The sequence below is a fragment of the Cupressus sempervirens genome, chromosome 2 (genome assembly GCF_028749045.1).
Source record: "Cupressus sempervirens isolate cs-2001-9-10 chromosome 2, ASM2874904v1, whole genome shotgun sequence".
In the NCBI taxonomy this organism is placed as follows: Eukaryota; Viridiplantae; Streptophyta; class Pinopsida; order Cupressales; family Cupressaceae; genus Cupressus; species Cupressus sempervirens.
This window is the reverse complement of record NC_143119.1, coordinates 84900958-85189315: the sequence shown is the minus strand read 5'-3', so window position 1 is coordinate 85189315 and position 288358 is coordinate 84900958. Positions and strand designations below refer to the sequence as shown.

Below are 288358 nucleotides of genomic sequence, written 5' to 3'. Positions count from 1 at the left end.
GGACACTTGACTTAACCATTTTTGAGTCATCGATCAGTTATCCTTGGGATATTTTCCAGTTGCCGTGATGGGACTAAAATATTGATTTATGGTGTCATGTTGTGACATGTTTTGACTCAACCATTTTGGAGTCTTCGATCAGTATGATTTGAGATATATTTTGGTTATTGAGAACCATGAATGGATACTTTTGATTAACAGTGATGCTTCAGTTGCCAATAGAGAACTATTGAGGTCATGATTTTTTTATGGATGCTTTTCAGTTGCTCATGGAGATTTGATGCTTTTATTATGGATATTTAATGTTCTTATTTTTTGATATTTCTTTCCAGTCGCTTGTTTAGGACTAGAGTGATTTATGATTCCATGAGCTTAGGGTAGGTAATCTGCTTGTAGTGTCGGGAAGTGGCTTGCAATGGGGGTCGAGGCCCTAAGAGGCTACTAGGGTAACTCATTGTAAGTTGTTTTAATAAGTGAAAACATTCACACCTAATACTAACTAAATGAACCTAAAAAGATTAAAAAAAAATTCTTGTCCATGCCTCAAGTGCTTGTACAGACTAGGATGGGAGTAGAGAGAATGCATGGTTGCAACCTTGCATTCCATAGTATGCCTTGTCAGTATGAGAGGATACTAGTGGTCGCATGAGGATCAGTAGGGACCCGTGGAGTATAGCTAACTTCCAGGGTAACTTCTACATGATATATGCGATGACACTTTCCCACTTGCATAGTAGGTTTCCTACATGTCTTCGTATACTGCCTCTAGGAATTAGTTGTCAGTTTTGTGATTGGAACCTTGAGTTAGTATACTTATAGGTTTCCTAGACTTAGAGAATATTTATGTTATGTGACTTTGATAACCTATTTGGGAGTTGAGATTATCTCCTCAGCACGGTGGGAGTGGACCACTTAGGTTCCACACAGTCGAGTGGTAGTGTTTTTCCACTCTTATCATTTGAGATATGTTTGAGACATCGTGGTTGATGCGTCCTTTATGATGGTGGATATGTATCCTTTCACTAATGATTAGCATATGTTAGATGATGTTATCTTATGCTTATATTTACATGTTAGATTACTTACTGCATATGATGTAGTATGTATAGGTGTGACATTCCTATTATTTTAATACCGATGATCTTTTCGATAGTTTGGAATGTTATGCACGGAGGGATGGCTAGGATCCACGATGGTCTAATGATGCTATTTATGGTTGGGAGGAACCGTGCACTTAGTTTATTATGTTTGATCTTTTATGATGATGTATCATGTATGATGTATGGATTCTTTTATGTTATTGCATCATGGATGAGAATTAGAATGATGACAGACTTTATTTCACATATGTATATTATTTTAAGCCTTTCATACCCTGTGACATGTACAGTGGATGATTGTGCATTTAGAAATGTAATTTATGAACATTGGACTTTTCATTATTATTTCATGTGGTTTTTGTATTAGATGGATTTAATAATGTTGGTTGATTTAGATGTAATTCAACGTTAAGGGATCTTTAAAGAATGTAACCTGTTATGTTTACTTTTAGATGGTCATTGCTATTGTTTCCATTATTGTGTACAAGTTATAAGTGGTATTTACTTTCATGTTTTAAAAAAAAATGCTACCAAACTTAGTGAAATTCTAGGTTAATTCTTTGGATCCCTTGGCGAGGAATTACATTCGCTATCAGAGCCCGAGTTTCTACATTGGGAGCTCTAGGTATTTTGGAACAACTAGAACTTTGAACTATTAAGTGTATCTCTTCAACTTGAAAACTAGGTGAACTAAAACAAAACCTGAACTATTACTTGCATATTTTTCATACTTCAACACTTTGCTTTCAAAACTGAAATCTTACTTAAACCTAAACATAGGCAAAACTGAAATTGAATTTAGTCTATTGCAAACATGTGTCTTTTGATTGTAATAGTACTTTGTGCTATTGTAGGATGGTATCTGGGACTAGGTCTTCTGTTGGAGGTCGTGGTAGAGGCCATGGTCATGGTAGATCTATCAGTGTCAATGAGTTTTCCCATGGGGGATCTGCTCATGAAGAGAGCAGAGGAGAGCACGCTAGTAAGTAGCAAGAAGAGAGCCATAGAGAGGACCAAGATGAGTCTGAAGAGGTTAACTTGAGATAGATGATGCAGACCATTCTTGACTACCTACCTTCTATTCAAGATCAGCCCAAAGCACATTAGGCTGAATAAGAGCATAGACCTAGGTCTAGGAGCCCTTGGAAGGATCGATAGAGGTCCATTGTGTCCACTCAGATGAAGGATCTTTCAAGATCCAAGGTCAAGCCTTTCATTGGGCAAGGTTCTGGTTATGTGGCCGAATAGTGGCTTATTTCCCTCGACAGGATTTTTGCCATGCAAGATTTCGACAGAAATGTTAAGGCAAGATTTCCGATTACCAATTTGGAGAATTTTGGGGCCACTTGGTGGGCAATTGAGGAGAAGAAGCTGGGTATTGATATGAGTAGTTTCACTTGGGAACTATTCTTAGAAAGTTTTCTCGAACGATTCCTACCAGAGGAATGGAAGCAACAAAGGGCAGATGAGTTTCATAATCTCATGTAGTATACTATGTTAGTGACTGAGTATGAGTGTAAGTTTTATGAGCTCACATCTTTTTTAGGATTTCGTGAAAATTCAGCTCAGTTGACACAGCATTTTATTAGAGGTTTGAACAACTGTATAATTGGGGGTGTCAAGGTATTTGAGCCAAAAACCCTCAAGGATGTGGTACGTCGAGCTATCCTTGTTGAGAAAAGTGTCAACCTTGGTCAAGGAGGTTTTTTAGGAGCACTAGAAGCATCAGGATCTAAAGGCAACTACAATTCAGGTGGTAATAGGAAGCCTTCTTTTTTTAAGGGGAAACAGTCTCAGCAGATGCAGTAGTAGAAGGGATCAAATTCTCAGGCTCAAGGTGGTGGAAAAAGTTCTAACTCCAAGAACAACCACAATACTCAGTGCAATAAACAAAATCAGCCCAATCAGCCAGCTCAGAGTAGTCAGTCTTTTGTTAGCAGGAACAGCCGTCAACAATCAAATGCACAACCTATGGGTAAAGGATCTCACAGAAATATAGAATATTTTTCATGTGGTCAGATTGGACATTATGCATCTCAATGTCCATAGCAAGCACCTCAATTTTTAAGACCTAGGCCTATAGTTTTAAAGCCTAAGTTGGTGATGTGGGTAGAGCTCATAGAGTATTTGTAGCAGTAGATCACCGTCAGGCGGATCATCAGGGAACAATGGTTGAGACCACAGGTGCTATTTGAGGTATATCTCTTTTAGTATTATTTGATTCAAGAGCTACAGATTCATTTATTTCACCATCTATAGTTTCTAAGTGTAAGCTAGATGCGGTGAAGCAAGATTATGGTTGGCAAGTGGAACTAGCCTCAGGCATTAAGGTCTCCACATATTCTGTAGTTCATAAGTGTGGGCTTAGTTTAGGATGATTTGATACTGCAGTTGACCTTCAAGTCATACCCCTTGGTCCCTATGATGTGGTTTTGGGCATGGACTTTCTTGGATCTCATAGAGCCATTATAGATTGCAGGAAGAAGATTATTATGTGCCAAGATGACCAAGGGAATGATGTGAAGATAGTGGAGATACCAAGGCCTATATCTCTGTGGATGATTTCTGTTATGCAAATGAAGTAGAGTTTTCATAAGGGATGTTAGATATTTGTTGTTATGGTAAATGATCTTGATGAGGAAGATCCTATGAGGAAGACTTTAGGTCAACCGATTTTACAGGAGTACACAGATGTTTTTCCAAGTGAGATTCTAGGCATGCCTCCAAAGAGGGACATCGATTTTAGCATTGACCTAATTCCTAGAGTGGAGCCTATCTCTAAAGCTCCTTATCGTATGACTATACAAGAATTGGGTGAATTACGTCTTCAGCTAGAGGAACTTCTGTCCAAAGGGAGCATTTGACCTAGTGTATCACCATGGGGAGCTTCAGTGCTCCTTGTGAAGAAGAAAGATGGTTCTTTGCATCTTTGTATTGACTACAGATAGTTGAATAAGATGAATATTAAGAACAAGTATCCTCTACCTAGGATTGATGACTTATTTGATCAGATCAAGGGAGCTACAATATTCTCCAAGATTGACCTTAAGTCAGGATACCATCAGCTATGCATTAAGGAGGTTGACATTCACAAGACCGCTTTTTGAACTCACTATGGGCATTATGAGTTCACAGTGGTACCTTTTGGGTTGACCAATGCTCCATTAGTTTTCATGAGTTTGATGAATAGAGTGTTTTGATCTTATCGTAACAGGTTTTTACTTGTGTTTCTTGATGACATATTGATATATTCTAAGTCTCAGAAGGAGCATGAGGAACACTTGTGATTGGTTTTACAGTGTGTAAGAGACAATCAGCTTTATGCCAATGCAGCTAAGTGTGAATTCTTTAAATCAAAGATTCAGTATTTAGGGCATGTCATTTTAGGTGATGGTATTTTAGTAGACCCTACAAAGATTTAGGTGATAGTAGATTGGCCTACACCAACTAATGTGTTAGAGATTTATAGTTTCATGGGCCTAGTAGGTTATTATCGTAGATTTGTCCAAAACTTCTCTAGGATAGCACATCCTATCACTTCCCTTCAGAGGAAAGGAAAGAAGTTTATATGGATGGAGAAATGTGAGGAAGCATTTCAGAAGCTCAAGGAGCTTTTGACTAGTACACCAATTTTAGCCGTACCTAATCTAGAAGGTAATTTCATGGTGTGTACAGATGCTTCTCTTGAAGGGATTGGAGCAGTTTTGATGCAGAATGGATGAGTGATTGCATATGAATCATGCAAGCTCAAGGATCATGAGCTAAATTATCCTATGCATGATCTTGAGTTAGCAGTAGTAGTTCATTCTTTGACAAGGTGGAGACATTTCTTGTTGGGGCACAAATTTGAGCTATATAGCGATCATTGCAGTCTTCAGTACATTTTCACTCAGCCTAATTTGAATGCTCGCCAAAGGCAATGGATGGAATTTCTATGCGAGTATGATTTTGAGGTAAAGTACATTTAAGGAAAGAAGAATGTGGTGGCAGATGCTTTGAGTTGTAGGAGACATGTGATATCATCTATGACTCTTAGTGTGGATTTGAGGAGTCAAATTCTTTAGGCACTTCCTATAGATTTTTGGTATCAGGAAGTGTGCAGAGAGATAGATTCAGGAAGACCTTTGGAGGGTAAGTTTGCAAGCTACGTTCAAGAGTCAGATGGTCTTTTGAGAAATTTGGGGAGGATTTATGTGCCATTACTAGATGAGCTTCACACCTTGATTCTAGCATAAGCCCATCATACACCTTACTCAGCACATCCAGGTGTCAAGAAGATGCATGCTGATTTGAGGTGTTTGTTCTTTTGGTCTGGGATGAAGCAAGACATTGCTGATTTTGTGGCTAGGTGTCTTGAGTGTCAAAGAGTCAAGGCAGAACACCAGCACTCGGCTGGACTTTTGCAACCAAATCTCATTCCTTCTTGGAAGTGGGACATCATCTCCATGGACTTCATAGTAGAATTACCTATGACTATTCGTCGTCATGATGCTATCATGGTCACTATTGATCGGTTGACTAAGGTGGCACATTTTTCAAAAATTAGGTCTTCCTACACAGTAGCTTCTGTAGCTAATATCTTCATGCATGACATTGTGAGATTACATGGCATTCCTAGAAAGATCATTTTTTACAGGGATCCTGTATTCACATCTGCATTCTGGACATCGCTGCAGCATGAGCTTGGAGTGCAATTAAATTTTAGTTTGGCATATCATCCAGAGATAGATGGTTAGATAGAGAGGATGAATTAGGTTTTGGAAGATATGTTATGGATGTATGTGATGGATAGGTAGACTCATTGTGAGGACTATCTCTACCTAGTGGAGTTTGCTTACAACAACAGGTATCATAGTTCTATTGGCATGGCACCATTTTAGGCTTTATATAGACATCTTTGTCGTACACCCTTGAGTTGGGATAGTCTTGAGGATCACATCCTATTGGGTCCTGAGATGCTTCATGATATAGAGCAACAGGTAGTGGTATCTGTGAGCACTTGACTATGGCACAGGATAGGCAGAAAAAGTATGCTGATGCACATAGGACAGATAAGCAATTTGCTGCGTGAGATAAGGTTTTCTTGAGAGTGCATCTGTGAAAGAGTCTGATCTAATATGGAAAGGGTTCTAAGCTAGCACCTCGCTTTGTGGGACCATTCAAGATTCTAGAGAGGATTGGCCTAGTTGCTTACCGCCTTGCTCTACCACCCAGCCTAGCTCGCATTCATGATGTTTTCCATGTTTTAGTACTTAGGCAGTATATCCCTGATGTTGTACATTTCTTGATTGGAATGCATTGCAGGTACAGGACGGGCAGCTGGCTTTGGAGCCGGTTCATATTTTGGAGCAGCGAGAGTTGAACCTCAGGGGTTGAACCATCGAGCAATTAAGGGTCCAATGGGACCCTACTGATGATTCTTCAGCTACATGGGAGGATGCAGCTAGATTATGGGAGTTATATCCCTACTTGTTTGTAGGCTTCTAGGAGTAAGCCTAACCCAAGGGGAGGTGGATGTAGTGCCTGCCCTCATTCACATCTTTCTACACACATTGTTGCTATTATTATCAGACTATGTTAGACTAGCTTTATGTTGATGGATTAGTGGTATTGTTTTGAGACTATCAGATATTATGTTATGGATTCAGTTGATATATGATGAGATCATTTAGACTTTACATTTCATGTATGGATGATGACCATTACATTGCTTTCAGTTATTGATGATGATTAGTTAGATGGTTTATTATCTCATGTGTTTTATTATGGATACTTACCCCATACTTGTATGTGTATGGTGTGCATGCTTGTTCTTATTGTATGGCATTTTTGATGTGCTTAAGGAAGGGAACCAGAGTCACCTACTAGTCGAGATCTACACGATGCACCACTTCTTGCCATTGCCTATTTAGCTTAGTGTTAAATATATTGTATGTAAATACATGGTTTTTATGCAGGTTGCAGGTACCAGGTATCGACTTCCCTGAATTGCCAGGATGAGTGTACCCTATTATATTATCTCAATGATAAGAGAAGGGAGGTAAATTCTCAAGTCCAAATCCCAAACCCTTAAAACCATTATCCTAGAGAGATAGGACAAGTATCTAGATATTTTACCTTCTGAATGTGTCGGATGACATAATTCGTGATTTTTAACCCTTTAGACTGATTTTGTATGAACTGTTCTATGATGGGTTTTCATATTTTATCTTGGAGGTCTATGGTAAATTTTCTATTAATTAAGTCTTAATAAATAGATTTAATTAATAAATTAATTATTTGGAGAAAATTAATATAATATCATGGTCTTTGATATTTTGACTATAATTAATCAAATGAGAATTAATTGAAAAAAAAGAATTAAATAAAAGAAAATTAGAAATTAAAATTAATAATAATTATAAAATAATAATAAAGTAATAAATTAATAATAATAAAAGTTATAAAAATTAAAATGAAAGTTATAAAAATTTAAAATAAAAGTTATAAACTTGCCTAGGAGTTAATGCACCTTTTTATTTCTCATATGTCAACAACACGGGGGTTAGTGCACCAATTAAGTACATGGTGTCTACAACCTTATGACTCATATAGAAGGTTGGAAAAAGCTAGTGGTTAGTTGTCTACACCTTCTAGTTGTTTCTAGAGATATTCTAGGTGCTTCTTGAGAGTCCTTTATATTCGAGCACTCCTAGAGGCTTAGGGAGAGCATTTTTGGCGCATTGGAGGACTCAAGAATGTGGGAGAAGGAAGGAGCTTGCTCTACAGTTTCTGAGGAGAAGCGAATTAGCATCAGAATTCGGGTAGACTCTTGTAATTTTTCTCATGTTATTTTTGCATCTCGCACTTCCTGTCTTCTTCATGTCTTCTGAATACTTTCTGAGGATTCTATGTGTGAATATTCCAATTGTTTTATTCTTGTATATGAGAAAACCCCTCATGCGTAGATCCAATGAAATTATGGAACTAGGGTTAAAATTTATAATCAAATCTATTAGAGGATTAATGGGTAAATTTAGAGAATAAATGTGTTATAAGGAAAAATTCTTAAGATTGAAAGCCCTTCAAATTATGTATATGTCTCATTTTAAAATGTACATATTTGTACAAATCTGAATACATGTCTATATATATATATATACATATATATATATATATATATATATATATATATATATATATATATACATATATATATGTATATATATATATATATGTATATATATATATATTTATTTATTTATTTATTTATTTATTTATTTATTTATTTATTTATTTATTTATTTATTTATAATTATATATATATGTATATATATATGTATATATATATGTATATATATATATATGTATATATATATATATATGTATATATATATATATGTGTATATATGTGTATGTATGTATATACATAAATATATATATATATAATTATATAAATATATATATATATATCTATATGTATATATGTATATACATAAATACACACACACACATATATATATATAATTATTTATTTGGAAACGTTGTTTTCATATCATAGTGGAATAATGTTTAATAGAATTCCTTATTTAAAAATGAATGTCAAAATTATACTCTGGGCCGAACGTTTAATAAAAACATTATTTAAAAAAAATTATATTAAAACTTTTTGGCAGGGGGGGGGGACGGAACCCGCACCCCATACTCGTTGTCCTTACGGGTACCTATTGTCGTAGGTACTATGACGACAAAGGGTACAAAGTACCCGCTATCGCCGCAGGCCCTGCGACCGCAGGGTACTGCGCACTGATGGCGATACTCACACATATATATGTTTGTTATGCGATTTGAAATTGCATTCGCATTGGTGTGAAATCGAGTTCTTTTCACAGTTCGACTTTTTTATAACATTTTAAAATATTATTATCATTCAGTATTAATTATATATATATATATATATATATATATATATATATATATATATGTATATGTATATATATATATATATGTATATGTATATATATATATATGTATATATATATATATATATGTATATATATATATATATATATATATATGTATGTATATGTATATATGTAAATGTATGTATATGATATTAATAATTAATAATTATTATATTTGTAAAAGAATGGTATTAATAGTTATTTTCTTTAATAATTAATTATTTTGTAGGTGAAATTTAAATATTTATTTGAGAAAACTTTATATGCGTAGATTTGAAGAGATTACGGGGATAGGGTTTAAATTATAGCCAAATCCATTAAGAAATTTATTGAGTAAATTTGGAGAACAAACATATTATAGGTTTCTTAAAATTGAAAGTCTTTAAAAATTGTGTTGATATGGACATGCTAATTCAGATCTGCATACCATACATATATATATATATATATATATATATATATATATATATATATATATATATAATTGTAAGATCAAATGTCATATCGCATTGCAATTTACGTTTTATGAAAAATGTTTATATAAAAATTAATTAAACACAAATCATATTTGAAAAACTGAATCGCATATATAATACGTTTGGTTTGAGAAATGCATATTAAAGTGGCGGGGAGGGATGAGCCCGTAGCCACACCCCACTCTGTACTCACGGCAGAGGCCGATGGCACTGTTGCCGCAGGCTCTACTACACTGTCACAGGCCTGCGTCAGTAGGCTCGCACAGTACCCCTCCTCACGGTGACATTTTTTGTTATATATATGTATCTACTCTCATTATCAATAATGTGGGTAAAAGTTATGATGCGGTTTGTGATTCAATTTTTATATTTCATTTTATTGTCAATATATATATACATATATTTATATATTTATGTATGTATATATATAAGTATATATGTATATATATTATTAGTTATAAATAATTATTATATTTAAAAGATAAATGATCTAAAGTATCAATAATGGCTTGTCAAATATTATTAAAAGTGGAAAGATATTAATAATTAACTTAATTAAACTTAGTTTAATTAAGGTTAATCATTAGAATGTCTTATAAATCAAAGTTTTGAATTATGTAATTATTAGGTTCATTAGAATTGTTAATTGATTATTGGAACTCGATAGAGGTCTTTTTTAAACAACGTTTATATAAACAATAGAACAATTAGAAAATTGAGTCTAATGGTTTTGGGAGAGAAACTTTTGTCTATCAAACAAATACATGGGTTGGGAAAACATACAAAATGTTCCTCCATTCATTATCCAAAATTGGAAACGGAAACTGAAAACCTCCACATTTAATTCAAGTATGTAATTTTAGCAAAACCAAAACATGTGCTTGCATTGTGTATTCTTTATGTTTTTGTTTTGGGTTTTGGGTTGACTAATGTTGACCAATTATAGGACATCTACCAGAGGCTTGGGGGTTATGATTGTGATGTCGTGATGATGTCTTATTTCTGATCTTTATAAACCCAACCATAGTTATGTGATGGAATTCTCTATGTAATGTTTGTAATTACTGATTGTTATAGTTGAGATTCTTATGTATGAGACACTTGACTTAACCATTTTTGAGTCATCAATCAGTTATCCTTGGGATATTTTCCAATCACCATGATGGGACTGAAATATTGATTTATGGTGTCATGTTGTGACATGTTTTGACGCAACCATTTTGGAGTCTTCAATCAGTATGATTTGAGATATATTTTGGTTATTGAGAACCAATTGATACTTTTGATTATCAGTGATGCTTTAGTTGCCAATAAAGAACTGTTGAGGTCATGATTTTTTTATGGATTTTTTTCAGTTGCTCATGGATATTTGATGCTTTTATTATGGATATTTGATGTTCTTATCTTTTGATATTTCTTTCCATTCGCTTGTTTAGGACTGGGGTGATTTATGATTCCATGAGCTTAGAGTAGGTAATCTGCTTGTAGTTTCGGGAAGTGGATTGCAATGGGGGCTGGGGCCCTAAGAAGCCGCCAGGGTAACTCATTGTAAGTTGTTTTAATAAGTGAAAATATTCACACCTAATACTAACTAAATGAACCTAAAAAGATAATTGTTTTGTTCTCACCCATGCCTCGAGTGCTTGTACAGACTAGGATGGGAGTAGAGAGAACGCATGGTTGCAACCTTGCATTCTATAGTATGCCTTGTCAATATGAGAGGATACTAGTGGCCGCATGAGGATCAGTAGGGACCCATGGAGTATAGCTAACTTCTAGGATAACTTCTACATGATATATGCGATGACACTTTCCCGCTTGCATAATAGGTTTCCTACATGTCTTTGTGTGCCTCTGGGAATTAGTTGTCAATTTTGTGATTGGAATTAGTATACTTATAGAATTCCTGGACTTAGAGAGTATTTATGTTATGTAATTTTGATAACCTGTTTGGGACTTGAGATTATCTCCTCAGCACGGTGGGAGTGGACCACTTAGATTCTACACGGTTGGGTGGTAGTGTTTTTCCACTCTTATCATTTGAGATCCGTTTGAGACATCATGGTTGATGTGTCCTTTATGATGGTGGATATGTATCCTTTCACTAATGATTAGCATATGTTAGATGATGTTATCTTATGCTTATATTTACATGTTAGATTACTTACTGCATATGATGTAGTATGTATAGGTGTGACATTCCTATTATGTTAATACCAATGATCTCTTCGATAGTTTGGAATGTTATGCACGGAGGGATGGCTAGGATCCACGATGGTCTAATGATGCTATTTATAGGTGGGAGGAACCATGCACTTAGTTTATTATGTTTGATCTTTTATGATGATGTATCATGTATGATTTATGGATTCTTTTATGTTATTGCATCATGGATGAGAATTAGAATGATGACAGACTTTATTTCACATATGTATATTCTTTTAAGCCTTTTATACCCTGTGACATGTATAGTGGATGATTGTGCATTTAGAAATGTAATTTATGAACATTGGACTTTTCATTATTATTTCATGTGATTTTTGTATTAGATGGATTTAATAATGTTGGTTGATTTAGATGTAATTCAATGTTAAGGGATCCTTAAATAATGTAACTTGTTATGTTTACTTTTAGATAGACATTGCTATTGCTTTCGTTATTGTGTACAAGTTATAAGTGGTATTTACTTTCATGTTTTAAAAATAAAATTAAAAAATGCTACCAAACTTATTGAAATTCTAGGTTAATTCTTTGGATCCCTTGGCAGGGCATTACATCCTATATTGATAAAAAGGGGAAACAAATAGGTATTGGGATGAAGTGCCCAGAAAATTTGAAGTGCAAACATCTTCTTGGTTGGTACAAACACGCAAAAAAGAATGCAATGATTGTCCCAAATTAGCTACAGCATACACTAAATACCTCACATCTAAATTTAAAAAATTAAAATAATTTAAATGTTGACCATTGGAGCTTCGGTTAGTTAAAATAATAATAGTGTCTACATTTCCAAAAGGCAAAATAATTGATAAAGATACTTGGAACTACTGAACCTCAAGAATTGCACAAAAACCCCTGACTAGATAGCATAGATGTTGTTGATCCACTACTAGCTTGTAGAGAAGGTGTTGCTTGAGATGACTAGTCATGCACAAAATTTAAATGAGAATTATATTTCTAGCATTGAACACAAGCATGATTTTATTGCTTACAAAAGATCGCTCTGAAAAAAGGGTTAAAAAATGCCTAGAAATCAAGATTAATAAATGGATGATATATAATAATTTGCTAGAAAAAAATAAACTATTAAGTAAAAAGTAAGATCTTGTTTCTTTCTTATAAAAGGCTACAATATAGCACCTTCAATCCTGGACCAGATTCAATTTGGCCATTGGCTGACATCGTCTGTCCAGTTTTTAGAAGTGAAGGCTATCTAACATAGCTTGCTAGATTTTCCTGCTATCTTTGTACCAATGTATATTGTGATGATGTTGAACCCACAATTGATTGTCATGTAGAATTAGAATTCTAATAAACAAACACAAAGGATGACACTCAGCTCTCACTATGTCATCATTGGACTAACTACCTTCGGGATGTGCTCATTTTGGATAATAATAGGATGTTTTTTATAAAATTATTATATTGTTCCACATGGGATAGCAAGAAATGGTAATTGAGTTGAAACAAATCTATAAAAATGTGTAACATAGATTCAGATGGAAGAAGGTGTAACATAAAAAAAAATTGCTATCAAATATTTCATTCAAGAACAAGACTATTACAATGTGGCCAAATTAAAGCAGAGGTCCAAGTTGACCTATCCATTAACGTAGATGATCAAGTGAACTCACAAGATATGGAAGCCAAGGTTAGCAAAAATGACTTTAAAATAAAGATTAAGTTTCTGATTGGTAGATAAACATTCTATGGGAAAACTTGAAAAAATTAAGTGTTGTCAATGCATATCTAACTCAATGCACATGTCATCTTGCCACTTATCAAAGTAGGTTAGAGAATGTTTGTGATAGCTAAGCTTTATGGGGGTTAATGTCCAACAATGTTATCATTCCAATAATAAGTTGGGAACTACTATCAGAGTATTTTGAGTGTACAAGGCCATGATTGTTGCCCAAATGCCTCAGTCTCCATGCTGATGTCATGCCACCTTAGCAGAATGTTTAGTCTATTTAATCTGTAATTCAAAGACATTGATTTTTGATGAAGTGTTAAAGTTTCTTGAATTTTGAAGGATTCTTTAACCTTTTTGAGTGTTTAACTTTTCCTATTACTTCTACTTCAAAAAGCTACAATGATAGTCATTTACTACTTAACAAATAGTATTGTATGTCCTGTATGATAGAAGCACAACTTGTATCATTGATTATAGCCTATATAACCAAAATATGAGAGCAACTACTATGACAAGGTAATTGCTAAACAGAAATAGGACAAACATATACATTGGATATACAAAATATATTTCAAAATAACTTTGAAACTTCTAACTCTATCAATGTGCTTTCTATCCACTCATGTGGACCAGCCCATTGTGCCTTCCATCCCACTCAAAAACTTCTCACCTTGAATGAACTACCTATAGGGGTGATCCACAACCTTAGCCACTAGTAACCCAATAATGACAATAAGTGATAATACTTCTACAAGAGCTTCTCTTTCTTGTCTTTCCTTCATTCTTTGTTAATTTATCTCAGCCATGAAATTCTCTAGGACAGCCTCAAAGGGAGTATGTTGATATGAGTACAGCAAGGTTCCTCATGAATATCTCTACACTTATTCTTTCCATAACTCTCTTCCCATCTACACCCCTACTCGAATGGTCCTAGTTCTTGTTTGTGATCCTCTGATCTAGGAAAGGTAGCTCCCCCTTCCTTATTTCATTTCATCTTAATGTGCATCACATGGAACTTGAAGTTCATGTGACAATGCTACAGAGCCTTTAGAAGTTCTTCTTCTTGGAGAAAAATTTCCACATGACACCTATACTCAACACTATTATTACTTATCGGATATGCACTAGATTCCTAAAATTATAAGAATGGATGGTGTTCATAAGCAGGGGATCTATTCAAAGTTCATCATGACAGTGATCTAGCTAAAATCTATCTTTAAAATACTACTTCTACACACTTCATTGCATATCACCCCTCATTCTACAACTAATAGATTGATGTATCCAGAAGCAAAAATGAATTGTGGAAAATTTCATGCAATGGTGAAAAGTTACAGAATTATTTCCAGCGGACTAACCTTCACCATAACAAACTACTTACTACAAACTATGAATTTTGAAATCTACCAAGCAACTACACATCCTTATGAAAAAAAGAAATCTGTTTCAACAAAACACCCAATGGTATTGATTAGCATCTATAGTGGTTGGCCCCTACCCATCAATCAACCTAGTACTCTCACCCTCCTTTTATTTTCTTGGGTTAGGATGATCATCATTTATTGAGGTCATAAATTAACTTCCCAATATTCAACTTCTATAAACATAATATTGGGAATTAATATTTATGCAAGCCACAGAATAGCTTCCATATTTTCAAAAATGTTCATGATCAAATTGGAAGAGAGTTAAAGGAAAAGTAGTTCACATCATGATGAAAACATCATTTGCACCAACACTACAAAGTACTTGTTAGTTGAAATCAAAATTTGGGGTTAAATCTAAACAATGTGCCTCCAAAAATAAGCTACATCGCCACCAACAAATTCTTATATTCAAGATCAACCAAAAGTTGCTTGTAATGGATATATAATGAAATATAATAAATTTACAAAGATCACAGGCCAAACATACAAAAAGAACAAATAGTATAATTTTTAACTAAGAGCAAAAATAGAAAAAGACTCCTTGCCCTTAATAATGTAAGTAAATGCCAAAAGCAAATATGGTTAAAAATTTCATTTATTGATATCATAGAGCACATAATTTATAGAGATAGGATATAAATATGCCAATCAACACTTAAAAATAACTAAGATTTCAACAAAGAAAAAATATGATTTCCCATCATTACCTTTAATGCTTTGTCCTTCAAAAAGGATAGTGAATCTTTGGAAGCCTCTTCCAAAGTGATCACAAAGTGCTCAAACCTATAGCAATTAAAAAAGTGATTCGATAGAGATATCCAAAATCAAGGAATATATGACTACAGATATTGTATCTAAATGAACTGTAGTTCTTAAAATATGCATGTTTAATATACTAAAAAGAAATGTAGGAAAATTGCTAAAACATTAGAGAGAAACTTTGCATATAGCAGATGATAGATGTAATACCCAAAAATTGGCTCATTACCATTATACCAATTCTGGTCTATTTCTGATAATTTCAAAGTCCTATTCTAATAGGCAATTCTCATTTTGCTATTCGCTACTTGACTTAATTGTCAGATGCAGAAAACCCTAATCTGCATTCATCATATTTCTTACTTAATTCCTATAGTACGTACTCATATTAGTTGCATTAAACCTACTTGATTTAATTATAATTTAATTATTAAGTATTTATACTTTAATTAAATTAAATTATATCCTAAGGCTAATGTACTATGGAATTAAATTTATTTAATTTAATAAATACACCTATCTTAATTAATTAAATGTAATTATTTAATTAAATGGGAAAGGTATTTCTAATTAATTAAAATAAATTATTTAATTAAATGGAGTACTTACTTCTAATTAATTAAACAAAGTTATTTAATTAAATGGGAAGCCATTCCTAATTAATTAAATGAAGTTATTTAATTAAACAAAAGTGTCTCTAATTAATTAAAGATTATTTAATTAAATAGAAAAAATAATGATGAGAGCATATCTCATTTTATTAAATTAAATATCTCAACAAAATCTTTCTTCAATTCAAAAAGGGGAATTTCTAGTTCACTATTGATCAAAAAAGAGTTAAATCAGTTAACTCCTTTTTCTACTCAAATTAAAATAGTTAACTCCTTATTTTACTCAAATCAAATCTGTTAACTCCCTTTAATTTGGGAATCTCCCTTTATGACTGAACCTCATCTTCAATCCTAACCATTGATCCAAATCGATCTCAACCATTGATGGATTCCAGGAAAGTCTATTTAAGAGACCCTCATCTCTTCATTTTAGAGGATGAATTTGGAGAATTTGCATCGAATCGCTGCTGAAATTCATGCTCACATTTACTTACATTTCTTGCATACATTCTCATTCTTAGTTTAATCTCATTTTAGTTTAATCATGCATATGCTTAATCTAGTTTTCTTTATTTGTTTTTAGATTACATTGCATCTTTTATTTTAGATTAATCTGCATACCCATTCTTAGCTTAATTCCATTATCAAATCCTTCGTTCGTAGAGGGTCTGGTTGCCTGCACCTTGATTCTGAGGATATTAACAGGCAAAATCCCTTTAGATAGAAGGCAACAGGTCGCTTTGCAGGTCAATTTTTGGATGAACAATCCAATGTTCATTCTGAGATGAATCCACATGCAATGACTGTGTTGAAGTGTGTGTGTTAGCATAGGCTGCATTTTCACATATACATTTTTGGCGCCCACTGTGGGGCTCAAAAATAAATTTTTCTAGCCTCTTTCTGTATTTTTTTAATCATTTTTTTGTTCTCTATCCGTACTATTCCGTATAGATTCAAGAATCTTCATGCGAAACTGTTCATTTTCACGTGAGGATCTAGAATCTTCGCGCAAAGATTCTTTCTGCATCACGTGAGAAAGTTCTTTGGAGCGGGAAACTTTGGGCGAGACCTGTTTCTTCGCACGAGTTGAATTTAATTTCGCACGAGCTGAATTTGATTTCACCTGGGCCATAAAATTTCTTCACATAGACTATCAGGAATTTCGCACGAAACTCTACTGACAGAGGCTTTTTTTTGCATTGATTTGCGTGTTTTCTAATTTTTCTGCTAATTGTTCGTGATTTCTAGTGTTTCTGTATTTTCTAATTTTTTTTGAACAACATAGTAGAGGTTTGTGGGATAATGGGAAAAGTGTGCTAAAGTTGCTAGAAATAGGTAAAAATCTACTAAGCGCGTTGCGAGGATTACCAAGTAATTCTTTTTTACTGATAATACTTCATTTGGAGCTAAAATGAACATCTCTTGTGTCAAGCTTGTGTGTGTATTTTCTTTCATGTTCTTATTTTACAACACATGCATAATTTGATACTAGGTTGTGATCTCTATTAGTTTCATTTAGCAGGCTTAGTCTTTAGTGATAGATCTAATTAGCTATCTTGGGTTATTGGACTCGCTAATCCGTCGGCCCCTCGTTCCACCCTATGGTTGCAAGCTCAGCACCATGTTAAATAGGGGAGGGGTCTACAGGACATAAGCCTTAAAGGCTCCACAAGGAAACCCTTTTGTGCTTTCTAGAACTCACTAATTTCTGAGTTGTGGACTCATTTTGGCTTGTGTGAGGGGTTAAATGTTCCACATCTTTGGGCTCACCTCACATTAGTTAAAGCGTTAAGTGTACCACCTTGTGCTTTTTTATTACTTTTAGATAGATTTGTTTTCAGGAATTAACACACATAGTAATTAAGCCCCCATGAACACTATTCGTGGATCTTGAGGGAGTGGGTTCCTAGTGAAACTCCTCTCTAAGACAGATTCCTTATGGGTGGGGAGGATACTTTGAGCATCTCATAGATAGATGAATTTTTGACTTGTTGATTAAGGCATCCTTTCTCCGGAGAGGTTGATAGATCATGGGGAGATGATATCATAGATCTTTAAGAGATAATCTTAGTTTAGCGTGTCAGATTAATCTATCTGTTTTGATTGGGCTAAAGGTGAAAAGGTGTCAAAACCTTGAATCTGGAAGCTAAGTCCCTCGTGGTACACTATTGTGATTCAGTCACCTTTAGAGAGGGTTAATCATAGCAGACAATCCCTCTACAGGGAAAACTGCACGGAACCTCGAGCAGTAATAGCCATTTTTGCCATGGTAGTGCAAACCGCTATATAAATGTCCTTGTGGAAGAAATCTCCATGGGTGTGGTTCATTGTCGGTTGTCAGATCTCCCTAGCAGCTCTTAAAGATTAAGTTCTCAAACTATGTCAAAACCTTGGTGCGCCAGGATTGGAGGTCACCCCTGTGAGTCATAAAAGTTTCAGAGTCAAACCATTACTAAATACCTTAGAGAAGCCAACTTTTATTTTCTAGGAATGTGTGCAATGATTGCAAAACTCTTTGAAAACAGACACAAATAGCTCTCTTAGGGATTAGCACAAACTAAGTTACTTTATTGTTCATGTGCAAGGTTGCTTTTGCCCTTGCTCATTATTTTTAGACGTGCTTGAAATCACTTACTTGTTGTTCTACGTGCCTGTTTATCTACCTGGTTATTGGAACGATAAAAATTTTTGTCAAAATCAGTTGCTATTGTGAAATTGTTCTATCCTTTCGCACAAAATCATTTTGGTCTCACGCAAAATTATTTGGCTCTGGCGTGAAATCATTTCACTCTCACGCGAAGCCATTTTGTCCTCGCGTGAAATTAAATTTTTGTTGTTCATCTTTGCGTGAACCGGTAAACATTCTCGCATGAAATTAAAAACTGTTACCGACCTTCGTGTGAGACATAAACATCTTCACGCGGCTCATAAAACTTCTTCGCGTTGCCCGTAAAGGTTTTTCGCGTGAGACTTTGTATCAGCATTTACAATCTAGGTCTGTTCTAGCTATCTGCAGCCTGCACGCTATCCTTTTCTATGTCTATTTATTGCTCTCTATTTGCAAACAGTCCTGGAACAGTGACACTTTGCTTAACTAAAAACTTGTGTCTTATACCTTGACTAGTCTCATCTCATAAGTAATTTTGGTCCTCATCTTAATGCTTTTCATACTTTGTGCTATAGTGGTCATAATCTCTGGCTATTCTAGCCTTTAAGTCAAACCATTTGTGCCTTAGTGAAGCATTCTTGCTACTATATTGTCCTTTTTGAGACTCAGTCTTAGTATAGTCCTTGTCCAGGTTCTAGCTTCTTGTCCTTGCCTATGACTGTCACAACTAGAAGTGGAAATGTGTTTTATCCTAATAACATTAGACATGGTCATGCTAGGGGTCGTAATCGCAGCAGAGGTAGCTTACCTTTCGCTATGCAATCTATATCCAGTTTGGCTAGTGAGGCGTCTTCACGGTCTTCCTCACCTGCAAGGTCATCTCAAATTCAACAAACATTTTCCAATTTTCAACAAATTAGGAATCCTTTTTACCAAAAGGATACTGAGATAGGTAGGAGTCCTGCATTCTCAAACACAATGTATGATCCTTTCTCCATGAACCCTTTTGAAACACAACATATGGAAACTGAACAAGTTCCTATAATGACTAATCATGAACCTGAACAAGGTAGTCATAGGCGATATCAAGAACAACCTAGGGATGACAAGGAGAAAGAGAAAGAAGATGACACTGATGAAGAACAAGAAGAGGTGGAAATCCTTCCTGAACACGTAGAAAAATGTTGAAGAGACAAAAAAATTTAGAAGGTCATGGGAATCTTACTCCACGAAGAGAAAGAAAAGTACTTTCTCAAACTCGCCCAAGAGGAAGCTAAACTGCCCACACATTTCAATGTAGAGACCATTATCACACGTGAAGAAGAAACTGAGACCACTAAACTCCAAAAACAACTAAAAATTATGCAAGACCAATTGGCTCAGATGATGCATGAGAAAGAGAAATCCAAAAAGACATACACATTGGACACTCTTTGTTCATTTCTATTTGACAAAAGTATAAACATGGCGCCTTTCCCAAGAGGCGTAGAACTACCCAAATATGATAAGTACTTTGGTACTACTGATCCCCAAGATCACTTGCAGGAATTTGGTGCTTTGTTTATGGAGTTTATACACAATCAAATGTACCTCATGCGTTTATTCCCTAGAAGCCTAGGTGGTCAGGCTTTGGAGTGGTTCTCACATTTACCTCCTGGTATCAAGACATTTGACGAAATTGCTAATTCATTTGTTCAGAAATATTCTCATAACATTCAACATCCTATAAATATCCAAGATCTATGCAACCTTAAATAGAAGGTTGGTGAGCCTTTTCTCACTTTCCTCCAACAGTGGAGACAACTTTATACTAAGTACTCCCGTAAAATCCTAGAAACGGAGAAGCTCGACATTTTCACTGATAACCTCTTACCTGATTTTGGGTATAGAGTCCAACTACAAGGTCCACGTACCTTTGAAGACATGATTACACAGGCTATCTGTATCAAAGAATTTATGGTCAAGAAAGGTGAGCTCACTCTTCAGAGAGACAAAAAACAAGGTTCCACTTCCAACAGGGATAAAACCAAACATGTCAACAAGAACTGAGAAATTGTACATGATGGGGTTGTTGATAATGTCACACCAAAACCTGCTAAAGAAGCATTTAATCTCACAGACTGCTTTAAAGTGGCCAAAAGTGCTGAGAAGCCCCCTCCTGATAATAAGGTGTCTAGGAACAAATCGAGAAACTCATGGGCAGCACAACCCAAGCGAGATTATACGCCTTTAGGAGAACCTTTGGATGTGGTTTACAAAATAATTCTACAACACAAGCTTATCTCACCAATGGATAACCCTCATCCCTATGATCCACAACCACGTCCACCATGGTGGAATAAGACCTCATTTTGTGAGTATCACCAAAACAAGGGACACAAAACAAAAAACTGTATAAACTTACGTCATAAAGTCCAGGACATGATTGATGCTGGTGAACTTGTGGTAGATGGACATAACAAAAACTCGGACCACAAGGCATTCAAAGAGCCTTTCCTAGCTTATGAAAAAGGAGAGACTTCAAAACTAGAACCCTACAATAAGGTCAACTATACGTATTCCAATGATGACAATGTCATTCACATGGTTGAACCTGAAGATTTTGAATACTGTGACGTTATTACCATAAAGGGCAAGCAAGATAATCATAAACCCAAGACACCATTTTTCTTGAGAGGCCCTACTGCCAATAACATGGATAATGCATCTTCACAACACTGTGCTAATGCTATTTCTCGCTCTCATGCGAAATTGGTGCTCAAAGGCCCTACACCTCCTACTTCAAATCTTGAACAACACAAGAACAAAGCCCTTGCTAGTCCATCTAATAAAGGTGCAAAACACATGACAAACTTGACTGCAACCAGTTATAGTGTTCTAGATTAGTTGAAATGAACCAATGCTCACATTTCCATATTTGAGCTGCTTAAAATCTTGCCTGCTCACAGGCAAATTCTGGACAAAGCGCTCACTGAGGCAAACATTCCTCAAGATCTTGATCTTGAGTGATTTCAATCCATGGTAGGTCACCTGACCTCACCTCATCTTATTACCTTCTCTGAGGAGGATGACAACTCACTTAATCACCCACACAATCAGCCTCTACACATTGAGGTTATGATCCACCAGACATGTGTTCATCGGGTACTCATTGGCAATGGCGCTGGCCTAAATATTGTTTTTGTTGCTCTGCTTAGACAATTAGATTATTCTGAGGACTTTGTTGATCCTTGATGAAAGATCACTATTAAAGCATACAATGAAGTAGAACAAAAGTCACTAGGTCTGGTGACTTTACCAATTCGCGTCGATCCTGTTGAAAGGGATGTCACCTGTTAGGTGCTTGACATTCCCTTAGCCTACAAAATTCTATTGGGACAGCCATGGATACATGAGATGCACTCTGTGCCATCCACATACCACCAATGCATTAAATTTCCATTTCATGGCTCCAAAGTTACTATTCTTGCTACTACTAGCTACACTTGCAATATGCTCAAAGCTGCTGATTCTTTTTTCCCTACTAACCGTGAGTCTACTAATTTTCACAACAATAAACTGAAACAAATTGAGCAGTCATTTAAATTGAAAGAAATTGGTATGGGAGAGTACCACATTGAACTAGTGTTATCATTAACATCTATTCCAGAGTCCCCTCGACATTTTGGGAGACCCTCAGTAGCAAAGAAGCCATTTTTGTTGACACCTCAGACCAAGTTTAATGGCTCTTTTGTCAAAGCTACAGTTCCCTTAGAAGATGAAAACGAAAATAGAGCCATTGCTACATGGCTTTACAAAGAAGAGTCTCTAGTAGACCTAATAGAACAAGCTTGAGAAATCACTCCTAAGAAGTATGGACCTGGTCTTAAGCTTATGAAGCGTTTTGGCTACAAGGGGACCGGCCCTATTGGGTGCAATAACAATGGTTTAATAGATCCTATCAAAGCAACAGCTTGAAGCAACAGTGACACAATTGGCCTAGGGTTCAAGAAGGTCCCTTTCCATTTGGGATCCAATAAATTCATACCCGTACCTGAGAGTTCATCTGAAAATGAGTCACAATCTGAGTTAGGTACTCGAGAGGAGGAATTTGATGATGAGGATTCTTACCCTCATCCTATTCCTTATCATCTTGCTAAATTCTTTGCTGAGCTAGATGAATTTGTGCCACATGTTAGCACTGTGGATGATACTAGTGATTCTTCTGAGGACAATGCTGAGCAACTCAAACATCATTTAGAAAAGGGAGAATCTAGTCAGTCATGCCATATTGAGTATTTGTGTAAGAATCCAGAGGCTGAAGGAGAGTATGTCCCTATGACTGTTGGGGAGTTCTATAGTCTCTCACCATGTAGCACCGATTCTCGTGAATATGAATTTGACAATCTTTCAGAAGCAACTACTGATAAAGACATTGACCAAGTGCATGTCTATGAAAATCAAATCAAAGTGAGTGAAACATCTAGGGATAGGTCATAGGGGTCTGATCCAACTAGTGTCCTAGAGTCGTCAATTACTAACGCTCGTACTCCGAGGCATTTGAATACACCTATGGGTGAGGTCGTCATAGGTCTCAAATTGTTGGTCCACACATTTAATGACTATACTATGAACACAATTGAACCAGCCACTACTCTCTCACTCGCACATCCCGAGCTTATAGACTGGAACCCCAATGCATCTAACAAAGTCCCCACATTCTAGAATGACTATGCTCTTGCCTATTACTTAAACACTATTGAACCTGTAACATCTTCCACCAATGAGCAGAGCATCAACATGACTGAGGCCAACATCAAATATCTCAGTCACATAATTAAAAAGAAAAAATGCAAGAGGTCCAATGGTGAAAACCACATTGTGGCAGTGTCGGATCAAAAAAAAGTAAAAACAAAAGATGTATCCAAGGGTGAAAACCTCTTTGAGGCACCCGTAGATGAGATATTTGATGTCCTTCCCAGTCACTTTCAGGAGAGATCATCAGTGTTAATAGAGCCAACACTAGTTAAACAGAAGCTTCATAAAATGCATCCTCATGTTGCATTGCTAGTCAAAGCCGAATTGGAGAAACTTCTGAAGGCTGGTTTCATCCGTGCAATTGATTATGCTGAATGGATATCCAATATTGTCCCTGTGTCCAAGCATGATAAGTCTATCAGAGTTTGTACATACTTCCATGATCTTAACTTGGCATGTCCTAAAGATTATTTTTTGCTCCCTAATATTGATATGATCATGGATATGATGGCTGGTTATGAGATGTACTCACTTATGGATGGTTTTTCTGGATACAATCAGATAAAAATTGCACCAGAAGATCAAGAGAAAATAGCTTTCACATGTGCATGGGGAACCTTTTGGTCGAATGTGATGCTATTTGGTTTAAAGAATACTGGAGCTACATATCAGTGGGCTGTTACTACAATTTTCCATGACATGATGCATAGAACTATGGAGGACTATGTTGATGATACTTTGGTCAAAAGCGCTAAACGCAATACTCATTTGCACGATTTGGGACCAATCCTAGATCGTATGGAAAAGTTTAGTCTTTGGCTCAATCCTAAGAAATGCGCATTTGGTGTTACATCAGGAAAACTGTTAGGATATATTGTTTTTGCAAAGGGAATTGAAGTAGATCCAAAAAAAGTACAAGCAATAATGGACATGCCTCCACCTCAAAACATCAGTCAGATGAGAGGACTACAGGGAAGGCTTCAATCTATTCATAGATTTATTTCACAATTGGCGAATAAATCACAACCCTTCACAAAGACCTTACATAAGGGTGTGAAATTCAATTGGAGCCAGGATTGTGAGTAAAGCTTAACACAGATTAAACAATATCTTGTCAATCCACCAATCCTGATGCCTCCTATGCATGGAAAGCCTTTGCTTTTATACATTTCAGCCACTGAAACATCTTTGGGAATCCTATTGGCCCAGGAAGATAATGATAACAAAGAAAGAGCTATTTATTACTTGAGCCAAACTTTGGTCTCTTATGAGAAAAATTACAGCATTATTGAGAAAGCTTGCTTGACAGTTGTATTTTCTTCCCAAAAGTTGAGACACTACGTGCTTGCCCAAACTACATGGCTTGTGGCTAAAATAGATCCATTAAAGTATTTGCTCAGTAAGGCAGCTCTCATAGGAAGATTGGCTAAATGGGTCATGATACTAAGTAAGTTTGACATCCAATATGTTGAACGCAAAGCTATAAAGGGACAGGCAATTGTAGACCAGCTGGCCGAGACACCCATACAGAGTCTTCTACCAATAAACATTGATTTTCCAGATGAGTCAATTCTAACACTCACTCATCATACATGGGTTATGTTCTTTGATGGATCCTTCACACAAGAAGGATCAGGTGCTAGATTACTTTTCATCACACCATAGAGATACTCATTGCCCAAAGCGTACAAGATTCTATTTCTTTATACAAATAACATTGCTGAATATGAAGCTTTGATCAATGGTATGAAAATTGTAGCTGAATGGAGAGTAGATCAGTTGGATATCTTCGGTGACTCTCAGCTTGTCATCAACCAAGTAAATGATGTGTATCAAACAAAGGATGAAAAACTAATTCCTTACAAATGCATGGTTGATGACTTGACAAAATATTTTGCACACATCACCTTCCAACAAGTTCCATACACAGATAATAAAGCGGCTGACGCCATGGCCACTCTAGCCTCCCTTCTACAAATGCCAAAAAATGATCTACAACATGAGTTCTTGGTGGAAGCGTTACACTACCCAGCCTATGACACACCTGATTCCAAGATGATGTGTTCTATTATAGGACAAGAATCATCCCACTACCATCACATCTATTCCTACCTTCATAATCAAACCATTTTGAAAGGTCTAACCCAGAATGAGAAACGTTACCTAATTCGTAATGCTTCACATTATGTCATTATTGCTAACAATCTATATAAGAGAGGTCTCGATAGAACACTCCTTAGGTGTTTAGAACCTGACGAGTCCAAATGCGCACTAATTGACATTCACGAAGGCATTTGCGGATCTCATTCCAATGGCCTAACACTAGCTCACAAACTCCTTCATGCTGGTTACTACTGGCCTAAAATGGAGCAAGAAGCTATTAAATATGCTAGGTCCTGCAAGCAGTGTCAGCTTCATGGGAACCTTGTTCACGCTCCAGCCAAAGAGCTGATTCCCTCTACTACAACATGGCCATTTCAACAATGGGCATTTGACTTGGTGGGGCAAATTCACCCAACCTCTTCTAATGGACATAAGTTCATTATCACCACTACAAATTATTTCATGAAATGGGTAGAGGTAGTCCCTCTCACAATTATTGATGGCAAAACTGTAGCGCTTTTTATCACAAACTACATCATCTGTAGATATGGTATACCATCCTCAATCATTACTGACAATGGAGGACAGTTCAAAAATAAAGACCTTAAGGAACTGTGCAAGAAATTCAAGATCACACAACATTGGTCTTCCATTTATTACCCCTAGGGTAATGGCCGAGCTGAGGCATCCAATAAGGCAATCCTCAAAATTCTTCATCGCATAGTTAGTAAGTCAGGGAGAGACTGGCATCTCCAGATCAATCTAGCCATGTGGGCATATAGAACAAGCATTAGAACTCCAATGGGCACAACTCCTTTTGCGTTGGTATATGGGGCAGATAATGTGCTTCTGATAGAGGTCGAGATTCCTACCTTGAGAATCTCTATGAAAGGTCTTATCATTGATGATGACTATAGGATAGCCCAGCTTCAAGAGCTTGTGTTGCTGGATGAATGATGACAAGTGGCCTATGATCATCTACGATCATATCAACAAAGAATGGCACGAAGCTACAATAGGAGAATTAGGCCACGTGACTTCTAGCTAGGTGATCTCATCCTGAGAGAGAATCCTAAGAATCAACAACAACGAATGCAAAAGGGAAAGTTTGAACCAAACTGGCTAGGTCCTTACATCATTACTGCAGTATATGGATCTGGTGCCTATCAGCTTTCCACAACCAAAGGAGAAGTGCTTAAAGAGCTTATGAACACTCTCCACCTGAAGCAATTTTACAGTTGATTCAATCTTAGCAAGCTCCCTGTACATATCTAAATGTCCTGAAAAAAATCATAAAAATCAAAAAAAGTCCTTAAAAAATGGTTACCCAAGTGAAAACCTAGCAATAGGTGCCTTGGTAACACCAAAAAAAAAAAAAAAAAAATGAAAAGTGCCATTGGTGAAAACCTTGAAACAGGCATCATGGTAGCAAAAAATGAAAAACTTGCCAGGAAGGTGAAAACCTAGTAAACAGGTGCCTCTTGTTCTCAATGCTCCATCTGGCAGCACATCTTCTGGCTATTCTATACAGTCACTTTCATGCTTTTGCTTTCCTACTTCCTGCTCATGTATCCATGGATTGAGTCTTGTCATAGCTCGGGGGCATTCTCCCTTAGTGTCACTCTTTTCGAGATTCTCCTTATAGAATCTCCTTCGTGATAGTCACCAATCGTTCTGACTGCATCTACCTACTGTCACCAATGTCACTCTTTTCGAGATTCTCCTCATAGAATCTCCTTCGCGACAGTCACCAGTCGTTCTGACTACGTCTGCCTACTATCACCAGTGTCACTCTTTTCAAGATTCTTCTCATAGAATCTCCTTCGTGATAGTCACTAGTCATTTTGACTGCGTCTACCTACTGTCACAGTGTCACTCTTTTTGAGATTCTCCTCATAGAATCTCCTTCGTGATAGTCATAGTCGTTCTGACTGCGTCTGCCTACTGTCGCCAATATCACTATTTTTGAGATTCTCCTCATAGAATCTCCTATGTAACAGTCACCAGTCATTCTGACTACGTCTACCTACTGTCACCAGTGTCACTCTTTTTGAGATTCTCCTCATAGAATCTCTTTCGCAACAATCACCAGTTGTTTCAGCTGTGTCTGCCTACCGTTGCTCAGGTCATGTCTCAAGATTCCTTTACAGAAGATCTCTTTTGTGTCAGTCACCAGTCATCCTGGCTATGTCTATCTACTGTCGCTTAGTCCTTCTTAGGTTTTTCATCATGAAGATTCCTCTTTGATCTCAGTCACCAATAATTCTGACTGCGTCTACCTACTGTTGTCACCCTACTGAAGAGATTTCTTTCTTACATGTTTTGGACATTGACACTTGACATCACTCCCAAAAACATTGAACTCAAAAAAAAAATGATATACTTGTTTGGATATGCTGAGCATTTTCTTTGTTTGCTTTGTTTTTCTTTATCATATCTCCTCGAGCAACTCGATGATGTCATCTTTGACTAGAGAAGTAATGACTGGGGGCATGATATTTTTCTTTGCTTTCTGTTTGCGGTTTAGTTCTAATAAGTTGATCTATTCCTATAAGAGGGGTGTCCACTATAAGAGCCTCCATCTCGAATTGGATGGCCGTGTGTACCTCGACTCCTTTTATACAGATATTTTAATGACATTGGTTCTTCTCCTTGTTTGTTGGAGTGAACTCTTCATGCTATAGTACATATTGATACTCATCCTATTAAGTGAACGTACGAGTCACTGTGAGTATATCTAGCACATTTCTATCTTAGGTTACGAATGCAAGGGTCGTTGTGGACAGAATGAATACAGAATACTTAGCATAAGAAGAATCTCCCGTGTGTTTGGTGTGCCTGTCATGCAAGCAACATTCAGGTCATCGTAGCATTCATGCTTTGATGCTTATGTTAACTTGCTACATTAAAAGGGACAAATGTTCTGGTCATTCTGGCTTCTAGTGCCTCGAATGCTTACATTTAATCTCGACATCCCAATAACGTATGTTATATTCATATTTTCATGATTGCAATGTTAGTGGGAATTGTATAACATACGAGCCTTATTTTATATCCAATGATGACAAATTGTCGAAGCTTGGTAACCAGACCTAGGGTTGCATTTAACATAGTCTTGCATTACATGCTCCATTTGCATTAGCACACAATTTGATGGTAATTCTGTTCATACTCCACATGCATCAGATTCTTCCACGGCTGCACAAGCGTTTGATTCGTCAATTCACGCTCCTCAATAGAATACCTGTAACTGTCAAACAAAAACACAGAACACTATGTAAGATGTCAGTTCATGCATATGCATTCTATCTAAGTACAACATACATCTCATGTACATCAAAGCAAAACAAAAATAGACAATGACATGTACACAGGAATACTCAGCTCAAAATCTCGTATATATATATATATATATATATATCAAAGAATGGGTCAGTACAAAAATGGGTGCTACTCAAGTGCAATCGATCAGAAATGGTACATGTGGTGCTGGCACACCAATCGATACATAGCCAGGGATCAAAATCAAAAATTAGGCACAGAGCGTCTAACTCTGTCCCACACCCTCACCTCCAGGAGGAGCAGGGGCAACAAGTGGCAGAGGCGGTGGTGGCATATTTGGCCTGACAGGAGGTCGTGGACCTCCAGACTCTCATGCATACTAAGAGAATCATTGCACCTGTAATGTCTCATCAGGTATGGCACTAGTGTATGCAACATAATAATATGCAGCCTGAGTAGACTGGAAGCGGATCTCATCCTGTGCCAGCTCCAGCCTCTGCTCTGCAGTCTCTATATGCTCTCTCTAACGATCTATCTCTTGCTATCACTCTACCAGCTGCACATCCCTGACTGCCAATGCAATCTGCAACTCTCCCAACTATCAGGAGGCCGCACAAAGTCGCTCTCGATACTTCCATACCGCATCTTGTACCCCACTTTTTGGCTGATCTGGCATATCCTCATCAACCATCTCTAGTGGAGGTACTTGTGGTTGTGGAGGCACCTATTGTTGTGGGACCTCCTACTGAGGGGCTTGCTCCTCTGTCCTCTACCTCCTCCACCGACTATGTCCTACCCCACTACCCCTAGCACCTGGGTCTGATCCCATCTAACATGGAGGAATAGGTATCTGCTGTACCCAGTGCTGGACCTGTGGTGGCACTTATGGCTATGCCTGCTGCTACTGAGGCACCTGTCCCTGCCCCTATACCTACCTTGCCATCCCTAGTGGATCTATGAAGTGTGGGAATGGATGGCTCATCAAAAATGCCTGATATGCAGGCATCATCCCTGAATCTACTACCTCTGGCAGGTAGTCCCACTGAACAGCATCCAAACTATGGATATCTATCATGGATCATCCTGATCCATCCGTGGTGGCCATCCCCGCTCAATATCCCTCTGCACCCTGGCATAGGCACAGTACTTAGCTAAAATGTCCTATGGTCGACCGTACTGCCGCCACACTCATGAGATCACGAATCTCTTTATGATTGATTTTTTCCTTCCTGCCAGCGGTCAAGAACTAAACATCCAGGGTAGCTCTCTTGGGGCATCATCCCTGTCCTCTATCTCTCTCTAGGGTCGCCATATAATAGACACTAGGTCATCAAGATGTGTCCGCCAGTGCTTAGTCTTACCCAGGTGGGCCTGGGTAATATGCCCTCGATATCTGCAGATGTAGGGCTCCATGGGCTCCTAAGAATCCTCAAAAATGGCCTACATACAAGGAGATGCTCCCAGGCCCAGATCTGTAGAACATAAACACCCGCTGCCATGGTCTTCTTCTCGTGGAAGATGACCTCATGCATCTCATAAAAAAGATGGGCCAACATGCACTGACCCCACCCAAAGATCTTAGGTGCCTCAACCATCCTACGGAGCATGACACCCCATCCACACTCCAATCCATGTTGTCCCCTGTCAGGACATAGGAAGCAACTCGAGAATATACCCAGCATAGATGCCAACCTGTGTGTGGGTCCATAAGTATGCATCAGCTCATCCTAGCTGATGGCTCTGCCTCTTGGTAGCTCTCTCCTAAATACAATGGAAAGTGCCTCTATCCCTAATTGAGGCACTGTATCATAGATGACTCGGGCACCTTGAAATGGGATCCTCAGTATCCTCCATATATCCTCTGAGGTAATCATCATCTCATCCATTGACAAATGAAATGTGTTCATCTTCGAATGGAAACGCTCTACCAAAGCAGTCAGTAAACCATGATTCACCATCACGGCTAGAATCTGGCATAATGAAGACAAATCCAATCGGGCAATGTGTGCCCGATCTGTATCATCCAAACTCTGCAATGACTCTCCATAGGACAGATAATGAGATCTAAATGACACATCTCCAAAAACCTCTTGCACGCACAACAAAAAAATGATAAACAAATGATCAGTATCAAGTCGAAACGATGCATCAAAATGAAATAAAATGCAATTTCTAAATGTGAAAATCACAAAACTATCACAAAATTTTGTGCGAGATTCGTGAAGTCTCACGCGAAGACATACAGTTTCACGTGAAATAGTTCTTTCTTCACGTAAAGAATCTAGCCTTCGAACGAAAAAAGATCTCCTAGCGCGAAGATAGATCTTCTCGCGCGAGAAAAGAGGTTCTCGTGCAAAACACGAATTGCCTCACACAAAGAATATCCACTTTCGCACGAAACCAAAATTGCCCCGCGCGAAGATCCTTTGGCCTCACATGAAGAAACAACGCATCTTGTTTCTTCGCGCGAAGAAAGAAGATCTTCGCGCGAGAAGAGATCGGTCTCACGCAAAGAAAGATTTCACAAACCTAAAACATGCTAAAAATGTGCATAAATGAACTCGAAATGTATGAAAATGAAAGTACGAAGATGGGAAATTGATGACTCATCAATGGTCCGTAGTCTACTAGTTGGCTATGTCATCTAGAGTGCTCAAAACAATGATATCTCATGTTCACTTTCATGTCTCTATCAGAGATCAAAATCACTACAAGACAAAAGCACAAATGAATTGAAAATGACCCTTCGAGCCCTTATATAGGTGTTGACCAAATTTTTCAAAGTGCTCAGATTTGTGCAAAAATTGCACCCCTGGCTAATTGGACCATTCTGGATCCATTTTCGAGATCAAATTCAAAATATGACACACCTAAGAGCCTTAAAAATACATTTTAAAATTTTGGGGACTGACGTGATCTAACGCTTGTGTAGCTCAAATATTTTTGATACTTTATGATTCTTGGAATCTTTTCAATTTTACATTCTCCATATTTTTAAAATTCATTTTGAAAATAGTCAACTTAAGTCAATTGTGGCTGAATTTGGTCAACTTTTGGTCAAACTCATTTTTTTTTGTGACTTCGCAATCATTTCAAATCAACCCAATCTTTAGATCATTCTGATCTCTTCTAGATTTTGCTGACATAATATACTGCTTCAAATCATATTTTTGGTGTGTCATCTTTCAATTTCGCTCCCAAGAGGGTAGGATGATTACATCATTGAATACTTAATGCTTGAGGCATCTTGTTCCCTTTTATCTGGCATCTTTGCCATCTATCACTTGGGGCATCTAATCACTCGGGGCATCTTGTTCCTTTCTATTTGGCATCTTTGCTATCTATCCTATGTTTTCATCTACTAATCAATCTTATAACAACTCTTCTTAAATTTCAATGGACAGGTATTGGGACAATCTAAACCCCGACTCCTAAGGATCAAGCCTTGTTATGGGGATGATTCTATGGCTTATGATTGGACCTTTTTATCTTTTATCAATCTCAGGTATCTAGGTGTTCTATCTAGATCCTTGAAGGTTAAGCTTCATGCTAGAGATAATCTTCTAAATGCTTTCAATTCTAGGTATCTAGGTGTTCTATCTAGATCCTTCAAGATTAAGCTCTGTTCTGGAGATAGTCTTCTAAATGCTTTATCACTCTCGAGTATCCAGGTGTTCTATCTATATCCTTAAAGGTTAAACTTCATTCTAAAGAAACCTTTTAAATGCTTATCAATTTTAGGTATCTAGACGTTCTGTCTGGATCCTTAAATATTATGCTTCGTTCTGGAGGTAGTCTTTTAAATGCTATCGATCTTAGGTATCTAAGTGCTCTGCTTGGATTCCTTAGGATTAAGCTCTATTCTAGAGATGGTCCTTAAAAAGCTTATCAATTGGTCTCCGTATCATCACTTTTAGAAAAAATCTCATGTTCGCATCATGCTTTCTGATTATCTTTGAATTGAACGTCCTGCTCGCACATTGATTCAAAAAGGGGCAAAATGTAATACCCCAAAATTGGCTCATTACCATTATACCAATTCTGGTCTATTTCTGATACTTTCAAAGTCCTATTCTAATAGGCAATTCTCATTCTACTATTTGCTACTTGACTTAATTGTCAGATGCAAAAAACCCTAATCTGCATTCATCATATTTCTTACTTAATTCCTATAGTACGTACTCATATTAGTCGCATTAAACCTACTTGATTTAATTATAATTTAATTATTAAGTATTTATACTTTACTTAAACTAAATTATATCCTAAGGCTAATGTACTATAGAATTAAATTTATTTAATTTAATAAATACACCTATCTTAATTAATTAAATGTAATTATTTAATTAAATGGGAAAGGTATTTCTAATTAATTAAAAGAAATTATTTAATTAAATGGAGTACTTACTTCTAATTAATTAAACAAAGTTATTTAATTAAATGGGAAGCCATTCCTAATTAATTAAATGAAGTTATTTAATTAAACAAAAGTGTCTCTAATTAATTAAAGATTATTTAATTAAATAGAAAAAATAATGATGAGAGCATATCTCATTTTATTAAATTAAATATCTCAACAAAATCTCTCTTCAGTTCAAAAAGGGGAATTTCCAGTTCACTATTGATCAAAAAAGAGTTAAATCAGTTAACTCCTTTTTCTACTCAAATTAAAACAGTTAACTCCTTATTTTACTCAAATCAAATCTGTTAACTCCCTTTAATTTGGGAATCTCCCTTTATGACTGAACCTCATCTTCAATCCTGACCGTTGATCCGAATCGATCTCAACCGTTGATGGATTCTAGGAAAGTCTATTTAAGAGACCCTCATCTCTTCATTTTAGAGGATGAATTTGGAGAATTTGCATCGAATCGCTGCTGAAATTCATGCTCACATTTACTTACATTTCTTGCATACATTCTCATTCTTAGTTTAATCTCATTTTAGTTTAATCATGCATATGCTTAATCTAGTTTGCTTTATTTGTTTTTAGATTACATTGCATCTTTCATTTTAGATTAATCTGCATACTCATTCTTAGCTTAATTCCATTATCAAATCCTTCGTTCTTAGAGGGTCTAGTTGCCTGCACCTTGATTCTAAAGATATTAACAGGAAAAATCCCTTTAGATAGAAGGCAATAGGTCGCTTTGCAGGTTGATTTTTGGATGAACAATCCAATGTTCATTCCAAGATGAATTCGCATGCAATGACTGTGTTGAAGTGTGTGTGTTAGCATAGGCCACATTTTCACATATACATTTCTGGTGCCCACCATGGGGCTCAAAATCAATTTTTTTTGGCCTCTTTCTGTATTTTTTAATCATTTTTTTGTTCTTTGTGCATACTATTTTGTATAGATTTAGGAATCTTCGCACAAAACTGTTCATTTTCGCGCGAGGATCTAGAATCTTCACGCGAAGATTCTTTCTGCATCGCGCGAGAAAGCTCTTTGGAGAGCAAAACTTCGCGCGAGACCTGTTTCTTCGCGTGAGCTGAATTTAATTTTGTGCGAGCCAAAATTGATTTCGCATGGGCCATAAAACTTCTTCGCGCGAACTGACAGGAATTTCGCACGAAACTCTGCTGAAAGAGGCTTTTTTTTTGCATTGATTTGCATGTTTTCTGATTTTTTTACTGACTTTTTGCAGTTTCTAGCGTTTCTATGTTTTCGTATTTTTTTTGAACAGCATAGCAGTGGTTTGTGGGAAAATGGGAAAAGCGTGCTAAAGTTTCCAAAAATAGGTAAAAATCTACTAAGCGCATTGCGAGGATTACCAGGTAATTCTTTTTGACTGATAATACTTCATTTGGAGCTAAAATGAACATCTCTTGTGTCAAGCTTTTGTGTGTATTTTCTTTCATGTTCTCATTTTACAACACATTCATAATTTGATACTAGGTTGTGATCTCTATTAGTTTCATTTAGCAGGCTTAGTCTTTAGTGATAGATCTAATTAGCTATCTTGGGTTATTGGACTTGCTAATCCACCGGCCCCTCATTCCACCCTGTGGTTGCAAGCTCAGCACCACATTAAATAGGGGAGGGGTCTACAGGACATAAGCGTTAAAGGCTCCACAAGGCAACCCTTTTGTGCTTTCTAGAACTCACTAATTTCTGATTTGTGGACTCATTTTGGCTTGTGTGAGGGGTTAAATGTTCCACATCTTTTGACTCACCTCACATTAGTTAAAGCATTAAGTGTACCACCTTGTGCTTTTTTATTACTTTTAGATAGATTTGTTTTCAGGAATTAACATCTGTACACACATAGTAATTAAGCCTCCATGACCACTATTCGTGGATCTTGAGGGAGTGGGTTCCTAGTGAAACTCCTCTCTAAGACGGATTCCTTATGGGTGGGGAGGATACTTTGAGCATCTTGTAGATAGATGAATTTTTGACTTGTTGATTAAGGCATCCTTTCTTCGGAGAGGTTGATAGATCATGGGGAGATGATATCATAGATCTTTAAGAGATAATCTTAGTTTAGCGTGTCAGATTAATCTGTTCATTTTGATTGGGCTAAAGGTGAAAAGGTGTCAAAACCTTGAATCTGGAAGCTAAGTCCCTTGTGGTACACTATTGTGAGCCAGTCACCTTTAGAGAGGGTTAACCGTAGCAGACAATCCCTCTACATGGAAAATTGTGTTGATGGAACCTTGAGCAATAATAGCCATTTTTGCCATGGTAGTGACAACCGCTATATAAATGTCCTTGTGGAAGAAATCTCCATGGGTGTGGTTCATTGTGGGTTGTCAGATCTCCCTAGCAGCTCTTGAGGATTAAGTTCTCAGACTGTGTCAAAACCTCAGTGCGCCGAGATTGGAGGTCACCCCTATGAGTCATAAAAGTTGCAGAGTCAAACCATTACTAAATACCTTAGAGAAACCAACTTTTATTTTCTAGGAATGTGTGCAATGATTGTAAAACTCTTTGAAAACGTACATAAATAGCTCTCTTAGGGATTAGCACAAACTAAGTCACTTTATTGTTCATGCACAAGGTTGCTTTTTCCCTTGCTCATTATTTTCAAACATGCTTGAAATCACTTGCTTGCTGTTCTACATGCCTGTTTATCTGCCTGGTTATTGGAACGATCAAAAATTTTGTCAAAATCAGTCACTGTTGTGAAATTGTTCTGTCCTTTCGCGCAAAATCATTTTGGTCTCGCATATAATCATTTGGTTCTCGTGTGAAATAATTTGGCTCTCGCACGAAGCAATTTTTTCCTCGCGCGAAATTAAATTTCTTTTGTTCATCTTCACACGAACCGGTAAACATTCTCGCGCAAAATTAAAAACTATTACTAACATTCGTGCGAGACATAAAAATCTTCACACGGCCTGTAAAACTTCTTCGCATGGCCCGTAAAGGTTTTTTGCACGAGTCTTTCTATCAGCATTTACAATCTAGGTCTGTTCTAGCTATCTGCGGCTTGCACGCTGTCCTTTTCTACGTTCGTTTATCGCTCTTTATTTGCAAATAGTCCTGGAATAGCGACACTTTGCTTAACTGAAAACTTGTGTCTTATACCTTGACTAGTCTCGTCTCATAAGTAATTTTGGTCCTCATCTTAATGCTTGTTATACTTTGTACCGCAGTGGTCATAATCTCTGGTTGTTCTAGCCTTTAAATCAGACCATTTGTGCCTTAGTGAATAGCATTCTTGCTACTATCTTGTCCTTTTTGAGACTCAGTCTTAGTATAGTTCTTGCTACTATTCTTGCTACATTAGATTTTGTCATGCTAGGGGTCGTAATCGCGACAGAGGTAGCTTACCTTTCGCTACGCAATCTATATCCAGTTTGGCTAGTGAGGCGTCTTCATGGTCTTCCTCACCTACAAGGTCATCTCAAGTTCAAAAAATATTTTCCAATTTGCAAAAAATTAGGAATCTTTTTTACCAAAAGGATACTTAGACAGGTAGGAGTCCTGCATTCTCAAACACAATGTATTATCCTTTCTCCACAGACCCTTTTGAAACACAACATACAGAAACTGAACAAGTTCCTATAATGACTAATCATGAACCTGAACGGGGTAGTCATAGTCGATATCAAGAACAACCTAGGGATGACAAGGAGAAAGAGAAAGAAGATGACACTGATGAAGAACAAGAAGAGGTGGAAATCCTTCCTGAACACATAGCAAAATTTCAAAGAGACAAAAACTTTCAGAAGGTCATGGGAATCTTACTCCACGAAGAGAAAGAAAAGTACTTTCTCAAACTCGCCCAAGAGGGAGCTAAACTGCCCACACATTTCAATGTGGAGACCATTATCACACGTGAAGAAGAAATTGAGACCACTAAACTCCAAAAACAACTGAAAATTATGCAAGACCAATTGGCTCAGATGATGCATGAGAAAGAGAAATCCAAAAAGACATACACATTGGATGCTCTTTATTCATTTCCATTTGACAAAAGTATAAACATGCCGCCTTTTCCAAGAGGCATAGAACTACCCAAATATGATAAGTACTTTGGTACTACTGATCCCCAAGATCACTTGCAGGAATTTGGTGCTTTGTCTATGGAGTTTATGCACAATCAAATGTACCTCATGCATTTATTCCCTAGAAGCCTAGGTGGTCAAGCTTTGGAGTGGTTCTCACATTTACCTTCTAGTATCAAGACATTTGACAAAATTGCTAATTCATTTGTTCAGCAATATTCTCATAACATTCAACATCCTGTAAATATCCGAGATCTATGCAACCTTAAACAGAAGGTCGGTGAGCCTTTTCTCACTTTCCTCCAACGGTGGAGACAACTTTATACTAAGTACTCCCGTAAAATGCCAGAAACGGAGAAGCTCAACATTTTCACTGATCACCTCTTACCTAATTTTGGGTATAGAGTCCAACTACAAGGTCCATGTACCTTTGAAGACATGATTACATAGGCTATTCGTATCGAATAATTTATGGTCAAGAAAGGTGAGCTCACTCTTTAGAGAGACACAAAATAAGGTTCCACTTCCGACAGGGATAAAACCAAACATGTCAACAAGAACCAAGAAATTGTACATGATGGGGTTGTTGATAATGTCACACCAAAACCTACTAAAGCAGCATTTAATCTCGTAGACTACTTTAAAGCGGCCAATAGTGCTGAGAAGCCCCCTCCTGACAATAAGGCATATGGGAACAAACTGAGAAACTCATGGGCAGCATGACCCAAGCGAGAGTATACACCTTTAGGAGAACCTTTGGATGTGGTTTACAAAACATTGCTACAACACAAGCTTATCTCACCAATGGATAACCCTCGTCCCTATGATCCACAACCACGTCCACCATGGTGGAATAAGACCTCATTTTGTGAGTATCACCAAAACAAGGGACACAAAACCAGCAACTGTATAAACTTACATCATAAAGTCCAGGACATGATTGATGCTGGTGAACTTGTGGTAGATGGACATAACAAAAACTCGGACCACAAGGTGTTCAAAGAGCCTTTCCCAGCTTATGAAAAAGGAGAGACTTTGAAACTAGAACCCTATAATAAGGTCAACTATACGTATTCCAATGATGACAATGTCATTCACATGGTTGAACCTGAAGATTTTGAATACTGCAATGTTATTACCATATAGGGAAAGAATGATGACAATTTCAGTCACATGGTTGCAAGAATGACAATTGTTTTAGTGATCCAAATACTATAAGTTGGTTGATTGACAAGGAGGTGGCAATCAATAAGATATAACTAGAGTACCTAGAGAAAGGTTGAAGTTATGATTTTGTAATGAAGTATAAGGATCAGCTAAACCATTGATGAAATAGTGTATTGATGACATACTCTAAGACACAAAGGATGGACACACTAAGACATATCAAAGATGTAAGGATTAACTACATCCTAGTTAGTGCCGAGTGAAGATCAAGTGTCGAGTGAAGATCAAATGCCGAGCAGTCTTCAGGTGCCAACCAAGTATCAGGTGTCGAGTAAAGATATAGGTGTCAAGAAAGATACAAGTGTCGAGTAACACAGAAGAAGCCAAGCATCAGTAAATCAATAATGTTGAGTTGTTGCATTATTTTGAAAATCAAAGATTCGCAAGATCTAAGCTGACATGGTAGTTATCTAGAATTTTGTGAATCAAATAGAAGATAAGAATGATGAGTTGGTGGCACAAAAAACTATGTAAAACATTTTTGACAAATATAATTGGATTCTAGATGAAGTTTCTAGACAAGAGCAAGATATGGGATAGATACATTGTATCTTACCTAATCTATTGAAACCCTAAAATTGGAGAGGGAGAATCAAGTGAGAAAGGTATTCCATATTTCTATTTAAGGAGTCATAAGGTCATGAAGCAAATAGAGAGGGTCAAGCATGAAAGCATGAAGTGTTGAAGAAGGTGCTAAGGTGGAAGAGAGCATAGATACTCTGCTTCGATAGGTGACCATAGATATGATTGCATTGGTATGATGAATAAGAAGACTCAAGATGACAAAGCTTGAGATGACAAGCTTACAGAGCTGCAATGATTAAAGCCAAGCAAAGGATTGAACTGAAGTGTGATCTGTAATCTGCAAGATATGTTGTAAGTTGTATCAAATCAAAAGCCATTATTGTTACTCTCTAGCAATTGTAATAGTTAAAATAAATCCTATGGACTTATGTTGGTTTAATAGCCATGTTGTAAATCCTTTAATAGGGTGACATTCCAAGTGAATGTTCCAAAGTCCTTTAACTAGGCCCATTCCTAACAATATGGTGAAATCCTCTAACAAGGTCACATTTAACAATGTGGTGTAGCCTTTAACAGGGCAGACCATCAGAAGTGGTTGAAATCAATTGCGTAATTATTTTGTGGGTATCATCCCCACTCCAGTTTTACCTTCTTATTCCTGGAGGTTTTTTGGGTTATGAAATTCTTAGTGTTATGGTGTGATGCATGTTTACTCTTCATGATTTCTTAATGTTCAAGTGCATGCATGATAATTTTAGTTATGTGCCATTAAGGATTTGTAGAAAAAGTATTATTAGGGCATTTGGACCTTGGATAACTGATTCACCCCCCCCCCCCTCTCAATTATTCTAAAGAATTATAACACTAACAACCTCATTTTCCCAAAATTTAATAAGTAATGAATGAGAAAATAGATACACATGCCAAAAAGACAAAAAGCACAATCCCAAATTACCCACTGGAAACTGAACCCATGATGTTGTGTACCAATAATGCTTTCACAACTGATGAATCCCACCTGAATATTTCAATACAAAAGTAATATGCCCACCCAAAAGGCATTTTAGTCGAAGGGATATGTTCAAGGTAGGTCCCGTTAACAATGTTATGATAAATACCACCATACCTGGCATCTAAGCCCACTAATGAACATGCCATGCACTACAACCCCTCAATGTGATTCTTGAAGCATTAAATTGGCTAAAAAAAAGCCATACCACAATTACCCAACCTTTATCTAAAGTAGTCACAAACATTCAATAAACTATATGAAAACAAAGATAGGTATACTTGCCTTTGTAAATGTAGAAATAGGGTTTAGGATTCAGGTTCCCAAGGGAAATTTTTTATGAGGATTTGTAAAAATGGAGTAGAGTAATAGGGATACGGAAGGTGAATTGAATAAAATACATGTCACCTAAACTAATTAGTTTGCTAAACATTGTTGATTATGAATGAATTTGTGCTTTCCTATATTTGAAACTACTTGAAGGTATTTATATTAATGTTTTTTCTTCATGGTATTTGTGGAAGTGGATAATTTTGGATCTTTAAAGGTGTAATAGATTTCATGAGTTCCTAGGGAAGATGGGATTCCTACTAATGTATCATGTGTGCATTGTGGTTTAGTTCTATCAGAACCTATAATGGTGACATTAACATGACAAATGAAGCATCTGAATAGATAGATCTCATAATCACAAAAGCCCTATTTCTCCTATTATATAGGCATGAGAAGCAGTAAAATACATTGAATGTGAACAAATTTCTTGATTCAAAGATACCTTCTCTGATTCTATTTTTCTAATTAGGTTTCCATAGATCTTCAATAGGTTTGCATATTAAGTTTGAACCTCTAATATTCACAATACAAAACTTGTGGATGAAGACTTGCATCTGATTAAAAAAATCCTTTACTTGGTAGAAATTTTAATTAAAAACTTATGATCCCAACATCATGAAATTAATACAAAAACCCAACTCAAATGACTCTACAAAGCATCATCACAAAATGATACCTTAAGACGTTAGGAGTAGGCAGGAGAAGCAGAATAATGGATTGTATATAGTATTAACATGGTGATAGGTAATCACTAGAAGATCAACAGGATTATACAAAAAATAAGATTATCTATTATTTAATAAAATATTCACATAACACAAGTCTTTCATTTCTCATTAGAGTTGCACTGTTCCACACAATACCCCAAGTCAAATGGCTTTGGCAAAATAGTAGACATTAGACACAGGTGGGACAATAAGAATAACGAATTGTATATAGTATTTCCTAAACAAGCATGATGATAGGTAATCCCATAAAGATCAACATGATTATGCACAAAATAAGATTATCTATTATCTAATAAAACATTCACATAACATTTGTCTTTTATTTCTTGTTAACATACCTACCTTCTTTCAAATTATAAAGGATACATAATGGATTTTGTTATTGTTAATAGGATTTCTAAAATAACACATTCGCTACCCTACACTAAAAGTAATGGAAAATCTAACAGTATAACATGAGATAAAGACCCAAATTTCATGACACATTTTTAGTAGTGATTTCATGTCTAGCATATTTCTTAAAACCCTATAGATAAAATTGCAGATTGTATCTAAGTTTGTTTTTGTTTATAGTTTAAAAACAAGAACTATTCTAAAGTAATGGCATCATTGTAGACTCAAACTTTGAAACAACTAAACAATACTACAAACAATAAAAAAAGATCTATATGAAAAGTACATTACCATCTACGATAATGGGAAGACTAAGTTTCAAGATTACTAAGCTATTGTTTACTGAAAGTTTGTGATCACAAGAGAATTGTGTATCGAGGGTAATTAGTAGATAGCAAGCTATCAAATAATAAATAATTGAATAAAGCATTATAACTAACCTCTAGCACAGACAATGATTTTAATAGTAACAAAGTAGTGCTTTTAACCTCATCTTTAAGGTATAAGAATGACATTATTATATTCTAAAATCAATGCCAAACTTCACCACTGCACAAATCTGAGCCACACATTTTAACTAATAAGGCCAACATAGCTTGCAAAATTATTGCATACTAACATCGGTATTGAACTTCTCTTGCTTTCTATAACCAAGCCACACATAATAAACAACTATGTAGTGCCTCTCGTGTTTGTAGTTTGTACCTTGTCTATTTTGATTCGAGAGATACCTGATACTATTATTTTGTACCTTATGTTGACCTGAGGGTTGGATGTTATCTTGGATTCAGTACCATAGATGCTTTACTGCTATGTTGTTTAGTTTATCATTTTGCATGTTTATGCTATTTTGAGGTGACAGTAGATCTATGATGATATCTAGTTATGTGGCTTATTGGACATATTTGTTGATTATGTCATGAGATGAATTTTATGCTATGGTTATTTACTTCATTTTTCTATCTTTACACTTTTTGCAAATGTGAGTGATGTAAATGGATTGAATAGGTATTTTAATACATGTTGCTTCGACTATGATATTATATGCAATTGCACTTGATCATGTATTTTAGTGTGTAGAAATTATATCCCTAGTAGTGGCCTACGGAATTAGTGATTCAGCTATTCATATTTTGCCAATGTCGTCCTTGTATGGTCGACGTATCCTTATTTTAATTGTTTAAATTAAAACCTTTTGGTGATTAGTAAATTTGAACTCATCTGCGTTATGTGATTAGACCAGTGAGCATGTCTGTGCATTTAGAAGTTTGCATTTGTCGCGAAAGTGTTAAGTGATTTTCTATGATTTTGGGTTTTGGATTTTAAATCTTTTCAGATTTAATTTTTGGCGGCTTTGCCTTAGGTGAATTTCCATTATAGATAATAACCTATTTTCGTTTGGGTCAATTCAGAGTTTAACTACTCTAGCTAGCTATTTTCCATAATTGTCTATTCACTCAAAATGAATAAATATTGAAAAAGTGAATTCATTATTCACTTCTCACATTTTGGAAAATGGTATTTAGAGAGAAAATTTGGAAATCCTCTTCTAAAGGATTTTTTTTTTATTTTTTGTGGGAGTTGTGAGCGTGGGATCTTTGTGAGGTTGGTCTTGTTGGATTCAACTCAAGGAGTTCTTGCTTTGCCATCAGTTTCGGTGGATTATTTATTTTATTCTACAGGTTTTAGTTTCGGCCCTTTTTGCTATCAGGTAGGGCCTTCCTGTTTTAATGTTTTTGCTCCATTTCTATTTTCATTTCTTGTAGCAATATGTTAGGAGGTTGAGAACTAGTGTTCCCCTCTATTTCTATTTGCTAGTTCTACTTGGTTGGTCGAGTATGAACATTTTCCCTATTTTTGGGATTAGGGTTTGAGATTTTGAGCCATTATGTTGGCCATTTTTTCATACGGTATCTGATTTCATTTATTTTCTATTTTTTGGGGTTTTTGAACCCAAAGGCCAAATGGGTTTTAATTTTAAAAAATTTCAAAATTTTGGGATTTTTACCTCAGTTTGTGTGCTGCCTTGTTTTCTTAGGTTTTCTTGGCACTATGTGGTTCATGGATCTAGATGATCCATTTGGATATCAGTCAAACCACTTTTGCATCTTTTATTGCATTGGGATGCATGATGCATCCGTCCTCTCGATTTTGTTTTCAGTTGAGGGACTGTTGCTTTGTATTCTCTTCTGGTCCTTTTGTTATGATCTTCATGATGGTGGTGTGCCACACACGAGTATGTGCACGTACATTGTCAGATGACTTGCAAGTCCTAACCTTCTGTAGTACTTTCAAAAGCTATGATCATTAGGGTTGGGTTGGGAATTTGCATGCCTATGGGCACTCATCATTGGATGAGCATGGGTAGGGTAGGGTAGCATATGGAGGGGGCTTCTATCTTGTAGCCTGACGATCATGACATCATGGGTTGGCAGAGGAAGCTTTAAATAAGTGATAACTAAATGAAATATTGGGTGGTAATAAAACTTAAGAAAATAAAATGTGTGAGCACCCGATTAAGTTTGAGGACACAATGTGTGAGCACCCGTATCTATTTGAGGACACACGATCTGAGCTTGGGATTTTTGATGCCAAGTGACTCTCCATGATGTCAGCCCCTACATAGTAGCTGATTGAGATGTCTTACCAGGACCTGTAGTTGTGCATTGTCTATGCCTTGGATTCAGTCATCATACCACTTGGCATGTGTGTTAGCCATGGATGTTGTTTTGCATGTTTGTGGTTGGATCATTATCTCCATCAGCATAGCGAGTGTGGACCTACGGGTACCATGTGGTTGAAAGGTGTAGCTACCTTCACCACTGCTAGGGTTCGGTGTATAAAGACTATCTTATATCCTAGTGCGACCGTTGTTGGATGTGGTCACTTGGTACTTCGCTTCATGGAGTATGTTTTCTTGTGATTTATGCTTTCCTTGGGATGTTGTTTATCATGTTTAGATGATGTTAGTTTTTAATGCATTCCTTATTATGATGTTTAGCATGTGGTAGGTGATGTTATCTACTTATAGGATTATCTTATGCTTTACTACTAGCATGTTAGATTTCCTTCGCTTATATTGTAGCATATTTTGTAGTGACATCCCTATAATGATAGCATTGATGATCTGATCGGTGGCTTGGGATGTTACGCACGGGGGATGGCTAGGGCCCACGATGGTCTTATGATGCCATTGATGGTTGGGAGGAACCGCATACTTAGTGGTTATTTTTCTCATTGTGATGTTAATTAAGTTTAATTGAGATGCTTCTTTCAATCCTTTGTGATATTTTTCCCTTTCTATACTTTCTCTTCATTGTTTGTTAGATGGTTAGATTTCAGCTTTCTATCTTTTAATTATTTAGTTATAGTTCAAGTGTTCTTGCCTCGAGATGTAGATCTGGTACTCCCTGGTGTGGAGGTTTTATACTCTATTTTTCCCTTTTTGTGTTCTCTTTAGGTTTTTTGTGTTTCTTTGGGTGACACTTTATCAGCATGGTGCAACATAAAATGTATCACACACCCATACAAACTGAGTCGTGCGACACTAGAAAGTATCGCATGCCTATTGGAGAAATGTCATGTGATACTGGAAAGTATCACACCCCCTTTGGAGAAATGTCGTACGATGCCCTAAAAGCATCACACACCTTTGAAAAAAGTATCGCTCAAACTCTGAAAGTGTCGCACTCCTTTGTAAGAAATGTCGCACAACACTTTTTAGTGTTGTATTAAAGTATCACACAGATTTTGCAAAAACCTATGGTGGCCAGCAATAGACACTTTTTGAGTTGATCTAAAAAATTTAAGAGTTGTTTGGGATACCCTCTTCAATGTTCTTCAACCATATGGTGTCGCATTTTGGATCTAGGTTGTTTCTGTTCTTTTCTAGTTTTGTGTCTTCCATTGTTGTTCTTCAGGGTTTAAAATATATCATTTAAGTATAAGTTTCCTTATACTTAAGATATATTTTAATATATGCAATGAATCATTTTAGATGGGGTTCAGACATCTACGAGCTAAGGTAAAGATTCTAGGAAATTTTAGGGCTTCAGAATTCAGACTTAGCCAATTTTCAAGAGTTGCTTTTGTCTCTTAGCTTGGTCGATCTCTTATGATTTCTTATTCATGGTTTTGGTAGTAGTGGCATTTGGAGATCCATTGGTGTTGGATGGTGTTTCAGTCTTCCGTTGCTATCTTTGTGTTTTGTGTAGGTTGCCATCATGTGTGCTTACACTAGGTTTTTAAATATATATATATATATATTCTAGCTTTTTTTCATCCTTATTTCCAAGGATCTTCGGGTGGGGCATTACAAAATAGGCCAACATAGATTGCAAAATCTAACTCCTAACCAAGTGGGAAGGGGAGGACTCATGTTTGATCAGGAGCTTTTATCAATTACTTCTATACCTTTTGTCTTGTGGAATCATTTATGGTAAATTTTGTTGTCTAGTGATCTTAATAACATGTTACCATGTAGTTTATAACTCTTATTCCAAATGAATTAGCAATGAAACTATCTATCCTTTTTCAAGGCATTCCATACTAGAGACATTTTTGTGTCTAAAATGTTGCACTTCATGCATCAAATAATTTATCTTCTTTTCAACTATATTATTTTGTAATTTTGTTGTTGTAAGTGATGCTTGAGCATCTCGTAGTGTAAGGGCAATTTTACATTACCCCAAAAATTTGTATTTCCTTTTGTTTTGTAGCTTTGTTTAGGTGTTTTAGAGCCCATGATGACACTTACAAGGTGTAAGACAGTCAAAAGGTTGAAACAATGTAAAAATCACCACCATTTTTAGTAAGTCAACCCATATGGGTATGTACAGATAGGAAAATTGACCCCAAGAAGCAAAATTCAAAAATGAAGTGAATGGTGAACACCTTAGAAACCTCAAAAGTTTGGTGTCTATTTGCATGCAATTGTGATAGTACATCTGAGCCATTTGTAAATTCATTTCACAAAATAGTCAAAAGAGGGCTTCCTAACTGAATTTTAATGAGATCAAAATGATGGTGATAGATGGCATGCAATGCTAAGAGGGTTGGTTCAAGCATGTCCAGTCACCATCCCTCAAAGCTTGGGATTTTTTTACAAGGGATCTTCTACAAACACATGAAGCTTTCATAAGTGATTGACATCTGCCACTTAAAAAAGCAAGTTAAACTAGGAATGGCCTATTAAGCTTATAATATGTTTGGCATAGAAGCCACTTTCAATCTTACGTTTGTATGGGAAGTACCATTTATGGGGCTTGAGTATTGGTTATCATCCTAAAATTTGTTCCACCTTGCCACTAGATCAATGTCTCAGAGCATTTTGGTTGAGGCGTATTGCGAATTTATTTTTTTTAAATGCCCTCTTCCCTTACTCAAGGAAAGGGTTATCCCTCAACAAAATTTATACGATTGAGATAACCTGATCAGGATTTTGTTTTCTTGTCTTCTCAGGAGAGAATGCATATCTTGCCATCCATACTTGTGGGAAACCATTGGCCTGAGTACTGTTGGATATATCCTTATTTTGTTTCAATTTTAATAATCAAGGAATAAGTATTTATGAGAGCTTAAAATTTCAAAATGAAGGATATTATCTGCTCATTTAAAAAGTACTACAATAGTTGACAAGTATTATCTGCTCATTGCAAATGGGGTTGCAAGCTTTGGGTTTAACTGTGAAGGAAACTCCGCAGTTAAGCGCGCTCAGGCTGGAGTAGTACTGGGATGGGTGACCTCCCGGGAAGTCCCAGTGCTTCACCCCTGTGAGCATCACCTAGATCCAATGAGTGCTAAGTGTTCCATTTATTCTCATGAGAGATGGATTCATGTTGAATCACTACTCATGAAACATGGGTCATCGAGTTTGACTCAAAAATCACACAGTTAAATCCTGATATTCACATCACAATTTGACTAGCTGTGGAAATCATCTCCTACTTATCAAGTTGTATTGTGTTGTATTTTTATTTAGAAATAGTCCTCAAAGCATAAAGATGTAAGAATTATGGAGAAAGAATCACATGAAGACCATGCGCCCAGTGCTATTGCACCATTGGAACCATCATCTGGAATCAGAGACCATGAACAAAATGGACCTATTAGAGAAAAGAATAAGAAAGCAAGATTTTTTAGTGTTGGATACAATTAAGTAATTGTGTATTGTCTTTGATGTTACACAAATGCCATATCAGTTATCAGACAGAGTCTACCGAGTTCTGTCGGTCAGGAAAATAGTTTACAGAGTCTACCGAGCTCAGTCGGTCAGTAAAGCCTTTTGCAGTGTATACTGAGCATTCCTGTATGTCACACGGTGAGTTAGTGTTAATCGAGTTTGCACGGTAAGCTAAGGAAAGTTTAGTTCTTACCGAGATCACTCGAGTATCAAAGGATTTTGTAGCGGACGGTTAGTGTTAACCGAGTTCGCACGGTAAGCTAAGGAAAGCTTAGTTTTCACCGAGCTCACTCGGTAGTCAAAGACAGCTTTTACCGAGTCTAGTCAGTTTCCAAAGGAAGTGGCAAGTTTACTGAATTCCCTGGTAATTGTAGTTTTTACCGAGTTCTGCCGGTTAACACAGGAAGCAATTTTTTTTTTGGTTCTGTATTGACCGAGCAACGTCAGCCAGTGAAGAATTTTGTTTTGATTGTTAGTTCAAGATGACTTTGGAATATGTTTTGTCAAGTTGGTTGGGCCGACCTGGTATTATGTATAGTATAAAAGAGGTTCTCAAGATGCGAAAAAGTGTGGAATAGAGAGTGTAGATAGTGCAAGGAAGTGCAAGGAAGAGACTTGTGTGTGTCTAAGCAGAGTTGAGCAGAGGGAAATTTTGGAGCTGCAAAGATATATTTAATCAGTAAGGATCTTGTGGAGCTAAACTGAGATCTGTATTCAGCAAGATAAGTTGCATGTATTTTCAGATCATTCATTGTTTCTTTCTAACCATTGTAACAGTGGTTCCAAAATCTCCTAACTGAGTTGGTTTAATAGCCATTCCATAAATCCTTTAACAGGGTGGCAATTCAGTTGAATTGTTCTAAAGACCTCTTACAAGGCCACTCCTAACAGGGTGATTAAATCCTCTAACAGGGTCACACCTAACAGTGTGTTTTGTAACCTTTAACAGGGTTGGCTCCTAACAGGGCTCACTTCAGAAGAGTGAAAATTGGTGACTAGTTGCTGGTGGTTTTTCCCATATTGGGTTTCCACGTAAATCTGGTGTCTACTGTGTTCATGATTACTTTCTTTTGCATGGTTTCTTATTTCAGTAAATGCTTAATAAATTAACTAAACATCTATCAAGTTTTAAGCAGTAATTTATGTGCTTACCGAGTAGCAGCAGCAACTAAGTTTAAGGCATCTTTGAGACTATTGAATTTTTTTTTGTGGTAACTGATTCACCCCTCCCCTCTCACTTACCCCATTTTCATTTTCCAACAATTGGTATCAGAGCTTTTGGTGCTTGCAGGAGGAGATTTCAAAGATCTAAGCCAAAGATCAAGATGTCTTACAAGAGGGAAATCCCAAGGCTTAACCGAAATAACTTCTCAGCATGGCAGGGATTAATGAGACTTCATCTAGCTTCCATTGGTGACACTAGTCTGAAATATCTTGATGAGGAATATGTAGAACCATCAGGTACATTATCAGTCAATGACATTGCTATAAAGAAGACTCATAACATTATGATGATTGATATTGCATCTGCCTTGAGTTATGAAGAGTTTGATGATGTCAAGGACTGCACTACTGCCTATGAAATGTGGGAAAGACTGAAAGAGATCTATGGTGGAGATGACAATGTTAGAAGAGCCAAAGCTAAAAGTCTGAGAGGACAGTTCGATCAGATGAAAATGAAAGAAGATGAAAACATTGCCAAATATGTTGAAAGAATTAAAGCATGTGTCAGTGCTATCAAAGCTTCTGGAGGAAGTATCAGTGAAGAGACAGTCATAAGTAAATTTTTTAGAACTCTACTTCCAGTTTATGCCATCAGGGTATCAGCCATTCAAGAAAGAAGGTGTGAGGCCAATCACAAGATAAACCTAGAGGCCATAGTTGGAAGATTGACAGCATTTGAACTAGATAATTTTGATAATTATGTTCCAGCTGCAAAGAACATTGAGTCTGCATTTGAAGCCAAGCTTTCACTCAAGGACAAAGGCAAGAAGAAGAAGGAATCTCAGTCAGAGAGTGAAGATCAATCAGATCAGAGTTCTGACAGCGACCTTGAAGTAATTGAAGCTCTACTTGCAAGGAAATATTCAAGAGGAAGAGGTAAATACAAAGGTAAAGTACCCCTAATCTGCTTTTCATGTGAAGAAGTCGGTCATATTGCTACAAGGTGTCCAAACAAGAAAGATAAAGATGAAAAGAAAGATAATAAATGGAACAGTAAGAAAGATCTCAAATCATTTAAGGATAAAAGTAAGAAATCATGTTTTATGGCTAAAGATTCTAATGATTCTAATGATGAAGAAGAGGATGAGATTGTTTACATTGTTGTAAAAGATGAATCTGACAATGAAGAAATGGCACTCATCTCTCACATAAGTAAGAATGATACATGGATCATTGATAGTGGCTACTCACATCATATGACTGGAGATAAAACAAAGTTTGATCAATTTGAAGAGTATGATGGTGGCAGTGTAAGATTTGGAAACAATGAACCTTGTTGCATCAAAGGAAAAGGAAGAATCACTCTAACCCAAGAACTTGTATGTGATAATGCTTATTGGGTAGAAGGCCTAAAGCACAATTTGTTGAGTGTGGCACAGTTACTCAACAATGGACTCAAAGTAGAATTCATCCAAGGCAAAGCAAGACTGCTGAATGGTAAAGGAAAGCTGATTGGATCTGGTACTCAAACTAAAGGTAACTTGTTCTATCTTGAAATTGGTGAACATTCATGTTTTATTGCTCAAGTAGAAGAGAGTTGGTTATGGCATAAAAGGTTATGTCATGTGAATTTTGACAATTTGGTAAAGATAAGCAAATTCAAGAAAGTGAGAGGCATTCTTGATTTAAAGAAACCAGAGGTCGGTTTATGCAAGAATTGTCAAATTGGAAAGATGGGTAAGTCTAGTTTCAAAAGAAAAAATTATCAGTCTGAAGATTTATTAGAAATTGTGCATACTGACTTATGTGGACCTATTGGAACTGAAAGCTATACTGGTGAAAAATATTTTATTCTTTTTGTTGATGATTATTCAAGAATGATGACCGTCATGTACCTAAAGAACAAATCAGAAGCATTTGAAAAGTTCAAATGGTATTTGGCAAGAGTAGAAAAAGAAACAGGGAAAAGATTGAAATGCCTAAGGTCAGACAGAGGTGGTGAATTTATTTCACATGAATTCAATAACTTTTGTATTGAAAGAGGAATCAAAAGACAGGTTTCAGCACCAGGTACTCCTGAACAAAATAGCATAGCTGAAAGAAGGAACAGATCCATCATGGATTGTGCAAGAACCTTGATGATAGAAAAGAATGTTGCTATCAAATACTGGAAGAAGGCTATCAGTACAGCAGTTCATACCTTAAACCGAGTACAGTTGAAAAAAGACTCATTCAAAACTCCCTATGAATTATGGTATGGCTATAAACCCAATGTAAGTTATCTGAAAGTATTTGGAAGCAAATGTTATATCTTGAAAGAATCTAGAAAAGGTAAATTTGATGTAAAAGGTGATGAAGGTATATTTCTTGGATACTTATGCAAGAGTAAAGCATATAGATGCTTGAACTTATCTACTCACAAAGTCATAGAAAGTATACATGTGAAAGTTGATGAGTTTGCAGAAAAGACTGAAGAAGAAAGTAGAAGAGAACTAGAAGATTACAAAAGATTCGTCTTCAGTGAACTGGATATAATATCAACTGCATCTGAGAATCGGAAACCTTCTTCTACCGAGTCATCACTAACCGAGTTGCAGGAAACATCTACCGAGCCAACATCTACCGAGCCAACGTCTATCGAGTCAGAGAATATCGAGTTAGAGATTACCGAGCCAGAGGTAACCGAGCATGTGCATACCGAGCCAGTTGATACCGAGCCAGACCAAACCAAGCATGAAGGTGAAATGCAAGAAGATAACGACAGGATTCATCCAAAAGGAAAAGAACTTGTTCTAGCCAAGTATGTCAAGAGACATCATTCAGCAGATCAGATCATTGAAAATAAATCTGAAGAAACCATCACAAGAAGTAAGTTGAAAGGTACTTGTTTACTTGCTGATTTTGAACCTAGAACTGTCAAAGATGCATTAGAAAATGATAATTGGATTGAAGCAATGAATGAAGAAATAGAGCAAATAGAGAAAAATAAGACATGGACTCTTGTACCCAGGCCTAAAGACAAAAATGTAATCGGTACAAAGTGGGTTTTCAGAAATAAGTTGGATGAAAATGGTAAATTATCAAGAAACAAAGCTAGATTAGTGTGCAAAGGATATTCTCAAGAGGAAGGCATAGATTATGGAGAAACTTTTGCTCCCGTTGCTAGATTGGAAGGTGTTAGAACCTTATTAGCATATGTTGCTTACAAAGGATTTAAAGTTTATCAGATGGATGTCAAGTCAGCATTTCAAAATGGTATACTGGATGAAGAGGTCTACATTGAACAACCTGAAGGTTTTATAGATCTAGATAAAAAGAACATGGTTTGCAAATTGTACAAAGCACTGTATGGTCTGAAACAAGCCCCTAGAGCATGGTATGAAAGATTGCATAGCTATCTTATTCAAATTGGATTTCAAAGAAATAATGATAACAGTAGTTTGTATATCAAGGAAGGACCAGAAAATAAGATTGTCTTGGCAGAAATATTTGTAGATGATACTGTTTTCACAGGGAATGATGATCTTTGCAAAGAATTTTCAAAACAAATGAGCAAGGAATTTGAAATGTCAATGTTCAGTGAAATCAAATTCTTTGTTGGACTTCAAATTCAGTAGAACAAGAATGGCATCTACATCACTCAAGCAAAATACATCAAAGAGATATTGAAAAAGTTTGGTATGGAAGACTGTAAACCAATTGGAACTCCCATGTGTACTGGACTAAAACTTACCAAAGAAGATGATTCAAAGGAAATAGATCAGACATTGTACAGATCTATGATTGGAAAGTTGCAATATGTAGTTCATACTAGGCCAGATATTGCTCTTGCAGTTGGAATTGTGGCAAGATTTTCAGCCAAACCAAGAGAAAATCGCATGATGGCAATCAAGAGGATAATGAGATATCTGAAAGGAACTGAAGATTATGGATTATGGTATAAATTTGGAGGAAACCTAGACTTAAAAGTGTTTACTGATGTTGATTGGGTAGGAAACCTTGACAATAGAAAAAGCACAAGTGGAGGTGCATTATTTCTTGGAAAGAGGTTGGTTTCTTGGACAAGCAAAAAGCAAAATTGTACATCTCAATCAACAGCAGAGGCAGAGTATGTTGCTGCAGCAGTAAACTGTTCTAATATTGTTTGGTTCAAGCAATTGGTACAAGGCATGAAGATGGAAATCAAGGAACCAGTTGTCATGTTTTGTGATAATACAAGTGCAATCAACATATCTAAGAATCCAGTAATGCATTCTAAGACTAAGCACATTGCAATCAAGTATCACTTTGTCAGAGAATTGGTGCAGGACAAGGAAATCAGATTGGAATATGTCCATACAAAGGAACAGATTGCTGACATATTCACAAAGCCTTTACCTAAGGATGCATTTTTGTATCTCAGAGGTAAGTTAGGGGTCATTCCCCTATCTGAAGTTCACTAAAAATAAGTTTTAGTGATGCATCAGCTCTTACAAAATTGAACAATCATCAGTTGATGCAGCAAATAAAGGAAATATTGCATATGAATCAGTACTAAAGGTACAATGAAATTCATTGAAATTAGATTATCTTTGGCATGTGTTGTCAAAGAGAGAGAGTTTTACTGTCATATCTTTCCGAAATTTGATTATGTAATTCCTTCACAGAGGGAGATTACTGTAAGAGGGAGAGTTCTCTATCTTAGAGGGAGAATTGTTAATTGTGTTGTGTTGCTGTAGACTTGCTTTCAAATTTCATTTCTGCTATGACATGTTGTTTTGCCATCAATGCCAAATAGGGAGATTGTTGGATACAATTAAGTAATTGTGTATTGTCTTTGATGTTACACAAATGCCATATCAGTTATCAGATAGAGTCTACCGAGTTCTATCGGTCAGAAAAACAGTTTACAGAGTCTACCGAGCTCAGTCGGTCAGTAAAGCCTTTTGCAGTGTATATCGAGCGTTCCTGTATGTCACACGGTGAGTTAGTGTTAACCGAGTTCGCACGGTAAGCTAAAAAAAGTTTAGTTCTTACCGAGATCACTCGGGTATCAAAGGATTTTGTAGCGGACAGTTAGTGTTAACCGAGTTCACACGGTAAGCTAAGGAAAGCTTAGTTTTCACCGAGCTCACTCGGTAGTCGAAGACAGCTTTTACCGAGTCTAGTCGATTTCCAAAGGAAGTGGCAGGTTTACCGAATTCCCCGATAATTGTAGTTTTTACCGAGTTCTGCTGGTTAACACAGGAAGTAGTTTTTTTTTTGTTATGTATTGACCGAGCAGCGTCGGCCAGTGAAGAATTTTGTTTTGATTGTTAGTTCAAGCTGACTTTGGAATATGTTTTGTCAAGTTGGTTGGGCCGACCTGGTATTATGTATAGTATATAAAGAGGTGCTCAAGATGCGGAAAAGTGTGGAATAGAGGGTGTAGATAGTGCAAGGAAGTGCAAGGAAGAGACTTGTGTGTGTCTAAGCAGAGTTGAGCAGAGGGAAATTTTGGAGCTGCAAAGATATATTTAATCAGTAAGGATCTTGTGGAGCTAAACTGAGATCTGTATTCAGCAAGATAAGTTGCATGTATTTTCAGATCATTCATTGTTGCTTTCTAACCATTGTAACAGTGATTCCAAAATCTCCTAACATAGTTGGTTTAACAACCATTCCATAAATCCTTTAACAGGGTGGCAATTCAGTTGAATTGTTCTAAAGACCTCTTACAAGGCCACTCCTAACAGGGTGATTAAATCCTCTAACAGGGTCACACCTAATAGTGTGTTTTGTAACCTTTAACAGGGTTGGCTCCTAACAGGGCTCACTTCAGAAGAGTGAAAATTGGTGACTAGTTGCTGGTGGTTTTTCCCATATTGGGTTTTCACGTAAATCTGGTGTCTACTGTGTTCATGATTACTTTCTTTTGCATGGTCGCTTATTTCAGTAAATGCTTAATAAATTAACTAAACATCTATCAAGTTTTAAGCAGTAATTTATGTGTTTATCGAGTAGCAGAAGCAACTAAGTTTAAGACATCTTTGGGACTGTTGAATTTGTTTTTGTGGTAACTGATTCACCCCTCCCCTCTCAGTTACCCCATCTTCATTTTCCAACATTTAGTACATAAAATTTAGCTGCCTTACCATCAATTGATAAATTAGTTACTATGCTAGCAGATAAAGAATAATCAAAGTCTTATATATAGGAAATCATTACTACCAAGGGAGACAGTGAAAGACTAAGGGAAGAATCAACAGTCATCAAAGCACTGTCTATTTTTTGAGGCTATCTGGTACTAAGTTTTTATCAACAGTTGTTCTGGTGTTTTCTATTATCTATGTTTATTAGTCATTTATTTTTACTGGCCATTGCTTGATTTTAACATGCACTTTTATGTTGGTGGTTATGATCTAAAACCTTTTGAAATGATCAAGCTCAATTTTTGGTTGTGTAGGCCTGAAAAGCTTCTAGAGCTCTAAGAGGCCTTATCAGGCTACAAGCTCTTGTTCGGGGACATTTGGTTAGGTGACAGGCTGTGGGAACCTTAAGTTGTTTGCAAGCAATTATTATATTGCAAGCTCTTGTTCGTGGTTGCCAAGTTAGAATGTTAGAACAAGGATTGGTTATACAAGGGAAACTTGGACATAGACACAAGCATAATCGTCCAAGAGGAAATGAATTGGTAACGGATTGAATACAAATATTTTGTGGAAGCTCATGTTAGATTTTATTAACAATTATTTTGACCGCTGATACAATAAAAATAATTTTTTGGACTGTTTCAGGAAAGAAAGAGGTCCACAGGTTTTGTGGCCAATGGAGCTTCCCAACCTAAAAAATTGTTGGCAAATGCATTTGCTCATCAGGTAATCATAATCTACATAACTAGTTTGAGCAAAGGAATTTCTTCCAATCTATTGTTAAATTGTTGCATATATTGATATTAATTTTAGTAATTGTCTAAGAAAGCTTTTGGAGCATACACCCAAGATAAATTCTCTTTGAATTGATTGTGGTCCTGACGATTCCAATTTGGGATGGGTGTGGATGGCAGGTTGGATGTCTGCTTATCCTTTGAAATATTTTGAGGAGACAAATAATACATCAAAGAAAGAAAAGACAAGTGAGATTGCAATGTCAACTGAGGCTAAAGTGGAAAGGCCTAAGCGCAATGCAAGGAAGGCTTCAAATTTAACATTAGATCATTTTTCAAATCATATAGATGTTGAACCTAAGAACCCAAAGTGTGGTCTAAGAAAGGTCTCAAAATTAGCAACAGACCATTTCTGATCATCATGAAGCTAAGCTTGAGAGGCCTAAATGGATATATAAAAAAGCATTCAATTCAATAGTAGATTAAGTTTCAGAGAAAACTGAGGTTGAAACTAATAAGGTTAAGTGCAACATGAGAAGCGGATCACATTCAATTGTGGAATCTACAACAGATCATCTAGAGGTAGAAATGGAAAAGGTTAAATGTAACTTAATAAATATGTCAAATTCAATGGTTGATTCAACAATAGACACACCTAAGATTAAGGCTAAAAAGATTAAGTGTAGCTTGAGAAAGTTATCAAACCCAATAGCAGATGTTGTATCATTAGATGATTTAGAAGATGAGATAACCAAGCACATCTTTAAAAAGGTGTTAAAGGCAACATTGGATGCTACATCAAATCAAACTAGCATGCAGACTATAGCACTTATCTCCACAGATATAGGAATAGATGATGAACTAGTTAAGCTTGTATCTTCAGATCATTTCTCATTTGATCCATTACATAAAGAGTTTGAGATAATTTCCTCTGTTCAGGAAGTATCTCCAGCCCAACAACCAAGCCCACCTGAAAACATTACCAAAGAGGATGAATTATCACAAGAAAAGAAGGAATCTTCTATTTCAAATGGAGATCTTGTACCTTCCAAACATGATACTATTGATTCAATGATCAAGATAGAATCTAAACTTCCTGTGATAGAGAAAAAGATAGGTAGAAAGCATAGCTAATTTGGATCTATGAAAGGGGATCATTCAAATAACAATTTGCAAGTAAGTCCATCAGTTCCTAGCTATATGGTTGCCATTGAGTTAGTGAAGGAAAAGCTTCGTGCTCAAGCTTGTCCAAGGATGAGTCTAGATGTTCAAGAGAAGAGCATTGGTATGATAAGAAGACACTCTCTTCCATCAGCACCCAATTTAAAGTATTCTTCAGTATCTACAAGAACTCACAAGGTGTTGCCACAAGTTCAAGCAAGGAGTAGAAGTGACCAATCTCTTGGTGCTGGTAGGAAGTTAGCATTATAATTGAGATTATATCCATGGTTTCTTATTTTTAGCCCATTTGGGTTTAAGTTTTAACTTATAATTCACTTGTTTTTAATATGGAAAGTGCTTTGGAGACTAACAATGTTTCTTTATGATTGTAGAAAAGGCAATTCATGTTCAGGCTAACTAGCGAAGGTGATAAGTATTGAGCCTATTTTGATATTTAATGCATTTGCAGCATATGCGAGTGTCTTTTTGTGTGGTTTACAAGTTTAGAGTGTATTCTACTTTATATGCCTTGAAATGTCAATGAATCCTTGAGCTCGTAATCCAACTATAATGTATATAAAAAGCAAGCCCTATGACATATTTATGATGTTTGATTTCTAAAATACATTCTTTATGGGTCTACATTCTGAAATAAAAGAAAATTTGTTGCTACAGTTTGTTAAAATCCCAAAAGCCTTCAACAATAGTTAATAATATTCAGCATAAAGTTCTTAGATCTCAAAAATTTCTCTATCCCCATGCTAAATCTATTAGAATTATATGCAAGAAAATAAAACAAACAATACAACATTAAAAATGTGAAAAGAAGGAACATTTTGGTGTCAGGACTACCAGCAGTCACATGGAGATGACAAGGGGAAGTGTGATAGGTGTAAGACCAAAGACAATCTACTACCTTCGCCTTGATGTATTAAATATGATGGTTTTTTTGTTCTATAATATCATGAAATTCATAATTAAGAAGTGCAGATAAACGCAAACACTTGATTCAATCACATCTAGCCCAACTAATTCCTAAAACCCACCATGAAGACAAAGCACCAGGTGAATGGTGGACTCTTTTTTAATGTTATAATTTGCAAGGGTACGTCCATCTTTAATCTGCTCACTCACAAAAATAAACCTCTACTAGTCAGGAGGAATGTATTCCTTGTCCTATATCTTTGCCTTCACATTATCAATGGTATCAGAGCTCTCCCCCTCCAAAGTAATTGTCTTTCTAGTCAAGGTCTTGAAAAAAATTTGAACACCACCTCAAAGACGAAGCACAAGATGAAGAGTTGATTCCTTTTGGATGTTATAATCAGCCAATGTCTGACCATCCTCAAACTACTTCCCAGTGAAAATGAGCCTCTACTGGTTTGGCAGAATGCCTTCATTATCTTGGATCTTAGCCTTCACATTGTCAATAGTGTCAGAGCTCTCCAATAGAGGTCTTCAATGTGTTCGTGGGTATCATTAAAATGGACTAAGTCACAACAAGCATATCCTCATCTATAAATAGAACTTCTGGTTGGTTTTTTAAATTAGTTTTTTTAGTGTCATCTTCTTGGTATTTTTTAGACTCACAACTTAGGAAAGCCCCTTGGTCAATAGGCAATTCACCATCTTCTCCAACAATTTCAGATTCGTAAGGTAGGCTTTCTAACAACATGTTGATCTTATCCTTTTCAAAATTTACCAAATGTAGCATCCTCAAGTAAATTTACTCCCTCACCAAATTTGGGACCTTTCAAGTTGTTAGTTTTGTCATCCAATACACTATCATGCATAAGTGAACTAATAATATAAATAACACACAATTCATCATACCTTTCAAAGGTGTTGTCAATGTCAGTGGTCCTTAAACTTGGTGTTTGACTGATCTACATGCAATGTCAAAGCTATTGCTATGTCATTATTTTCAAGCAATTTCTCTTTATATGAAGATGTATTTTCTTCCTTAGAAACATCTTGAGACTCCAACATGCTCTCTCCTAGAGTAAGATTGTCATTAAAATATTTGTCAATAAGAATTTCCAAGTCACCAATATAGCGATTTGTATATCCCTTACCCCGACAATAGCTAAATCCATCTCCTCGCAATATATTGTGTTATTCCCTAGGAACAAAACTATGGATTCCTATCTTATTCATCACTCGTCCAAACTTCTTTGGCTGACTTATCTTCCTTACTAATCCTACAATTGTGATCAAGTGTCTAAGCGTCTTGACATGTAAAGCAAGTCATCTCTCTTCTCATTTGGCTCTTACTCTTTTGGGAGACACTGCAACTTGTAAACCCATTGAGATTAGTTCATATTCAATCCTTTATTTCTTGAACCTTTCAATCCTCTGCTCAATCAACCCTTTTGAGAACTCAAAAGCCATAGGTGAGATATTATGCTCTTTTTTCCAAATGGCCAACAAATCTAATTGCAATTTCTTGAAGTTATCATCATCTTCATCTAAGATTATGGACATAATAGTTTGCATAGAAGCCCTCACATTGTATGAATGTAGGTTCTTGATTTTGGTTTTAAAATATTAAAATATTTGTAGATTCAATTTATCACATTTCAGATCCAACTAATGATAAATGATCTAGCTCTTGCCATAATTTATAAAAAATTAGCCCTCTTACCAAAAGTAAGAGCTTTGACATATGTAACCCATGTGGGATCTCCACAATCAGTTGAATCTTCTTCGATATACTATACTTAGTTTTCTATTTTTAGCATATATTTTTTCACATGCATGTAACCATACTATACTTAGTTTTCTATTTTTAGCTTATTTATTTTCACATGCATGTAACCACATTATACTTAGTTTTCTAAATAAATATTGCAATTAAATTATTTTAGATGTAAGAAGAATATTCATCTATATTTAAAAAATTCATGATAATCACATAGTTCTAATGACAAATTTAAAGTTGAAATCCTAACTGTTCAATTTATTATTTTCTTCCAATTTTCATTAATCAAATTTTTATTATATTAGAAATGGGTTTATAAGAATACAGTCATAATAATTTTCTACAGTTTTCTATAATTTTCCTCATTCAAGTTTTCTTGATTAATAAGTTTTTCTTTTTCAAATTCTACAACATAATTCTTTATTCAACAATCAATACAATAAATTAATAAGCATAATACAAGAACCCATGCAAATACGAAGTAGATAGATCTTTCAATAAAATTCTATAATGAGTTTTCAAACCCTACCTCAAAGCCACAGCTAAAATCTAAGACAATCTGTGAATGTATGCAAATCCAAACTCTCCAAAACTATTTATTATGTTATTACCTTTTACCTTTTCATGCACAACTCTTTTAGATATTTAATTACAAAATATCTTAATTTAAATAATTTGCTTTCTCTTTTTAATTAATTTTTGAAGCATTTTTTATAATATATTTATTAATTTAATTAATAACATTATTTAGAGTTTATTATTAAAATAAAACTCCTAAATAATTATCATTAACTTAAATAAATATAACTATGCCACAATTAGAACTATAAACTTATCTTTAAATTTCATTTTTTATATTTTATTTTTCTCCAGTTTATTAATTAGTGCAAGCACTAATTAAAGCATAGTTTATTATTTAAATTGATAATAATAATCAAAACTCATTGTTTAAATGCAACTCTAATTTAATTATTATTAAATAAATAATTATTTTTAAAAAATTAATAATTAATTTTTTAATTCTCTTTTTGTCCAACTTCTTAAATTATACTTTTAAATTAAAACTCTTAAACCGAAGTACATATTTAATTAATTTATAATTAATTAAATATCACCATATTCTAATTTCTCTTTAACCAATTTTATAAATTTAGCCTTCTAAATTTAGACTTTTAAATAAAAGCACATATTTAATTAGTTTTTTAATTAATTAAATATTCTCACGCTTTAATATTTTCTTTTTAATCAAATAATATTTAATTAAATGATTAACCCAAATATTATAATTAAATTATTTACCAAATAAATCACATAGCTAGATCCACATAAAAGCAACATTACCAAAATAAATCAAAACTCAAAATCAAACAACATAGAGAAAGATAAAATCATGGGTTTAAAAAGGGTGGAAAGTCAAATACATGTCCTCCTCAAGACAAGTAATTAGGCTATGGTTGGGATTGGACCTGAACATTATCTCCGTATTCTTAACATTCAGTTATTGTGATAGGGCATGCTCATCATGAAAATTTAGGGAAGTCGATGCTTGGTACTTACATTCTACATAAAAGATGAGCATGTACATGTATATAAATATAAACTAAATAGGTAATGGTGGGAAGTGGTACATCATGTAGATCCCGACTAGTAGGTGACTACAACTCCCTCCCTTAACCATATCAAACACATTAGACAAAAAGATAAAACGGACACATGCACCATACACATGCAAGTATGGGGTAAGTACCATAATAATTATTAGTCAAACATCAAATGCTCAGATAAAATAATGCATCGTTATGAATATAAAGTAATCATCATTAAAGCATCATTAATGCACCAATAAACCATAATCATTAAACAACACATGGAATATAGTCAACTAAGTATTTTTTTATTGATTACATTTAATCAAAGTCATGAAATCATTTCATAATTATAAATTCAATACCCTTGAAACTAATAGATGCATGAAATGGACATAAAAAAAAGTTGGTAAAAATAATGGAAAAGAAAATTATAGGTGGGCACTACACCCACCCCCCAAGAATTAGGCTTATTCCTGGAAGCCTAGTGCAATGACTAGGGTAACTAAAAGTCAAAGAATATTGTCTACAATGTCAAATAAAATGATCATTTAAGAAGATAATATAAATAAGTTATCCATGCATACACTTTCAGCCATTTAAAGCAATTTGATTCTAGTTTAATAATAAACTGAAAACTATATTGATCCAACATTCATCTTTTTAACACATATCGAAATAGATCCCCTACAACACTCCAAACAAAATATCAACATCTCTAATTCCATTGGAAAAACATACAAGTTATAATGTATAGACATAAATTGAAAGTCAAGAATAACAAAAACACTCACAACATCAATCAAAGGCATAACCACCTTAAAGCACAAGCATAAGAAAGCATGTCTGAAATCCAACTCACAAGTTTTTCCTTTTTCCATGTCTCAAGTATCAAGTCTAAAGTTTCAAGTGTTCAAGTTTGAAGTTTTCAATTGTTAAAGTTGCAAAAGATACATAACATTGTTTACATTTCATTTTAGTTCAACTAGTTCAAGTGTTCAAGTTTGTAATAGATACATATAACAGTTCAAGTTTTGCTTCAGTTCAACTAGTTAACAACTAATGGCATTCCAATATACCCAGAGCTCCCAATGTAGAAACTTGGGCACTAATACCAGTTGTAATGCTCCACTTAGGAACCCAAAAGAAATAAACCTAATATGTTACAAAGTTTACTAAACTACTTTTTTTTAAAAGGTTAAAAAATATCAAAGTAACAATAATGTGAAAGCAATATATACATACGCATCAAGAACACGTGATCAATTACAAACACAGTTTCAATTCTTTAACGGTTCCTTCACATTGAGTCACATTTAATAAAGTTTTATTAATTATTTTAAGTCTCAATTATAATATCCATAATCATAAAATGAATAAACACATACATACTCATATAAGCCAATGCATAAGTGCAACTAATAATATGAAAGCATATTTAATGACTAACATCCACTACACATGTCATAGGGTATGTAAAAATAGATACAAGTACATCAATATACAATACAATATCTCGTAGGATCTCAAAACACATGATACACAGATACATCAAATGAATAAAAGTAGTCAAGATAAGAGGAAGAATGATAATGGTACCACAGTATCAAGGAGCATCCAACATCCATCAATCTGAGGGGGACCCAAATAGTAAGAATACACTACCTCCTAACCATGTGATCATCTAATCAGGCTCCCACTCCCATCATGCAAGAGAGATAATGTATAATTGACACACAGTTAATCAAATCATAAAATAATCTTACGCAAGGAATTCTAATAACTAAAACTACCTCAAGGGTAACACAAACTACTCAAGAAGATGAGATAATCAAAAGTGAAAGCACATTCATTCCAATACTAACATCTCATATTAAGTCAATATACAAATACCAAGACCAAAAATATACAACCACTTTGAAATCAATATCAAGTGTCACAAGCACAATGACTAACAGATAACAACTATCATCAATAAATGTAAACTACCAATCACTAATTCCAACAATAAAAACACCACCAATGAATAACTAATCATTCATTAATAAAATTCAATTGTCAATAATAAATGACATCTAATCAATGAGTAACAACTCACAATAAATACACCATTAAAAGTAATATCCAACAAGAACACCACTAGAGGAAAATATTAAAAACAAATCATGAAAGAGACTCAGGCTACATACTATGGAGTGTTATCACATGAGCCAACTCTAAGGTTACCCTGGTAGTCTCTCAAGCCCCTGGCCCCTTAGTGACTCTATGCGAAACTAGGATACCCTCTCGTGAAGGCGAGGAAACTAATCATACCTCTCAAGGTATCATCTCCATCTCATCCTTAGTCTATACAAGAACACAAGGCATGGACGAGGAGAAATCTCTAACTTATCTTTTTAATGTATCTCAAGGAAAAGGGCTAGGCAAAAAATTTGTATTACTATGTTGTCACTTGTTACACAACTTACAATAAGTTATCTTGGCAGCCACTTTGGGCCTTGACCCCATTGCAAGCCACTCTCATAGACATGCATCTAGAGTACCTTCCTAAAAACCAAAAATCATAATAGTGTACCATACCACAAGAGTAATATTGATTGAATTTGGTTCCTTAGCAAGTGACCAAAAAAATAGCATTGGTTCTCAAAACCCAAGTTCTCATAAATGCTCAATAATATAAAGCTCATAAAATGTAAATCTCAATTCAAATCATAAAGTTCATCATGACATCCAATAAAATAATCATTAAAAAAATCTTTAAAACACCTCTAGTATACATCCTAACTTGGCCAACTAAACAACCCACAAAGAAAAACCATCAAGAAAATAAACATCACAAGACTATAAATAGAATATTAGAAAAGACATAGTTTTCAACCACATGATTTAATTCCACCAATTTCTCTTGTTTAGTTTGGGTCACAAAGATGTGTTTAGAAATAAAGTAAGAATATATATGTTAATATAAATTGTTACGCTAATATAAGTATTTAAAATAATAAGTATTTAAGAAACCAATCTTTTTGTGCATATAAAATATCATGCAATATTATCATATTATTCATTTAAATAATCTTAAATCATAAATTATTTAATCAATAACATAAATGTATATTATTAGATTACATACTAATATCAATTTCATTTCTAAAATATTAATTTGACTTCTATTTAAGTCCAATATTAATATTTAATTTTCCTTTGATTCATAATGCAATTAGAGATAAAATTATAAATTTAATTTAATTATTTATGATGTCTCTCATAAAGTCAAATAGTTATTAACTAAATGATTACAAAGTGAACTCTACCATAGCTTCTCTTAAAATATAATAAAATTCTAAATATTTATTTATTAACTTCTCTCTTGCATTAATAATTATTAAATCATTTATGTGCAACTAAGAGTTTAATTAAACTTAAATCATCAATAATACTAACATTCACTTTATAACTAAATGGATAATATATATTTTATGTTAGAAATTAATAGATTATTATTATTATCATTTTAAATAAATAAATCTGAAAATTAAATTATATTTCTATAAAATTAAAATAAGCATGCATTAAGTATTTTTGCATGTCTTTGGTCTCTCAAATCATGCAATTATATGATACTTAGTTTTCTATTTTTAGCATATTTGTGTTCACATGCATGTAACCATTCTATACTTAGTTTTCTATTTTTAGCTTATTTATTTTCACATGTATGTAACCACACTATACTTAGTTTTTTAAATAAATATTGCAATTAAATTATTTTAGATGCAAGAAGAATATTCATTTATAGTTAGAAAATTCATAATAATCACATAGTTCTAATGACAAATTTAAAGTTGAAACCCTAACTATTCAATTTATTATTTTCTTCCAATTTTCAATAATTAAATTTTCGTTATATTAGAAATGAGTTTATAAGAATACAGTCACAATAATTTTCTATAGTCTTCTATATTTTTTCTTAGTCAAGTTTTCTTGATTAATAAGTTTTCCTTTTCCAAAATCTACAACATAATTCTTTATTCAACAATCAATACAGTAAATTAATAAGCATAATACAAGCACCCATGCAGACACAAAGTAGATAGATCTTTCAATAAAATTCTACAATGAGTTTTCAAACCCTACCTCAAAATCACAGCTAAAATCTGAGACAATTTGTGAATGTATGCAAATTCAAACTCTCCAAAACTTTCAACAATTCTTTTGATCCCCTTCCAAATTTTGCTCCCAAAAATTTTTGTAATTGCAAAACGAGCTCTAGATCTCTGATAAAGAGTTCTCCCCTAAATTGGGGCTCTGATTGTGCAATCATGAGAGAGAACTCATTGATCAATTATTGTTTATTACTTTATTACCTTTTACTTTTTCATACATAACTCTTTTGAATATTTAATTACAAAATATCTTAATTTAAATAATTAGATTTCTCTCTTTAATTAATTTTTGAAGTATTCTTAATAATATATTTATTAATTTAATTAATAACATTATTTAAAATTTATTATTAAAATAAAACTCCTAAATAATTATCATTGAATTAAATAAATATAACTATGCCACATTTAAAACTATAAATTTATCTTTAAATTTCGTTCTTTTATATTTTATTTTCCTCTAGTTTATTAATTAGTGCAAGCACTAATTAAAGCATAGTTTATTATTTAAATTAATAATAATAATCAAAGCTCATTGTTTAAATGCAACTCTAATTTAATTATTATTAAATAAATAATTATAAAAAAGTAATGTTAAATCTTTAATATTTTAATTATCTTTTTGTCCAACTTCTTAAATTAGACTTTCAAATTAAATCTTTTAAACTGAAATACATATTTCATTAGTTTATAGTTAATTAAATATCATCATATTGTAATTTCTCTTTAACCAATTTTATAAATTTAAACTTCTAAATTAAAGCACATATTTAATTAGTTTTTTAATTAATTAAATATTCTTATACTTTAATATTTTTTTTAATCAAATAATATTTAATTATATGATTAACATAAATATTATAATTAAATCATTTACCAAATAATCACACAGCAAGATCCACATAAAAGCAACATTATCAAAACAAACCAAAAATCAAAATCAAACAACACAGACAAAGATAAACTCATGGGTTTAAAAAGGGTGAAAAGTCAAATACATGTCCTCCTTCTCAGGATAGGTAATTAGGCTATGGTTGGGATTGGACTTGAACATTATCTCCCCAATATTCTTACCATTGAGTTATTGTGATAGGGCACACTCATCTTGGCAATTCAAGAAAGTCAATGCCCAGTACCTACATTCTGCATAAAAGACAAGCATGTACATGTATATAAATATAAACTAAATAGGCAATGGTAGGGAGTGGTACATCATGTAGATCCCAACTAGTAGGTGACTACAACTCCCTCTTTTAACCACATTAGACACATCAAATAGCAAGATAAAAAAAACACACGCACCATACACATGCAAGTATGGGGTAAGTACCATAATAATTATAAGTCAAACATCATGTGCTTAGATAAAATAATGCATTGTTATGAATATGAAGTAATCATCACTAAAGCATCATTAATGCACCAGTAACTATAATCATTAAAAAACACATGAAATATAGTGAACTAAGTAATTATTTATTGATATACATGTAATCCAAGTCATCAAATTATTTCATAATTATAAATCCAATACCCTTGAAACTAACACATGCATGAAATGGGCATAAAAAGAGTTTGGTAAATATAATGGAAAAGAAAACTATAGGTGGGCACTACATAAGATCTATAAGGAAAACACCCAAGATCGAGGTCAATACAATGACAAACCATGGTATTGGAATAAGAATAAAAACATAGTTATCGATGGAGCCACAGACACTTAACATGTTTACGTAGTTGGAGCAACATCTGACACGCCCAACATATTTTATCAAAAACAATCCTATCAACAACCACAATTGATCTATCAACAACCACTTGTACAAATAATAAACACAATAATCAAGTACCCAATCCTCAAAATTAAACCAATGCTATCACACTCTCAGCTAGACCAAGACCATGTGTTCAATGGCAACCTTGAGCATACACCCCTTTGGGTGAACTCCTTGATGTTATTTTTGAGAAATTGGCCAATGATACCCTTATTCAGAAATGTAACCATTAGAACACCATCAGTCTAGGGCATCTTGGTATAAAGAAAATGAGTTCTACAAATTCTATCATATTAAGGGGTAGACCACCCTCAAATACATGCAGCTCAAGGACTATATCCAAGATCTTATTGACCAAAGAGATCACATTAGGAGCACAAGCCTCACTAAGTGCAAGATTATTAATATATCAAAACGCTTTTCCTCCGCACAATAAAAATACATGAAAAGCCCCTAAAAACAATCTTGTCACCAATAAACCAAACAATGCTCAAAATAAATAGGGTGATAACCGAGACAAGTCTCAAAACTATATGTCTACCTACTTGGACTATGGAAATCTTATCAGTTGCATATCTCAAAAAGAGCCTTTGGTAAATGTCATCAACACCAAAGGCCTAGACAATCAATGTGCAATTACCATAAGGTGAACTTGGCTCAACTTAGTCGGACCATCTATACGTACCCCATTAATACCACCTCCATGAGGACCACCCCTATCAAGACCGCAATATAACATCTTGGAACACCTTGGAAATATGCCAGCCCAAATCTCCATTTTAGATCTCTTGCACGCAAGCCCACTTTATCAAGAGATCCTTGACAATTCTCTTCATGAGTCACACATCCCTACTGATATCAATGCCATGGAATTTCGTAGCCTAGTAAGCCATCTATTTGCCTCATGCACATTATCTTTCAAAACTTTTGACATCCTTTTTGTTGAGCCAAATCATATCCTTTGACTTCACATAGTTGTCATGGTTTCTGACTTTATTGTCAAAAGGGTCATGATAGATAATGGATCAGCCTTAAAACTTTGTAGTTTAAAATTCATCAAACAAGCAAGATACACTGAGGCAGCTATTATAAATGAAGTGATTACTATAAAATCCTATGACAACTTGGAGCAAACCACCGAAGGGACTATCTTGCTAATCATTAAAGTTGTTTCAACCATTGAAGAAATAGTTTGTCATGTGCTTGACCTTAACCTACCATTTAACATCCTCCTTGGTTGACCATGGATTCATGCTATGAAGGAAGTTCCCTCCACATATCACCAGTGCATCAAATTTCCACATAATGGCAATAAGGTAACCATCCACACTGATCTGGAGCCCTTTGCTTATTACAACACAATAGATGCCTCATATGATAACCATTGTCCCAAAATTGAGATTGGTAATACCATGGCTAGCTCCTCTGGTACTTGCCATGATCCAGATATCATACTAGCCTCCACTCTTTCCATAGTTAAGATAAACTGCCAAGGTTGTGGAGAATACATTCTTTCATATGCCTTTTCTATTGGTGTTCTACCATTTGACCCACATACTCAGGAAGCACCCAAATTATCAAGGGCCAAAGCCAAACATGACTCCTTAGACCAAATAGCTTGGACCCACAACATTTGTTGCAAATGGCATCCTCAATGGAGAGGAAACCACCTCGGATATCAATACATGGTAATATAGAGAACCACCTCCAAAAGGTACAAAACTCCTTGACTACTTCAAGCAAAAATACCCACACGCACATCACCTTGCTACCAAGTAGTGGGACTATCAAGGAGGTGGTCTGGGTCATGAAGTATCTAGTATCAGGCAACTTGTTGAAGCATACAAGAAAGAGAAAAAGAAAGGTCTTGGCTATGGATTCCCCGCAACTTGGGGCACCATGAAAGATGTTCATGCCTTTTTAAATATCTAGAAAAACCTCATTAAGCTTGAAGACATCCCTAAGTAAGTCAAAAATAAATCCTACGATGATATTTTTCTTGAAAAACTTATCTTGGGAACCTCTATGCTCTACCAACTATCCATTAACCTTATAGACCTCCCCCTCATTCATCTAGAACTCATCGACTAGAACCAACCAAGAGTTTTTCATGTTGACAAGTTCTTTGCAGAGCATGTGCTTCTCAAATTCATGGGAGTTGAAACACCACACAAGAATCCACCACCATAGTTAGCTTATGTCTACAAGTTGGATCCAAAAGGTTATCTTAGGGAGGAGGAAAACTCTAGTCACAAAAGTGGTCAAGAGAAAGACAATAAAAAGAGAAAAAAAGTAAAAGTATACCCTAGTAAAAACTCTTATGGAGCGCCATCGAATCACTTAAAAAATGAAATGAAAATAAATGATGCATCTAATAGTGAAAACATTTTTGAGGCACTTAAGGATGGAGATTTCATCCTTCCCACACAAGATCATAGGCCTATAGTGTCATCAATTCTAACAAAGGAAACTAGAGCAGTCAACATCAATCTAACAGAGACACCATGGATCACACACATTGTAGCATCTTTACCACCCAAGCAAGTAGACCTTTTCATTGAGGTACTTTGAGAAAATATTGGTCGCTTTGCATGGTCCTATCAAGACATGTCGAGGTTAGACCCTAAGTTAGTGGTACATAATTTGGTTGTAGATCTAAAGTTCAAACCAATCAAGAAAAAGGTCCATAAAATTTATCCCAAAGTGGCTCTTCTAGTCAAAGCGGAGTTGGAAAAATTGCTAGATGCAAATATCATTCACCCAATAGATTATTTAGATTAGATCTCTAATATCATACCTATCACCAAACCCTCTGGTGATATTAGGATTTTCACAAACTTCAGAGACCTCAACAAAGCTTGTCTCAAGGATTATTTCTCATTGCCAAATATAGACATGATTGTTGATCTCATTGTAGGCCATGATCTTTCATCTCTTATGAATGGTTTTTTCAAGTACAACCAAATTCAAATAGTAAAGGTAGGTCAGCACAAAATGGCATTTACCACCCCTCAGGAAACCTTTTGTTATAACATGATGCCATTTGGGCTAAACAATGTTGGGGCAACCTATCAATGAGTCATGACAATCATTTTCCATAATCTCATCCATAAAGCTCTTGAGGATTATGTGGATGACATTTTGGTCAAGTCTCTTTCTGTACTTGATCACTTATCTACCCTTGAGGAAGCATTTGATTGGCTAGCTAAGTATCATCTCATGCTCAATCCCAAGAAATGTGTCTTAGGCATCACATCTAGAAAGCTCCTAGGATTCATTATATCAAGGAATGGACTTGAGATGGACCCTAAAAAGGTCAAGGCCATCATGGATATGTCACCTCCCAAGACACTCAGACAGCTTCGCTCTCTCTGAGGGAAGTTGTAATCAAAACAAATTTTTATCTCACAACTAGCAAATAAGTATCAACCATTAACACACCTACTCAAAAAGGACCAAAATTTTAGGTGGGATCCTATTTTCTAGCATAGCTTTGAAGTGATCAAGAAATTCTTGGCTAATCCACCTATCCTAGTTCCACCAATTATAGGTAGACCACTCATATTGTACATCATAGCTACCTCAATAGCACTAGGTGTGCTACTAGCACAACTTGATGACACAGGAAAAGAATGAGCTATTTACTACATCATCCACACTCTAGTTGGGTATGAGCTTATTTATACACCCATGGAAAAATCCTACTTAGCTATGGTTTTTTCCACTTAGAAGCTCTATCATTACATGCTAAGTCACACTTTGCAACTAATCTCCAAGATTGACCCTTTGAAATATATGATATCCTGCACAGTCCTCATAGGATGCCTATCCAAATGGGTCATGCTTCTTAGTGACTTCAACATCCAATATGTTGATAGAAAATCCATCAAAGGTCAAGTGATAGTAGATCACTTGGTTGATGCACTCTTGGTTGTTGATCAACCTCTCATTATGGAGTTTCCATATGAACATCTATGCCTAATAAAGGAACAACCATCCTAAAAATTATACTTTGATGGATCTTACACTTCTCATGGTTCTAGAGCTAGTATACTATTGGTCACCCCTCAAGTTGACTATATTCCTAAGTCTTTCAAACTCTAGTTTCAATGCACCAACATCTCAAAGTATGAAGCTCTTAATGTAGGGCCCAAAATAGTAGTTGAGAGGAACATCACAAAACTATAGATATTCAAAGATTTACAATTAATAATCAAGAAAGTCTTGGATGAGTACCAAATGAAGGATAATAAACTTCAATCTTACAAAGAATTGGTAGATCAATTAAAGAAACAATTCACTCAGATCCAATTCACACAAGTGCCTAGGTTACAAAATAAGGCCATAGATGGCACAGATACTATTGGTCCACTCTTGGAGGTCCCTTGGGATGCTATACAATATGAATTCTTAGTCGAGCAGCTACACGAGTCTAAATACGAGAATGATGAATCAACAGGAGTATGCATCTTTGTTGGTCCCCAATCCCCATGGTACCACAAAATTAACACTTACCTACTAAATGGTATCACATCTCCCCATCTCACAAGAACCCAATGCTAGAACCTAATTTGTAGAGCATCTCACTAAACTATCATAGCTAACACCCTATATCATCATGGTTATCACAATACTCTTTGTCGATGTTTAGACCAAAATGAGGCTACAATGGCTCTAAAAGAGGTGCATGCTAGACTTTTTGGTGCTCACATGAGTGGTATAGTCCTAGCCCAACAAATACTTAGAGCTAGATACTATTGGCCCACTCTAGAACATGATTCTTGTGACTTTGTCAAAAGATGTCTACCTTGTTAGTAACATGCAAATTTGGTACAAGCTTCAGCTCAAATTTTTCAACCTATTGCATCACCATTGTAATTTGCATGTTGAGGTTTTGATCTTGTTGGTTTTATAGCACCTCTCTCTTTAGAAGGACACAAATGGATAATTACTGCAACTGATTATTTCACTAAGAGGGTAGAAGTAGTGCCACTTATCACTGCCATGGGAGTTGCAGTATCCAAATTCATCTTGTATCACATTATCTGTCACTTTAGCCTCTTGGCTATCATTTTCATAGACCATGGAGGTAACTTTCAAAATCTTAGTATGGAAGAGTTATGCACCTCCCTCCACATTCACCACCATTTTTCCAGCCCCTACTTCCCACAAGGTAATGGTTAGGCTAAGGCGACTAACAAAACCCTACTAAAATTCCTAAAGAAAGTTATCAATGATTCTGGTCGTGATTGGCATTTGTAAATCAATCTTGCACTATGGGCTTATCGCACTTCATTTTGTACATCCATAGGCACAATCCCATATTCCTTGGTCTATGGTGTCAAAGCAATACTATGTGTTGAGGTTGAACTCTCATCTTTACACATCTCATTGCAAGGAAAAATATCAAATGAGGATTACAGAGTAGCCAAACTCAACAAACTAGATCTACTTGATGAAAAATGACAACAAGCCTATAACCATCTCATGCTCTATCAAAATCAGCTCGAGCATAACTTCAATAGAAAGGTCCACCCATGACAATTTCAAGTAGGTGGCATGGTCCTCAAGGAAAATATGAAATTCCAAATAGATTGTGAAAAGAAGAGCAAGTTTGAGCCCACATGGCTTGGTCTGTATGTGGTTACTGCATCTTTTGGTTCAGGACCACCAACATCATTCACCTCAAGAAATCTTATGCCTAAGTCCCTCATTGTATCTTGTTAATTCTACAAAAAGAAAAATATATCCAAAAAAATATCAAAGTATCTATAAAAAAAACTAGCCAAAAATGAAAAATATATCATAAAAATGCTGATTAATTTTGCATAAATTATTTTTATAACTTTCAATCTAATGATCCATTGGTTTCATGTCAAGTTGGTGTTTGTCTATAATTTATGCTCCTTCGGGATAGGTTTGCATACCTTGACTAGTTTTATATGAAATTAATGGTGAGGCCCTATATTGAGACTATTTATATATTTTGTAAATATTGTGGTATTTTTCAAAAAATATATTAGTGTTGTCCTAAAAGGCTTTATGTTCCCTGTTGTCACATGTTATGAAGCCTTATCATAATATCTCTCAATAAAGATGTCAATAGAACCCTTCTGGGGCCCCAATGGCGTCCTTATATGCCTTGTGATTAAGAAGAAACATCATTATATCTTGAAACATAATTCCCTATTTGGGAAAATCTAGCACAATACAGATAGTGAAAAGGAGGGACTTACACTCCTTATCACACCTTTTGCCTCAAGTAATGTAAATCAAGTTGTATTTCTAGACTAATTTATGTTGCAAATACCGTGATTGATCAAACATTCTTTAAGAAATATATCAATGCTCTTCACTTAAAAAATTATTTATTAAACGTGTGCTACTTATAATCTAAATCACAACACACAAACATTTGTTTACAAACAACTTCACACAACATAGTAAAATGACAATAAAGCACCCTACAAACAAGCAAAACAAAATCTCATTGAGCTCCTCCTCATGGAGGTGGGATGTTTTGGTTTCCTGTAAGGGCAATTCCCTCTTGCACCACTCCAGGTGATGATGACCCTAGATTCATCCTCACCCCTGTCCAAATCATATCCATCAAAATTGGGACGCTTCCATACCTCGAGAGAGTGTTTATCTACTCCATGAACAATTTATCTAAATATATGACTCCTCTCCTTTGCTCCAATGGGACTACCTGATGGTATAACCCCATATAGTATGTCACCTCTCATGCAACTTTGATAAATTTCTCCATAACATCTTCCATCTCCACCTGCAATCTCTCTACCCTTGGAAAAATCATCCTCTGTACAATATCATGTTCTCTTTCATATATATTTGCTAGAATTTTCATAGACTCCCTCTTATGTTTCACTGTATTCATATTATTCTAGTACCAAGTAGTGCATGCATTACTTGCATTAAGTTGTTCTTGTGACCTACATGCTAAACTATTGGTCTACACCACTAACTCCCTAAATGCTTCTACTTGTGACCACAACAAAATCAATTAATTTTGGATTCTCTCCATAGCATCTCTCTCAATTGCCAAAGTTTCCTCTGTAGTCTCCACTCATGCTTGCCCCATAATTAGCATCATCACCAAGCACTCAGCTTTGATCCATGCACCATCTTCTCAAACTCTTTTAATCAATCCTTGAAAGAACTCCATGTCTTTCTCTACCAAGTTGGCCTGCTCTTTTTCACCCACAAGTTCTCTTTTCATCTCTTCTCCCATCACTATCATTGCTTCATGCACCCATTGTACCGCAACATTAGGCTACCCCACTTGGAATGTTTGAAATAAAGATAACACTTGGTCCTCTATTTGTTCTTTAGGAAGCTACTTCACCCCCAATATGTTCTTTCCTTTCATCCATAGTAATGCTACTAGCCTCATCATGGATCTATGTTCTTCTAGTAGATTCTCTTCTACAGGTGGTTGATCTTCTACATCCACTCCCTCTGACAACACTCTCACTCTTGGAGCTTTTATCTCTTTCATTTGTTCCCTTGGTTCTATTCTTAGATCACATCCTTTGCTAATAGGTTTCATAAGTTAGGATCTTCTTCTTCCTCCTCATCTTGATCCTAAGATGGATAGCCTTCAATAGCATATTCTTCCTCTCACTCACATTCTCGCACACTTTGGTATGGAGACATTTCCCTTGTTTGATCTTGGCTCCACTTTTCTCCCTGTTTTTATCTCCTTAGCCATTTTCCTTCTTCTTGGTTTTCACTATCTCTTTAGTCCATCCCCCCATTCCTCCTTCTACTGACTCTAGCATTTTTTGTGTCTTCTCTTGTAAATCCTCCATTGATATTCACACAACTCAAATATTATTTCTTTAAACTTCTCTTGCACTTGATAAACATTCCAATGCATTCTAGGAGATCACCAATTTCACTCATGTTCTTATAGAAACCAAAGAAATTTACATAACTTCCACTACATGCTAATAACATCTTTAGATAGAAGCTATGCTACCCTTTCCCTTCCCCCATCAATGTGTCATCATAGTAGTCTAGCCAAAAACCACCTCCATCTTGCCAACAAATTGTATACAATTCCTTTCAATAGTTGTTCCACAATATAGTTTCTTACAACAGACACTTCCTAAGTGCAATCATGCCTATAATCCCAACAATGCAAACTTTCTACATCTAAGCAAGCACATCACATCCCCTATATTATATCTTTGTGACTTCTCCCTTGTACCATGTCCACTTGTACTTATAGTAACAGTGCATCACACCTTATTTCCCGATATCTTTTCATCCTGAGCTTTTCATGTGCTATCTTCTCATCCTAAGATTTTTACATGCTATCACCTTATCTTGAGCTTTTCATCTACTATCTCCTCATCCTAAGCTTTTCTCCACTATATTATGTCATATCACTTCCGATATCTTATCATGGTACATTTTTTACAGTAAGACCTTTTGTAAATATCATGTTCAATTAGTTGTATATCCTTAAAAGTCACTCCTTATCCTAGATCCATTGTACATACCTCAATTTTTTCATGTCAGTTCATGTTTGATTGCAAATTGTAGTTCTCTCGATTATGTGCTTTAGCAAATCTTCATATGAGATCCCTTTTCATTAAAGTGTTGTCCTAAAGGTTATAATTTCCTATCTCATCCTAGTCCTCAATACTACCACTAGATCCTTGTAGGATGCATCCTTCCTCTCATCTAGTCTTGGTCCATTTGTATCCAATCCTATTGATCTCTTTAGAAAAAGGTTAACCTTTTTATGGATTTACATTTTCTTTTGATTTATTTTCTTTTCGAGATTTCAGGTTTAGTTCTTAAAATATCTCTTACATGTGATTTGGATTACTCCCTCCTCAAGTTTTCCATGATCTTTTATATCATGGTGTGCTATGAATGGGGCAATTCAAGAGAAAGGTATTGATCTGGTCTTTTTTTGTCTTCTTTTCTTATTGTGATTCAGTCGGATATGGCCCTTGCATGTTCCAAACATGTGATCACTTATGGCTACATGGTGCACTTGGGAAATATTGTTTGTTTGTGGGTTACCCAGTATCATTTCTACTCTAATTCCTCTATGATTTATGTGTGATATTGGGGCAATCCTTGCATGTTTATTTTGTGTTAGTCCTATGTAATATTGGTGCAAAGGCCTTGATGTTCTTTGTAACCTTGGCATGTCTCCAATATTCCTATATCAAACTCAGTGCTCAACTACGTAACAGTGTTCTCTTTTGGCACACCTCCACACTCAAGCTCTCATCACCCTATGAAAATAAAAGCCCCACTTTAATGTCTCACAACATGCAACCCAAAATCTTATCCTATCATCTAATCCAATTAGCTTTACAATCATGATCCAATAGCTCTATCCATCTTGAAAGTATCCAAGGTTTCAATGTCCCTGTCATCCCACCATCATCACCCCACCTAGGTTTAGTTTAAACAACCAATATCCACCCCCCATCCCAAAATTTATTTATTAACCCATGGTTATTCTTATGCACATGGTTTTCCTTTGTCTCATTCTCTCATAGTGAGAGTCTGAGCCCCTGTTCATCCTATATGAATCCATCTGTGTGCTCCTGCTCACCTCATATTCTCATACTTTTCAAGAATTTGATAAGCCTCATCTTCTCTCCCTACCACCTTCTTGAGGGGCATCACACATTCTAGTCTCTTCTCTTTCTCTTCAAGACTGGGGCAACTTTACTACTTTCAAAATCTTCTTCATATCGTCTATCTTCAAACTTCTTCGAAAGAGTGTTGTCCCAACACTATGTCAAAGAGGGGGAAAATATAGACACCTAAATCTGATTATATCACTTAAGTAATCCTATTTAGTCATCTCCTAAGGTATTTTTGATTAAATATTTAATATTTAATTAATTAATCGTCATCCCCTAGTTAAGTAATTCATTTAATTAACTATAGTCCAATTGACAAAATTAAATGACAACCAATAGTCTAATTTATTATATCCCCCTTCTTCTATTAAATTAAATAATTGTACTATACATATTTAATTTAATTCTTAAAAAAATTCTAATATCAATTTTGATTTTTTAGCTCTGCTCTACTTATAATGTGAATATGTCAAACTTTTACGAACCCGTGAAAAACCCAGGCCAAAAACATCTGCAAAGAAGAAATAATAGGTTTCCCAGGAATCCATGCAATGATGGAAGCTAGAGATACTCTATTACAGATCAAAGGTAGCTCCATAGGGATTTTCTAGGAAAACACGATGCTAGATTTGCAGTTATGATGGCCAATAGTTTTGCAGTATTTGAAGAATCCGCAAGAGAGTCTTTTAGTCAGCAATGGATTAGAGGGCATTAACTCCTTCAGAATGGAAATATTGGAAGGGAAACCATTTTGAAAGCCCCTCTCGCATTCACAGGTGTAACTAAAATCTCCTCCCTTCACCCTTTTTTCACAATCGAGCACCTAGATAATTAATTACAAATTTTTAATTTTACTAAATATGCGAATCCAAATTTCTCTAAGCCTTCGTCCTTCCTAGTATGCAGTCCCCCCCTAGAAATGCCCCATTTAGGTAGGCCTTCATCTAAACTAGATCCTCCATCTTCCTATATTCCCCCACATCGTTGAAAATCTAACAATTCTCCATCATCGAACCCTAAAATTTCCTCCGGCTTGTCTTCACATAAAATTTTGAATAAGCCTATTAAGATTTCAGTCGCAATAGTTGAGGACTCCTAGTGTGAATGTCTTAAGGGAGGAATTTTTACAATCTGGAATGGTCCCATGAAAGATCTCCCTCTTTTATCTATCTTGCTGGAGGAAAATTGCGAGGACCAAGTATTTTCCATTATTCAGATAGTATTTTGTTTTTAAAATGTGAAGAAGAGTCTATCAAAAAAGCATTTATTTCATTCTTTGAATGCTTTTTTAAGGGTCACTATGTCAAATTCATAGAATGGTCACATGAATTTCATATAAAAAAGGTAGATTGCATGATTCCCTCTTGGTTCATTATGCCTTCTCTCCCTCTAGAGTTGTGTCAAGTAGATATTATTAATACCATAGGATCTGTTATTGGTGAAGTTAGAGGCATTGATGCTTTTTTTTATAGTTGGAATAATGTTAAAGTGCTCATTAATACTAATTTTAATCATCCTATGGAATTCAAAAAGAAAATTATCACTAACAAGGCATCATATGATATTACCTTCCATATCTATAAAGGGAAAATTGTTGACATCTTAAAATTTGATGACCTTCATAAAATTAGACCCAATATCCTTCCTCTCACTTTTCATTTCAGAAGTATTTTTCATTGGATGAGAATAATAAAAACAAAAGGATTCGGGATCACAAAGGACAAAGATCCCCAACTATGAACCAAGGAAATCAAGAGCTACTATGTATCAAAGATACAATTAATAAAAGGTTGGAAGAATGTTTAATTGATGAAGAAAGGCTTAAACTAGTATTTGTAATGGATTCCAAAGGTAAAACAAAGTTAGTTGAGAGTTTCATGATCCATAAGAAACATAAGGGAAAGAAGAGAAAGGAAGCAGATAAGGCTAGCAAGGATACAAGCAAAAATGGATTTGGTGGTACTATACAGCAACATCAAACAGATTGAGATAGAGTAATCAAAGGCTAAGAGACACCTTCCTCTCTGTCAATAGATCAGGCAAAGAAAGGTGCAGTGCAGGTGATTATATCAAATACTATTCAAGTTGAACTCGATATGGAGAGTAAAGAAAAGGTTAATGAGGATATGGAGAACCATTTAGTAATTGATCTTGAAACAAATACCACTAAGGGTCTCTTATCATAGATGAAGTAGAATGAGATAGAAAATTATACAAAGGGAGGTATAATAGCTGCCCCCTCTAACATAACTCAATTAGGAGATATGGCCTGAAATATGGAGACAATTAGTAAGGGAATAGTAGATACTTTGTATGAGAAGGGCCCAAAAATCTCTGAACATCCAACAAGTGAAGATATTCACCTAGAAGAATTTTCTACCCCTCAACAAGAATGACAATTAGAGGATAATCAAGTTAGACATTTAGAGGAGCTTGAAACCCTCATGTTGTTCACTTCATGCAGGGAAAGCAGAGAAAAAGAACATCAAAAGGACCCAAGCTCTTCACCTTCGATTCTGCCTCTGGTAAAAGACAATATGGTGAAGTCCCCTATCAAACTCTATAAATTTTGGCAAACTCTAGCTGCCACCAGTAGTTCACCTTTTACTCTTGGTAGTAGGAGTCAACAAGCAGACAAAGACAATACACAAACAGCTAATCTACCAGTTAAAGAGCTTCAAGAATTTTTGAATAAGGAATGTCACACGGATCCTTCAATTGCTGAAATAAATATGATAGAGATGGAAAGAGTAAAGATTGAACAGCTTACTGAAGAGTTGGTCCAAGTATTTAGTCCAGACAATATTGACAAGACCTCGGTAATCCAGAAGGAGGAACTTGTTCAGAAGATCCTCCAATTAGGAGGGGAGAATTATTCATGTAAAGATCTTAGAAGAGATATACTTAACATACAAATGGAAGACTTGGCATCAACTTTCACCAAACAATTTGATCTTGCTAGTCAGATTATTTTAGAAATTGAATCAGAGAATCGGGAACAGTCTCCAACAAGAAAAATTGACATAGTTCAGATAGCAGAAGTCAATATGGAGTAGCTAGGTATCTACATGTCTCAAGAAGGGCCTAAGTCCCCATGTTGTAGCAAGACAAAAGGCAAAAGAGGTAGGAAATCTCTAAAGGAACTTAGAGAATCAGAGGGTCTTAGCAAGGATCAACAAAAGATAGATCAAAGTTTTTACATTGGGAAGAGGAAGTGCCTTCCCGATCAGGTAAGAAGCTCACAACTTAGAATGCTAGGGGCCTTAATGCCCGTAGCAAAAAGAGGTTATTAAAACATAACCTCAAATCTTTTAATTCTGATGTTATTTTAATTCAAGAATCTAAATTAAATTCATAAGAAATAAATAAATTTAATAGGATGCTTGGAATATGGTGTTCTGCATTTCAGGAATCCTAAGAGGCATCTGGGGGTTTGGGTATCCTTTGTGACCCAAGGAAGGTCTATATTAGAATTCTCAATAATTCAAACAACTGGATTATTTGTAAGGTTCAAAGTTTAAAATTAGATCTAAACTTTACAGTTATAAAAAAGAAAATGAATTTTGTATATTAGGAGGTGACTTTAACACTATCTTAGACATTAGTGAGAAGGTAGGAGGCACTTAGGTGTTATCACAAGCATCTAGAGACTTTAAAGAATGGTGTGCTTTGCATAATTTAATTGATATTCCTACTAATAATGGTACTTATACATGGACCAATAGGAGAGAGGACTTTTCTCACATCACAAAAAAACTTGACAGATTTTTGATAAAAGGTGAATTAGACATCAACAATCTAAATATTTAGTCTTCTATTTTACCCATAGTTGGGTCTGATCACTTCCCTGTTAGATTTGAATTCATTGAGCCCTTCAAACCAGCTAGAAACCCTTTCAAGTGTGAGAAGATGTGGTTCCTTGATCCAAACTTTCTTAAGAACATCAAATTTTGGTGGGCTCAAGATAGTTGTGAAGGGTCCAAAAAGTTTGTCTTCATTAATAAATTAAAAATGCTTAAGGAACCTATCCTTAGGTGGAATAGAGAGAAATTTAACATCTTCAAAGAAAAGTTGGACATAGAAAACCAACTTAAAGAATTAAATGTAGAATTTATCCACAAGGGCATGGATAATAGAAGCTATAATCTCGAAAAGGAACTACTAGCTAAGTAGGAAACTATACTCTCCAAAGAAGAAGTTTTCTAGAGACAAAAATCAAGAGAAAGATGGTTGGCAGAAGGTGATCGTAACATGAATTTTTTTCACAATTCCACCCTGTATAATAGAGCTAAGAACAAAATCACATGCATAAAAAACTAGCAAGGTAATTTTACTAAAAAACTGGGAGAAATAGAAGATACCTTTCTTAAATATTTTCAAGATATTTTGAATAACCAGAAAGGTTCAAATTATATTGCACAATCTAGTCTTCTGGAAGTTATCCCTAAAGTTGTTACTCAAGAAGATAACAGACTCCTAACCAGACCCATCACTTTAGAAGAAGTTAAGAAAGTGGTCTTCAACATGAACTCAGATAAATCTCTAGAACCTAATGGATTCCAAGCTTTCTTCTTCCAAAAGTTTTGGGACATTATAGGTATTAACCTTTGGAAAGCTATCGAAGCCTCCAGAAATGGAGGCTCTCTTCTAGTTGAGATAAACCACTCCTTTATCACATTGATCCCAAAGAAATTTGATCCTAAATTGTCAGGAGATTATAGAGTAATAGCCTTGTGCTATATAGTTTATAAAATATTCTCCAAAGTTCTAGCTAACAGGTTGAAAGAGATCATCTCTGAGGAACAAACTGGCTTCATGTCGGGTAGATCCATTCTTGATGGCATCATTACCATTCAAGAGACTATTTACTCTGCTAGTCTTAATAAGGATGCATGTATGCTCATGAAACTGGATATCCAAAAAGCATATGATATGGTTGATTGGAGGTTCCTATGCAAGATGTTAGAAGATTTTGGATTCTCTCATCAATGGATTAATCTAATTTTCAAATTTATCCCTACTCCTAAAATATTCATTCTCATCAATGGTACACCAGAAGGCTTTTTTGATATATCGAGGGGCATCAGGTAGGAGGACCCTTTATCCCCTTGTCTTTATATCATTGTGGTAGAAGCCTTTGGGAGAATAGTGACGGATGCATATAACAACCAGAGAATTTTAGGCATTACTATCACTATAAATCTACCTAATATAACCCACCAACAGTTTGCTGATGACACTATTCTTCCCAAGAAGAGTACGGCCTCAGAAGCTCACTCTCTCAAAAACATTATTAATACATAGATGGAAGCCTCAAGTCAGAAGGTTAATGATCTTAAGTCTAAAAAAAAATTCTTAAACACTAAGCCAAAAATGGAATAGAAAATTTGTAGAATTATGGGTTTTAAGAAAGTATCCTTCCCTTGCAAATATCTAGGTATAGCTCTAGAGAAAGGATTAAAATCAGGAAAGGTTTGGGACAACACCCTAGAAAAATTGGACTATAAGTTATGTTCTTGGAAGGATAGATAGCTCACAAGGGTTGGGAAATGCACCAAGATACATGTTGTCATTTCAGGCATTTCAACTTACCCTCTCTTGTGTCTTCCTCTTTCTAAGTAGAATCTTAAAAAATGTGAATCCAAAATGAGGAATTTCCTTTGGAACAACTAGGACAATGGAAATACCTTGGCTCTCATCAAGTGGGAGAGCATGTGTAAACCTAAGGCTTTAGGAGGTCTAGGGATTAAAAACTTATTATGGAAAAATGAAGCCCTAGGGGCAAAGCTCATTTGGTGACTATACCATGAAAGTAATCATAAATGGGCTAAGATTCTCTATAATAAATACCTAATTGCGGATGACCCTCTTTCAATATTTAGAATTATCTCTCCTCCTAAAGGTTTAGAATGTTGGAACTTTATGATTAAATGTCACGATTTAGTTAGTAAATTCCTAACTTGGGATATCAGGTCTAGTGATGAGGCCCTATTTTGGGAAGATTCCTGTGAAGGTAAACCTCCTCTCTCTTCCTACAAGATTCCTCTGACTCTCAAAAATAGATTAACTAATCTATGGGGCAACAAAGTTAGGGATTATAAAACTCTAATGGACTCAGAAGGATCTCCAGTATGGAAATGGAAATCTCTCCGAGGTTTAGGTTTTGATGATGAGTTAATTAATTATTTCAAGAAGATTTTGGAAGATAGGGTTCTCAAGAAGTCTAACAAAAGAGACACTTTAATTTGGGCCACATCTAATGATGGAAAATATAATGTCAAAAGTGGTTATAAGGCCATTCTAGAAGCTAATAGATTGGAATTAGTGGATATCCCTTTAAAGCTCTATTGGGATTCCTCCTGCCTTCTAAAAGTTGGATTCTTTCTATGGCTGGCTATACAAAATAGAATTCTACCAATAGATAGACTAAACATTCTTGGTATCCAGGGCCCCTCTAGATGTGTTCTCTATCATCAAAACTCTAAAAACATGGATCACCTTTTGTTTCTCTACCCTTACTCCCAAATTTGTTGGGAGTGGCTTAGGTAGATGTTGGGATGGTCTTCCCCTTCCCAAAATCTTTGACTGATTTGCTTATGGGATGTCCCTTGAACATTGTAAAAGGTGTTTATGGTAAACTTTGGAATATTTCCCCTTCTATCTTGATCTAGGAAATTTGGAAGGAAAGGAACTACTGTATCTTTTATAATCTGGAACTCAAACCTAAAGATCTTATCTCCAAAATAGAAGCTAGTATTGTCGAAAAACTAACTCATATTTAAGGAATTCGTGACTATAGAAAGGCTCATTCTCTAATTGGGATGGTCTCATGAAGAAACTCTAGCCTAACTTGATCAATCCACCTTTATACTATTCAAAGGTCAATAGAGAAGCTAGCTAGGAAAAATTGCAAATGGGAGCCTCCTCCTAGTGGTTGGGTTAAACTAAATTTTGATGGAGCAGCCTAGGGTAATCTGGGTATAGCCAGTATTGGATGCATTATTCACAATGAGGATGGGCTTTGGATTTCCAAAAAAGTGATGCCGATACCCCATACCTCCAACAATATAACAAAACTTGAGGCCCTCTGTCAAGGGATCAAGTTATGTCTTAAGCTTAGTCTTCCTAAAGTTTGTATCGAAGGCAATTCTCAAATTATTGTAAATGCTATTAGAAAAAGGTCAACTCCTAATTGGGCCCTTAACTCCCAATTAGAAGTGGTCCTCTCCCTAATAGATAAGCTAGATGATTATAGGATTAGTCATATTTATAGAGAAGGCAACCAACTCACAGATCAATTAGTGAATTCGGGAGCAGATGGAGCTAATTCCTTATTATTAAATAATGATTACTCTCTCTCTCTCTCTCCTTGAATTTCCAATTTTCCTTTATTTTAATCCTTATTAATTAAATTAATAGCCTCTTTTTTTAATTATTTTTAGTGTCATGTCAGGCGCGTCTTGTTTGGTCTTCCATACATCATCCCTAAATATCATGTTCTCTTATAAGGCTCTATTTTGGCTTATCATATAAGTATCATTTATACAAGTTGAATGACTACGGTACTTTTCTCATCATTTCTACATCAACCTCATATGCTCAATCACCTCGAGTTTTGTGTAATTATGCCTTCCATCATGGCATATCATGAGCCCTAGTACTTCGCATTTAATCATTATCTGATGCCCTGCTTTTGTGATTTGGAGTCTGTAGTTTATATGTCCAATTCCAGAAGTTTCCTTGTGTTATCTCTGGGTGTTATCAATTGGGTCTTATGTTTCATTGACATCACTGAGTATGGAATCCAATGTTTCCCTTTTCCATGCCTCTGAGAATCAAACGATGGCCTTTTGTGGGGCAGTGAAACCAAAAAGGTGGAATTGGATTTTATATCTAATGGATGATATGTCTCATTTTGTGATTAACAAAGCTCTAGGTGAGGGAGTATTTGACTACCAATATACATGGAGAATAAACAGTGATATTATCGAGTTATTTATTGGCTGCCTAGTAAGAGCCAAAGTGCAAGTGAATGACATTGGAAAACTTTGTCGTGACTTGTTTGTCCCAACCTGGAGGAAGGGATTAGAAAAAGTGGTATATAGTATAGACAGAAAATTCAAGATCCCCTTTCCTGAAAAATACATGAATCTTCCTTTGGGCCACTCGGATTTAGTCACCGCTCCTCCTCGTTAATCTCTGGTCATCCAAGAGAACATAGCATTCTATCATGAATGGCTTATAATGAAGGCCAGCCTACATTTTCTTCTTTGGTGGAGGGGAATAATTGCTGAAGATAATGTGGTATGGCTCACCAATTATCTTGGCCTCTTCAATGCCTACATTCAGTTAGAGGTAACATTCGATAATCTGGATGCTCTGGACTTCTGCACCCCAAATGTAGAAAAGACAAGCAAAGGGAAATTCAACTTTGAATTCCCTCTCAACTATTAGGTGGAGCCATTCAATGCTATCACATATGTAATCATGGTCTACTGGAAGGAAGATAGAGGCCCATCTTGAATTTGATAGTCTCTTTGGGTTAGTTTTAACATCTTAGGGTTTCTTGGTTAATACTTATTTAGCGGTTTTATTAGTACACTTAATAATCCTTTGGTTTAGACTCTCAGTTTGATATATATGTATAATTCCTGTAAAGCTCTATTTTAAATCTCCAAGACTTATCCTTTTGATAATGTGAACAATTCAAAATATACTTATCATATATGGCAACCGACTATGATCTATTCTATTTATGGTTTTCGTTGGATAAAGTTGTATTTTGAGGGTTTGTTATCCTATGTTTCTTATTTAGGGTTGCTTGTTGTAGATAGTTCCTCTTGGGATATGACTAGATTTAGCATTCATGTATATTTTGGTTTTGTTTTACCTCTTAATATGGGATGTTATTTGATCTGATCTGTCGAACTCATTCTAATATGGTTGTTACATATGATCAATATATGTGATTTCCTTCAATAAGTTGAAACCCTAAGACTCTAAGAAATATAGAAACTAATTTTATGAATACTCTATTTTTTATCAATAAGTTAACTTATCCCTGTTTGAGGATTTGGATGTTAGCACGGGGAGTTTAGTTTTTTTGGGTTCAAGTATTATCTCAGCTTAATCAAATTTATTTATGAATTTCCCTCTATGATAGTAAGAGATTATTTACTTTGGATCTCCATTAAGTTCATTACAACCTCTCTATTAGTGTTTCACCCTATTTAGTTGAATTTAATTTAAGAATTAATTTAAGTTTCCATTATCTTATATTCATGGTTAGCCTTCAGGATTCATGCAATTTTCTATAGGAATATGCTCAGCCTTATGTATTTTTGGAGTAAGCAATATAGATTTTTAGCATGTTTCCCTTTTTTTTTATGTACCTTGTCATTTTAATGTATCTAGTAGGTTTACAATAGAATTATTTAGTGTTCTATCAATCCATTTGATGAGGATAAACTATACTTTGTATAGCTTCTTTGTCTTTCTATTTATTGATAATTGATCCATAATTTCGAGGGTTTTTTTGGGCATAGTGGCATGGGCTCTTCATCTCTATGCTCAAGAGCTTCAGTAGGTTGTATCTTATGACTATCATCTGTAGTTCTAGGACTAGGATGGTTTCATTTTCACAATTAGCCCTCTGCTAGGACTTAATCTGAAGGTTACCCTGTTGCTAACTTGGGAGGATTTCATTGTGTGTCTTAGCTAGAGATGCATTATAGATGTTAATGGCATGCTCTTGCCTTTGATTTAGTTAGTTTGTGTGTCTATGTTATTTGGATATTATGTCACTTTTCTCTGTATGCTATTGTAAGATAAATGGTTTAAGCCATTATTTAATTTTTCAGCATTTCATCCCGCTAGTGCTTGATTTAAATTACTTAGGATTATTGATCTTTTAACTTCTTCTCATGTTCACCAAGAATTAATTTTTTAACTTATTAAATTATTTTATCTCGTACTCAATGGTGGCTTGTCTATTATTTTATTTTTAATTACTAACCTCTTTAAGTGGCAAGATTGAAAGTTGGAATTTCTCAACTAAGAAGATTGGTCAGATAGAAGGAGGTTTGACGAATTAATATGTTTCATTTATCTGAGGCTAATGGTATATCATTTAATTGTATTGCTCTAGGGGTATGCCCCTATTATGATTGTAATCTATTTGATCTTAAAATGAGTTCACTAGGGTATGCCCCTTTTAATTCTATAATAATATAGGACATTTGTATCGGGCCAGACTGAAGGTTTTCTTCTCCATTCTTTCCTACCAGTGCCCGTTTGAACAAAGTTTAAGCTATTTTAATTTTCTTTTATTAATAAGATTTATCAAGGTCTCTGGCCATTTACTGATCAAAATAATAATAATAATAATTCTAAATCCCCCTTCTTCTATTAAATTAAATAATTGCACTATACCTATTTTATTTAATTCCAAATCTCCCTTTTTATTAAAAACCCCTTTAATAAATTCCACATCTCCATTTTATCAAATAAATCCCCAACCTCTAATCCAATCCTAATCCTTACTCTAATCATGTGGACAACCTTAATCCTAGATTAAGAATTCCTAAGCCAAGCCAAAGTCACAATTCTCACCCACTTCCATTAAAATATTCAAACAAAGACTTAACCTCCTCCAAAATTCTCACCCACCTCCATTAAAATATTCAAACAAAGACTTACCTACCTCATTAAGTTTCAACCCACTTACCTCCTAATCCCATCCTAAGCTAGACCTAATTCCCCTCCTAAACATGTGCACAACTTTAAGCAAGGGTTAAGACTTTCTAACCCAAGCCAAAGTTAAAAGTCTTCCCCATGTTCTTACATTCCTATCCAAGGACTTTAAAGCCCTTACATGCCTTAATGACCCTTAAATGCCTCTAACCCCCCTCTTCCACACTTTTCCTCCCTCATAACTCTCTTTGACCCTCCACTTTGACCATCCAATCCCCTTGTTACACTTGTCACAAGGCTAGAGCTTTGAAGAAGCACAATCCATGTGCTCTCCTCTCCTTGCATCCTAGCCCTCCCTAAAAAATTCCCCTTCCTTGCATCCTAACCCTCCATCTTTTTACCCCTTGGCCTATACATAAAACCATTTTCCTTCACAATTCATAACTAACTTCTATGCAAACTCATGATGCCCCTTGGAAGAATAGATAATTGAACCACACCCTTACCATGCAGGAATCCCCACTCATTTCCTACACCATTTTTTACCCCTTTGAAGGCTCTCATCCATTGAAGGATTGAAGCATGTTCAAGCATACATCCCTATCCTTGGGTACATCTATACAATCAAGGATGCTTTTTGAGTGTTCTCCCTTCGATTTGCATTCCCTTTTTTACATGTCCTTTCATCTAATCTATATGTGAATTTAGTTTTTTGGTTTGTGAATGTTATAATTTTTATTTAATGTTTCTCGCATGCTAACTTCCATAAATCTATAGGTGTTACCTTTTTTCTTGGTTTCCAGAGTCTTTGTGTTAGTTGTATCAATTGGATTATAAATAACAACATAATTCAAAGAATCATTAGTAATAACATTTTTTGTCTCAATTTATGCTTCAGTTCATTTATAAGCCTTTATTTTCTCAATAATAGGTGTATAGTCAGGTATATTCATGGTGGTTGACTTAGTGAATGGAAGGTCTTCAAGATTCTACTTGGTGGTAGTCATCACATCTCGATCCTTATTTACTTCATATTCCTGATCATCTCTTGAAATATCTTAAATTTTTACATCACCATTTGTATCCTTCACCATATTATGGACATCATCAATAACATCTTGAACAGAAGCATTTTTTTTATGCATCATCTTTATTGTCAAGTTCAAGTTGTTTAACAAGATCAGTCCATGACACCTGAATAGCCTCATCAGTATCTTTTCTATTAAGTATTTGTTTCCATGCATTTTTCCTTCTATGTCAACATCTCTTTGTCTTCCTGTCAAGATTTTCAATGTTCTTTGCTTTTGCAGAAATCTCTTTTGATACTTTTGTTTTGCTTCAATCATCTCAAGTGCTAGTAAATTTGGCACAACAATAGCTAGATTACTTTCTCTCATCTAGTTCTCTCTATTCAATACATAGCACCATATTGTAATAATATTTCAATACAAGTCCTTGGGAATCATATTTCCAAACTCAATAGGTGCATATTTAAATTTATACATCATATCAAAAAGTGCATCTTCAAATTTCAATTTATCTTCATCACTCAAAGTGTGATACTTAAAAATGACTAAGTGTTGCTAGTCCTCTGGTTTCTATTAATTATTCCTTAATCTCATCTAAATTTCTAGGCTTCTTGGTCTTAGTCACTCTAAATTGACTGATATCATCTAATTTTGCCGTATCACTATCTTCTTCAACAATTAATTTTTTCTCCTCATCTTAGTTTGTTGTCTTGAGGATATCTATCCATCCTTCCTTTTCTTATATGTTTTAGTTTGAGATTGTATTGGATTGATTATCCTTGCAACACCTTTCTTGGTAGGTAGGGTGGAAAGTGTAACATCTCTAGTTCTAGAATGAGTGGCCTTAGGACTCTATGAAGTAGTAGTTAATTTTCTCTTGCCAATCTTTGACTCAGGTACTTCCACCTCAATTTTTTCACCTTTAGCTTCTTCTTCATCTATATCTTCTCATTTTCCCTCAATTATCATTAGAATTGATTTTTCTTGTCCTTCGCCAAGTGCTCCTTCCAAGTTATCAATCTAATGAAGGGTGATCCCCTTAATACTACAATAATAGAAATAGAGAACAAGAAAAATTGAGAGAACAATAACATGGACTTCTTATTATTTCCAAATATGTATAATTACAATATGCAAACCCACATAGTCACCTTCCTTGCAATAGTCTCCAAGACAAAGCTGCAACTATCACTTAGAACTACCCTAGAAAATCTATAGGCCTTCCTTATATAGGCATTTTCAACTACCCGAGAAGGTTCTAAACACTAAGCCCTAACCCTTGAGGCTAACCAACCTCATATTATATCAGTTCATTATACTTTATTACATAAGATTGACTCAAGATAATTTAAAAATTATATTTTAGGATGAGTCCACTTCTAGAGACCATAACTAGCAAACTGTTGACCCGATGGGCTTTTATTGTTAGAAAGTAAAGTTTAACAAGATAACTAAGATGGGGGGGTAAATCAATTATTAGATCAATAAAAATTTAATTAACCTTATAAAACCTCAAATATGTGAACAATATAAAGAGAAACCATAAGAAGATACACATACACAATAACACCAAATATGTTAACTAAGGAAACCCTTGTTGATCAGAGGGAAAACCCCAATGAGGATGGTACCCATAAAAGGATGTACTAATATATAAGCTCCTTGTAAGAGGATGGAATCTATTAGGAGACAATGAAATATATTTAGTACATATCAATCCTGGTTAGGAGACTTTAAATCCCTATGAGGAGATTTCAACCCTATTAGGAGTTGTAGAAGGTAGAAGGATCCACTATCCAAACAATTTTAGGAGCAAGACCACCAAAATTATTGTCCAACTAGCCTCTATATTATTCCTTTTAGGATAATAGAAATACAACTAATATTGGCAACTCAAACTCTTGCTATGTCCTCTTACCATGTCTTTTCCACACTAAACACTTCTTAGATCTCAATACCAAATCTCCAACTTAGTATCACAATAATCCCTTTGATCTCTAACTCACATTTATTGATCTTCTTTACTTATCAAATACATTTACACACTTTCATACATTTCACACTCCATCACAAGAAAAATAGCTTTCCTTTATACCAAGTCCTCAAAATAATTCATTGAGTTGGCCTTGAGGCTTTCCTAATTAATTACAATAGGACCTCATTAAGATACTATGCTACATTACATCTTCTTATGATTACATCATATTTTTAGCTCATAATATTTACAACTTCTCATAAATGTGACCTTAGACTTCATGTATTCACTAACATCATCAATAGGATTTCTTCTATCTCTATCTAAGTATGCTCAACCAAATTCTATGACTATTAGGAGATATAATCCAAACATCAAAAACCACTTCTCAGTAACTTTCTCTGTAAATTTCATCTATAAACCTAGAATAATGGCTACAAATCATTTACTTTTTGCACATGGTCTTAGCCACATCATCAAGATACTCTACAAAACATGTCCCCAATTGAGCTTGACTTCATCTTTAATCCTTGATCTATACTGTCTCAAACACAATTTTCTACTCTGTCAATCTTCTTAGTATGTTGACATCCATGACAAACATAGTCATAAATGTAACACATGATCATGTTTTCAATCTCTCCAATACTCTAGCAATGATAGGATACTCCCCCATAGGAATATCATCATCATTCATGATAACAATCTTCCCCTTTGGCATTGATGGAAACATAGATGAAAAACATCTAAGTTCCAACAATACCAAATGTATTGCTTTGTTGTTGTTGTTACTCTCATCTTTTCAAATACTCTTCATAAATCAAATTTGAATCTCTTGGGAACAACTCTTCATTAGTATTGTTTCTCCCTTATTGACATATATCTCTCAAATTTACATCAATATGTTGTTCATGTACAACTCTCCCCCATTCTAAAGAGATACTTCTCTCCTCATTCTCAAGAGATGCTTCTCTCCTCATTCTCAGAAGATGTTTTTCATACATTCTTTCTCCCTCATTGAGATCAATGACAAAGTTGTTATTATGTCAATCTAGTGCTTAATGTCTTTAGCCAACTCAAGTGTCCAAAGACAATGTTTAATGCCAACTACCAAGAGTCCTTCATGACTCAACTCAATCATAGATACCCCCCATAAAGGAAGTATCTACATTCAATCCAAATAAAGAATAGTGCTCTATACCACTAGACTAATGCAATCTTTGCATTGTCTACTCTGAAGTAGGTAGGGGCATAACCCCAAGTATACCTTGTAAGTATTCAAATGTATCCTTAGGAAAAGGCTTTGTAAATATATCTTTATAGGATTCTTAGACATACACATTGTACTTGTATTATCACAATGTATGATAATAGGTTCTGAAAACTCTATCCCAATATCCTTTAGCATTTGTTTCATCCACATGATCTGATTGCAATTTTTTGTTGCTACTACATATTATGCTTCTATTGTGCTCTATGAAATAAAATATGTTTTCTTTCTTAGACAAGAAATCAATTTTCCTCCAAGGAAAAATATTCCACCACTTGTTCTCTTTCTATCATCCATATTGTCTATCCAATCCATGTCAATATATGCAAATAAAGTAAAGTCATTTGATCGGTCATACCATAATCCAAAATTAGGTGTACCCTACAAATATCTAAAAATCCTCTTTATAACTACATAATTTTCTTCCTTAGGATAAGCTTGAAATATTTCTATTATACCAACTGTATTTACTATTTTTTTTTTTGTGTGAGTCAGATATAGCAAACCTCCAATCATGGATCTATACTCCTCAACAATAGGTGTCTCATCTTTGCTAGATATTGTTTGACCAATTATCACAGGTGTACCAATAGGATTACAAATATCTAAGCCAAATCTCTTCAATAAGTCTTTAAAATACTTACTCCAAGAAATAAAAATATATTCATTGTTTTGCACAATCTGGAAACCCAAGAAATGTTTCTTCTCACTAATCACGCTCACTTCAAATTCCTTCTTTATTTCATTAGAAAATTTGTCACTTGCATCATCATGACCTCTAAAGATTATGGCATCCACAAATATCACAATAATCAATAGACCATTCTCAATTTATTTTAGATACATATTAGTATCTACAGTACCTTTACCAAATCCCAATTTTACCAAATACTTGTTCGACCTCGCATACCAAGTTCTAGATGCTTTCTGTAATCCATACAATGTTTTCTTCAATTTGCATAATATATTACCTTCTTTTGTAAGACAAAATCCTTTAGGTTGCTCAATTTATAATTCTTCTTCAAGTTCTTGATTCAAAAATGTTGCCTTCATGTGCATCTAATACACTTTGAACTTCTTGTTTGTTGCGTTAGCCAAGAACATTCTCACTGCTTCAATTCTAGCAACACATGGAAATATCTCTTCATAATCTATACCTTCTTTCTATGAATATCCTTTGCATACCAATCTAGATTTGTTTCTCACAACCTCATCTTTTTCATTCATTTTGTTTCTAAAAACTCATTTATATCCTATTACAGTTTTGTCCTTAGGTCTAGGAATTAATCCCATGTCTCATTCTTCACAATATGATCAATTTCTTCCTTCATTATTGAATCCAATAATAATCCTTGCAAGATTCATCATTTCTTTTAGGTTCTACTTAATAAATCAAGCATAACTCTTCATCTTTGCTACCAATAATCTGATCAGCAGGGTGATTCTTTGCCAAATTCTTGTTTAGTGTCACTATCTCAACTCTAGGTTCAAATAATGGTTCCTCTCTTTATTCCATAACTTGGATGTCATTTTGAAAATCATTATTAGTCTCATTAAACAACTAAAAATCCTCTCATTTAGCCTTAGGATTCTCATCTTCATTAGAATTGTAATCAGAATTCTTTCTTGAACTCCAAACTTATCATCCACTTGCACATTTGTGATCTCAACAATAGTCATAGTCCTTTGATTAATACATTTATAAGCTTTTATTTTCAATGTATAACCAAGGAACATACCTTCATCACTTCTTGAATCAAACTTACCAATGTCATCATATCTCTTGATATAACACTTACTTTCAAAAATTCTAAAATACCTTACTCATGGTGCATGTCGAAACCATAATTCATAAGGGGTCTTGTTTATACCTTTTTTTATTTGTACTTTTTTCATTGTATACATTTTTTTATTAATAGCTTCTCGCCAATATTTCTTTGCTACATAATTTTAGAACATCATATCTCTTGTTTTGTTTTCTATAGACTTATTTCTTCTCTTAGTGATACCATTATGTTCAAGTGTTTTAGGTTCTAAAAGTTGTCTTTTAATACCATTCACTTCACAAAAACTATTAAACTCATTTCATGTAAACTCTCCACTATATTAGATCTTAAACACTTAATCTTTAATATAAACTCATTTTCAACTATGTTCTTAAACACTTTAAACTTTTCAAATGTTTCAAACTTTTCCTTAAGGAATGCTACCCACGTCATCCTAGTAAAGTCATCAACAAAAATCATAAAGTGCCTTTCACCATAGAATCCTCTTGTCTTTTTAGGAACACACAAATTTGTGTGATCAATCGCCAACTTTTCTTTTGTAGTAATCCTCTTGCTAGGAAAAGAGCTTGTCTTCTACTTAGCCATAACACATTCCTTGCGTACAACATTAGTAGGCTTCACAATTTTAGGAAAATAACTAACAAAAATGTAGTACTTGCTTTCACAATATTTTCAATATTTATATGAGAGAAAAATTATTCCACAACCAGCTATTATCAACTTTAGCAACTAAACATATCATCTCTGTAGGATTCAGTTGAAAAATATTACCTCTGGATCTTGTGCCAATGCCAATCATCTTACCATTCATATCCTTGATGATACATTTCATTTCTATAAACTATAATTGATATCCCTTGTCAACCAAATATCCAACACTTAGAAGGTTATGTTTTAGTCCATCAACAAAATAAACATCATATTCCATTAGTATGACAAGTTGTACTATTACCAACTCTAACAATTCATACATCACAACTATTGAACTAGAAAAATTTATTTATATTACCAACCATATGATGTGAACAATCCTTTTCTATGATCCAATCATCTTTCTTCTCAACTTGTGACACAAGGGTGGCTTCTTCTCTAACTTCCTTGTCAAGATTTTCTTCTTTTATAGAAACAAATCCCAAGTCATCATCACTTTCTCTCTGAACTCTTTCATCTAATTCATCAACATTATTTGTATACAAAAATTCTCTAGGCTTTCTAGACTTGAAATTATTTTTGTACTTCTTTAATCTCTTGGGACATTTAGAACCATCATAACCAAATTCATTACAAGTATTACATTTAAATATTTTTTGACCATCTGGTTCTCTTCCCACAAGTAGGGCAATTCCTTCTTCAATATTTATGTCTTCTTTAGATCTTGACCTATTGTTTCTAGCATAATCTCCATTGGTTCTTGCACTCCTTGATAGGTATAGATGAACCCTTAGTGCACTAAAAATAGTCTCCATTCTAGGAAAATCTCTAGCTTGTTTGAAACTTATTTATGTTTCTTACAATCTTCCAAGAAGAGCCTCTCTAGAGAACTTCTTTGTAAAGGGTGTTACTTTCTCAATCATTTGTTTTATCCTCTTGAATGGTGATGTCAAAGTTTTTGAGATTTTTCATATGATCTCATCGTCTTCTTTATTTCCTTCACAAGCTTTGATTTCTGCAATAATTTATGATATTCTTCCAATATATCTTCTTACAGATCCAACTTCCATAATTTTAGATTCTTGAAATAGACATATTCAATTTTTTAATCTTTCCCTCTTAGCATGTTTATCACCTTCAAAAGTAGATTATAAAGCTTTCCAAATCTCACTAGATAACCCAAAAGATTTTACCTAACTATACTCATTTTTCGAAAGAGCTAACAAAAGTGCTTCTCTACCAAACATGTTACACATGAATAAATATCTTTTAGCTTCAGTATATTCTTCAAGTTTTCTTTCTTCAACTATAGTCTTTCCATTCATTTTTATCAGCCAATATCATGCATCCATGGATAGAAGATGTGTCTTCATCTTCTCTTTCCATTTTTCATGGTTCATTTCATCAAACGTAGGATTTTATTTTATGAAATTACCCACCATTTATCTCCCAAAGTTTCTAAAGATTCTCCTTCAAAGACTGATTCTGAAACCAATTGTTAGAAAGTAATGTCCATCAAGATAACTGAGAGGTGGGGTGGTGAATCTATTATCAGATCAGTACAACTTTTATTAACCATATTAAACCTCAAACATGTGTACAATATAAACATCAAGATACACATACACAATAACACCAGATATGTTAACTAGTCAAATCCTTGATAAGTGGGAAAACCTTAGTGGGGATGGTACCCACAAAATATAGTACTAATATATAAGTTCCTTGTAAGAGGATGGAATTTTTAAGGAGCCAATGAAATATATCCAGTACATATCAGTCCTTGTTAGGAGACTTTGAATCCCTGTGAGGAGTTTCCAACCCTATTATGAGTTCTAGAAGGCTGAAGGACCCACTATCCAAATAGCTTCAGGGGAAAGACTACTAAACTCACTTTCCAACTAGTCTCTGTATTAGTCCTTTTAGAATAAAAGAAATACAATTTATCTCAACATCTCAAACTCTTTCTTTTTCCTCTTACTGTGCCTTTTCCACACCAACATTCTCAAATCTTAATACCAAATCTCCAACTCCATCACAATAATCCCTTTAATCGCTTACTTGTATTCACTAATATTTTTTTACTTATCACATACACTTGTACACTTTCATACATTTCACACTACATTACAAGGAAAGTACCTTTCCTCTATACCAAGTCCTTAAAATAATTCATTAAGTCGGCCTTGAGGATTTCCCAGATAATTACAATAGGACCTTAGTAAGATACCACAGTACATTACATCTTTTCATAAATACATAATACTATCAATTCACAGTATTTATAACTTCTCACATGTGTGACCTCAAACTTTGTGCACTCACTAAATTCATCATCAAGATGTCTTCTATCTTTTTCTAATTGTTTTGAACTAGATTCTATCCCTATTAGGAGATATAATACTAAATAAAACAAAAATGGAAACCACTTGTCGACCCTAATTTCCAAAAGGAATGATCCATATTGATTAAGCACAAGAGAATGTTCAATGCAAAAATGAATCAAGTGATGGAAACTAGGGAGAAAGGAGGTTATATGATCTTTCTACTATGGGGGAGTATGTGCCAAAATCCTAAAATAGATAAAAGACAAATACTCACCTTGAAGTAGGAAAATGTTATTTTCTTATGTCTAGATGTAATTTCTAGAAAATCTGCAACCTATTTCGGACTAGAAATGTCAAGAGGGAGAAAACTCATAAATCTTATGTCTTTTTGAAGGGAGGCCACCTTGACATTGTTGGCAGGGTACAATCTTACCCTAGGGCACAATTATACTCCAAAAAGTTGACCTTGACCTACACTGCTCTGACAAAATTTATGCTTGTGATTCTCGCAAGTTTGATGAAAAGGGTATCCAAAAATGCTCTCCAATTCATTGTTCCACACCTATATTTGCAAGAAAAATGGTATTTTTTGTTGGATGGGGGGTTTTCCTCACTCAAACCCCAATTTGGAATTAACTTTGAATTATAATTGAAATAGTATATGCATAAACAAAGTAAATGGAACTATTCATCTTGCTTATGCAGAAATTCTTGTAGAGGATTTGAATCCTTGAATACACAAGTACAGATGCTCCACATGAATGTAGAAATGTATGTAGGATCTCTCAAATCAATGTTATTAGATCTTCAATGCCAATCTTGAATGTATCTCTGTATGGATGAAATCTTCAACAAGAGGGCTTCATAGAGATTGAATCCTTGAATGGCTAATAATGGATCTCCTTGATGAATTGGATGCTTGAATTATTGATAGAGCTTCACTTTACTTTATTGATCATAGGTAGATTGTAGATAGTGGATGCACTCATGAAGGATAGCTCCTAGTTCATAGAAAGTAGATGTCAAAATGAGGGAAGAAGAATTCCTTATATAGAGATCTAGGGCACAAACTCCTAGAGAAAGCTAAAATAAGAACATTAAATCTCATTTAACCTTAACCCCTAGGAATAGACCTATATTAAATGTAATTTAAGACTCTACCATTCTAAAGCTCGAAACAGCTGACCTAGAAGAAAGAAAAGAAACTTTCCAAAGCTCAAGATCCCAAAACTCCCAAAAATTAAAAATGGGACCTAAGGTTAGGGATGAGGTCGACCCTACCCTAGGTCAAGGTTGAGGTCATCCTTGACCCAAAAGGTCTTCCTTGACCTAGAGGCCAAAGAACTTAATTTCAAAGAGAAATTTATCATAAATAGGCTGGAAATAGAGAGAGAGAGAGAGAGAGAGAGAGAGAGAGAGAGAGAGAGAGAGAGAGAGAGAGAGAGAGAGAGAGAGAGAAGCAGAACATGAGGAAAATAGCCAAATCCATGCAAAGACACATTCAAGGTACTTGACATGACCCTAGAACACATACTTAGAGGGAAAAATGCTCTTAACATGGAAGTGCTTCCATTTTAAGATGATACATTAAGCCCTCACTTTAGCAAGAGTGTGGACTCGATGCAAACTCTTGATAAAGTAGATCATAACAAAAAGATAATCTTATTAAAATTAAAGAGACAAAGAAATCCTCAAGCCCCCAAAGACTCAAGTCTTCGTCAACTCCAAGATCACAATAAGAGAGACATCTAAAGAAAAAAGAGTGTGATTATCTCACCTAATAAGAACTTATGTTCCATTGTGAACCACACAAGGAAACTGTACAACTAGAAAGATTGAATTGAACTACCTAGTGAATGTGGCTACTCACTAGTCAACCCATCTAGGATTCACCCTCAAGAATATTCTATTCTATAAGAGTAAAACCAAAAGAGATCCAATCTTAAGGACAACTTCGACCTTAAGGGATAAATAATATATTTGAAATTGGTGTTGGAATACTTTAGAATAACTAGGAGGGGGTTTGAATCAATTATCCAAGGTCTAGACGTATAAATAAAACTTTTCACAACTTAGTGAACCCATAAAACATTTATCTTCATGCATGCATCCATAAGATTATGCAATCACTTAAAACTTGTAGGTTACTATCAAATCAATTTGCAAAAATGTAAAAATGAAACATAAAAAATTTAACAACACACTTGACACAATGATTTACATCAAAATTTAATTTAGAAAAAATTACTAGTAACATGCTACCCTTTTTCACTCTTCTGAAGTGATGCCTTGTGAAAGGCCAACCCTGTTAAAGGTTACAATACACACTATTAAATGTGACCCTATTAAAGGAATGTGACCTTGTTAAATGATTTCAATCACCTTGTTAGGAGTGAGCCTTGTTAGAGGACTTTAGACCATTCACTTGAATGTATCTCGGTTAAAGGATTTACAAATGACTGTTAGGTCAACCTTAATCCAAAGGATTTACCCTAGACTGATACAATTATTAGAGAGTAATAGTAAGGCTTTATATGATAACTACTTACAACTCCATTTGCAGATTATAGATCTCTAATTCAGTCCTCCATTCTACTTGGCCTTCATACATTTCAGCTCTAAAAGCTTGTTCACCCTTCAAGTATTCATACCCTTAAGCAGTCTTGCTTAACATGCCAATGCAGACTCTTCTCTTAGGTCACTTGATGAAGTAAAACCCTTAACTCCATGTCTTCCCTAGGTTCTCACACATGACAACCCTTGCTCCTGACTAGCCATTCCTATAAATAGGAAATTAAGATCTTTTTTTGCTCATTCTCCATCATTCAATTTAGGGTTAGGATAGATTAGGTAGGATATAATGAATCTACCTTTTATTTCATATCTCTTCTAAAAACTCCTTCAATTCTCTTTTAATTCACCTAAAAATGATTTACCTTGAATTCTATGCCACCAGCCCATCAATCTTATCTTCCATCTAGTTCATACAATCCAAGAAAAAAAACTTGTCGACTCAGATCTGTTGAATTCATGATCTTTCAAATAATACAACCACTCAACATTAACTTTCTTCTAATGCTCAGCACATACTAATTTTCTTAGTATCCTCTATAAAATCACTCGGCATGAACTAAAGTTTACTGGTGTTTGGCATCAACTAAACTTTACTCAGCATCCACTATTTTGCTTGGCATACACTAGAATAGACTTTACTCGAAACCTACTATCCACTCGATCAAGCTTGGCAAACAAACTTTGTTTAACTTGTTCTTCTATACTCACTTAGTATAACCAACCTTTGTAACCTTAAGTAGATTATCAATACATTATGTTATCATTGTCTTAACAAATTCTTGTACTCCTTTACATAATCATAACTCAACCTTTCCTCTAGGTGTTATTGTTACATATTTTGATCAAATCCTCTTCATCAATCAAATAAGTGATAGTACTTAAATCATATAAGTAGTTGTATTACCAGCAACTAGCAGGTTTGACATCAATGACAAAACAATGATTGGAACATATTCTTCAACTATCTTCTTCAATATGTTATCAACAATCTCCCTCTTTAGCATTGATGGAAAACCAAATTGACTAGGTTAAAATAGTAAGACCAATAAAATATCAAGAAGAAAAGAATTCCTTGTATTCAAATCTCTCCATCTATCAGCAATTTCCATCTTCTGAATAGGTTACAAAATGATTTTGTGTCATCCTTATAACTCCCTTTGAATTACTTGTATCTCCCTCTTACTAGGTAGATGTTAGGATTTCTCTTTCTTTGTTCTCCTAATCAGTAACTATCTCCTTCTTTCTTGTATTTCCCTTGATCAACAATAATCTCCCTCTTTGACAACAATTCCAAGGACTTGTCATCTTAATATGTAGATATGAACTTCTTCAATTTCTCCCTCTATCACCTTACTTCTGACTGATTTGAAGTTTTAGTTTGTTGACTACTTTAGGTAGCTCCTAAAGTAAGATCCATTGCATCAATCTGTAACATATGAAAATTAGCGTTTTTGATGTAGGGAACTCCTTTTGTTACTTTGATAGCCTTGGATAGGAGTATCACCCCTAATTTACCTCTTAGATACTCATGAGAATCCTTACATAATTCTTTTTTATCAACAATTTTCTCTTTTGTATTAACATATTCCATCTTCACCTCTTTATCTTGAACTAATTTTCTCAAGTAATTATACTTGATTGCAATGTGCTTAGTCTTTGTGTGCATCATAGGATTCTTTGATATATTGATAGCACTTGTATTATCACAATAAAGTGTTACTAGTTATGTGATCTCTTCCTTCATACCTTTGAATAACTATTTGATCCATAGAGTGCTTGTACAATTTACAGTAGTAGCAATATAGTCAGCTTCAGCAGTAGATTGTGAAGTGCAGCTTTGTTTTTTTCTATTCCATGTAACCAACCTCCCACTTAAGAAAAATGCTTCTCCACTGGTGCTCTTTCTATCATCAATGTTTCTAGCCCAATTAGCATCAGTATAGGCTCTTAGTTCAAATTTCTCATTTTTCTTATAGTATAGACCAAATTCCTATGTTCCTTTTAGATATCTCATTATTATTTTTACAACCATTAAATGATTCTCCCTAGGATTAGCAGAGAATCTGGCAACTATCTCTATCGATAATGCAATGTCAGGTCTGATATGTGCTACATATTGTAATTTGTCAATCATAGACCTATACAAGTTTTGATTCACCTCAGTTGAATCATCATTCTTTAACAACTTGTGTCTTGTCACCATAGGTATACTTACTAGTTTGGAATCCTCCAATCTAAAAAAATTTAATATTTCCTTGACATATTTTGACTGAGTGATGTATATACCATATTTCATCTGATATATTTGTAACCCACAAAGAACTTGATCTCTCCAAACATAGACATCTCAAATTCTTGCTTCATTTCATTTGCAAACGTCTTACATAAAGCATCTTGACCTCCAAATATGATATCATCAACAAAAATTTTAGATAACAAAATACCTTTCCTTTTTCTGTCTTCATGTACAAATTGTTGTTATCATCAGTCCTTTCAAATCCAATTTTCACAAGATAATTATGAAGTCTCTCATACCATGCTCTCGGTGCTTGTTTCAAATCATATAGAGCTTTGTGTAATCTACATACCATGTTCTTATTATTAACATTAGAAAAAACTTTTGGCTATTCTAGGTAAACTTCTTCCTCTAATATGCAATTCAAAAATGCAGATTTAACATCCATTTGATAAACTTTGAAACCTTTGTATGTAGAATAAGCAAGTAAAGTTCTTACTCATTTCAATCTAGCAACATGAGCAAATGTCTCTCCATAGTCAATTCCCTCTTCTTGTGCATATCCTTTGCAAACTAATCTTGCCTTATTCTTTGTGACTTCACCATTTTCATCTAGCTTGTTTCTGAATACCCAATTGGTGCCAATCACATTTTTGTCTTCTGGTCTAGGAACTAGAGTCCATGTTTTTTTTTTCTCAATTTGTTCAATCTCTTCTTCCATGGCTTTACTCCAATCCACATATTTTAATTCATCTCTCGCTAATTTAGGTTCTTTCATGCTTAGTAAACATGTATCACTTCTCAATATTTTTCTTGCCATTGGTCTAGCATCTTTATCTCCAATAATTTGTGTAGCAAGATGATGTCTCTTGACATATTTGCACAATATTGGTTTAGCTCTAGTTTCCTCATTTTGTCTTTCAACTTCAAAGTCACTGTGTACATCTCTGTCAAGTAGCTCAGCATCTCTTTTAGGTATACTAATCTTAGAATCAGAATGTTCTTCATCTTCATTCTATAGCTTGGCATCTGAATGCACCTCGGTTCCTAAATGTAACTTGACATTCATAGTATGTGACTCGACAATTACTGAAACTTGTTGTTAGTTTGTACCTTGATTTGTAGCATCTTCTTCAATAGGAATACCTTCATAAAAGTGTACAAATGATTTGTATTCTTCTAGTTCTTTCATAGGTTCAGCCTCATATACTTATGTATATTCATCAAAATTTACATTTGTGCTTTCCACAACTTTATTAGTGTTAGTATTTAAACACTTATAAACTTTACTTCTTGTGGAATATCCTAGGAATATACCTTATTCACTTTTTACATCTATTTTACCATTCTTGAAGTCTTTGAGAATATAAAATTTGCTTCCAAATACCTTAAAATATTACATTAGGTGAGTATCCATACCATAGTTGAAAAGGTGTTGTATGAGTACCTTTCTTGACTTGTACACAGTTCAAAGTATAGATAGATGTACTTATAGCTTCTCTCTAGTATTTCAAAGAAACATTTTTCTCCATCATGAGTGTTCTAGCACAGTCCATTATAGATTTGTTCCTTTTTTTAGTAATTCCATTTTGTGGAGGGGTTCTAGTGCAAATTTATGTCTTTTGATTCCTCTGTCATTATAGAACATCTCAAACTCATTTGATGTAAATTCTCCTCCTCTGTCAGATCTCAAACACTTCAAACTTTTACCTATTTCCTTATCAACTCTTTCTAAGTACTACTTAAACATTTGAAAAGCATTAGATTTCTATTTTAAAAACTTAATTGTCATCATTTTAGAATAGTCATCAACAAGCAGCATAATGTGCTTATCTCCTTTGTAGCTTTGCATGCCAATTGGTCCACACAAGTTAGTATGAAAAATCTCTTGTATACCTTTAGAGCTATGAGTTTTACTCTTAAAACTTGACTTTGTCATTTTGCCTAACTAACACAGTTTGCACATTATATTATTAGGCTTCTTCAACTTAGAAAAACCTCTAAATTTTCTCATGTTACTAATACTAACCAGGTTATCAAAATTGACATGACATAACCTTTTGTGCAATAGCCACACATCATCAAATTTTACAATTAGACAAGTAACATCCTCTATGTTAAGATAGAATAGACTACTCCTAGTTTGATCACACTTTCCAATCAGTTTATTATCAGTATCATATATCTTAGCAATTTTGTTTTCAAGCTCAACCTTACATCCTGAATTATTTAGTTGTGACACATTGAAAAGATTATAATTAAGTCCTTCAACATAGTAAGTATTGTCCCATAGAATCTTATTTGCAAGTTTCATAGAACCTTTTCCTTTTATCAAACATGGTGCATCATTACCAAATCTTACACTATTTCCATCATAACAATTTAGGGTAATGGACTTACTTTTGTCTCCAAGTCATGTGATGTGAACACCCACTGTCAATGATCCATTTTTCATTCTTGTTCACACAAGTCACAAGTGTGGTTGCCTCATCTTCATCAAATTCATCCTTCATTGCAACATACACCACTTCATCATCATGTTCATCAAATTCATCTTTTGTTTCCTCTTCAGCAATATAACAAGACTTCTTGCCTTTGTCTTTGTAGTCCTTGTTGTCTTCATCTATCCTACTTTTGTACTTGTCACCACCTCTGTAGTTTTTCTTCTCTAGACATCTAGTAGCAATATGACCAACCTCATTGCAATTTAAAAAAATGATAGGTAATTTTCCTTTATCTATGGAATCCTCTTGCCAGTAGTGCTTCAAGTTGTTCTACATTCTCCTCATTTGTACTACTATTACTAGACACATACTTTATCTTTTTCTTCTTCTTCTCATCAGGTTCCTTTAATGACACCTTAGCTTTGAAAGCATCTTCAATATTTTTAGGTTTATAACTATCAAAGTTAGATAGCTCAAAAGTAGTGAGCCTACCTACCAAAATTTCAAGTGATAGATTATTCCTTGGTACACATCTCAATTCTTGAATTATAGAAACTCTAATAGCATATATAGGTAACAGTGTCCTTAAAACTTTGCTTAGTACAATATCATCATCTATTTTACCAGTAGCTCCTCTTAGTGGATTAACAACTTCTTTTATCCTTGTAACATATTGAGAAATATTTTCACCTTCTTCCATCCTCATACCATCAAACTTACCTCTAGGACTTTCAGCTTTGGCTCTTAGAACATTTGTGTCTCCTCCATAGATGGTAATTAGGGCATCCCACATTTTCTTTGCACTGTCAAGACCTTTGATATCATCAAATTTGGCATATCTTAGAGTAGAGGCAATCTCAAGCATTGCTTGGTTATGTTCTTTCTTATTTTTCATATCCTCAATAGTTGGGGCTCCAACAAGATCAACATGCTCGGTAGTAATGGTAGATTGTGCATGATCTCCAAGTCCTCCAAGGTGTATCTTCACCAAACATTTTCATGCAGGAAAGCTATCTCTATTAAGCTTAGGTACTTCTATTTTTGACATCTTGATCTTTATGCTTCTAGTGCCTTCAAACTAGTCCTCTTAAGAAAATGGCTCTGATACCAATTTTTTGAATACTTTAGAATAACTGAGAGGGGGGATGAATCAATTATCCAAGGTCCATATGTATAAATAAAACTTTTCATAGCTTAGTGAACCCATAAAATATTTATCTTCATGCATGCATCCATAAGATTATGCACTCACTTAAAACTTGTAGGTTACTATCAAATCAATATGTAGAAATGTAAATATGAAACATAACAAATTCAGCAACACACTTGACACAATTATTTACATCGAAACCCAATTTTAAAAAAACCACCAGTAACATGCTACCCTTTTTTCACTCTTCTAAAGTGATGCCATGTGAAAGGCCAACCTTGTTAAAGGATACAATACACACTGTTAAATGTGACCCTGTTAAAGGATTTCAATCACCCTATTAGGAGTGAGCCTTGTTAGAGGACTTTAGACCATTCACTTGGAATGTCACCTGGTTAAAGGATTTACAAATGATTTTTAGGTCAACCTTAATCCAAAGGATTTACCCTAGACTAATACAATTATTAGAAAGTAATAGTAAGGTTTGATCTAATAACTATTAACAACTCCATTTGTAGATTACAAATCTTTGTTTCAGTCCTCCATTATGCTTGCCTTCATACATTTCAGCTCTAATAACTTTTTCACCCTTGAAGCATTCATACCCTTAAGCTTTCTTTCTTAACATGCCAATGTAGACTCTTCTCTTAGGTCACTTGATGAGGCAAAACCCTTGTCTCCTTTTCTTCCTTAGGTTCTCGCACATGACAACCCTTGCTTCTGACTAGCCATTCCGATAAATAGGAAATTATGATCTTTTTTTGCTCATTCTCCATCATCCAATTTAGGGTTAGGACATATTAGGTGGGATATAATTAATCTACCCCACATTTCATATCTCTCCTAGAAAATTCTCCTTCAATTCTCTTTGAATTGGCCTAAAAATGGTTTACCTTGAATTATGTGCCACCAGCTCATCAATCTTATCTTCTACTTGGTTCACACAATCCAAGAAAACAAACTTGATAGCTCATATCCATTGAATTCACGATCTTTCAAATAATGGAGTCACTCAGCATTAACTTGTTTCTGATGCTCGACACATATAGATTTTCTCAGCATCCTCTATAAAATCACTCAGCATGAACTAAAGTTTATTAGTGCTCAACATCAGCTAAACTTTATTTGGCATCCACTATTTTACTTGGCATACACTAGAATAGACTTTTGCTCAACTCAAACTAATTTTCTGCTCAACTTTTACTAACTTTTCTTTGCATCTACTATCCACTCGGTCAAGCTTGGTAGGAAAGATTTGTTTAACTTATTCTTCTATACTCACTTAGTGTAACTAGTCTTTGTAACCTTAAGTAGATATCAATATATTATGTTATCAGTTTCTTAATTAATTTGTGTACTCCTTTACATAATCATAACTGAACCTTTCCTTTAGGTGCTATTGTTACATCTTTGGATCAAATCCTCTTCATTAATCAAATGAGTGATAGTATTGAAATCATATAAGTAGTTGTCTTAGCAGCAACTAGCAGGTTTGACATCAGTGACAAAACAATGATTGAAACATATTCTTCAACAATCTTCTTCAATCTATTTTCAACAATTGGAGGGATCAAGAGATCCTAAAATATAAATCCATGCTTTAAGGATTAGTCACTAATCCAAAAAGGGAGAAAAGTTATCTTGAAAAATAATATATATGTATTGAAATGTGTGTGTGTGTGTGTGTGTGTACGCAATAAGTGAGTAGAGCATATACCCCCATGTTAAAGTCATTGCTAATCCTTTAACAAGAGCATTGGCTTTGATGGAAACATAAACAACTCCATTGATTACATTTCCACTACGAGACAACTCAAGGGAAATAATTTATAAATATACAAAGAACATAGAGGGGATCTACCTACTATGGGGTCAATATGATCATAAGATTTTATATATATATATATAATTTCAAATGAATTAACATTATTCCCCAAAGAAAGTAGAACTACAATCACAAAGAAGGAAAGATCACGTAAGAAATACAAAGAAGAAACTTTTCAAATCATGACCTAGAGACCAAAAACAAACAATGCTACCAAATCACAAATCCAAGCAGATTTACACAAGGAAATGTGTATGATCAATAGCATAAGTACAAGATAAAATGAAACAACATATGTAATAATAGAGATACATATAGAGATATAATAGAAAAAGTTTGATTTGTTTATGACATTTTACCAACAAATCAACAAATGTTGTATAAAAAATCTAACAACATTTAGTAGGCATATTATGGGAGAAGCATAGGACAATAGACAAACACACAAAACAGCTACCATGAAGGACTAGCCAATCAAGCACACCACCTACTCTCCCCATTTCATTTTTATCATTTAAGGAAGGTGGGTAACTCACAAGAGGGACTATATCCAATACAATAGGAATGATAGCCAGTTCCAAACAAGGATCCTCTTGAGAATCACAATGTTCAATACTAGGTGTAAGTATTAATTGTGAGGAAAGAATATTAGGTAAATCAACATCAATGTCAGTAGTTTCATATTCATAATTAACATCATCAATATCATTGAGAGTATCTTCATCGTCTAGATTAATCAAAATAGGATCTAAGATACGAATAGAATCATCAAAATCAGACAACTTAACATCATTATTAGAAATAACTTCTTCTAACACATCATGCATAGTTGTATCAAAATAAGGTAAAAATTTATGATCTTTAGCTTGAGCATGATGCTTCTTATGGCATTCATTAGTAGATCAATTACATTTTGTCTTACTTGAAATTTGTTGAGAACGAGGAACAACTACAGGATCCTTTACAGGTTCTATAGGAGAATTAATAGGAAACTAATAAGAAATAGGAGGGGCTTGATTAACAGATCCATAATTCCTATTTATCATAAAAATCATGTTGCAAACTTTTCATAAAAAGGTTTTCTTCTACAATAACATTAACTAAAGAGGTAGGATCAACAAGAAAACCATGAGTAGGTTCCTCAGTAATCTTAGCATAAATATAAAGGGGACCATCAAGAGTTTTAATAGTCTCATAATCATCAAAGGTAATCAAAATTTCCCAAGGTCATTTTTTCTTAGGTTGATGTCGAGATTTAGGTTGAGGCTTCAATTTAGGATTAGGTTTCAGTTGAGATGGAGCTAAAACTTGAGATTGAAGCATGAGTTAAGATTGAGGTGGAGATACAAATGGAACCACATGTTCCACTTGATTAACCACATGATTAAGATCATCCATATCTAAATCATACACAATATCCATAGAAGATGGTTGAGCAATAGTATTAGTATCATGTGTAGGTAAAGGATTTGTATAGATCTGCAAATTTAATTAGGAGAAAAAATAGATTTATTCATACTACCATCAAACTTATTAATAGATAAAGCATTAGAATCAATTAAGTCTTGAAGCTTATGTTTTAAAGAATAACATTTCTCAGTATCATAACCATTCTAGCAATGATATTGACAAAAAGCTTTCGGATCAAAAGATTTAGTTTCCATTGTAGCAGGTTAAAAAGGATGAATAGGAGGTAAAGTAAGCATATTAGTTGTTAACAACCAATTCATTGTAGAATGTAAAGATTCAGAGAGAGGAGTAAACATACAATTCAATCGAAAAGTAGTGGATGCAAAAGTAGCATTGTGAGATGTAACAACAACTTCATCAACAACTACATTTTCTTTTTTATTTATCTTGACATAGTTGTTGAATTTTTTAACTTTATTTGGATTACAAGCAGCATCAATTTTATCAACAGGAACAAGAGGCATTAGAGTGGTGCTCTCAAATTGACTCACTTGTAATTAATAATGATGAAGCATTGCACAAATTTTTTGAAAAGAAATAAATTCAGTAAGAAAGATCTTATCTCTAATATCCTTTTGTAAATTTGAAATAAACATACGTTGAATATCAATATTAGGAATAGGATAGAAAATCTGAGCAGCTTAAATCTACCAATAAATTTACTCAATTTTTCCTTAGAAATTTGTTTACAATGCATCAAATTAGTCAAAGACACTTGCAAGCCAATGTTGTTTTGAAAATTTTGAATAAAAGAATTAGCAAGTTGAGGAAATCAATGACCAAAATAAAGAGTCAAAGAACAAAACCATTGTAAGGCCTTGTCATGAAAAGTTTGAGAAAATAACTTTTCTAGAATCCTATGATCATGAGCATAATCACTACAAATTATTTGAAATATTTTAACATTATGAACAAGGTCTCTCTTATCATTATAATTCTCAAGACAAGGCATATCAGCTTTCTGAGGAACGAGAGTATGAATAATTTCCTCAAACAAAGGACTTCCCATGTCACAAGTAAGGATACTAAACTTATTTTGAGTCAAGGATGCAAGTTTTTTTTGTAAAGATGACACAATTTGAGCCAAACTGATAATTGAGGAATCATGAGAAGAAATAGGAGAACTAGCAACACTAGAAACACTAGGTAAAGTGTATGAAGCTACAAGAATAGAAGACACAATTGGAGAAACACAAGGAACTACAGTTGGAAAAGTAGAATAAGTAAAAGGAAAAATATAATAAGAAGGTTGTGAAATTGGAAGGGACACAGGAGGAACACTGATAGGATTAGAGGGAACTGTCATAGTCATGAAAGAAGGAGTATAGGTAGGAAAACTAGGGAAAGGAATAGAAGAAGGTTCTATACTAGTCATAGGAGGAGACAACCCTAAATCTTGAGCTTCTTGAGTTAAAGGTTTAACGTTGCAATGCACAAGGTAAGTAATACCACACAAGAGATTAACACCTTGCTCACTATCATGAAGAAACTTCTTAAGAGCCTCCATAGCTTGAATAGAATCTTGATTATGGTTTTCTTGAAGAATCCAATTACCCATTTTATCAAGTTATTGAAATTTTTTGGACTTGTTCAGGAGAAACTCTTAAAGCATCATCCTCATCATGAGATGAGTGAGAAGAGTTTTTCTCCATAAGAGGATTAGAATCAGGAAGAATCAAAGTTTCATTTGGAATCCTCATGAAAGGAGAAGAAGACTCAAGCTCAAAGGTACCCATAAGTCTACGACTGTGTCTAACCCTAAGATTAGTAGTAGGACTAGAAGTAATAAAGCACATAAACCAATGCAAGGCAAATAAACTAAACTATAAAACAAAAATATTTTTGTATTTTGAGAGAAATTTTACAACAACAAAAAAAATTGTATTTTTGAATTTAAAATGCAAGAGCATAAATTAAATATAATCTTAATGCAAGAAAAGACCTAATTAAATGAAAGGAAACATAATACCACATAAGAAAAGAGGGTAAGTGTGTTGGGTTCACCAAAATTAATAGGAAGAAAATGGAAACCACTTGTCAACCCTAATTTCCAAAAGGAATGATCCAAATTGATTAAGCACAAGAGAGTGTTCAATGTAGAAATGGATCAAGTGATGGAAACTAGGGAGAAAGAAGGTTATATGTTCTTTATATTGTGGGGGAGTACGTGCCAAAATCATAAAATAGATAAAAGACAAATACTCACCTTGAAGTAGGAAAATGTTGTTTTCTAATGTTTGTACGTAATTTCTAGAAAATCCACAACCTATTATGGGCTGGAAATATCAAGACGAAGAAAACCCACAAATATTTTTTCTTTTTGAAGGGAGATCGACCTTGACCCTATTAGTAGGGCACAATCTTACCCCAAAAATTTGACCTTGACTTCACTGCTCTGACAAAATTTATGTTCACAGATCTCATAAGTTTGACGAAAAGGGTATCCAAATCTACTCTCCAATTCATTGTTCCACAGTTCTATCTGCAAGAAAAATGGTTTTTTTTGTTGGATAGGGGATTTTCCTTAGTCAAACCCTAGTTTGAAATTAATCTTGAAATATAATTGAAACAATATATGCATAAACAAAGTAAATGGAACTATTCACCTTGCTTATGTGGAAATCCTTATGGAGGATTTGAATCCTTCAATCCACAAGTACAGATGCTCCAAATGAATGTAGGATGTCTCAAATCAATGTCATTAGATCTTCAACACCAATCTTGAATGTATCTTTGCATAGAAGAAGGCTTGGATGAATATGGATGAAATCTTCAACAAGAGGGCTCCATAGAGATTGAATCCTTCAATGGCTAACAATGGATCTCCTTGATGAATTAGATGCTTGAACACTTGAATGCTTGAATATTTGATAGAACTTCACTTCACTTTATTGATCATAGGTATATTTTATATAGTGGATGCACTCATTGTTGGAAAAACTTTCAACCTCTAAAACTATTCAGCACACATCAATCTCACAGTCTATGCATATAAACTAAAATACCAAATTAAGCATAGACATTCATAGCATGAAAGAAAACATTCAACACATGTATGGCACAAGATATTTAGTTATCTAGAAACCCTCCAAGGAGAAGTTAAAACTAGGGTTGGGATGACACCCACAAACCTCCACTATTGTAGTAATAAAGTGGATCCAATCAAGGTTACAATGTTTGATCATGAAACATAATCTACCCCGTGAAAGGTGTGCCATGTTAAAGGCTTACAAGATTCTTAGATGTTACCCTATTAAACGATTTAAACACCCTACTAAAAGTGTACCAAGTAAGAGGACTTTAAGTTACAATGAAGTAAGAACCCTATTAAAGGATTTGCAATAGCCTGTTAAAACTACTCTATTAAGAGATTTGACTGATTCACCTATTAAAATGTCTCAACAATGATCTTGCGGTTAGCACTCTATTTCTTGATGTTAGATCACCTCTATACTAATGTGTACATGATCCTTTTTTATCAAATTTACCTCTGATGTCCTCTACTTCCTTTCCTTTATTCTCCTTCTAACTGATTCTACAATGTAACTCAATTCATAACACCTTAATCACAATGAATGCTATGTTTGCACATGCAAACTCTCTTCAAGTCTACTTAGCATTCCTTTCTCCCATCCTTTAAAGTTTAGGATTCATCTTCCTTAAGAATACCTAGGTGATTTAGGGTTAGTTATAAATCAACGATAGTGATTCACCCATATTGTGGCTTAAACCTTCCCTTTTTCAAATTGGATGCATGTCATGCATAGGAATTCACAATTAAGATTTTTCCTTATCAAAAAAAATTGTAAAACACTACTTAAGTCAGCTTAGAAATGGTTTACATAGTAGTTTGTGCCAATACAAACAACTATGTCAAAATTGTATTACTCAACATTTGAAATCCCTGGTACTCGGCACTAACTATAACTTCAATGTTGTCACTCGGCATCTGCTGTTAGATTGTGGTGACTGATCAGGAAAGTACTATACATACTTAATAATTAGTTTGAGGCATTGCCCCAAAAAAAAAAAATTGGTACTATTCGCCAATTGTTTTGGTACTATTCGCCATTCGTAGATTTGCCACTAAAGTTATGGCTAATTATGGCCGACATGTTATAACCCTAAAGTGGTTTAATACTTGTATAAAAGGGTTTAGGGTTGGGTATTTTTCATTATGTTGTGATGCAAAATTGGTTCTTGCGGCAGTATTGAACTGTAAGGGATTATGGATTGTAATCAGGTTGTAATCACTGGATTGTAATAAGATCGGACTTGTTGTTTGGTGGACGTAGCCCAGGGATTGGGTGAGCCACGTTAAATCTTGGTGCCTTGTGTTCATTTCTATGTGATCTATTATTTTCTGTTATTGGTTATATTTGCATGTAGTTTTTTATTTCTGTCCATGGTTTATCCTAACACTATCTGCTTGGCACTTGAGTGACTCAGCACTCACTATTTACTCAACATGCACTATCTTATGTGTTATGCTCAACATATGTTACTTATTTGATATGAATTAAGTAGATTACTTAAGTGTATAGACACTCATTATTCAAAACCAATTTGAGATCAACACTCATGAAGGATAGCTTCTAGTTCATAGAAAGTAGATGTCAAAATGAGGGAAGAAGGTGTCCTTATATAGAGATCCAGGGCACAAATTCCTAGTGAATATCAGCATAGGAACATTAAAGCTCATTTAACCTTAACCCCTAGGAATAAACCTAGATTAAATGTAATTTAAGAGTACCATTTCAAAACCCAAAATAGTCGACCTGGAAGTGGGAAAAGATACTTTTGAAAGTCTAAGATCCTGACACCCCCAAAAGGTTGACCCTATCCTAGGTCAAGGTCAAGGTCATCCTTGACCTAGGTCAAGGTCAAGGTCAAACTTGACCCAGAAGGTCATCCTTGACCCAGAGGCCAAAGTCCTTAGTTTCAAAAAGCAGTCTATCAAAAATAGGCTAGAAATAGAGAGAGAAGCAAAATTAGGGGGAAAATAGCCAAATCCATGCAAAGACACATTCAAGGCACTTGACATGACCCCAGACCACTTAATCAAAGGGATAAATGTTCTTAACATGGAAGTGCTTCCATTTTAACATGATACAAATCCAAACATCAAAAACCACTTCTCAAGAACTCTTTCTATAAGCTATCTTCAGTAAATCTTGAATAATTGCTACCAATCTTTCACTTTCTACACACACTCTTAGCCACATCATCAGAACATTATGTAGGAGATGTCCCCAAGTATGCTTAACCTTATCTTCAATCCTTGATAGGTACTGTCTCAAACAATCTCTTCTACTCTACCAATATTCTTAGCATGTTGACATCAATGACAAACAAAGTCATGAATGTGACACATAGACATTTTGTCAATCTTTCCATTTCTCTATAAATGGTAAGATACTCCAACAAAGGAATATCATCAAAAATCATGCTAACAATTATAATCATATTCTCTAATTCTCTGCTAGCGATCTACATTGATTGATTGTGCAAGTATCCATCAACTAATGTTTCATCTCATTTTGGAGTCATATAGGCCTTCATCATTGGACCTAAAGTTGGGATAGCCAAAATTCATACTGAAAATCAGCAATAATTGCACCAATGCATCTGTTGTGACAATAAAACACATCTAGAAGGTTGATATGTCAAAGATGAACCTCCATATATGAGACTAGAACAATCTAAGCACATAATACAAACTTATTAAAATTAGCAGGCTTCCACAAATAGAAATTTTTTATAGGAATAACCCTTTTAGAAAAACAAAAATTCAAAAATTGAAAATAGAAATATTTGTGTGATGCTAGATTGCCCTTACACCTAGGATGCTCCTGCATCACAATCATCTGTCTTGTTTTTCTTTCAATCCTAGGAGAAAAAATATCAATCTTTATTATTTCTCTCACTTTCTCATAAGTCTTAAAATGCTTAGCCTTTCTATTCACATTCTCATTCAACAAAGCTTCAATAGCCTTAGTGGCTTGGTCATATTAATTTCATATTCCATGGGTTCTAAGAAAGAAACCCTCAGGTCAACAATTTAGATTAAGGTTGTATCTATGTCCACTAGAAAATATATATCATCTCTATACTTCTTAACCATTTGTGTAGGTATCCTAAACCTCTAGTGCATTCCATCTTTAGACTCATTGAAATATCCTAACATAACACTCTCAAAATTCTCTCTTAAGCTCTCAATGTATTCTTTTATCTAATAAACTATAGCTCTTTACACATCCTAATAAGCATTACCAATAGTAGGTAAATAGTTTTTCAAGTAAAAGAGCATGCATACCAATAGAGATTTTTACTTGTAGGTGTTAGTATTTTCTACCTGAATAGTCTTCATGCTTTGTTCAAATTTCTTCAATAGCATCTCAGTGAGGTCTAGCATCAAACCTTTCTTGAAAATCTTGTATACAAGATCTACTATTCCACATACAATGTTATTTGGTCAGTTGGATTGGTAGATTTTGTAGGCTACAACATAGGAACCAAACCTAGTCTTTGAATCTATAATGGTGATAACTTCTAGTTCTCTTCCATCTTAGACAACACTAGTGTTATCTTCTATCTCCTTCTTCAGTGTTTACCTAATGATAATTTCCTTCTTATTAATGGGATAGCTAGTTTCCATATGTATAACATCCTTGGTGATCTTAACTAACTCATCTGGCCACATAGTCAAGTTATGGACTTTGGTCAACTTAATTTGTGTTCAATCCATCTTGAAAACCTTCAGAAAGTGAAGAACATGGGTCAAACCCTTTGTCTCCAAATTTTTATGTTCATCTTTAAGCTGACCACATACACATAGTGCATTATAAAAAAATGTGTAGCTCGTAATCTTGTGCTTCTCCAATTTTGTAGTGCATGAATGGACGAATATCCCTGACCAATAAAACCCTCAAGGGGATTGATGAAAATTCTCTAGTCTCATCCATTTGTGTTTCTACTTCAAGATACAACTTTTACTTGTGTTCTTTATACTCCTCATTCCTAACTAACTTATTCTTTGTAACTTTTGAAAACTTTGCAACTACAGAGTTGGATGTCATTGCAAAAATATGAGAAACTAGGGTTTTGGTGAATGCAAATAAAATTATTTTTCTCACTTCTTCCACCAAATATGCTTTCACAATGTAATGTAATTCTTTGTCAAGTTCACACTCCTTAGCTCTAAAATTAATAGCTCATAATGATGGCTCAATTTCACTCAATTTCACTCTACAGACTTGTAAATACAAGGTGGAAAATGAATGTTTTGAGCCCTAATTTATAGGTAAAATTTCTTTATGTGTTAGGTAGGGAATAATAAATTCTTTTTAGTACCAACTCAATCTTCACACTAAATGACAACATTTCACTCGGTCTCACTCAACACTTGGTCAAGAAATACTACACAAATCAACTCAGTTTCCTCACTATTAGTGCCAACTACATCACGTGCTTGGTTAACTCTTATCTTTCACTAACTACCATGCTTGGTAGAACTCACTAACTTCACTAATTTCCAAATTTACTTTGGTTTTCCTTTTTCATCTTGCAATATGCTGATATGGAGTCATTTTAAGATTATGAGGAATTGATGTAAGATATAACAATGTTAATGTAGTTTCATATCTTCTTGTATGGTTTAGTTAGAGAAGATGAATTCACCTAATCCATTGGATGAGGTTTCACCAACTATAACATTTGATGTTCCACTTTTTTTTGTCTTCTTTCTCCATCTCACACCCATTTGATTAATGAATCTCATCAATGTCAACTTTGTTTGTTCCTTTGGTATCTTCTTCATTAGGTGTTTATGCTTGATATCTATAGTCCTTTCTTAAATGATCAACCTTATGAAAGTGAAAACATGTCATACTAGCATTCCTCCAATTTCCAAATCTCCTTCCACGATGTAACATTATACAATTGGCTGCAATAAGACCATATCTTATGCATGTTGTGCAGGTAATCCTTGCATTGTAATCCCAAATAATAGTGTTATCTTTTTTTCTTAGTATCCAATTGGACACTTTTTATGATCTATAATTTTGTGACTTGTATCTATACTTATTTCATGTATGACAATAGCCATTAAACTCATATTTCTTAGGAAACTAATTAAACTTGGATCTGCATTCATATTCTTGATGACCATAATTGTTATAATTGTAACAATAACCTTCAAGTTTAGGAGTAACCTTAGTCTTACCGACCTTTCTCTTGAAAACATTTGTTGTGTGTCCAGGTATTCCACAATGAGCATGTAGGATTATTTGGCTTAGTATTTGCATGGCATTCCTTTATTTATCTTGATTTGATGACTCTTCTTACTCATTTGCATATTTCTTATTAAAGTCTAGTCTAGTAGTGTATCTCAATCTTCTCTAACATCTTAATTTTTCATCCAAATTCCTCATGTTTCTTTTTTATCTCCTCAATCTTTCAATGATATCCTCTTCATTATTAAATAAATTCCATATCTTTTCATTCTTAGGCATCAAGTCAAAAATTTATTCCATATTCATACATATCTCTTGGTTAACACTAAGTAGTTGATTTACCATTTCATAGTGGTTTGTGTTAACCTTGTGATTTCACCATCCTTTGGATCTAGTCATGTAGTGGTGTGCCTTTTTTCATCTTCAACCAATCTCTTTTCATCCTTTGGTTATCTCTTTTGTTACAAGATCTCATGCATCCTTGTAGATTTTGCTTCTTGTTCTCTTTTCAATGATCTCAGTTGCTCAGTTAGGGTGTGATTCCTCTCCATCATATCTAATATAGAAGCTTTAGATTCATTGGACATATTACCATCAAATAATTCTTGAACCACTTCTTCCTGATGTATAATGGCATTCATTTCATGTGCTAGGTCCTTCCTTTTATTCAATGACTACAACTTTTCTCTCATTTCATTGATCTAACCTACGGCAATCTTTATTGCCAGCTATTGATTCTCAATTGTCTTATCAAGTCTTTACATTTCCATCTCTTAGATATTTACTCTTGAGTGGTAAAATGACTTGACAAAAGAATTATCTCTAATACCAATTGTTGGAATATTTAAGAAAGATAGGATGTTGAGAGGGGTGAATTTGTATCCTTAAAAAAATAGATCTCAAACCATGTGTTGCCCTTCTTGTAATTGATCAACATATTTGTGCATGAATATAACTTCATAGACTGAAATGAAAGTAAACTTATCTAATTTAGTCCATCATAAGCACATAAACATAAACCATAAACACATGCAACATATTGACACAATGAATGGTCACATAGAAACCCTTGGTTAGAGGCAAAACTTGTTGGAAATACAAGAGGGGTAACTAAGTGGGAGGGGTGAATCAATTAACACAAAAATAAATCCCAGATCCCTTAGATGTCAGTAGAAATTAAACTATGAAAATTGAATAATGTTAATGCTTGGAAAACACACATAAAATGTTGTAACGCAGTAAATACTAAATATGCTCGGTAAGTACTTAACACGCAAATCTTTAGATGTAATATATGATTATCATTACTTTAACTTAGTTTCAAACACATAAAAGAAAATAGCATAAATACATTTGACACTTGGATTTAACGTGGAAACCCAATTTGGAAAAAACCACCAATTGCAACTAGTTACTATTTTTCACTATTCTGAAGTGAGCCCTGTTAGGAGCCAACCCTATTAAAGGTTAAAAAACACACTGTTAGGTGTGACCCTGTTAAAAGATTTAATCACCCTATTAGGAGTGGCTTTGTTAGATGTATTTAGATAATTCAATAGAACTACCACCTTGTTAGAGGATTTACAAATAGCTGTTAAGCCAACTTTGTTAAGAGATTTAGATCACTGCTACAATGATAAGAGAGTAACAATGAGATGACCTAATTTTTGATGCAACTGAATTGTTGATTACAGATCTCAATTCTAGCTTGTACTTGATCCTTCCTAATCAAATATATATTTTCAGCTCCACAAGGGTATTATGCTTATCCTTCTAATTTGCTTCCTTACTACATCATTAGATCTTCAAAATCTTCCATTCATTGACACTCTTACACACTTTCAAATTCTAAACTTGACCTTATACTTATATCTTTCATTTTATCAAGTCAGCTCACATACAACTTAGAATAATTAATATTCATCTTCTTAGTCGGCTAGAAGCAATAGATAAATCAATTAAACTCAATACAAAAAAATCTTTCGTTAGCTGACCCTACTCGGTAGACACTAACATAGAAAAGATTTTCCTGTATTAACCAAGTGAACTTGGTTAACACTGCATATTCACAAAGTTCTTTTGGTAACTGAGTGATCTTGATTAACATAGGTTCCATCCAATATTTCCTTCCATCTTCTATAAACTTTCCTTTGGCGCCCAAGTGAACTTGGTAGACACTACCTTCTAAACTAGGAAAACACAAGAACGCTCTGTAGACATAGAAAAATGTCTTCACTACCCAAGTGAGCTCAACATGTACTAACTGATAATGATATGAGATTTTTGTAGCATTAAAGACAATACACAATTAATCAATTGTATCCAACAATCTCTCTCTTTGGCATTGATTGCAACACAACATGTCATAACACATTGAAATTTTTGGAACAAGAATAAAGTAAGGAACAAATCCTTAGTTTCATTTTGATTCACATCTATGAGAACTTTATTTGTTAGTATGAATTCTTTCTACCTTCAATTTCTCCCTCTGTTAGAAGAATTCTATCTGCAACAACTTCTACCAAGTTCATTCTCCCTCTTTGATATCTCTATGATAGCACACTTCTCCCTCTTATAGCAAACTTCTCCTTCTTTATAATTAAAATTTCTTATGAGATATGATAGTAAACTTCTCCCTCTTTGAAAAAACATGCCAAAGACAACAACTCTGTTAATATCAATGTACATTTAGTACTGATTCATTTGCAATATGCCCTTGTCAATACTACACCAACTTATTGATCTTCAACATTTTCTAGTTGATGCATCACTAAACTTCATTTAGTGAGCTTTGGATAGGGGAATGACCCCTAGCTTACCTCTTAGATACAGAAATGCATACTTAGGTAATGGCTTGGAGAATATGTTTACAATCTATTCTTTTGTGGTCACATATTCCAATCTGACTTCTTTATCTTCCACTAATTCTCTTAAGAAGTGATATTTTATAGCAATGTGCTTTGTTTTGGTATGCATCACTGGATTCTTTGATATATTGATTGCACTGGTGTTATCACAATATATGACTATTGGATCCTTGATCTCTATCTTCATTCCTTCCAATAGTTGTTTGAGCCAAACAATGTTAGGACAATTAACTACTGCTGCCACATATTTTGCCTATGTTGTGGACTAAGAGATACAATTTTGTTTCTTGCTTGTCCAAGACACTAGTCTTTTACCAAGAAAGAATGCTCCACCACTAGTGTTTTTTCTATCATCAAGACTTATTTCCCAATCAGTATCAGTGAATACATTTAAGTTAAAATTGCCTCCAATTTTGTACCATAAGCCATAGTCTTTAGTATCTTTCAAATATCTCATGATTCTCTTAATTTTTGTCATGTGATTTTCTCTAGGATTTTTCAAGAATCTTGCCACCATACCAACTGCTAATGCAATATCAGGCCTTGTATGCACTACATACTATAATTTTCCAATCATTGATCTATATGTAGTTTGATCTACCTCTTTTGAATCATCATTTTTGGAAATCTTATGTCCAGTAGACATAGGGGTTCCAACTGGTCTTGAATCTTCCATTCCAAATTTCTTTAGTATCTCCTTGATGTACTTAGATTGATTAATGTATATACCATTTTTGTTCTATTGGATCTATAATCCAACGAAGAATTTTATCTCACCAAATATAGACATCTCAAATTCTTTACTCATTTCTTCTAAAAATGCTTTGCACAAGTCATCATTTTCCATGAATAATGTATCCTCAACAAATATTTCTGCCAACACAATCTTCTTGTCTGGTCCTTCATTGATATATAGACTATTATTATCATTTGTTCTTTGAAAGCCAATCTGTATCAAGTAATTATGAAGTCTTTCATACCAAGCTCCGGGAGCTTGCTTGAGACTATATAATGCTTTGTGTAATTTTTAGACCATGTCCCTTTAGCTAGGATCTACAAAACCTTTTGGTTGTTCAATGTAGACTTCTCATCAAGAATTCCATTCAAGAATGCGGATTTAACATCCATTTGATACATTTTAAATTCTATGTGTGCTGCATATGCTAGTAGAGTTCTAACACCTTCTAATCTTGCAACAGGAGCAAAAGTTTCACCATAGTCAATACCTTCTTATTGAGAATAGCCTTTGCACATCAATCTTGCTTTATTTTTGGAAACTTTTCCTCTTCATTTAGCTTGTTTCTAAAGACCCACTTTGTACCAATTACATTTTTATCCTTGGGTCTAGGAACAAGAGTCTAGGTTTTGTTTTTCTCTATTTCTTCTATTTTTTCTTTCATTGCTTCAACCCAAATTTTGTTTTCCAATGCATCTTTAATATTTCTAGGTTCAAATTTAGCAAGTAAATATGTACCTTTTAATTTTCTTCATGTCATTGTTCCATCGATTTGTCTCCAATGATCTGATTAGGTGCATGATGCCTTCTGACATATCTTGCTAACATAGGTTATTTGGATTTGGAATGAGTTCCACTATTTTCATCATGAACTTTAGTATCTAGCTTGGGTCCCACTGTCTATGACTCAAGTCCATGAGACTCGGTTTGAACTAGCTCAATAGCCTTTGACTGTGACTCAGGTCCTTTAGACTATGACACGGGTTGACTCGGGAGGTGAAGCCTCATTTCTTTTAGATAGATTTGCTAGAGTATCAAGCTCATAGTAAAAAAATCTTTTGTAATCCTCTGGCTCTTTATTTCTTTCTTCTTCACTCTTTTCTACAAACTCATCGATTCTCACAGGTGCAATTTCTATGATTTTGTGAGTAGACAAATTCAAACACTTGTATGCTTTACTTCTGCAGGAGTATCCTAGAAATATACCTTCATCACCTTTGACATCAATTTTTCCTTTTCTAGATTCTTTTAAGATATAACATTTACTACCAAATACTTTCAAGTAACTTACATTAGGTTTGTAGCCATACCATAGTTCATAAAGAGTGTGATTTGATTCTTTCCTCAGTTGTACTCTGTTCAAGATATGAACTGTAGTGTTGATAGCTTCCTTCTAGTATTTGATTACAACATTATTTTCAATCATCAATGTCCTTGCACAATCCATGATGGATGTGTTTCTTCTTTTAGCTATACCATTCTGCTAAGGTATACCAAGGGCTGATACTTGTCTTTTAATCCCTCTTTCAATGCAAAAATCTTTGAATTCATTGGAGATGAATTCACCACCTCTGTCTAATCTTAAACATTTAAATTTATTTCTAGTTTCATTTTCTACTCTTGCTAGATACTATTTGAACTTTTGAAAAGCTTCTAATTTTTTTTTTATATACATTACAATCCTCATTCTAAAATAATCGTCAACAAAAAGAATGAAAAACTTTTCTCCATTGTAGCTTTCTATTCCAATAGGTCCACATAAGTCAATATGCACAAGTTCTAAGACTTCTTCTGACTGATAGTTCTTGCTTTAGAAACTAGTCTTTCCCATCTTACCAATTTGGAAATTTTTGCATAGACCCATATTAGGTTTCTTCAAACTAGGAATACCTCTTACTCTTCTATGTTTGCTTATCTTAATGAAATTATCAAAGTTTACATGACATAGTATTTTGTGCCATAACCAGCTTTCTTCTACTTGAGCAATAAAACATGAACTTTTACTGAGATCAAGATAAAATAGATTACCTTTTGTTTGTTTGCCATATCCAACCAGATTTCATTTTCCATCCAGTAGTTTGGCCTTTCCATCCATGAATTCTACCTTGAATCCAATTTTATTCAATTCTACCACACTCAATAGATTATTCTTTAGTCCTTCAACCCAATAAGCATTGTCACATACAAGTTCCTTTGGCAAAGAAATATATCATTTTCCTTTTATGTTACAAGGTCCATTATTCTCGAATCTCACACTACCATCATCATAATATTCCATATGCTCAAATTTTGTTTTATTTCCAGTCATATGATGTGAATAGTCACTGTCAATAATCCATGTATCATTTTTGCTAACATGAGAGATAAGTGCCATTTTATCTCCTTCATCATCAGATTCATCTTTTACTGCAATATATACCATTTCATCTTCACTGTTATCAGAATCTTTAGTCATAAAACAAGATTTCTTACCTTTGTCCTTGTAGTTCTTATAGTTCTTGAAATCCTTCTTTTCTTTGCGCTTATTGCTTTTCTTTTCATCTTTGTTTTCTCTATTTGGACACCTTCTAGCAATGTGACCAACTTCTTCACAAGAAAAAAAGATCAAAGGAACTTTACCTTTGTACTTTTTTCTACCTTTGGAATATTTTCTTGCAAGTAGGGCTTCAACAACTTCGAGATCACTATCTAAGCTTTCTTTTGTTTCTTCTTCTTCACTTCTTGACTGACTAGCCTTTGATTTCTTACTCTTTCTTGAGGGAGAGTTTAGTTTCAAATGCAAACTCAATACCTTTTGAACTAGGAACATGGTTATCAAAGTTATCTAACTCAAAAGTTGTCAGTCTTCCAACTAGAGCATCCCAAGATATTTTATTATTTGGATCACATCTCATCTCTGGAATGGTAGACACTCTAATTGCATAAATAGGAAGAAGAGTTCTAAGTACCTTGCTTACAACTATTTTTTCTTCAATGTCTCCTCCAAATGCTTTGATTGTGCTCACACTTGCTTTGATTCTTTCCACATATTTTGCAATGTTCTCATCTTCTCTCATTTTCATCAGATCAAAATTTTCTCTAAGACTTTCAGCTTTAGCTCTTCTTACATTGTCATCTCCTCGATAAATTTCTTTTAGTTTGGTCCACATTTCATGACCAATTTTGCAATATTTTACTTCATCAAATTCAGCATAACTAAGAGCAAATGCAATATCAATCATCATGATGTTATGATTCTTCTTTTTAGCAATGTCTTCAACTAATAATGTTCTAGTGGGAGTCTTGTATTTAGCATCAAGATATTTATAACCTGAATCACTGATGGTAGCCAAATGTAACCTCATAAGTCCTTGTCATGCTACAAAGTTTTCTCTATTCGGCTTGAGAATCTCTCTTCTGTAAGACATCTTGATCTTTAGCTTAGGTCCTTGAAACCTTCTCTACAAGCACCAAAATCTCTTATACCAATTGTTGGAAATACAAGAAAAGTAAGTGAGAGGAGAGGGGTGAATCAATTACCACAAAAATAAATCCCAAATCACTTAGATGTTAGTACAAAATAAACTCTAAAAATTGAATATTGTTGATGCTCGGCAAATACAAATAAAATGTTGTAACTCCATAAATATTGAATATGCTTGGTAAGTACTTAACATGCTAATATTTAGATGTAATCTTTGATTACCATTACTTTAACTTAGTTGCAAACGCATAAAAGAAAATTGCATGAACACATTTGACACCAAGATTTAACATGGAAACCCAATTTAAGAAAAACCACAAATTGTAACTAGTTGTTTTTCACTCTTCTAAAGTGAGCCTTGTTAGGAGCCAACCCTGTTAAAGTTTAAAAACACACTGTTAGGTGTGACCTTATTATAGGATTTAATCACCCTGTTAAGAGTGGCCTTGTTAGAGGTCTTTAGACAATTCAACAGAACTGCCACCTTGTTAGAGGATTTACAAATAGTTGTTAAGCCAACTCTATTAAGAGAATTAGATCACTGCTACAATGGTTAAAGAGTAACAATCAGATGACCTAATTTTTGATGCAACTAAATTGTTGATTATGGATCACAATTCTGGTTCATACTTGATCCTTCTTGATTGAATATATCTTTTCAATTCCACAAGGATATTCTACTTATCCTTCTGATTTACTTCCTTATTGCATCATTAGATCTTCAAAATCTTCCATGCATTCACACTCTTACACACTTTCAAATTCTCAACTTGACCTTATACTTATATCTCTCAATTTGTCAAGTCAACTCATATACAAATTAGAATAATTAATATTCATCTTCTCATTCTACTAAAACCAATAGATAAATCAATTGAACTCAATATGCCAAAACAATAAAACCCTTCGTTAGCTGGCCCTTATTAGTAGACACTAAAATAGAAACAATTTTCCAATATTAACCAAGTGAACTTGGTTAACACTGCATATTTGCAAAGTTCCTTTGGTAAATGAGTGAGCTCAGTTAATACTAGTTCCATCAAACATTTCCTTCATTAACCAAGTGAATTTGGTTAACACTCATCTTCTATAAATTTTCCTTTGGCAATCGAGAGAACTCGATAGACACTGCTTTTTGAACTAGGCAAACACAAGAATGCTCGGTAGACACAGAAAACTATCTTTACTACTCGAGTGATCTCAGCATGTACTAACTTATAATGATATTACATTTGTGTAACATCAAAGATAATACACAATTAATCAATTGTATCCAACATATTTGTGCATGAATATATCTTCATAAACTAAAATGAAAGTAAACTTATCTAATTTAATCCATCATAAACACATAAACATAAACCATAAACACATGCAACATATTGACACAGTTAATGGTCACGTAGAAACCCTTGGTTAGAGGCAAAACTATTGTGGGGATGATACCCAAAAATCCTTCACTACGATAGCAAGAGGTTGTATGTTAGAGCTTACTATGGTATCACTTTTGGTGACTTACTCTATTAGGAGTAATACAATAGGATCTGTCAAAATCACCTTTCTCAAGGATTTCACAATATTTACCTAATGTGCACTTGGTTAAGAGATTTACAATAAAGATAGTAAGGTCTACCTTGTTAAAGGATTTAATTGCTACAATGGTAAGAAAGTAATAGTAGATTAATCTAATTGGTATACAACTTACTTTTTTTAATTAGATCTCTATTCTACTCATTAACCTTGTATCACCTCCAATGATAGATATATCTGCTACTTCCTTCTCTTTGTTGCTTAGTATCTCAATTATACAATAGATTATCCACTTGTTCATTACATCAACATAACCCTTCTCACAATACGACAACAACATTAAACTATTATACATCAATCTTTATATAGAAATATTTTTCCACTTGATAAACAACTTGATTAGGGTTTGGGAAACTTCTAGAGTTTGCAAGTGATCAACAATCCATGTTCATCCTTATCATCTCACTTGTCCTCCTTTTATTTCATTGGTTAAAACCTCTGTCTTGGGATCCATAAATTCAAGCATCAATTTCAATAAATATTTTGAAATCTTCTCCCTGATCTATGTAAACCATTTTCTCCCTCGGTAGATTAGAAATACCTTGATTTCTGTGAAATCTCTAACTTTTAGGTTCATCTTGTGTAGCTTGCTAAACGGTGTCTTCAAGATTGCTAGGGTTGTTGACATTTGGCTACAGCATTGACTTGATAATGCTCAATTGAATCAGTTAAACCTATGCTCAGTGTACATATATTTTCTCAGTGTTTATAGTAATTGATTACAACTACATGTTTCATACTTATACTTATGTTCTCCCTTTACTCAGTCATTAGACACTACCTCAATAACAATGTTCACCCACTAATATCTTTAATTTCACTGACTATCCTTTTATACTAATGACAAATTTTGATATATATAGGAGTAAAACCTTTCTAGTCTTACTGTGGATTAGTATGTCATCAAGATATATAGTTACAATTTTACCTAAGAATTTCTTCAAAACCTCATTCATCAACATTATAAAATTACAATGTGCATTAGCTAAACCAAAATCTACAATTAACCACTCATACAAACCTTCATTGGTCTTAAAATAAATCTTCCACTCATCCCCTTCTCTAATCCTAATTTAATTTAAATCAATCTTTATAAAATACTTTTCCCTACTCAACCTATCCATAACGTCATTCATCCTAGGCAAATGAAACCTATACTTTAATGGTTATTCTATTTATAGCTCTAGAATTAGTGCACATTCTTCATTCCCCATTCTTCTTAGGTGCTAATATAGCAGGTACTACACAAGGGCTCTAACTCTCTCTGATCAAACCTTTCTCAAGTAATTCTTGCACTTATCTAGTCAATTCTTTACACTACGTAGGTGTCAATCTATGTGGTGCTTTTTAAGGAAAACTAGCTCCAAGTATCAAATCATCCATTAGATACATTATCTTAAATAATATCTTGAAATTCATTCAACAAAGATCTAACCTTGGGTACATGCTCAATTTCATCTTGTTTCTCAATTTTTCTAGGAATCAAAGCAAAAAAAAAAAAAAAAAATTCTTCATATCTTTCACAATCAATTTCCTTCAACCAAGCAAATTCTAACTATGGTACAATGATTTCCCTTGGGTTTCTCTACCAAAGGTAACAATAGTTGTCTCTTTTCGTTAGCTAAAATAATATACTGATTCAATCGACCATCATGTAAATCTTTTATATCATATTGCAAAGTTCTTCCCAAAAGAATATGGCAATAATCCATATGAAAAATATTACACAAAACTTCATCAAAGTAATTTCCAACCTTGAATTTCATAAAGTAGTGTTTTCTTACAAGTAATTTATGCTCATTCTTGATTCAAGAAATGTGATAAGGGTTAGGGTGTATCAATCTTTGCAACTTTATCTTAGATACCAACTCTTTAGATGCCAAACTATCAGAAATGCCACCATCAATAATTACTTTGTAACATTTTTCTTCAATATTACATCTGGTATTGAAAAGACATTTTCACAAAATAGTTCTCCATCCAATTTCTCATCGTACAATGTTCTTCTAACCATCAAATTTTCTCCTTTCTTAGGTTCATTAGGTGCATCAATAGTTTTTTCTTGAATCCAAACATTTTTTATATTACTTCATTTGTCTTACCGAAAAAGCTACGTTCAAAAGATCTATGTTCTTCTTCACCACGTTTAAAACAAGTACATTTAAACCAAGACTTGTCTTCTCTTTTACCAATATTGTTATTCCTAGAGTAACTAGAATAATTACCTCTAGTGATGTAGCTACCTCTTCCTCTGTTTCCATTGTCTTATTTGCACTCTTATTTTCCTTTATCATTAGATGTCTTATCAGATCTACTACTTTCTCCATAGGATCTACCTCTACTTCAATGAAATCTACCACCTATTGTCCTTTTTTGATGTTTTTATTTCTTGCCCAACTTTTCTTCATGTTTCAAGGCATACATATAGGCTTCTTCAATACTCTCCATTTTCAAAAAACTAATTTCATCTTGTATAGAAGTTCTTAAGCCATTTAAGTATCTAGAAACCTTTTCAACCTTATCATAATATTTCATAGTCATTTCTTTTTGTCTCAAATTTTTCATTCTTCTTAACAAACTAATTTAATAATTAGTACGAAGGAATTTATTTCTCAATTTACCAATCATTTTCATCCAAGTCTCGATATTTTATTTTCCTCTTCTTTATCTATCAATTTGCAAGTGTTCCCACCAAAGAGATGCATTTCCTTTCAAATTTTTAGTTGTTATCCTCACCTTCTTATCTTCGGGGATACTTTCATAATCAAAGTACTTCTCAATCGCAGAGATCCAATCCAACAAGGTATCATTGTCAAGCTTTCCAATACAAGTAGAAAGTTCAAAAATAGGTCTTGAATTCTCTCTAAATAAATCCTTAGAAAATCTTTCATCATCTTTTTTTTAGGTTTAGGGTTACACATTTTTTCTTCTTCTATATCACTAACATCTTCAAGATGTACTCATTTTTAATGGGTTGTTTCAATAGCTTCAATTCTAGCTACAGTGTATCTCAACATATCCATAATAGCATTGTTTGCATTTTCTCTACCTCAAATCATTTTGACAATAGTGTTTGCAAGAATCATAACCATTACAAGTTATAGGTCAGATATCTAATCTGTGACCCTACAACCAATCGAACCAGGGTTCTCCAATTTCCCAAAACTTTGCAAAGAAAGAAATCTTCACTCTAATACCACCTAACGCAAAGGCCAAAGGGGATAAATACCACTCCTAAGATACCCTTTCTATAGTTACACATGGAATCCAACTAATGTAGGAGAAACCATGAGAAATTATATGGATTTGATATAGTTATGATGAGATAATCATCATTTAACATGCCAAGCATAAGGCCTACCTAGTTGTAGCCATATATAATCAAATTACAATTTGTGATCCTAGAAGCTTGGGCTTACAAAGAAAAAACCTTGTTATCTTCCTTCTATCTAAATTCATTCTACTTTTCCCAATCCTACTTCTTTAATTATATAGCCAACAAGACCACAAGTCGACTTGTCAGGCAATTCATAAAAAATATAGGTCTTGCCCCAAAGGAGAGATCGGTGACCTTGCAACTTAGCAAGTTAACATTTGTGAGGACAAATATACGTCCACATGTGATCCAAGAAGCCAACCCCAAGGCCGTAGAAATCTTGGATGCCACATGAAACCTTTTCAAATCCAAACTTGCACGTTACTCAAGCTACTACAAAACAAGCATTCCTCGAACAAAGAGAAGGATAACTCTTGTTTATAATGGAGTTAGTTTTCATGATCTTTGAAACAAGATCCAAGATGGGTCCACTTTATGTAGCTAAGCATGTGGAAAGAGAAAACGCAAAAAAAATAAAGGTCTTTCTATGAATAGTGGACATGAACAATAAACACGAAATCTTTTTGGTTGATGCAAGATTGCAAAAGTATAACCCAAGATGCTTCTACATCATTTAAACTACCATGGATCTATTGACTCTACAAGTAGTCCCCCACCAACTCATAGTTACTAATTCTATCTATCAAAGATTGTAAATACCCAACCCATAGAGGATGGTATAATCTTGAAGCCAATCCACATTGAAACATCAAGTCCATGTGTAGATTAAAATGAAAATGATGAGCACTTATCACTACCTAATTATGATAGAAAGCTCCAACCTCAATCAATGGCTCATCATTAAAAGATCTAAAGTTATAAGATGGCTCTAATATTTTACCTTGAATTAATACTTGGATAGGAGTTATAATAACCCTCTCTACAAACTCAACCACAGAACATCTATGACGAAGCACTACAGTTAGAGTATCGATAATTAATCTAGTTAAATGTTGAATGTTGGTTGAATTTGAAATGAGATTATCCTCAGTGAATTCAACCAATCCCTCTTGAAACTCTAAACTCTCAAGAAGGTACTCAATAAATATAAATGTGCAATAAAAACAATACGACAAAAATCCAACCTTTTCCTCTACAACCCTAAGTTGATTGCACTAACTCTATTAGATAATAAGTTAGCATACACAACCTACACGATAAGATGATGTAATATATTTACTTCCAAGAGAGGTCAAAAAATATACATGAGAATGATACTACAAAGTAAAAGACACTATGTGAGTACCTTGGGAAGATGACAGAGTATCATCATGTACTAACACATGACACTCTAGAGAATACACCATTGCTAAACAAGAGCTTTTAACAATCTAACCTATATCATTTCTCTTAGTACTAACCACTAGAGAACCAAATTTAACAAGTGGTTCTCAACTACTCTCAACCAAAATACTCATCCCATTTGAGATTATTGCACTCGTATGTTTGGTAGATGTAACCACATTCTCAACCTGCTTACAACTATAACCCATGGATATAAGATCATTACAAATTTATACTATAAAAGATTGTAGTGTATTTGAATCTAGTCATAAAGAATGTGGAAAACTCAATTCCACTATGAGATCCTCAATCCATGAGTGAAACTCGTGAAGGGCCAACTACATGCTCTCCAAGGAGTCCATAGTCACATCAAGCTCATTTCCCTTCCAAGGATCATAGTAATAGAAGCAGATATAGGCCAATGATTAGAGCCCCTCTAATCAATAATTTTAGAAGTGGCATGCAGGCTCATCCAACCCATAAATAGGATTCCATAAATCTATCCAACCATTCATAGATAACTTCTTCTCGACCCCCTATTTTATTCCATGAAAAGAACCCAGTATTCATCTTCATATCATATAATAAGAGGTCTACATTCTCAAGAAAGAGAATAGATGAAGGACCCAAATGAGTAAACCTCCCTTTTTTGCCTCCAAACTTGACACTAAATTAAAATCACCCACTAACACCCAAGGAAGAAAAGGAGAACACACTCCATATTACCTTATATGAGACAAAAGAAAGATTTTTCCATGAAAAATAACTAAAGAATACACATTAGTAACCAAAATCACCTTTCCAAACTCCAAACTAAAGGCAACCATGGAGAGAGAAAAGTGGCTAGAGATCTACCAAAAAGGAAAAACCTTACCCATATCCCAAAAAAGAGCTATGCCTCTAAATAAATCTAGAGAATTGATACATTGATATTTTTTGTAATACCAAATATTAGAATCACAATAAAATGTAGAATTAAGAGATTAGTCTCTTGAATATAAAAAATGGTTTGAGAGTGAAGTGTTAGCAATTCATGAATAACCTTTTGTTAGAATTCTATTCAACCTTCTAAGCTTCCACAAGAGAATAATCTTTGAGAGGAGTGAGAGAAGTGAGCCTCAATGAGTTTTATATTTGTAATATATCTTGATCATTTTTGTGGTCACCTTTCGAGGAATTTTTAGAAGATATTTTCTTGAGGGGTCTTTGGTCCAAACCTGAAGTCTAAGAATACCCTTTTTCCTTTACCAAATGATTGCACCTATATATCCAAGTCCTACAAAATAATATCATCTTAAAAATCTACAAGTGCTCTTGAAGCTCCTAACACAAGACCAAAAGGGGACATTCACCATCAGTGCATAGAACCTTAACACATTATAGTAGTCTCCTATTGTAGATCCCTAAAATCCATACTAATCACACCAAAAATGACATCTTTGTTTCCCTTTCTTTAAGGCTAAAGTATTCAATACTTCACACAGGTTAAAGCTCTCCTCATTTTCTCTATCCCTATAGGACCATTTTTGTCCCCTTCCCTTGGTCTGAGATCTAATAGGCATAAATCATACTTAGAAGGGTCATCTTCTTTCATGGGGTCTTTTCTTTCCCCTTTTCATCCATCTTATGAACATAGAAAGAAGGAGAACTACCAACTAAAGTACTAATCCCCTTGCTAGTATTAGGACACTAACATTGAACATGAACATATGCATGACATATCTGAGAATAGAAAGGAATATATTCATAATCTAGTTGTTGTAGAAATGTAGAGAGCCTAAAAAAATGCAAAGAGTGGCAATAGATCATTCAATTCAATTTCAAGACAAATATAAGAAAAATAAATTTTTTTATCAAGGTTTTGTTGAGATATTGCAATAGGCTTCCGAAGAAATCTGGAAATTTGTCACAAAATACCTTCCCTCCAAAATTCAAGAGGGAGACACAAAAAATTAACCAAAACTAGACCCTCGGGGGAAACTCCTTTGTTAAATTGAACCTTACATGCCAAGCTTGAACAAAAATTCCCATGCGATTGTAAAAATATGGTCGTCCCTCAAAAAAAAGATTATGATTAGACATGTAGGTAAAAACAACCATGAAATAGCTATTCATAACGAACATTATCTGCATATCCTCAACTTTCTATGAATGATGATCCAAACTTTCTATCAATTGATCACCACTTCCAATTAGTTCACCCTCAACGTCAAATATCTTTGCCTTTCTATGATGGAATTCAACTCTGTAACCTAATTTGTTCAAATGTGAAACACTCAACAAATTATAGTTAAGACATTCAACCCAATAAACATTGTCACATTTGATCTTGTCAGTCAATTATATTAATCTTTTACCTTTCGCAAGACATGGTACATCATTTACAAATTTAACAAAGCTACCCTTGTATGGTCCAATGTTCTCAAAATTAATTCTATTGCCAATCATGTGATTTGAACAACCACTATCAATTATCCATCTATCACTTTTGTTCACAAAAGAGATCAATGCAGTTTTCTCATCTTCATTAGAATCTTCTTTCATAGCAACATAGAAAACTTCTTCATCATTACTATCATATTCATTATTAGTTTCTTCTTCATCAATGTAACAATATTTCTTACTTTTGTCTCTGTAGTCCTTGTTTCTCCTATTGTCTCAGTCGTCTCTTCTTCCTTTGTACTTTCTTTCCTTTCTTTCATCTTTGTCTTCTTTGTCAAAACATCTTGCAACAATTTGACCAACTTTGTTGCAAGAAAAATAGATTATAGGAAGTTTACCTTTGTATTTCCTTTTGCCTCTTGGAAGTCTTCTAGCCATCAATGCTTCAAGCTCATTTAGTTCATCATCAGAAGTATCATTGTCACTTTTCATATATCTTCCTTTTCCTTTCTTCCTTAGAATTAGTTGTGATATAAAATCAGTTTCAACAATGGTAGGAGTGAAGTTATCAAAATTTGACATCTCAAAATAGTAAGTCTACCAATCACACCTTCCTAGAGTTAGGTCATTACCTAGAGTGCATCTCAATTCTTGTATTGCTAAAACAATGGTTAGAAAGTAACAAGTTTTGATTTGACAAATATAATTCACTTTGCAATTACAAATCTCAGTTCGACTCAAATATTGATTCACTGACTAGCCTTTATTGTCATCTCAGACTCTAATTCACTTAGCAATCCTTCAAGAAATCACTCTTCACCTCTTCCCAACTCTTCTCAACCTTCTGCTTAAATTCACCAATTAATAGCTTTAGCAAGTGGTCCAACCTTTAACAACATTGAAAGTTAGCCCTTGTGCCTCCTTAAATAGGCAATTATGATCACTTGTCGCTTAATAATCACTGTAGATCTTAGGTTTAGGTAAGATTCATCGAATCCTTCCAACATTTCATCTCCTTCTTTCTACTCTACAAACTTCTGTAGACTGCTCCTTGAATTCTTGCATAGAAATGTGCAAACATGGTTTCCCTTGATTTAAATGTTCCAATTCATCCATCTTTATCTTCAACATGATTTATATATCATAAGAAATCAACTTTGTCAGCTGGAAACTACAATTTCTCATAAATTGCTAAAATGTTGTCCCTTGGCCATCACTATGTTCTGACACTCGGTCATCACTAGATTACTCGGTCGCTACTAGATTTCTTGTTCAACACATATATTGTCACTCTCTCAATACTTATGCTCGATCAACACTATTTTTTCTTGGCACTTATTGTGGCTCGGTCGACACTAGTATCACTCAACATGTATTGCAAGTTCCTTAATCTTTTGCTCTGTTGCTCGGTCAAGCCTTTGCATTTGATCTATCTTTCATCACTTCTTCAGGACTTCAGTATAATTTTCTTCTTCTCTTCTAGTATGATTAAACAATCACTTTATCTTGTCAAATTCTAACTAATCAAGTGTCCATTTGTAGGTTCCTCTTAATAACTCAACCTTTCCTCTAGGTGTTTTTGTTATGACCAACTTCTCAAATCTTCTTCATCAATCAAATAGATATGACACTCAAATCAAATAGCAAATTGTCTCACCATTAAGGTTTGACATCAATGACAACATAACAATTGTTCCAATTGTAATTTTCTAACAATGTTTCATCTCGTTAATAAGTAAACATACCTAGGACTTCTACGAACATCCTTTCCAATCATAGAGCTATAGTTATCAATATTTTTAGCCACCACATGACTTATGTTGTAATCATGCTAGTGTTTTTAGTCATAAAATGGAGTAACTTTTCAATTTGTTGTTGGTGATGAATTTATATTGCTCACATAGAATCTTCCTACCTCAATGTTACTAATATTGTTTATTTTTATAAAGAGTTGTCATTTTTCATGTTCTAAGATTTCTATATTATTAACTTTGATAATTTCAAACATGGTGTTATTCTTATCAATCACGAGCAATTGTATGTTTGTATAATTTGAAAGCATTTCTATTTCGGGTGGTGTTTGTTGAGGCATTTTGTCTTTAGGACCACTAAGAATGATCATTTCAAGCACATGCAGTTTGTAGTTTTTTCAAATTGTTATTTTTATAAATTTGAACACATAACATCATTATTAGAACATGCATAAAGTTAATATCTTTGGATTATTCATCTCATGGAAAGACAAAGCTAGTGCAATAAAAATGTGGTGGTAAGTTATTAATGTCACCCTTTACCATGTGAAATTTAATGGCTAACTTCAAGTATTGCAATGAATGTATTCATGAACTATCTAATTTATATGAGATTAGAAAGAAACGTATAATAATCTTGTCATAATCGCAGACATTTCTTGGTTTATAATTTCAAGTGGCAAAATCGTTTACTTAAAGATGAGTACATTATGAGGATTTGAACATAGACGTAGGGGTATTGGAAATAGAAGACATTGTATTTATCTGTCAAAGTTTTTTCACTTGACAAGCATAGAATCTAGGTTGTATGTATATTACATCATAAAACTTAGCATGCACAAGGTGTTGCTTCAATATCCTAATCCATAATTTCCGGAAGGACATCAATTTTGAAAAGGTTGACTATCATGTCTCTTTCTCAAAATACTTACAAGGAGAAGCTATATTTTATCCTCATCATTTATAGTCTAAAAGGTAGAGCAATGAAAATAATTTGAACTATTTTTTTAAGTTGGGATTCAATGTTTCTAAGTTAAAAGGGAAATTTTATTAATATAAATACTAACATTAAGTGTTTTAAACACTTATATACTAAACAAAAATTTAAATACTTAAAATAAAATAAAAATTATATGCCTACATAAACTAGAACTATAGGCACCATTTATAGTGTACAAATTAATAGTTCTTGTACTTCTTTAGTGTGATGTAAAACAAAAACAAAAAAAATTGAAGAAATTTGTCAATACTCATTTGAGGACCCTCTATTGAAAATCTTAGAGGATAAAAAGCCTTCACTTTTTACTACTAGATATGGGAGAAAACCCATCATAGCCTTTGAGAGGGACTCCATCTAGCAGTTCATCTAAATTGATTTTTATCATTTTCATACTTGAAGTGATTGAGATTCGCAAGAAAATCTTGTTCATAATTTGGCATGGTTTTAATATTGTTATTGATTTATAGAGTATTTGCTAATATTCAATCATTAGTCAACTCTAAATCTTGAGTACCACATCTTGGAAAAGCCACTATCAACAGTTATCATCAATTGTAGATTTCGTACATCACTTGCTACTACTTTGTAGCTAAGCACCTGAAATTTATTCACCAAATCTTATCTTTTATTTTTATTAAGAGGAAAGGAAGTCTCAAAAGACCTCGAATCCTTTACAGATATTTGACAAAGGATACTCATGACCAAACACTAGTAAGCCTATAAACTAGCTTTTGGAGAAGGGATCACAACCAACCAAAAACAAAGGACATTTATCTATTAATTAGAGCACAACAAGAATGGATCCTAAAATGGTACACAACTATGCCACCCCCAAAATCTTTTGACCACCATGAAAATTAATGATCGTAAACATCAATGGTCATAAGTTGGCAAAACTTCTTGTTGTTCATTACATTTATTTTATATAATATGATCTCGAGGAGTTAAAATTTAAAATTCCACGGAGGTCCATGCCATTTGTCGAAATTCCACATCATAATAAGCTACAATTTGTCCATTCTAGATATTTTCCTAACCTTTAGATAATTGTATATGTATTTCCAACCATCCAATAATTGGACAATGAGTTGTCAAGAAAACCTAACTCATATTATCCACGTATACATTAAGCGCTTCAATTGACATTATTATTATTTTTATAAAGTTTCTTTCCGAACATGAAATTAGTGCCAAGAATAAATGGAGTAGAGGGCATAGGCTTTATACAAATGAGAGACACAAATAAATTAAAGAAAGTAATCTATAATGTGGATTCATAAAGTGCATTACAAATCTATTGCCTTTTTAAGGATTGGTGATGAATGTTTAGTGGATTTGTCTAGGTGATTCCTTTATTTTGAAATTTAATCTTATGGGAGCTAGGTTAAGATTAGTATGAAATTTTTAATGCTCAAAACAAGTAGATGATTCTAATGAATTGATATCAACATAAGGTGGGTGATTAAAAATCATGTTAATTCCATAACAAAATAGGCTGTTGGAGGTAGTAGTTGATATTCTCGCCCAAATTTGTAAATAACATATTGACAAAATTTTCACATCAAGTATAACTCAATGATGGAATTCACGTGTTTAATCTGCTCTCATGTTAAGAAAGATGTCTTCTAAGAACTATCAATTTATCCTTCAAAATTTTACCCCTTTATTTCTTTTAAAATATATGTTTTATAAGTGTTCATTCAAGCGATCCTCTATTTATCCACTATGATGGACATTCATTTATCAAGAAGGGAAGTATGCATTCATCAAATAGGATAAGAAATGCCTTGGAGTTAGGTTTAGTCCATCCCATGAGTCTACTAAATAAATACACTTACTCAACAAAAATGCATTGTAAGTCATTGTCATTCAAGAACATATGGATAAAGGCTTTGAGGGATTCAAGCAAATCTACCCACTAGATTCATCTTAATATATGATAATAATAATATTCAAGCTCAATTTTAAAATTTACTCAATCCTTTCAATATGTGTCTTTCCTATAGTAAATTATTTAATCTATTTGATAAATTTGTTTATTTTGATTACTTGATCAAAGTTAAGCTAGGCTAGTAAATCCAAATTTGGAATGACCCTCTAAACCTCGTCCCAAAAACTAGAATATTGGTAGCATTCTTCAAATTGTCTACATACTTTCAAATCTGATCAATATTGTGCCAATATGGGCTTCATTGAGTGCGTGTGTTCGTGCACACGTGTGTCTACATACATACATGCATGCATGCATGCATAAACAAAGAGGTCAAAGGGTTGTAGCTCAATCAATTGAGCATTATTGGTGAGGATGATGGTAAGAGGAGATAATGCCATCCACCAAGGTTCAAAGCCCCCGAAGGTGCGGGGCCAAGTTTGACCCCTGTGTGAATTTGATGGACGAGATCCCCATTCACGTGGCTGCTTAGTTGAAAGAAAATTCTAGTTTTGATGTATGATTACTCGTAACATTGTAATATGCTATATAAAGACAAATATGTTGATATCTATGTATGTTGAGATGTTTCCTAAAAGAAAAATTAAAACAAAGAGACTTAGTGCATTAAAATTCATCTCAATAATTAAATTGGAAGGAAAGTATAGATATATAGATGGAAAATGGAAATAAAGAATGAGAAGAGATATGAAGAGAGAGTTAAAAGGGATAGAAATATTAATACGTAAAAATATATAGAGAGGAAGAAGATTGAATGGGAGTGGGAGAAATAAATATAAAGATAGAGAAAGATGGTGATTTATAAAGGCAAGTAAAGATATAATTATAGAGAGAGTAGAAGAAAGAATAACAAAATTAAAACTACCAAACTTTAGAAAAGTATAAACATTTATGTTATTATGTAAACATGTATGTGTGTGTGTCTATATATATACACAAATTTCTAATGTTTTCAAAGGGTTGGCCTTTATGTCTGACCACGCAATTTACATTAGTAAAAATCTACAAGGCCTCTAGTAAAAAATGAGGATAGTCTGCAAACTCTGTGAGGACTAGGGGAACATTTTCTTATAAATGACAAATCTGAGTATGAAAATGATGAATTGAGGAAAAAACAACCTACATGATGCAATAAAGAGATTTTTTTCCTTTCACATTTCAGCATTCACTTTGTATCAAAACAGAGGACCCCTTGGGCAATTTCAGTACTTAGAATTCAAGATATCGACAGATTTGACCAAATGAGGCAAAACAACTAGGGAGAAAGTGCATTGAAGTGTTATATTAATAGGGAAAAAAATAAGACACAAATTACAAAACCAAGCGTTAACAATTATTACAATAGTTTGGAATTCCAAATGATAGTCTTAAATCTACAATGTGACTTGACTTTTTGAAATGATGATTATTATTGGAGTTTTGGGAATGATATTTGATATGACGAAGACTAATGATTGAAATCTAAATAAGAGAAACCCTACCAAATGGTGAAACTAATTGTATATTTATCCAAGTATGTTAGAACAAACTAATAAAAATACAAGAGATACACCAACTACCACTGGAATCCGTAGTCTATTTTTACACTCTCTACTTGAATCCCCCTTATTCAGTTACCATGTTTAGTCTTTCTTCCCACTTGTATTGCCCCTCTTATAGATGTGGAAAGACCACAACCATGTCTTAGAAAGCCATCTTACCTAAAATTTCAAGAGACGTGGTCATTTGATAGTTTCAGATTTTTTGTATCATCATCAAGATAAAACCACTCCCGTTTGAGCAACAGCTATCAAACCATCCCTTCCTGAGGTGGCCGTGAAATCGCACTTTCCATGATATAGTTCAGTTGCAGATCCGCCACCTGCAAGAACCAGCAGTTTCACAATACTGGCTCTTTTCGGATGATTTTGTGCCCATAATTTCTGAGGTGGCTACTGCAACAGATTTTTATCCTTTCCCTAATCCTTACAAATCAGATCCTCTTCTAAAGAAACTTGGTCCCACAAATGCTTACAACTAAAATATAGAGCAATTGCTTCCATCTCTTAAAAATCTGTCCAGCTATATCTTGAAACAATACTCCCTTGCTCTCCCCTTTCTTTCCTTCAGGCAATGTTCAATACTTTGGTGCTTCAAATAAAAAGTTGGTCGTGTTCTCTATTTGAATGGAACAATCTCCCCATCATCCTCCAAGGTCAAGCTCCACAGGAGTGCCTTGAAGTTAAAAGGTGAGGATGCTGTCCCGCTTTAACCTGCAACACGTAACAAAGTTGATTAATGGTAGTCAATTTCTTTTACTACTCAATACTTTCTGTTGAGACTATGCATGTAACATACCCCAATGGCTGTCAAGGATTAGACAACATATCATGACACTTCCTACGATGAGCCTAAACTACAACTTGCTTCCATTAATGATTTTTCTTTCTACTATAAGATATGCACAAATGGTCATGCACTATTACAATGTTCGCAATCTAGTTGCCGTGCTACTAAACACACTATAACACAACTCATATGACATTGATGCTCGTCTACTGTTCCGAAACTACAGCTACAATGCGAGCTTATATTTATAGTGTTTTACTTAGTGTTGGCATTTGTCCCCCCCTGCTTCCCGTACAAGTGGTGTTGGTTCCCCTTCAGTACAACATGCAACAAGCTAAACAAATACATGCTACAGTAACAACAATGTCACGGGTTCAAAGCTGCCATCAAGAGTGTAAACCAATAATAAAAAGATAAAAATCGTAAGCAATAATTTAAAGAGCCTTTGTAAATGATATAAGTGCGTGATAAATGCCATTCATGATCAAGAATAATAAGATCATGATGTCCAAATCCAATGCAACGGCACTCTTATGGTATCTACATTGATTGGTTTCTACAATAAAAATTATAATACCAATTAGGCAGAAAGATTAATAAAGCTGAAAGCATGTAAGCTTGCATGCATAACATATGTTAACCATAAATTATCGACACTCGATGGTTGACAAGTGATAAGTAACAGAAACATACATCCACAAAGAAATAGAAAATGGCCATTTATTGGAATGTTTAACAGTTGCTCCAAAATAACACTTATGCCTCCCCAAAATACTGTGGCATTACAGAGACACCATAAGCTGATAACAAGTGGTGCACATCCTCTTATAAGAGATTCTTAGAAATCTAATTTGTACAAATGAAACCACCATAATCTCAAATATCAATTTGGGGTTGCATAGGTACACAGTTACACTGATTCAAAATAAACTGTTCATCCTGCAGGTAACTGAGATATGTTTCCATGAGATGGGTATGTGGAGAAGAAAACCTTCTCTGCTATGTATGTGACAGAAATAAGCATGGGGGTATATTTGCTCTCCTCCATCATGTTGAAAGAAAACTAATTCTACACCGAATTAATAAGGTAGATAATCAATAACCACAGAACCCGAATGCAGCTGAAATGTCACAAAAAGACTTTCACTTGATTCCATTCATACACTGCTCCAAATCCCTAACAGCAAACACTTGAAACTGTCTTTGCAGTTTTCATAAATTAAGTTTTAAGCTTGGCTCTGTCACTTTATTTCTCCACCGAGTAAATAAGGTAGATAATCAAAAACCACAAGAAGAATGCAGCTGAAACTTCATGAAAAGACATTCACTTAATTTCATTCATATTTTCCTCCAATCGCTAACAGCAAACGTTTGGCACTGCCTTTGCAGTCTGCATAATATCAAATTTTGAGCCTGGATCTGTCACATATGACTGCAAATACTGCATTCAATTTTATGATTGCAGTAAATGGCATCAAGAATACTGAAATGTGACAGAATAATATTACACAATAGTACAAAATGGTTTCTGCCACCTTCACACATAACCATTCACTCTAACAAATTCCTTTGCTGACTGCTTACAGAAGAAAGAATCCAGCAAAGAAACCTTAGTTTTCATCCCATCTAGGAGCTAAAATAATTCATTCGAACTTCCAATGATAGGATTTTTCCCACTTCACAGAATCTGGAAGACCTATACTGGTGAGGTAGTGAGCAGAAATTCAGGCAGGAATCTTTGCATCAGTATACCACAGAAAGGGCAGGCAGGTTTTGGAGATCCGCATAGAAGAAGATACTCGGATAAATATTCAGCATCTTGCAATGATGACATATTGAAGAATGCATCAGGGGCTTGTTTCATTACCCATCTCTCACAGCAAATGCAAAACCATAGAGGAGTGGCAGGACAAATGTGCATAGAAACAGCACAACGTTGGAGTTTGTGACTTTGGCTGTCAGAATCACACTGCCCAGCTTGACAAAATGCTGTTTCCGCAGACCTAAATTGAACAGAAGCGCCACAGAAGGTACAACGTTCTGAGACAGAATATTCACTGATAGATGAAATTCTGTCAAATGAAACACAAGATCATAAATCCTTCAGAATGCCAAAATATATGTTCAGATTCACAATAATACAAACAAACACTAATAGACAAGGCAGTTGTCAGTTATCATCGAGAAAAAGGATCAGTTGGGGGAACTCATAAGGAGATGTTCAATTTTTTATGCTGCTAACTTGGTAAATTCCACCATTTAGTTTTCCAATAAACACCTGGAAAATTTCTGGACAAACTTCAAATTCTATAAAGCCTTGTCATTAGAGTCTTAGACTCACAAGTCATTATTAAGAAATTTGAGATCAGAACAACTTCAGACAATTTATTATTATTATTTAAGTTCGTCCATATACTTAAGATTATACCTCTTACGCCCAAGTTCACGTACTTTTGCTGCAAGGTGCTTAAGAGGATCTGAAATTTTGGCAGTATTTAAAGATATCCATTTATCCAATTGTGCAGCTCCAGATGGCACCCAAGCTGTTTTGTCTGGATGACAGACTTGCTGAGGATAAGAAGCACGATATAATATTGCTGAAAGGGAAAGGTATACAAGCCTCTCTCTAAGCTCATGCTCACTGCTGTGTAGTAACTTGATCCAAGTTTTTGATTTCTCGCATGCATCAAAATTTTCTTTCTTTTCAACCTGACATACTCCAGAATTAAGAGATTCTAAATTGATGCCTGCAAGAAACAAGCGTCTGCAGATCACATCTAATAAATGTATGCGTCGACAACTGATCTTTGATAATAGCTTTGGTAAATGAATTAAGCATCTGTCCAAAGTACATGTCTGCCGACTTCCTGAAAACCAGCTGGAAAACCATTTAGCAAGTATTGTTTCAAAAAAATCCACTGCCAGAACCTTCAAGGCCAATAATGCCATCAGAATGTCCCAAAGAATTAGTGGTCTTGTCACATCTTCAAATTGCTTTAAGGACCATAGCATGTTGGATTCCCAGCAAACCACGTCCTTCTCTGAAAAGCCACTGTATGTTTCAGACCTACATTCTGATAATTTTCCCAGTGACAATTTCATCTGCTGCCCACCCACCCAGAAGAATTCCACAGCTGCCTTCTGGGACCTGAGACAAACCAATAACTCATAAGCATTATAGCCTCCTTTTGGTAAATAGTCTCGTGTTATTGGCATAACTAAAATTAACACCTCTGCTACCTAATATATCACCGCTGATCAGAGAACGTAAAAAGTTAACGTAAACATTTCTCTTCCTACATGAGATTTATTTCCTTACCTTGATTGATACATGGGGTCCACTAAATCAGTATCAATACTCCTCACCTGAAAAGCACATCCAAAAACATGAGCTTATCCAGATTTAATGCACAGCAATGTTATCATTCTTTAAGAAGCTCTATCCAAATTAGAAAACTGCCCCAAATATATATAATCTAACTTGGAAGAACCACACTAAGGTGTGTGTTTAATATTTAACACACTTGCAACAGATCTGAGATAAGATAAATTTATTAATGTCCAAGAAAAAACCACAAAGAGGGTCTAAGGGACTGCCAAAACAAAACAAGAGGTTAGCCAACAGCAAGAACACCAAATGGTGCCTGAGAAGAGACAACATTAAAACCAAATGCAAGAAACAAAAAACAATTAAATACTGGCTTGGAATGGCCATGAAAATATCCAGAATTGAAGGATAAACTACGGGCGAGAAGGGACACCAAGCCACCACCCCTGTAACAAGAACAAGACCACCGTTGTATGGAATCTGCATGAAGCCTCACTTATCATATGCCTAGGAGGGCCAAGCTGCCACTTGGTACCGGGCACTGGAGAAAGCCCTACGAAGAAAGATGTGATAAGCTGAGAGGGGTGCTCACTCATGGGGAGCTGATGTTGGAGTGAGTGGTCCCAAAGTCTCAAGGCCTCCTGAAGATAAAGAGCCAAACACCTCTGGTCAATGTACACGAAGGTGGAGAGAGACCAAGTCTCCCTAGATAGGCACTAGAATCTCCCTCTGATCTTGTAGCAGATAGGGCAGCAGAATATGAAATGTGTTTCTGACTCACCCTCCTTCATGCTGCAAAGCTGGCAAATTCTGTCCTCCCCATCCAGCTAATGGTTGGTCTGGATGCAAAACTAATGTGATCCCACTCTTAAAAACCCAAGGAAGATGCCCGCCATTGTTGGTCGTGGAGTAAATGTGACCAGCGGTGAGAATAATACAGATGAAAGATGATCCAATCCCTTATCTCAAGAAACTGCTCAACACATCAAGCCATTTTTGGGCAAAGCCCTCTATGGGGGTTAATTTGTTAACCCAAGTAGTGTAGATATACTATCTAAAAATGTTTGTTTTGATGTACAATTAAGCTCCTGTCTAGACAGAATATGATGATGATGGGTATCTAGTGAGTACCAGATGGGAGGAAGACAATCAATCTCAATCCCAATCAAACCCAAAAGAGTCTAAGCTTGGGCATACCAACCACGCACATGACCCTAAGCATCAGAAGCCTCAGTAGCCTCTAAGGAGCAATAAGCAAGGTAGAAGTATATGTGACTCCCCTCAAAAATGGCAAGTATGGAATTCAAAAAAATTCCAAGCATTTAATTTGTCCAAGCTAGGTCATTTTTCCCCATGGCTGAGTGTTCATGGAACATGAAAAATTTTCTAAGTCTAGAAGTTGTCCAAACTAAGGTCATTTTTCCCTTGAGAGGAGTATGGAATGATGGAATTTTTTCGAAGTGTCAAAAATGTCCGAACATGGTTGTTTTTTCCCTCAAGGGGAGTATGGAATGTGGAAGTTTTTCTAAGTATTATCCTAACTATGGTTAAACCTCCCTTTTGGAGCTAAATAATAAAAACAAATTGAAGTACCAAGGATGTCCATACTAGGGTCAATTTTGCCCCTTTGATGGCAAAGCAAGATCAAATTTTTTTGACAAGTGTAAGGTGGATTCTATCCAAGCCTAGATCAATTTCCCCACCTTGCATGGATGGGATCAGAGTTTGGACATGAATTTAAGTCCATTCAAGTTATGGACATTACCAAATTTTAAATTTCCCAGCATGGGTTGATTTCCCCATTATGACAATATTTTATTAATTAATTAAATTATTGTGGGAAATTCATGAAGTCAAATTAGAACCTTCTAGAATGGGGTAAATCTTTTATCATGCATTGCTCTTGGAAAGCAAATAAGAGGCAAAAACAAGTATAAAAGGAACACTGCTGCTGTTATAATCATGAATATCTGTGGGAGGCAAAGATCAAGCAAGGTGAAATCTAAAGCAAGACTCCATGAGAAGCATCTTCATCCTTCAATTATTCCACTTCCTCCAACTTCTCCTTCTATCCATGGCTGATTCTAGACATTAACGAATTTTTGTTAAGGCATTGGAAGACATCAGAAGGCCAAAGGAAAGGAATTATCAGTCCAAAATCCACAGACTTTTATGATTGCCGAATTTTTTAGAAATTCATGGAGATTTTTTCAAGTGCCCAGATTGCCAAACACTCACCTTAACCAATCCCCCATCCTTGAACATCAATTTGGAGGCCATTGGAGGGCTAAATCTGAGGAATGCAAGCCCAGATCTGAAAACTTCAAGAATAGGAGCAATTTTTCTGAAAAATCATAGAAAATGATCTAAGGGTTTGAAGCATCCAAACTTGTTTGCAGATTGTTCGGTGACCAGTAGCATTTTCCAACCATTTGCAGTCACTGAAACAATAAGGTCAGAATGCTATGAGGGAATATCTAAAAACTACATCTGAAGTTTGCATTTTTTGCATATAAATCTGGGTTGGTTTTGCCCAGTCTGATCCAAAATTTATTGTAGACCCTTTTGCCATCATTCCCGACACCATTTAAAGTAAACTGCAGGTCTGAAACGCATGTCCTCAGCCTCAAATCGAAGCATCTTATACAGGTTCAATATTTTGTAAAAATCTTCATGAATTATCCCTTGACCAAATCATTAAAAAGGTTGTTTCTGAGTGCTGTGTGGGTTTTCATGCACAACAAACATCAAAGTTTGAGAGTAAACATCCAGAAAAGACAAGTTTCAAATGTTCTCAGGGGTTCAAATTCCATCACAATGGTCAGGTGAATTTGTTGCAATGTGACTCCCCATTCACACAGGGAACTTGGATCATGATTCAGGGAATAAATGTGATTAGGACTGATTTTGATATGTCATCAGACTTACCATGCCCTGGCCCCAGAAAAAATTCAGAATGGTGATGAATAGTTGGGTGCCATGTCTGACTTGCAACTTGATTCCTCAGCTCTGAATAATGATTGAAATGTGTATAATGAGATGCTATGAATGATTTGATTCGTTTTCAGACTTAGTCATACATTTGTCTTCATAAATCGGAAATTTGCTAAGGTCTGATTCTATTGTTCTAAGTGAAGGATTGTTGTTCCAACACAAGGATTAGTGCAAACTTAGGTTCCAAACCTTCATTACAAGTATTGTGCATGGATTTTGAGCATGGTTTGGATCAATTACAACTCATTTTCAGACTTGTCCTCAGAAAATCTTTTATTAGTTTTGATCATGATCTTGATTTTAATGGTTGGTTGTTTGTTCATTGCTCACCAATGAGTCCATAGACATTCTTAAAGATCCTTGGTGTCTTAATATGCTTTGCATTTTGATTGTTTCTTTCCTTGGATTAGTTCGTCAAAACAAAGTATGGAATTCTCACCTAATCCACGGTTAAGTTCAAGCACTTACATGATCTAAATGTAATGTTTTCTTAATTCTTTAATCCTTACTAACTTCAGGTTTCAAACAAAATGGAAAAGCCTAAGGAATTTGCAGAGAGAATAGTGCTAATCAAGAAGCTATCCAAAGGATTCTATCCAGAGTCTTCATGGCATCCATGTGGGGAGAGGTCACGGACATTAAAATGGAACGCCTTGATTTGAAGAAACTGATGAGGAGGACGAACGGACATAGGGACCATTTGCCTTCACAGCTGGCAGTAAACATAATGAATAATGGACTCTACCGTGCAGCTGATTTTCCTCCAGCAATCCAATGCCGCAAGCTCATGGTTGAATGTTCAAAGAACAATGATCCAAACGCAAGGGCGATCCAAGCTCAAGGAAGAGTCCTTGCATTCTTGAAGTAAGTGGCAATAAGAAAGACTTTTGGAATTCTAATCACTCTAGAATGCAAATCACAACCACAACCAAGGAAGAGACTAAGAAATTATTTGAAGCAAGGCTTGATGCTTGCAAGGATATTATAAATGAAAAGTGGGTCGATGAACCAAAGAAGCATCTTCTAATCTACCAAAGAAGTTGGTGAGTGTCAAAGATGAATAAAATGACATGGTGTTCATGCTTAACAAAATAATGGGATCACCTCAGGGGGCTTTCATTGATACCTAGATGTTCTACTTTATCAAGGTCATAGTCATTGGGGTGGTGATGACAAATCGGGCAAGGTTAATAAGTGACAACATAGATACACAATTGAAAGACTTAAAGAAGACAAAGCAGTTCTATATGATCAATTTAAGGTATATGACTGCTATACTAAGTTGCAGCTACATCGGAAGGCAAGTTACAGAAGGATTAATGACATTTTCACCATGAACATCGCTCACACACTCCAAAGAGAAGCGCATATGAGGTTGTACAAGGAGGCCATTGCACTAATCAAGCAGTATAGAAATTGGTGTATCCGATTCCCCCACTTTCACCTATATCAAGGCCTGGGATTTTCCTCAGAACCATACAGACTCCATAGATATCCTACAAACAAGATGGTTCTATTGGAATCGGTTAGACAACTTTCAGAATTTTATCTTATGCAGGAGGAGAGGCACAAACAAGGGGTGCTTCCCTCCCCTCCATCACTTTGGGGAATATGCTTGAGTCTTGCCCTTCATTACAGGCAGCAGGAAAGATTTTGATCCATTCCAAAAGAATCAAGCCCACAAAGGTCTGAAATACAACCACAAGATAGACATAGAGGATTATTGGATGAAGAGGCTGTGAGGAGGAAGATGTGGTTTAGAATGAAAGACGATTTCATGAGAAAGTAGGGAATCTTCCTCATTCCTGACCAAGTTAAAGATGATGAGAACCCACTCCATACTAATTACGAATGTAAGAAGAGTAAGTCTATTGAGTCTGCTAATTGGTCACAAAAGGATGAGCTTTTAGATTTGGGAGTCTTGATGAGAGAAGTAGTGAATAAATCAAGGGCATGGGTAGATTGACGAAACAAGATATTACCTTCAACTATGAAAATATGCAGGATGAAGACTACTTCCAAAGGCAATGAGGGAACTATCAGCAGTTCAAGATAGCACATTCTAGATGCAAGACGGACTTCAAAGGGAAGGGTAATGTGACAAGAACATGACATGCATCAAGTGACAATACTATCAGAAGCAAATCTGGAAGCCAAAGGCACAACCCCACCACGCATACTCCTATTCCTGTTCTTTGTCAACTAGGGAGGTAGAGACATATTTTGGATGATGTTTCAGCGTAGGGTGGAGATACAATGATCTTACCTCAGGACAATCAGGGGCAGCTTCATCCATGCATTCAATTCAGCAGGATACAGAGATATTGTCATCCTCCCCTATGGTACAACTGGTAGTAGAGCTGGGTGAAGACATGGTACAACCTAATCCTAGCACTCAAGAGGTGGAATATGAAGTCATCTCAGCATTGACAGGATTTGATGAAACTGAGCAGATGAATGATGGTATGGATTTATCTAAGGTTCCTGAATGGCTAAGAGAGATCACAAAGAAAAGGAAAGGGTAGAAGTTCTCCCTATAGAGGATACTGATACATTTTTTAGCAAAATTGGAAATGAAAAGGAACCTGAACCAGCAAGGAAGATTCGTAGGATTACCAGGGATAGGGCAGGATCTCGCACAGTGCATTCGGTTGTTTCTATAGGATATAAGAATGAGGAAAAAATTACACCTAATAATTACCATACCTCCTTATTCAATATTGGGCCAACGACTACTGAGCAAGACTTTCAAGAATTGAGAGGCAATGCATATGCCATAGAAGAAAGAATGTTTGAGTTGACAAAGGAAAATCATAAGGTGGAGACAAAAAACTTGATGTTGAAGGAGATTATAGACAAGTATGTGAATCCATCAAGGAATGAGAACATAACACTTATCCCATACGTTCCCAATCCTCAAGGCTCGCATTGTGCCTGCAACACAGTGAAGAGGAGGATATCAGAAGGCAAGCAGAGACTTGTCTTAAAAAAATGGTTCGAACATATGAAAAGACCACTGTAATTGTAGATAAAGTGCAGGATATGAGGAAATGTGGAAGGAATTTTAGCCCATCAAACCATTTATCATTCCTCATCTCAAGGTGTTGAGAGCCATCCCCACATTGGTTTTGATACAAGGAGTTAGTGATAGAGGAAGTGCTAATAAATTTGGTCATTGTTATCTCTCATTCATTACTAGGAAGACTACATATGATGTGCACACAGTGTAACGATATTGAGGATCCTATCTTGAAGATACTTTCAATGGTCCTTATTGCAAGAAAGAAACTACTTGATCTTGATTTTGATGCTTCTTGCAAGTTGAATTTAGGAAAGTTGATGGAGAGATTGTGGTGCAAGAGCACTTAGGATCTAGGCTAGGGTACTAACTATTTTGGCTTGTAGATGGTTCTAGCCAACCATCAGGGAATAAGGGCTATGTATAAAGCCCCAGAATTTGTGTTTTGTGAGTAATGGGTAGATTAGTAGGTGTGAAGTAGCTAAGGGTCTACTTAGACTCCTACTTGCTTGGGTGACCTAAATAGGCTTGCATAGTGCATAGGTTGACCAAGGGTTGACCAAAATTCACAAATTGGAAAAATCATGTTAGTAGTCCATTTTAAGCCATATGGGACTCTTATGCAAAGTTTTGGGTTCATAAATGATCAAAATCACAAAGTTGCAAAAGCTGCATGTTAACGAACTTTGTCTTATGGGGTCCGTACAGGAGATGGACACATCTGCAAAATGCCTATATAGTGCCATCACACTCCCAGGAGGGGGGCTGGTGTGTTTATTGTATGAATTTCAAGTTTTGAAGGAGCAAGCTTTTAACATTCTTCCGCACAGTTTTAGCACTTGGTCATTGAATCCAATGTGAATGGATTAAACCATAGTTGGAACACTGCGAGTTTCCAACACACTCCGAGTTTTTGAGCTTGGCGAGTTTTCCACGGAAAAACTCGCCATAATCAAGTACTCAGTTGGGAGAAAAAAACTCACCGATTAATCGCCAATTACTCGGCAAGTTTTTTTTAAAACTCGCGAAGATAGCAACCTGCACCCTGGCCCAATAATGTGGGACTCTTATGCAGAGTTTTGGGTTCATAAATGATCAAAATCACAAAGTTACGAAAATTGCAGGAGATGGACACACGTGCAAAATGCCTATATAGTGCCATCACACGCCCAGGAGAAGGGTTGGTGTGCTTATTGTATGAATTTCAAGTTTTGAAGGAGCAAGCTTTTAACATTCTTCCACACAGTTTTAGCACTTGGTCATTGAATCCAATGTGAAGTGATTGAACCATAGTTGGAACACTCTGTGAGTGTTGCCGAGTTTTTGAGCTCGACGAGTTTTTCACGAAAAAACTCGCGAAAATCAAGGACTCAGCTGGGAGAAAAAACTCACCGATTAATCGTTGATTACTCGACGAGCTTTTTTTAAAACTTGCGAAGACAACAGCCCATGCACTAGCCCAGTAATATGGGACTCTTATGCAAAGTTTTGGGTTCATAAATGATCAAAATCACAAAGTTAAAAAAATTGCATGTTAACGAACTTTGCAACTTTGTCTTATGGGGTCCATACAAGAGATGGACACACATGCAAAATGCCTATATAGTGCCATAACACTCCCAGGAGAGGGGTTAGTGTGCTCATTTTATGAATTTCAAGTTTTGAAGGAACAAGCTTTTAGCATTCTTCCACATAGTTTTAGCACTTGATCATTGAATCCAATGTGAATGGATTGAACCATAGTTGGAACACTACACAAGTTTCCAACACTCGCCGAGTTTTTTAGCTTGGCAAGTTTTTCACCAAAAAACTCGCGAAAATCAAGTACTCGGCTAGGATAAAAAACTTGCCGATTAATCGTCAATTACTCGGCGAGTTTTTTTAAAACTCGCAAAGACAGCAACCAGTGCACTAGCCCAACAATATAGGGGAAAAATAAGGATGTTTTGCAACGCTAGTTGCATTTGTGCGTTCTAGAGGCTTGAGGTGTGGAGAGAAGAAAGCTTGAAGGCATTCTTAGGTGATTGCAAGTGATTCAAAGCGGATTTGAGTGGATTTGTAGAGGATTCTAACCGGTTTTAGAAGACAAGTCTCTTTCCAAGTAGGTTTGCTGAAATTGTTTTAAGTATTAACTTTTTATAGTTTTAAAAAATGTTTTATTGTTTTGTTGTTGCTTGTAAGTGAATTCAAATCATTCAAAAGCATTTTAACTCTATGTTTGAATCATTTGAAAGCCATTCAGCTCTATGTTTGACAAATTTTTTTGAAGAATATGTAAGATTTTCTAAAAAAAAACCCTAGTTGTTCATTTAGTTTGTTTAGTTCATACTCATAGATCTAACTTGTAAGTTCTAACTTTGTTTATTCATTTTTCTATAAATTTATGTTTAGGGCAGCGGTTAAGCATTAAAAAAGCATGACAAATCCACAAGAAGAGTAGCCACAAACACCATGCCCATCTGGATATACAGGCACTCGGCCTAGAAATGCAAGAGATAAGGCATGATGGTTTACCTATGAAGCTCCAAACGATGTTGGGAAGGTTCTATGCATTCCATGTGAAAACCTTATTTCTGGAGGCATAAACCGCTTCAAATATCACCTTGCAAGCATAAAGAAACATGATTCAAATCCTTGTCTAAAGGTAACTGAAGAAAAAAAAAAGATTCATCAATGCCCTACTTCTAGCTGCTGAAGAGAAAAAACTGAATAGGAGAGGGTGAAATAAGCTATGAGGGCAGCCATAGCTGAATCTCAAGGAGCTCCTTTTGATATGCAAGAAGAAGCACTTGAGAACATACTGGGATCTCTTCGTGACCCGCGGATTTGCAAAGAAAGTGTCTCTTTTGCCAATTCCACTTCTTCTACATTTCCTAGTTCTTCATCACCATCCACATCAGGGATAGGGAGTTATTTTGTGTCTAGGAACACAGCTAGATCATAACCATCATTAGAGGGCACTGGATGGAACAAGGAGGCGAATGAGCACACTGATATTGCAGCAGCTGATTTTTGGTTTTTCAACAATATCTCAATGTATGTAGCTAATAGTCCCTATAGGTTGAATTTGGTAAATGCAATTCCAATATCAGGCAAAGGGTACAAGCCGCCTTCTCGCAAGGATTTGAGTGGAAGGTTAGTATTTTACTATTTATTAATTGTAAATAATTGTGATTCACTTCAGTTCATTGCTTAGTTACCGGATTCGTGCCCTAGAGGCCGGATCCGGATTCGGATCCGATCCGGATCCAGATTCGTGCCTGGATTCGTGCAGATCCGGGCAGGATCCTTGTTTTACACAGTGGATTCGTCCGGATTCATGGCCCACGAATCCTGACGAATCCACTGTGTAAAACAAGGATCCTGCCCGGATCTGCATGAATCCAGGCACGAATCCTCAAGGATCCAGCATGAATCCTCAAGGATCGACAGGTTTAAGTGAGTCTAAGTTATTTAATATGACTTTTTAAAATATATTTTTTTGCTTTCTAGTGCTAAAATGACCTTTTTATGCATTATATATACTAATAAATGAGAGAAACAAATATATATATATATATATATGTATATATATATATATATATGTATATATATATGTATATATATATATATATATGTATATATGTATATGTATATGTATATATATATATATATATATATCTGTTACTAGTTGGGGCTTGGGCAAGATCAGTAATATATATATATATATATTCACGAATCCTAATCGGGAAAAAAAAAAAATCACAAATCCACAGATCCGATTCACGTGCCCGAATCGGATTCGTATCCTGAATCGGTAACTAAGGTTCATTGTTATATTTTAAATCTTAATTGTTATTTCCTATTTTTTACTAATAATTTATTACGCCTAAATTTTGTAGGTTAATGCGGTTGATAGGGCAAGAGTATAGATAGAAGGCCAAAAGAAAGAATGAAAGAAATATGGCTACACCATTTTATCTGATGGGTGGACAAATGGAAGAAGTAGAACCATTATTAATTTATTGGTTGCTTGCAAAGATGATGTGGTGTTATGGAAATTTGTTGATGCCTCCAACAAAGTAAAAATGCACACACATTGGCTTTAACGTTGGAGAATGTTGTCATGGAGGTGGGAGTAGATAATGTGGTGCAAATCATCACAAATAATGTACCAGCATATGTGGCAGCAGGTAAATTTAATTATTTATGTCTAATATGAATCATGAATGTAATGCTATGGTATTATTCAATTTAGATTTGACATAAATATGGAAAGTTTGTAACTGATTATTGATTTTTTACTAATCTTTTAGGTAGAATCCTACAAGAGAGGTATCCCACACTTTTTTGGTCACCTTGTGCAACACATGTCCTTGACCTTCTTTTGGAGGACATAGGAAAACTTGATTGGGTGAGTCCAATTGTGGAAGATGCTAGGCGAGTCACCAAATATATCTATAATCACCCATGGGTTCTCAGTTTGATGAGAAAGACCTGCTATGACAAGGTTTGCAACGGTGTTCTTGACGTTGCAAAGTATTCTCGACCACAAATTGGCTCTAAAACAAATGTTTGTGTGTTGATTGGGTTGCTTCACCTTACTCAAAGAAGCTTGAAGGAGAGACTATGGCACTGATAATCTTTGATGATAGTTTTTTTGCAAAGGCTAAGGAGATTGTGGAGGTAACTTCAAGAATCAAAACATTTTATTTTTAGCTGATTCAAGTTTCATTATTAATTCGTAACTTACTATGTTATCAACTCATTTGTATTCTTCAAATTTCAAATGTAGATGTCTATGCCCCTAGTTAGAGTCTTGTGCATATGTGATGGGGCAACAATCCCCAATGGGAGGTCTTTATGAGGCCATAGATAAGGCCAAAGAGGCTGTTAGAAATTACTATCATGCGGACAGACTCAAATTTGACCCCCATTTGGGAAATAATTGATAGGAGGTGGAACAATATCCTCCACCAACCCATTCATGCAGCAGGCTACTTCCTCAACCCCAAATTCAGGTACTATGATTGTCTTTGAGATTTTACTAAGACTTCATTTACTTTGCTTTTTAAGGTTGTGTAGTAAGACTTGATATCATTTTCTATTTGTTTTAGGGTTGATAATTTCTGCTTAGATCCTAATGGAGAGGTCATGGAAGGTCTCTCTAAATGCATTGAGAGAATGATATCCAATGAAGTGGAGAGAGACCTTGTTGTGACCGAACAACAAGTCTATGTAGAATCGAGGGGTAATTTGTTCTCTTCTATGCTAGCAAAGAGAGCAAGAGCTACTCAAGCACCAGGTAAAGTGTCAAACTTTAAAACTTTTGCAAATTGATAACTTGTGTTTTCTGATTATCTTTTTTCATTTCTTTTTAAGGTTGTGTAGTAAGACTTGATATCATTTTCTATTTGTTTTAGGGCTAATGAATCCTACTCAGATCCTAACGGAGAGGTCATGGAAGGCCTCTCTAAATGCATTGAGAGTGATATCTAATAAAGCGAAGAGAGACCTTGTTGTGACCAAACAAGTCTATGTGGAATCGAGGGGTAATTTGTTCTCTTCTATGCTAGCAAAGAGAGCAAGAGCTAGTCAAGCACCCGATAAAGTGTCAAACTTTAAAACTTTTGCAATTTGATAAGTTTTGTTTTTTGATTATCTTTTTTCATTACTTTATAACTTATTATATTTTGTTTTGCAGATGGTTGGTGGGCAAGTTGGGGTGGCAATACCCCCAATTCAAAGAATCTTGCTCTCAGATTCCTATGCCAACCTTGTAGCACATCCCATTGTGAGCACAATTGAAGCTTACTTGAGTCCATCCGCAAAAAGAAAAGAAACAGAATGACTCAACGACGGCTTAATGACCTTGTTTATGTGCACTATAATCTTAAGTTGCGTATAAAAAGGGCACAGAGTTCAACACTACCTGGTCCACTTGATCTGGAAGAGATAGATCCTTATTCTAATTGGACGGCACAAGAGCCAAGTCCATTGTTTTTAGCGGATGAGATCGCTGATTTGGAGAGGCAAGCCATGGAGAAGGGTGCTGGAATAGATTTTCATTTCACATGAATGACATTGAGGACGAGGACGATGATGATTCAAGCCTAGAGGAGGCATTACCAATGCCAAATATAGGAGGAGATACATCCTCTTCCAAGACATCGAGCCAGTCAGTAGGGATGTCGAGCGAGGAGGCATAGCAACAGACTTCACTGTCACGCAACTCACGCCCAATCCCAGTGTAGAGCACTTCTTCGAGGACTAGACCCCCTCACTTTCCTACTAGTGCAGCTGGAAGGAGAAACATGTGATTGTATTGATGTATTTAGTATTTACTTCCAATTTGACAAATTGAAACTATTTACTATTTTGCTTCCCGCCATCAGCATTCCACATGAGAATGCAATTTTGTACCCACTATGCATTTATATATATCTAAACTTTGTTTATTTCTTTTGTGTTCTCTTTAATTAACTTATTAGATGCATCTTCTCATTAAATTTTACAAAAAAAATGTATTTTTAATTAAATTTCAGCAATTTTTTTAGGTTCCCAAGTTTACCTGAGTTTTTTTTTTTTTAAATGGCCAAGTTTTTCCCAATTAAACTTTTGGGGGGCTTGGCGAGTTGTTACCGAGTCCGAGTTTTCCAACTATAGATTGAACTAATTGAGTTTGCTTCATGGTTGGTTAGTGCTTGTAGTCCAATATTGATTTGAAGGTTCGGAGTGCTTTGTGGATAGGGTTTTGAAAATCATCTTGTTTTTGTCAATTCTTTGTCCACTTTTGGGTTAATGTAGAAAGAATGGCCCTTTATTGAAAACAAGCGATCAGATCATCATGGCCTTCTGGAATCAAGAAGAGCACCTTGTAAATATTGTAAATATGCAATTGGGAGTGCCAAAAGTGAGTTTTGCTAATTTTACAAGCATGCCCTAGGCGAGTTTTTCCATACCCGACTAGGTGCTTCATGCTATTGCAGTGATTGGAAGTTGACGAATTGGATTGGTTTGTGTCAATCCAAGAGTTGGGGTTGAAGAACAGGGTAAGACAAAGCCTTGTGCCAGATTGAAGGATAAGGTGAGTTGATTTAGTATGTTTGTGGAGACCAAATGCCTAATGCTGCAACCAAACCCTTAAAAGTAAGGTATTTTATCAAAAAGGTGTACAGATGGTTTGGGGTCCTAAAATCTACAAAATCAAAAGGGGTTCTAAAAAGGGTATTCAAATCACAAATTACATTTGGGGGTTATTTGCAAGTTTTCTTAGTTATTGCAGTAAAACCTAGACAGGAAGCCTAATTGGGGGCTCTACACCTACTAGGCCTAGGAGGAGAATTGGTCTACTTGGTGAAGTGGGTTTGGGGGACAAAGCCCAAAACCACTCAAGAAGCTTAAACTAATGTGTAGAAGACATGTTGAAGGTGTGGGAATGCCTACTTGGTCAATAACTCTATTCTTCCAAACATGGCAAGAAGTGCCTAGTAGGAAGACTAGGTAAGAGTGGGAAAGTAGAGGTGACACAACAAATTGATCAATTAGGTCTTGTAGAAGGGGATAGGAGAGAGGATCCTCTTGGGAATAGGGACATGAGATAGCCCTATAGGCTTAGGACAAGCCTTCGAAGGTTGAGTAGGAAGACTTAACCTAGTTTGTGGACCTAGTTACATCAAATTGGTATCGGAGCAAGGAAGATTTGGGATAGGCATTGTATATGTCTGAGTTAGTGGGTGAGAACACCATGGTGACAAATGCAGAGTTGGCTAAGGAAGTCATTAAGCAGAAGGAAAGAAACAAACTCCTAGAGGAAGCTTTAGAGGAGATGAAGAGGAAGTTGGATGAAGTTGTGGAAACAATTGATAAGGTGAAAGAAAAGTTGGATGGAGGGGAGGAAAAGGGAAAGGACAAGAAAATAATTCTAGATGAGGATAGGTTCAGTAAGATGAGCCACTTCATCCCTTGTCAAACCACACATGATGCCAGTCACATTGCCCATCTCTGTTTCAAAGAAGTTGTGAGGATACATGGTTTGCCTACCACTATTGTATCAGATAGGGATGTCAAATTCATGGGACACTTTTGGAAGACCTTATGGAGGAGATTGGGCACAAACTTGGCTCACAGTTTTGCTTACCATCCACAAACAGATGGTAAGACTTAAGTGATCAATAGGATGCTTGGGAACCTACTAAGGTGTCTCAGAAAAGAGTATGGACAGACTGGGAACAAGTCCTATCACAGGCAGAGTTTGCCTACAATGACAATGTAAACAGAACCACAAGGAAGAGTCATTTTCAAATAGTATATAGGTATCATCCAAGAGGGATTTGTGAACTCAGAGAGCTGAAACAACAGGAAGAGGTAAGTGGAAATGCTAGTGACTTTGCTTAGTCAATGAGAGAAGTGCATGAACAAGTCAAAAAGACTCTAAGTGAAGCTAACCAAAAGCTAAAGGCTAAGATGGATGAAAGGAGGAGATATTTACAGTTTGATGTAGGAGATTGGGTACTAGTTCACCTTAACAAAGCGAGAATCCCAAAAGGTGTGGCTACAAAGCTCCAAATGTGCGGGATAGGACCTTGTAAGATACTTGCCAAGTATGGTCCTAATGCATACAAAATAGAACTTCCTCAAGAATTGGCCATCTCTCCTATTTTTAGCGTGAAAGATCTGATTTAGTACAAGGGATCTATTGTGGAGGAAAGGAAACAAGAACTAGAGTTTGGAGAGGTTATTAGAGAAGTCAGAATTCCACTTCAACCTAAGCCACAAGCCGAGAAGATCTTGGATTCAAAGGTTAAAAAGAAGACTAGACATGGCATTTATATGTAGCATCTTATCAAGTCGAAGGACAAGCCAAAATCTGAGGCAACATGGGTGGCTGAGAGTGAGTTCAAGAAGAGACGAATCCCTAGTAAACTCTTACAAGTTGATCCACCATGAGTTTCTTGTTACAGGGGAGAATGGTGTAGGAGCAACTAAGATCTAGGCTAGGGTCCTAATTAAGTTGGCTTGTAGATGGTTCTAGCCAACCATCAGGGAATAAGGGCTATGTATAAAGCCCCAATATTTGTATTTTGTGAGTAATGGGTAGATTAGTAGGTGTGAAGTAGCTAAGGGTCTACTTAGACTCCTAGTTTCTTGGGTGACTTAAATAGGCTTGCATAGTGCATAGGCTGACCAAGAGTTGACCACAATTCAAAAATTGGAAAAATCATATTAGTAGTCCATTTTGAGTCATATGGGACCCTTATGCAGAGTTTTGGGTTCATAAGTGACCAAAATCACAAAGTTGCAACTTTGCATTTTGCAAAAGTTGCATGTTGACAACTTTGCAACTATATTAAAACTGAACAAACTGGTTTTTTTCAGTTATGGGGTTCGTGCAGGAGATGGACCCACGTGCAAAATGCCTATATAATGTCATCACACGCCCAGGAGAGGGGTTGGTGTGCTTATTTTATGAATTTCAAGTTTTGAAGGAGCAAGCTTTTAACATTCTTCCACATAGTCAGTTGGTCATTGAATCCACAATGTGAATGGATTGAACTGACTAAGTTTGCTTCATGGTTGGTTAGTAGATTGAATGCTTGTATTCTAGTATTGATTTGAAGGTTTGGAGTGCTTTGTAGAAAGGGTTTTGAAAATCATCTTGTTTTTGTCAATTCTTTGTCTAGTTTTGGGGTGATGTGGAAAGAATGGCTGTTTCTTGAGTTCCAGCGGTCAAATCATCATGGCCTTTTGGAATCAAGAAGAGCACCCTGTAAATATTGTAAATATGTAATTAGGAGTGCAAGAAGTGAATTTTGCTAATTTTACACACATGCCCTAGGCAAGTTTTTCCATACCCGACTAGGTGCTTCATGTTGTTGTAGTGATTGGAAGTTGATGAATTGGATTGGTCTGTGCCAATCTGGGAGTTGGAGTTGAAGAACAAGGTAAGACAATGCCTTGTGCTAGATTGGAGGAGTAGGTGAGTTGATTTAGTATGTTTATGGAGACCAAATGCCTAATGTTGCAACCAAACCCCTAGAAATCCTTAAAAGTAGGGTATTTTACCATAAAGGTGTACGGATGGTTTGGGGCCCTAAAATCTACAAAATCTAAAGGGGCTCTGAAAAGGGTATTCGGATCACAAATTACATTTGGGGGTTATTTGCATTTTTTCTTAGTTATTGCAGTAAAACCTAGACAGGAGGCCTAATTGGGGGCTCTAGGGCTACTAGGCCTAGGAGGAGAATTGGTCTACTTAGTGAAGTGGGTTTGTGGGACAAAGCTCAAAACCACTCAAGAAGCTTAAAACTAATGTGTAGAAGACAAATTGAAGGTGTGGGTATGCCTACTTGGTGAATAACTCTATTCTTGCAAACATGGCAAGAAGTGCCTAGTAGGAAGACTAGGTAAGAGTGGGAAAGTAGAGCTGACACAACAAATTGATGAATTAGGTCTTGTCGACGAGGATAGGAGAAAGGATCCTCTTGGGAATACTTACATGAGATAGCCCTATAGGCTCAGGACAAGCCTTGGAAGGTTGAGTAGGAAAACTTAACCTAGTTTGTGGACCTAGTTACATTAGATTGGAATCAATTTATTTCACAAACACGGATTCTCTTGAGGAGAGTTACTTGAATGGTTTCCTCTCACTTATGTTCCCTATTAGGATCTAGAATGCCACTTTTCGAATTGGGACAGCACATTGGACATGTGCATGAAACAGTTGGAGGCTATCGAGATGCAATCTAGCGACCTTCGTATTAATGTCGTGGAGGAATTTAGTGCAATTTTAGTTAAGTTCATTGATTTTGCTAGAAGGGAGAAGAAAAAGGAAGAATATATCTTGGATGATGATTTGTTTGATGACTAGGTGGCTTCCTTGCTTCTTATTGGTCCTCAAGCCCTTGAATTTTCTAATTGGCTCATTTTGTGGTGCTTCATTCCTATTGGCTACTTTTGGTTGCCCTAATCAGGGCTTCTAATGGATTACTTAGGGACCTTGACTCTAAATCAGTCTTGGTCGTTCATTGTAATTGGGGCTCTTATACAAACCCCTAGCCCTCTCATTTGTAAGAGAAGTTGTTTTGAGAACTATCGCCAACATAATGCCAAATCTGCTCTACTTTTCTTTTTTTTGTCTTGCATGGTGAATTGTTGTGATCAAGTTTATATTATTACATGGCTATCTACATCCCTCACTTAGATTAGATTTCACTTCAAGTTGTTAAAATAGAATTTGCTTCTACAACTTAGTTTTTGTGAATGAAAGGAATTGTGGATGTCTCCTTAATTAACTTGAACAAATCAAGGCCACTAGCTTTTTGTTAATTGTAAGAAATACCTTGCATAGTGCACCAATGATCAAAGACACTTAAATTAAATTAATATTGGATCTTTAGTTCGCTCCATTTGAGGATTAAAGGTCAAATATTGATTTGTAAACCCTTAAGTATTTACTATAGAAGCTTGCACTAAATGGGTGGAGTCACCGGCAAGATTACATCTAGCAGAGTCCAAGTCCATCAATACTTCCTTGCATTCATATGTAGAAGTAGAAGTAAGAAATAGTAAGAATCACAAGTTAAAGTTAAATTGGACAAGTCAAAAACAAAACAAAAAATCATTTTTATTGCACATTGTAAAGCAAAATCTTTAGAAGTGCATTGTTGACAAGTCTTGAATTAACTAGCTAGACTATCAGATCATGGACCACATTTTGACTCCCTGGGCTACAGAGGATGCGTAGATGGTGAGGCTAAGAAAAGCATGGTTAGCTAGGGGAAGGGGATTGAAAGAGAAATAGTTGATGGAGGAGATAAAGCAAGGACTAGAAAGGGCCTAGTCCACAACGCTCACACCCCTACAAAGAGAAACAAGTGAAATATCTAAAGATAGGAAATGGGAAAGACTATTCAGAATCACCAAGGTCAGAGACTTGGACAATTGGAATAGATGACGACCATACTTTGTGAGGGCCACAAGAAGTCATCAAAGGATCTCTGAAGACCCAAGCCGGTAGGATCCATCTTGTCAGTGCACATTGTGTCCACAACCTAGTTGTGGAGGGGGATTGACATGTCCTTGGTTCATGCATTAAAATCCCTAACAATGATAATATCCCTAACTGCAAAGAACCAAGCAATGTCAAATAAGGTCACATACGAATCCCCCTCGTTCCATTATGTATAGCATAGAAAGAAGATGGTAGAGAAAAGTAGAGCACAACAATGAAAGTATTCCTGAGGTGTGGGGTCGTAGGGCCAACATGGACCCACAAGAATTTAGTGGAAGTGTTGGAATAAAAATCATAGTTCAGATCTCGAAGTTGGTCTTGACCAGGAAAGTGACCCCACCAAAACCCCTAACACCCCCTGAACTCTAAACCTTGTCCCTGAAAGCTGATAAGTAGAGAGAGAAATGTATAAAAGAAAGCATACAAAGTTGAAACAATAGAGATTTTGACTTGAATAAAAACATTGATCAAGGAAAGAATTTAGGATTATACCTTTGCCAATTGATTGCTTTATCACATCCAATGCTTAAATAGCAAAAATTATTACTTGGCACCTTGATTTACAAGTGTCTACCCATCAAGTGAGAGACTTACTGTGTACAAGAAATTTGGAGCATAAAAAAAATAAGTTTAAACATTTAAGCAATATAACTATATCTACTCTTGATCTATGGAACACATGGATAAAGCAAAAGAACTAGTAGACATTGACAAAAACAATATGATAGCACACTAACATAACATGTTGTTGCACCAAGTGTACGGTAGTTGTATGTAAGGATTGTGAATGTGAGTTCCTTCACTAGTAGCATAATGTTGCATAAGACCAAGAGATAGTTGAATGGCTTAGGATGGCATCCTATTTATAGATTTTTTTATGAGATTGGATGGATAAGATTATGAGGAAAGAACAGAAACTCATATTGGTGTGTCCTCGCATGATTGGTGGATGGGAAGAGGTCCAAGATCACAAGGGTATCCATGGTTGAGGATTTCCTTCGAGAAAATCGAGGGATGAGATGTAAAAGAGGTTCATTGATTTTGGATAACCCTAGGGAATGAACAAGGCCTTCAAACCATGTGACACAATACCAAGGCCCACCTCACATGCCCAAAGGAGCCATGCCAAGTCTACAAGGGTCATACCTTTGTACACATGGCCATTTGCCTGATTTGAGGGGCTTTGACATAGATTCATGCAAATGAGGTGTCAGTGAGTTCGTTAAATTTAACTTACTCATGCAAACTTAATGAAAACAACAATTAAATAAATAGATTTATTTTTATTTTTTTTGAAAAGGGGATATGCGACTTGGGTAAGTATTTAGATTCAGTTATCTGAGGTGGATAGTAGGAGGATTAAGTGATTTTAGGCTAGAAGCGGGATTGGAGTGTTGGAATTTTTACATCTTATAGTTTAGTATATAGAGATCAAATAATAAATAATAAATTGATATGTAATTGTTAACGTACAATAATGTAGGTAAGGTAATATTTTAAAATTAAAATGAAATACTAATTTGGAAATTGTTCCCCTTAGTAGTTTGGAGGATTTTGAAGTCATTTGGAAATTTCATGGGAATGCAATGCTTTATAAGCAATTGTATCGTTCTATGTAAATATATCTAAATTCAATCAAATAATTAATCCATGTTTTTACTTGTTATAATGGTTTAGTTTTTCCAGCATTTTATACACTACCATTTCAATATGGTATCAAAGCAGAAAAGAAGTTGGGGTAGATAAGAAGATGCTGACAGTTATTAATATGTATGAAGTAGTTCATAATTGTTTCAGATACGTTTGCTGGCTGCTCTAAATCTGTTGACAGGCATTTTAATTATGTTCTGGGCATTTCACATTTTTGTTGAACATTTAAATCACTTATTGGCCGTCAAATATGTTTTGCAAAATTTTAAAACATGTGTTGGGCATCTAAGATCTTCGGTTGGGTGTTTAAACTCATGTTGGGCAGTCAAAATTTAATGTAAGTTTATCTAACTTCTTGCCATCTGCTTAAACCATTGGTCATTTTTTTTCCCAAAGAAAATTAATAAGCTAAGTTGCCAGTTCAGGTTCGGTTCCAAGTTCCAAGTTTGAGAAACAATTCCCAAGTTCATCAAAATTTTGGAAAGGGGTTTGGGTTCGTTTGGGTTCGTTAATACAAAAACACACACACACATATATATACACACATTTTTATGAAGCACGGGTTAAAATTAGAATGTAGCATAGTACCATAAACACATTTAAAAAACAAAAACTTTAAAATGCCATAAACAGTTAAACTTGTAATCATAGTGATCATACCATCATATAGTAACATAGTTTAAAATATCAAGTTCAAGTATCATTGTTTCACACAGTTTTAAAAACCCGTGTTATATCACAAAACTCGCGGTATATCGCGAGTGAGAGTGACTACCGAAATAAATGCGGCAAATATCGAGGTCGAGAAAAAGTAAAAAAATTGCTGTGTTTTTTTCAGTTTTAAGTGCCAGTAACTCGCTAATGTCGTTGCTGCATCAATTGGAAAAGACAAAAAATTAATCCCCGTCTGCATGCAAGACAAAAGGACATTAGGTTATCCTTTCTCATTTTTGTTTTTCTCTCATATGCGATTGAGGTAGACCAAAAATGGTAAGGAGAAGCCAAGCAAAGGAAAAATGTTTTCGTTTGTGAGGGAAAACACGAGGGAAAAAGCCAAGCATTCTCTACAATACTGGGGTCTCAACAACACTCAGCTCTACACTGGGATCTCAACAACACTCAGCTCTGCAACACTATGCTCTAAGCAACAATCGACACATTCATTTGTCTACGACAAATATAGAGTTTTACAAAGTTCTACAAGTATGTTTATTTTATAATATATTTTGTAATTTCTTTTGGTATATGTGAAATTTGAACATATTTGATTGATATAATTTGTCTCAATCTTATTTTATTATTGTTTTAGTAAAAAAGTAAAAATAATAAAATATAGTAGTAGTAACTATATATGCCATATAGCATATACTATATACTATATACCATATAGTATATATAATATATATTCTAGATATTAGATATAATAAAATATTGTTCTAACTTCTATTATTTTATTATTGTTTTAGACCTTTCGAAGATAAATTTTTAAAAATGGAAATACGACGGGTCATTCGAAATTCAAACTGGTTAATTTAGGTTGATTTAAGTTCACTGCATTAGTAAATAGTAACTTATTTTTTGATCATTAACTATACTACTAAAATTTTCAATTAATAAACAATAAATACTAAATACACTAATACTTGCACTAATTATTTTCTAATTCTTATACTTGTAGAGTGCAAACTTTGTCTGTCAGTGACACTGTGACAATTCTTATAGAAACAAGATGACTAGTGGTGGTAGAGGTAAGGACCCTTTATGGAAACATGGGATCCCAAGGGTAGTCAATGGACATGTCGAATGTATCCATTGCCATAAGCATATGACTTCAAGCATAAGACGATTGAAATACCATCTAGCGAAGATTCCATACAATGATATTACACCGTGCGAAATATGTTCATAAGAGATTACAAGAGAGGCTTTGACAAGCCTACAAAAATATGCACAAAGTAAGGCAGAAAAAAAGAGGACATTTGAGGCCATGGCAGCCCCAATGGGGACTTTTACTTCTACAGGATCGGAAACAGGTGGAGAGGGTTCTTCTTCTATTGGGCCTCAGATACAAGGATCGGGAAGTACGAGTAGGTCTCTAGCAGACTTTTGGGTTCCACGTAACACTCCTGGTGCTCAACCCAACTTGCTAGGCACTGCATGGAACAAAGAGATGCATGAGAAGACAAAGGTGGCAATTACAAGATTTTAGATCCGCAATGATATTCCCTTCAATGATTTATGTAGTCCATATTGGGACCAAGTGGTAACTTCCATTTCTTTGTTTGGTGAGGGATTCAAACCCTCAACTCCCTATGAGGTGAGTGGGTCATTGTTACATGACGAGGTAAGAAATATTCATTGGCTTGTGGAAGAGCAAAGAAAAGTTTGGGAACAGAAAAAGGTTGCACTATAATATCTGATGGGTGGACAGATGGTAGGAATAGGACGCTCAACAACTTCATAGTTGCTTCAAGGGGGCAATTGGTATTTGTAAAATCAGTTGATGCCCCAACCAAGTAAAAAATGCAGAAAATTTGTCTAACATGTTGGATGAGGTGGTAATAGAACTGGGAGTGGCTATTGTCATCCAAATTGTGACTGATAATGCAGCTACATATGTAGTAGTCGGTAGACTTCTGATGGAGAGACATCCCACATTGTTTTGGAGCCCTTGTGCTACTCATTGTCTTGACTTGCTTCTTGACAATCTAGGGAAACCGAATTAGGTGGAGAAGGTGGTTGAAGATGGAAGGAATATTGTGAAGTGCATCTACAATCATACATGGGTCTTGAGTCTTATGAGAGAGAGCACACTAGTGGTAAGGATCTTGTATGAGCAGAGGTCACATGCTTTGCTACTAATTTTCTAAACTTGCAAAGCATATCTGAGACATTGCTAGACCTCAGGCACATGTTTCTTGATAAGAAACGGTTAGAGAGTCCTTATGCCAGGAAGTCTGAAGCAGAGAAGATTGTGAGGATTGTGTTTGATGCTAGCTTTGAAAAGCTAATGGAGGAGATCCTCAAAGTAAGTTTTCAAGTCTTCATTGATGATTTAGTATTTAATTTTGAAATATTTTCATTGGCTAATATTTGTATGTTTTATTATGTCCAGGTGTTAGAACCGTTGGTGAAAGTACGAATTGTGGATGGGGATAACATGGGGTTTTTATGTGAGGCCATGGATAGGGCAAAAGAGGTCATTCAGCACTTGTATAGGTCAAATGAGACCAAATATAGACCCATATGGAACATCATTGATCATAGGTGGAACCAACAACTCCACCAACACATTCATATAGCTGCCTACTTCTTTAACCCCAAGTACTATTTCTCCAACACTTTTAAAGCAGATGCAGAGGTTCAAATTGGCTTGGACACATGTATTCGAAGATTGGTTGCTGATACGAACCTCTGAGACCTCATACTTGATGAGTTGCAGAGCTACAAGAGGGAAGCGGGGCCATTGTTTTCTTCTCCTAATTGCAAATGTAAGAGATACACCTTGCAGCCAGGTAAAAAAAGAACGTGTTTAGTTTTATCATACCACTTATTTCACTCATGAAGTTTATTGGAAATTTTACCACATCATTAATGGTTTTTTCAATCCTTGCAGATCTAGGGTGGGAAGATTATGGTGCCATAATGCCTAATCTTCAACAACTTGCCATCCAAATTTTATCGCAACCTTGTAATGCTTCTGGTTCCAAGAGAAATTGGAGTACTTTTCAAAACATACACACATAAAAACGTAATAGGTTGACTCAGAAGCGCCTGAATGACTTAGTTTATGTGAAGTACAACCTTCTCTTGCACAAGAAGAAGGTGAAAGGGTAAGCTTCATATGAAGTACTAGACTTGGATGACATTCATCCATATTCAACTGACTGGATTACTCCTCCTGATGGTGAGGATGCAAATGCAGATGTGGGTGAACCTTTATTGACAGATGAGCAGCTAATTGAGTTTGAGAAAGAAGCAAATGAGTGGGATGCAGATGTGGCAGCACGTGAGGAGGAACATGAGCTTGGTCATCCATAAGAGGCTTTTGTCAAGTGTAAGGCACCTATTAGGGCACCTGTTGCGAATGTTGCCACAACAATTACTTCAACAACACCCACCCAACAGCAACGATCTCTTTCGAGTTTTACTCATAGACGCAATTTATGATTGCTACTTTTAGTTTTCATTGATACTAAAACTTGAAATTAATATGCATTCAAAAGTAGTAGTTTCATGGAGTTTGACTTCTATGTATTGAACTTCTATATTTAGATGTACTTATTGTTTGGTACATGATTCTAGCACTATGTTAATCTACTAAGTTCTACTTGCTATGAATTACTGTTTAACTAAAAAGTTAGATTGATATATGGTGGATATCTCAAATTATTATATATTCTACAAATTTGGTGTGTATGTAAGCATTTTTAAGAATATTTTAAGAAATTGTATATTTTCAAATGTTCGATAAAAGTGTCAATCTATTGCCGAATTTTTAGCCCAGTTTTTGCCGATACTGAATTTTTCAAAAATTTTGGGTCGGCTAAGATAATGCCAATATCGAATTTTTAAACTATGGTTTCATGTTCATTGTTTAACTAATGGAATGAAAATCCATTAATATTCTTACTTCTAAGTTCTTCAATCTTCATCTTCTTCTTCATATTCATCTTCTTCTTCTTCATCATCATCTTCTTCTTCTCTGATATTACTTACACTAAGGCAAATGGGATCAGCAGCAAAAGCAACAATGGTATTGACATTAAAGTCATCAAAATCATCAATTTTAAGCCAAGCAGTGGAAGCATCCAAGTCCATAATATCTGCACCGACATCCCAATTCTTTATCTCCCCTTCTTTGTATTCTTGACTCTTGAGCTAAAGAAGACGCAAATTGTTATGCACAAATACCAAGTTCTCTTTTTTTGATTGCAACCTATTGCACTTCACCGAGTGGATGAAAGAATAGGTGCTCCAATTTCTTTCTGATGCAAAAGAACTAGTAACCTATGAAGACAAATAGAGTAAGCAATTAAAAAAGAATTAATTCAATCTTGTAAAAAAATCAGTATCACTTTTGAGTCATGATTCTTATGAAGATAAAGTGAGCTAATTTTTTTTAAATAAAACTTACTTGTGATATAACTTTGATTGCAAGGGGCTGCAATGTTTGGAATTTTGGTCATGGAAGTACCACCAACCATGGGCATCCTTTTTGAACCGATGACGAAGAGCATTGTTACTTAGACCTCTAGCATTGACAAACTCTATGAACTCATCCATGATTACATCTCTCATTTTATCATCAGGAAATATTCTTCTAAATGTTGCCTGGTAACCGTCAAACACTTCCATATCTCTATATGGTGGCAACCTTCTAGGTAAACTACAATATTGTGAGCTATAGTATTTAGGGGTCAAGGCATAGGCAAGCAAATGTAATGTAGTGGTCATCTTGTTCCATTTGTCAAACATTATTTTTTGCACTTGTTTGAAAAAGATTTCTTGCCAATCTTGCTGCTCATTTATAACTTGCTTGATCTTCTCAAGCATTGAGTCTATGCCATCATAGATCTCTCCAAGGCAAAGCCTATCCATGTCAATATACCTAAGCATGCTCATAATGGGCTTCGTGATCTTAAGGAGATATTCCACACATTCCCACCATGACTCAGGCAGTAGCCTTTCCTTTATTTTGTTTGCCCTTTCAGTGTTCTTTTGCTTCCATACACCCCAACTGTGTTTGATTACCATACCTTGAAGTGCATCTTTCACTTGCACAAGTCGTCTTAAGATGATTATGTGTGATGCAAAATGGATCTCAACAACCTGTGACATAAATTAGAGCAAAAAAAAACTATTAGATACATATTTTAGAAAAGTATATACATTGCACAAGTAATATATGAAAAATCAGAAATTGTCAAATATTGAAAATTAAATTACTAACTTGAGTTCAAGTTCATTTACCTCCAATAGCTCCAATTTTGAGTGGTTTCTGAAAAGAGATTGAGTCATGTAGTGGTTTGTGACAAACATTTGGATGTCCTCATCCTCTTCATACACTATTTTGATCCACTCAATTTGGTTCCCAATCTTTTGTAGCATAAGATTGAGTGAATGGACTACACAAGGTGTCCAAAAGATATGTTGATATCGCGATTCAACCAACAAACTAGCTGCTCTACAATTCTTTATGTTGTCTTTTATGACTTGGACAACCTTTCTTGCACCCATTTGTTGAATGGCCTCAATTAGGATATCAACAATAAATGGCCCATCTTTTACTTTGCCCTCACAATCCACCATAACATTGCCCCTTTAAGGAACACCGCAAGGACATTGATCAAGAGATGGTTCTTGGAATCCTTCAACCCATCTGAAACAATTGTCACCCCTTTCTCAACCCATGAGTCCCTAATGAGCTTCAATCGATCTTCAATCCGTTGGATCTCTTGATCCAACAAGGTGGCACACACTTTGTCATGCCCGAGGCCACAATACCCTCTTGGAGCTTCATTGGCACCCCTCAACATGTCCTTCCAAAATGGAGAGCAGACAACATTAAAGAACAACTCATTTGCATACAAGCATCTTCCCACCTTAATGTGAGCGATTCCCCGGCTCTTATTTTGAAAAGCAGTTTCTAGTGGCCCCTTTCCTTTGTGTACAAGGGGGACAGATTCAATGTTAGTTTCCACTACAGTACTAAAGAAGGGATGGTCTTGTACTATAACATCTGGGGGGCTGCATTCCCTTTGATTTTTTACTTTTACTTTTATTGCTACTGAGTTCTATTGCCCTACGTCCTTCACTCTCTTATGTTGCCTCATGCTCTTCAATATATTTTAACACAATTTCATTTGGTATAGGGGCACCTTTTTTGCCAAGGCATTTCTTGACTCCTCTTCCAGTGTAACCACAAAAATGACCTACCACACAATAATAAGAAATATTTCTTTCTACACCACAACCCCGACATCTCCAATGGAATGCACCACCTCCTGGAAGAGGTTTTATAATGTCTACATACTTCCATAGAGGAGAATCAGAGTTGGGCTCCATTCTTTGTTCGGCATTGCCTATTGATGAAGAGGTAGATGTCATTTCTTTCCCTATGGCAAGAAATTAGATACATGTTTATAATTTATATTCAAGAAAATTACAAAATTTGGAAAAATGGAAAAGAACATATTAAGATTGAAAGAGAAATGGAAAAATGAAAAATCTAGAACAAAAACGATAGCAAATGAAAATAGATCTTACCTTTTCCAGCCATGGAAAGCTTGCAAATGTGTATGAATGACAAACAAACACTTGAAGAACACCAACAAATCAATTTTCAAACTCCTTGCACAACCGGATGCTTGCTCAAAAACTTAAATGCTCTTCCTTAAGACAAAATAACCTGTTTGGAAACGTAAGATGACAATGGAAGGCCACAAAAAGCAATTCATAACAACTTTTAGGGTTGTGGATGCCAAAAACCAATTAATGTTTGCCCAGAAAACACTTTTCCAGCAGTCTGCGGGGCCTTGTTCACTGCGGGTTCAAACCGGGTTCAAAATTTTGGAGTTGGTTCGCCCAAGTTTGATCCCAGTTCGAACTCGATCCAACCCGCAGTGCCAAATCAGCACCCTAGTCGAACCAAGTCTGAACCGGACCCAAACTGCACGCTCGTTCAAATTTTTTGGGTGCGGAGGGGGGCACCCGTGCAACTTAGATAACAAGGAATGAAATGTGCAAATTTGTTCCAAATAAATGGCATTCAGTGATCCAATCTATGATCTTGGCAAGAAAAAAGGACCATGGAGTTTTGGAGGTGAAATAAAGTGTGAAGAGAAGCTGTTGTGTAGCAGAAGGGAAGCTTGTTCTAGAATAAAATAATCATGGCAAGTGAGTAATGCGAAAGTCCACAAAAAATTTAATTTTTTATCTTGTGCTCTGCAATAAAAATAATTGCAGAATGTTAAAGATTTTCATGCACCAGTGGCCTGGTTTGACATAAGGTGAGCTAAGGACCCCCGGTAACAAGTTTTTAAAATATGTGTTGCTTGGCATACATGCAACTTGACAATAATTAGCTATTCAATATTCACCAATAAGTTATTTTCTTCTTACGAAACTTCTAAACAGGCAACTCAAACTAATATTCTTTCAGATATTGCTTAAATGTACAGACTTTGTCCCCTTGATAATGCATGCTACTTGGTCTAGGAAAAACTATCATTTTTGCATGAAAAGCAACCATTGTCAGTTTTGAGCTTTGGTCCCAAACAGCATTGTTATTAAAATTAGAGCATGTCAGGAGTCACTTGAAGTGATGCCCTTATGAATTGACCAAACAAAGATACTATAATGACTTCTGGTGGCAGAATTTGTCTACGCTTGTAAGATTGTTATGATGATACATTTGGAGCTTGTACTCATCTTGGTACGAGGACAGTAAAATATTAAAGTAATAGGGTTATATTTAGCTTGTAATGATCATTTAGGTTCTTAAATTAGTTTTTAGTATATTTCTATTCCGTCTTTAGTTATCGGTTGTTTCCCTTGTGGAAAGATCTTTTGTAATCACTATTCAATGAGTATTCCTCTCCTTTACAATTAAATTATCAATCAATTATCTCAATCATTTAATGGTATCAAAAGCTCAGGTTTGCAGAATTGGAGTAGATGATTGCTGTATGCATCTGTATGAAACTTTTTGGTCGTTTTTTTTTATAGTAAAAATTACATTCTTTTTAACTGAAAATTTCATAGAATTTTCTTTAAGTTTTTTAATCAGCTTTTTAAAAACAAAAATCGTGGGGTGTCTTTTGGCGGATTCCTTTTATAATAAAATTTTCGGTTTTTATGAGCATTTTCAGAGAAAATTTCAGAAAAAAAAATATATCATTTTTCCTTAAAATCACAGGGCTTATCATAGTTGGAAAACTCGCCAAAACCAAAAACTCACAAATCCTAAAAAATACAATTCAGGAAAAAAAAGGCCAGTTTTCAGCAAAAACTCGGGATCTTAAAAAAGTGCTTAAATTTTATTAGAAATGCAAATTTTTTTCTTCACAAAATTCAATGAGAAGATGCATCCAAAGAGTCAATAAATGAGAACACAAAAGAAACAAGCTTAGTCTAGATATATGTGGACATAAAGTGGGTAAAAAATTGCATTCTCGTGAGGAATGTTGATGGCAGGAAGCAAAACAGTAAATAATTTATGTAAAACTAAAACTAAATACATCATTACAATTAAATCCTCCTCTTCCCATGTCTAGTAAAAAATAAGGGAGAGGTATGTCTGACTTGGTCTGTGGCTCGTCCTCCATGCTAAATTTAGCTCTGCCTCTAGCTTCTCCTAGCACTAGCATTGACTACTCACTCAACTCAATGTCATCGAGTGTGAAAACAAATCCATTGCCCTCCTCCATAGCCTGCTTCTCCAAATCATAGATGTCATCCTTCTGAAAAAGCACCTCAAATCTGGTTCAAATCGATTGAAATCAGTTTGCAAGTGTTGGGAAGACTATTTCCCCCCTCTTAGCAAAATACAAGTTAAGAAATGAAAAGGAAATTAATTTGGGCCATTTTTTGCCTTGGAAGTGTTATTATAAAACTATGACCTAGTTTTTAACTAAAACTTGCCGAGCTTTTGGCAAACACTCGACAAGTTTTTGCTAAAAAAGGGCGAGTTTTTTGCGCCAGTAAAAGTCGTAAAAACTCGCCAAGCCTGAGAACTCAACCAGTTTTTGCAACTCGGAGAGTATTCTGCAAGTAGTAGTACATCTATAGCTTATCTCTGCAAGTTTTTCTTCTGGAGATCAATGGTTTTTACCAGAAAAGTTTTCGAACAATTCTTTTGATAAAAATACTGGAAGTTATTTCTGCAAGTCGCAGATTTTTTTCAAAGCCAAAAATCGTGTTTTCCCCCTGATAGCAATGCGACCACAACTTCTGCGTTTGTAAACCTGCAAAGTATTTCAAGGGCCAAACGACCTGTTTTTTCATTCCATACTATTGTTTTATGCGCTTGTTTTTGCACACATAAAAGGTTCTCAAGCCACATGAAGGTTTTCTGGCCCGCACACAACTTCTGAGAGGTTTTCTCACGCAACAAAGGTTCTTCTCACTCTTGTGAGCCGCAGGGTCTCTCTGTGCTGTGCTACTACTAGTGTTTTTCAAGCGCAAGCTAGTCCTTTCTGATTTTTTCACTCACGAAGTCTTTGTGAAAGGTTTTTTCTGCGTGAATGGTTTTTCCCATGCAGCAGTGGTGTGTGACAAAGTTTTTAAATTTTTGGTATGATTTTTTTTAAATCATCAGTTTCCACATCAAGGGATTTTTCTGCATTTTGTGCTATTTTGGACGATTTTTTAAAAATCATGATTTCTTCATGCACCTAGGGTTCTCAGTTTAGATTTTCCAGCCCGCACACGACTTCTGGGATTTTCTTCTCACACAATGAAGGTTCTTTTCAGTGCTGTGAGCTGCAGGGCTTCTCGGTGCTGCGCCAGGCCTAGGGTTTTCCAAGCGCAGGCAAGCCCTTTCTATAAAAATTTTGCTCATAATCTTTGAGAAAGGATTTTTTCAGCAATAAAGAACTTTTGTTGTGCAGCAGTGGCGTGCAACAAGGTTTTTTTTATTTTTTGTACAATTTTTTTTAATTATGGGTTTCAGAAAAAAGGATTTATCTGTATTTAGTGCTATTTCTGGTAAATATTTTAAAAATCATGGTTTCTTCAAGCTTGCAACTACAGTTTTTGGGCTGCATTTCTCAGAGCAACACTAAGGGCCTTTTTTGGGGTCACAACTAGGGTTTCTAGGGCAAGCAGAGGGTTTGCAAATTTACTAATTTTTTATCAGACCTCTGTTTACTTCAGCAAATGTTTTTTTGTATGATTTGTTTTAAAGAAACAAAATGTGGGCTTCAAAAAAACACAGAATTTTTATTAACAAACATCTATGGTATTTGAGAAGCTGCCTTTTTCCCATTTTCTGTCTCTGGATAGCAGGAGTGATGGCTTCAGTACCCAACATCATGCTGGAAGGCACTCAAACATTCCTATCAAATCCCTGAGCCCAGACAAATTTGTAAAATTTCCACACAAACTTGGTGTAGTTACTAGAATGACCATTAAGGTAGGGTCTTACTATTAAAGAAATATTTTTATATTTAGCATATAATGGTCATTTAAGTCATCCTTTTTTGGGAACTTTTTATTTTCTAGATATTTAGATAAGTTTTAGTATCTTTCTATTTTGTCTTTAGTTTTCAATTATTTCCATTACAGAAAGATCCTTAGTAATCTATATTTAATAAGGAGGTATTCCTCTCCTTTGTAGTCAATCAGTTAAAAGGTTTGGTCTTAGAACAATATTTCATTCCAAAAGGCAATTACTATGTAGATACAAGAGCCACATTTATAAATAGAACTACATAATAGTAATATAGAAGAAAAGTAAGAATGTGACTTACAACAGCAATCACCAAATTTCCTGGTGAAAGGGCCAAACCATAGCAACAATCAAACACATGTGATGGAAGCTGTGAAGCACACACAAAAACTCTTTTGAGTTTCCTATTTTATTGGAGATATAATGAAAAATGCAGTATAAAGAATTAGTTGCAATGATAATATTCTTACATGTACAGAGTTTTTTGAATTTTCCAAAGCCAGCCCAGGAGAACTCTCAGGAAAAGGTACTGGAAAAAGAGAACTCCCATTAATGATCCAACTGCGGACAGAATTATCCTGCTTGAAACATTTGCCCAAGTTAGATTATACCAGACTGTCCATACTGATGAGTATATAAACCATTAAAAAAAATGCAAAACATCTCACATCCTATCATTGCCTCAAAATAACAACTGATAATATCATTTTCCTACCTTGGTTGTAGTTTGGTAATATCATTCAGACCGGCGGACTACACACAGGTATTTGGGATACCTGGCCATGCACAAGGAGGATGGAAAACAGATAGCAAACCAAAAAAGTTGAGCCGGGAGGTAAAGACACAATTGATAAAGCTCGTATGTGGGGATCTGACGCAGGCGGAGAAAGAAGCTCTCACAGACACATCTAGAGGTAGAGGATTGAAGAAATCCAACATGCAAGAAGGTCACTGGCTTTGTCTTATGGACGTCGTGAAGAGTCGCCTCACAGGCTCTAGTTGCGCCTCAGATATTTCATTTCCATCGGTGGCGATGATGAACGGTATTCTACATGGAAGAGTGTATGATTGGGCTGCATTGTTGGCCGAACAGATGTATGAATTTATGACATTACAACACAAGACATTCTACATGACACATTATGCCATCGGCCTATTCTTGGAGGCAACAACGTGAATGATCCCCAACAATGCACTGGAGGCCAAACCAGGACCACTCGCGCCAGGCAAACCCCCAATTATGCAATGGAGACATATTGATACAATTGGCACCAAGACCAAAGTCGGATAGAAACCACTGAGACCAAACTGTGGAAATACTGATAGTGGTCGGGAGGAGACTTCTTCTGAGGAAAGTGGGAACGACGAGGAGGAAGAGGACAAGGAAGTAGAAGTATTTACAACTACACCATTGAGATTTCCACAACCCGCACTTTCAGCGACAACACACTTGACTCCTATAGGTATACATGGCATCCCGGGGTTTGGTCAGTTCAAGCAACCAGTAGTGATGACACCGGCTTCAATTGCGATTCAGCCGGTCGCAGAGACACGAGCATTAGCAAAGGCACATCTGCCACCAATGGAGACAACCGTTCTGAAGGTAACAATGGAGCCTACTCGTAAGGCTTTACCAGAGGCTGGGGCTGAGGTACTTGAACCCAATGTAGAGATGGACACTGAGGTAGGAGCAATGGAGATACCGACAAGCGAGGGGTTGCGGGCGTCGAGTGTCCAATTGGACGTAGTGGGTTCAAATGCAGTGGTTATGGTGGATACGACATTATTAGCATCGTCTAAGCCAAACAGAGAGAACAGAACCTAGAAGTTGAGCACGTACCTAAGTACACGGTTCCACCGTACCCCAGCGCCTCGAACAAAATACCTGCATACACCTACGCGAGAAGTAGTTCCAGAAAAAGACCCTTTGCAAGCACAGGTGGAGGGGCCGACACAGAATGAGGGACTACCGCATAGCACTGTTGAGCAGATGGCGGAAGCAATAGAGAGAGCTATGGGTGTGTAGCAACAGCTTTCAGTAGGGCCAGAAACAATGATGAGAGAGGCATTCTTCGCTAATATAGCAGCTCTAGCGACTCGGGCTAGCCAAGTAGTGGCCTCTATAGAGATACAGGCTTTGGATTCAATAGTAAAGGAGCTGGAGAGAGTAGTATCCTTCATGAAATTAGGATGCCCGACTGCCTTTACAGTTTCTTTTGAGGAACAGGGATGGCCGAGTGTGGAGACTGTAGAGATGCCCCAAGATTGGGCCACCACGAGAGATCCAGGTATGGCAAGCCGAGTCGAGGTTTTGACTAAGGAAATAGTCGAAATACACAGAGATGCATATTACACCTTTAGAGGAACCAGGCGGATCAAGTAGCAGCAGAGAGGGCTCGGGAGGAGTCAGCTACCAAGCTACCCACGGAGAAGGCAGCCTAGGAATCTGAAAGGGCAACCTTGTTGGCTAGACAGAGTCAGCTACAGAAAGTGGTAGTGGAAAAGGAACAGTTAGCAACGGAGAAAGAGCGGGTGGCAAATGAGGAGAGAGAGTTGGGAGAGATTGCTGAGATGATGCAGTCAGCTTTGGAGCTTCAGATGGAGGCTAAGGCGGAATTGAAAGTTCAAAAGTACAAGCTACGAGCAGAACTGAACGAACTGAGGGCACAGATGGCCACTACACCAGGGACACATCCCTCTGCTTAGTATCTAAACATGGATGTAATTAATTGTCTTGGTGAAATTTGAGTTTTGTTGTCTTTATTTTGTCGTGAGGCGATGACTTTACTTTTTGGGGGGAATGATGTTGTCGATAAATTCTATATTGTAGCTAACAGGTAAAATAGTATCCAAACAAGCGCGTGATGGTTGAGTCACCCCTTCAGGAAAGTATATGTACACTATCTGGAAGGGACTTTGGGTAATCATTGCAATAATCGTAATCATATTGTAAGCATTGAGTGCATATTGCGTATATGAATAAAGTATCTGTTCTGTGTTATATCTTACTATACTACATGCGATAAGTATCCATTTACCCTGTACGGTAAACAGGTATCTTTCTAAATCAGGGAAAATACACTGTTGATATACTTAAGAGATTTGGAATGTTAAACTGTAGACTTATGTCCAATCTCATGGAGACAAACTTGCACAAATTAAAAGAATCTACATCAAAATCCAAATTTGCAAATCCTACACTTTATAGACAGATTATTGGGTCACTCATGTATTTGGTTAACACTAGACTTGAAGTTGATATATGCTACACTATGAATGGCTTAAGTCAATTCATGTGTGAGCCTCGTGAAATTCATCTTGTTGCTGCTAAACATATTTTGAGATACCTACATGGTACTATTGGATATGGCCTTAAATACAAGAAGATTGATCTTGATTTACATGGATTCACAGATTCAGATTGGGCTGGTAGTGTGGCAGATCGGAAGAGCACATCTGGGTATTGTTTCAGTTTAGGATCTGCTATGATCTCTTGGACAAAGCTCTACTGAAGCAAAATATATTACAGCAGCTATGGGAAGCAGAGAAGCTATATGGCTTAGGAAGTTGATTGTGGGACTATTTGGAAAACCTGTAAAGCCTACTACTATTCTATGTGATAATCAAAGTTGTATAAAGCTGTCAAAAAATCCAATGTTCCATGATCGATCCAAGCATATTGAAATTCCTTTTCACTATGTTAGAGATATGGTAGAGAGGCAAGCAATTCAGTTAGAGTATATTAATACTAGTGATCAAACTGCAGACATTCTCACCAAGCCTCTTTCCAGAGTTAAAGTGGAAGACTTCAGGAAGAAACTTGGTATGATTGAAATGTAATTGAGATTCAGTTTCTAAATTTATTTCATTTGTAAAAATTATATACTAAAGATGTGTAATGTGTAAACTCCTTTTGTCATATGGGTGACTCTATGACTTATGGGCCCTCTTCCTGTATACATTACATTAAGGTGACAATCTTTTTGATAATGTACACTTGTATTAAGCATTGTGAGGTGGCGATTTTACAATGTTTCCTATCATAATGGATATTACATGACATGATATCTTTATGTAGATCATGATAGTAGTATCTCTAGAACATTTTGATGGATATCATGAAATGTGATACCTTTACACATCATCGTGTTCTTTATGAGATAATCATGGTGAGACGCCATGATGAGTTATGATAGACAACATGTGACATGATACAATGCACATATCATTAGGGTATATGCATGTCATGAGATGAAATATGCTAAATATACTCCTTGATGTCATGAGTAAGGTGATATCTAAAAATTCATCTTAGTTATCTTCCCTAGCTAAGAGGGAGTGTTAATGTTTAGCATCAGGCAGATCTCCTGAGACAAGAGATTATAATATATATAATCACATACCAACCAAACACATCTAAGATGAAATTCGTTACACTTTATGTATTGCAAATCGATCATTTTGAATATATATATAAAGTAGTCACAATTGCTTAGTATTAACCAACTAATCAGATCTTGTATGAGATTGAATTAGTTAGTCAAAACTAGCTAACTCTCTAAACAAATCGTGACTCTTGAATGAAAAGATCATGACCAATCTTGCGAGGCATCTATTGAGGACAATATTTATGTGCATCATATGTTGTGGTATAGACATTGAAATCAATATATGTTCATTACCTACAGCAGATCGATATCCAACATTGTCACTTATTCTCACAAGTTGTTATTCAAGTTATTTTTGCAATAGCAAGTCGAAGTCCTATGTGTTCATACAGGTCGAGATTCATCATGAAAGATTGACATTATCTCTGATCAGATTCATCATTGCAAATCGAGATTAAAGATTTGATGTTTATATTCTCAGCAAATCGTGCTTCTACATACAGTCTGACATAAGTTTAATTCAATTACAAACACCCTCAATTTAAAGAAATTTGCGCTCAGAGTCTTGTGCCAACCTTGTAGCGCATCCCATTGTGAGCGCAATCGGAGCTTATTTATATCCATCCACACAAAGAAAAGAAACAGATTTGCTCAAAAACTGCTGAATAACCTTGTTTATGTGCAATATAATCTTAATTTGCACATAAAAAGGGCACAGCGTTCAATAGTACCTGGTCTACTTCATCTAGATGAGATATATCCTTATTTTGATTGGACTGCACAAGAGCTAGGTCCATTGTTTTCAGAAGATGAGATTGTTGATTTGGAGAGGTAGGATTGGATATTCATTTCACAATGGATGACATTGAGGACGAGAACAATGAGGATTCAGAGGAGGCATTACCAGTGCCATGTATAAGAGTACATAAATCCACTTCCAGGACACAGAGCGAGTCAGTAGGGATGCCAAGTGAGGAGGTACAACCATGAACTTCACAATCACACCCACTCCCAGTACAGGGCACCTCTCCAAGGCCTAGACCCCCTCTCTTTTCTACTAGTAGAGCTGAGAAGAGGAAGATGTGATTGTATTGATGTATTTAGTATTTAGTATTGATATTCTATTTTCGGACACCTTTGTGTGCTCCTTGCTGTCAGCCTCATTGTTGTAATCTTCCAGTCCCATAGAACTTTTGTTGGTCTTTTGTTGGACATTAATATCATTATCTTATCTTATCTAGTTTGACAGAAACTATTTACTATCTGCTTCCCGCCATTAGTATTCCGCATGAGAATGTGATTTTGTACCCACTATGCATTTGTATATATCTACACTCCGCTTTTTCTTGTGTTCTCTTTAATTAACTCATTAGATGCATATTGAATTTTGCAAAAAAATGTACTTTTAATTAAATTTGAGCTGTTTTTAAGGTTCACAAGTTTTTCAGAGCTTGGCAAGTTGTTGCTGAGTGAGAGTTTTCCAACTATGGCAAGAACACATGCATCACTGACAAAAATTGATCACCTCATCTTACCATCTCTAACTAATACCAACGCAGCAAATACAATTTCTTCTTATTCTATAACTGTTTACCATTTTATTAGTTCCTCAATGAAATTTGATTTCCATAATACCTGGCTGCAGCTGTATAAGCAACGTCCATCAAATGCCCATGAAAGACCTGTAACCTAGACAGCAGACCACAATAATATCAAAACAAAGCAACTATATGTGCTTTGAACAAGAATCATATCACTAATGATTGCTTCTTAGCAAACAGTTCTGTTTAAGAAAGATACTTACAACTTGATCATGTGCCTCAAATTGACCTGCCTTGTGGCATTTGCGGCCAGAGGTATAACATATCCAAACAGATAACTGGCCAGAACCTTTTCCAATTGCTATAAAAACCTTGTCAAGTGATTGTGAAGGTACAAACAAGGACAGCACTGAGATAGGAACTGAATCAACTGCTACTACCTGTAGATATCATATTTCAGAACAAAAATCTAGGCCAACAACGACTGATAAGACACAAAATATGTAATTTAAGATAAAATGGACCTCTCTCAATAGAGAAAAGGGTACAGGGCTGTCATCATGAGACTGGTCGAGATTAATAGCATCTCCATACCATAACTTGACACTGCAAACAGAAACCCATGTTATATTTTCAATCAGATATAAAAATGAAATATGCTACTATATCTTCCATAAGCCACAACATGTTCAGGTTGTTATCACTTTGTGCTGTTGCTACAATACCTTGCTTTTGATTTATTTATTTTAAATGTATGTATCACATTTCAAAAGTTGCATGTCCAGCATTACAAATTAGCAGCTGATGAAACTTTAGTGACATAAGAAAAATAAAATGGTCAGGTTTGCAATAGGAAAGCAAGCTTCAATTTCTCAGTACATGATACAAAGGTAGATTCAAACCACATAAAGAGCTAGTCATTTCCCACATGTTAAAAAGCTGCCGGTCAATTTTGACTATGCTCTCAAGGCAAACCAAGCAACATGGAAATAAGAGTGAAAATACCAAAACAAAAAAGTGTGTTATTATCACCTCCCATCAGAACTTCCAGTTGCTAAAAGAAGCTTGTTGCTTGAACTGTTCACATCCATCTTGTCAGAAACACTTGCAGTGCATACAGCCCAACTAACTGCAGTTGCCCAAGATTTATGTGCCTGAAATAAGCCAATAAGCCTAGCTTCTGGAGGTTTCAGGCAATGTTCAATAGTGTAATACCGTGGATCAAAAACTCTCCACAAAGAAACTTTACCAGACTTTCCTCCCACAGCCAATATAGCAGAGCTGCTGTATGAAAGTCCAAATGAACTAACATCTCCATCTAAGGAGTGTTTCATTGTTGGAGACCAGGCAACAACTAATGACGACAGAAGCCCGCTGCGAATTGCATATTGTTCTGCACTAATTAAAGATGGCAGGACATCTCTGGCACGTTTTTTTGTTGCCTTATCAGTGGACTTGAGCAATATTTCTTGGCACTGGTTTTTCTCTCTTCCAATGGTAGACTTCGAACCAACAAATCCCTGTATTTTATAACTTATTAAAATGATTTAAGAAACAAGAAGAAGATATTACACTAGATGTTATATTTAGATGGGATAAAAGAAAACAACTAATGTCATACAGTCAGATTTTATAGCTCAACAGGAAGTCCTATTTTGCTTCCCTCAGCTTAACACATAACAAGAACAAAGATGAAATCAAGGAATGAGCAGCTGCATACATTCTGAGAGGCCCTTTGCTCTTCCATTTCAAGCTCTGCCACAGTGACACACCATGACTTAGTTTCACCATTCCATATAGGTGCCATCCTCACATTATCAGGATCTAGGGAAATGCGTCCATACTCTCCTAGAAAATACCAGTGAAAATTTTAGATGCCATAACATATAACATCATATAATATAGAAAACAAATGTCATGCAACGTAGCCAAACCAATGTGAATCACATGCCTATTACAATATCATTACTGACTGCCCATAATTTATTAATTAAATTATTAATTTCATAATAATGAGTATGCATATCGCACCAGGGAAATTCACCAGAAGTCCTGTACTGTTAAATCCCACAAAAGAACCTTCGACCCACCTGCAAACACATTGGATAAGTTTGCACTCCTTAGAACTACGTGTAATGCAAATGCTAGCATGGCTCAAAATATTCATGAAAAGGCAAAATATATAGATTATATTTTAACATTTTATCAATGATAATGGGCTACTACCATAACTTGAGACATAATTTTCTATGCATGAAAGTTATTATAAGCTGTTAGCCATAGCAGCTTAAAACTATGCCTAGAAAATGGATGTGCGGTAATCTTTGTTGCTGAAGTCAGGCCTTTAAACAAAAACAGGGAATGGTGACAATGACACTAAAACTGCTTTAAAAAGACATAGACAACAGTAGTTTCATCAATGGAAATGCACAACCGAGGCCAAAAATCAGAGTCATAAATATGGTAATTTGCATTATTTTATTATGATTTTTCAAGCCTTCAGATGCATCCCTGCATTCATCAAGTATTGTTCATGGAAGAGGTGTGTTGCAGAATCTATATAAAGTTTCTACGAGGAGCAGACATAACTCTTAAGGGGATGTTCATAATTCAGGAGATTTGATGGTTTTTTCTTATCATTTACAGCCTGCCCCAATCATGAGGAGGAAGTCTCATTAGTTCAAACCTCCAACAGCTTGTGACTGAAATTCACATTTCTCAAGAGATTTTGGTATACAGAACCCATTTCAGAAGCAATATGTGACAAGAAAGTATACCTATTTTTTATACCTATTACACCATCAGAAATAACAGGCTCTGGAAAGAATTTATCACTAACAGATAAACAAGCAGAATAAAGAACGCGGGCAGCCCAACCTTTCATAAACCAGAAAGCCACAAGGGTCAAATTCAAATTTGAGTTTGGCAACCATACAATTCAGACGAAGTTCAGCAAGAGTAAAAATTCGCAAAAAAGTTAGACATTAAATTTGCCAAATATATATACGTATATACACAAAATAGTAAATTAACAAAACATTTAAACTTTGTTAAATAGATATAAAATCATTATAAAAAGATTGACACATTTATAAGATATAAATTATATCATTTTGATCTCCTTCAATACAAATCAAATGGTTTCTTCCTCCAAGGGTTGTCGAAGTACAGCATGGGCAGGTGACAGAGAGGTCGACAGGCAAGATAATCATGATTTGGACAATCATCTATCCTCACTTCCGGATTCTATTGAATTGGAAAATAGAACCCTTAGGAAATTGGAGGGTTGCAAGGCCGGTCATCCTCTCATTCGTCACCAGTTCCAGTTGAAGAGGAAGCGTGGCTTGGTGGAAGGTAACAGCAAGGAGAAGTCAGTTGAGGATTGTTCTGGTGTAGATGTGTCACTCCTGCCGGAAAGACAACTGATTCAGAATGAAGCAATGGATAATAAGGGCAAGAAAGCAAAGAACGTGGCAATGGCTGCAATTCCCAATCCTTCATGAAAGAAGGCTGCTGGACGGTTTAACAAATAAGTGCACTGTTGTAATGTCTGTCCTGTCATCCACATTTTGAGCCTACATGGCTTGTGGATCTTACTTCTATGTTAGTGCTGCCAGTAGCTAGGTTGGGTTAATCTGATAATATGTGTGTATTACGTTTCAGATTGGCTGTTAGTTGATGGGGTATTTTGGTCTGTGGTGGAATGGACAGAAATGCCCATGGGCAGTATCAATATTAATATAATAGATAGTATTACCGATCAAAAAAATGAGCAAAGTATTTTATCATTCTTAAATAGTTTTAAAATCATTCAGATCTAGTCTCTAGAAAGGGATATATGCAATACTATGGGATTCAAAAAAAGAACATTCCCTTGTAAGTATCTGGCGATTCAATTGGAAAAAGTACCTAGAGAGAGTAAAACCTGGACATTGATATCAGAAAAAATAGACAAAAAAATGGAAAGCTGGAAAGGGAAATGGCTAACTAAGGCCAGTAGATCTACAATGATAAAAGTTGTTTTATCAGCCATACCCGCTTACCAGATGTCATGTTTGCCGTTACCAAAAGGTGTTAAAAGACAGCTTGATAATGAATTGAGAAAATTCTTTGGCAAGGTGCAGATGACAAAAAGAAACAATGTTTGATTAAATGGGATCAAATATGTAGACTCAACGAATATGGCGGTTATAGGTATTAAAAATTTAAGTTGGCAAAACGAAGTGCTAGGGGCCAAATTTGTGTGGAGAATGTATCATGAGAGTAAATGGGCGAAAATCCTTTACCATAAATACCTAAACCTATCTCTTTATTTCGAACAAGAAATCTACCTAAAGGCTCAAAGGTTTGGAATGTTATGATGCAATGTCAGCATCTAATAACCAACAATCTCACATGGGATATAGGCAATGGACAGGAAGCATTATTTTGGGAAGACTCGTGGTATGGCCTTCCATCTCTAGATAGCTCTAATTTACCTATCAACATAAAAAACACTCTTATACAACTCTAGGCTCCAAAAGTTAAGGAATATAAAGAGGAAATAAGAGAAGATAGGTATGGAAGATGGTGCTGGAAATTTGTATCATAAACAAGCCTGTCAGATGGAGATAAAATTATCTTTGAGCAATTTCTAAACAATAGACAAGTAAATTAAAAAGAGAGAAGAGATAGATTAATTTGGGGAGGAGCTAAGAATGGGAAGTACAGTGTTAAAATTGGTTACAAAACAATTGTTAATTCTCAAGGATGGGAAAAAATGGAAATTCCCGGTAACTTATGTTGCGACACAACATGTCCATAGGGGTTGCGCTTCAAAGTAGAATTCTAACAGCTGACAGATTCATGAAAATAGGGTTTGAAGGGCCTTCAAGATTTGTATTATGTGAAAATGAATATGAAACTGTGGAACATATTTTGTTTCAATGCACTTTCTCAAATCTATGCTAGAAATGGCTTTGTAATAAGTTAAATTGGCAAAAAGCTCTATTTGACAATCTTTGAAATTTCTTAAAAGAGTTGACCTCAAAAAGGATCTCCTAAGATCTATTGTGATCTATAGAAGATCTCCCCGTCCATTCTTTTCTAGGAAATATGGAACTAAAGGAACAAAAGAATCTTCTCAGACAAAAAAATGGACACTCGGGCCTTTCTTAATAAAGTGGAGGTAAGCATAGTAGAGGTCACGAGCAATTGCCTAAGAAACATATACAAAGAAGAAGGCTCATTCTCTGATTGAGACGCGGATATGCAAAAGAATTGGTATAAATTAATCAATCCCCAACGACTTTTACAAAAGCCAATAAACTAGCCAGGGTTAATTGCAAATGGGAACCTCCCCCAATTGGATGAGAAAAATTAAATTTTGATGGTGCTTCGAGGAGAGATCCCGGGGATGCAAGATTAGGATATATCATATGAAATGAGTTTGGCTCTTGGGTGGCTAAACGAGCTAAACACCTAGGGTTTACAAAGTTAATTATTGAAGGAAATTATCCTTAACGCTTAAAGGGAAAAAATCACCGCTAATTGGATTCTTAACTCTAAACTGGAAGAAGCTATTCAATTATTGGATAACTTTCAGGAGATTAGAATTAACCATATGTATAGAGGAGGTAATAAAGAAGCAAATGCAAAAGATGGAAGCCAACATTATCTTCTTGCTCTGCTAGAGAGGAATTTTGGAAGAACAAGGCAAGAATTGGCTCCTTCATTACCTTCAGACCTTTGATGCATACATCGAACCAGGAGTTATTAACGAATTAGACTTCTATTTGTCGAATCTATACAAATCCAACAAAGAGAAAATAGCTTTCATCTTTCCTCCAGGCTCTAGGGCAAAAGATCTGGTTGAAGCAGCAGACATCATCATGGTGACATGGAAATCTGGTGGGGATAACTAATTATGGTTCTTCTCTGGTTGGGGGTTTCCTTGGGTCCTTAGCCCTATTTTGTTGGTGTTTTCTTCTCTTTCGCTAGTTTTGGGTTTTTGGCCTTATACCATGTTTGGCTTCTCCCTCGATTGCCCTATTTAGGTAGGTGGGCTCTGCTTAGTTCGGTCCTTTTTCCTGCATTCCTACTGGTTGTTTTTCTCGCTCCCTGTCTGGTTGTGTCCCTGTTCAATATTGTATAAAGATATATATTTCATTTATCAATATAAGTTTTTCCTTTAGTTTAAGTTCTTGAGGATTACTATCTAGCTTTTTATTTCTTGATCTCTGCTTCTTAAATTATCTGGAATGGATTCCATGAAAGTTTTAGAACTTAGATTAAAGTATTTTTGTTAATTTTACTTTGGATGAGCACCTGGTACAGGTTGAAATGTTTCTTCATTTTTTATTCAATACATGTTTTAGCAAATTGTAGCTTTATCCTGATTTAGTAAGGTTTGATGGACTCTGGCAAACCACTCAACTTCATTCTAATGCTTTATCATTATCGGACTAATCTCAACCCAAAGATTCCTAACTCTCTTGGGTTATGTCGCTTCAGTTTTTCCTTTTTGGTTGGCCCTCCCTCCCTTTTTGCTGTTGTAGCCGATTTTTCTGGATGTAGCCATATTTTAGCTTCTATCCTTGCCTTATTCGTTTAATTTCAAGATTAAGGCGTTGTCTCTACTTCTGTTATCCCCTTCTATTCAATTTCATTATCAAGCTGGAATTTTTCCCCTTGTAATTTTGAACTTATGCTGGTAAATATTAATTACTGCACATCTTAGGTATCCGCAAATGACATTAAAATATAATAATTATCCTATTAATATAGTAAGTGGTATAACTATAGTACACCCTCCAAGACCCTAGAGAGGAGCAATGGGAATCTCTAGGGTCTCTTGGAGGTACTTGGAAAAATTAAGGGACACAGTTCTATAATCTACTATAGCTCTTCTCTCTGACCTTAAATATGGAAATTTATTAATCATTCCGTCATCCCTTTTTTTCTTTCTCAATGGAAAAGGAGAGTGTATCATTTTTTTAATAATCCCGAATAAACTCTAACATTAAATCTTGCTGGTATGGTAACTTTATTCTATGAAAGTTGCATTTTATTTATGCCGAAGAGAAATTCATTCAATCGAAACATAGGAAGGAATATATAGACCATAAAACAAAAAGAAATGGATCTCATTCTTTTTTCTTACTCTAAATTAAATTAATCAAATAATATTGAACTTCGGAATATTTTTTTATGATAAAAAATTTGTTTGTTCGCTCCTCTTTGATTCCTAGAGAACAAAGAGGATCTGTTGAATCTCAAGTATATTATTTAACCAGTCGAATTCAAAAACTTACTGAACATTTGGACCTGCACGGAAGAGACTACTTGTCCCAAAGAGGTTTGTGGAAAATTGTGGGTAAACGTAAACGACTTCTGATTTATCTGTTCAAAAAAGATAGACTTCGTTACAAACGTTTAATCGATCAATTAGATATTCGTGGACTGCGTTAATTTTGATTTGAATGAAATTTTCATTTTCAAAAATTATGTTTTATTAAATTTTGAATCCTAATGAGTCATTCTTTTTTTTGTTCTCATTGATTTTTTTAACCGGAAAAGAGTTATGATTATGGTCGCTAGGGAGAAAGACCTCATGATGGTAAGTATGGGTCCTTTCCAACTTTACTATTTACGAAATGAGATATATCGTGTGTCACTCTACTAATTGTTATCTAGAAGGCAAATTCTTACAAGTTATTACTCGATCAGAATTTATTTAAGATTAAAGAAATTCCATGTAAACTAGGGTATGCCCTTTTTAAATATGTAAAGTGTATAGGACGAAAGTCCCAGGAAAGACTGGAGGTTTTCTTCTCCGTTCTTTCCTACTAGTGTCCATTTGAACGAAGATAACATTATGTAATTTTTTCCTCTTTTTAAAAAATATATAAATCAAATGGCTTGGCCTTTTATCGATCAAAAAATAAATAAAGAAGCAGATGCCTTGGCTAAGTTAGGGGTAGACGGTGAAGATTTAATGGTTAGTAATACACCTACCCATTAAATAGTAACTTAATTTAGAGCTACACAGCATTCTCATTATTATCCACTACAAAGAGTTTAATTAGAGCAAGACAATTTATATTGAATGATTCAATACCTTTTTCAAACAACATTGCAGTAAGGTTTTTGACTTCAAATAGAATGTTAATACCCAAATTTAAAGACTTATCTAAGATATCCCAATTATTTTCTTTATAAAAAATATGCAAATAGTATGTTAATAGAGGAAAGGATGCAATAAGAATCTTAAACCCTAGAATAAATGCATTTCATAAAATCATCAAATGGTAAGAATACCTAATAATTCTAAAAACTAAAGAGGTAAAAATTAAAATTATAAAATGAAAGTGAATCTAATAAAAATAAGATTCAATATAAAGAGATTACAAAACATATAAGAAGCACAAACCATAAATCTGAAAAAGAACTCCTAATTACCAAATTAAAATAAGACCTAAAGCATAAAAGCTAAAATTGAGTATTAAAAAGATTTAAATTATATATCATCAACAAATTCAATACATTATGAAAGATTCTTATTAGATATAAACTAAAGCCTAAAATTATTACTAATAGAGACTTTGAATCTAAATTATCTAACCTCCTTTATTATTTTGCCTTAAAAAAATATGATTTTCTCTTATATAAATAATATGGATTTTAACAAACAACGATCTTGGTCAAGAAAAGTTGAGTTTTGCAGCTATCTTCAAATAAGGTGGGGGAAGGAATTGTATTTCAACAGGGTGATTAATCTTTGTTTGATGAATGATATGGACATGAACGAGTTTATGCATTAACTGGGAAAGGAAGCTAACACTAAGAAGACAAATCAACAAGATAAAGCACTTGATCAGTGAGAACCTTTGATGAAGTATCAATGAAGGTTTGTGTATGTAATCAATTGTATAAACTCAAAAATAGAGGTCTTTTAATTTATAATCATATACTTTGTAAGGGGAGGTATGTCTTCCAAAACCTTTCCAAATGCAAGGGAAGAGATGATGTGAAGTAGGGTATGCCCTCTCAAGACCTTTGATGAGTAACAAAGGCAAATGTAATATTACATATATAGGACATTAAAAGTCCCAGGCTATATTGGGGGTTTTCTTCCCCGTTCTTTTCCCCCCAATGTCTGCACTCTGAACAGGGGGAAAAAATTGTAAATGATTTTAAAACACAATACAATATATAGGGCTTTATAGTGATCAAAAAGGCAAAAAAATCATTATATAAACATTAACACATTGTCAATGGGCCCTTGATCTACTTAAGCCCAAACGGGATCAAGTCTAGTTGAATGTAAGGCTCTGACATCAAAAAGGGATGAGGCTCAGGATCGTGTCGCAGGCGAATTTGGTGGAACGGATACCCCTTAGTCCTTGGCTCTTAGCCGAAGAGGTTCAGGCATAAGGCTCGTGCTCCCGTATTGGGTAGCTAAACCAATTTCATGGAAGACCTCCATCAAAAATTAAAAACATTAACACATTTATAAAATATAAATTATATGCTTTTTTTTTTTAATATAGTTTAATATACAAGATGAAATTTATAACAATTATGTTGATGTTAGTGTAGTTTTAGTCGGATAAAACGCATTGAAGATATATATATATATATATATAAAAGTTATTATCATACTCTTAATCATGACAATTGGCAAATGTTATTGATAACTAATGTGAGTTAAAGAGACATGTCTCTATGGATACATGCCTCTGAAAACCATATAAATATGTTTTGAGAAGGTAACTTTAAACACATAAAAATCTACAAGTACTATTACAAGTTACAGCATATCCAAAATCATGAAATATTTAACATGGTATCAGAACAAAGGATTCCCAAGCCTGTTAATAATAAGGGCAAACGAAGACAAAGTTAAAGACTTGAATATGCAATGGCTTCATGAGTTGTTGAGAATATCAGATTGCCCAACTGTATGTGGACACGCTCAATGGCAGATCACAGGGAATGTTGTTGGGGAGGCATTGAAGCTTGATTTCCACATTGAAGCAATGCTACTATTGGGCTCATTGATTTCACTTGAGTAAGCAATTTCACTGTCTGTATAACCCCACATTCGATGTTAATGTTGATGTGTTGATTCGCACTTCGTTGTCAGTGTCTTATCGTTGAATGTAAAATTTGCTTAGTAGTTTGAACACACTCTATAACGCATGTCTTCCAATTGACTCAAGAGCACTCATGTTGTGATTGGAAGCTATCGGACAAAGACCGAAGGTTATGCCCTTGGAAGCTATCAGATTTATTCATGTGACATTCCATGTGTTCACCGGAAAAATGAAATTGGTATCTAGTGTTGAAATTGGAGTTATGATTGCACATGAAGTAGTCGCTCAGAGTTCTTGAGTAATGTTATTTGCTTACACTGAACAATTTATACATATTATTGCTAATATATTACCAATACATTGTAACAACTCATAGCTTTTATTGGGTGATTGACCATTGGAAGAAGTGTTAAAACATGAAGTTTAAGGTACATTGTTAGAGAGATCAGAAATTACTCGATCCAAATTTGTGGAGCATGCACTTCCCTCTTTCAGTCTTGCAGCCATTTTTTATTTGGTTTGGTTCCTCCATCATCTTCGTGGTTTTGCGGATCATGCTAGTGATTGTGTTCGATACTCCTATTTAGCTTTTTGTTCGTTTGTGCCTACTGCAAGTGTTGAGTCCAATTCTCACGCACGTTGTTGGTAAGCACAGGCCTCTTCTTTGCTCGGTTCGATTGGGATTGATATTGACTACCTCCCCCCTTTTCAATTCTCGCTAAATGCCCCGATTCATCTTCTCCCCTCTCGGGAGGAATTGAATGAGCATGTCAGACTTGACATCTATAGACAATACATTACCACTACCTAGGTTAACCCTCCCAGTGGGTTACGCCCATGAATGTCCTTTTACGCGAAGCACTTTTTGGAGATCTCTGATGGTATTATTGTTCTTCCTAGCTACCTTTCCCGAAGGTGGTCTCATGCCCTGCGTATCTCTTTGGGGTCTTTTAGAGTTGGTTCTCACCATCTTCAAGTCCAGACTAACCATCATATTGACAGTGGTGAGCAGATCTGGAGGCTTTGTACTTTGGGTGAGGTGGAGACTGAGACACTTCATTTTTCGTTGCCCCATTTATTATGAGATCAGAGGGAGATTTTTCTGTCTATTTCAGCAATGCTTCTCCCTCTATGATTTTTTCAGCTACTATGATCAGCACTGTCTTGCACTTTATCTTCAAGAGACCACTATGCTCCGTGATAGCACGATCCAGTCACTGCTTCTACATTGGCACTCGTCTACTCAGCTTATTACTGTCTTTTTCACACCATTATCTCCTCTAAATGGTGTGAAAAGGCCTTCTAGATCTACCAGGCATTCCAGATGCGTCAAGTCCCGGACCGGCTATTTGCACCAGCAACACTCCTCTGTGTGTAGCCACAGATAGAGCAGGGCCTTTACTCATCGGCATGCATATCATTCAATGATTGACTTCTTTTCACCTAGAAAGGACTCCTAGTCTCTCTCTTGGCCTCCTTTCTGGTTCCTTGTTTGCTTTCTCTTGTTGTTGTTTGTATTTATTTTCAAACACCTTTGTGTGCTCCTGTTGCTGTCAGCCTCATTGATGTAATCCTCAAGTACTATAGACCTTTTTTTGGTATTTTGTTGGTCATTAATATCATTATCTTATCTTATCTTATCTATAAAAGTTGAGGCATTGTTACAGAAAGGCCACCAATACTAACAGAAGACGAAGATTGAAAATCTAGTACTTTGCAAGAGCGAATATAATACTCGTTGTCAAGTCTAAAAGAGCCCTTCGAATAGTCAAGGAGTCTATTTTTCATATGGAGACCTGTCAATATATTAACACTATCTTTGTCATCGTTGTCATGGGAGGTCACTGCCAAAAAGTTACACCTATAGCCAAGACAAGAATTCATGAGTTTGCAATTCATTGGATTTTTATTTAGCATCCTAAGCATCGAGCAAAAGTAAATATTAAAACTAGTCATAGTTGTTGGGATCCCCTAGTCCGACAGAGGAAGACAACTCAAATTGCAAAGGTTACATCCTGCATTAACTAGATTGAGAACCAGCTTCTTGTTGTTAAAACAATTAAGTTAATACGTGATATATGATAATATCATCAATCGAGATTGGGGTTGGTCTTATACACAACATTACATTGAGTGGTGGAGACATGACTCACCATCAATAATTTAACATCTCGAACATAGAGTATTTTGTGTCTTGGTGGAGACCAATAAACTTCTACGAGTAGGCTATCAAATCTATGTCTATTCCAATACTAGGATCTATTAACTTCCTTGATATTTCACGAGAAATTTGTTCTGCATTGAATAGTGTTAAATGGTGAGTCGGCAACTACCCCACCAAATATTTGCACAAATTTTCCATGGCCGAGCAGATAAAAGAATGATTTTTTTTGCCATGTCATCTTCACATGATGATGCCCAAAAAACATTTCGTGGACGAAATCCATGGATAATGTGTAAATGTTCAATGCAGATGACTTCTTTATTATGTGGAAATGCATGCGTGTGAATTTGTCAAGAGAAATATATAACTTTCCTGTTAGGGAATAATATAGTTAAACCATAAATAATACATCACTTTCAAATCGTCAATCACCCTCAGAGTATGGAATATAGTTCAATTAAAGATAAGATGATAAATTGAAGACTTGTAGAAGTATTATAGTGTGGCGCCCGATGGTTTATTATGTTAAGTAATCCATACAATAATATTATGATGAAGAATATCGTTAACCTATTGTAAAATGGAATAATTGAAATCTTTTATTCACAAATGTTCTATCGTGAACTATTCATGAGAAGTCAACTTTTCCATAAAAGAAACATTATAGGAGATGACTGTGTTGGTGGCATGTAAAACTGCAGCAATGGAAATATCATTAAGTTGTGCAGTTATTTAATGTGCTAGAGTAAGCTTAACGCGTGAAATATTTATTGGAAATGCATGAAAGAATTGCATCAACTAAACTATTTGGAAGAAGTATAGTACTCTATAGGTAGAAGAGAAAACTTACATCAAGAAAGATGTTGATAAGCATTTTCTCCATAATAGTGAAATAAGTATTCTCTCTTAAGTGCAATTTTTTAGTGTTTTAGTTAGTCTCTTATTTGTAATATGAGTTATTTTCCTTGCTATGCTCTTGTTCTTTTCTTTAATCCCTAGGAATGATTCTTTTCAAAGAAGAAAAAGAAGAACAGAATGAAGTTTGCCATAGTTGATGCAAAATTGTTTGACAATATAAGAGTGGAAATTTTACATTGTCAGGGGAAATAATAATCAATGTTTCATTCCCATTGTTTGATAAATGCCTAGATCGAGGCATTTTAAAACCTGATGGACCTTCATTGGAGCAAATTGTATCAAAAATATTGATATGCAGATAATTATGTTATATTCTTGAGTATTACATTTATCTACTCAAAGTGGTCTCTCTCTAATTTGTATATGTACTATAAGATCTATTTACCTTGATCTTGTCCTTTATCTTCAAGGATGTTCTTGTAGGAAAAGAAGAATAGCACATTAGACATGCTACAAATATTGTGCAGGACTCAATCTTATGATAGTAGCTCCAAAGAAGTTTTGATTTAGGATTCATTAGTCATTTGATGATCATGCTAGATAAAGTGAGAATTTGAAGCAAATGTCTCTGATGATTGAGATTATGAGTATTCTTCTATACCAAGAGACTTGTCAATGCAGTAGAGGCAACCTTGGACAAAGAGAGGCAGCACATAGAATATATGTTCCACTCAAACTTTTGATGATCTTGGTTGTATTGATTCAGAGGCAGTAGACCATGTCAAGATGGATTCTCCAATGATCAGAAACTATAGAAGTTAAAGGACTATGATTCATGGGATAAAGTTTCATGTTTGTAGGTTGGAAGGCCTTATGCTATCAGGATATCTATTGAACTGGGGAAGCATGACGCAAATTGTTGCTAGGAGGTTAGAAGGATGATAACAAATTCAGAGAGAGTCTGACACTTCATCAAAGACAAACCTATGCTAAGAGGTCAAAAAAGTTTCTATTTGACTCAAAGGGAGTTTTGACAGTTTATTAGTAACCTTGACAAGGAGGTTAAAAGATTGGTGTTTCTTCATGAAGAATTATTTCCAAGTGCAATCTCTTGTAATACATTCTTGTCTATGAGAGATAAGTTTGAGGTGAAAACCTTATTCTCTAACATGTTTCATCACGGATGCCATGACAACACCACATGACAGTATTTGTGGCAACTTCATGTGAACTTTTGATGTCATGTGTATATGGGCTTGCCCCCTGTGTACATCATGAGGAAGTGAGGACTTCCAAATGATTGTCACTTGTATTTGCAAAAATTATTGGAAGGTGATAATCTTACAATAACTTAAATCATGATATACATTTTATGTAAATGTTGAAATAATCATGATAGATTATATCTTGTAAATCAACAACTAAGTACTAGATGTCATTCACTTGACGGTCTATGAGTTGTTTGTATAAATATATGATAGGTATTTGGTGAATATCATATGTTGATCATCTGGTAGGCCATTACCTTATTGAGTACTTGATGAATATCATATGTTGATATTTTGATAGGCCATTACTCAGAGTATTTGGTGAATACCATGTGTTGATATTCTGTTAGGTCATTACCTTATTGAGTACTTGGTGAATCTCATATGTTGATATTCTGAGAAGCCATTGCTCAGAGTATTTAGTGAATATCATGTGCTAATATTTTGATAAGCCAATACTCATGATATCAAAATGGTAGAAATCTTCTGATCAAAGATTTCCTTATGTGTCATTTCTACTATTACCAATGGTGTAATATTTACCCATATGTTTATCATCCCTAACAAAGAGGGAGTGTTAATGTTAGTGTAGTTTCACTCAGAGAAAACGCACTGAAGATATTTGTATATGTATTAAATACTTTGTATGTGTGTGTGTGTGTGTATATATATATATGAGATATATACTTGATTCACTTAATGTACACATAAATTAGATGTTATTATCTATGGAGACATGCCTCTGAAAACCATATACATATGCTTTGAGAAGGTAACTTGAAACACGGATAAAAATCTACAAGTGCTATTGCAAGTTATAGCATAACAAAAATCATGAAATATTTAACAAATTTAATATTATAAAAAAATTAAAAACCAAAAACATTATAATACATGTACGAATATGATATCATTTTTAAAAAACCTAAATAGCAAAAATGAAAAACTATATAATAATATTAAACATAAAATACATCGTAAACTCTAAAAAACCTAAAACTATAATAACACCTAACTATTGTTGGCCCGCATAAAGTTCGGGCATCGCATTTGGAAAAGCTAATGTGCAAAAAAAAAAATCATGCAACATGACGGAAAGGAATAGAGCATTCATTCTTAGCTCTTGTCTTGCCTCTCTCAAACGATCAACTCCCATGAGTTTTTACACTGAAGTCGAGAGGTTCCAGGCGCAGCTCCATGAGAAGCAAATGGACTTCACAGAACCATAAAGATAGTAGTCGGTCAGCTCGGGTTAAATAACTCACTCACTGCTGCCTCTCGACTGTGGTACATGACAGCTTCAACTCGGGTAGCCTGTGGCAAAAAGGAGAGGCTCCAAGCATCATTGTATAGAAAAACAGCAGTCAAAAACCCATAACAACGGCATTTGAAACCCCTAACTACTGTTTTAAAATTTTTGCCTTGATGAAAAAGCCCGTCCTCACTTCGATACGAACACAAGTCAAATTTTAACAAATTTTATGGAAATATTTGAAGTCCGCCCAAATTTGAATTTCATGCATTGAATGCGGCAAACTCTCTTGCACAGAACTAGAGTATGCAAAGCCCATAGAATATACCATTGATGTTATAATTACTGGTCAGATTTCACACAAGAATTGATCTAACTGTACAGGACTACTTTCAATGTTATAAGGTTGAGCACACTCCAAACAATCACAACCTACATCCGCATGTGTATTAGTGAAAGACCTTACATTCATCATACAGATTATGCAACAGAAAGCTCCACCAGCCCTATTAGACAACTTTATTTTGGCTGGATATATTCCTGAAAATGCACTTTTGAAATTATATCACAGGTTCAAGCCACATTATGAGTTCATTGGGTTTCTTCAGTAATAAACAATTGTTTCTTCTATAGACTCAAATAACATCCCTGAGCAACCTTATGATGATTTCCTGACATATAATGATGGCATTTTTATGTATTTAGATTAGACAACAATTATTTAGAGTCAGATGATAATATCCATTGTATTCAGATTTCAATTTTTCTATCATTCATGATATCATTTGCTTTTCCAAGAAACAGTGTACTTAATACAGCGCATGACTGGCGCCCACATGTTTTCTGAGAAGATTTATATAAGGCATATGACTGCCTCCACTTTTCATCCATGTGGGCCAGACATGCATGCAATGGTTCATCAGGGATTGGAATTTTCCTGATCTCATCTAACACAGAAGATTAGCAATCGGACATTGACTTTTGTCATACTATTGGATTTCTTACAGGATATCAGAGTTCACGGTTGTTGAATTATATTGCATACTAGCAACACATCGACATGTTGATAGAAAACAATATAGATAGGAATCGCTCAAAAAACTCATCCTCCAAAGACAGTCATCCAAATGCGTAGGGCTTATCTAGTTATGATTTAGTAGTTTTGGGTTCAAGCACTTGTTTAAAAATTTGACATAAGAATTTCCTAGGAGCCTTGTTCAGAGGATAAGAAATGCCCCACAAAATCATGTACATTTAATATCCCTAACTTCAATGTCCCTTTTACTGGTCCCTTCAGAAGATTAAAAGTTCTTGCACAAGCTTGAAACTTTCCTCAGAAGTGCAAAGATCTACCCAGGTTAGACATATCAAGTCAATGTAGTCATGGTCAATAAAGAGAACAGGATCTTCCAACAAACCAAAGATGGAAGTTATTCCTAGTTCAACCCTTGACTAGTGGAATCAAAAAGAAAAGTCTTCACTTCATTTAACCTGCTGTCTTTATATGAACATGAAAAATAGAAAAGAAACAGAAGTTAACAAAAGGGAACACCTACTACCTGTTACTAATCCACGCTTCCACCAGTTGTCCTTCTGCCGGAACTTTTTCTGAACCTTCAATGTGCGTTGCCATTGTTATTTCCTTTGGCAAATTGCCAGCATATATACAAGGTCGTATCTTTTGCAAAAAATTGTTGTGTCTAACAGTAATCTCCTCTGAGGTTTGCAATCCATTGTTCCCATCGAAGTCCAGTGCAACCCATTCTTCTTGCATTTCTGGAAAAAGTAATTAAGAAGACTTTGATATGAACAATAGTTAAATGAGAGAAACAATGCAGAAACAAACAATAATACCCAACATACCAAACTGACATACCATCTGCTGATGTCCCTGTGAATTGTACTAGGGCTTTCCTTTCCTCTAGTTGTTCAATTCTTCCTCGAACCCAGAAACGCAGCAACCCATTCACCTTTAGAACCTACAGGACAGAACAGCACTTGAAACCTAAAACTTTAATTTTTCAAAAATGGATAAAGGCAAAATATTTTCAAAATGCTGTGATAGTACAGTCTATATTATCTAATTTCACACCTCCACTGAGGCTCCCTCTTCAACTCCAGCCCATGGCATCAATGTGCATTTTGGATGAACAGTAACTCTCCTAGTAACGTATTCTGAAGATTCTTCACGTATATCTTCATTATAGGAATCCTGACTGCCTTCATAAGATGACTCCTGCTCTATTGTATCTGAGCCTGCCATACTGTTTCAAGTTGGTTAGATCAAAAAAATAAACAATGGAGATGCACACAAGATCTTGTCCTCAGACTCACCATATTATTTTGATGCATTACTATATCTGACAAAGAAAATAGCTGAGTCTATGGATACTTATCAATAAATGTCAGTTGCCTTGCTGTATTATGATAAAATTATGAAGAATAATAAATATTAAATACTAGACCCAGAAGAATTATACAGTACATTGCTCATAAGATTGCCAACCACAGTATTTAAACTCCAACTCAGCAAGACATTTATACTCGAAGTTATTTTGGTATGTCTTTGCAATTTGAAAACACATCCCCCCACAAAAATTCCCGCATTTCTGGGATGGAGACATTTTGGTGATGGGGGGTGATGGGGGGGGTGGGCCGCTGGCGGGGGGACCATCCCCCTGTCACACTGTCACTCCCACCAGGTTGCTGAGAATGCCAGGACATACCAGGAACATCTAGGAGTCTTCCATAGACTCCAATTCAAAACTTCAATGGAATAAAAAAAAGGTGATAACTTTGTGAGAAGGATATTCATAATGAAGGCTTTTGAAGTTTCGGAGGCATTCTTTGTGTTTTTCATCCTTTATCTTCAGGGATGTTCTTGCAGGAAAAGAAGAATAACACATTAGACATGATACCAAATGGACTCAAGCTTATGATAGTAGCTCCAAAGAAGTTCTGATTTAGGATTCATTGGTCATTTGATGATCATGCTTGATAAAGTGAGGCTCTTGAAGCAAATATCTTTAATGATTGAGATTATGAGTATTCTTCTATACCAAGAGGGAGCTTGTCAGTTCAGTAGAGGCAACCTTGGACAAAGAGAGGGAGCAAATAAAAGATATGCTTCAATTAAACTTTTGATGATCTTGGAGATATTAGTTATGAACAAAGCAGGTGGAACTCGGAAGATTCGGTCAAGAGTTTCCGGATCCAGACTAATGATGATCTTCCCATCTCTATCTCTAATAGTTCTTTATGGAATTTCAAAATTCGTGGCACGGGCACATTAGAACTCAAACTCATGGACAGCCAAAGGAAAAGTGGAAACTAGATCAATGCCACTTTGTTTGATATACAACATATCACTTGTAGATGTTTTCTGCAGGAAATCCCTGATATACAAGTGCCAAATATCGGTATCCTTGATGTTTTCACAATATGAAGTGACTTGTGAAGGAGGCATGGAATTGTGATGCTGATCATACTGGTACTTCATTTTTTGAATCTCTTTATCTTTATCTGGAGTGATGTCCTTTGTCATGACAAGTGTGTATGCGCAAGCAACTGTGACATAATCATGTCTTCAAGAGGGGGATCCTTTGTGTATATTTTAGCATTCAAGCGTGAAGTATGGGACTTTTGCATGGAAGGTATGGCTAGAAGTTATTGGGACAGCGAATGTATGCAAATAGTTGAGCTCAAAACTATTCATTTTTATGTTGAAACACACAAAAACCAGTTTTTGGTGTATGAAAGCATATGCGGACAGCAATGATGTTTTATGGGAAATGCATGGAATGGTTGGGATAATGTCTACTTATAACGAGGTTTTGTGTTTTCATCATAAGTAAACGTGCAAGCAACTACCATCACGAGTTTTTAAGTCATGTGGCAGAGGTATATAATGTAAGAATGGAGTGTGTGTATACATGGAAGTGGGATTTTTGGGTGCAAAGACTTGTGGAAAATGAGCTCACTTCATGAGAGTGTTTTCTTTTTAAAGAATGGAGTTTTTAATTCCGACTGTACATACAACTAAGGTGAAATACTTGCAAATACAATTTGGAGAATTTAGACGGAAAATAGGAGCACATCATATACATAATGCAAATCTGAAAATTGAAATAGAAAGACTTGCATAAAAGGAAAAGAACAACATAGCCCTGTGAAATTGGCATTGAATCTTACCATTTTATGAATCCAAAGAGATTTTTAATCTCTTATGCAAAATCTGAAAATGAATCCAAAGAGATCTTTGGATTTACAATGATTCCATGAATAAGAGTTGAATAGACTTCAAATCTTGACTCAATATTTACAAAATGAACGCATTTTTTGAGTCAAAATTCACAGCTTGTCGAGCGTAGGAAGTTGGAAATTAAAAATGCATGATTTTAGCAACCATTTTGACCAAGCAATATGCAATATGCAATGCTTATAAAAAATGGTGTCCAAACCAATATATGCAACCTAAAAAGGATTGTATACAAGCTGGAAATGATAAACAATGCTTTAAATCTTTCCTTCAGGCAATGAGTTAAAAATTTGACGAAGAAAAATGCTCAAGGACAAGGCATTTTTGGGCAAAAATGTGCCCTAAATGAGCTGTAATATGAACAAGATCCTTCTAAATCTGCACATTTGAGGAGCCAAAATGATCCTTAAGAGATTTCATGAAAAAACAACCCTATGGGAAGCAAAAACCATCGAGTTTTGATCATGAATCTTGTGATTCTTTGCTCCAAAATCTCGTTTTTGTCAAGAACACCCAAAATTAGTGGACTTTTGCAAGTCTAACAAACATGCTCTCCTCTAAAAAATTGCCTCTTGCTTGGTTGATCAAAAAACACATGAAAAATAGAGTAATGACACACTTTTCAACCTCCAAAACACAGGTTTTGCAGCCCAAAATCCCCACTCATACAAAAACGCATGTAAAGGAAGTAAAGATGTGGTTTTAGTAATAAAAAGCATGTGTTTTTTCAAGCCAAAGTTATAACGGTTATTAACTTCAATAAAACAGTTATAACTTCAATAAGGACACACTTTTTGGTGTTAAAAACACATGCTTTCCAAGACAAAATTGCCACCCATAGTCAAACACTTGCAAAAAATAATAAAGACGTGGTTTTGGTATGGAAAAGCACATGCTTTGTGCCTTAAAATTGCCACCTTCATGCTTTTGAGCATTAACATTAGCCTAGAAAGGCAAAAACGGGCTTTTACAAAGCTGTAACACGTGCTTTTTAAGTTGAAAAGCCCACTCTTTATATTTATGCCAGTAATGCCTCAATATAGAAAAGCGCGTGCTTTTCAAAACGCATATGCTTTTGGGTTCAAATTCCCCACCTATATGCATTTTAATCATAACTCAAGTCAATAAATACTTTAATAGACTTCTAAAATGCAATAGCATGTGCTTTTGTGTTCAAATTCCCCACTTAAAAGCATTTAAGTAATATAAAATGTTGGCAAGTGAACATATATAGGGGCATGAATTTTGTCATTGATAGCAGCATATTCATCTAGTAAGGTCGCTTGGAGTAATGATCAGTTTTGATTTTGGTTAATGATCAGGAAGTCTGTCAGCAATGAGATTGTTTTGATCAGTGAGCTTAGCAAAGTAAGCTTTATTGGCCACAATTTTGGATATAGCTAGAATGAAGTTTGAATATGATATCAGTATGTTCACTAGTGTTAATATGGCAGTTGGCACATGTTTTGGTTAAAGAATGTGAAGACAGTTTTATATCGCAGTGTATAGGGCAAGTGACAGAGATCGCACATTTTTGGCCTAAAGAATTGAATTGCCTTGTCAATTCAATTACTTGGCAATGTAGGGACAGCATCCTATATGTTGGCCCTCAACTAGCAAGTTTTAATAATTAGATTTGGAAATGTGCTACATGTTTTATCATTAAGGCTGATTAGATAAAGTATTTGGAAAGGTATATTGAGGGACCAGTTTTCACATGTGAAGTATGGGATGATATGCTTATGATGTGTGAGCTTTGTGAATGATCTTATGAATTTGTTTTGGTGATTAGATGCAAGTTTTTGTTGTATGGTCAAAATCAGATTTGAGATATACAGAGGGACTAATCAGATATTGAGATATCAGCACAATCACTTTTGGTATTGTACCTATTACTCAATGCGTAGATTATATATCATCGTATAGCACTGAACTCCCATTGTAATACAATTCCTAACAGGGTTGAGACCTCTAACAAAGTATAGTCCTCTAGCAAGGACTAAATGTAATAATAACCTACAAGGTCAAAATTCCTAACAGAGAATTTTCAGATAAGTACATAGTTGTGGATACCATCCCCACCGGAGTTTTCCCCTTGCTAGGGTTCCTCAAAACAAATCATGGTGTTATGAGTTTCTTTTTGTTGTATGCTTTACTTTTCAGTATTGTTATTTGTGGATGCATATGGTTATGATTTGAAATGTATAGTTGGAGTAAAAATGCATCTACAAATTCATGAAAAAATTGCATAGGGTTGCCTCAATTTTACGAAGTCAAAATTGAGAACAACACATCCTTAGAAGACTTCACCCTCATTTGTGTAATTGATTTGGCAAAGCAAGGATTGGTTTAGTTTCACCCATAGTAACGAGACTCGTCGCAAGTCGGGCGAGTCATCTGAGTCAACAAGTCAAGTTACCTCAGCGGGGTCAAAATGACCCGTGACCCTAGCTCGGCGAGTCAACTGAGCTAACCCACCTGACTCAGCTGTGTGACTTGCCTAACTTGGCTGACTCATATGACTCGGCTGATTTTAAATTTTTTGTCTTTGTAGTTATGTAACCAATGTATGTAATGTATGTGATCAAATTACCTTCTATTTTATGATGTTATTGTGTATTTAATCTTTAATCAATAATGGGTGCATGGAATTAATTTAAATCCAAAAAAATCTCTAAATTTTAAGGGTTTTCTCACTTTTTCGAGTCACAAGCAAGTCTGAGTCGGGTCATGAGTTGAGTTACCCTTGCCAAGTCCAAGCCAGGTCTGAGTCTCGTTACTTTGGTTTCACCTAATCCTCAATGATCTCTTGCATTATTAAAGTTAGCTTAGAGTTGCATCAAGTGTGTGGATTGTGAGAACAAGAGCAAAGTATTTGGTAAATGCAAGTAAGCAATCCAAGGGATTATTGGATGCGAAGTTGGTGATCTGGTTTCGAGATCAGAAGAAGCAGTCCAGTTGACAAGATAGAGGAAGAGAAAGTACAATGATCTTGCTCCTGAAGCTATTTGGAATCTACAACTCCTAACAGGGTTGGAATCTCCTAACAGAGATTCAAAGTCTCCTAACAGGGACTTATATGTACTGAATGTATCTCATTGACTCTTAACACAATTCATCCTCTAACAAGGAACTTTTATATTTGTGCATCATTTTGTAGGTACCATCCCCACCGAGATTTTCCTTTTGATCAAGGATTTTCCTAATTAACATTGGTGTTATTGTGTATGAGTATCTTGTTATGGTTGCTGATTATATTGCTCATATAGTTAAGGATTAATAAGGTTGATATTTGTCATAATAGTTGGATAACTGATTCACCCCCCCGCCCCCCCACTCTCAGTTATATTGGTGGACTTTACTTTCTAAAAAAAAATTTGTCCAACACCAATAGGAACCTTCAAGTCGCCTCTGCAATCTTTTTTTGCAATCTATAACATACATATTGTCTTTGTTCAAGAGAGGATTAGATATTTGTTGTTTCATCTTGAAGTACTATGTTTCTCATTCTACATGGAGCAGTCACAAACCTCACATCAACATTGCCAATTATAAGTAAAGCTTATAAAAGCTTCTTTTGTTTGAAAAGCCAAATGTAAGCAAGGTAAACTTTGTTGTATCACTAACTAGAGGAATCAACATTCACCATTAATCCCCTTGATTGATATTTCTACTGCCAGCATTGATATTTCTAGAACACTACTCACAAAAAGTAATAGACAACTCATGCCAAATAAATTGAATGGACAAAAAAAAGCTCAGAAGCTAATTTCAGTCAATGCAGATTGGCTACATCAATGTAAATAAGCTATTTTAGGCTGGATTGTCCCTTCACAACTTGGCAATACCAAATACAGACTCCACAAATGGAGCCAATTCTATTTTCAGACTCACTGATTAAGAGTCTGTCACATCTTCTAGAAATGTGCTTTTGGTCATACTTGCAAACAGAATTTTACTGCATACTCACTCCCCCTGTTGTGGGGGTCCTTTACATGGGGATGCTCAAGTGATCAGGGATAGCTGCCAGATTCTTAAGCAAGCAATTCTGTTTGGTTCAGTTTTCTGTTCAGATTGGTGGAACTGAAGTTGGTTAACCACGATGTATCTTTCCTTGTCAAAGTGATTTTTTTGTGCAAAGATGTTGTCCCTGCCACCTTGAACACAAGACGAGTGCTAGGATTTTTCCAACATATTCAAGGCAAGAATTCCCAAGCAATGCTATTGCTAAGCTGGTGTAGTTGATATATATATATTTTTTAAATTTTAAAGTAATATATGCTGCAATCCATCAAAACAAAACAAAAGCAAAACCTTTGTTATATTGAGGAGTATATTTGTTAGGTCTCGAAAATATTTTCAATTTCTAGCAAGCACCAAATGATCTGCTTACACTGTAGATCCATAATTGTGTTTACAATCAATTAAAACTAAGGAAACCAACCTTTCAGGCACTTTTCCCCGAAGTTTAAACACCATATACTTCTCCGCATAATTGGTAATTTGAAATTTGTATATCAAGAACTATTGCTAAAGATTGCATATGATAACACATGAAAAGACCTCTATTGACTGGAAATGCTTAACCTGGGTCATCATTTACCAGAAACCATCTCAAGGACATGAACATAATAAAGTATATCAAACCCATGTACACTTCAAGTTTAAGGAAGCGTACAAATCTGAATGCAATCATTTACCATTTTCTAGCCTGCTTTACTTTTCTATGTTGAGGCTCCTGCACCGAGTTAGAACTTGTATCCCTCAAAGGATCATCAATTGAAACTGTCCTCTCCTGGAAAAAGCATACACAGCATTGCAATAGTACAAAGTACAAAAGTGCAATTAAATAGTGCATGTTAACATAATTAAAAAAAACAGAACATACTAACTTTGCCTTGCAACAAATTTCTATATTAAGATTAAGCATACACAAAAAATATCTGCAGTGCACCTCAAGTTGTATTTAAACATCAATGGAATTCTACTTACTGGAGAAATTCCAGCAACCCCTAATTCAAGGTTATCAAATTCGTTGCTCACAACGTAGTGGTACAGCATTTCTGATATGTCTAGCAACTGCAAATTAACAACCATAAGTCATAATTAACTGGAAAGCATTACCGGACAATATGAGACTCAAGATTTATATCCCAAATATCTTGTGAACTAATAATATTTAATGAGAGATCAAAATAAAATCTCTGTAATCAATACACACCTCTACCCATTCTGAACGGAAATCACAGTATGGTGCACGATAGAGCTTAACATGACCATCAGTTGTGCAAACAGCAAGCAAACAGCTGCAACAGGACTGCACATATTAGTTCAAAACCAAACAGATCTCCAGAGTCCATACTATTCACTTACGTAGCAGAATCATTACCACATTCCTTAGCATTGATTAATTGATAGAAATTGCAATTAATTAAACAATTGTTTGATCTTTAGAAAATTCAAAATTGCTTGTCAGACAATGTATATAGTAGCCCTCTATCTTTTATGCAAACAAAGGAAACAAGCCAGAGAAGAAATGAACTCAAGTGAAGAAAAACCAACAAAACAACGATATCCATACCCTCCATTTCCAGCCATTCCCTGTTGGGACCAGGCAATTGATCGAACAAAAGAGCGCACATCCCGTGATAAACTGGTGGGTAGAATACATCCAGCCAAAAGCTCTGCATCCAATATCACCATAGAAAATTACTCATCTAGAATCTTCCACAATTAATTAGGCCCACCATTTGACGACCTAAATAATGAACTCCCTTACTTTCTGAAGTTTGACAGTGACTGTTGGGATGATTGACAAGTTAAAAGCAGATGTTTCTGGATATCATATCTTCTGTTAAAATAGATTTTACTCAGATAAGTGGTATGGTATTGCCTCTTTTGGATATTTTTCAAACCTACAGACTTTTGTCCCGGAAGCTAAGATAGATTTTTAAAATCTGCAAAATTCTCGCTTCAAATGATTTGACATTAAGATATTAGAATGGCACGAAAAGAACAATGGCACAAGAGGCAAATATGGGAGTATAAGTAACTAGCACAAGAACATATACCTTAAATGGAGTCAAATGCATTGACTTCAAATGTAATTGTGGATTCCAACACATACCATGTTGTATCAGTCATGAACTTTATTAGAACCTTTGTAAATTCACAAATCAATATAACAAGTGAATAATCAAAAAAACACATGTTACAGAAATTGGAAAAATACTAAAATAATTGTTAAATCAAGTGATCAGATTTGTTTTGGTGAATCTCATCCATCTGATTTCAGTTATATTTAAGACTGACTTCGTATTGAAGACAGGAGCATTAAAACACTTTGAAGACTGGTAATACTTATGTCTTCATTGGTGTCTTGCTTTTGTCATGGGTATTATATTAAATAGGGAGTTTTCACATGAGTCGCATCTATGAAGAAACCTGCATCCTACGGGGGAGACACTTCTATTCATAAGCGTGCCTCCTAATTTACATGCCTTCCCTGCACACGATTATTCAATCCTATACACTCACAATAGCTAACCATCGGTTAACTATGTCAAAGGTCAGTCCATTAAACATGAGATTGGTGATTTTTTTTTAACTTAATAACAATAGCATATAAATAAAAATATTACATATATATCCAATAGTTTTTATCTCATAGAATTTCTCCAACTTAAGCTATAAAACATCAACACTCCCTCTTAGCTAGGCAGGATAAACACAAGATATAATATTGCCTCAATGTAGAATCAGGAATGGCAAGTTTTAAGGATATCTTTGATCGGAACATATCCACCATTTTAGATATCATCTTGTGATATCAAGAGTAACGGCCTCTTGAATGTCCAGTCACATGACATTCACCAAGTACTTTGAGTAATGCCCTCATGAACATCAAGTTGCATAACATTCACCAAGTACTAAAAAATGTCTAGAAGGTATGTGAACATGTATCCTCAATGATACTTAACATAGGAGCATTCATGGTTTGTTTAAGAAACTTAATCCACAATGAAAGCTATCATCTCTTATGATCTGTTTTAGATATCATAAAATGTCTATCACAATAGAAGGCCATGGTCTGTTTAAGGAACTTAATCCACCATGCAAGTTATAAATTATTATGATTTGTTTCAGACATCATAAAATGTCTATCACAATAGAAGATTAAGTTATTGGAAGATTGTCACCTTTCAATAACTTCTACAGATACAAGTGATAATCATTTGGAGTTGTCACTTCCTCATGATATACACAGGGGGTAGGCCCATTAAAATCAAGTAGCCACACACATGGATTTTCAGACTCCCTCTGAATATCGAATCTTTTGAGTTCCTCATCTTGTGTTGCCTTTGATGAAGTGTCAGACTCCCTCTGAATCACATATCTATCTTTCGTTTCCTACAAGAATGTCCCTAGAGAAAAAGGAAAAGACCAAGGCAAATATCTTTTTATAGCACATATAGAAATACAAATAAGAGAGAGACTGCAATGAATAGATAAATATACTCGAGGAAAATACTTATCTACACATCAACATCCCTAATTGTCCTTGTCATCATTGATGTGTTCATCTTATGACTTTATCTAAATTACTGATGCCACTGTTAGATAAATTCTTCATTAGTTAAAAAAACTCCTTATTAATGTACCCATTCACTATATTAATCTTCTTCTCCAAAGTCTTTTGTTTCTTTATTTATTGATTTCACTCTAAAACTCCTTAATCACTTTCCACATTATAAGGAAGTTTATGCATTTGTCTTCATTTGATTTCTCCCTTCCTCCACATGAATGGGAGATGTTAACTTTCTCAACTTATTTGTCCATTATATGCTATTTATTAATTAATGGAATCCATTATTTATTCGTGCATGACTTTTCTATAGTAGAATCGTCAGCCCCCTCATTTTTTTGTTCTTGCCTTGCGAACATTTCCATAAATAGATTTCTTTATTTATTTATATTCCTTTGGTTTGAATTTGATATGAACATAAAATTAATCAAATTTTCTTCTTTATCGTGGTTTATAAACATCAACTTATACACTCATCATTGGGCATTAAAACATGGGAGGAGTAAACTCAATTGACTTTCATTGGTTAGTCCTTGCAAGAATTCTCAAGTATTTCTAAATATGCAACACCTTAAAAATTACAATCCATCAGTCATTTGCTGAGCATGATAAAATATGTAACCAAACATTAAAATTTATCATGTCTAATAAATTACTTCATATTAGCTTGATTGTTGCTTAAGAAATGATCATTATCACTCGTTCACTTTCCTTACGCTTTGAAATTCATGTTTATTGCTTTCAAAGTTTTATGCAGTTGTGTTCAGTTTCTCAAGTTGAGTCACGCAGGTGAGCACGGTAATATTCCAGCTTTGTATTCAAGTGCATGTGCATAGACTTTTTGATGCAAACATAACACCTCACAAACGCGTTAGTCTTTCTTATCTTCTAATCACAGACTGTTGAATCTGATCCTTCCTTTCCTCCCCCTTCACCAAGCTCATATTAAGGCTCTGATACCATGTTAAATCAAGTGATCAGATTTGTTTTGGTGAATCTTATCTGTCTGATTTCAGTTATATATAATATTGACTTTGTATTGAAGATGGTAGCATTAAAACACTTTGAAGACTAGTATTAAGTATGTGTTCATCGATGTCTTGCTTCTGTCGTGGGTTTTATATTAAATAGAGAGCCTTTACATGAGGAGTCATGTCTATGAAGAGACGCACCTCCTACGTGGGAGACATGTATGTTCATAAGCATGCTTCTTAATTTCCATGCCTTCCATGAATGTGATTAATCAAATGCAATACACTTGCAATAGATAACTAACGGTTAACTGTTGTTTTTTTTCAAGATCGCTGCAAATGTACTAAGCACAACCATGTATTTTGGTATGTGTTTTCCAATTGCAACCACCTCTTATATTTATAAGAGAATGGGAGACATAATCTCTTAGTTATATATTATATATTATAAATATTTAATATCTCTTAATATTAAAATTTTATATATATATATACATATCATGATGTAATTTATCCAAGTAAAACTACAAAACATCAACACTCTCTCTTAGCTAGTGAGGATAAACACGACCATATGTTAACTCAATGTAATATACAAATATTTTTTATCAGAAGATATTCAACATTTTGATATCACATTTGATATCAAGATTATTGGTCTTCCAAAATATCAACACATGATATTCACAAAATACTCAAATAAAGTTTGATATCACATGTGATATCATGAGTCTTGGTCTCCTAGAATATTGACATTCGATATCCACCAAGTACTCAAAAAATTTTGATATCACATTTGATATCATGAGTATTAGTCTCTCATAATACATGATATTTACCAATTACTCAAAAATGTTTGATATCACATATTGTTACATCCCAATTTTTGACCTAATTTGAAATATAGCCATTGAGGTTCACATGAACTCAGTTGGCAATTTAATTTGTCATAATCTAGCGAAATGGTAAGTAGTTAGTCGTTATGATTTCAAGTGAAGATAACATGCTAGTTGATCATTAATCACGAATTCATGGAATTGAGAAGACGGTTAACTGTTATGAGTAATTATGATTAAATAATTCATTATGATAATATAATTTAACTGTGGGAAATTTCCTTGCAGAAAACATGTCGAAGGGGGTGGAAGCATTGTCAGAAAAGAATTAAGCAGGAGCATCACCATCACTGGGCAGATGGGTAGAGGATCTCGAGACTTGAAACAGGATGCATCTGTGGGACCTGCATGAGCTATTTAAATAAATAAATTGAGAAAATAATTGGGTTAAAAATATAAAGTATCTCAAAGGATTTTAATTTATCTTTCATCATATTATTTTAATAAATATTTAATTACGTGCAATAAAATATAAAAATGATTTGGCACCATTATAATTTGATAATTAATAAAGTGATGTTACATGTACATATAAGATTATAATAATGTTCAAATTATAATAACATTTGAATTATTATAATTTTCGAATTACAACCTTCCAACTCTATTCTTTCCAATTTATTATTCTTTGCTTTTAAACGATAACACTGGTCAAGACTCAAGACAAATCAATTTAATATTTGGCAATTCGAATGGTCTTAAAACTTTCCAACTTCTCTTCCAACATTTTTTTTCTTTTCCAATCAATTTAATACTTAGAATTTGAATGGGCATATAATCTTTTTAATCGATGGGAACCAAGAAGTCTCGACTCATTCCTTTATATGGAAGCTGAGAGAGGAGTCAGACGTATTACCTCCTTCATATTCTCCATGTATTCCAAATTCTTAATGCAATTGATGAAAAAAGATTTGAAAAGTTTTCTCTGCGAGTGTTTTGTACGTTGGCAAGTGCGTGGAAACCATTTCCAGTCAACGTAGCATCCCATATTAATGGCAAGGGCAAGGAAATGGAAAAAAGCATTCTAGACGATATTTGTGAGCAAGTGTGGTAGAGGGGAACTCGGATACGACTTCTTGAATTGATTAGTGTCGTGCATGCTTTATGTTTGCCATGGGAGCAATACCCAATTGTTGCTGCTGAATATCATAGGGAACGACTATCGGGTTTGTTCTCACTTGAGTCTATTGCATCTTTATGAACTTGGCTACAGGTATGGTGAGTGTTATGCATTCATACCACAATGATTTATCTGTTAACAAATTCATTCAGTTTTGATGCTAGATTGTTTGTAGTTGGAGATTAGGAAAGGTCTCCATAATGAACTAGTACTGATGTTCAATAATTTTCAGTACTATTTCTGTTGGCTATCATATTTAATGATTTGGTTCCACTATTGAGATCTAAGTTGAAGCAATACCAGTTTTCCCTTTCCATGATTGGTGTGTTTATTTTGTGCTCTGTTCTGTACATCTTCCCTTACTAATAATAATACTGCTGTTGGATTTAATTACTGGTCTGAATGGAATATGCATTATTTAAAAACATAGCTTCCTTAGTTGGAACTTCATAGGGTTCTGATATCATGACCTGCTGTACTAATAACCCTGAGATGTCTCAGTTATGAATTTGGAAGATGGAAACTATAAGAAATATGTCATATGCGTTTGTGATTCATAATTCCACTTTATTTGATTACTGTCAAGTACATATTGATAGAGCTGAAAACAATGTAAAGGGGTTTGCATAATCATAACCTTTTCTTGTCTGGTCTGAATGTTAGAACCATAGCCGGCTATACATTATTAGATTGAGACTAGATTAAAGCACCTTGCTGTTGGTTTCCGGCTTAATATAAAATTCATTGAATAACTTTATGATAACTGTAAAACTTGAATGTATGAATGAATCAATATCAATGATCATGTTTTATAATCAGAATACTTATATAATCCACTAACACCGAAGAATTCACCGGCAAGAAGCCATGAAAGGTGAAGAGGTGGAGTTAAACCGCAAGAACCAAGTATGAGATCAGATATGAATAACTATGTAATGAAAAACCTTAATAGTTGATGCATAATCGAATTATTGTAATCTCCTGCTGTCAAGTTGTATGGTGTGTTAAATACCAGGATGCCCAGTGTATGGCAAGATGACCCCTGTTTATTCCGGGTAGGGAGGGCCTTTCTCAATAGAGATTGTGTGGGGATAAGATTTGGTCCAAGGTTGGGTGGTTAAGCCCCTGGCAACGTTTCACCTCTCCCTAAGATGTCAAATGTGCGTTACACAGAGATAAGTTTTGCATTCAATTGGTTGTCAGAAACAGGAATTATCACTTTTATGACTAATATGCAAAAAGGTGAGATTAATTGAGTTATTTCATCATTACATCTAGATGCAAAAGATAGATTCATGGATTGTTTTTCATTTATATGAATATCAAATATAAGTATATTTTATAATCTTGAGTTACTGTCACGGTTAAGTAATCGGAAGGAAAGGAATCTAAAATTAATTGAGTGATGACTGGAACCCTAAATGATACAGTGGTATCGGGATCTCTAATTGAATCCATGGTATCGGAAGCCCTATTGAATCAGTAGTATCAGAATCCCTAAATGAACCGATGGTAAATGATGCCCTAATTGATACAATGGTATGTGATGCCTTAATTTTAAATATAGTGGTATTTAATTGTAATCATCATTTGATTTTGAGATAGCGGTTTTTAGATGTTAGTCATCATGTGATATTGTTATAGTGGTATTTGGGGACTAACCCGGGTGGTTGCAGAAGCATCCCTAGGTTTGATTTCGATCTCAATTCCCAAGGTATGTGGTTTTCAATTTCTGTAGTAATTTCATTTGATGGTGTTTCAAGTTTTTAGTTAAGAAATTTTGTCTAACTGATTTTAACGGTAAACCTTTTTCACATGAACATGAATGATATAACTATCTTCCTATGAAACGAAGTGATAACTGTATTTCTTTGAGTATGACATTTGTTAATTAAGACCCGGGAAAACGGGATGTTACATATGGTATCAGAGCGCTAGGTTCAATTGAAACCTTGGGTCCAACATTGTTTTCTGAGAAACTAATAATGCAATGTTGAAAAAGATTTAATTTGCATAATTGGATATTGCAATCAAAATTGGGAAATCATTCAGAATAGCCAGGAAGGTTGAAATGATATAAAATGGACAAATGTATAAACTATAATATCATAAAGATGAAACCTAATTAAGAAGATAAAAATGATTGGCAAGTCGAGTGGTGGAGATCAGGTTTACAAACCCAACTTTGAAACCCTTGGCCAGGGTAGATATGGGCAGATGTGTCGAACATGAGATCTGTTTTTGTTTGTCCAAATGCTTCAGTTATTTTGGAGAATAACTGTTGGGACACTCAAACCACCTGATTACTCAAATGGCCGGATTGATAAACATCCCATGGGAGCCATTCTAAAAGGTTAGGATGTGTGGGGGATGAGTATGGTTCAAGGCTGAGGCTTGCGTAATCCAGAACAGTTTATATAATCTTGATAAAATGTTATCAAAATCCATGATGATGGCTAAATAATTCTTTATGCAATTAATGGCAGAAAAAAAAAATTTGTTACCTATTTGAACTTGAACTGAATGAAAACAAAACTGTGAACCTTGATCCTTTCTGATGTTGATTAAACGACAAGATCATTATGTGCTCCAGAATGGAGTAAAGACACTTGCATAATTGGAACTATCAATGCTTGTTTACAGATGTAAACTTTGACGAGATGGGCATGGAAGCCTAAATCACAGAAATGGAAAAGATAACCTCCAAATATTCGCAAATGAATGATGCGCCACTCGATAAGAATCTTATGAATTGTTTCAGATGCTTATGAACTTGATTTGATGTATGATGATCTTGCATAGTATATCATGTTTTTACCCTTTAACACATTGCTATACATGTATAATACACATGCGATGTTGACTTTACATATTGAGTTGTATATTGTTTTGGAGATATCCTATCATGAGATGATTATTCTAATGAAATGTTGGGCATGAAGGCCAAGGTTACAATGGAAAAACATGGATTCACTAACCTATTTCAGGTGATCTGTAAGTTTGCAAGGATGATCTATCCATTAATGAGGGCCATATGCTAGATGGTACATATGAGTGATTTAAATTATGATCAAGTTATGATTTAGAACTTGTTGGTTGAAGAATTTCAATTTTAAATACTTATCTTACTTTCAGTCATTGAACCCTGAAAATCCTCTTAAATGAAGATATCAATATGGAATCAAACTAATGATATGGTGAGTGTCTACATGAGTATGACAGGAATATGAAATAGAATCAACTCAACTAATGCTGAGATGACCACCATTACGGTAAAGTGAACTCAGGTGAGTACGTGTTTAATTTTATGTTACCATGCAAGTATCTTTCTAGAAACTTTGAAGTAAAAATAGATCTTGAGTTTTGATTATATCATGATACTATATATATACATCTTGTATTTGGAATATTCTTTTAGTTATTAATTTGCAGTGATCATCGAGGACGATGAAATGAAAGGGGAATGGTATGTTACATTCCAATTTTAGAAATGCTCCTTTATAATGTTCGTTACAATCTCAAGTTCATCGAGGACGTTGAACCACAAGAGGAATGGTATGTTGCATCCCAATTTTTGACCTAATTTGAAATATAGACGTTGAGGTTCACATGAAGTCAGTTGGCAGTTTAATTTGTCATAATCTGGCGAAATGGTAAGAGAGTTAGTCGTTATGATTTCAATTGAGCATAACATGCTAGTTGATCGTCAATCACGAATTCATGGAATTGAGAAGATGGTTAACCGTTATGAGTAACTATGATTAAATAATTCATTATGATAATATAATTTAATTGCAAGGAATTTCCTTGCGGGAAACATATCGAAGGGGTGGAAGCAATGGCAGAAAATAATTAGGCAGGAACATCACCATCACTGGGCAAATGGGTAGAGGATCTAGCGACTTGAAACAGGATGCATCTGTGGGACCCGCATAAGCTATTTAAATAAATAAATTGAGAAAATAATTGGGTTAAAAATATAAAGTATCTCAAAAGATTTTAGTTTATCTTTCATCATATTATTTTAATAAATATTTGATTACGTGCAATTAAATATAAAAATGACTTGGCACCATTATAATTTAATAATTAATAAAGTGATGTAACATGTACATATAAGATTATAATAATGTTTGAATTATAATAACATTTGAATTATTATAATTTTCGAATTACAACCTTCCAACTCTATTCTTTCCAATTTATTATTCTTTGCGTTTAAACGATAACACTTGGCAAAATAAATCAATTTAATATTTGGCAATTTGAATGGTCTTAAAACTTTCCAACTTCTCTTCCAACCTTTTATTTTCTTTTCCAATCAATTTAATACTTAGAATTTGAATGAGCATATAATCTTTTTTACCGATGGGAACCAAGAAGTCTCGACTCGTTCCTTTATATGGAAGCTGAGAGAGGAGTTAGACGTATTACCTCCTTCATATTCTCCATGTATTCTGAATTCTTAAAGCGGGTGATGAAAAAAGATTTGAAAAGTTTTCTCTGCGTGTGTTCTATACATTGGCAAGTGTGTGGAAACCATTTACAGTCAGCGTAGCATCCCATATTAATGGCAGCGAGCAAGGAAATGGAAAAAAGCATTCTGGACGATATTTGTGAGCAAGTGTGGTAGAGGGAAACTCGGATACGACTTCTTGAATTGATTAGTGTCATGCATGCTTTATGTTTGCAGTGGGAGCAATACCCAATTGTTGTTGTTGAATATCATAGGGAACGACTATCGGGTTTGTTCTCACTTGAGTCTATTGCATCTTTATGAACTTGTCTATGGGTATGGTAAGTGCTATGCCTTCATACCACAGTGATTTATCTGTTAACAAATTCATTCAGTTTTGATGCTAGATTGTTTGTAGTTGGAGATTAGGAAAGGTCTCCATAATGCACTAGTACTGATGTTCAATAATTATCAGTACTATCTCTATTGGCTATTATATTTAATGATTTGGTTCCACTATTGAGATCTAAGTCGAAGCAATACCATTTTTTCCTTTTCATGATTGGTGTGTTCATTCTGTGCTCTGTTTTGTACATCTTCCCTTACTGATGATAATATTGCTATTGGATTTAATTACTGTCTGAATGGAATATGCATTATTTAAATACATAGCTTTTTTAGTCAGAACTTCATAGGGTTCTAATATCATGTCACCTGCTGTACTAATAACCCTGAGATTGTCTCAGTTATGAATTTGGAAAATGGAAACTATATGAAATATGTCATATGTGTTTGTGATTCATAATTCCACTTTATTTGATTACTGTCAGGTACATATTGATAGAGCTGAAAACAATGTAAAGGGGTTTGCATAATCATAACCTTTTCTTTTCCGGTCTGAATGTTAGAACCATAGTCGGCTATACATTATTAGATTGAGACTAGATTAAAGCACCTTGTTGTTGGTTTCCGGCTTAATATAGAATTCATTGAATAACTTTATGATAACTGTAAAACTTGAATGTATGAATGAATCAATATCAATGATCATGTTTTATAATCAGAATACTTATATAATCCACTAACACCAAAGAATTCACCGGCAAGAAGCCATGAAAGGTGAAGAGGTGGAGTTAAACCGCAAGAACCAAGTATGAGATCAAATATGAATAACTATGTAATGAAAAACCTTAATAGCTCATGCATAATCCGGTTATTGTAATTTCCTACTGTCAAATTGTATGGTGTGTTAAATACCAGGATGCCCAGTGGATGGCAAGATGACCCCTATTTATTCCGGGTAGGGAGGGTCTTTCTCAATAGAGATTGTGTGGGGATAAGATTTGGTCTGAGGTTGGGTGGTTAAGCCCCTGGCAACGTTTCACCTCTCCCCAAGATGTCAGATGTGCGTTAGACAAAGATAAGCTTTGCATTCAATTGGTTGTCGGAAACAGGTATTATCACTTTTATGATTAATATGCAAGAAGGTGAGATTAATTGAGTTATTTCATCATTACATCTAGATGCAAGAGATCGATTCATGGATTGTTTTTCATTTATATGAGTATCAAATATAAGTATATTTCTAATCTTGAGTCACTGTCACTGTTGAGTAATCAGAAGGAAAGGAATCTGAAATTGAGTGATGACTGGAACCCTAAATGATATAGTGGTATCAGGATCCCTAACTGAATTTGTGGTATTGGAAACCCTATTGAATCAGTAGTATTAGAAGCCCTAAATGAACCGATGATAAACGATGCCCTAATTGATATAGTGGTATGTGATGAGTTGATTTTAAATATAGTGGTATTTAATTGTAATCATCATTTGATTTTGAGATAGCGGTTTTAGATGATAGTCGTCATGTGATATTGTTATAGTGGGTATTTGGGGACTAACCCGGGTGGTTGCAGAAGCATCCCTAGGTTTGATTTCGATCTCAGTTTCCGAGGTATGTGGTTTTCAATTTCTGTAGTAATTTCATTTGATGGTGTTTCAAGTTTTTAGTTAAGAAATTTTGTCTAACTAATTTTAACGGTAAATCTTATTCACATGAACATGAATGATATAACCGTCTTCCTATGAAACGAAGTGATAACTATATTTCTTTGAATATGTTATTTGTTAATTAAGACCTGAGAAAACAGGATGTTACACATATGATATCATGGGTATTGGCCTCCAGAATATCAATGATATTCACCAAATACTCTTTGAGTAATGGCCTTCCAGAATGTTGAGATGCAAGATATTCACCAAACACTGTATGTAATGGCCATCCTAAACATCAACTTGTGTGATATTCACCAAGAACTCTGTGAGTAATGGCCTTCCAAAATATCAAGAAATGTGATATTCACCAAGTACTCTATGTAATGGCCTTCCAAAATATCAATATGCATAACATTCACCATGTACTCAAAAAAATGTTTATAAGGTATCTGCACACGCATTCTCATAATGCTTATCATATAAACATCCACTATGCAAAGTATAACCTATCATGATCTGCATAGACATCGTAAGATATCCATCATAATAGAAAATTAAGTTATTGTAAGATTGTCACCTTTCAATAATTTCTGCAAATACAGGCGACATCAATTGGAATTCGTCACTTCCTCGTGATATACACCGGGGGTGGGGCCATTAAAAACGCATAGTCACAAGATGTATTTGTGAATTACAGTCCTCTTGACAACTACAATTCATTGATCATCGGAGGATCCATCTCAACATGGTTTACTCCCACTGAATCAATGTGATCGAGATCACCGAAGGTTGATTGAATCGTATTCTCTATCCACTCCTTCAGACGGATGTGGCAGACTCCCTCTGAACAACAATCCTCTGAGTTCCTTTAACTTTGAAGAGGTGTCAAACTCCCTCTGAATCTGATATCAATCTCCCTCTTCCTGCAAGAACGCTATCAGAGGAAAAGATCAATGCGCATTGATCTTATAATACATATAGAAATATAAATGAGAGATTAACAAAAAATAAATATAGTTTTAAAGATTACATTTAATTTTGTGATTATCTTCATAAGTTTGTTCTCCCGGAATAAATTATATCAACATACTAATGCTTAGTAATGAATTGCTAAGACTTTATTTGTCACTTACCTCCTTCCCTTGGTGTTGATAAATTTTATTTCATTATAAAATTTTATTTATTCTTGATGGTATTTGACTTGTGTTTTTTAGAATTCTTGCTTGGAGAAGGAACTAGCTGGGGTTTCAGCCATATTTGAGCATTGGGAATGAAAACTCTCATTGATTCCAGCTATCAAAGGTTTTGAAAAATCAGTTGAAGATTGCTTAATGAGTTGGCTACATACAGTGGTCATATTTGACCTTAATAGGTGAAATTTTGAAGATTTTGGACGAGGGTTTGAGCATGTGTTTGAAGGTTTATCAGCTGCAGATCTTAAATATATTATTGCAGCAATTATAAATCAGATTACAAGCGTTCATACATTGAAGAAATAATCTGTTGTTGATATTCAATCTTTCAGGGGGTTCCAAGGCATGCAGTACTTCTGAGTTGTGCTTAATGAGTTGGCTACATACAGTGGTCATATTTGACCTTAATAGGTGAAATTTTGAAGATTTTGGACGAGGGTTTGAGCATGTGTTTGAAGGTTTATCAGCTGCAGATCTTAAATATATTATTGCAGCAATTATAAATCAGATTACAAGCGTTCATACATTGAAGAAATAATCTGTTGTTGATATTCAATCTTTCAGGGGGTTCCAAGGCATGCAGTACTTCCGCGTTGATTTATTGTAACTCCTAGATTTTAGGGGTATTGTTGGTTTAGCTGATGGGTCATTTAATTAATTGGGTTGTCACTATATTGTGAGAATTTTGAGTAATCAAGCTGCTGTAAAAATCTGGAATTTTCAGCTATGTATACAGTATTTTCAATGCAATTTCAGTTTTTGAGTTGGAAAAATCATTAGTGCAATATCTTTTATTTGCTGCATTATATTGGCATATCAAAGATTGCAAATATACCATATTCACTCATCAAAACAAACACAAACAAGGTAGAAAATTTGTATTTACAAGAATCTGCTAGGAGAGGGTTCTTACATGTGATTATTTCCCATATTAAGAGGAGGATTAGATGCATGGCATGCATCCTTAAATGTGACGTTCTTCTTTAATGTGTTTCTGTAGTGGACAAACTTTCCATGTGCACAATTTTTCTGTCATACCCCTGTCAAGGACCTATTGATGTGAGAATTGCTTCGCTACAAAATGCAGAACCAAATACTTAATATTCCAAGATTAAATACCAAATTTCCAACTCTTTTGAATAAGGATGCTCATATGCTAAACAATGTGTCTAGATTGTGTGATCGAATGAGACAACCTAAAGGTTCTTTTTTACCGTGGACTTTCACACAGTTTTATGAGGTGATATGCTGTTTAACAGAAAGACACTTGTGATGTTCATTCAATGGATACAAACGTGATTTTAACTTCTTGAATCACTCCCAACCAAATAAACTACAAAGAGATCAAAGCTATTTGACTCTAAGAATGTAAGACAATGTTGATGATGGGTTGGGCCTCTAACCAATCCTTGTTTTGTTGTGTCAACTAGGTATAAGAGGTTGCTATCTTCTACGAATGTGGGAATGATTTTCACATTGTCAATATCCATCCAAATACCCTATGAAGGCGCAATCTAAATGAACATCTCCGATTGAAGTTGAACATTTGCAATTTAGGCCCAGATTAACTTGCATCATTACTTACAATTACCACATACCAAAATCTAATTCTACTTCTACTTGACATGAAATAAAATCTTAAATAAGGATTTGAAGAAACCATGCAATACTCAAAAGCAACATAGGTAATCCACCATGAAAACCAACAATAAATCTACAATTACTTTGATATCATTATGGCACCAATTTCAACAAGGCTCCTATTCTACTGTCTAGCTAATCTCCTCTCCAATGAATCTAAAATCTAACCTTTTACCAATCAGGGAACTTTGGCCTTTTATAGTTTCTCCATTACAATGAAAGGCCAAGATCAATTTAAGATCAAGGACCAAGATTTACCCATTACAAACCCTAATTAGGGTTGTCGCCCTATCATCCAACTAAATAGAGGCACCACCTTGTGGGCCATTAAGAAAAGTGCAATGCTTTTGAGAGCCACTGAGAAAATTGTACCCTCGGCATAATATGATTTAAGTGTTTAAAAATGTGTCTAGAGACTTATTATTGGTAGAAGACAAGAGGATGCCAACTCAACATCCTCACCTTGTAGACTTGATCAATTCTCTAGTGATGAGAAAATATCTATTGATACTCAACATTATCAAGCCTTTGATTGCAATGGTATATTCCCAAATTGCTTCATCTACTCAAATTTTCTCCATCTCCATTCTTCAAATTTTTCTCAATGTTGTGCCTTTATACTTGTTTATACTTGCAAACTTGAATCTTGAACTTCTTGAAGTGATGAAATCTCCATACACTGAGCTTTCGAAATGAACTTGGATTTCCAGAGGTAATTCAAGTTGTGATCATTTTTTCCACTTGTAAGTTCTGATTTTTTTTCTTCTTGTTCTTTGCTTTCTTTAACTCCATCTTGATCTTGTCTTGAATTTGACATTTGATAATTTGATTTTGAACCTCCTCGTTTGAAGACCTCAAGCTCTTGTTCTCTCCTTACGTGAAGTCTTGTATTTGAACTTGTCATCATCTCCATCTTCTATCTTCCAAGCCTCTCCTTGCTTCACATTTACCTTGCAAAACAAAGGAGAAAAATGCAATCAAGTTTTTGAAATAATAAAATGAAGGAAATCTGAAAACTTTCATGAAATAATATTGCATTTGATTATATATAGATTCTCTCTAGTTTAAAACCAAACCTCTTTTTCTTCTTGCAAATTCCAAGTTTGATTTTATTGGTAAAATGATCTTAATCTTGCAACTTGAAATGGATTCACTTAAAATCAGGACTTTACATGATTTCTAAATGCAAGATCACGCCTAGATTTCGTTTTCTTTACTTCACTTTAACCCTGATTTTGAATGAATTTATGCCTTCAAACTCCAGATTGCTGCCACCTCTTTTAATTCTCTAGATATCTCTTTGATATCGTTGTTAATGAAGGAAGGATTATCTGCCAAGGATGGATTTACTCTTGCTGAGTAACATGGATTGGTTTCTACAAATGTAATCATATTGCCATTGTAATAGATATGTTCCAAATGCAGATCCAAATCTCTTGTAAATATAAGAGTAGGAGACATGTCTCTATTATTATTCATTATTAGTTAATATATATTAACAATTTAAATCACAATATAACATATGCATTACATATAATATATATGTATAATATATTATATAATATAATAAATATATATATATATATATCAACACTGTATCTTAAGATTAAATCAATCTGACTGTAGCTATTATCTTAACAACTCTCCTTGATGTCCCTGCTATTTGGAAAAGGGATTCATTGTTAATTACTGAGATAAATAAGCTTGCATTCATGAGACATGTTTCTATGATTATTCATTATTAGTTAATATATATTAACAATATAAATCACAATATAACGTATGTATTATATATAATATATTATATAACATAATAAATATATATAATATGATATATATTTATAATATTATATATATTTATAATATTATATTTATAATATAATATTTTATATATATATATATATATATATATCAACATTGTATCTTAAGATAAAATTAATCCGATATATATTTATAATATTATATATATATATATATATATATATATATATATATATATATATATATATATCAACATTGTATCTTAAGATAAAATCAATCCGACTGTAGCTATAATCTTAACAACTCTCCTTGATGTCCCTACTATTTGGAAAAGGGATTCATTGTTAATTACTGAGATAAATGAGCTTGCATTTGATGTGAAAATAAATCACCATATCCTTTCTTGTATAGACTAACAAGGGCTTGAAGAGGCATGTCTAATTTTGGGCTGACTTGTACCTCTTCTAGCCAATAACAATATTTAAGTCAGTCATTGTTTGCTTCCATACCTAACTGACCTAATTAAGGAGGGTGAGAGGCATGTTTATGTTTATCAAACACGTAGTATTCCACATCCTTTCATTCCTCTATAGCTCCATTCATTTCTGAGTAGAATCCTCACCATTGTTAGGATTGTGAATCCTATGAGGTAGGTGGATTCCGCCACCTCCCTAGGATTTTCTCTTTTTTCATCTCTTCAAAATCAATCTCATTTCTTGCATTTGGTCTTGGCAAAATTGATCTGATTTTCCCCTACTTTAGTCAACATACTATCACTTCCATTACCCTTTTATCTTTGTTTTTCTCTCTCTTTGCGCGAGCTTGAAGGCTTACTTCATGTTTCACTCCTTAACAATGCAAGACAGAATTCAAGGGAGTTAGTGGATTTCAAGCAAAGGACATTGAACAATTGAACATTTTATGATAAATAAAAGAATATTTTGTTGTGTGGCTGGGTTTTTCCCTTCATTCTAGAAGAGTTTTTCTAGGGTATTTCTGGTGTTTATTGTTTCAGTTTTGGCTCTTTCATTTGTTGTTTATCATTAATTTCTGGGTTAAATTCCTAACACGGAATTAGAACCAAGTTAGATAACAGCAATAATTGAATTCCATTTTTTATTTCTTTTTTGGGTCCATGCATATGTTTCAAATTGCTTATTTGGAGGCAATCTATAAGCATTGGAGTATTGATGTTATGTAGCTTAAATCTCTCTTCTTCATTGGTGTTCTCTCAGTTAAATGAATTTTGCTCATTTTATGCATGTGTTGCTATTATTGTGCGGATAATATTTTTTGCATCTTAATTATCATCATGGACTCTCGATTGTCTCTGTCTTGGGATTTTGATCTCATTATAAGAACAGGTCTTATTATTTATTGCTCTTTCCATCATTATTATTTTATCTTGTAATGGCACTTATTGGTACGATTTGGTGTCTTTCTAATTTTGATCCACCAAGGCTTGCAGTTTTCCTTATTCGTTTGACTATCGTCTTGCTTCATTATATGCTCAATGGAAAGGATTATAACTCAAATTTTGTTTGTTTCTTATTGTAGCTCATGTTGTATGTAGCATCTTCATTCACGTCAGTCAACAGATTGCATTGGAATCTACAATGTTTTCTTGTCGTATTCGTTGCTTCCTTTCTAGCAGTGATTTTTTTATTAATTAATGTTACCACTCTCTATTTTCTTATGACACTTGGTCTGGATGTGTCACTTCATCACTCATAGTGGCGAGGCTAGTTGGGATATGTAATAATTTTATCACAAGAACGAGAGCTCAAACACCGGCTCAAATCAGGAGAGGTCATATCTTCCCAAAGCAAGCTTTACCCAAAGTTTTCATTGAGAAGGCAAGTGCCCAGAAAAATGATTGCTTTGTATGCAGAGTGAGGCAAATACTCACATACACCATCTTTTTCTCTTTCCCACCACCATATTCGTCTAAGTAACAAACCGAATCAAGATTGAGACAGTATGAAAGTCTAACAAAAACATGGTCGGACCAGAATAGTTTTCAACGATGGTTCTCTCCTTATTCTGGTGAAAAATGCTATTTTGGAAAATTCAAAGATACAGCGCATCAGTGGCAACTACCATGAATCCATTGTATTTAGCCAAAGAGGTTTGAAAACAAGTGCAGGACTCAGACCTATTACAAAGTAATTAGAAATATTTGCTTGTTATTAACAGTGATCAAGAGATAAATTTATAGAAGAGACCGAACAACGTTTCCTTAAGAAACAATCACAAAGAATAGAAACATTATATTCTAGCTAAGAGAAAACTAAAAGTTATCTGCAACTAACTTAAGAATAGAAACATTCTATTCTAGAAACAAAAAACTAAATATTAGAAACATTCTAATATTTACAGAAGATTACAATAGATAACCAATAGATACTAAACAAAGATAATAGAAATTATCTGTTATCGTAATGCCCTCCTGTAATGGTTAATCTATCTAGAGCACAAAGCTGTTAGAAAGCCTAAAAGGCAGATTTTGTCTACTCAAGGGGCTCCGCACTGTTCGTTGTGGGTTGCAAACCAGATTGCTTCAATAGGGCAGCTAAGCGCTTCCGACATTCAACCTTCATGTGACCAAACTTGTGGCAATAGTTGCATTGAATGTTTTTCTTTCAGAAGCCTTCTAAATCTAGAGCAAAGGATGTCTGCTAAGAAGACTGTTGATGATACTTAGGATGAGCATAATTCTCCAAACAAACCACAAAAAGCCATATTTTTGAGGTGAAAAATTAATCAAAACCTGACAATAGAAAGCTTCATTTTTTAGGAAAATGGTAAAACCCAACAGATAATGTTTAAAGAAAAATATTACAAACCCGCCAGAATTTTTAAGTGATGCAAAATATGAGACATTGCATGGTAAAGCAACACATGCAAACAACATGCAAGTACATGCAACCCTCAAAAAGTAGAGACCCATAAAATGTGGAGGGAGACGAAAAGAGAGCTCGAAAAACCCAAAAAGAATGCCGTTGGCTTGAAAATCGAGGCACCCAGAAAATAGATGGCAACCCAGTTGAGATCTCAAAAAACATACCAAGAATTTATAAATTGTTTATTGATCCAATACAGAAAATTAGGGTTTTAAACAAAAATGGCCCTGATGCAAAAAAACCACAAAAATGGCGGAAATGTGGAGAAAAAATAGACGGATCTGTGGACAAAAATAGATTGCATAATCGAACTAGAAAGCGGTAAAATCAGATCTCTCAAAACAGAAAGCCTAGTCAAATTCTAGAGAGAGCTGGAAGCAAATATGCATGTACATAATTTCGAAAATAAAAGGAAGATAATTTCAACCAAGAAGTTATAATTATTTCCAAAAAAAAATTAGAGTATTGGCTCTAATACCATATTACGAAGTAATTGGAAAAAATATGCTAGTTATTAATAATAGTGATCAAGAGATAAATTTATTCAAAAGGCCGAACGACGTTTCGTTAAGAAACATTCGTAAAGAATAGAAACATTCTCTTCTAGCTAAGAGAAAACTAACATTTATCTGCAGCTAACTAAAGAATAGAAACATTCTATTCTAGAAAACTAAAACTAAATATTAGAAACATTCTAATATTTATAGAAGATTACTATAGATAACCATTAGATAATAAAAAAAGATAGTAGAAACTATCTATTATCGTACTCATAATTACAATCTCGGTGCTTTGGTACAAAGTAAAGGATTTGGGTTCGCTCGTGGTAATTATAGGATCCTATGATCTAAGTATGCCTAAAGCAAGCATCTCTATCATTTTTATTTTTTTCCTAGTGTGTTAATCGTAGGACTTCAAAAGGATTTACCTATGGTTAGATTCAAGCAATCAAACATAGTTGCACTATTGTATTCTTCTGGGACCATTGGCAAGAAACCCTTGCAAAAGAAGGATGAGGCTTCCTTAATTGCTAAGTCTTCCAAAAAAGTCTTTCATTTTCTTTAATAATAGATCATGAATTTTATGCTTCTAGAATTGATATTTTTTTAGATTAATATCTCTTGATTGCAGCAAGCAACAAGGATTAATGAACATGCGAATGTTCCTTAAAATCATGGGGAGATGTTTTTTGCATTCAAAGGGAGCTTGTGATTCAGAAGAAGATGTTCAACCTCACAGGGAGGTTATATCAACTATCTTATTGTGCATCCTATTATGTCAGCCAAAGCCATCCCAACTGAGAGGGAGTTTTTATTTTGAAAGTATTTCAATCATTCTTATGCATGTTGTTAATGAGTTCCTTTCTCTGTGATAATACTGTTGTTGGAAACGAGTCTCGGTTGTGATTTCTTTTCTTGCTAATTATGAGTTCTTATTTATGTAAAATTATTCAAATTGTAAGGACAACTTGATAACTCATTTAGTCATGAGAGATTCATAGTAAACATCATGTAGAGAGAGCCCATGACGTCATCACATTGAGAGATTTTGTAATGGGAGTTGGAAATCATATTGAGAGAATCCATGATTGTATCAAGTTGAGAGAGTCCATGATAAAATGTTGGTTGTAAATCTTACTAACTTGTCATGTTGATAGATTACATGACAACATCACGTTGAGTGGGTCTGTGATGAAAGTTGATTGTGATTTTTGCAAGTTTGTCATGTTAAGAGATTCCATGATAGTATCATGTTGAGTGAGTCCATGATGAAATTTGAATGTGATTTTTATTGGTTTTCATGTTGAGTGATCCATGATCATTAGTTATGAATGAATATTTCCATGTATCATGTTGAGCGATTCTATGATTATAAGTAATTGTTATTGGCCTATGATGTTGAGTGATTCCATGATTATTAACAATGAGTAAATTATTCTCTCACCAAGAGGGAGTGTTGGAGATTGTATTTGTGATAGAGATCTTTATCTCTAGGCGTTAATATCATAATAGTCACCATTAGCTGAAATGGACATTTATGATAATATGCAATATTAAATATTAAGACGTGTCATACAACATGCATTGAAGCATGGAAATACGAAGTCATATTTTTGAAACTCAAGAGACCTTTGGTTGTAATGTGGAGAGTCTCTCCTATCGTATTATATATCAAATCAAGCAAAGGACATTGAACACTTGAACATTTTATGATCAATAAAAGGATATTTTGTTGTGTGGCTAGGTTTTTCCCTTCATTCTAGAAGGGTTTTCCCAAAGTATTTCTAGTGTTTATTATTTCAGTTTTGGCTCTTTCTTTTGCTATTTATCATTAATTTCTAAGTTAAATTCCTAACATTGAAAGTATGCATTTCAACCATATTATTTAGTTCTTTTCATAGATTGTTTCAAGTTTTTAAAAAGTTTCAAAAAAGAAGGTTTTTGTAGGAGTTTCAAAGTATGTTTTTTTCTCATTTTTGTTATAGATTGCAAGAATGAGTGGTCAAAGCTCAGTGGGTGGGGAGGGATCTCAAAAATTTAAAATTGATAATGGATCTCCTTTTTGGAGATACACTACAAGAATTTCTCAATGCGTTAGAGGTGGGGGGTTTATTTGTTAATGTAATTTTTGCAATGTACAATATTGAAGCTCCTGCTCCCAAGTCAAACATCATTTTTTGGGCCGTGAGTGTAGACCTATTAATGTGTCAAGGGTCAAATAAGAAAGAGTTGCCGCCTAGGCAAATAGTGGCATTTGTAAAAGAAAAAGAAAATCCTGAAAAATCAATTACAAAAGGGAAACAAGATGCTTATGCTGAAAAACAAAGAACATTGACACCACCCACTCACCAAGCCTCTAGACATCCCAACTTGCCTATGCCTTCTAGGGACAATGATGAAGTAGAACCACAAATCACCACACACAAGAGAGACCCATTAGATAAGGCATTCTAAATGAGTTGAAAGATATTGTTGATGAAAAAATTAGATGTCGCCTCTATACGATTGGAACATCATTCAACTTAGTGAGATCACCTTATTGGAGTTAAGTGGTGTAAGCAATAAATAATGCACATTTTGGTTACCAAGGCCCTAGATATGAGAAGTTGTGCAGCACCTTATTGCATAATAAGGAAAAATGTAGAGTACCAACTAAAACCAATAAGAGATTCTTAGGTTCAAACACGTGTTGATTGTGAGAGGGAAGTAAAAGATGCAAAGTTTATTTCCCAGATTCTCATTAATTTCATAGAGGTGGTAGGTAGTGATAATGTTGTCTAAGTAGTTACAAACAATGCGACAAATTGCAAGTGCTTTGTAGAGGCTAATTATGATTACATCTTTTAGACACTGTGCATTGTCCATTCCCTCAATTTAGTGATGCAAGCATTTGGCACCCAAATAGATTGGGTAAAGAAAATATACGAGAGTGAGGAGATTCAAAAGTTTATGACAAACCACAATATGTCACAAGCAATTCTAAAAACTTTCTTCAAAATGGAATTATTGAAGGTAAATTATAAAATTTAATTTATTGAGTTTCATTAATAATTTACCATTTTATGTCATTTTTTACATAACAATTTGTGCTACTATTGACATGTTTTTAGGTGGCTGAAACCCGCTTTGCATCACACATTATTGTCCTTAGACGACTTGTGAGGGTAAAGGATGCATTGTCACAAATGGTTATTAGCAACCAATGGGGTATTTGGAAGAAGTCCAATACAGCAAGAGCCCAAAAGGTGAAGACAATGATATTGGATGATGATTGGTGGCCTCGTGTGAATTACTTATTAGAATTTACCAAGCCTATAATGTCTACGCTTTGGTTTGCCGACACTGATAAACCATGCTTGAGGGATAATTATGATGCCATGAACACCATGTTGGAGTAAGTAAAATTGGTAAGTTATATTTCACTACACTATCCTTATTTGTTGAGAGATATCTAAATTTGTATTAACATAACTTACAAGAACATCATTTGATATCCCTAGTCATACAAAGGAGAGCAAATGATTCTAATGACACCTCATGCAAAAACGTGGCAGTAATTGTTCTTCACCGCTGGAACAAGACGGCAGCTTTGCATCTCCTAGCTTATGCTCTATCCTCCAAGTATTTAGCCAAGAGGTACTTTCTATTCCAAGTAGACTGGCACCATATAGAGATGTTGAGGTTGCTAGTGGGTATAAGAGGGCATTTAATAATATGTAAAATGATCCAAAGGTGGGGACAAATGTTAGGACAAATTTTCGATAATTCATCTCACAAAAAACGCAGACCTTATTACTATGAATGACCAAAGCAAAATGAATGGTATTACATGGTTGTACCTTCAAGGGCAAGATTATATGTACCTCCAGCCTCTTGCAATTAAAACCCTATCACAAGTAAGTTTTTTAATTTGAAGTGTTTTTCTTCCTTTTTTGGCCACTTACAATATAGAATTTAACGCTTAAGGCTCTTGAATTTATCTTGTATTTTTCATTTTTTATTTTGTTTGTTTTCTCTCTCAGTTGTGAGTTCTTTTGTCACTGAGCAGAATTGGAGTGCATACTCCATTATCCACTCAATGAAGAGTAAACAATTGGGTTCAAAAAGGCAAAAGACTTGGTGTTTGTTCACCAAGGTAAACTTGTAGCAACCCACCTCCAAAAAAAGATATAAAAATATTGTCGAATCTTACAGTATTTTGAAAAATAATATAATTTTTATTATTTAATTGGCGAATCTCACATTATTTAAATATTTTAAATACTAAATTTTATAAAAATGTGGCGATTTTAAATATTTTTAAGAACTAAATTATTAGCCAATTTTTTCTAAAAAATACCCTGTTGTTCACAACAACTTGTGCCTCCTAGCATGTAGGGATCCAAAATAAAAGAAGGGGGCAGAAAAACTTTGGGATGTGGCACCGGAGTTTGCTGACATGGATATGACTAGTCAAGATCTGGCTAGAGCCACTTTACTTGATGTGGATGATGATGAAGATGACACAACACCAAAGGGTGCTAGTCAAATCGGTTTTGGTTTCGATGATGGTGATGATCTATTACTTGCAGCTACTCAAGACTCCAATGATCCGCATTTCTTGATAATTCATTTAATGATTGATGAGTACTTTCATGGTTCACGGATATTGAATCAAGTTTCAAACATTAATGAACTATTAAGTGTATTTTGAATTTTCATTTTGTAATTCACTAATTTGATGTGATGATTTTCTTTTGAATCATAATGATAATGTTTTTCTTTAACATTTAACATTGATCACTCATCAAGCATCATAGATTCATACTATGAAATGATTTAGGTTTACAATTATGTATGTTTTTCTTATTTTTTGAACATATATATATATATTTCTCCTTATGATTTGACCCTCACACTATGCCATGTTTCTCTTCTATAACTCTAGGACTTGCACACTTGGACGAATTTTGAAGGTGAGTGAGGATTAAGACCTATGAGAGAAGGCAGATATTTACGGTGTGCAAGGATTAAGAACACATTAGAGTCTGGAGAAAGAAACATGATAGGTCCGCTTGAAGCAATATCCACACTAAGCCCAAGAAAAAATAGGTAATAGAGAACCCTTTGCCCTTGTGGACAGTCAACATGAGCATCCACCGGGGCAGCCTACTTAGTGAGTTGCTTGTGCTTGCTTTCCCTATATATGCCTCATCCCATTAAAGAAAAGAGCCATCATTGTAGAGTCAACGAGAAGAATATAAAGGGGATTCCTTGATTGCTCTATATATGCCTAAGAGCAAATATGTATTAGAGCCCTCTTGGCACAAAGGCCACATAATATGGTCATCCCTAGGGCCTAATAGGTAAACATCTTATTACTCCCCACTTACACCAATGATCCTTCATACAAGATGGATTTCAAACAGTTCCATTATGAGGCATATGCACTTTACATTTCATTATATGAATGCACATACATGAGAGATAATATTGTCAAAAGTGCATAAGCTCAATATATACCACAAAACTATTGTAAGATTATAGAATGTTACAAAGAACTGATCTAAAAAGAGTATAGGACTGTTGCTTTGGAGCCTGGTTGAATAGTAATCACTGTGGGTAATGCTTTGATGTATAAATATTCCATCTTAAGTTCCTTTCCTTTCTATATTGGAATGCTTCTTGTTCAATACTTTTCATTGTTTCCTTTTGAGAATAATTATTTATTTCCAAATTGATGATGGATGATCTGCTTTTGTAATTATTATTTATTACTCAATGAATCTCTCCTTCCTTGTATACCCACAATATCAGGGAGAGATCATGTCTCTCCAATATTTCTACCCCTTAGAAAGAGTAACTACTTTTCCTCTAGACCATTGGCTTAAACTTAATTTGTTTTTAATTATTTCTTGTTCTAGGAAATCACTGCCTCACAAATGCTTATTTATTAAGTCGGATATAATGAACAGTGTCATTTGTTCTAACCTTGGTGCTGTCTTATTTGTCTGTTTTAAGAAATCTCAGGTGTTTAGATTACTGGGTTGGCCTCCCTCATTTAGTCACTTATGAAACCTTGCTCAGCCCTTAATCTGGTTGGCCCTCCCCTTATTCATCACTTTTCTGGGTCAGCCTTGCACTTAATAAGCGCCCAGGTTACAATTATTATTTATTTTGCCCTAGTTTCAGGTGTGTTAGGATGCTATGAAAAAGCAATTGAACTCATTCAACATAGTGATAAGTCAATTAACCACAATTGATGTTAGAAGGAATGAAGAAGATGCATGCATCATATTGTTGTTGTATTATATTGTTGCATATTTTGCCAAATTCATAGGACAAACTTGTTATGGTCAACTTGCTATGGTCATTAGTAGTACCATCATATAAATTATGAACATAATAGCTAGTTCCAACCCTGCTATCAAAATAGATGAGACAAACATATCTGGATAATATAACGAAAGAAAGAAAGAAAGAAAGAAACTGTCTAGGGAACAAACAATAGATGTTTTTAAGTGAATCTAAATCACCAAGATGACCAATGACAAAATGTTGAAGCTACAAGAAAACTTGGCATTGTAAGAAGCAATACAGATTTAAATTTGTTGGCAGAAGTAAGAAAACTAACATTGCCCCTTCCAAATAAGCATACACCTCACCTAAAGAAACAAGGGATGTACATATGACATCTTCAAGTACACACATCCTCATTTATCGTTGGTTTTCGGTGCTTTCATTCATTTATCCTGAGGATGAGTGGTTTTGTGAATATGAAAGTTATAATGGAGAGGTGATATCTTCTTGGTAGCCAACTCATCATATAAGATTGTAAGTCAAAAAAAGGCAAGGTGTTGTTTATAATTGGAAGGATTCAGAAATTCCTTGGGGTTTTGGCAGTTGCATATCCTAAGTATGGCTATAAATATAATATTTGTAAGCAAAATAAGTGACACAAGCAAAGAAATTAGCAAGATGATTTGAGGAGCAATGACGTTCTGTAGGAAACCACTGCTCAAGCTTGAGACAAGCAGGGCCAATGATGGACATAATAGCTCTATTGCTCTTGAGGTTTGAACATGTATGTTGCCTATGGAGAAGACAATGCTTTAGCATGAGAGGATGGCAAAAATTGGACAGAAAGGGATTCCAGCATGTTACACACTAATGGTTTAACAGAGATTTTTTTTATCACTCCTTAGATTTTGATCCTTATGAAAATTGTGTGTATGGCTAAACAAAATTCTTATGAATATTGTGTATATGGTCAAACAAAATCGGATAACATTTCTCACAATAATTACAAGAGTCAGTTGGATTTAATGCATAGTCGTGTTCGGAAGCTTCCCATTCCATAAGCTGGAAAACCTTTGTTTCATGTTTCATATAAAGATGATCTCTCCAAAAAAACATAGATATATTTCCTCAAACATAAAACTTACTATTTTAGTAAATTTAAGGAATTTGAGGCTCTTGTAGTATTAGAATATTCTAATGTTTCTTTAATGGTCATCTCAGTCAGGCTTTAGTTTATTTAGTAGTTTCTATTTCTATCTTTAGTTCACAATTGTTTCTTTTAGAAAAATCGCCTTGGCAAATCTTTATAAAAAGCTTTCATCTCCTTTGTTTAATACAACTACAGCAACAGCGATTTACCATAACATGGTATCAGAGCAGGTCAATGAGATTTCATAAAATTTTGCGGATTTTGTTTAAGGAAATTTTGAGCCTCTTTTGATCTGGATTTTTTTCCAGAAATTTGCTTTTCGATTTTTAGAAATAAAAATCATTAAGGTATTTTAAGAAACTTTTGCAATTCGCCTTGGAGGATTTTTGCTAGAAATCGCAAACCTGATTAAGGGTTTTGATCATGCGATTTATTGGTTGCAGCAAAAGTCTTTGATTTTTTAGGGTTGCATGTTTGTTGCTTGTGTTGGTTTACCATGCGAAGTCTCGTGTTTTGCCGCCCTTAGAAAATTCTAATGTTTTCATAATTCTCCCTTAAAAAATGTGAGTTTCTATAATCTTTCCCTTAAAAAATGTGAGTTTCTATAATCTTTCCCTTAAAAAATTCTGTTTTTGTAATTCGCAAAGTTGCGTGGGATTCCTTCATGGGTTTATAATTTTTTCCTCAAAAAGTATTTGTTGGTTTTTACCATTTTTCCTCAAAAACGAAGCTTTGTATTGTCTTGTTTTGACTGATTTTTCACCTCAAAATCATGTTGAGTTTTGATCAAATTTTCAACTCAAAAATTGTGTTTGGTTTTTGTTGATTTTTCTCCTCAATAATCGTGGCTTTTGCAGTTTGTTTTAGGGCATCATGCTCATCTGCAAAGTTTGGAGGGTTTGTCGATTCTTCCTCAACATCATGCAAGTTGTTCTTAGTGTTTGTCTTTGTCTCCAGGGAAGAGCAGCTTCATTATCCAACACCAGGTTGGATATTTTGTGATGATTTCTAGTCAGATGTTTTGCTGATTCTGAGAGGGTTAGTGGAAAACTCATCTCCATAGCAAAGTCAGTGGAAGGCTCTTGTCTCTTATTGCAAAGCATTCAAAAGAAGGTGGCACCCTTCTCTATTCTTGTACGGGCGAATTTTGGCTTTTGGCCATTAACATTTTGTAGATCCAGGGAGGGTCTCAGCAGCAACAAAATGTTTTGTAGATTTTGTGACTAAAAGACAACAGTTAGACAATGACCATTAAGGAAGGGTATTAGAATATTCTATTGATTCTTTAATGGTCATCTTAGTCAATCTTTAGTTTATTTAGTAGTTTCTATTTCTATCTTTAGTTCACAATTGTTTCTTTTAGAAACATCGTCTTTGTAAATCTTTATAAGGAGTTTTCATCTCCTTTGCTTAATACAACTACAAGAACATCGATTGACCATAGCATGTAGAAACTTAGACAGAAAAAAGATAAATATTAATGATGAGAAGTGTTTTGCTCATATGAATTTGAGCAATTTCATAGCAGCATAGAGGTGCTCACTTTGGTAGTTGAAAGATATCCTTGTATTCTTCCAACTTGCAATTCAACTTTAAGGACCCTTTTGCTGCTGGGGAAACTGTTGTATCCTTTGATGCACTAAGGCATTCCCATGTTCAGCTCTCACCATCAAAAGCACAAACTTGTTACTAGAACAAATAGCTCCTACATATGTTGGCACTAAACAGTGATTACTTTGATATGACCTCAAATAAGCAATATCTCTATCACTAACATCTATGACGACATCTCTTGGAGTTTTTCAAAAATTGCATTTGAGTGGTAAAGATACAGTTTCCTATCTAAAAGATCAAATATGTCTAGTGAAGCAATGTCAAAAAGCATTGTATTATGAAAGAATTGAAAAGGATTTAAAAATACTAAACAACAGTTCTCAGATCCCACATTGAGCCATTCAATAGAGTTTGGTTATGGGTGAGGCATAAGTGAAAGTACAATCTTTAAATTGCAATACAAGAAACACATCCACATTTGAGAATGAAACAACCTTGCTAAGGGAAATAGACATATTTGCAGTATCCACCATAGCACTAGGCTGACTCCATTATCCCCGTGCCGTTGTCCTATGTCATAATGCTAGTTCCTTTTTTATGAATGTGCGCATAATCTTTCAACTGCACCTCCGCATATTTCAGTTTGGGTACAGGTGCAGTCACATGGACCTTCGACTGGAGCATAACATCAGGGAACAGTTAAGGCAGCTTTGTGAGACAATTTGGCTTCATATGATGCTTTATGACATGCAAATGTCAAAGAAAGTCATCCCTTGTACATGGACAATCAAGGGGTGGTCAAGTAAACCAAAATATAATCTTCCATGACCGTACCCAGCATGTTGTGTTTCACTGTCTTTACATCCACAAGCTGGAAGAAACCAGATCAATTCAGTTGCAGTATGTCAATTAAGGATCAGACTGTAGATATTCTCACCAAGTCTCTCAGCTTGGTAAGTTCATCAGATTCAGGGGATAATTTAGTCTAGTTGGCAATAAGAGGGTGTTAGAATAATATCTACTTATATATGAATGGTCAATATTGTATTTTATTGGCTTAGATTCAGTCAATTTAGTTTAGATTGAATGTTTCTATTTCTGCTTTCAGTTGTTGTTTGTTTCGTTTAAAAACTTATTACAATGAAATTGCCTATAAATTGTATTCCTTCCTCAGTAATAAACTAGCTATTACCATTGTCTAATTTGTTTCAAAATTAAGACTCAGAAATTACTTAAGTAGACATTCAACAAGTGATAAAATCCAGAGCTGACAAATGGGAACCAAAAAGCACCGGATGATGTTCAGATCAATTAATCTATACTAATGTGCTGCAGAATGTCTTTGAATATATCATATGTAGGATGTATTTATACCATTTTTTTCAACAAATATCCCACAAGGTTTGGAAAAGGCATATAAGGCATATACCACAAACTGTACTCTGTATACATATAACTTAAAACAGAACAATGACGCTAGATTCCTATTCACCAGAAAAGTGATACAGAGTTTTTGTTTAGTTGGAAATTATTCTATCGTATAACATTCTTTTTGTTTGCATAGAATTTATTATTGGTGACCAAAAGCACTGTTAGCTCAAATCCAAAAAGACTGCAAGATGCAGACAAACCATAAAATGGGAAATAGAGAAGTGAATTTTTTAGGACATACCTTCCCTATCAACCAGTCCAATGTCAAATGGGTGACTTGAGGGGATTGTTATCAAGCCTCGAGGTCCATCCAATTGAGATGGATTCTGCAAAGACCATACATCCAGTGTCACAGAATGGAAATTACATACAAAATTAGAAATTGCATACAGTGACAAGGTAGGTTATCCTTAGATAGCACTAGTAATTGTAAACATGCTTTCAACAATGTATAATGTATATAACTTGAAGAAATTTCATTTTAACAGAGGATATAAAATTGAGGTCTCATCTCTTATGAGAACAGATCAAAAAACACTAGCAGCCCATGTACACCATTTTTTTAAGAAGAAATTTTTTTTTAAAATTAAACAGAACATTCATTACACATGACCCCTTTTTTATAATATTAAGTGAACTTGAGTAATTTTGCATTAAGTCCTCAATAAATCAATATTAATATAAAAAATGAGTTCGCCTATTAATTCTCTACAGTCCCGGAAAAAGGGGGTATTACAAAATACTATAACTCCAATACTAAACAGTAAACACAGAAAATCACAATAAAATTGTCCATAATCAGTAGATGGTAGGTCTAAAAGTCTAAATCATGTAGATTTGATGTCATACCCTCACTTTCAACTATAGTTCACTCCTTGAACAGTTGCTCCTCTTTCTGCTCTTTTCCTTTCCAAATGTGAAAATGAATTTATTTTTCTTCTTTTTGGTTATTTTATGCTTAGATTAGGTTTTGGTATTGTTAAATGTGGTTTGAGTGCCCTTGTGGGCCAGCGAACCTTTTTTTAAACTTAAAAATCCTTTTTTTTTAACTGGCAATCCTTTATCTATCCAAAAAAACTGGTGATACAAAAATGGCTTGAACCACAGGGGACAGCCAGGACTCTGCTGCTCTCAAAGTGGCATTTTGGGACAGTACCCTATTTGCCAAAAATGGGATGCCTTTGGAGACAGCAAATTCCTGTCCCTAGGTCCCCATACTGTCCCTGGGTCAGGTGGAATTTCACAGGGGACACACCCCCTTGGAGCATAGAAAATAAATTTTGTTGTCAAGCTGGCATTTTTCAATCTCCAACCACTTTGTCTTTCCTCAAGCAAGAGCTTTCAATTAAGCATTCACCTATGGTTTAGCCAAAGACAGTCTACTACAAGATTGTTACATAGTGATTTTTGACCATTGCCTTGAAGTTTTCTATCATACAAAGAACCAAACAAGTCTTATCCTTTCTATTCATATTGTATTGTTCCCCAATCTTGATGCCATGCCGATAGGCATGCTCCAACATCGCATAATGCAAAAAGTCATAGTAATTTTGATGTAGTGGTACAAATTATTTGTGTACTACAAAACTTCACAGAGGCGTATTTTGTAAAGAATAAAAGCTGCTAGAAGTCATAGAGCTTGTTTGTATATGTTTGAGCTTGTTTGTATATGTTTCCACAGATACTTACGTTTCAACTAGTAGAATTGTTGTAAGACATTCCGCTTAGTAAACTTGGACCATGTTGGAATAGTTATCAAATTCACTTTTTTTCTTCACAATATAACAATTCCACGAATAAGGCATTTGCTTGAACATCTTTAAGGTTGTTGAGGTAATATTTGCAGCACATGTGTGCTTATTGACAGTCTAATACATCTCCAAATTTATGTGTCAATCATCCAATGTCTTGGAATTAATTTCACCTTCGAACATTGGGCAGTCAAGATTGAATTGTAGCCCAAATGAGATTTAATGCTAGAATGATGAATTGAAAGTGGTATATGATCTTGTTGGATTCACGTGGAGGATCGAGTCCCAAAAATGTTAAAAAAAAATGCTGCTCTTTTTCCTCCCAAAGCTTCTTGGCTATACTTCTGCACTTCTTTGTAAATGGTTTTCTTTGCATTGGTAAACATCTTGGCCTATTGTCAATGCTCTTCTAGACATTCAGAACATAACTAAGTTCTATATCTTCTTTGTGACAAAGTGAACAAGAAATCATATTAGGACGAAAAAAAGAATTTTAAGTGATCTTATTGGCAGCATACAAGACTGTGCATAGAATTATTCAAATATCACTGATTTCTGTTGAGCCCAAGAGTTTGCACAACAACCATTTTGCAAACTAATTAATAGATGCACATATACAATTAGTCTACAATTTATGTTGATCATGCAATAAAATACAACAACGAACTAGGATGCATCATTACATGTTCAAAAAGGATGGAGGATAGCAAATATAGCTATTATTCATTTTGAACCCAATGTTATACAGCTGCATACACATGTTAGACTTGAAAGCCAAAACTGTGTATTCATGTGGGCAGGATCCCAAGATGGATTGCTCAGTGCTGAGAAAGCAGTACAAATGATAGAGTTTGTAACATGTCCAACACAACAGAGATTGTGTGGACTAGCATCTCAGATATAGAATCTTCAATCTATTGAATGGAAAGTCAGTTCCAAGAATGATTGATACACCCAATCATTCTACTGCTTCAACTGTATTTTGTCCTAAAAGATGAAGTGTCATGCGGCTAGCCTACACTAAACAAGCATACTCCATTGGCATCATGCCTTTGACTTCTTGTGCACGTAAAACCAAGCAAGATGACATGCACTTCGCAATGTTTACCTGCTTGTAAATTTGCCAAATCTCACAAGGAGTTTGTTTGCCGCTGAAGTCCAATCCTGATATGCTCAGAGTGGTGTAGGTCAGCAAATCACAAACAGGTGTGCTGAAATCAACTTTCCAACTCATTACATCAATAGAATAACGTTTTCCAATAAACTTATCCATATCAGACTTCAACTAGGACTATAAACTGAAGGGGTGTTCTTGCAATTTTCTCAAAACCCTAATTGCCTTGAAAATGGCACAATGTTCCTAAGCTCCAAATAGTTGTCAATGAAAGAAGAATGAATCTAACAGTTGACAGAGTCCTTGAAGAAGATGATGTTGTTTTTGGTCCTTGCAGTCAGTCATCAAAATATCTCTGGCAAAGTTTAACTATAAGATAGTCAATGTGTAATCTTGGAGAACATTAAAAAACTAGGTAGAATTGTTAATTACAATGGAACTAAAGCTGAACGACCTTCATCAGACAAAGCATCTACAACCATATTAGCTTTCCTTTTCTTGAACAGGATTTCAATGTTCTAGCTTTGTAGCTTGTTTATCAGCTTTGACCGTTCTTTAGAAAGTGCAACCTACATCAGTGAATGTTGTATGACTATGAGATGGCTTGTTTGAAAAAAAATCTGGCACAGCCGCAAATAATCCTATCAGTGACTAAATAAACCAACAGTTAATGTTTATGTGGTCTTATTGTTTAGGTGGCCAAGCATTGTTCTCAGACACTTAATACTAGAACCAAAAGATAAAACGATCATACACAATGATGATGGGCTGAAAATGTCAAGGATCTACTCTAAGGTAAACTTACAATCATACACAATAATGATGGGCTGAAAATGTCAAGTATCTACTCTAAGGTAAACTTACAATCATACACAATAATGATGGGCTGAAAATGTCAAGTATCTACTCTAAAGATAAACTTAAGTCCAGCAGTGAAATCATCAAGAGTCTTCAATGCAATCACTTTTTCTTAATAATCATTATTAAACACAATTATAAAGCTATAATTTCAATTTCACTAAGGCTTGAAATAAAAATTAGATTGCTGAGAATGGTGCAAAAGAAATCAATTGTATCTATATCTCCTCCAATGTGAATGAAGAAAAAGGCATATAATTTTAACGGATCTCATTCATAATTATGATGACTAAGACATGTCCATACTTAGCCCCTGCTATCCCAATCTGGGAAACTCTGTGGAACGTAGCATAGAAACAGAATATGACTATGGAAGATCAGCTAAATATAAAACAAGAACGTGAAAAACACAATACAAAATTTAAAATTTAAATAAATATCAAGCTTCGCATTTACCAGTATGGTGACCAGACGACCAGTAGCTATAGCCAATAGATTCTCCTCTGACCATAGAACTGAATTTGGATAGCATGGTGATGCAACAAGAGTTGCGACTTGAAAATGTGATGTCATTTTATTCCCAGCCTGCATCTCATTTAAGTAAACCATATAAGTACTGTGAAAAAACAATAATTTCGTGAATATTCTCAATTAGACTTTTCCATGATTCTTAGAATTTCTATTATATCCTCCTTAGCTGAAAAATCACCATGATAAAACACAACCTATGCTTCTTTAATTTCACTAACTAAACCCCTGTATGTGTCACCTAAACAGGATACTGAACTTTCTTTGCCCTAATGCACCTCTGTCACAACATAATCGTAGAGCTAAGGGCGTGGAAGCTCTACTGGGCTTTGAACTTGGCCATCGCTGCTATGAGGGCTCTTAAAATCACTCTGGCACCACTTGACAAATCATGACCTGTACTATTTTATCATAGCTCCTTGTTATATTCTCTTCTATTTTCCTACAACCCATGCAATAATGTCCTGCTATATCCTATTCTTTGCATTTTTCTTACCATTGATATAACAAAGCATGTAAACCACCATGACATTCAATATTTGCATGATCACAGAATTGAATAACGCCGCTATATATACTTCCTATAAGCCGATATTTGTGTAAGTTTGCACCGTCGGGCAGAAATCCAACTGTGTTATTATGGAAAAAAATTCAACTATGAACTAAATTGGACAAAATTAACCCAGTGGCCAAATCACATTGCAATGAACATGTTTAATATAGGACTGCGTGAACAAAATCTAAATAACTTTATCAAAACACATAGGTTTCAGCTATTTCCCAAAGGAGAAGCTTCATTCCCTCGATGCTGAAATGCGTGAGCAAACATACATGTTCAGACAATCTAAACTCAAGACTGAGTTCAAGAAAACATCAAATTAAATAAAGACTTCAAGCTTTCGTAAACCATATCGTTTTCCAACAATTGACTTCAAAAAAAATTAAAATTAAAAACGACGATTCTAACCTCGCATTTTAACAAATTAAAACATCGTATGATTCTATTAAAAAAATACACTTACCATGTGTTAAAGAGCCTTGCTCTGGAGCCCCCCAAACAGCGCATGAACCCTTCAAATGGGATTCCATTAAGACAACGAAAACAACATCCATCAGCAGAGTTTAAAGTACAACCGAAATGGCCGAGCATTTTTTGTCCGCAAGATGTACAGCCAAAACAATGAAATGTAAAATTACCGTTGTTAAAAGTAATGTGAGTTGAAACAGAAGTTACAAGGGAGAAAATATCAGTAAAATTGATGGTGTAAGCGACAGAAGTTCAAATCTGTGTTTTTCTTTGCAAATTATGCAAAAGACCTGGCACCCAAACGAAGAGAGTTCGAAACCCCGGAACCCTTCCAGGATTTTATATATATGCGTTGGTTTTTTCCTTTCGTAGAAAATTGGTTTCCATCATCGAGTTTTCAAATATTTCATAGGGTTTTCACGTCCGACCGTCGCGGGTCAAAAGACGGTTGACAAATTCAGCGAATAGAATTAGACCCGAAAATTACAAATAAAATTATATTTTTAATTTAAATAATTGAATATTTATTCTTTTAATTATATACTTGTTATTTAACTATTTTCATGTTAATTTATCTAATTCAAATTTAAAAGAAAAATTATTAAAAATCATTGCACTTGTGACAAGTTCACCAAATAAATAATTAAGAAAAAGGTAACAGTCACTTTTAAGGTTATTATGTTAATAGAATATTAAGGTTGATCATTTTCAATAAAGAAGAGATGAGGTGGAGTGAGAAAAGCTTGAAGAAGGGTGGGTCAAAATAAATTTTGATGGAGTGTCAAAAAGAAATGTAGGGTTGTCAGGTACACGAGTGTGGCAGGAAACTCTTCTAGCACCTTTTTAGCCATTTAATCCAAAAAGTTGGAGGATAACACTAATAATGAAGCAAAGGCTCAAGCAATTCTTCTAGCACTTTAAATGGTGAAAAAGATTCAAGTGGAATAGCTACACTTCGAAGGAGGTTCTTAGATAATAGTGAACGCAAGTTCTAGTGGAAGAGCCCTTGTTTCAAAATTTAACAAAAAAATTTCAATCATAGAAAAGAAATTGGCAAGTTTCTACAACTTCAAAATTTCACACATTTATAGGGAAGGCAACACATTGGTTGATTCTCTATCCAAAGAGGCGGTTAAAAAACCTCGTAGATTTGATGAGGTGGTTGTTGACTTAGCATCTTGGCATAATAGTAGGTGTGACCCCATTGTGACAATGAGGTGGTGTTGACTTTGCACCTTGATGGGCTACTTCTTCCAAGATGACATTTGAAGGGACTTGAGTGGAGGGTGATGTGAGGATGATACAATTTGGTGACTATCAAGGTGGTGTACATGTCACTCAAGGACAACGACAAAGGCTACAAGATGACATGCAAGTAATGAAGGAATGATGGTCAGGGGATTTGCCAAGATCTAGAGTTTAATGAGTAAATGCTCACTCTAGGCATGGTGGTTTGTAGAAAAAGTCAAAAGGAATGTCACTTTTTTGGTTATTTTTGTCACAGTATTTGGAAAGTGGTCTCAATAGATGGAAGCCAATATTAGTCTCATAAAAACCAAGCAAAAAATGGCCTTTGGGGTAAAAGATTTAATTTTTTTTGAAGAATGTATTCATCACATATAATCCTTTCTTTCTCATCATGGTGTGGGGATTGTTGGGCATTTATAGATATGATTGCCAATTACAAATTTTGCACCAACACAAATATATCATTTATGATCTACGTGTGGGGCTTGGAGTTTGGTGACATTGGAAAATTGAGAATGGTGGTCACCAAGTGTGTATGAGAGAGGAGTTGAAGGCAAGGTCTTAATGCCTTCCTTCTATATGCAAAATAGGGAAGAGGTTGCAATACTAAGAGAGGTAATTGGGTACATGTCCCTAGGTACCTTGACACTTGCATCCATTTCTTCTTTGGTGGGTCAGTGTGAATAGATAAGTGATGAAATTTGATGCTCTAAAGATGTGGATTGTGATATATGATGTAACGCCCCACTAGGGAACCCAAAAGAAATTAACCTAAAATTTCACTAAGTTTGTTAAACATTTTTTTTTTGAAAGATAATAACTTAACAACAGATATAATATAGCGGAAGCAATAATATACACATAACATATTTCATCTCTTAAGGGTCTCATGATGTTGAATCACATTTAAGTTTAATTAATACTAAATCTTGTAAATAACAAATCCACATTAAAGAATAACTACAAGTATGAATACATTTAAATAATATACAATTACAAGATGTCACTTGGCAATAATCAGAATGCACAATCATCTATTGTACAAGTCACAAGGTATGAAAGGTTGAAAAAATATACATCATAAAATAGATTACATCATCTCGTAAGATCTATGAAATCAAATACAATACAACAGAGTATAACCCTCCATCATAGTATTGTTATCTCTAAAAGTTGCACCCTGACTGAATCCTAAAACTTAGTCATCCGAGAAAGATGGAAACACTCTTGAGTAATGGGTATACCAAAAATAGGAGTGAATCTTCGGGTTCTAGGCCGGTTCCTATTGAATAATCACCTATTTGCTCCTTAAAGATAGATTTAAACTTAAGAGGGAAGGAGATAGAAGGAGAATGAAAAGAACTTAAAAATTGGAAAGGTGATAAACCAAAAATGACAACATAACAGGTAACTGTCTCAATCTTGCAAAGTTGTATCTTGTACATGAAAACTTCTCTTCTATATAAGTGATGCAGGAGCATCCAGAGGTATAAGGGCAATCCTGTGTCACCCAAAAAAATGTACTTAGACTTAGTTTCTGTTTCATGTCTTTACATTTTTGGATATCCATTTGGCTCAAATAAAGGTTCCAACTCTCATAGTTCAACTATCAGTGCGTTTGAAAATCCCAAAAAAATAGGAGCATGTATTTGGGCCATCATTTCGGTAAACTAGAAGGTGTGAATTGGCCAAATGAATGTAATCATGATTTAGAGCATTCCAGAAAAAGAATCAGGTCAATAGGCCCCACGGTTTGAAAGTTATTGCAGTTTTTTGGATTTTGGAGACCTCCTAAGAATGCTTCAAAGTCAGGTTTGGGGCATTAAATGACCTTGAAAAGGGTCAAAAAATGGGGGACGAGCAAAGCTTGTCCATAGGGCTATAGAGCGCTTCGAGAGCTTTCCGAAAATGTAAACGGTTCGTCAATCGGAGCTACGGTTCAAAAGTTATGCCTCTCGAAAGTTCGGTTACCGTTTCTGGATTCTTCTAGATTTGCACCAACTTCTAACGCAGCTTCCGGAACCTTCTATTTTGTCGGTGGATGCCTACTAGCACTTTCTAGAATGTACTCCTAGTCCTTAACCCTCTGGGGTCTATTTAAGGAGATTTCTGGCATTGTAAAAGGCAGTTCGGAGTGGAGTTTGAGAGGAGGTGCTAAAAGGAGAAATATTCTCTAGATTTATGCTATTGTAAGCCCTTAGGGCATGTTCTGAAGTTTATTTTCTATTACTATTTGTACTAGCTTATTTTCTCAGTTAATATAATTCCCCTTTTCTGTTGTGTCCATTCTGTTCTTGGGTTGTGTCCCCATCAATAAGCTTGCATATATTTTTCACAATCAGGTCCTAAAAATAACAGTTAAGAAAAAAGACTTTCTACTTAACAATATTGTGGACACAAACTATGACCTACAAACAACATAGACTTTTGTAAAAGGTATTGGCTGAGACGTAAAAGGTACTAGCTAAGACAAAACAAGGAGGAATGACAAATTCACATAATATTTTTATCAATCATGCATTGAACACAAAGATACAGAAAGAAAAGAAGATTAAAATTGCAAAAAGACTTACTCCAAAAGGTTCAGTCACTATGTAGTTAATTTCCAAACTAAGTTACAAAATTCTGCAAAAGTACACTAGGGACGAAAATATGTCACAAAAGTTTACTTGCATAATCAAAACTTGGAATCCCTTGCAAATGAGCCCAAAGCTCAATACTTATATCTTTTACAGCCAACTTGCATCATAAATGCAAAACACCCATTCCTTGGGGCGAGCTCAGTCAAAAAGGCACTTTTTGAGCCCATAAAAAGACTTCAAAAGGTGTAGAAATGGCCCAAAAGTCATGGCCTGGTAATATCATCATAGTTGCCCCTCATAAATGCAGTCTTAACCCTCAAAATATCTCAAAAAGTCCTCAAAATCAATGCTCCAACAAGTATGCCTTCTTATCTCTATCATAATGGCCACCCACTGAAGTCAAATATATCATTAAAGACTCATAATGGCCCTCAAATAACTTCTCTGAAACTGTCCCCTTGTCTTTTGCACATTATCCCAACTCTTTGTTACTCAAAAATATCTACCAATTAAATATAAAATAAAAATAGATATTTATTTTCCATATATTTAAATATCTATTTGAAAAAATAATAATAACTTAATAACAATAAATACTAAGTACATTGACATTATTTAAATGATTATGAAATCACTTAATAACATTAACATTTAGTTTTTATTGTTAACAAATTTATCAATAATAAATATGAACTATATTAATATTATTCAATTGATTATAAAACCAATTTAATAATATTAAGATAGTAATATATTTATTATCAATATTAATGATTTGTCAAAAGAAATTAAAACATATTGAAAATAAGAAATATTTTATAATTTAAATTAACTAATAAATATTTTAATCTTAAAACAATCATTAATAAAAATAATTTATGAATATCATTTCATATCAATGTTGAACAATATTAATAAAGTGAAAACATTTACCACTTGGCCTTCGTGCGTAGACTTAAACTCACTTACATGAGTATGAAAAAGGGAAAGACAAACAAATAAAGTCATCCTTGGACTTTATGAAGTGAAATGTTTTAAATAAAAAAGCAAAGTCCTTTTTTCCCTTCTCACTTTCTTATTCACATGAAGTGAAGAGATATTAGGTTTCTTTCAAAACCTAAACATTTCATTCTTTCATTTCTTATCTTTTGCTCTTGAGCTTGAGCTGCCACCATGGGAAGGAGAAGAGGGTTTAGAGAAAAGAGAATGGAGATCCCTGCATTTCATGGATTTTACCTTCAAATCTATTCCTCCTTATTTCTTGGGCATTTTCGCTTATTGCTAGGCATTTCTTGATATAAATGGCAAATTTATGGGCATGTTTTGGCTTTATTTTTTACTGTTAGGCATTTCTTTCTTGAGATAAATGGCAAATTTATTGTTCAAATCTGGGCATTTTGGTGTGTGCTTTATGGTTGTAATAGTTGTGTTTCCTGTACCTTACTATCATTTGCTGCTCTTACTCTTTGATGGCTACCATGAGAAGACGAAATAAAAGGAGTTTTGTTGGGCATTCTTCATCTACAGCTTTGTTGGTATGGCACATTTTTTTATATTTTCCCTTTGACAAAATATGAGACATTTCTTGTAGATATCTCGCTCATCTGCCGTCATTTTTCTCAAATATATAAACCTTTTTAACTAGCAATCTTTTTTAGAAAAAGAAAAGGCATTTCTTTGTCGAAAAATCTGATATATATTTTTTCCACCCTAAGGCTTATGTTCTTTATAGCTTTGAATTCAAGGAAAGAACCCTAAAGATCATGCCTCTAAAAAACCTCTCAAATTTATGAGATCTATAACATTCATACTATTGTTTGGATTTATGCCATTGTACAATCAGATCTATAGTCGTTGAATGCAATTTTGTTTAAGGGAGAACTCTTTCCCTAGGGCATTTAGCCTCACAAACCCTATGCTCTTCAACCATGTGTAATTTTGTAACTACTAATATGAAGGAGATCCAACTCCTTTTATAATTATTAGAGTCAAATTTGAGAGAAGCTCCAAATTTAGACTTGATACCACCTAGCTAAAAGATGGAAGTTAACTAACATGTATTCACCCATGTCCATCATTCATGTATCTTGGTTCTTTGATTACTGAAAACTCCCATATTGAAATCTGTAATTATATTGAGCCCTATTGCACGGAAATGTTAATACCCCTTTCAAATATTTATATGACTATCCTATATCTCAACATTTTGTCTTAGCATAAATACAACACCTAACGTTAGTAGCTCCTTCAATGCATCTATGGCATTGTTTTACTTTCTTTCTTTGAGATTACTACATATCTTTCCTTGACTCCTTTAGTGTATTTGTAAAATTAATGACCATATGCATTTCTTTGCTCTTTGTTTTCAAACTTCAATGCCCTGGTTATTTCAAACTTGAAATGATCATGATATTCCTTCCAATCTAGCCTCCACACTATAATTTGACATGTAGAAGCTCATATATAGACTCTTGTTGCTCCATAAATGACTATAGCTTACTTTGATATGTCATTTTCTCATTTTCCTTTTAAAAGACCATGGTCTTTCATGAGAAAACTTATCATTTATAAAACATAGTACTATTGCATATCATTCCAAAGGAAGTTCCTTTTAGCACTCAGTATCTCTGGCCTTATCCTGATGGAAAGTTATGAAAATGATGCTCCCATGTTGCGATGATATTGAATGCATCTCATGTGATTACCCTTGTTACCATGAGTAATCTGATTGTTACATTTTTCGTTTAATGTTGAAGCTACAATAATCATATGTATGCTTAATGATTAATCCCCACCATGGATGTCACATTTATCTTTGTACTTGACATGTTGCTTTCATGGAAATGCTTTAAAAATGTTGGTGTTTTTCAACTATTGAATAACAAAGGCTCAATACCAAGATAATAATACTCACAAATCTAAGGATTAGCTATGTCCTATTAACAATTATGCATGCATATTATCTGGAACCAACTTCAACAAAACTAGGACTAACTTTCTACTCTTTAGGCTCTGCAAAACCAAGGTGGGCATACCTAAGGGATAATTCAAAATGAATGTTGTTGTATGAGAATTTTTTATTAGTTTCATTATGATTCTCATCTTACACCTCTAACATATATATAGTCTATTTCATTTCTTGTCACTTTTAGATGATATGTATCCCTTATAACCATATTTGGTCACAATTCTTCTCAGATTTGCAAGTATTTCTAACCATATTAGCTAACTAAAGCTAAAATATTACATGCAAACAAGTGCTAACCAGCTTTGAAACTCTTCAAACAGTAAAATAAAGGTGATTTTAATTTTAGACTTGATGCTTATTCATGATCTACTTATCTACAGACCGGATTAATTAGATCAATGCCTATTCCATTGGGATTCAGAGTCTACTCCAATTTATAGATCTGATTTGTTGCATTACAACAAATATTATCAGTAATTCTTACTGGACTTCATTCTTACAGACATCATTTCTATTACCATAGCAATCCCATCAAATTCACTAAAGCCTTTACTTAATTCATTGAATTAATAGCAATAATGAATTGACATACAACTGAAGTGAATTGCATTCAATTGGACAAGCTTTACTCATACAATATCAGAATAACTAGGCAATAGCAAAGGACACAAAATTCAACAAGAGCATATATGGGGACAACTTGATTTTGTATTAATTTTCCTTGAAAATTGAATACAATTGTAGTAAAACTTAGAATGACTCTAAAAAAGACACAAGGATCATATGATATCAATGCATTCTCAGAGAAATTTACAGAGAAGATACATCATGAAGTTTGCTACCATAACTGGACCGAAACATACTTAGTGTAAAACTAAAATTGTATCAGAAATCAGACTCTTTCTCTAGCCTTGGGATATCACTTATAAAGTGTGAGATGCAACAAGCTTCAGGCGTAGAGAATTGACAGGTGTCCTTTTACAAAAGGTATTTACATTTCGCAAGCAGTCACAAAAAGACAAAAACTTTGTGTAACAAAAAGTTAATACATCAAGTAATTCTTTGGTAGGTCCATTTCTATTACATCTTCACAAGTTGTTGGTTCTTTGGTTAATCACTACTATTGTGAATCTTCCGCATATGCAGCTACTATAGTGGCCAATGATGAATCTTGTTGTAACACTTGCAAATCAATTTCTACCCGAGGATTTTCACTATTTTCACCTTGAACTAAAAAAACTATTTTTACTTTTGTTTGTTCCTCTGTCATGTCCACATCCTGGGCCTCTGAACCTATAATTGAAATTGATTGTTGACCTTTATCTTGGTCCTCTTTCTGATCTGGTGTTGTTACACCAACAATCTATACTTCATCGTCTTGCACCTCATCATCATCTATTTTAGCTTCTTCCAACTGTTCATTAGAAGCAATATCTACCATCTACTTGTCAAAAAGTGTGTCATCTGGCTAATCAAATTGTAGAATATATTGTTGCTTCTTGATAACATATTCAACTTCACTATCAATATCAACAAAATCTTGTTTCAAAGAATCAAAAAATATTTGGGCTTTTACCATTTCTTCTGTTGTGGTGGCCCACCATGCATGTCATGTTTCATTGATGATTTTATTCATTCTTAGGCAAAATAAATCATCTAATTCTTTAGCCCATTCATCTTTGTTCTTTAGTTTATTCTTTCTATCTAGGGCACAAGGGAATAAATCAAATGTCTGGCTCTTATATTTATTCAAGTAGCCAATTATTCTTCTTTGTAGGTGAACTATTTTATTATCAAACTCTAAAAGATCATTAGTAATATCATTTGTCTTTTCAATCTGATCGTGTGAAGACCTTATAACAGAGTAGCACAAGAAAGTCATTTCTCTCCTCCTCTTTCCCTATTTATTCACAATAGGCTTCAAAGCCTCATCATTGGCTTTCATTTCATCCCATATGTTTATTGTTCTTGCTAGCTAATCATAAAATAGTGGCCATTCAATTTTATCTCCCAGATACATGAGAGCTTTTCTCAATTTATCTTCATACTGTACATTTAGCTCTACATGTAATGCCCACAGTTTTCTCTTTTCTTCTTCAAAGTCTTTAGCTGTATAATATTGTGGCCTTTGTGGGGTATCTAGCATTTCTATGAGAGGAGTGGATTTAAAAGGTTCCACTGGAGGATGGGGATATTTTATTCTTGGCCTAGAAGACCTCCCCATTACTTTATTTTCAAGTTCAATTCTTTTTTGAACTTCTTTATTATAAGCCTCCAAAACACTCTCATACTTACTCTGTAATTCAAACATTGTTTTTTCTTCTTTTTCTACAGTGGCCAAAACAAACTGAGATGTTCCAACACCCATATGATCTACCTGCACATGGGATGTATCTGCTACTCTTCTCACAATGATATTTCCCATTAATCCTAAATCATTTGGTTGTGATGAAACAACCCTAGATCCCTTCCTCAATGACCATATAACCAAGGCGGCTTGATCCTCACTGAATGTGGTACCTTGGAATTCCTTCTTTCTTGGATCTTGTAGGTCCAATTTATTTGAAACAAAATTAAAAATTAAGGCATCTGTTATATCTCAATTGGGTAGCAATAGAATGTTTGATGCTTTCACCATTTGTCTCCCCTCTTTAGGAGTTATGCTTTGGAATTCTTGCATCATCTTTTCTTTTATCTAATTCTGCAAGGCAGCCTCCTCCAACCCTAGATGCTCTGTTCTTAGCTTATTACATCTTTCTTTGAATTTTCCCATGTTGGTTCTCTATATGAATTGGTGGAAGGCTCTAGACTTGACAAAACTATCATCTAACAAAAAATGTTGACTAGCTTGTTCTATTACAGGGTCTAATTCCCTTCCCTTAAAATCTACTACTGTCAACTCTAAGCTTGGCATAGGAGGCTCCTGGGGGTTTCCTTCATCTATTTCAGCTTGAGTAACAAAAACTCCTCCTTGGGACCCCAGTTGTTCAATTTGCTCTCCAGTAATCTATTCCTCTTCAATCCTTAGAGAGGTCTATAAAGGTGAATATTCCTCAATGTGAGGATCTTGTTCCCTTATTATTTTTTACCTCTTAGGTGAGGGTTCAAGAGGTCTCTCTTCCCAAACAACACTAGTGGATCCAATTACTCGTTTGCCTTTATCCACAATGGTCTTCTTATTTTGAATGATAGTGTATCCTAGCCTTTTCTAGATAGTCAATTGACCTGCCCCTAGATTGGGAGTGAATCCCAGTCTCCTCAATACCTTCTTGGCCTTATCTGGAAAAGAATTAATAAAAATTTGCTTCTTCTCATTCATAGTTTCCATTGTTTCAGGGAAAGTAAACATAAGCTTATTTATTCTATTTGCCTCTATAATGGCATTACCTAGAGGACTATACTTTTCATCAAAACAATGAATGAAATCCAAAACTTTTGAGAATACTCTCCATTTTTCCTTCTTAGTTTCCTGTTCTTGCAAGGAGGATTCATTTCTTACTATGTCTTCAGGAAAATAAAATTCATGATCAATTTTGCTAAGCTTAACTCTGTGTCTAAAGGCCAAGTTATAAAATCCCTCAGTATCACAAAAATGAGGATGAGAAACAACCATCTTATATTGATCTAATATCTCGTGTAGAGAAAGCCAACCCCCTTTGATGATTACAAATTGATGGGTTATAGTGCAAGTGGGGAATATTGACCCTCTCTATCTTTTCAACAAATAAGTTTCCTCTAGTCCATGTTAGGAATAAACCACGAACAAAAATAATAATTACATGCAAATATAACCAATAACAGAAAATAATAGATCACACAAAAAAGAACACAAGGCACCAAGATTTAACGTAGTTCACCCAATCCCTGGACTACGTCCATCAAACAACAAGTCCAATATTTTTATGATCCAGTGATTATAACCTGATTACAATCTGTAATCCCTTATAGCTCAATACCACCGCAAGAACCAATTTCGCATCACACCTTATGAAACAATCCCTAACCCTAAGCCATTTTATACAAGTATTTTAACCGCTTTAGGGTTATAATTAATAATTACATGTCGGCCCAAAATCTTGATAAAATAGGGCCCAAAAAAAACCCCAAAGAATTTATGAAGTATGTATAGTACTTTCTTGATCAGTCACCACAATCTAACAATCCACCTAGCTGCCACAAAAATTCAGCTACTCCTATCTTTAAGGGTACTTGGTAAGGTAACACATGGGGGGTCCCTCTGAAACCATAAATTCTAATGACAGTTGAGATTGAATATGGAATGATATCTCCCCAATTATGTGAAACCTTTAAACCAATAGGATTTTCTAAGGGCCTAATAAGATTTTCCAATGCCTTGAGTACTCTGGGATTGTCACTTAATAAAAAGCACCTCAACTTTGAAGCAAAGTACCTATCAAACCTGACAAAACTAGCTTTTTATGCTTCCCAGGTCACATCTACACTCCATAATTGGACTGGCAGTGCTTCCCCATCCTATTCCCTATTCAATTTCATCTCTTTACCAAAATACATTACTCCCTTGAACAAAAACATATGCATTAATAAAGAATAGTAATAAAAAATCTTCTCCACCTTGCCTTTCTCAATCCCAACCAAGCCATTATGAATTTCTTCTACTAAATAAGAGGCAAAATCAAAAATTACGTCCAACCAAAAGAGGAAATCTGAGTAATCATGTACATAAAACCCACGGGCATTAACTCCTCTTCATCTTCTCCAAAAACTCTACACAGAGTCTTGTATGCCTCCACAACCCTGGTATTAAAGTATGCCCTTTTGAAGGGTTCCCTGGAGGATGTTGTTATTGCTGGTAGAGTTCCAATTTTGCCTATATGTTCCCTTAGTGCATCTTGCCTGACTGCATCCTTCTTTGACATGTATTCCTTTTCTAATTCTTTCAAGTCAATGGGCACATGATAGTCAGTGAGAGGCCCTAAACCAAATAGCTACCAAATTTCCTCTATGCTGATTATGATCAAAATTTCACCATCAATTCTTCTCACCACTCTAATTACTTGGTCATAATTTTTTGCAACAGTTTCGAGGAGGTCATAATCCATAAAAACACTTGGAACTACTAATTTTCCTAAATCAAAATTCCAAATATTGGCATGTGGGGCAAATAAATTTATTTTTGAAAACCATTTCTTGAATAGAACAAGACCAGTTTGAGAAGTATTGGCATCCCGGACCCAATTCCCCTATAACCCATCTGTAATTTTGAGCCTAGGGTTTAACAAAGTTAACTTTTTAACTTGCACAGTTTCACTGGTGGACTCATGGAGTAATTCAAGCAAATCATCATGAATGTTTCTAGCCAAATAATCCTCTTGCCCAGATTACACCTTCTTTGGAGGCATATTGACTATAATTTGCAGAATCTAAGATTGCTTACAAAGGTTATAGTATGTAGGCACTTACTTGATTTTCTTGCTTGCTCTGTGATCTTGCAACATCTCACAAACAAAGGGGAACTACTTCGCATTATATTCAAGCTCAATACAAATTCTTAGTAATTTCTTCTACTTACAAAACTTGAAATCTTGTTTACGTGAGATGAAAATGGCAAGATCTTTTGCAATATACTATGTTTTCTACTCCCACGCGAAGCTTTCATTCCTCATTAATGAACTACGAGTGAAACAGAGCAGCGTTTCCTTCCCTTTTCAAATTTGCACCATTGATCTCAGAAAATCCTATGATCCAAGAATGAAAATAGGGATGACTCATCTTCCACTTGACATGCTAGCAGTCAAACCAATGAAAACTCTCCATTTGTACCTTTTCTTCACTGTTAGCATTTCAAACTGGACCCACTAATCTTTGAGGACATGTGTCATTAAGTTACTACCTCACTATACATAAAGAGTGAGCATATTTCCATAGTGACGAAGTGATAGCCCTTGATCTCATCTCAATCTGATGGCAGACATTTTAATGCATTTTTTAATATCATAGTGGTGGGTCCTTCCTTTATTTACCTTGTTTGCTATGTCGCTATACATAAAACCTGAGCAACTTCCCATGGCAACAAAGCGACGATTGTTGATTCCATTTTCATCAAGCGGACGATGCTTGATGCAGTACTTAGTACAAATATGGTGGGCCCATCCATTTTCTTTACTCATTATGTTGCTATCCCTAACATTTGAGCAACTCACTATAGTGATAAAGTGACAGCCGTAGATCTGAGGGCGAGAAAATTACATTACATACATATAATTGTGGTGGGCCCCATAGTCGCCATGTCACGTTGGGTAAACAATGCACATCTTTTCATAACAACATAATGATGATTGTTGATCTAATCTTGATCCAATGATTATAATCTTACATCTGATTTCTGACTTGGGCGTGCATCCCTGTTACTGATGACGTGGGAATGTCTTGTCCAACTGGCACATAAATTAATATTTTAATCTTAGTTGTATCACCACATGACTTAGGTCCCACCACATGTAGATTTTTTGGCTAGGCGCTATGTCGCTATCGGTGAGGCACAAAGATTTTTCGATCGTAACATAGTGACCTCTAGCGTTCCTTAGAATATACGTGTCTCTAGTAGGATGCTACCATGTCCATGAGATGACATGGTTTATTTCTGATGAAGCACTCATTGGGACCCACCTTCTGGAACTGTTGCCACATTCTTGTTTTCTGTCAAGGCACTATGTTGCTAACATTGGAAATTTTTCATTTTTCGATCACAACACAGCGACCTCTTTAAGGCTTTCGAGATTCTGGTGTCGAGAAATTTTTTCAGTTCCACCATCATCATCGCAATCAATGTTTTTGACAAAGCAATAAAGTCACATTAACAATATTAATGAGAGGAATTTAGGCACCCGTCCATTTCATAATCTCTCATCTTCCTCACTTTTCGGCAAGGCGGTATGTCGCTACCAGCAAGATCCATTATTTTTTTGGTCATGACATAGCAACCTCATGAATACAGATGAAATTCGACACTGGGAAAAACTTGCTAATCAATCATGAGTACCATAATTAATACTTCTGACATAGTAATAAAAATGTATGTCCTCAATACCTCTTGGGAACTTTTATGGTCACTGGAATTTTCAAAAGCCGTCGTCCTCTATATTTTATGTTAAGGCGTTATGTTGCTAATGGTGGGATGTAAACTTTTTCTAATAGTGACATGGCGACTCATCGAAAAAGCTAGATTCTGATGACACCATTTGCACTTCATTATTCTTGGTTCCTTTTCAGTTTTGACATGGAACAAGTGATTGAAAACTTCTGACACCATGCACTTTTCGATCACCGCGCCTCCATTTCATGACATTGCTAGTCAATTTCACGGTAGTCACTATGTCGCTATGGTTAAAACACTTGCATCTTCACATAGCGACGATGTGACTATCGTAGATCTTATAAAGATCGGCTTATGTGAAATAAAAAAGGAAAAGGCACTTGGGGGCGCGAAACATTTAAACAGGACATGGAATATTTGATATTTGAAAAGCTTAGTTCCCGAATAAAATTAAAAGGAACACAAGACTTAGGGCTTGGATAGTGTTTTTTAAGGGTTGCTAAAATTTGCAAAGTCATAGGACCAAACCCTAGCAAGCAAGCAATACATTCAATTCTGATTTTTAACCTAGAAATTGGAAAAAATTGTTTTGTAAAAATCAAACCATCAAGCCCTGCTACATTCTAGATTCAATGGTAATTGACAGGAGTAAATGTATTATGCTTCAAAATGTGGCTTGATCTATGATATCTTTCATGTATCCCTCATGATCCTGTAGTTGTGTTTTTGTAACATCACTTTCCTTTACTTCTGAATGCTTTCTTCTTTGTTGTATATATTTTGAGGCCTGAAATTGATCATATTCATATGTCTTGTTTGTAAAGAGTACGTCAGGCTCAAAAAACCCTTGTGGAAGCCTACTGTTATATTTGTGTATCTGTTAGAAATAGGACACTGCGTAGTGAACAAACACGTCAGTAATAAAGAGCTTTGATATGTTTGCTTGCTTCATTTAATGTTGATATATGTTCTTATTTCATGAAAATGTGTAGCATCTCAGGAATTGGAAAGTGATGGAAAGATGAGACACTAGCATTACTTAGATCCATTGGATCTAACATTTTCCCTCTTATCATGCAGGATTCAGAAGCTTGGAGGGAATGTGATGTGGAACAACAATCAAGCAGGGATGAGAAGACACAACATGACCAGTCATTGCAGGCAATGATTTGTGCCCATGACCCTTTCCTTGCTCTTTAATTCTATCATGTTATTTATTTTCAAAAGTAGGAACTCGTAGCAACAATCTAGGTGCTACTCTCATAGCCAATTGTGTGAGAGACATTTTACTTTCAACTTTTAAATCATTTCATTGTTCAATGATTAAAAATATCAATTGTACTATTATAATGAATAATACAAGGACATTATCTATTCTTTTGGCACATAATGAATATGATCTCAATATGCACAAATTGAATTAAGATGTAAAATGTTTATGTAATTGTATGAAACCTTTGTAATTAGAACTAAATTTCAGGGCGTAGAAATTTAGTAACATTTTTGGTGACATCTGCTAAATGTTTACCTGCTAAACATCAAAACCAGTAGCCTTAAATGGTCCATTGGGCTATAGAGTCAACTTAGGTATGCGAGAATGAGTAATTGTTTCGTCGAGTCCACTGTGATCTACATTACTTGTAATGATTAGGAAGGAATTCTCCATCATTATGGGTTATGTTCATGACACTGAGTTGAAAGGAATTATCGTGTATTCTCACATAGTTGAAACACAAAACACAACGTAGATATGCAAACTAGAGTGGTGTTGGGTGTATGTAGGTGTTATAGCCAGGTATTCATGTTTAGATGTATGCATTTTGACTTGTATATGGATTGTACAGTGACTATCAAATCTGAGGATACTCTTGCATGTTTATATATGTAGGCATGGGTATGTGGTTATGATATATGCATGCATGCAACATTACTTTGCTTTGCACAGCTCTTAGGAAACTTGGAAACTCTTTATTGAAAGCAGGAAACACTCAAAACTAAAGCAAGTTTGTGCTTGAACAAAACTTAGGGAATAAAGATGAGACCGATAGATCATACTTCAAAGCAAGGTTTGAGGTGTATCCCATTTATCGAGATAGGTAGAACATCTCCATTCATCGTTGAAAGCTGAAATGCATTGTGTTCATTGCACTCTATGATGATGAATGTGTTGGAAATATTTAAGACTATGCTAGGGTACTGAGAGGGGAGGGGTGAATCAATAACCTTAATAACTTTAACAAATTCAAACCTTAATTGCAATAACCCAATAATCATTTAATTCATTAACAATGATTTAACCACATGCATGAGAAACTGAAAACATAAACATTCATGACACATGAACACAATGATTTGGTGACCCAGAAACCTTCCAAATAGAAAGTAAAACTGAGGTGGGGATGATACCCACAAAACTTCCATACTGCAGCATAAAGTTGGCCTGTTAAGGCTTATAATGATCACTTCTAATGATCAACCCTATTAGGAGCAATTAGGACTGCTAGGTCCACCTTGTTAGAGGATTTACAAACATACAATGAAGTATGCACTTGGTAAAGAGATTTGACAAAAGACTATTAAGTCTACCTTGTTAGAGGATTTTGGAGCTGATTCACCTGTTAGGATGAAACAATAGATCTTTGAATTACAACTGATTTGCTGATAGAGATTCTTTGAAGTATTGATCACCTCTGTGTGATAGATATAACTTTGTTGCTCCTGATATGGCCTTACAATACACTTTTCTCTACTACTGATTCACATTTGCATGCATACATTTCATTCACATTATCTCACATCATTACATTCCACATGCTTGGCTATGATACAATACATTACATATATATCAATCCAATTTACAAAACTACAAAGTTTGCCAATATACAAGTTAACACCAATATTACAAAGTCAGCTCAAATGAAGACACTCGGGTTCTAAAGACTGACTTGGTGAAGTTTTGACACACGATGTCCACTATCATTACTCGACATCATTATGCATTCGGTAGAAGTGGAAGCTCGGTCCATACTAAACATCTCAGAGTAGTCTCAAACTCAATCTACACTAGCAACTCAGTAGATACTGTACAACTTGGCAGAAACTAAATTCCATGTTTACCATACCTAAACTCAATAAACACTGATCATCTCATCACTTGGTTAACAGTAACTTTATTTCACATGAACTAATGGTTTGGTAGAAACTACGAAGCTTAGTAACCATTGGAATTCTTGGTAGAAACTATGAAGCTTGGTAACCACTGAATTGCATGGAAAACACTATAGATTGTTCAATGAGTTCGGTAACCATACCTAATCTGAATAAGTGTTGTCACTAATAACAAAATTGACTTAATGTCAATAGAATGGACCACTCTAGAAAGCATCAAATTTGGAATGTTTACCTGGCCTACTCTTGAGCTCATCCCACTTGAGTGCTAGATCTCCAACTTTGAGGGCTCTTGACTTTGCCTTCTTATCGAACACTCTCTTAGTTTGCAATTTTTAGTACTCCATAGTTTGCATCACTTTACTTTTGATTTCTTTGAACTCCAAAAGTTGGGCATACCTTACTATCATAGGATCACTTGGTTCAAATAGGACCAGCTGGCTAGCAAGATCTAATGCTAGAAGCTCAGTAGATATTAGTAGCCATACTTCTCTCCCATATACTAGCATGTAAGGAGAATTCCCAATCGCCCTTTTAGGGGTAATCCTGTCAGCCCATAATGTAATTTTTAGTTTTGAACACCAGTCTTGCTAATTGTCTTGCAAGGTTCTTTTAATGATCCTTATCAGATTTTTATTGGTGGATTTCGCCAATCCATTCCCTTGAGGATAGTAACTGGAAGAAGTGTTAAGGTAAATACCATTTTTTACTACCCAATTACTTACTTTCAACCCTATAAATGCAAGGGCATTATCTAATATAATAGAATCAAGTACCCCAAATTTGCAAACAATATCTTCATAAAAACCAAGGACAACTGATTCGTTAGCCTCCTTTAAGGCTATTGCTTCCATCCAGTGGGTAAAATAATCTATTGTAGCTAGGACCCACTTGTGCCCCGCACTTAAGGGTGGATTAATTGCTCCAATAAAATCTATTCCCCACTTTATAAAGGGCTATTGTACCTGAATGGGCTGTAATGGTAAAGCTGACAACTTTTCTTTTCAAGCGAACATGGCACATTTAACACATTTTCTTAACCAAGCATGGGCATCCTTAAACAAACTTGGCCAGTAATAGCTAGCTCTTATAATTTTAAATGTTGTTGTTTTAGGTGAATAGTGACCTCCTGAAGGTCCGTCATGGAACTCAAACAAGATTTTGTCAAATTGATCATTATCTACACATCTTAATAGCATACCATTATGATCCTTCCTAAACTGAATATCATCAATTAATAAATAAGGAACATATTGTAATCTGAAATACCCTCTCTTAACCTTGTTAAGATCAGGGGGAGACTCTTTGGTTTGAAGAAAGTGAGTGATTTCTTTTAACTAGCTTGTTGGTCGATCATTTGCAGCTGCTCCATGGATAACTAGAGTTGTCTCTGCTATCTCTTTCTCTTTCATAATAGTTACATCAGCAATCTGCTCACAAAGACCCTTCCCCCTAACCTGCTTAGTAATCTGGATATCCATGTCATACTCCATCACCTTAGCAATCCACCCGACCCTCTTTTCACTCAAATTTTTACTTCGAAAGAACTCTTTGATGCTAGGATGGGCTACTATAATATGTACCTTGTTATGAGACAACATATGCCTGAATTTCTTCAAGCTCTTTACAACAACCAATACATGCTTCTCAACAAAGTTGTATCTTTGCTCATAATCTTCAAGGCCTTTACCAAAGAAGGCAATAGGTTGTTCAAAACCTTCATCATTCTGCTGGACTAAAATTGTAGAAATGACATCATAGCTACCATAAGCATATAAAATGAAATCCTTCTTAAAGTTAGGATTTACCAATGTTGAGGTTGATGCTAAGGTCTCTTTGATCTCTTGAAAAATGCTCTTTCCTTCCTTAGTCTAGCTAAAAACTACGTTTTTCTTCAACATCATTGTTAATGGCTTTACAAGGGTAGCTATATCAAGTAGGAAGCATCTAACAAAATTTATTATTCCTATGAAACTCTGTAGCCCTATCTTATGATGAGGTAAGGGAAGCTCTAAAATAGCTGCAAATCGTTCTGGGTCTACTGTTATACTTTGTTTAGACACCACATAGCCCAATAACTTACCTTCATGCACAAAAAATACACATTTCTTAGGATTAAGGGATATACCAAACTCTCTACATCTCTGAAAAATTTGTGTAAGATGACCAATATGATTTGCAACATTTTTTGAATAAACTGTGATATCATCAAGATAAACCAACATGAATGTGTACATCAGATAATGAAAAGCCATGTCCATGGCTTTTTGGAAAGTTGCTCCTACATTGGACAAACCAAAACGCATCCCTTTGTATGCCATTGTACCCCACTTTTTGGTAAATGCAGTCTTAAACTAATCTTCCTCTTTAACCAAAACTTGGTTATATCCTAAATAACCATCAAGAAGCGAAAAATGCTCTGAACTAGAAACACATTGGAGTATTTGCTCCATGGATGGTAAAGGATGATGATCCTTCAATGATGCTCTGTTGAGGTCTCTAAAATCAACACACAAACATAGTTCCCCATTCTTTTTCCTAACGGGAACAAGGTTTGATACCTAGCTAGTATATTTGATAGAAAAAATTATACCACTCTCAATAAGCTTGAATACTTCCTTTTGTATTAAAGGTTCAAGTTTTGGGTTGACGGGTCTTTGCTTCTACCTTATAGGCTTGGAGTTTGGCTCTAAATCAACGGTGTTTTGGGCAAGCTGTGGATCAAAACCCTTAAGATTTGCATACTCCCATGCAAAAATATCATTAAATTCTTGAAAACGTTGAACACAAGATTATTTTTCTTTTGCAAAAATTACCTTTCCAAACTTTAAACTTTTTTCCTTAGCAATTTTAAAGTCCTCATAATGACCTTGTTGGACCAACAAGCTAGTTTTGTTCTTTCCAGGTTGATCATCAACATTGAAGATAGATTCAAGGGTAACCAATCCCTTAGGCAGTTTATTGGACTTCAGTTGTATAATTTGATCACCATATTGCTACTCTAGCTTATGCTGATTGGATACTGAAAACACATCTTCCTTAAGCAAGTAATTCAGAATCTTCTCATCATTGTCAAACACTTGCCAGTCAACATCATTATCAGGTATAGAAGGCATGACTACAATTTTGATATGTTGCTTTATATTTTCCTAATTAATATTTTTAGCTATATCAAATTGTGCTCCTATAACAACCAACCTATTAGCCTGCTACTTTAATTTTTTAGGGACAACAATAAGGTTAAAAGCATCAAATTCTCAATTTCATCCCAAACTCTATGCTTGTAGCTCTTCAATGTGTCATTTTTGGTCACATGCAACCCTCTAACCTAATTGAAAATTAATTCACTATCTCCAAATACTTTCAAGCATTTAACACCCCTCATTCTAGCCCATTCTAGCCCTTTAATCAAGCCCTCATATTCAGCTGTATTATTTGTACATGCAAAATTGAATCGAAAAGTTGCATAGTATTTATCTCCTTGAGGAGATAGTAGCATTGCTCCTCCGCTTGAACCATTCTTGATTCTAGAGCCATCAAGGTACAACTTCCAAACCTTATCTTACTCATCATTAAACTCATTTTAACTTTTAACGAGGTTTGGCATAACTGAACCAGCTTCCTGCAATATATAATTTCCTAAACCAACATCTAAAATAGTGTTGTTTTGATTTCTCAAGGCATTTTTTGTTGCCCATTCATTAAGGAGAATATCATGAATGTTTTCTACTTGGTTGCTTGCTTCTAAGATAGTAGGGTTTTCATTTTGATCAAATGCAACACAATTTTCATTGATCATATTGGGTATGTATGACTCAATGTGGTTCTTTGCAAGTCCCTATGATTTGATGGCCACCTTGGTCCCATAATAGGTTTTGAATAGCATGTGGGACCAATCTGAGGAAAGGTATCCTCATATTTTTGTCATAAATTCTCCTAATAAACAAAGGGCAAAATACAAAGGAAGATCGATTACACAGATATATTGAGGGATGGAGAAGTCGGGGCATGCATGGAGTGTCAAATTGGCATCCTTAACAACTCCAAAAGTGTTAATAGTGGAACCATCCAACTGCACTACCCCCTTCTCTAAAGATTGATAAACCAAACCTAGTTGATCAACTATCATCTTTGGCATTACAGAACTGGTAACTCCACTATCTACCATACAATTATGCACTAACTTATCTCCAATGATCAAATATACATAAAAAGGAGGTGGTTTCACATTCTTACCTTGAATTTTATTGTTGTCTTGAGAAGCAACCTCTACAATAACATTTGTCAAAACCACCTTGGGGTTCTTATTAGCCACTTGCATAGGAATCTTCTCTTTAGACAGATCCTTCTTCAACAAATCGGTTTGCCCTAGGATGACCAATGAATTCCACATAGACATTGTGACATTAACCTTTTTCATGTTTTCGACTATATTGTAAGGCATAGGTGAAAATATCTTGGGATACGCCTTGACATTAGCCTAATTTGATTGTGGTTGGGGCTGCTCTTTAGTTGGGAAGAGAGGATTGCTTTGTGACACATGTTTGGTTGAATGGTGCCTCATTGATTGCAAGTTCTTTACCTTTATTTGTAGCTTGCTCTGTTTCCAAAGCTCTTTTCTTTGATCGAGTATAAATTTCAATTGGTGTATCACCATTCAACCTAGAAAACTCCTCTCTTTTCCAATTAAAAAAAGTTGTATTAGTTAGAGTTGAATTATATTATTGTTTCGTTGCATCCCCAACTACTTTTGGTTGTGTACTTGTAGCATTCTAGACCATCAATGCTTGATTGATGACCCCATTAGAGCATGTTGCTTGATTATGTGGTTGATTACATGGATAACACCATTCATATTCAACACCTAAATTATTCTGGGCTAGTACTATGTCCTTGACAACATTCAAAGGTGTTGGTGCATATGTTTGAAAAGGCCTTGGGTTCACATTTTGCTTGTTCCCTTGATAGTTATTTTGATAAGGTGGCCTCACACTTTGATTCTGTTGTTGTTGTCCTCCTATCTGCTGTTGGTAATATGGATTTCTACCTTGATTCTATTGTTGGTAAGGTGGTCATCCTTGGTATTGTTGCCTCTTAATTCTTACCAACTCATTCCATATACTCTACAAAATATTTTCCATCTTTTGCTAACTACTTTTAATCTCTTGTAACTCTTGAGATGGCCTTGCAGCAGTTGAATCACTTGTTGTAGCAATCTATAATGCTAGAATAACAGGTAATGTTGCAAAAGGAGGGATGATGAGTGGCATATTTGGTTGAATATTAGGAAAGTATGGCATAGAAGGTTTAGGGACTATCTTTCCTACTTGAATTAGGTAATTTTTTGCCCTCACAACTAATTCATATGTTTGGGGCAATGAGATTCCTCCCATAGACTGAATTAAAACTAATATATCACTATTTAGGCTCTTTAAATAATACAAAAAGGCATGTTCAGCTGAAGGCTTGACTTGAATTGGAATTGTATTCCAAGTTCTTTGGAACCTCATGTTGAAATCGGTCATTTGTTCCTGAGGGGCCCTTTTGATAGTAGTCAATTGCTCCACCAAGAACAAATAGTCTGACTTGTCTTCAAAATTTTTGCTCAAAGCATCTCCTAAGTCATCCCACATGGTGATAGAACCCACGTTTAGTCCTCTAAACCATTGAAGTTCTTTCCCCCTTAAAGAGGCTACTAGCAATCTTACTGCTACATTATCTTGCATGATATGATGGGCATAACACAAGGTTGCCACATCTCTAATATGCTCTAATGTTGTGGCTTTCCCTTCTCCTGTATATTCTGGTTAACTTTTTAATGTTGCTAGGGGAATATCATCATGTTGAGCAAGATTTAAAGGGTTGCCTTGATTAAAAGGTACAAAGGCAAACTACCTTGCCATAGCTAGTGGTGGTATAGGTACTTGCTGATTTGAAATAGTTACAACAACACTTGCTAGATGTATAGTATTTTGTGTTGCTATGAAAGATGTAGAAAATAGAGACAAGGACCCTGTTCTTAAAGATGGTGAGGTTGAATGCCTTCTAGCCTCTTTGTTTGAATGCTTCCTTCTCCTTCTGTAGGACAACAACGGTCTATCTCCTATATTAGGTGGCATAGATTGATTTATCTTTGAAGGAGGAGTTCTCTGAAGTGTTCTCCCTCTTCTTTTTGGTGAAGAAAGCTCTAAATACTAAAAATATTTTGAGCTTCTAGTCTCAATTCGTCTCATATAGCACTACTCTTCATAACCATGAGACCAAGTCATCAGATATATAGCAAAATAACCTCTAAATAGGTATGTTTTTTATTGACAACATATTAGAATCAACAAAAATATCAATAAAACTGTTGTAAAATTAGTTCTAAAAGAGTTTAGTAAAAAAGAACAGTCCCACAGGGCGTGCCAAAATTGTTATCTCTAAAAGTTGCACCCTAACTAAATCCTAAAACTCAGTCACTCTAAGAAACATGGAAACACTCCTAGGTAGTGGGTATACCATAAATAGGAGTGAATATTTGGGTTCTAGGTCGGTTCCTATTGGATAATCACCTATTTTCCCTTAAACACAGATTTAAACTTAGGAGGGAAAGAGATAGAAGGAGAATGAAAAGAACTTAAAAACTAGAAAGGTGATACACCAAAAATGACAACATAAGAGGTAATTGGTCTCAATCTTGCAAGGTTGTATCTTGTAGGTGAAAAATTCTCTTCTATATAGGCTTGCATAAATATTTCACAATCAGGTCCTGAAAATAATAGTTAAGAAAAAATTACCTGTTATGTTGTCATTTTTCCAATTTATAAGTTCTTTTCATTCTCCTTATATCTCTTTCCCTCCTAAGTTTAAATCTATGTTTAAGGAGCAAATAGATGATTATCCAATAGGAACTGGCCTATAACCTAGAGATTCACTCCTATTTCTGGTATACCCACTACCTAGAAGTGTTTCCATGTTTCTTGGAGTGACTGAGTTTTAGGATTAAGTCAGGATGCAACTTTTAGAGATAGCAAGTACACAAGAACAAAATGAAGGGTAATACAGAATAGGGAACTCCAACAATGACATTGAACTATAAAATCTTAATGGTAAAAGTAAAAAGCACTACCACTTGACCTCGTGGTAACCTAAATGACCCACTCCCACCGTGCTAAGGAGATAATCTCAAGTCCCAAATAGGATAACAATCCCAAAAGTCAAATCCAACATCTAAGTCAAGGAAAACTTAAAAGTAGTCTATCTCAAGGGTACCAAGACACAAATGGCATCTAAACCCAGAGGCAACAATGACACATAGGAAATCTACTATGTAAGTGGGCAAGTTTCATCATATGAGTCAACTCTAAGGTTACCCTGGTAGCCTCACTAGACTCCGGTCCCCTAGTGACTCTATGCAGTACTAGTATCCTTTTGTACTGACAAGACATACTAACGAAGGAAGGTCACAACCAAGCATCCTCTCTACTCCCATCCTAGCCTGTACTAGCACTCAATGAATGAGCAAGGAAGAATAATGACTCTTATTAATTCATTTTACTCTCATTTAATAAAATGTTATCACTTATTAAAATAACCTACAATGGGTTACCCAGGCAACCACTTTAGGGCTCTGGCCTCCATTGCAAGCCACTTCCCAACATGACATAAAGATAACCTACCCTAAGCTTTGTAAAAGCAAAAGATCTCATAAGATCATAAAATACACATCAGTTCTTATACAAGCAACTGGAAAGCATTGAAATATCACTGATCAAAAATCATAGATTTCACCAATACAATCATCCTAACAAGACTTATCCAAAATCAAGTACACATATACCAAACCATGACATCGCATAACATCACCAAAAATAATAACTCTCAACCTCTGGTATACATCCTAAATCTAGTCAATGCTCTAAGTCAACCCCAAACCCAACACACAAGAAAACATACAATTGGCAATGTAATTTCATAGTTTTGTTTGGTTTTGAAAACATAAAGTTTTGGTTTAACCAGTAAAGTTCAAGTTTATATTTCGTTATAAGTTTTCAACTTAACAAAGTTTACAGATTTTTTCATATAACTGAACACTAGTACATTTAACCTCAATTTTTGACCATCAACTAAATAAGTTTAGGTTGGTCAGGATGTTAAGGCAAAAATTTCTTTCTTTTACATGTAAGCCCCGTGTTGGTTGAAATTTTGACCAACACGGGGCTTACATGTAAAAAAAAGAAAAGTTTCATTCATTCACGCAATGGTAAAAAAGAAAAACTTTAATTAATTTTTGGGCAATCCTAAAGGTTTGAGCACGGGTGGGAGAAAAATTGGGACTTCAAATTCGCGTGAGCCAAGCGGGAGAAAAATTGGGACTTCATTCCTGTGAGGACAAATTTGCTTAGCTTTTCTCATTGGATGCCATATTTTGTTGGGTTCTTTCCAGCCATGGACGCCATGCTTATTATGATCTCTATGCAACCCTTGGCATGAGCTTGTTGTGAACTGTATGCAATGAGATCTCTGATATTTTCAATGACAAATCAAAAGTTCTACTGCTGTAAGTTACATCTTTATTTTTGCTTTCTGGTTTTTTGGAAAAAATGCAATGTGATTACCATTCTAAGCATTCTTCTTGGGGTTTTATGAATATGGAAAAAATTATGAGATATACCATAAAATTTTCATCTAGGCTTGCATATTCTTTGTAGATTTGCAAATAAGGATTTCTTTACCTTATGAATGCTATGAGTTTCTTTGATTAATTGTATTAATGGTATGAGTTGACTCTTGAGTAGTTCTGGTATGAGTTGACTCTTGAGTAGTTCAGGTTGCTATTATTTTGCTTCTAAATGGATTTGATAGCCTTCAATGGCAGGTCCCTTAATTGTAACAATACTTTGTTGATGTACAAGACTCAACAAAGCTATGTAATCTCTGCTTAGTTACCATATAGTATTGCTATTTTCTGGTAGCCATCATTCATTGCTGCTTGCACCTCTTATATTACAACTCTGTTCCTTTCCCCAATGATGACAAAATTCTTCACCCACTTAGCTTTTCCTTGATTTAACTCTGAAGTTATCTCTTTAATCCTCGGTCCAGTAACAAGTTATCATGTTGATCAGCTGAATACATAACTGAATCTTCTATATTTCCACACACAATGCTTCATTTATTACCTTGTCAAGCTCCAGCCATAATGGTCTTTGCTGAAGTAGCCCTTAATTGACCACCATAGTACTTAATCATTCTACCTATGTTATAATTTGAACTAGTATAAAAAAAAAGCATTTGCAGCTTAGAATCTATGGTGAAATCTTCTATCACTAACCCCATTTCTGTAAATGAGCCACAAGCCAAACATGGAATACTGGTTTTTAATGAAAATGGTAAACTTTAGATTACAGCTAGAATCAACATTCACCGAAGGATTCTTTTGAACTACATAGACTTCTTATACTGCATGCTGTCTAACTTAACATCTCACATTTGGCTGTTACCCTTCTTGTGTGCATGGGGAAAGGAGCTTTCATCACTAATTACAAAATTTGGCATATTAGCCTAGTTCAATCACACATTTGGCACCCTGTTTAAGTCCATTTCATCCTTTTTGTTTATCTAGACTCTCTATGGTGCTCTTCCATGCTTGCAGTTGTTCCACCAATTTCTTTGGATATTACATTGGTTTGTGGTGTTGTTTTGGATCACTTTTCTAAAGAGCTCCATGCACTAGAAATTTTCATGGGATAATAAAATTTCAAAATGATGAATGTAGTTTAGGTAAACTATAAACTATACTGCATTGGAAAATCTATATTCTAAAGTTGGTGAGTATTGATTCTTAGGCTAAGTAATTATATATTTTACTGTGAGATTTTAATAGGAGCTTGAGCTTCACAATGCTGGGTTTCTTTTTTTTGTACGTGATCCAATCATTCAATGATTTATTTTATTGTGTCAAATACCTTTATTATGATTCTCATCCCTTCTTATTCTTCTTGATCATGATACATCTTTTTTGAATTTTATTTTTGAAATTTCTTTACTATTAGGAGTTTGGTTTATTATCATTGAATACATTATTCATCTTAATGTAGGCGATGACATGATGCATTATTTGTAGTATGTGTTTTTTTAGATGAAACTTTTTGCAAGTTGCTATCATATGTTCATAATTCTCATGCACTATAGGTGTCTTAATTCTGTTAAAAAATATATTAAACAGTTTGGGGCTTAATCAGCTATAGAGATAGGTTATTTGGATCAATTTTAATCCAACAATGAGTCTCAAGTATGAATTTGTGAAAATAAAGTGGAGATGAAATCCTTATTGAAGGATCATGATCAAGGGACACAATTTGTTGCTAAGTACTTTGAAATATGTAAACTTTGAGTGGCCTCATGCAAAAGTCTGACTATGGCCTCTGCTATCCTAGATGAAACTTTCAAATACAAGTGCAATCCTCTTAGATGATGACAATTTTCCTAAAATCTAACAACTTCTCTACTATTATAACTCAAGTAAGTGCAATCCCAATTGTTGACGAAATTTTTTCACTAGTGGATATCTATTCCAGAAGGTAATCTATATTGAAAAAGTATTGTACTAGTGAAGTTTTATCCGTTCATTGGAATCATTTTTACAAATGAGATTCTATTAGTGTTTATACTTATCGCACAGTACACTTTTTACTTATTAGTGATTGATTTGGAAATGCACGACAAAGTGGTGTTAGTTGTGCTAGTGTGTTAGGAGCAAAGTACTTAAATGATTTGTTCTTATTGTTTTTATTTTGCAAAATTTTTCATTTTTGACTAAAAACCTTGCATACACATGTTACAGTGACATTACTACTTTGGCAAAAGATAGAGCATATGCACAGGTGCAGATCCACAAGATAAGTATTCAGCAGGTAAATGGGACATATTTATTTTGTTTTTTTCAATGTTATTTCTCAAACTACACATGGAACCTGCACATTATTCACTTAAGCTGCTCACTACCTAAAACATGCACTCAGAAACACATCTTAGAAGTAGTTTTCTAAGAAAGGTTACAGGATAATAGATAGAAACCTTTTTTACATCAACACTTGCATTTTCTTTTATCACATCAGTAGCTTAATGTACATCATTACCTTAAACAACTAATTTAATAAACTAATATTTCTATTGAATTACTAATTTTAGCTCTCTGAAGATCCCTCATAGTGCGAGTGTAGGATTTTTGTGTAGCCTTAAATCGCAATATTCTATATACATTTTCTATAGTCCATCCATATGAGTTAGCTATTTTGGTGGCTGCATAGCCGCTGCCCTAAATCACACCCTAATAAAGGCATACATCTCTTAATTTTTTATGATATTCTTCTGAATAAAAGCAAAAATCCACAAAATTGTAGACCATGTCAAGAAGGCTACCTCCAATAATTGGAAAATAAATAGACACTTGGTATTTTCTTTTATCACATCAACAGCTTGATGTCCATCATTATCTTTAACAATTTAACTAGTGCATTTGACTTCCTGAGTGTAGTTGTGTGAAGATCCTTCATAGCATGAGTGTAGGAGTTTGGGGTAGCCCTAAATTGAACCCTAATACTGACATACATAGCTTAAATTGCTATAATATTTCTTCTAAATATATTAAAAATCAGTGAAATTGCAAACCAAATCAAGAAGGCAACCTCCAATAATTGGAAAATATATAGGCTTTAAGGGAGTAACGTAAACTAATTTTAAGGTTAAGCATGTGACAAGTGCTTCAGCATTTTATATATAGAAGGATAGAATAATAGGGTCCTAATATCTCCATCGCCTTGGGAAAAGCATTATCCTCGTCAAGCAATTTTTGATGTTTGAAAGGAGATAGAAAATAGTTTCTAGAAGTTTGAAAGGAGCTATCATGATTCTACTATGTTATAAGCAATCTTTTTCAATCTATTTGTACACCATGCAAGAAGCTCAATGAATCTTCAATACCAATCACGCTTCTTCAACAACAAAACAAGAGGCATGTGGGTTTGTTCCTACAATGGACAATGAGAGTAGTTGGGTGTTTGGCACAAGAACCAAATTCTTCAGGGCAGATCATTTTATGAAACTAGAGGGAATAAAGTTATAACTTGTGAGTTATGGAAACAATCTAATCAGACATGGTGTTGCATGTTATATTTCATAATTGAATTGTGATGGAAGTATGATATTTGGGACTTTGTTAAATGAATTGGTATCCTTTCTTTGCCTTTCATAGAGACCCGTTGACACGAATGTCATGAATGCCTTCAGTCAAACAATTCATGTTCTTTGTACATGTTTTGACCATCTGGATTAAAACATTTCATAGCAAGCTGATTGTGTAGAGAAGTTGCAGGTGTATCTCATGCACTAAGCCAATAGAGTCAAAGCAATTTTTGACATAAAACATTACATATCATGCTTTCTCATATGCATGTCCATCAATTAGCATTCCAAGATTTGTTTTGGGCATTCTATCAAAAAATTTGATATCTTACTAATCCTATTGCACTATGCATTTCAAGTGTCAAGCTTTGTCTTTACTAAGGCCATTGAACAGTTAACAATCTGTTTGATGTTTCTTGCATTTTCTTTGTACATCTGTGCACTATCTCCATGATTCCATGTTTGGTCCTTAGCCTCTTTGCAATAACCACATGATCGATGATTGCCAAATAGTGCCAACATACTATGTGAAAAGGCCCTTTCTAGATCATATTTCAATGAAACAATTTATCAAACGGTGGTGCTTTGAGGGGACAATGATCATCTGCAACCGTGTCACTTTGGCTCATTGCTTCAAATTTCTTAGAGAATATAGAAACTTACTGACTGTAAACAGTAGGTATGTTCTTAAAAAAAAACCCATACTCACTGTAAATAGCAGGTATGGACTTAATGCATATTTCATGAGTTGTGGTTCATAAAAACCCATACTCATCAGCTTGAATTATTTGTTTAATACCTAATGCATTGAGGTGATGCTTACAATTTGAATTCATAATGACAATTTCTCATCAACTTAAATCGTTTGTTTAGTACCCATTGCATTAAGGTGACACTTACAAGGTTGAAGTATTGCAACTTCCTAGAAGGTCTGACTACTCAATTACGTGATGATCCAACTTTCCTTGACCATAAAGTTTTGCCCAATATTAAGCCTTCTTAGCTTGCCATGCCATTTGAAAAACCTTCAACAAGTTATCTGCCTTATGAACCATTGATCATAGATCTTCTTAGTTCCTTCATTAACAACTAGGTGGTATTTTTTGTCATGTCAAATTATGTGATGTTTAATTAGTACCGATCTTGAAACAATTGCAAGAGTAGTGGTTTACAAGAGCTCATCTCTTGTGATTACAAATAGTCCACTAAGCACTCATTGCATCCATGTGATCCTCGTACATTTGAAGTATTTGAGATTTATTTGGTGTTGTTGTTGCAAGACCAGTACAAATTTGTTTGTATCTGCAGAAAAGAAAGCATGGAGAGTGTGAAGGAGAAAATGTTGTAGGTCTAGGAGCTCAAAATGTTGTTAATAAAAAAATTTTGGGTGCCATCGTTTAAATTTTTATGGAAGGTTCTTCAAGGCTTAACAACCATGTTTGAATGCTTCAAGTGAGCTAGAGTTTGGTAGGACAAACCTGAAGCAGAGGAATTTGTCATGGAGTTGACAGTGATAGCATTGGATGTTTTGGATAATCTACACTCCCCATTGGACAACCAATGACATGTGTGTAATATGTGCAACCCAAAATCATGTTATATAACAAATTTATATATAAATCAGTAAACTAATTAATTAATATAATATTCTTGTAATCCTATAAAGATATATATGAGGGATGTGAAATATATATCTTCCTATTAGTTTGTTCATCAGTCACCCATTGTTCCTTTCTCTGTTCACTCTTTACAGGAAATGAATTTGTGAATAGAGGGATGTTTTTTGCTAAGTGAATACTAACAATTATTCTGAATGAAGGCTACAATTACTAAATGGACAAACACATATTTTCAAAGAAAAGGTCATTTAAAAGCATATGGCTCATAAAAGATATCAATAATAATAAAGATAGACAATAGGAATAAGAAGGGAGGAACATGGGCATTTGATGGAAGAATAGGGGAATATAAGATATATATTTGGAAGAACTAGGGATTAGAAAATATATTTGAGTACTTATCAAAGGATCAGAAGTCAGAGCACATATATCAGGCAATTAATAAAAGACCATAGAATATCAGTTACATATATACTATATTGATCAAAGGACTACATATATTAATAGAATTGGTACTCTGATCAATGGGAAGAAGAGTACACAAAGAGATAAGTAAGGAAACAAAGTATTTACAATGCCGGTAAGCATTGTCTAACAACAACTTACTTTTGTAGCATATCTATGAGTAATGTTGATTTACCAAATGCTATATCTTACTCCTGGTGGGACTAAGAATTACTTACTATTTAGTCTTCTATGTATCTGTACAATATATATTTGAATTATATATCTGAATATTTTAATTTATATATCTGGATATCCTATCCTATATTTTTGAATGATCTAATATTCAATTATAAGAATGATTTAGTATGTAGATATATGATATATGTTTATAATGAAATAAGCATTATATAACAGTTATTTATGTAACATATAAAGTAATGTATACTTTGTCTTTTTATTGTTATGATGCCTACTAGCAGGCAACATTACAAATTGTCATTCCCTGTCACACATATTGGTATTGTTCATTGGCACACATATTCCAAATAAGGAAAATAGGAGTATACTGTCTCAAACAAAATTAAGCCTCACCTAAAGGAAGAGTAGTTCTGATACATTAAATACAATTTAAATTATAAATTATAATTACGAGGCTCCGTAAACTAGCTATTGTGAACAGTTGTATTTCTAGTACTGTCAATGTTTAACAAATTGATTATCAATAGTGACAACAAAATATATATCTTGCATTCAATCACCCAAAACTTACACAATAACAACCTCACTCACAGTTTTCACATCTACACACATTCATCACATTTGAATTTTATAATAACACATTTCCTGACATTAGTATTTTCTTTTTGAATTATGCACCATAAGTGAAACTACATGCAACACATCAACAAGCTAGTCAATTTCTAGTTGATATTCAGAGCTTTTCTCCAAGAAGGAGAGTGAACTACATGATTAGTGTGAGCAATATTATTTATATTTGCTTTAAGACACCATAATGTTACGGTGGTGTAGGATCATGATTTAATCTAACTGAGCCATGCTAAATTCGTGATTTGCCTTCTCCATATTTTACATTTTAGAGGGTAGTTTAAAATTAATTTGATACAAAGCTATTGGTATAAAATTTCCATCTTACTTATCCAACCTAAAGTATTGCATTTACAGAAGAAATAGATCCATTATTTAGATATTTACTGAAATTTTGATTAGGCTTTGTTGAGTGGTGGATTGTAGGAGTGGTTGTTTTAAGATCCACTGCCCTAGATAAATGGACCTACACTTGTTTTATTATTCTAGTTGTTCTCCTTTTTGGGGAATTACCAAATTTTATGTGTGAGCTAATATTATATGTGTTGTTTCTTTTCAATTAGATTAGCATGTGCTCAAACTAGTGATTACTGTGGCAGCATTCAAATCAACTTCTAAAAGATCTTTGACTAGGTCACAAGACTGGAGTGCAGCTGCAACAGACAAAGGAAAATAAGATTCCTCTCAAAATGGAGCCCATAGGAGATCAAGGAGCAATGACGCTTCAAATAACTGTTCTCAATCCTCCTCATCAGTAGAATTTTTTTTGAATGGCCAAATGGATTTTGGAAATACGACAATTAATCCCCTTTTTAGAGGATCCAAAATACTGGAAGAAGCCTCCAGAGTCATAGAGAAAAGAAAGGTGGACTCAAGTGATAGAAGAGGGCAATCATTGTCTCATATTAGACCTAATGATGTCAATAACTATCAATCTGAGGCTATATGTGGGCAGAGGAGAGGATGTTCAGTGTCTCAGAACCATTCCATTAATTCTCAAAATACATCTAATCAAATGGCTAATGTAGATAGTGAACGAAGAGGAAGGTCTCTATATTGTTGCAAATATTATGAATTTGAGGTATACTTTGATTGTTATTCAGGAATTTGATGCTGAAGTTGGCTCATTCATAATATTTCTCCATCAAAACTATTCCACTTTTTGCTATGTCATATTTTAGATTCATAAAGATGGATATAGTTTCTAGCTCAAGTGATTTATCTTTAATACACATGCTATTCTTATTCATTACTGGCAGAGTGACATGGATCAAGCATCTAATAAGATGGGGCTAGGCCAAGTTAAAAATATTGGTATTGTTGAAAATAAAAGATACAATCAAAATAAGCTTGCCAGAGATCAAGTCCACCTACAATAGGGGATTCAGAGATGCTCAAATTAACAAAGTGGTTCACAATCCTTGGATGACTATTCTATAAGTCCTTGATATCAATTTCTCTACATAGTGAGAAAATAAAAGCTTTTTTAGTTAACTTTGTCTACAAGGAAATTTAAAATGGAACATTTACTTTACCATCCGCAGAAACATCCAACACATAATTCTTTGAAATATTGAATTTTCTTTTGACTTTCTTCAAATATTTTTGCATCACTGAAAGTTCTTAATATTTAACAGCTGTGTGCAATATGATTTTGTTTAACAAAGTTGTGTGTCATCAGTGTCTGATAATGAAAAGTCATTGATGCATCTAGGGGTTTGTGTGGAAGAGAAGACAATCAAATTTGTTTGTGAATAGACAAAGGTTTATTTTTTCTACCATAATTGAGCAATGTCATAGCTCAAAATAGTGCTCACTCTTGTTAGCATGTCTGGACCTTACTCGGATATAGTTACAAATAAAACTCCCTAGTTAGTTAGAGTAGCAGCAAGCACAATTGACAGAAGTTTCCTTACTGCATTGACTCTTGGAAACAATCGAACCTTCAAGGTTAAAAACCCATTCTTCTCTATTTAGCAAATTGTGTAAGATGTTTAATATATTTGGATCATTCATACTTAGTATCAATAATAAGAGATTTTCACAATCTAGATTGTATAGAGAAAGTTGTCTCTGGATTAAATTGTGTACACAATTTTTGTACCCCACTCTATGATTCATAATATCCTGATGATGGATCATGAAATCTGATCTGAAAGATTGATACAAAAAACTTGTACACAATTTAATTTTAAACCATTTTTCTTTCTCTACTAATTTAGTAAGTTAAAGGTTGATGGCATTACTATAAGGCATATTTTGTCGAACAGGGTCAAGCATTGTAAACCAAAAAGCATATCGGGAAGTCATATAGCCTTGTTTATGCAGAAGACATTGCTTCTAGGGATGTTGTTGCCTCAAAAACTAGGTATGACTTCTAACATTTATTGCTAACTTTCACCTTGAATGAAGTAATGGTTCTCATAGGAAGTAATAAATTTGTAGGACTTTCAAAACAGACTCTCTTAATGCTACTTTAGCAAAAGGTAAATTTGTTCTGTGCTTCCAAACTAGAACACAAAAGCCAAGCATTGCTACAGCACTTAATGTCTACAATGCCCAAGGAATTGGAGTGATCTATGCTTAGATAAAACCAAGACTATAGTTTCTTCCCCTATTATTCCATGTGTACAAGTGCATTTTGAAGTGGGCACTAGTATTCTTTCCTACATACAGACATCAAGGTAACCAATCGGTAATTTCTACATAGGAAATAAGGTAGCTATCACCCTGCATTTGCAACTACAAGATTTTTTAAAAAATACTTTGACTAAAAATGCCCTGATATTGATACTCTACATGGTATTCAATATCCTTGGTTCATGGTTAAAGTGTTTGATAGTGAAAACTTATAGTGACCAATCAAGTATATCTCATGACTTTAGACAAGTTCTTTTTATAATTTAGGCATTGTGTATGAACTATTATCATTTTGTCCTCTATAAGTTTAAATAGCTCTTTCTTCTATTATCTAAGCCACATATTGTGTCTGACCTATTATTGTTTTGTGCTTTATAAGTTGAAATAGTTCTTTCTCCTCTATATAATCTTGTGTTTATACATTTGCTTTACATTTTTAATATTGTGTTAAATAAGCCTATCAAAATAGGGTCACCCTATTCCATCCCATACCCTACTTTGACATAAAATCTTGGCATATTATTAATGGGTCTTTATGGCACTCAAAGGTTTGCATAATTAAATTGGAAAGAGATGTAATACCTCCATCCCACTTATTGGATTCTTCATTTAGAGATTTTCATTCTCTGCTCCTCCCATTTTGATTACAGTTTTAGTTTTGTAACTTGACATTGTGAGTCACATGTGTGAAATTTTGAGTGAATGATGTTGAAAATTGTTCATTGGAAATATAGGCACAACCCTAATGGAATGGAATACTAAAGAAACTAAAAGAAGAGATCAAAGAAATAAAATGAAGAGATGAAGATGATGAGGTTAGCATACATTTTTTTCTTTTTAAATCCTAGTTGTATTAGAATGCCATGATAAAATAGATTAGAGAATATTAATACATCAAATCATTTGCTATCCTTTATGCTATAAATTATTATGAAGTCTCTTATTATGAATTGATCCATAGTTATACTTGAGAGAATGTTCATTGCAAAATAAGAGTTTTTAAACTTGATATTTTTAACATATACTTGATTTATGGATGCACCATTAAGTACTCCATTATACATGCTTTAGAAAAACTTCAAATGCACCTATTTTGCCTCTGCCTACAATGTCATACTCTAGATTCTAAATCCTCAAAAACCACAATGTTCTTTTTAAACAACCCAACAACAATTTCAAATCAACAATACTTTATACTTCCTCTGAACTATACCAAGTATGTGTGCCTCAAATTTTACAGATTAGTAGCCAAAGAAATTGCTCTTTGCACTCATACCCAACACTCCAAACCTTGACATAGTCTTAGGGCATCTCCTACATAGTAGGATTCCTCAATTTGTCTGACCCTCCATGCATTTCCAAACACTTTTTCATCAAACCCTCATTTTAATGGTTTCTAGCCTAGGGCTTCCTAGAAAAGACCCTTCCCAGACTTACAAGACCTTTCTAATGGTTCAAACACGTTACAATTTAATCACTCAAATGTTTCCAATCAATATTTATCTACTCCAACCCTCAGTTTATCTTATCCACCATGTGGTGCCTTGCAAATGCACCTTCACTGTTTGTTCATCAGTCACACTGCTCTGTAAGTCTATTCTTCTCTCTGTCTTCTTATAAACTTGCACTTATTCCATAGTAGAAATACATATTAAAACATTGGACTCCTCTCCCACAAGTTACAGCACTAAACAGACAGTGGGAGAGGCCTCACTTCATTTGTTTACAAAACTGCAATGTTACTGTCATGTGTTTATGACAGACAGTAATTGTTCAACACTGTTTCAATAAGAATTTTACAATATATTTGACTCCAATGCTAAAGAGACTTTTAATAAATGATTGATAGCCTTCTATCAAACTTAAAATCTTACAAAACACCAAACTTTTCATGCAAAGAAACTAGTAAATACTTTGAAACAAACAATAATGGACAACATTGTTATGACAGTCAGAAATAAAATAGAAATGACAGAGATTTTATTTATTCTTTCTTTCAAACTAATTTCTCCTCGACCACCACTATTTCATACATCCAAAATGAATTCTTTTTAAAGATCTCTTTCCCTCTAACTATCCACAAATTAACTCCCATCGACCAAAGCCCCTTGTAACTATCACATGACAATAAACAACAGTTTTTGTAACTCTTTTCCTTTAATCACGACTTGTTTGTTTTCTCTTAGCCACTTTCTTGGCTTAAGACTTTGGAAACATGTATTATTGTATCTAAATGGCTTTATCACACCTAAGTGACCTAAAGACTCCACCTTTATCCTTAATTTCCTCTAGGGTTCCATATTTGGCTTACATTGTCAATGCTGACAATTTTACAACATATTGAACTTTTGCCATTCCATTGTGTTTCTAGAAATTCCTATGCAACCTATAACCCTTCCTAGGAATTTCTGGGATTTCAAATGACTCATTACATCATATTGATTGACTCTTAACACCTCACTTATGCCATTTTTCCCATTCTTGGCAATACATTACAATTTGACAACTTTATGAAGTTCCTTACATTTTGATGGCTTCAATAGCCATAATCCTTCATCAAATGACTTGACATGTCTTCATTAGGCATCGATTGCCCTTGTACCTTCATGGTCTCCTTCATGACTCCTGGTGTACCCTGTATGTTCATGTGTCCATTGGGTGCCCCTGCACCAAACTCCCTGACTTCAAATGTTTCCCAGTCCTTGGGAAACTGTGTACCTACAAAATGAACATTAGGAAAAACATTTTCATGTGCTTGAAAAGCTCTCAACTTCATCCCTACTACACACTTGTCTTCTTGACACTCCATGCCTTCTAAGTTCCTTGAACTCCATGCTTTTGTACCCTTGCATAATGTTGTTGTGTGACCCTTCTTTTCCATCTGCCTAGTAGCCTCTCTGAACTTCAAAACTCCTACCTTATTCTTGTACCTTCTCCTTGTATTTTTAGGTGTAGTACTCATCAACCAAATAAGTAGAATCAAGAAGCAATAACAAGCTCCTTCTAGAACATGACTCTTGCCAATCATTGCCATCTTCCCCACACTAGGAATCTCCATCATACTCTCATATGCCTGCAACAAAATCAGAAAAGATTTCATTTTTTAGCAAAGCTTCATTTTGTTCTGTGTAGAAAAGATTTCCCATTTCTAGTATTTAAAGCAGTGTATACATCTAAAATAAGGATACATGCTTGGACATGATACCAACTTTTAATATCTAGGCAACATTGTTGCTACCATTTGAAGCATATCAATGAAAATTTGAAAACATGGAATTGCCATTGATACAAAAAAAATGGAGTGTTGCTTTTCTATTGATCATTGCAGCTATTAATATATTCCATTAAAAGCAATAAGTTGTATCATCATCTTTGATTCTTTGTTTCTAATGTTTTACTTTGGTTGGCAATATTTTACTTATCATCTTAGCTCTCACTTTTAGTTCATTAGAATTGATCAAATGTGTCCAAACCATATCAACTATAAATTTTGTATCAAGCAAAGTTGGAAATAGAAGAACTGAAATGGAAGACAAAGCAGTAAGAGGAATGTTGTAGATGCTATTGACATGGTCATCATTATTAGCAGAATCATCAAACAGAGAATTCTCCCAGGAAAAGAGAAAATCCGATAGATATATGAAACAAAACATGCATCTCCTATATACAACTTGAATTGACAAATGTTTAAACATGCATCTCTGGTGTGAAAGGCTTCATGGAGCCTAAAAATTGTGTTACTGATTCACTCATATTACAGCTTGGATCCAAGACCAGTTTGTACACAGACTGGGTACTGACATAGTTCTCTTGTGGATTTGGCCAGGACCTATAATATAGACCCAAATTTACCTGGATACAGTCTATAACATACTCTTGCTTCAAATATACTCCAAACTTATGGGTCATCTGGACGCTTTTGTGATGCATTTACTTTTTAGAATTGCCTTGAACAACACAATCACTCATCTGCATTTTACTGTAGATGAATTAAAACTATGTTAAATCAAAATATAAATGAATCCCTTGAAAGGTAGCAAAACATTTGTGAATTACTAGTTGTTGCAAATTTTAGAATTGTTGATGTCTTTTTTTTATATTACTTGTAATTGTTGACGTCTTCGTAATGGAACCCTAAAAAAAATCTAAATTTGTGTAAATTTTGGAATTGTTGATGTCTTCGTGAGGTAACCCTTGCAAAATATTTAAATCTGCATGACATGCTAGCTATTGCAAATTTTGGAAATGTGAAGCTTAATCATATAAACTAATTAGATCTATTGATGTACCTTACCAAAATATTTGTATGGTACCATCAATGTTAAGGATGGTAACATGGTTTATTGTCTTCACAATAGTTTTTCCTTATAAATTGGGTATATGCAAATTGCTTGCTTGATTGTCAATGCCAAATTTGAGTTTCTTTTCTCGTGTTTATTTCTAATACTATAGCATTCCACAGTCTTCCCAATTCATTATTTCCTTGCTATAAATGAGATTAGAGGTTTCCCTCCTCCCTCTACTTCAATGTTTATAATTTGAACATCAAGGGTTTGCTTGGGGAAGATTCTACAAGTTTTTGTATGGGAGTCTAAAAGTAGCATTCTGAATTTGTATAAAGGCTCTTAATGGGAAAAGAGATCCAAGAACTAGAGATGCATCTTAAGGCTTTGTTACATGTGCATGAAAAGTTCAATAAGATCTAGAAGGCCTGAAGCATTTATATTAAAAAATTGACAAGAAACATAAAAACTATGCTTTGATCATGGCAAAATTGTGACTGCATGAAAACATATTAGAGCTTAAATCCTTCAATCTCTCCAGCTCAACATCAAATAGTGTTGGGTCTTACAAAGAAGGCTTATTAGTGGGTTTTTTCATAGGACAAGGGATTACAACCAAGTATAGTTTAAGATTGTGCCTTAATTTTAATGATTTTGGCTGCCATTTCAGAGGCCCTATAATGCAACCTAATTATCTACTCAGATATGCAAGGAGCCCTAGCTAGATTAAGGCAGTACACTATAGCCCTATGTGCTATAATACAAATGACAATCAAGCTTTCACCCTATTGAGACCTAGATATTGTTACTGTTTTGCAGCAACCTAGAGGATATGAATCAATAACCTATGTTGTTATCTAAATTGCATTTTTGGACAGAATTAAAATATGTGACATATACTATACCGCCAAAGCTTAGATTTTTGTATAGGAATAAATTATATATGATTTATGTTACATATAGAGGCTATGAACTTAGAGCATATTCATTAGATGTTATTTAATGATTGTCTAGTGGGTTGAAGACTGAATATAACACGTGTTATTACACACACACATATGTATACTCTTCCAGTTTTAAAACATTTAAAATAAGTATGTTATTCAGTAATATAGACAACTATAATCTGAACCATGTATTTTAATGCATGCACTGTCATTAGAGATGAAGTGGGGCTGGCCCTTAACACTGTTGGGAATGAGGTTTTGGGAACTGTTGCCAAGATAGTGCTGACAAAAGATTCAACAACAATAGTTAGTGATGGAACGACTCAGGAGGCTGTTGAGAGAAGAGTTAATCAAATTAGGAGCATGACTGAGGTATGCCTTCTTGTCTCTGTGTGTGTGTTCTTCAGGCCTTAACATGGACTATCAATCTTATGCTTTGTAATTAGAGCACTTTAGTTTTATTCTTTATGTTATTTCTCCTTTGTCTACACCTAGTATCTCATCATGGTTAACACTCTATCTTTTTTTTATGATATCAATATATTGGCGAAGAATAACTCATTAGAGAATTGTGCTATTGTCAACCTAGCTTGTAGAACGTATTTGGCAATTGAATATTTTCTTTATTTCTAGGTTTCTAAACAAGATTACGAGAAAGAAAAATTGAATGAAAGGATTGCTAAACTATCTGGGGGAGTTGTAGTTATACAGGTGAAGTTATTGAAATGTGTCTAGTCTTCTGTAGTGTTTCACTATTAAATACTTCTCTGAGTAATAGATAAATTTTGTCAATGATAAAGTCTTGACTAGTAATTCTTATAAATTGTAATGTCTCTCTCATATTTCCAAAATTATTTATGATCTATTCTCCAAAAAATTTATTTGTGATATAAATACTTAATTTTCTGATTTACTTATGGTTTGCTGGTGTACTTTGATTGTTGTGGTTTTCTCAATATAGGCAATGCCACACAATATATTTATAGCTAAGCCACTTGTAAATGGATGTAGTGCACTTCCAGATTTATTTAAATACCAAAGTGTGTAATAGAAACTCTTATTATTTTTCTTCGACAAGGTAAATATTAGAAAGCTTGCCTACCATAACACCACCTAGGTCATATTATAATTTTTGAGATCCAAAATATGACTAAACAATTCTTGATTCCACTTCACAAATGCATCATTTGATTTATAATCTCTTGTTTGCTTGTAAAGTTGGACTTTGCTATAATTTTTGAGTCTATGATATAAAGCCTGTGATATGATAGGTGTTTCTTTGGTTAGTTCTTTTTTATTATTGATGGTATTTGCCTTTTCTCTGATTTCTTCCATTCAATATTTCTCTTTTCATGATTACCCAAGGATATATCTCTATGTGCAAGTTAGGTTTTATTGTAGTGTCAAGGGAACAACTACATATCTTTGACTTGAAGTGTTAGATGGATAGAAGAGCATTGAATCACTGACCTTGCATCGAACTCGAGAATCAACATGGGGAAAAGATGTCATCTATTTCAGAGACTGATCAAAGGTAGTATTTTATGATGACTTTTAATGTTTCTTTTGCATATGGTACCCATGTGGTGATACGTAACATAATTAATTATACTCGACACAAATACAAATGTCAGTTTCACTGCCATTTCCGTCAGCAATATATTTGTTGTGCTCACTATCAATGTCCCTTACTAATGTTTTTCATCCTAATTGTATAAACTTGTATAAGTCTTTTCTTGTGAACCATATTGAATTAAAGGATGCTTTTCCTTGAATAGGGTTGTTATGATGGGACTAATGCTTCATGCAAAAGGTCGACATTTAATTGAAAAGTCACAATATAAAGAGGCTCTTGAAATACTTTCCATGGGAGAGGTATCTAGTGCATAGACAAGCATTTGCAGGACAAGCATTTCCAGTGAACATAGATGTTGCATAGACGAGCATTTCTAGTAAACATAGATGTTGTAGTTGGTGTTCCTTGCCATTTGGGTTGCCCTTCTCAATGTGATTGTAGCATCTAATGTAATAGTAATAAGTTGTAATTGAACTAAAAAGTTATTTATATGCTTGTGACAGATAACTAATTCAATCATAATAACCATGATTGAAGTTTCCTTTTGCAGTCTATGAAAATTTGCACTAACCTACTTTGGCATTGTTTGAAGGTTGACAGATGGGGAAGTTATGGATGTACAAACTTTTCGCAATGACTTTATTTATCTAGGTCACAACATTGGAGTCTTTTTATATGATGATTTATTGTCAATCATGTCCATTTTCTACCAAACAATTCATATTCTACAAATTTGAGATGTTGGAACTTTTGTGGATGTGCAAGCCATCATAACATACTGTAAGGAGGATGATGAACTTATTCTCAATAGTCAGACTTAGGCAAGTGATACAAATTGTAAAATCTTAACATATGGTTGTTCAAATTCTGTATCTCCTAAATGATTTCCTTTTAGCATATAACTTGTTGTGCATAGTTGCCAAGTTCGCTTATTGTATTGGGCATATTAATGAAGAAGCATATTAGTTACTATTGGTGTTTATGATAGTTTGATTAGTTACTATCAATTTTTTTCAGGCATTCTATAAAATAGTTCACATGCTTTGCGTATGATATGTCATTTTGCATGCATCTTGCACTCTCTCATTCAGCTGATGATGGATTACAGAGAGTGATCTAAAACCATGATGCTAAAAAACACATAATCAAATCCAAAATGAACTTGCATTACAAATGGATTGTGGAAATTTGATATTGTTGATTTTGCATGCATGTCTACCAAGACAATCACAACTTAAACATATAAATATATATGTTTAAGTTGTGATTTATATGTTTAAGTTGTGATTGTCCTGGTAGACATGCATGCAAAATCAACAATATTAGATTTCTACAATCCATTTGTAATGCAAGTTCGTTTTGGATTTGATTGTGTGTTTTTTAGCATCATGGTTTTAGATCACTCTCTGTAATCCATCATCAGCCAAATGAGAGAGTGCAGGATGCATGCAAAATGTCATATGATATGAAAGGCATGTGAGTTGTTTTATAGAATGCCTGAAAAAAATTTAATGCCTAGGCATTGGTAGAAATTTCTACCTTCATTGGTCAAAATTTTTGACCTTCATTGGTCAAAATTTCTACCTTTATTGGTCAAAATTTTTGACCTTCATTAGTCAAATTTTCTACCTTTATTGGTCAAAATTTCTACCTTCATTGGTCAAAATTTCTACCTTTATTGGTCGAAAATTTCTTCCTTCATTGGTCGAAATTTCTACCTTCATTGATCGAAATTTTCTACCTTTATTGGTCAAAATTTCAACCAATTCCTGGCAGAACTTACACCATAGCTATGGAGGTTTTTCGACCAACCAGCAGGTTGGTCAAAATTTTGACCAAAAAATTTCCAACCAATGGATTGGTCGAATTCGATCAAAGTTTGGTCGAACATTGGATCAAAATTTCGACTAATAATGGTTTAGAAATGGTCTCAAATGTACTAGTGGAACCTGTTTTCCTTTTAAAATTCAAATACGTTGTTTCCCACTATAGAACTAAGGCCTTCATAAAAATGTCATAAAATAATTTAAATAATAATTATTAAATAATTTCAATAATAATTATCAATTTATTAATAAAATAATGCAAATTATTAATAACCATAGTTTTACTAAATAATATAATAAAAATTAATCTAAATTTATTACTAACATTTAATATTAATTTAATTAATTAATAATAATTAATAATTTAATTAATTAATTTAAATGATAAAAACTATTAAAAAACATTTTTAAAATTATATTTATTAAAAGCATGTTTATAGGCTCACTAGCTTGCAGCTCATGGCTGCCACATCAGTTTGCTGCGATCGCAACAGTACTACCGTGCGGACAATAGTACCTGCCGCTGGTGGAGAAAATAGGAGAGGATGAAGGTGGGTGGGGGGTTGGTGGCCCCACCCACCATGTCCTTATTATTATTTATTTATTTAAAAAAAACAAATCTGCCCCTCCCCTTTTAATTTTTAATTTTTTAAAATGTGATAAAATTATCATAGTATAAAAAACATTTACTTGGTGTGTGTGTGTGTGTAGAGAGAGAGAGAGAGAGAGAGAGAGAGAGAGAGAGAGAGAGAGAGAGAGAGAGAGAGAGAGAGAGAGAGAGAGAGAGAGAGAGAGAGAGAGAGAGAGAGAGAGAGAGAGAGAGATTTTAAAGAACTTCCCCAAGTCAACTAATAGGAGAAAATAGGAGAAATCAATCAAATCTATATAAATCATTATTGTTTTCTTTTCTAAACCCTACTCGCATCAAAATATGGTTCTCTAAAGTTTTACAATGAGGGTTTCCAGTCATCAATTCATATACAAATAATCTCAAAATGAAGAACAATGAAATTTACAACAAGGGTTCAACCCAATTTAAAACTTTGAAAATAGATTCATCCAGACACAAAGAAGACAAATAATGCTAAGAATGGAAACTACTGTGCAAAACCCACAAGATCCTACCTAGATCTTATGCTAAAACCACGAACGCATGGCGCTCGCAATCAATTCCCCTTCTTCAGAAACCCTTCTTCTCGGAATTGACTCCTCCAAATCTCCGGTATGGAGAAATGAACTCTAATTTGCTAATAAAGAGTTTTTCCCCAATTTAGGGCTTCAATTGTGCAATCACGTGAAACCCCTTTTTTCTTTATTATTTTTAATTTCATACACCAACTTTTGCACTTTAATTAAAATAAATTTCTTTCTATCTTTAATTAATTCTCAAGAAATTTTTGATAAAATATTTATTAACTTAAATAATAATAATATTTAGAGTTTATTATAAAAATGAAAATCCTAAATATGTTATTAGTAAATTAAATAAATATGATTACGCCAAAATTAGAACTTTAACTATATCTTTAAATTTTATTCTTTTATTTAATTAATTTCTCAATTAATTATATATAATTAAATATTGAATTTTCTTTATAAAATTTTCATTAAACTAAATCATTAAATAATCTTTTAACTTGATTCAATTATAACAGAAATCACAACAGGCCCACAAGAATAAATACGATAACTCAACTGAAGACAAAGTACATAATCAAATTCCAGGGTGAAAATCATGAATTCGCATCACTTGACAAATTCGATGAGTAAACAACTCAGATACTTGTCCTACTTTCTAGGACAATTGGTGTAAGGTTATGATTTGGACTCAAGAGTTATCTCCCCACTTTTAACATTGAGATACTGCGATAGGGTACGCTCATCCTGACAATTTAGGAAAGTTGATACTTGGTACCTACAATCTGTATAAAATCCAAGCATGTACATACACATATAATCTAAACTAAATAGGCAATAGTAGGGAGTGGTGCATCATGTAGATCCCAACTAGCAGGTGACTATTGTATCACTTAATTTACTAGTGTAATAAAATGAATACTAGCTAATAACAAAAGAATATACAAAACTAAATAGTTAACACTTATGATAGGACAAGGTTATCACTGAGAGGAAGACAAACCAAGAATGGTAAGCTCCTTGGGCATAACCAATGATGACGAAGCTATGTCCCTGATGGATAAGGGATGTATGCTCAAGCTTCCAATAGGTGGGGGTTTTTACCAAGTGTGTAGATGGGTGAGGGTTTCAACAATGGAGGTATGGATGTATTTCAATATGGTGATGGTGTAAAATGGCTATGATGGAGTGGTCAATGGAGCATTATGAGTTTGCATAAAAGTGGATAATGGATTGTGAGAGGGAAGGGTTTTATTTATGGGCCAAGGGGTAGAGAGATGGAGGGTCAAGATGCAAGGATGGAAGAATGGTGAGGGAGGGCTCAGATGCTTTGAAAGGGAAGCACATGGATTGTGCTTGTTTGGAGCCAATCAAGGAGTGACACTTGTCATAAGGAGGATGAGCGTGAGGGGATGGGGAAATGGTTGGTCAAAGGGAGTAATGAGGGAAGATGACTGTGTAAGAGGGATGTAAGAGGCATTAAGAAGGATGTAAGAGGCATTAATGGCATGTAAGAGCCATAAATGCTCTTGGATAGGGATGGAAGAGGATAAGAGAGACTTTTGACTTTGGCTTGGGTTAGCAAGTCTTAACCCTTGCTTAAAGTTGTGCACATGTTTAGGAGGGGGATTAGACTTGGTTTAGAAAGGGGGTTTAGGGGGTAAGTGGCTTAGCTTTGATGGGATGGGTTAATTAGGTGGCTAAGTGAAATTAATATAGGTGAATGGGTTGGATTAGGGGTAAAGGTAGGATTTAGGGTTGGTTTTAGAGGTTAGGAATGATTTACAAAATGAATTATTTAATAAATGGGGGATGTGGGATTAAATTAAATAGATTTGAGGATTTATTTAATTTAATAGAGGAATAGGGATTTGATTGATAAATTGATTTTGGGTTATCATTTGGATTTTATCAATTGGACTATAGTTAATTAAATAAATTTAATTAACTAGGGGATGACAATTAATTAATTACATAATAAAATTTTAATCATTAATGTCCTAGGAGATGACTAAATACAATTACCTATTGATGCAATCAGATTTAGGTGTCTACAACTATGACTCCCTCCCTCGACCACATAAGAAATGTCAATCACAAAGTAAAACATACAAGTACACCATACACATGCAAGTATTGGGTAAGTATCCATAGAACTACATATAAATCATTCATCTAACTAATCATCATGAGATAACTTAAATCATTGTATGAACATACATGTATCATCATAGAAATAATCCTCAACACATGAAATAACTAAGCAACTCATCACATAAATCAACTAAGTATGAAACAACATCTAATCAATCTGGTAACCAAGTACCACTAATCATAAGAAATAACCATAAAATAGTCCTAAAATAATCCGAAAATCTAACATGAAAAGTCAACTAGGGGTAGGCATTAATGTATGATTACACCATTAATTGAGAAAAGGTTAGTTCACTCGAGGAAAAACAAAAAAGAATTTGACACCAATGTGCTCAAATTCAAGTTGGTCAATTATTGAGGGGTTTTGTTCCAATAAATGAAGGTGAATAGGATGCTAGTGATGAATGATAGAAAATTGGTCAAGAGGGTTGAAGAACGTGTGATTGAGAACAAGGACAAGGCAAAGGGTAGTGAATTACTATGGGTGGTGGATGATGTGGTAGTAGTGGAACTAGGCAACACATCATTGGTGGTGACAAGGTAGTGGAAGTATAGTATGACAACAAACAATCAATAGTGCAAAACATGGGTGAATACATGGTTATTGAGTGTTTCCCTAGAGTATGGAATTTTGACTCTGAGTGGTTCTCTTTCTACCAGTGTATCCAGCTTACTATTGCATACTCACATAATAACTTAAAATTCTAGCCTATCAATAATTATTCTTGTTCTTGTATATGACACAAATCTCAATCACTACCAACTTGTCACCTTGTTATTACATGTATCCAAAAAGGCTTATATGAAAGATAGCCTACCACTTTAACTATACACCATCATAAGAAGTTGATTTCATGGTGTAACCTTATGGATAAACTAACCTAAAAGAAAATTTGCATCATATTAATTGATGTTATTCATCATACATATCCATTATCCAGACAACATTTATAAAACATTCCCCATCTAAAATTGAAAGAGCTTCACTTACATAATCCTAATATATCCTACTAACCAACATTTCATCTTATTCCCTACACCTATAAACCAGTATAGTTGAGATCAAATAATATAAAGATACTAAGAAAATAACCTCTACCATGCAAGGAACCATTTTCATAACCTCAAAATATCCTATAATACCTTAATCAGAGAATAATTCATTTTCGTGTTTATTGAAGCAATTTACCAGTGATTATGAAGTTCTAACTAAAAAATGTCAAAGTAAAAACATATCTACTATATTCGAGCTAAATAAAATTATTGAAACTTTCGAGTGAGCATTTTTTTTAATTGATTGCCATTGTCAAATAAACCACATTAACCATCTTAGTGTGAATTGCGAGTTTGTCATATATATTTATATGATCCAAGCTACTAATCTATTATTTTATTATTCAATTAAGGAGATACTTAGAAAATGCTCTACTACTAGTAATCATAAAGTCATTGTTGCACTAATATTTTTACCATTCTAGGAGGATCACCAATATCTACTGGTATTCAACCAAAAACATAATGGCCGATAGAGACATGGTTAGTTATAAAAAGGAAAGGACAATCATGTCATAGCTAGCTCTAACCATCAATAAAAAATAATATAGTAAAAGCCATAACCATATAGACTAATCTTCGAGAGCTAAAACCAAAACCAAAACCCCAATGTGTGTGTGTAAGTGTGTCTATGTATATGTATGTGTATATGTCTATGTCTATGTCTATGTACATGTATGTATACATGCACATGTGCATGTATATATATATATGTTGGCACAATATATATAGT

At 34.8% G+C, this 288358-nt stretch overlaps 1 protein-coding gene and 1 pseudogene across 3 annotated transcripts; one reads left to right on the top strand and one right to left on the bottom strand.

Moving 5' to 3' along the window:
• Positions 1 to 9653: 9653 nt before the first annotated feature.
• LOC149571157 (uncharacterized) lies at positions 9654 to 57414 on the top strand (annotated as a pseudogene).
• An 82523-nt stretch (positions 57415 to 139937) lies between these two features.
• LOC149571156 (Transducin/WD40 repeat-like superfamily protein) lies at positions 139938 to 240231 on the bottom strand. 3 transcript variants are annotated; one of them, XM_089812725.1, is made up of 22 exons: positions 240080 to 240231; positions 239905 to 239953; positions 238811 to 238939; positions 234873 to 234957; positions 204778 to 204880; positions 204418 to 204502; positions 204189 to 204275; positions 203897 to 203991; positions 197031 to 197202; positions 196815 to 196917; positions 196498 to 196714; positions 181352 to 181410; positions 181041 to 181168; positions 180353 to 180840; positions 179845 to 179926; positions 179584 to 179760; positions 179415 to 179468; positions 173862 to 173969; positions 173693 to 173761; positions 142555 to 142601; positions 141664 to 142383; positions 139938 to 141307 (listed from the first exon to the last, which is right to left on the bottom strand). In XM_089812725.1, the coding sequence occupies exons 2-22, from the start codon at positions 239905 to 239907 to the stop codon at positions 140932 to 140934; spliced, it is 3387 nt and encodes a 1128-aa protein (XP_089668851.1). In that variant the 5' UTR covers positions 239908 to 239953; positions 240080 to 240231; the 3' UTR covers positions 139938 to 140931. The 3 variants fall into 3 exon arrangements, with proteins under 3 accessions (XP_089668851.1, XP_089668853.1, XP_089668852.1); XM_089812727.1 differs by having other exon boundaries at positions 141687 to 142383; XM_089812726.1 differs by lacking the exons at positions 239905 to 239953; positions 240080 to 240231 and adding an exon at positions 239206 to 239224.
• Positions 240232 to 288358: the final 48127 nt, after the last annotated feature.

What these genes read in the sequence shown, in the direction of transcription:
- LOC149571156 (XM_089812725.1), bottom strand. An exon ending in GTCGTCTGGTCACCATACTG is followed by an intron (nt 234,958 to 238,810) that starts GTAAATGCGAAG and finishes TGGTCTTTGCAG; the next exon opens with AATCCATCTCAATTGGATGG. An exon ending in ACTTCTGGTGAATTTCCCTG is followed by an intron (nt 181,169 to 181,351) that starts GTGCGATATGCA and finishes GGTATTTTCTAG; the next exon opens with GAGAGTATGGACGCATTTCC.